Source organism: Balaenoptera musculus, chromosome 1, assembly GCF_009873245.2.
Source record: "Balaenoptera musculus isolate JJ_BM4_2016_0621 chromosome 1, mBalMus1.pri.v3, whole genome shotgun sequence".
NCBI classification, from domain to species: domain Eukaryota; kingdom Metazoa; phylum Chordata; class Mammalia; order Artiodactyla; family Balaenopteridae; genus Balaenoptera; species Balaenoptera musculus.
In genome coordinates, this window is record NC_045785.1 from 22,583,208 (window position 1) to 22,831,115 (window position 247,908).

At 40.9% G+C, this 247,908-nt stretch overlaps 2 protein-coding genes across 31 annotated transcripts; one reads left to right on the forward strand and one right to left on the reverse strand.

Moving 5' to 3' along the window:
* Positions 1-19,236: 19,236 nt before the first annotated feature.
* On the forward strand, positions 19,237-224,013 carry EPB41 (erythrocyte membrane protein band 4.1). Of its 29 annotated transcripts, none has more exons than XM_036847646.1 (24): positions 19,237-19,382; positions 100,196-100,653; positions 104,817-105,029; positions 107,821-107,925; positions 115,236-115,278; positions 122,006-122,081; positions 123,933-124,151; positions 134,793-134,880; positions 138,696-138,848; positions 141,235-141,332; positions 143,745-143,917; positions 162,394-162,602; positions 166,248-166,304; positions 166,470-166,511; positions 167,506-167,568; positions 171,976-172,152; positions 173,930-173,980; positions 175,317-175,427; positions 194,748-195,197; positions 196,417-196,545; positions 209,307-209,408; positions 217,593-217,673; positions 220,238-220,342; positions 220,995-223,832. In XM_036847646.1, exons 3-23 carry the CDS (start codon positions 104,976-104,978, stop codon positions 220,334-220,336), a joined length of 2,580 nt encoding a protein of 859 aa, XP_036703541.1. In that variant the 5' UTR covers positions 19,237-19,382; positions 100,196-100,653; positions 104,817-104,975; the 3' UTR covers positions 220,337-220,342; positions 220,995-223,832. The 29 variants fall into 29 exon arrangements, with proteins under 29 accessions (XP_036703541.1, XP_036703709.1, XP_036702764.1 ...); XM_036846869.1 differs by lacking the exon at positions 19,237-19,382 and adding an exon at positions 19,632-24,141 and having other exon boundaries at positions 100,179-100,653; positions 162,397-162,602; XM_036846687.1 differs by lacking the exon at positions 19,237-19,382 and adding an exon at positions 19,633-24,141 and having other exon boundaries at positions 100,179-100,653.
* Positions 223,988-228,496, reverse strand: TMEM200B (transmembrane protein 200B). Of its 2 annotated transcripts, none has more exons than XM_036849159.1 (2): positions 228,426-228,496; positions 223,988-225,907 (listed from the first exon to the last, which is right to left on the reverse strand). In XM_036849159.1, the coding sequence occupies exon 2, from the start codon at positions 225,885-225,887 to the stop codon at positions 224,964-224,966; it is 924 nt and encodes a 307-aa protein (XP_036705054.1). In that variant the 5' UTR covers positions 225,888-225,907; positions 228,426-228,496; the 3' UTR covers positions 223,988-224,963. The 2 variants fall into 2 exon arrangements, with proteins under 2 accessions (XP_036705054.1, XP_036704967.1); XM_036849072.1 differs by lacking the exon at positions 228,426-228,496 and adding an exon at positions 227,881-227,961.
* Between the last annotated feature and the right edge of the window lie 19,412 nt (positions 228,497-247,908).

The window sequence follows — 247,908 nt, forward strand, 5'->3', positions numbered from 1 at the left end:
TCTAGAGCACAGGCTCGGTGGTTGTGGCGCATGGGCTTAGTTGCTCCGCGGCATGTGGGATCTTCCCGGACCAGGGCTTGAACCCGTGTCCCCTGCATTGGCAGGCAGATTCTTTTCTTTTTTTTTTTTTTTTAATTAATTAATTTATTTTTAGCTGTGTTGGGTCTTCATTTCTGTGCGAGGGCTTTCTCTAGTTGTGGCAAGCGGGGGCCACTGTTCATCATGGTGCACGGGCCTCTCACTATCGCGGCCTCTCTTGTTGCGGAGCACAGGCTCCAGACGCGCAGGCTCAGTAGTTGTGGCTCACGGGCCTAGTTGCTCCGCGGCATGTGGGATCTTCCCAGACCAGGGCTTGAACCCGTGTCCCCTGCATTGGCAGGCAGATTCTCAACCACTGCGCCACCAGGGAAGCCCAGCAGGAAGATTCTTAACCACTGTGCTACCAGGGAAACCCCAGTATTGCCCTTATTTTAGACAAGAAGTCAGGCTCAGAGAGGTCAAGCCACTTACCCCTAAGTCACAGAGCCCGTTTGTTGGTGGTGGCAGAACTCAAGTCAGTGGAACTCCAGGGTCCAAGTTTCCAGTGAATTCCAGGCATTGTTGAAGTAGAAGAGCCTTAGTAGGTGGCATCCTGCGATGAGGTTTTTGAAGACTTAGAGCTAAATGGAAAAATCTGAGGGAAAAGGGCAATTTTCCATGAACTTTTGTTCCTCCTGAAGCTCTCTAAATCTTCACGTTTCAAAGTGTATTGTGCATGATGCATTTTAAAGCTCCAAGTTGACAGTGTAGTTCTAGATCATCACAGAGCTCTCAAAGCGGTGGAGTAGGTCTGGTTTCCTCCAAAATTTCCACTCCTCTCTTTTCAAGAGGTGGGAGGAAAGTTTTTGCCTCTGGTTTCAAAATGTCCTACAATTTCATATCTCTTCTTGTAATAGAAGTAGTGGTTAATTAAGGCTGGAGTCAGATCTTGGCTTTCCCTCTCTGTGCCTCAGTTTCCTGATCTGTAGAATGGACTTCCTTCATGGGATTGTTGTGAGGATTTAATGAATTAATGTATATATATAGGGCCCAGCACATCAACTCTTAGCACATGGTAAGTAGCCGCTATTACTTAAAAGTGGAGCTGCAGTGTAAGGTCAGAGCTAGAGACCTAGACGGAAAAGGAGATGAACTTTCAGGGGTAGTGATGAAGAGAAGAGATGGGGAGACCCAGACTGGGGATCCCCCTGCATCTTAGGCTTAGGAGCCACAATGGAGAGTGAGAAGCTGCTAGAGAAGCAGGAGGAGGATGGGGAGAATGTGCTGCCATGGAAACCGGAGGATGGCGTTTCCAGAGGGGGAGAGTGATGGATAATGTCAAGTGTCATGTAAGAGAGGTTGGGTGGGGAGGGCAGGAGGGTGATGGGAGTAAACCAGAGCCCTCAAGTTCAGTCTTCTGCATGGCCTGGGAAGCCCCAACAATGGATTCAAATCTCAGCTGTGATGCTAACCGGCTGGCTGTGTGACCTCAGCAAGGGACTTGCCCTCTCTGAGCTTCTGCTTCCTCCTAGATTTAAGACGAGGGAATGAGTCAGTCTCTAATATGATGCTCAGTTTCTAATAAGTGTCCTGATTTTGCCGGATTATTGGCCACTTGCTAGCAGTGTGATCTTAGGTAAGTCACTTCACTTCCAAGCGCTCTCTCTGAAGGATAGAGATGTTGCCTGGCACATAGTAGGCCCCCAATACAGGGTTATCCTGTAATAATAATGGGGGTGCCAGAAGCTGCTGTCTAAGGAGGTTTGTTTGGCTTGGAACTTGAAATGTTCCCCAAGATGGAGAGGGGTCACTATGTCCTGAGAGGACTTCGAAGAGCAACAGTCCAGGCTGGGCCCCTGCTGGGCCTCCACCCAAAGACCAGCCCCTCCGTCATCAGCAGCAGATCCTTAGCCTGGCCTCTGCGTGCCTTCCCGCCTGGCAGCTACTGCAGATCTAGGCTGGAAGCCAGCTTGGAGGCTCCAAAACACCTGGGAAGTGATCCCCCCGGATCCTGGCACCAGCATTCGCACTCACTCTCTCTCTCACACACACACACACACACACTCTTTTCTCTTATCGTTTATATTCTCATCATCATGTCTTCCTTTATGTCATTTCTGGGCACTGAGCACATAATGCTGGGTGTTGGGGGGAGTGACAGGAGAGGGTCAGGACTCTCTAGCAGGGGCTAGAATAGCAGGCTGTGTGGTTCTGGTGGCGGGCAGCTTGGAAATTCAAAATGGGGGCCAGAGAGGGGCTGGTGAGGTGCCTTCCTGATGGGCCTCCTGATGGAGCGGAGCACTAGGCTTGGGGGTCGCTCCGGTTCTGGCTCCACGGGCACCACCTTCATGAGCCCCACCTGTGCGCAGCTCTTCCCAGGCACGGATCTCAGTGCGAGGCCAGTGTAAGCATAACAGGTAATACAGCATGCAGGGCCCTTCATTGTTCTAGGCACTTTACATGGGGTAACATTTCATCTTCACAGCATGACTTTGAAGTAGGCATTATTACCCCTATTTTACAGATGAGGAAACTGAGGCTCAGAGAAGGGAATGACTTGCCCAAGGCTACACGGCTTGTCCATGGCTGGGCCAGCTAGAATGCTGTTTTGGGTGTGTCGAGTGCACTTGCTCGGCTTTCCTCCTCCTGGCTCCCAAGAGGACACCCTGTGATTACACACACAGATTGCACACTCTGTGTGGTACTAGGGAGACCCTTGTGTCCGGCTGACAGGTGTGAACTGAGCGTCCTCCTGCCGGGCTCTGTGCCTCATCACCTTGGCAGCAGGGGCACAGGCCAGCCATCCAAGAAACTGCTGTCACTTTGGCAGGTCGCTCTCCCTTCCAGTTTCCCCCTGCCTTGGAAGACCTGATTGTTCTGCGATTTTTTTTGACTGCCTGCCATGTCTTTGCTGTGTGACTTTGGGAAAGTCACTTCACTCTTTGAGCCCATTTCCTCCATCGTGGATGACAACGCTTATCTGGTAAGAAGTTGTGAAGATTTACAAAGAGGCTATGAGTGAAGGACCTGTCTGTTTGGGTCACACAAGTGTTCCTGGCAACTGACGCTGCAACTGGCACAGGGCAATTATTCTACGGAGTGGATGAAGGAGTGTCAGGCAGAGGAACCTGGTCTGGTAACACTATGCCTGGTGCATAGTAAGTGCTCAACAAATGGAGCTTTTTAATGTCATCTAACATGACACCTTATACCTGCTCCGACCCCCGTCTCTAAGTGCTGTAGGTGGGTCAGGAGCAAAGAACTTTCCTTTTTAACAATCTCCTTGAGTTTCAGAAGCGGGGACAGCATGCATCAGAGAAGCAAATTTCAAGAGGATGTCTTCTCTCCAAGTACCTTCTGCATAGCTGTCCCCTTTTGTCCTCACTGGGACTGCCCACCCAGGGGCCCGAGATTGGGGCACAGCCTGGGAGGGAAGAAAGGTCCCCGGGTGGCACTGGCCTGGGCCTTCTGGCTTGCATGTTTGAGTCATGAGGATGGAGTCCCTTGGCCGGTGTTGGTGCAGGTGACATCCATCTGATGGGGCTCATCTTCTAGAATCTCCTCTTGGAATGAGTCCCAAGCCAGGAGACAGGGAATGTGGGTTTGACTCTCCATCCTCCACTTGCTGACTGTGTACCCCTGGGCAGGGCTCTGTCCCTCTCTGGGCCTCTGCACAATGGAGGGGCAGAGGCAGGAGTTGATGGGTTCTGAGTGTGCTGCCATCCTGGGAGAGAAAGAGACATTTCCCTCATGTTCCTTGATCCCAGAAGCAGACATCTATTGGTAAAATCCCCTGGGCATTTGCCCAGAGACTGGGAAAAACCAGAGACCCCTTGGGGGTCTGGTGTTTGTAATTGGAGCTGCCCCCCTTTGGGGGGTGACGGAGGCAGGCATGTCAAAATGAACTTGACTCAAACACCTGGCTTTTGCCTCTCCCAGGTCCCATTTTGGGACCAAGGACCCAACCTTCTGTTTTCCCAATAAAGTGAGCCCTATTCTCAGTGTCCACATCTCTGGCTGTTTCTTTTGCTCACCCTCTGTGGTCCCCTCATGAGGGGGGCCCAGTCTGGGGGGTGACATAGACCTGCCCGCTCATGCTGAGTGGAGAGTGTAGCCCTACCCTCAGGACCTGTCTCAGAGGGAGATGCTACACTGTCCTTAAGAGCCCCACCTGATGGGAGAGACGGACACACGAGGCAGCTGTAGGCACTTCCTAGAGCGTCTCCTACCCCCACCCCTCCAGACTGGCTCCTCCTTCTTCCCTGTGGCCCACCCCCTAATCTAAGGCCCTTGTCCTCCAGAGCCCTGCCCACACGCCTCTTGGGGCTCCCACTAACCTCCCTCCCCGCTTCCACCCTCCTCCCACCTGCCCTACCGTGACCCTGCCTTTGGTCATAGAAGCCCCAAGTCTCCTCGCCCTGATGGTTACTCAGCAACTCTGGAACGGGAACTTCCTGCCCAGGATGTTCCTCCCCACCATGTGTGACTGCGTCCTTAAGAGGGCACCAGGGCACAGAGCCCCTCTTCCCCTCTGGGGCAACCTCCCTTTCGAGCCCCAGCCCTGGGCTGCCCACCTGGGCCCTGCTGTGTCAAGGTGAAAAGCTCCAACTCAGGTGGGTGCCCTGACCCAGACTGGGATCTCACCGCCCCCCCAGCTGCAGACTGTGTGGGCAGCGGTGGAGGCAGGGCTACCGGGCTGCGGGGGGTAGGGAGGGGCCTTGACTGCTTGGCCTCACTCTAGTCCAGACCTCCCAGAGGCTCTGCAGCTCTGCCCAGAGCCGACTCCCACTGAGACTGGGAAGAACAACTCTGAAGGTGAGGCGGGGAGGGGAGGGAGAGGAGGGGAATGGAGAGGAGGGGAATGGGGAGAGGGAAGCACGTGCCAGAGCATTAGGCGTTTATGTGAGTATGTGCACCATAGAGATTTTTTAATTCACCTCTGGAGATGCCCTGAGGAGAAGCACATCTGCAGGACCACTCTGGGCATCACTTTCCTCTTTTGTAAAATAGGATAACAATTACTGTAACTAACTTGCCAGGATTCTCTGGAGGACCCAACAAGACAACAGCTGTGCATGTAACGAGGGCACCTTATTATTAATGGGGAAACACACTCTGCTTTTAACCTTCAGTAGCTTCCAGTTGCCTGAAGAATCCAGATGACCTCTCGTGCTCCTTCCCAATAGAGGATGCTAGGAGTCTAAGTTCAATCTTTCCTGCCTGCCACCTCAAAATCCCTTGGAGAGAGAGGGGGACCCTCTACAGGAAGGGGACTGCTAAGGTCCAGCCCAAGGGCAGGCGGTTCTCAGAGAAATGGGGCGGGCTGGGCACACTTCTGTCAGGTGCCAGCTTCTTCACACTTCCAAGTCAGTGCCGCTTCCGCTGCCTCCAGGAAGCCTTCTCTGACTGCACTGTGCTGACCCTTGGCCCTGCCTGGGTATCCCGCAGCTGCTATCAGGGCACCCCCCTGCTGAGCAAGACCTGCCCTCTCTCAGCAAGCTGCTGGGCCCTACAACTCGTCCAGGCATAGGGGAACCCAGCTGCTTCCTAAGGGGTTGGGAGGAGAGGGAAGGAAAGACTAGTGGAAGGGAACACAGGGGTTTTTTTCTTCAGTGATGTTTATGGTCATTATAAAATGATCATTATAGAAACTGAGAATAAGCTTGAAAAGAAGGGGCAAAACGTCATCCATAGTTCTCCATTCTATTAACATTGGGATGTACTCCCTTACCCAGGGGAACCCCCAGGGGGTTCACAGTGATTCCAGAACCCTCTGAAATGGGGTATGCACTCTGTGTCAAGTATGTGCTTTGCCACGGGATTCATTGGGTGCCCAGGGCTCCAGGACCCAAAAGGTTAAGAGGCTGCTCTGGGGGTTGGGGGGGGGAGTCCATACACACCACACAGCCACATGCAAATAGATCTACACTGACCCGGAGGCCACACGTACACATACCTGACTGTGTGCACAAACCCTCCCACCACACTCCTTCACACTGCTGGGTACGTTCTGTTCTCTCACCCAGACATCACTCCTGGCACCTGTACACGTATTGTTGACATACACATGCACACGCACTTCTTTGTACACACACCTCCCACCAGGACACACACTTATTCACACTAATGTGTTCACTGTATGACTGCAGCCTGGTCTGGGAGAAATTTAGGAGAGGCTGCAGGAGGACAAGCTCATTTCACAGACGCTGCTGCCACCTACTGGCCATGCCTGGCATTAGCACCCTTATTTGGTTCCTATTCCTTTCTCCTGTTCTGTTGTCCACAGCTCATCCACTGGCCCAGCCTTCTCCTCATCCCTGGAAATTGTGGACTGGAACTGGTTTCTGAAAGAGGGTCTTAAATGAGGGAGGCAATCTGTTGGGAGATACTGGGTGAGCATGGAGAACTATAACTGACTGACCACCCTTTATGTGTCAGGCACTGCTGTCCTTTAAAGCTATTACCTCCTTTATTCTTTAAATCCATGGGCCTTATGCAGTGCCTGGCACATGGAAAGTCATAATAAATATTTCAATTGAATAATTTAAAACCTTGAAAGTGAGTTTTAAAAAAAATTTTAAAATTACTTAATTTATTTATTATTTTTGGCTGCGTTGGGTCTTCGTTGCTGCTCGCAGGCTTTCTCTAGTTGCGGCGAGCGGGGGCTACTCTTCGTTGCAGTGTGAGGGCTTCTCATTGAGGTGGCTTCTCTTGTTGCGGAGCACGGGCTCTAGACGCACGGGCTTCAGTAGTTGTGGCACGTGGGCTCAGTAGTTGTGGCTCACGGGCTCTAGAGCACAGGCTCAGTAGTTGTGGTGCACGGGCTTAGTTGCTCTGCTGCATGTGGGATCTTCCCGGACCAGGGCTCGAACCCATGTCCCCTGCATTGGCAGGTAGATTCTTAACCACTGCGCCACAAGGGAAGTCCGAAAGTGAGTATTTTTAACAAATGAGGAGCTGGAGGCTCAGAGAGGGGAAGTGACTTGCCCAAACTCACACAGCAGCTTCCTCTGATAGTCAGGATGTTGCTCCAGAGAGAAAGAGAAGGAAGACACAGCAAAGCTGAAAATCTTTACTAAGAACTGTAGGGGGCTTCCCTGGTGGCGCAGTGGTTAAGAATCTGCCTCCCAGTGCAGCGGAGCAACTAAGCCTGTGCGCCACAACTACTGAGCCTGCACTCTAGAGCCCGCGAGCCACAACTACTGAAGCCCGCGAGCCTAAAGCCTGTGCTCTGCAACGAGAAGCCACTGCAGTGAGAAGCTGCGCACCACAAGGAAGAGTAGCCCCCGCTCGCTGCAACTAGAGAAAGCCCGTGCGCAGCAACGAAGACCAAATGCAGCCAAAAATAAATAAGTAAATAAATAAATTTATATTAAAAAAAAGAACTGTAGGAAACCCAGCCCAGATCCCCACCCCCAGAGGACCAGGAGAAGCACCCAGAGGTTGATGAGGTCAACCTGGAGGGATGATTTCCCCACCCAAGAAGGTTCCCCTCCCCTGAGCTGCTGCCTCAAATTCATTCATTCAACTAATATTTATTGTGCACAGTGTGGCAGGATCTGTGCTCAGACTGAGGATAAGCAGTGAATAAACGGATGAAAGTCCAGTCTTTCCCCATGTTCAGTGTGGGACTCCAAAAAGGCCCCTTTCTTGCTGTTCCACTCCCATGGGCCCCTGGGACCCCTTTGAGCTTCTCATCACCATCCTGGCTGTACTGAGTGGATGGAGAATCCAGAATGAGAGCAGAGGGAGATGTGGGTCAGGGGTGGGAAGGGATGGTTCAGCCCGGACGGTCCAGTACTGAGGTTGAGCAAAGACAGCCTGACACCTTGAGTCAGGCAGACCTAGTGTTACTGATCCAGGTTCGTCTGCCTGACACATGGCAAGCCAGACACTGAGATGCCGAAGTTTGCAGCAGAGAAAGGGTTTATTCACGAGGCAGCCAAGGAGACAAGAGAACAAATCTCAGATCTGCCTCCCCGAAGGCAAGGGGCAGGGGATAAAGAAGCAGGGTCTTACGTGTGTGGAAAGGTGGTTGGTGGTAGGGAAAGGGTGAGGTAATCAGGGTTCTGCACAGGTGTATCTGAGTGACATGGCTTCTTTATAGGATGCATGTTCAACAACGGAGGTGCTTAGCATGATCTGAGGTGGAGTTTTTGGCCCTCTGATGTCAAAAGGTCATTCATCAGACACCTGTGCAGGCCCAGTTTTAGGGTCAGCGGCCCCAACCAGTCTTAGCCAGCTTGCACTGGACAGGAGCTGATTCCAAATTCCTGCAAAACAATGTAAGCTCCCTGTTACGGTAGTGACCCATATGTCAGAGGTGTTGTCTCTGGGTCTGAGTCCTCTCTCTCTCTGTCTTCCATCCTCCATGCCCTAGCCTGGCTGCAAGAGGAGGGGCTTAGGATGTGTCCATCTAGACTGACCACACGTGGGTGATATCCGACTGACAGCACTGCAGGGACTCAGACAAAACTCTGTACTGACCAAAGGCCTCGGTGCCAAGCAGAGTGCTGGCACTGTCTGGGGAGGCAAGGGCAGTCAGAGAAGGCTTCCTGGGGCTTATGGGCTTGGACCTCCAAGCCTGGAAAGCAAAGAAGGATTCGACTGATGGAACAGAGGATCCCTGAGCAGACCTGGCTGGAGCAACCTAACTGTTAGGATGTGGCCACACAGAAGGTACGTTGAGTATGGGCTTACTTCCAGGTAGGAAGCTCTGGAAGATCTGGGTGAAGGCCTGCTTGTGAGGCACGGGCGTGGGGTTGGGAGTGGAGGGGATTGGCTGGGAGACATGAACCCAGATCCTGCTCTGGCTCCAGAATTCCCAAATCTCCCATGGGCACCTCATACTTGACCCCACCAGGCCTAGGGGTGGACTCACCATGGGGTTTATTTGTCAGTCAAGGCCTCACACTTGCACAGGCCCTAGGAAGGACCATGGCCTTGTGTTCACAAGGTCATATGTGTCCATAAAATTGACAAAAGTAAAATACATGAACTTCAGATAGCCTCATCCACAAGAGGGCAGACAGCAGAAGCAAGAAGAACTACAATCTTGCAGCCTGTGGAAGAAAAACCACATTCACAGAAAGATAGACAAGATGAAAAGGCAGAGGGCTATGTACCAGATGAAGGAACAAGATAAAACCCCAGAAAAACAACTAAATGAAGTGGAGATAGGCAACCTTCCAGAAAAAGAATTCAGAATAATGATAGTGAAGATGATTCAGGACCTCGGAAAAAGAATGGAGGCAAAGATCGAGAAGATGCAAGAAACGTTTAACAAAGACCTAGAAGAATTAAAGAACAAACAACAGAGATGAACAATACAATAACTGAAATGAACACTACACTAGAAGGAATCAATAGCAGAATAACTGAGGCAGAAGAACAGATAAGTGACCTGGAAGACAGAATGGTGGAATTCACTGCTGCAGAACAGAATAAAGAAAAAAGAATGAAAAGAAATGAAGACAGCCTAAGAGACCTCTGGGATAACATTAAATGCAACAACATTTGCATTATAGGGGTCCCAGAAGGAGAAGAGAGAGAGAGAAAGGACCCAAGAAAATATTTGAAGAGATTATAGGCGAAAACTTCCCTAACATGGGAAAGGAAATAGCCACCCAAGTCCAGGAAACACAGAGAGTCCCATACAGGATAAACCCAAGGAGAAACATGACGAGACACACAGTAATCAAATTGGCAAAAATTAAAGACAAAGAAAAATTATTGAAAGCAGCAAGGGAAAAACAACAAATAACATACAAGGGAACTCCCATAAGGTTAACAGCTGATTTCTCAGCAGAAACTCTACAAGCCAGAAGGGAGTGGCATGATATACTTAAAGTGATGAAAGGGAAGAACCTACAACCAAGATTACCCAGCAAGGATCTCATTCAGATTCTATGGAGAAATCAAAAGCTTTACACACAAGCAAAAGCTAAGAGAATTCAGCACCACCAAACCAGCTCTACAACAAATGCTAAAGGAACTTCTCTAAGTGGGAAACACAAGAGAAGAAAAGGACCTACAAAAACAAACCCAAAACAATTAAGAAAATGGTCATAGGAACATACATATCAATAATTACCTTAAACGTGAATGGATTAAAGGCTTCAACCAAAAGACACAGGCTTGCTGAATGGATACAAAAACAAGACCCATATATATGCTGTCTACAAGAGACCCACTTCAGACCTATGGACACATACAGACTGAAAGTGAGGGGATGGAAAAAGATATTCCATGCAAATGGAAATCAAAAGAAAGCTGGAGTAGCAATACTCATATCAGATAAAATAGACTTTAAAATAAAGAATGTTACAAGAGACAAGGAAGGACACTATGTAATGATCAAGGGATCAATCCAAGAAGAAGATATAACAATTATAAATATATATGCACCCAACATAGGAGCCCCTCAATATATAAGGCAACTGCTAACAGCTATAAAAGAGGAAATCAACAGTAACACAATAATAGTGGAGGACTTTAACACTTCACTTACACCAGTGGACAGAGCAGCCAAACAGAAAATTAATAAGGAAACAGAAGCTTTAAATGACACAATAGACGAGATAGATTTAATTGATATTTATAGGACATTCCATCCCAAAACAGCACATTACACTTTCTTCTCAAGTGTGCACGGAACGTTATCCAGGATAGATCACATCTTGGGTCACAAATCAAGCCTCAGTAAATTTAAGAAAATTGAAATCATGTCAAGCATCTTTTCTGACCACAAAAATTTCCCTGTAATTGATTTCTATGAGATAAGAAATCAATTACAGGGAAAAAAAAGTTAAAAACACAAGCACATGGAGGCTAAACAATACATTACTAAATAACCAAGAGATCACTGAAGAAATCAAAGAGGGAATAAAAAAATACCTAGAGACAAATGACAATGAAAACACAACAATCCAAAACCTATGGGATGCAGCAAAAGCAGTTTTAAGAGGGAAGTTTATAGCTATACAAGCCTACCTCAAGAAACAAGAAAAATCTCGAATAAACAATCTAACCTTACACCTGAAGGAACTAGAGAAAGAAGAACAAACAAAACCCAAAGTTAGCAGAAGGAAAGAAATCATAAAGATCAGAGCAGAAACAAATGAAATAGAAACAAAGAAAACAATAGCAAAGATAAATAAAACTAAAAGCTGGTTCTCTGAGAAGATAAACAAAATTGATAAGCCATTAGCCAGGCTCATCAAGAAAAAGAGCGAGAGGACTCAAATCCATAAAATTAGAAATGAAAAAGGAGAAGTTACAACAGACACCACAGAAATACAAAGCATCCTAAGAGACTACTACAAGCAACTCGATGCCAATAAAATGGACAACCTGGAAGAAATGGACAAATTCTTAGAAAGGTATAACCTTCCAAGACTGAACCAGGAAGAAACAGAAAATATGAACAGACCAATCACAAGTAATGAAATTGAAACTGTGATTAAAAATCTTCCAACAAACAAAAGTCCAGGACCAGATGGTTTCACAGGTGAATTCTATCAAACATTTAGATAAGAGCTAACACCCATCCTTCTCAAACTCTTCCAAAAAATTGCAGAGGAAGGAACACTCACAAACTCATTCTATGAGGCCACCATCACCCTGATACCAAAACCAGACAAAGATACTACAATAAAAGAAAATTACAGATCAATATCACTGATGCATATAGATGCAAAAATCCTCAACAAAATACTAGCAAACAGAATCCAACAACGCATTAAAAGGATGTTAAGTGATCAACACCCCCATGATCAAGTGGGATTTATCCCAGGGAAGCAAGGATTCTTCAATATATGCAAATCAATCAATGTGATACACCATATTAACAAGTTGAAGAATAAAAACCATATGATCATCTCAATAGATGCAGAAAAAGCTTTTGACAAAATTGAACACTCTTTTATGATAAAAACTCTCCAGAAAGTGGGCACAGAGGGAACCTACCTCAACATAGTAAAGGCCATATATGACAAACCCACAGCAAACATCATTCCCAATGGTGAAAAACTGAAAGCATTTCCTCTAAGATCAGGAGCAAGACAAGGATGTCCACTCTCACCACTATTATTCAACATAGTTTTGGAAGTCCTAGCCACGGCAATCAGAGAAGAAAAAGAAATAAAAGGAATACAAATTGGAAAAGAAGTCAAAATGTCACTGTTTGCAGATGACATGATATTATACATAGAGAATCCTAAAGATGCCAGCAGAAAACTACTAGAGCTGATCAATGAATTTGGTAAAGTTGCAGGATGCAAAATTAATGCACAGAAATCTCTTGCATTCCTATACACTAATGATGAAAAATCTGAAAGAGAAATTAAGGAAACACTCCCATTTACCATTGCAACAAAAAGAATAAAATACCTAGGAATAAACCTACCTAAGGAGACAAAAGACCTGTATGCAGAAAACTATGAGACACTGATGAAAGAAATTAAAGATGATACAAAGAGATGGAGAGATATACCATGTTCTTGGATTGGAAGAATCAATATTGTGAAAATGACTATACCACCCAAAGCAATCTACAGATTCAATGCAATCCCTATCAAATTACCAATGGCATTTTTTACAGAACTAGAACAAAAAATCTTAAAATTTGTATGGAGACACAAAAGATCCCGAATAGCCAAAGCAATATTGAGGGAAAAAATTGGAGCTGGAGGAATCAGACTCCCTGACTTCAGACTATACTATAAAGCTACAGTAATCAAGACAATATGGTACTGGCACAAGAACAGAAATATAGATCAATGGAACAGGATAGAAAGCCCAGAGATAAACCCATGCACCTACGGTTAACTAATGTATGACAAAGGAGGCAAGGATATACAATGGAGAAAAGACAGTCTCTTCAATAAGTGGTGCTGGGAAAACTGGACAGCTACATGTAAAAGAATGAAATTAGAACACTCCCTAATACCATACACAAAAATAAACTCAAAATGGATTAGAGACCTAAATGTAAGACTAGAGACTATAAAACTCTTAGAGGAAAACATAGGAAGAACACTCTTTGACATAAATCACAGCAAGATCTTTTTTGATCCACCTCCTAGAGTAATGGAAATAAAAACAAAAATAAACAAATGGGACCTACTGAAACTTAAAAGCTTTTGCACATTAAAGGAAACTACAAACAAGACGAAAAGACAACCCTCAGAATGGGAGAAAATATTTGCAAACGAATCAACGGACAAAGGATTAATCTCCAAAATATATAAACAGCTCATGCAGCTCAATATTAAAAAAACAAACAACCCAATGCAAAAATGGGCAGAAGACCTAAATAGACATTTCTCCAAAGAAGACATACAGATGGGCAAGAAGCACATGAAAACATGCTCAACATCACTAATTATTAGAGAAATGCAAATCAAAACTACAATGAGGTATCACCTCACACCAGTTAGAATGGGCATCATCAGAAAATCTACAAACAACAAATGCTGGAGAGGGTGTGGAGGAAAGGGAACCCTCTTGCACTGTTGGTGGGAATGTAAATTGATACAGCCACTATGGAGAACAGTATGGAGGTTCCTTAAAAAAATAAACATAGAATTACCATATGACCCAGCAATCCCACTACTGGGCATATACCCAGAGAAAACCATAATTCAAAAAGACACATGTACCCCAATGTTCATTGCAGCACTATTTACAATTGCCAGGTCATGGAAGCAACCTAAATGCCCATCGACAGACGAATGGATAAAGAAGATGTGGTACATATATACAATGGAATATTACTCAGCCATCAAAAGGAACGAAATTGGGTCATTTGTAGAGATGTGGATGAGTCTACAAACTGTCATACAGAGTGAAGTAAGTCAGAAAGAGAAAAACAAATATCGTATATTAACGCATATATGTGGAACCTAGAAAAATGGTACAGATGACCCGGTTTGCAGGGCAGAAATTGAGACACAGATGTAGAGAGCAAACGTATGGACACCAAGGGGGGAAAGATGTGGGGGGGTGGGTGGTGGTTGTGTGATGAATTGGGAGATTGGGATTGACATGTATACACTAATATGTATAAAATGGATAACTAATAAGAACCTGCTGTATAAAAAAAGAAATAAAATAAAATTCAAAAACTAAAAAAAAAAATACATGAACTTCAATTGGTTGTGACCACTGCATCTTTCCACTCTGACTTTCCCTCCTTCCCACTTGTGTCCTCTGGCCTTGAGTGGCTACAGGTATTTTTTATTCTTTTTTGTTTTTTTGGTGTTGTTTTGCATGATATATATTTTTTGTAATCAATAATTTTTTTATTGAAGTATAGTTGATTTACAATGTTGTGTTAATTTCTGCTACACAGCAAAGTGATTCAGTTATACATATCTTGATATATATTAATACATTCTTTTTTAAAATATTCTTTTCCATTATGGTTTATCATAAGATATTGAATATAGTTCTCCACTTTTTATTCTTAACTTTGCATTTTTTTTTAGAGAGGCCTCCAAATAATCTTTAGGCCCCAGAATCCTAGACCTGCCCACTGGGTCCTGAGTTTACCCAACTGTAAAGATAGAGTAAAGGCTGTGAAGGGTCTTTACAGGAGTAAAGATGATCTCTTTTAATCCTCTCAAAGACACTGAGAGGAACACCACAACCCCCTGCCTCAGAGCTGACCCCCATGCACCCAAAGCAGCCCCCCTATGACAGGTTGAGCCCCTGGCGCAGGTCCCCTTGGGCAGCCTGGGCGGCTGGGCTCTACGCCACCCCAGCGGCTCTATGACCGCAAGGTGGCAGCATATACCATCTTTCCTTCTCCATGGAGCCTGCGCCTCCCAGATTCCTGGCCCCAAACAGCCAGAATCTTAGCCTTCCCACCAAACACCTCCATCGGCTCTTTCCTGCCCTCTCAGGAAACGGGGAGTGCTGCCTTCAAGTCCTGGCCTTGCCACTGACTGGCTGTGTGATCACAAGTAGATCACTTCACCTCTCCCAGATAAAATAGGGGGATGTCATGGGAACAGGTTAGTGAAGTACCTGTCAGATATATAAAAAGCCAATCATTGGCAACCACTGCTGTTTGAACAGGGGCTTCTGGAGATGGCACCTTCCCTGGCAAGGGGGTCTCCTGGCAGGATTGGCCCCCTCCCCACACTTTAGCAAAGCTGGGCAGCAGGGCCTTCAGAGACCTTCGGTGTTTATTGGTGGGCACCCTCTGTGCCCACACATGCATCCCTCCCTGGACTGGGGCATCTGACTCGGCTTTTTCTCCATCCCTACCAACCCCCATCTCTCCCTTGGAGGGGGCTCTGCAGCGTCTTGCCCACCTTGATGTCATCCTGGGGATCTGCCCCAGGCTTCAAATGGATCCTCCTGGGGAGGGTTCCTTGAACCACTTCTCACCAATTCTCTCTCTCTCCACCTCAGATGCCCCCCAAGTGACTGCCACACCCCAGCCAGCACATGGCTGTCTCTATCTCAAAGCCTCTCTGGCTGGTCCCCAAATGTCAGTATCTGCCCTCTCCCCCACCACCTGCCCTGCTCTTTTTTTAAAACAAATATTTATTTATTTATTTGGCTGCTCCGGGTCTTAGCTGCGGCATGCAGGATCTTAGTTCACCGACCAGGGATCGAACCCAGGCCCCCTGCATTGGGAGCGCAGAGTCTTAGCCACTGGACCACCAAGAAAGTCCCTTCTGCCCTGGTCTTAACCTGGCATTCAAGGCCTTCCACTATGTGGTCGCACAATTCACTCTGTGCTCCAAATATACCAGACCATTTTCTGTTCCCAAAGTACACCTTCACTATCTGACTTCCAGGCCTTTGTGCAGGCTGTCCCTCCCCCTGGAATGCCCTCTTCCATTTCCATATAGAAAATTCATCCTTAAAAGTCTAGCCGGAAGGTCACCTTTTCCAGGCAATCTTCCCTAATCCCTCAGATGGGATCCTTTTTCTTTTCTGGGCTCTGGGTATACAGTTGCTTTAGGGCCTTCATCACAGGAGGCCGTGAATCACAACAGAATGTCCATTATGTATGGAGAGCAACTTTCAGTTTACAAATGGCAATCCCGTCTAATACCCTAGAGTCATAATGTCCTGGAGTCACGAAAGTGAGGTAATGGCAGGATGAGTGCCATTACCTCATTTGACTGTTGAGGAGACAGGCTACGAGAGAAATATGACTGGCCAGGTCATACACCCGCCCTGTGAATGGTGGAGTCAGGATTCAAACCTGCAACAGATTCCAGCCACATCCCCTGCCTCAGGCCTGAGCTTCCCACTCTGTGTCCATCATTCCTTGTGGCCTGGTCTTGTGACACCCTTCCCCAGTTAGACTGGGTACTGGTCAGTTTTGAATAATGTGTTCAATTAAGTTTTGTTGAAGGAACAGACGCTCCCATATCGGCCCTGCCCTATCCCCTGGCCTCATTATCACCCAACTCAAGACCCAAGACCCAATCAGGGCTGATGGCAGAGCCCAGGCTCTGGCAGGATAAGGAGTTGGCTGGAGGCCCAGGCAACGCAGGAGGAGGGGGAGACACAAACAGGTTCCTTCCCCCAAGCTTATCAGTCCCCCACAGGCCCCAGGCAAACTCGGTGCTCAGCCTGGGGAAGAGATCTGCCCCCCACCTGTAACCTCCACGCCTTCTATTAAGAGCTGTTGTGACCTTGTCTGTCGCTTCTGCTCTCAGACCCTCTTTAGAACACTTTTGGCTGTAAGGATTCAATGGGATCAAATGAGAGAATGCACATAAAATAATAGTGATCGCCTCCTCTGGAGGCCTCCCCCACAGGGATCATCTCAGGGAGCAGATTACTCCCTGAGTCAGGGGAGGGAGGTGGAGACTTCACAGGCAGGGGCAGTGGGGCAGGGGGCCAGAAGTCCAGGCAGTGACAGCACCCCCCCATCCCACCCCCCAACCCAGTGACTTTCACCCACACAAGTGCACAAGTCACCTCAACAAGAAACCCAGGCTGTCTAGGCAGAGAGGACCCTGGGCAGGGCAGACTTCTCTAGGGCCCCAGGGCCTGGTGGGAGGTGGGGCCAGGGTTGGGGGGGGACCAGTTTATATGACACAGAGAGAGACAAACACAGAGTCACACCCTCTGTGCAAACTCACCAACAAGGGCACACTGTCACACCCATAAATGCACCCCTCCCCCAATACACAGAGATGAGAGACACACACAAGGTCAAGATCACAAGCACACTCCCACATAGACGTCCCACGCACAAACTCAGAAACACAGAGGCCTCCCCCACTACACACGCATTCCCAGGCCCACACAGTTATCAGGCCAGGGCAGGCGTTGGCGTTGCTGAGTCACCCCCAGGCAGCTCCTGCCTAGCAGAGGAGGAGCCAAGTGCCAGCCCCAATCAGGGAGGGGGCGGGGCCTGCGGCAGCTCCTTAGAATAGCCTAGTCTGGGCCGCTGCGGGATTCTCTTCGCCCGGCTCCTTCGATTGAGGAGCAGAGAAGAGGGGGGCGTAGGGGGAGGAAACCCCTTTTGCCGAGGCTAAATCAAGGCATTCACAGCCTGCTTTCTCCCGGGTGAATGAATACATGTGGGAGCAATTAAAAACTAACATTGGATCCATTACTGGGTATTTGCTTATGTATTTTCATATACTCTCATTTAATTTTTGAAACAGCTCTATATGAAGTTGGGGCTATTATCAATCCAGAGGGAAAGTGATTTGCCCAGAGGTACGAAGCTGGTAAGATGAAAAGCCTAGACTCGATTGCCTCCAAATCCCAGACTCGTAACCACTGGGCAATACCACCTGGTGGGCAGGTGAGAATGTGGACAAGTGAAAGGTGCCTCAGTAGGCTTGGGAACCTGGGTGTGTGCGTCAGCTTTCCCTGTGGGGTCCACTGAGCGAAGGACTGAAAGGGTCTCAAGTGTCCAGATTTCTGATTAAAGGAACTAGAGATTCTGTGGTGCATTGGAGCCTGTGCACCTTTATCAGAAAGCATCCCCCAGATCTAGGGGCTCAGACCCTTCTCTGCTAGACTGTGAGCCTCTTGAAGGCGGGGACCAGGGCCCTGAAAACTAAAACAAGACTTGGCTCAGAGGAGGCTTCAGTGAATTTGGGGGGTCAAACCATGAATTTATAACTTTGATATAACATTAACATCAATAATCATAATAAAGGCTAACACTTTTTGGATGCTTACCCTGAGACTGGCACTGTTCTTAGTACTTTACATGGATTATTTCATTTAACGACACAGCTTGTAAGTAGCAGTGTTGGGTTCTGAGACTAAGGCAGTCTGATTCCAGAGTCCATCTAATAGGAAGACCACTGAAGTCATAGGAAGTCACTTGTCCTCAGTGAGCTTCAGTATGCTCCATTTGCCCCCAGAAGTGATTAGCTCTCCATGGCTCTCCAACCTGAAATACCCTATGATTTTATGATTCTTTGATTCCTGAACATGGAAGAGCGATTAGGTTTGTTCTCTGTGGGCAGGACTCCTAAAGGGCAGAGTTGGCCTTAATCTTAGGCAGAGCTTTTGAAGTCTCAGGACGTTTTTAAAATGAAGGAGGCCTGACTGGGAGGTGGTGAGCTTCCTGTCATTGGAAGTATGTGAGAACAGGTCTGAAATGAGGTAAAGAGGGGAGGGGACTTGGACCAGTGACTATGTAAGCCCCTTCCAGCGCTGATGGGATGGACAATCAGGAGGGGGAAAGTCTCTGAGAAGAGTGGCAAGATGGGGATGAAGGGAGAACCCACATTTACTGAACGCCACCAACTGTGTGCCGGACCTGCCCTTGACACTTAACATATATCGCTAATTCTCAGGGAAACATTGTAAGATTTATAGTTGAGGAAATTCAGATTCAGAGAAGTGACTCGCTCGAGGTCACACAGGTGGGACAGGTCACCAAGGGGTTCTCGCCAGGGTCACTTTCCTAGGTCCCCTATGACCAACTCCCTATCTCCCTTCTAGCCTTAAGGGTAGCACCACGTGGCAAATTGCACCATACTTTCGCCATATGACGTCAGACACCACACCAGCCAATCCAGCAGCTCTCTGCCCGACCCTCCCCAGACCCAAAGGGTCAGCACCCTGCCGCCCAGAGCTAGGCGTCCGGTCAGGCCGCACCTGCAGCCCCCGCCCCTTCCCGGTTGAGACGCTCGCTGTGCCTGGCTCTTTCCCCCACGCTGCCCCGCTGACTGGCAGTTGCCTGCGCCAATCAGAAGGCGCCCCGGGTCGGGGGCGGGGCCTCACGCCCGAGTTGCCCTGTCAGTGCAGGTGGAGGCCCCCGGCGGGGCAAAGTGGCAGGAACCTCTTAAAGGGCGAGAGTGGCGGAGGGCGACAACGCGGCCCGGCCCGGCCCAGCCAGGTCTCCGCCCCATCCGGCCCAGGTGAGCCCGGACCTCCTGGGGGCGACCCCGGGAGGGACGGGGTGAGAGACGGATGGACCCACTCCCTAGGGACCGGGCCGTCCCGCGGGTGGGGAGAGATCTGGTCCTAGGGGTCGGGATCGGGGGCTCTAGGGGTCCCGGGTTCCAAGTTCCGAACTGGGGGTCCAGAGGGCCCTGGGAGTCTCGAAGTTCGGAGTGCGGGGAGGGGCAGGGGCGACGGGAAGGGGGTTCGAGAGCTCGCGTCCGGAGATGGACTCTTGGCGCTGGCGGTCCCAGCCGGTCCCGGGCTTGTCTGGGTCGGGGGTCCTGGGTTAGGTGCCGGCGGGCGTGTCTCTAAGGAGTGCTGCAGCCCAGCTCCCCCCCCACCCCGCAACCCCGCCCTGTCGGGCCCCGAGTGCTCCTGCCGGGCCAGCTGCAGCGCCGGCTGAGCGGGCGGGCGGGCGGCGTGCAGCGGGAGGGGGCACCCGGGCCCAGGGCCCCGCGCCCCGCTCCGGCCCTTACGTAACTGACTTTGAGTTTCCGGACTGAGGGACCCGTGAGCTGGGGCGCTGGCTCTGCCCGCCAGGGTGGCTCTCCTGTCGCCGCCCTGGCCGCACACGCTGCCTTCCAGGCTTGGTCTAGGGGACTTCTCTCTGTCTCCAGTCGGCCGGGTCTCTCTGTCGTGCTCTGGTTCCTGCTTGCCCCCCGGTTCCCTGTGTCTCTCATCTCCTCTGTGTTGCCCAGTCTCTCCCTGTCCCTGTCCTCTGTCTTTCTCCGAGAGTTTTCTGCCCTCGCCTACACTTTCCTATCCTACCCCAAGAGAAACCCCACCTCTTTCGGGGTAGGATAGGACTTCTCCCCTCCAGCAAATTGAGGGCCGGGACTTGTCCAGACCGACCTCAGCCCAAGCTTGCCCCAGAAGGAGGGAGGGGAGGACTACCCCGTGGGACTGGGGGAGGTTACTCCGAGGCCCACAGCTTCTTCTGGGAGGGAGTGGCTGAATGTGACCCCCTTAAGTACCCGGATTGGGGCTGAAGGCAGACCCCTCTCTGCTTCTGGAGTCCTTTTCTCCAGGAGGAGGCTTGGGGAGAGCCTGACCTGGGCTTGGGCTTAGGGAAGCTGGGAGTCCCTGTGAGAACTGCCTGGTGTCAGGTCAGGGTAGCTGCTCAGCTACTGAAGGGAAGAGGGTAGGGCCGGGGAGGGGCCAGAGCACTGGCACAGAGCCCCTGAGGTTACTGCATGCTCCCAACTTCACCCCAGTTACAGGCCTGGGGACTGGCGTGGGCAGGCGATCAACAGGAGGAGGCCAGAGGACTTTTGCATGGAGGGCGGGGGAGGGTGGAGATAGAAGTGACAGACTCTCAGGTCTAAGGAGCACTTACTGGGATCACTCCCTGCCTTCAGGTACCTGCTGCTGTCGGGTGCATGTAAACAAGGTGTTAATAGCAGCTATGAGGTGGTAATTGTTAATTCTGACTAGGAATGGGGGAGGAGAGACTTTGCAGAGGGGGTGGAAGTTTTGGGAAGAAGGGCATACAGAAGCTGTAGGACAGAGGAGGGACAGAAGGGGACTTCTGGTACCCTGTAGGCTTTACATGCAGCAGAACTGGGTTTGAATCCTGCTCCTGCCACTTCCTTGCTATGTGACCTTGCATGAATCACTTCACCTCTCTGAGCCCCAGGTTCCTCCTTAGTCAGTAATCCAGATCTTACAGGCATTAGCAGAATCAAATGAGGCAAAGCGTGTGCAGTGACCAGAATGGTAACTGTTCTGGGAACAGGCCAACGGGGGTGTTTTAAGAAAGGAATAGAGTGAGGAAGCCCTGAGGTTTCCTCTGGGTATACAGGAGAGACAGGCAGAGCCTGCCAGGTCCTAGCAATGTGGGATGCAGGTGGAATGCCTGGGTGTGTGGCTGACACGCATGTGTTTCCTGCTCAGCCCATCCCTGAACTGCCTAGACCAGGCTGGCCTCCCTCCTGAAGGCCCCAGGTGCCAATAGAAGCTCCCAGGCTGCCCCACTCCCTAGGTCAGTGGGGGTGGGGCCCCTGGCAGGGCAAGGCCAACACCTCCTTTGCAGAGTGGACCCTGACAGGGAGCCTGGCTGACTCTGCTGGGCAGGAAACTCCCAGCCTGGCGGGGAAGATGCTGATGCAGTACAGGCCTCTGGAGGCCCAGAGCTCTGCTGGCTGGAGTTGGGTACAGCTGATAGGACCTGAGACAGAAGCTGGCTGTGGTGGAAGTGAGGAAGGGAGATGCAGGGAGAGACCTCTGGAGGGGGAGCCTGAGCAGAGCTGTGGAGCCAAAGAGTAATTTCATGTGGTTATTCCCTAAGCCTTTCCTGAGCACCTACTGTGTGACATATATGGGTCAGCTGGCCAAAGAGCTGAATAGGATACCCATGAAAGACTCACCGTAGAGGTCATGGTGGCCTGAGATTTGTTGGGGATTTGCAGAGTGGACCTTTATGATAGTCCCCTGGGGGATGGGGCATTCAGAATTTCCCCAGGGCCTAAGATTCTGATGTTTATTAATGGGGCAGGATTCCACTCCCTGATAGTCTGTGGGCAGTCACTTTTCTCCCTGGGTCTCAGTTTCTCTTTCTGTGAAATGAGAAGGGCAGATGAGCCTAGAGTCTCTAAGGATCTTCCGGTGCCCGTTACTACAGCCTCCGGGACCTGGTTTGGGACTACCCTCACCCCACATGAAGGGAGGGGGAGAGAATGGGGCAAGGGCAAGGTTGAGTGTGATGGGCCCCCAAGTCCTGTTCTTGGCCTGTGTTCTCGAATCACAGTTGGAACTGCAGCCTCTCGAGCACTTACTGTGCATGGCGCTCTGTGCCTAGCCTTTAATATGCAACATTACGTATTCCTCATAATTCTTACATCCCCGTGAGGGAATAGGTATTATCCCTATTTCACAGGAGTTCAGGGAGTGAATTGACTTGACCAAAGTCACACAGCTAAGAAGTGGCTGGGCTGGGATTCTAAGCCAGGTCTGTCTGCCTCCAAAGCCTAGACTCAGCTTAAAGGGGGAGACTCCACCCCGTAGGTACTGAGGTGCCCACATTGCTTCGCCCTTACCTGCAGAACCTGCCTGACCCCTGCTGGGTGAGCTCAGAGCTCTGGGATGTTCAGGCTGGGGAGGTGGGGGACAGGCTCTGTGGGTGCCCACTGGTTCCAGTGAGGGGGGAAAGGAGCAGGAGCAACTTGGGGGTCAGGGCCTCACAGGGAGTTTCTCCAGAGGGCCAGCCCCACCTGCCTATGCTCAGTGCAAGAGCTCGGCACTGAAAGGCAACCCTGGGTATGTGGCCAATTTGGACCTCAGTTTCTCCATCTGTAAAGCATGGGTTTAGAGTAGCTGAGTACAGACATTCCTTGGCCTGTGGGTGAGAGGCTGAGGTTGGCAATGGGGTCAAGGGTTAGAGGAGGGGTCGGGTAGTAGTGGCTGAGCCTGCGGAGGGAGAGTTTGGGTCAGGAACAGCTTGGATCCTGGGCTGGCTGTTTGACAACAACTATTTTAGATGAAGGGACTGAGGTTGGAGAGGTTCAAAGGCTTGTCTGGGGCTGGACAGCTAGTATGGCAGAGACTGAAGGGCAAAATGGAAGGGAAGACCTGGAGAACAAAATCCAGGCAGATGCCAGTTGGAATCCTGGCTTGACCACTTAACTAGTCTTGGAGATGTGAAGTGAGCGGCCAAGAACACACAGAGAGGAGTCCCTTCACCTCACTGTCCTCATCTGTAAAATGGGAATAGTAATAATTTTGCCTTTGTCCACTTCCTGGGTTATTGTGAAGGTCAAAGGAGATGAGGCATTTGTGGAATCAGGTGAGAATGTGGGTGCTGGTTATTTTTCAGTCCAAAGCTGCACTTCTGGGTGTGTGTTTGTGGGGAGGGAGCATTTCTGACAGCAACTCTGCTGAGATGCTTTACCCTGGGGTGATGCACTGGAGAACAACCCTAAGAATGTCACCACTATTTATTGAGTAATTTGTTACCATGCACCAGGCACTGGGCTCAGAGCTTCACCTCTCATTGTCTCCTTTAGTCTCTACCTTCTCAGGTAGATGGTGGCCTGACCCACACCAGATCTCTCTGAAACCCATGCCTACAGCTCCCTGTGATAACAGTAGCTAACATTTATGAAGTTTGCTGTGTTACTGTGTGCCAAGCATTGTTGAAAATTTTTTACATATATTAATTTACTTAATCTTCACAACAACCCTGGACGTGGGTACTAATACTTTCCGTATTTTACAGATGAAAATCTGAGACACAGAGAAGTTAAGAAATAGGCCCAATGTCACCAAGCTAGTACATGATAGAGCCAGGGTATGAACCCAAGTTCTTAAGTCTCCTCCTTGAAGCACTCATCACAGTTGTAATTCGGTTATTATTTATAAGATTGCTTCCTCACTCACTGTAGGTTCCATGAGGGCAGGGACCAACACCTGGCACACAGTAGGTACTCAGCTAATGTTTGTCCGCAGGGATACTGCTGCCTCCAGTGGGCTGGGCCCATGGAGACCCGATGAGCTCAGGGTAGATTATCAGACTATCAGACTGCTGACTAAGAGGGTATCTGCCCCAAAGAGCCCCGGAGGCAGAGGGAAGGGCAGGGTTCCCCCCCGGGCCCAGGCTCAGGCCAAAGAGGGGCCCCAAAGACTTTGTTTGTTGGCTGTGCTTGTATCTCACTGCTGTCCTTTGCTTCCATGTGCCACTGCGGCGATGACTCCACGGTTTCTCCCCTGACGGCTGCGTGACCCCATGGCTGCTTCTGGGTGAGTACTGGTTTGGCTAAGTAACTGCCACATGGGCTTTATTCTAATGCGCGTCCTGTGGCTCTGAGGCCACTGGGAGGTGTAAAGGGAGGCCCGAGGTGGGGGAGGAAGAGCTGAGCGAAGATCCTAACTCTGAAGGTAGGATCGTATCACAACCAGCTGACTTCTTTCCAGACTCCTGACACACTGATGCAGTGATTTTTGCGTCTGGTTTTAGCCACTGATGGGTGGCTCTTTGCGTCTCCGTTTGCATCTGTAAAGTGGGAATGTTAACACCTACCTGACACAAGTATGTTTATTCTTTTATTCTCGTAAGCCCCAAGAGGGCCAGGGCCCGGATGTTTGTTCACCTGTGCACTGCTGTATCCCAGCACTGAGGATAGAGTAGCTCGTAGTAGGTATGCAATGAATATTTCCAAATGAAAGAAAATATTAATTCAGCATCACTATGCACCCATCATTGTGCTTTGTATTGGATTAAATGGCTAATGCATATGAAGTGCCCAGCCTTATAGGGGCTCAGTGAGCATGAGTCCCCTCTTTGCTCCCAAGATTGTGCATTCCTTGGGGGCCAGGTCTCTGTTAAGTGAGCTCTGGGTCCTCTGAACTGAGTGTAGGGTCAAGTACCAAGCAGGCAGCAGTCAGCAGAGAGAGGGGCCTAGGCAGTGAGACTCAGGGCCTCTGCTTAGGCCTGGGGAAGGAGTGGCAGAGCCTCTGGATTTCATCAGAAGGGTGGGGTGGCTGGGGAGGTCTGGGGCTGAAGGAGGGAGGGATGAGGAGGGACTCTGCCTCCTAGGACTGTCACTTTCCTAGCTGTGTGATCTTGGATAAGTCACTAACCTCTTTGAGTCTTGGAGACCTCATCTGCGACATGCATATCATAGCACTTGCCCCACACGGGCGTGGGAAGGAGCCAGTGAGAAGTGAGGGGCACAGGGCCCTGCTTGGTAACTGTTGGTTTTCTCCCAGGCCTGGGCTCATTCTGGGAGAGGACTAAGTAAAGTGTTCCTCTTTTTGGTTCCTTTCTCCTACTTTTAACTTCCCACCTGGGTGGAACTAGAATCCAGGAGTCAGGAACCCCAGACTCCCCAGCAGGCTGGCCAGGGCCCAGGGATAAGGGCTGGCTTCTGCCCAGTGTGGAAGTAGCTGAGTGGAGGTCCCAGCTCCGCCATTTTTTGCTGTGTGACTTGGTTCAGTAAACCACCTTCTCTGGGCCTCAGTTACCTCACCTGTAAAATAGGGTTAATAAAGCATACTTCCCTTGAAGGATTATTCAGTGAGCAAATGGGTGGAGTAGGAATCATCATCACTATTACTATTTGGCCCTGGCTGAGGAGGCTCCAGGGAGGGCCCTGGAGAATTGCATCCCACCTTGGCCGGGGGATCCTGAGACTCTCTAATCATCATATGTACTATTGCCACTTATTGGATATTTTTCATATGCTGGGCTGGTTGTTATATGTTATTTTAGACACATTATCTCATCTAGTCCTCCCAGTGACCCTATGAGGTAGGCATTATGGCCTCAACTTTATGGATGAGGGAATTGGTGCAGAGTAAATCAAGTGAGTTACCCAGAGTCACATAGTTACTTAGGGGTGGAGCTGGGGTTCAGACCCAAGTCTGCTCACCCCAAGGCCACAATTATTAGTGCGAAATCTTCTTACTTCCCCAAAGGAGGCAGAGGCTGGGTCTGAGTCTTCTCTGTCCATCTCCATTGCCCAGCACAGTATTGGTGGGGGCTGCTGGGCTGTTTGCTGAATATATAGATACACACACACACACTCACACACGTGTGCACGCACACACACACGTGCACACACACACACGTGCTCACACACACACGTGCTCACGCACACACCCACGCACACACACACACACCCCCAGCTTGGTGCTCCAAGAGTTTTGAAGAAAGGAGAGAACAGAAAGCAGGAGAAGGCCTGCCAGTGTAGTTGTTGAGAGTCAGACAGACCTGGCTTTGAATTCTGCGTCTATCGCTTACTAGTTGTGTGACCTTGGGCAAGACATTTAACCTCGTAGAGACTTAGTTTGCTTATCTGTAAAATGGGGATAAAAAAAGAAACTACCTACCTCTTAAGAGTTCTTATGAGGATTAAATAATGCATGTAAGGCACACGGTGAGTACTCAATGATAGTAATTATTGTTATTACAGTTATAATTATAAGTATTATTTTGGGATTATAAAGATATCCCTCTTGAGACAGTGAAGACCAGGCCTGGGAGGAACCCGCTGGGGACAGGCAGGTAGTAACCAATCTAACAGGTTCTGAAAGTCACCTGCATGTAGGGAGGGAGGAGGCCTCTTGGAAGTAGGAATGTACCTCCCTTTCCTAGCCATCTGCTTTCATTCATACCCAATCTGTGCCAGGCCCTGTGCTGGGCATGAGGCACAGAGGTGAATCTGTGTCATCTCTGCCCCCACTGCCTCCTCGCCTGGGAGCTCAGAGTCTGGTTGGGGAGGAGGACACAGAAACTACCAACTCCACCTTTGATTGAAGCACTAAAGTGTGAACTGTGAACATCTCCTCAGGCAAAGACCAGGAGAAAGGGCATTCCTAGTGGAAGGAACTGCTTTGCCAAGGTACTGAGCCGTGACCTGCACTTGGGGGGATGCGGCTGGAGAGACAGGCTCAGGGGAGTTAGGGGACTTGGCCCAGAGGCCATGGGGGACCATTGGCTATGAAGCAGGGGAATGGCATGGCCAGGCTTGTATTTCGGGAGGATCACCTTGTGCGGAGGACAGACAGGAGGGAAGGGGCAGGGGCAACTCTCCAGGTGAGTGATGCTGAGGTATGGGGCCTGGGACTGAGCCACGGGATGGGGAGCAGCGGGGGGTTGTGAGCTCTGTCCAGGAGGCAGAGCCAGCAAGGCGAGCTAGACTGCAGTGGGCAGGCAGGAGGGGGAAGAGGTGAGAGTGAGGTCTTAGGTCTGGGGGTGATGGGGCCTGCTGGGGTCTCTGGCTGAGGGACACAGCTGGGTCGGGGGTAAAAGCCACTTGTCTGCTCCTTGCCACCTTCTGCCTCAGTTCCCCCAGGGCCCATGCCCGCTACTTCTGCCTTGGGGGTCCCTCGTGGTGAACCTGGCAGGTCTAGCAGGGAAGAGAGCTCTTTGGGGTGGAGGCCGGACAGGGGCTGTGAGGTGCAGACAAGCCTTGGGTTCTAGCCCTGCCAGTGTCACTGAATGTCTGTGTGGCCCCTGGAAGTCACTCCCTCTCTTGCCCTGTGGTCCTTGCCTTGAGAGAGAGGATAAGAAAACCTGTTTTGCCTGCCTCAAAGGCTCAGTGATAAAATACAAGTATAGACAACATACATCTATTGAGCATGGACTGTGTACTAGGTTCTGGGGGCACAAAGGTAACTCAGAGGGGGTTCTTACCCTTCAGGAAGCATGAAGCACTTCAGAGCGGAGCGAGCCCAGCCCAGCAGGTGCTTAACTCTAGTCCTCAGGGGAAGAGATAGCTAAGCTGGGACTTGAAGGACGAATAAGAGCTCTCTAGGTGGGCAGTGGAGGGAACAGATTTCTAGGCATAGGCAACAGCGTGTGTGAAGGCTTGAACCTACACAATGTGCTTGGGTCCTAAGTTCGTAGTTTGGTATGGCCGGAGCAAAAAGGGAGAGGCAGGTGGTGATGGGAGGTGAGGCTGGACAGGGAAGCAGACCTAGATCACGCAGGGCTTTGGAGATGGTCACTTTGGAGATGATCGCTTGCTACTCTCTCCTTCCTGCATCTTCATAACTGCCTGCTCCCCTCATAGAGACTGCCAGGGCCCTTTCCACCCTCCTCTTCTCCCATCCCCCCTCCTTCCCTCCTTGTCCCTTCTTACCCCCACTCTAGTCACACCCAGTGGCTGCCTCTCTCAGGAGTTAACAACCTGGGTTCCCTGCTGGCTCTGCCACTTTATATAAGTTGTGTGGCCTTCGGTCATTTGCCCTCTCTGAACCTCAGTTTCCACCTCAGTAAAATGGGGACAGCAGCCTTCCTCACAGGGAAGGGTGGAGGCTTCAATGAGGTAATCCCCACAAATGGCCTTGTACAGTGTCTGAATGTAATGGGCACCCATCAAAAGCAACTCTACTTAAATCATCATGTTTTGGACTTCTCCGTCTCTCTGGTCCCACCCACTGCTTCCCCTGCCTCTCCTGGCAGTGAGCTCTGGCCAACAAAGGAAGGAAAGGATTAAGAAACAAGCCCAAATCTCCAGAGGGGTCCTGGCCCACTGCCGAGCTTGCTCCCTCCTACCCCTTGCCCCCCCTTGGCCTCAGGCCCAAGGACGCTCAGTCTTGAGGGCAGGGTTCTCCCCAACTCCCCACCCTAGAGGCCCCTCCTGGGCTAGAGGCCAAAGCCAGCAGCAGAGTGATGTCCTGTATCTGTGGGAGGCCCCATAGTCTGGGCAGAACTGGATCCCTGAGCCTCTTGGATTTTACGGCAAAGACTGGTGACCAAGTCCCTTTTGGCACAGATGCAGGAACCTCAGATCAGAGCAGGTGGCTGATGGCGCAAGGTCATGCAGCAGGAACCTAGGTCTCCGGACCCTTTTTGTACTATCCTGTGAACGGTTGGGATGATGGCTATCATTTCACCTCCCTGAGCCTCAGTTTCCTCTGCTGTAGAATGGGGCTGATTTTACTGTGAGGATTGGCAATAATGTAGATAAAGCACTTAGTCCAGGGTCCAGCACTGTGAGGCCTCAGTGGTAGGTAGCAACTGTTACTGCTGTTATAACTGCTGCCTCTGAGAACCTTCTTCTGCCCTACCTCTTCCCAGTCTAGGAACCTGGAGTATTTGATATAGTTTCTTGTTGAACAGATGACACCCAATAAACTGGTTTTAAAGCCAGAGGCTCAGCATATTTTGCCCCCTCTCCCCCACCTCCCCCTTCCTGGTTGGCTAGAACACTCTATCCTCACCCTTGGCCTGATTTTGGCCTCTGCCCCTTGCCCATCTCTGCCCTCCTGGCACCAAGCCTGCATGATCTCTCTTCCAGGAGCCACATGAGGACAGAGTTTCCCTTCCGCAGCCTCCTCTGATCAAATGCCACTGCAAGTGCTTTGAAAAGCAGAGTCAGAAGGGTCTTGCATTACCCAGGCCTCAGCTGATTTTACTGTGGAGACAGTTGAGGGCTGAGGGGACAGAGGTGGACTCTTGAGTTCCCTGGAACTGCCCTCAGGCAGCTAAGACGACACTAAGACTTTTGCAGAGGCCGTGAAATAGGCCTAGAAGGGCAAACCTGGTCCACAGCCCCAAATGTGGAAGAGTAGAAGGACCACCAGACTGGGGGCTGGAGGGCTGCGGCCCTCACCCAGCTCTTCCTGACCTCTCTGAGCCTCTGTTTTCTGTTTTCTAAAAGGATGGGGATGGATTGATGTCAGAGGTTTCTACTAACATTACAGGATTAAAAGAAGGGCCAACAGAGCTCAGTTTAAATCGCAGTTTCATCACTGACCAGCTGTGGGACCTCTAGCAAGTTGTTCTACCTCAGTGAGCTTTACTTTTCTCACTTACAAAATGGGAAAAATATTAGCACCTTCTCATAGGTACTTAAGGGATAAATTAGATAATTCAGGTAGAGTACTCCATCCATAGCTGGCACACTGGAATTATTGTTGTTGTTATTCTTAGATTAGCAGAGACAAGAAGAAATCAGCCAAGGCCAGTTAGGAAGCAGTTCACGGAGAAGGCAGGGCTTGAGAATGTGCAGGATTCATCTGTTCATTCATTCACTCAACACATACTTATTTAGGATTTGCACAGACAGGGCATAGAGAAGAAGAGCAGGGAGGCCGGAGAAAGCTGGAGGCAAGCAGACCTGCCTATTCTAGATGTGTGATGTGGGATCATTACTTCTCTTCTGTGGGTCTCATTCCCTCAACTGTAAAGTGGTGAGAAAAGTGAGCATAATCCTTACCTCCAGAATTGTCCTAAGATGTAAGAGAGTTCAGGTACACAGTGGGAGATCAGTCTGTCTGATGCCTTTTCTCTCCCAGCTCTGTTAATGACTAGAGGTATGATCTCAGGCAGCAAGTCCTTGAATCCACCAGCCACGCTTCCACCCCAGGGCCTTTGCACTTGCTGGTCCTTCGACCTGGAACACTTACCCCCAGATCCTTTCATGACTTGTTCTCTCATCTCCTTAATTTTTTTTGGTTACACGTCACCTGCTCAGTAAGGCCTTTCCTGACTACTCTATTTAACAGTGTGGCACTACAACACCAACACTCCCTATCCTCCCTTCTGGCTTATTTTTCTCCACAGCACTTATCACTTTTTGACATACAATATTTTCTAGAATATTTGCTTATTGTTTGACTTCCCCCACTGGAACGTAAGCTCAGTGACGATGGTAATATTTGTCTTTCTTGTTCAATGTTATATCCCTTGTACCTAGAAGAGTGTGTGGTTCATAGTAGGTGCTCAGTAAATATTTGTGGAGTGAATTAATGAATAAATGAAGCCTCTTCTCTCTGGGTCTAGCACTATTGAGCGCGCACACACACACACACACACACACACACACACACACACACACTAGATTCTCAATAAATAATTGTATGAGTGGTCATCATCTCCATCTGCCAGATAATACCTTGGTTGGGTCAACCCTGAAGCCCTTTAGCTTCTGACATTTTCTGCCAGAGCATCAGTTTCAGCTGGAGTGCCCAAATCTTTTGTTCCTGAGTCTGAGCTATGCAGAATTTCTAGTTGGGACTCTTTGGCTGTTGGGCCCACATGGTTATTATGTCATTATTGGTAATTAGCACTTAGGCCCAGAGGATTGAGCTTTTTGTTTTTCAGCAGAAATCACAGCAAAGAGCTGTGCTAGCCAGCAGGGGCCCAGGCCTGGAGTGGCTTCCTGTATAACTACCCCCTTCCCAGCTATGGGTCCATGGCTTAGGAAGACCAAGACAGAGGTGCCCAAAGCTAGGGGCACCTGCATGCCAGCTCAATCGCTGTCTTCCCCAGGCAATATTCTGCAAAGTTTCTTCTCCCCCACATGCCTGACTCTCCATGCCTAGCCTGGTTTAGAGGGGGGTCCCCATGCCTCTGGGGGAGGTATAGTTCCCAAAGGTCCAGCTCACAGGGCCATTTTCTGGTGCCCAGGATTCAGGTATTATGGGTGGAGGAAATAACCCTATGTTTAAGGCTCAGGAGCCTGGGTTCAAGTCCCTGCTTAGCTGCTGAGTTGTTGGGTCCCCGTAGGCACATCAGTACCTTTTGCTGGGCCTCAGCTTTCTCATTTGTCAAACAGAGATAAAGAGATAGACACCTGCTTGGCTTCACCAGGGAAGAAAGGCAGGATAGTGTAGTGGGCAAGGATAGGGTTCTGGAGTCAGACACACTTGGTTTCCCCACTATACCCCTTCTTAGCTGTGTGACATTGGGCAAATTGCTTCACCTCTCTGACTTCAGGTCCCAAAGCTAAAGAATGGGGTTAAAATAGTACCCACTCCATAGGGTTGTTGTGACAACTAAATAAGGGAATGCAGGTAAAGGATCTAGGCACATAGAGAGTACTCTTTATGCTGGTATTATTATAATGACCATTACCCGAATGCAGGCAATCTGTAAACTGTAAGACGGTACTAGCAATAAAGCCAGGCAGATGTGGGTTTGAATCCTAACTCTGACTCTTACTAGCTGGGTGATCTTGGGTAAGTTTTTCACTTCTCTGAGATTCTATTTCCTCATCTGTAAAATGGGAATTAGAGTCATACCGTGTTCAAGGGGCTGTTGTAAAGGTTCAGTGACGTGTTGCATGAAGAGTACTTGGTACAATGGCTAGCAGATGTCATCCCCATTTTATAGATAAGGAAGAGAGAAGTAGTGACTCGCCTGAACTCACATAGCATCTCAGTGGTGGAGCTTTGATTTGAACCTCGGTCTGCTTACCTTAAAAGCCCCCAATCCTTTTATCTCTGCTTGCCATCACCTGAATATGGGATGATGATGAAGGTGTTTGTTCTTGGTGCTACTGGTCTCATCTCATTCATCCCGTGATCCCCAGTGCCTACACATAAGAGGTGCTCAATAATGTCTGCTGGATGAAGAAAGGGGGGACCAGCATGTCCTCAGTTCCAGGGAGGCTTTTGCCTTGGGATTGAGGATTTTTTTCTGCTTGGTTGACAGCAGAATAAAAATAAACAATACAAATCATACTTAGCACAGGTGTGGGCTTGTAATCTGAAGAACCCTTTGCACCTCCCACATAATTGATCCTTCTTGCTACCCCGTGTGATATCCTGGGTGGGTACCTCTATTTGATTGGTGTGGAAATGGGAGCCCAGAGAGGGTGTAATGGATGAAAATTTGTGTCCCGCCCAAAATTCACATTGAAGCCTTAATCCCAATGTGATGGTATTTGGAGATGGGGCCTTTGGGAGGTGATTAGAATTAGATGAGGTCATGAGGGAGGGGCCCTCATGATGGGATTAGTGTCCTTATGAGAAGGGATATCAGTGAGCTCCCTCTCTCTCTGCCATGTGAGGACATGAGAAGAGGTGGCTGTCTGCAAGCCAGGAAGAGAGCCCTCACCAGAATCTGACCAGGGTGTCACCCTGATCTTGGACTTCCAGCCTCCAGAACTGTGAGAACATAAGTTTCTGTTGCTTAAGCCACCCAGTCTATGCCATTTTGTTAAGCAGACGGAGCTGACTAAGAGAGAGGGTAAGTGACTTGCCCACAGTCACACAGTGAACTTACTGCAGAGCTGAGGCTGGACTTATTTGTAGTCATTTCTCTCTTTTTTCCCCATGGAAAAACTCCCAGTCACTGGAAGGCTTAGAAATGGAGACTAGCTAAATGCTAGACAGACAGCTCAGGAACTGTCCTGCCACAGCAGCTTTGGAGGATCTTAGGGCAAGTCAAACCTGGCCATTTCTGGGTACCCAGTCTCCTCCTGCTTCCCCATAGCTCCTCCTCTGCCCTCTCCCAGGGGAGGGTTGGGCCAGGCTGACTTTAGCAGGTTTAGAAGGAGCTCAGCTAGCTGGTGGCACTGAGCCTGTTCCCATGTTTCTTGGGAAACCCTCTGGGCCTAGAGGGTTCCCTGCCTGAGGGATAGAGAATTAGTGGGTTAAGCTTGAGTGAGCTGGAGGCTTGGCTGGATCAGGGACATTAGGTATACTCCAGCTGGTGAGAGAAGGGGGTTGGGGAGGGTCATGGGAGGTCAGATTCTTGGGTCCCTCCTTGAATGTCCCAGGGCTCCAATCAGAAGCAGCCACAACAGCCTTTCCCTGGGGTCTTGGGACAGATGTTGATGTTGTTCTTTCATCTCATTTCCAAAGTGCTTTCCTGAGAGTGATATGAAAGCAGTGTGGAGCAGAGGACAGTGGTAGCAGATGGACTTTGTTTAAACTGTGTGACATTGGGCAAATCACCTAATGTTTCTAGACTGTAGTTCCTTCAACTGCAATTGAGGCTGATAACACTTTGCAGGGTTGCTATGCGGCTAAGTGCATTAATGCATATAAAGTACTCAGTACGTGCCTGGCACGTAGTAAATATCTAATAAATGTCGTGGTCATTATTTTTAATAATAAGTTATCTCTAAGGTCCCTTCCGGCTCAGACAGTCCTAGGTTATATGGCTGTACAATTTAGCCTGGCCTCCAGCTTTGGACGAGAAATGTAGCTGCACTTAGAAGAAGGCAGTGAACAGAATCTGGAGTAGGGGTCAGAAAACTTAGGTTCAAGTTTGGGCTCTGCTGCCCCTGTGCTATGTGACCTCAGGCAAGTCTCTTCCAGTTTCTGGACCCATTTCCCAATATGTTTAAAACCAGCTTGGGCTTGATGATCTCTAAGGGCCTATCCAGTTCTAACATTTTGTGAATCTAGAGGCCTAAAGCAATACCTTACTAAACGGTCCACTGGGTCCTCTTTTACAATTTCAACTTTCTTCCCTTCTGCCCCTTGTTTCTTGGAGTGTCTTCACAGCAGAAAGGACATAACTTGCCAAATCCAATATATGGATTTTAATCATACTTAGCTGTTTTTGCTTTTACTGTGCACAGGGAACTCTTTAAAACAGAGCTTAATGCAATTTTTGTAAGCAAAGTGCATTCTATCAAAGAGGTCAAAACATGCTCTTGTGTTTTCACATGTGAAAGAGTATTCATTCATGGTATTGTCTTTCATTGCATCTGCTGATTTCTTTTGCTTTTATCTCAAAAAATGACCATCACAGGCAGCTGTGTATGTTATAATTAAAAAATATATGCTGCAGTCAGTGTGTTCTAAAAAATAATCATGGGTATGATTTAGATAAAAGGATATTTGTCAAGTATATGAGAGAGAAAAATGGGGAAAAAAAGGGAAAGAAAAAGAAAAAAGAAATAAAAAGAGAGAAAAATGGGAAATAACCTAAATGTCTAATAACATTTAGGTTTAATTAAATTATGGTACATCCACTTGAGGGCACTGTGGATGCCATAATATATTGTTAGGAGAAAAAAGTTGGTTCTGAAACAATATGATCTAAAATTTAAAAAAGCATTAGGCTGAACCATATGCAATTGCTGATACTTGACCATTTTAACCTATAAAATCAGCAATTTCATATGACTTAATATATATAAACAAAAAAGTATATCTGTCAGGAGAGGTACTAGAAGGGAAATCTCCCACCAAAATATTGATGGTAGTCATTTCTGATTGATGGCTTTATCTTGATTAAAATTTTTTTTCTTACTTAACTATATTTTCTGCGAACAATGCAAGCACTACTACTAAAAATAATCCCCTAGAAAGGTATACCACTGTATAAACAGCAAATTTTCCACCTTGTTATAGCTTGTTTGATTTGTCATTTGTGATTAAAAGGTCTAAAATGACTGCAATTTTATTACCATGGGCTGGATGGAAAGCTCTACTCTTCATGTACTTTTGGTACCAGGATTGGTTTTTATTCAGTAGTGACTGTTCAGAACACTTTGCTGGTGGGCCCAGCTTTTCAAAGCCCTCTTCATCTCTTGCCACTCCCCACAACCGACAAATGTTTTCCATGAGCCCTACCACTGGGGCTTCAGGCCAGCTGTGTCCCTAATCTGCCTAAGTCCCGGATTTGGGAATGGTTCAGACTCCAACTGTTCCCCCACCCCACCCCCGCCTTCTTCCAATCTCATCTTTTCCAGGTCATCGGAGGCCCCATCTACTCTCCCTGGCCTTCCCCCCTGGTCACCACCTAATTTCACCGTCTAATTTCACCCTCTTCTGTGCAGCTGGTGTTTGCTTTTTGCTGGAGCTCAGTTTGCAATGGGGAAGGATTAGGACCCTTTCATGTTGTCTTTTTTCTTTTTTGTTTTTTTCCCTTAGTGCCCTTGACCGCTCCAGGGGCTGAGAGGCAGCTTGCAGGGCCTGTATTCCCTAGGAAGGAAAAGGAGGGGTGGTGGGGGAGGCAGAGGTGGGCTCAGCTGGCAGGCGGGATAGAGATGGCCCCTAGAGACCCCATCCTGGGGCTTGGAGCATGCATGGCACAGCCGCCACCCAGATGTGAGCATGGAGCAGCAGGCAGGGAGGGAGCTGAGTTTCTTCCTAGGAAATTAGCTGCAGAGATGGTGCTTGGGACCTTTACCCTGTACTCATTGGCAGCCTCTGCAGGGTGAGCTGGGACCGGATGTCTGGTTTGCAGAGGTCTCTTCTGAGAGGGCAGATGGGCACAGGAGTAAGGGTAGTTTCTCTGCCTTTGGATTGGGCATTACTTTTCCTCTCACCCCCTACTATGTGTTGGGCCCTGCTATACTCAAAGATCTGGCACTTAGCCTAACAGGTGATGGTGTGTACCTAACTAATAACAAAAATCCCTCATGTGTGGATAGTACTTTACAGTTTACAAAGCCCTTTCATCTCCAGGCTAAGAATTAAAAGCCAGGACTGGATTTGAAACCTTTAAGATTCTAAAGCCTGTGTCAACAGTTTTGGTGTGGTGTTGCACGGCACTCGGCATTTGAGTGGTTTACATCTGCCTTATGTCTGGCTGTTTTCTGCTAGCCTAAGATCCCCACTTTTTTTTCAGGGTGATGATTATTAAATACTACACACTCCAATGAAGCCTCTTTAGGTACAGTGTGTCATTGCCTAGCACTTCATGGCATAGAGAATATTGGTTTTCATGAACCTGTATTTGCTGGATAACACAGTGGTGGTAGTGGTGAGCTGTCTTGTGATTGATCTTCAGGATTTATCCTTCATGGCACCAGATTTCCAGGTCTGATAGGTGAAGGAAGCCTCTGAGGCACAGAGGTGGTGGAGCTAGAGCTCCCGAACCTGAGGACCTGAGGCAGGGGACCAGAATATTCAAGAACAGGTGCTTCATCCCTAGTACACAGAATGACCTTGGCCAAGTCACCTGACCTAACTAAGCCTCAGCTTCCTTATGTATAACATGGGGATAACTCATTCACTCGTTCAGCAAATACTTATTTAGTGTGCACTGTTCTGGGAGATGAGCAAGAGGACAAAGTCCCTGCCCTCCTGGAGCTTGCAGTCTAGTGAGTCTAAACTGCAGCAATTTATTGAGAGGGACAAATAAGTAAATATATAGTAGAAAGTCAGGTAGAAGTGCCATGAAACAAAATTAAAGCAGGGCAAGGGTGTGTAAGTGGAGGCTGTTTTAGATAGGGTAGTCAGGTGGTCCTCAAGAGTCTCTTATGATGTTTCAAACAGATAACCATGTAATGTGCTCAGCTCGGTGCTGGCAATTGAGTGCTTACCAAATATATTATTATGTCAGCGAGCCCCACACCTCTCAGTCCATATTTTAGTCTCCAGATAGCAGTAATAATTAACACTTAGGTAGATCTTACTGTGAGCTAGGCACTGTTCTAAGCCCTTTACATATATATATTTTTAAATTAATTAATTAATTATTGGCGGCATTGGGTCTTCGTTGCTGCCGTGGGCTTTTCTCTAGTTGTGGCGAGCGGGGGCTACTCTTCGTTGTGGTGTGCTGGTTTCTCATTGCGGTGGCTTCTCGTTGCGGAGCAAGGGCTCTAGGTGCGCGGGCTTCAGTAGTTGTGGCTCATGGGCTCAGTAGTTGTGGCTCATGGGCTCTAGAGCGCAGGCTCAGTAGTTGCGGCACACGGGCTTAGTTGCTCCGCGGCACGTGGGATCTTCCTGGACCAGGGCTCGAACCCGTGTCCCCTGCATTGCCAGGCAGATTCTTAACCACTGCGCCACCAGGGAAGTCCCAGCCCTTTACCTATTTTAACTTATTTAATTTTCACAATAACTCTTATGAGGTAGGAATTGTTATTATCCCCTTTTATGGGTCGGAAACAAGCACAGAGTAGGGCAAACAATTAGGGAGACTGAGAATTGAACTCAGGTAGTCTGTTTCTAGAGGCTGAGCTGAGTTGTGAGGGGGCTGTGATTAGATACGAGGAGATGGTCTAGCTGTCATATACAGGCTCCGATGTCAGATTGCCTGGCTTCTAATCGTGGCAGGTCTAAGCCTCTCTGCTTGGGTTTCTTCATCTCGAAAATGGGAATACCAGAATTATCTTACCTTATAGGGACCATGCTTAAAACAGAGCCTTCTTTCTGCTCGCCTGTTCAGACACCAGCCTGGCAGGGAGTATGAAGGTCCAAGGGGCCTCTGAAAGTAATGAAAGGAAATAACAGCACATCAGGCAATTGTCAGAGCAACCCTAGGTTCATCTGGAGACCAGACTTCCGAAGCTAAGTTTTCATGATTTTGAGGCAGCCGGGGAAGAATTAGGAGACCCGTAAATGCAGAAGACAGCTGAAATCTTGGCGTGCCCACAACACTCAGCATCCATTTCAGGCCTTACACAGCTGCCCGGAGAGGTGAAGTCTCATCGAATGTCAGGGTTGGAATGGCGCCTAGAGACGTAAAGTTAGTAGATGGGGAAACTGAGGCCCAGAAAAGCTGAATGACTTACCCAAGGTCACTAGGTCCATTTGGGGGACAGTCAGCGTGGGTAGCTCGGGAGCAACTTCCAAATCTCAGACCCTTACCTGGCCCTCCTTGGGGTGGGTGGGGTGGGAAAGGGCGTCACCTTCGTCCAGGGCACTGGCTACGTTCCCCACGTGGGTACCTCAGGGGCCGGGAACGCACGGACCCGAGAGCGGGTTCGACCTGCGCCTGCGCACACGCGGCCAGCCCCTAGCCTTTTCCCCTCTTTTTCCTTCCCCGCCCTGCTACTTACCGGCTTAGGGGAGGGGGGGAAATGAGAGGAGCCCGAACTTGGCCTCAGCCAATGGGCTGGCGGGCCTCGGGCCCGGCCCACTACTTCCCTGCGGCGCCATCCAATAGAAATTTACTACAATGTTGTGGCGAATAGAGGGGGAGGGGCGCGCGGGGCGGGCTGGCTAAGGGCCGGGCGGGCCTCGCTTCGCTGAGTGAAGGCGGGAGGGCGCGCGCTGGGGCCGCCTGCTCGCTCCCTCACTCACTCGCTCCCTCCCTCCGCCGGTGGGTTAGTCAGTCAGTCAGTCATTCCGCCCGCCAGCAGCCCGCGGGCCAGCGAGCCGCAGAGGGCCGAGCCTCGGACGCCGGCGCCTCCTTCTGCCATTGTTCGTCTGGCGGCTGCAGAGGCGGGCGCGGGAGCCCGGGCCCCGGAGCCAGCGGTGAGGCTAGGCGGCGGCGGCGCGCGAGCGGAGCTGGGGTGGGGGTCGCGGAGCTGTCCCCGAGGGGACGGTCCTGGAGGCCGCAGCGGCGCCGAAGCCTCTTTGTCTCCAGCCCCCCGCAGGCCCGGGCCGGGGGAGCGCGCTCCACAGCCTCCGCACGCCTTCGGTACGCCGGTGGCCGAGGGGCTGGAGCCGGGACGCGGCCGGCCTGAGGGGAAAGAGGCAGGGGTGGCGCTGGGGGAGCGTTTAAAAGTTAGGCTCGGGGTGCATTTTTGACGAGGGGAAATCGGTACCGTCTGGTCTGTCAGTCATTGTACAGTGGGCAGGAGCCCTGTAAGGAAACCAGATGGGGGCGAGTTGCAGGTTTCGGGCGGCGAAGGTGTGGGGTGCAGCCTCAGAGAGGTTTCTCGGTGAAGAGGTAGCTGGGCGGTCTGGAGAAGTCAGGCGCAATGTGAGGGGTGGAGGGAGCCCTGCAAGGACTTTAAGGCCTTCCCGCCATAGACACCCACATCATTAAAAAAAATTCCCCAAACCCGAGGACTCTATGCTCTCCCGCTGAGTCTTCCCGGGTCCCAGGGACCAAAGGGTTAAATCGATTCTCTCAGCGTCGTGACCTCCTTTTTCAGTTCGCGCATCTGTCGGCTTGGACGTATTTCCTCCTGCTTGCTGGGCTGCCTTTACCTGTGGAGAGGCTGGATCTAGGCTCGCCCTCCGAGATGCATCCCCAGGCTGTTAGTCCTGGTGGGGGTTTGCCAAAAGAGGTTTTTTCTTCCCAGAAACGGGCATTCTCTTGAGAGAGAAAGTGATCTCACGTGAAACAAATTGCTGACGGATAGGTTTCTGGCCACATGATAGCGACTGTCATCCTGTTGTTTCTCTAACTGTACCCAACCATAAATGCCTAGTCTGTGGAGACGTCGTTTTTTTGGCATGTATTGCTGATAAGGAGTTAGTTTTTTTTTAAAGAGATGCCGAGCTTTTTTTAGTAGTCTGGGTGATTTCACAGCTGCTATTCTGTTCTTTCTGTTTTTAGGGAAGATTGCAAGAAATGGTAATGTCTCTGTCTTGGATATTATTATAGTGGATTTATACTCTCTTGAGGATATATACTGTACCCAGTGCTGTTGCTCATTATTGTTTTCTATATCTCAGTCTTGGCAGTATTTTTTACCGTTTAAATCAAATATATTTATATATATGCTATATATATTATAAATATCTTTATATAATTCTTATCATCCCAATTTTGTTGTGGAGCAATTAACTCTTACTTTTTATGGAAACTTGATGTACTCTTCATTTTCCTTTTCTGTAATTTGGAAACATAATAAGTTCTTTGCCAGCTGACCAATTTTGGTTTCATAAAATAGTTTCTTGAGGTGTTATTAATATAATCCATATGGAGTACATAGCAGAATATATGGCACACAATAAGCACTCAATAAATGACAGATTAAAAAAAATGGATATAATGCCTGAACATCAGGTTGCCTTGGTATCAAGGTGCTAATTCAGAGTGCCTTCTACAGGAAGGTTATAATTAAGGTAAAGATAGGCGTTATTCATATCCCTGGGGAAACTGAAGTGCGGTATATCTTTGCCACTATTAAAAGTGAACTTACCTGCAGCAGCATACTAACCTTCTGATTCCTCTTTCTTCTAGTAACAAAACTACACTTTTTTTCCTTGTATAATTGAATTCAGGCTTACAAATAAATGATTTTGATCTTTAGGCCTCACCGAAATTCTTCCAACATTTATACCAGTGTTTTATAACCAAATATCTTTTAGGTAAGTCCTTGCACAATGTGGTCCCAATCTACCTTTCTACCTTTATTCTCTTTATTACTTGTATTTTCCAACCAAAAAGAACTGCTCAGTAATAACCCGTGCTTTCCCATCTCTGTACCTTTGGCCATGAGGTTCCATCTATGCTTGTCATATATATTCCTTCTGACAGTTTTCAGTTCTCTTAAAAATGTCCCATATTAGTAATTTGAAGTGTGGGGAAAATTTCCCTATGTGAAAGGAACTTGATGGAATTTTTTGTTTTGTTTTGAGTTTTCTTTGAGCTTCCTCAATATGGCCAGCCAGTTGAATTTTAACTGGTGTTTGTCAAAAGGATTTAGGTCCTAAGTGCCCCATCAATGTGTGTAGCCCTTAGTGGTAGAGGATGGCTGATGGTAGATTAAGAAAATCGCTTAGGCTTCCATTCTACTCAGAGCTAAGGACTCTACCAGTTGACAAGTTTAACACTTGGAAACTCTGGCTGTCAACAAATAGACTAAACTAATAGAAGAAAGTTTTACATTTTAGGTGGATTTCTGCTTGCTTTCTACATCTCTTCTCTTTCTTGGTGGTCTAAGGGTCAACGTGTCCTTAATGTTGGTTAAACATTCAAATCATATTTATTGTATCCAAGTATTAGATATGGTAAACAAGCCTATGTTTTATTTAATTTTATTTTTTGGCTGCGCCTCAAGGCATGTGTGATCTTAGTTCCCTGGCCAGGGATTGAACCGGCGCCCCCTGCATTGGAAGCTCAGCGGCTTAACTACTGGACCACCGGGGAACCCCCAAGCCTACGTTTTAAAGTAGGCTCATCCTCAATATAATATGTAAAATAACATGATGTGATACTTTATATAATAGTAAGAGAATAGTACACAAATCTTTCTCTTTTCATTTTAAAAGTACTTGTATCCTTTCTTTTTCTCTTAAGAAACATTTCTAAGCTAATATCTAAATTAACAAATGATTTTAAATGATTTCTGTCTCCTCTGAAAAAAAATGGTTGTGGCATTTTGTTGAGATATGACCTATGTATTTTTCCTGTTATTCTCTTTTGTCAGGTTTGTGCCTCACATTTAAAATTCACCAGTGTGATGTTTTCTTGTATGCAGCTTGAGTTTAAAATTTTTGGAAACTACAAAGCCAGCCTTCCATTTTATTCCTTAGTTTATGGTCTTAATTTTAAACAGATTCATTTTATGGGAGATAGTGTGCTTACAGTGCTATTTGGTTTCCTTCCTCCTGCTCCTAAGAAAGCTTCAGAGTTAAGCTTGTCAGAAGCATTGCCTAAAAGTCACAGGATTCTTGAATTCTCTGCAGGTACTTTGGTATGCTTATCAGTAGATTGTGATTTAAAATGTGCAGTCTGTGATTTGTGATGTGAGTTATAGGGCTTGCTTATATTGTTTTCTGAATGTCCAAATCTAATTTAATATTGGTGATCTGATTTTATAACTTTAGAATATCAGTGGCTATCAGGGGCTAAATGTGGTTCTGAAATCAATAGGAGCGCATATTTAGATCACAGTCTGTTTCCTTGTTATCTAAGAAGCAGGTCAGTGCAAGTGCTGCCAGTGTACTTTTCCAAGAGTCTCATCAAATTCGTGATTGGTCACATGTATATTCAAATGCAGATTCATTGCTACCTCTAAAGGACTTGTTTTTTCCCCAACTGCTTGAGCGTAGAATGTCCTTATTTTATTTGTGAGCTAAACAATAATAATTCTAACATCTTTTTTCTTATGAACAACTTTGCTTTTTTTCTGTGAATAAAGGCCCCAAGGATTAAACTTTTAAAAACTATTAAAAGAGGCCTCTGAATTGATCAGTTACAGGTCTTATTTATGCAGAGAATCTAGAATTATTGGAAGGTAGTTGATTCATTGCATCTGTAATAGCTTTTAGTTAGAGAAGAGCCAGATTCCAAATATATATGTCAATTTTTGTTGTTCATTTAAGTTTGTTGGTATGCCACTGGTAGCTTACTTTGTGTCCTTTTTATGAGTGGGTTCATGGTGTGCTCAGTAAAATGTGGTGTAACAAATACTCTGGTGTACACACTGGGTTAGATTAGGATTTATTTATTTATTTAATAAATTTATTTAATTAATTTATTTTTTGGCTGCATTGGGTCTTCGTTGCTGTGCACGGGCCTTCTCTAGTTGCGGCGAGCGGGGGCTACTCTTCGTTGTGGTGCACGGGCTTCTCATTGCGGTGGCTTCTCTTATTGCAGAGCACGGGCTCTAGGTGCACGGGTTAATTCTAGATTATAGTTGACCCTTAATGCAGGGGTTAGGGGTGCTGACCCTCCGTGCAGTTGAAAATCCATGTGTAACTTATAGCTGGCCCTTCATATATGTGGTTCTTCCATGTATGTGGTTCTGCCTCTGAGGATTCAACCAACCTTGGATGGTGTAGTACGGTAGTGTTTACTATTGAAAAAAGTCTGTGTATAAGTGAACCTGTGCAGTTCAAGCCCCTGTTATTCAAGGGTCAACTGTATTATCTAATAATATTATCTATTAATAGGGACAGGAATACATCAATTTCTTTTTGGAAATAGGTGGAAATAATAAGATAAAATAAAATAGAGTATAATATATACTCCTGTAGTTAATTGTGATTTATAAATGCGATCTGCCTGCTCCTTGTGTCTACCATCCTCTATAAAAATCCAGATAAACTTTTTGGTAGGCCCTTTATATGGCTGAATTGTAACACTGGACCCAACATAGACTGAGGTTTAGTTACTTTCCACGTTAATATTCACTCAGACACTTTAATATTATATTTTGATAGCATTAAACCATTATAAAGTTACTGAGTGAGCAACTCTGTGATTTAACAACATTAAAGCATGGGATTATTTTGAATGGGTTAAATTTCAGCCTGTGACCCACAACAAGTGTAACAGAAATGTATACTTTTGGTAATTTATGAATATGTAGTACTATGCCAAGGTTCAGTTGTGATTGCTATTTAACTATTAGTTAATGCTTACATAAATTCAGTAACCCTGTTAGAATCATTTTAACACAATGGGATCTTAACAGTATGTCTTTGAGTACATCATCTTATAAAGAAATGCTATTTTAATTTATATGTCAGGCATTTTTTTTTAAAGAGTTTTTATCTTTAAAAAATTAAAAAAAAATTTTTTTTTTCAAATTTATTTATTTTATTTATTTACTTTTGGCTGCGCCGGGCCTTCGTCGCTGCATGCGGGCCCTCCCTAGTTGCGGCAAGCGGGGGCCACTCTTCGTTGCAGTGAGCGGGAGCTACTCTTTGTTGCGATGTGTGGACCTCTCACCGCCGCGGCCTCTCTTGTTGCGGAGCACAGGCTCTAGGCACGCGGGCCCCAGCAGCTGTGGCGTGTGCGCTCAGCAGTTGCAGCTCGTGGGCTCCAGAGTGCAGGCTCAGCAGTTGTGGCACACAGGCTTATTTGCTCCATGGCATGTGGGATCTTCCCAGACGAGGGATCGAACCCGTGTCCCCTACATTGGCAGGCGGACTCCCAACCACTGTGCCACCAGGGAAGCCCAGGCATGTATTTCAATTAACCAGTTTGAAATTCTACATATATTCAAGTGAAAAGTGTTTCACCTTGATAATACACTTGGTACAGATTTTTGAAATTCATTTACCCTGCTGGTTTTGACCATATGGACACAGGCAGACCTGTCAAGAGCTTCAAGGATTTAAGCCCTCAAATTTTACCTGCCAGCCATTTCATCATGCAGTAGGGACACATGGAAGACAGTTTAAAGTGAAGGCTCTTTTTTTTTATTGCTGCCACCCACTTGCACTTTCTTGCCCTTTTATTGTTTTTAATGATTCAGGAAATCGACACTGTTGCTAACTTACTACCTGCAGTGTTCTGCGAATCTTGATGGTATTATATAATTATATAAGCCGTTTGCGTGGTGTCATATGATGTTGTATATATGTCCTCCCACACATGTGTCTTTAGAGTAATTTCTTTCCATCTGGTGTTGGAAATGAGCTCTTTGTGAGGTTATTTTTAAATCTTCAAGCTTTCTGGCATCCTCAACACTTGAAATAACACAATTGCTTTTGACGGCAAGAAAACCCACATAGTATATTTAGTGGGGTTTTTTTTCCAGTGAAAATGTGAATAGTATTTTATTTTAAAAATCATATCCTGTGTTCCAAATAGGCAAAACATGTGCTTTATGTTTAGATTGTTTCCAGATAATTTTGTTAGTAGGAAATAATCAGTCAGTTGTTGCCAAGTAGATAAAGTAAAGGAGAAATAGTTAAGGGAAAGGATGCCAAGAATAAGAGAACTGTTGGAAGAAAGATGTTTCAGAGATATTTTATTCTCTGAAGGTTTATTGGAATCCTCTTCTGAACTCTTGCAGCATTTATTTGTTTCATACCAAATTTGTCAAGTGTTGCTTCATATTGCACATGAAACTGGTGTTTCCCAATGAGGTTGTCAGCTTCTGGAGGGCAGAGGGTCAATATCGTGTCTTTCATTGTCCTCCCCATCCCCCCAAACACAGATATTGCTTAGTACAGTAGCTAGATAGGTAACATAGACATGTAGAATTGTAGTGAGAATGTGAGTTCCAGGATAATTAAGATTAAAACCTGGTTAAAATTCTGACTGCTTCTGATTGCCTCTGTGTGTGTGTATCATATTTTCTTGCAAAGTAAGTTGCAGATATCATGACAATCTACTCCTAAAATACTTCAGTATCTCCTAAGAATAAAGAGATTATTCTACGTTAGTCACAATACCATTATCATACATAAGAAAATTAGCAATATTTACATAATAACAACGAATATCCAGTCTATATTTTAAAAAGATTGATGTCATCTACTCAGAAAGATTCATCCAATAATTTCTTTTCTCCAGATGCTATTTTTGTTGACTTCTCTTTGCTAGTTGTATTATCTCTAACATGACTGTTAGTGAACATTGGTTAACAAGAAATGTTTAATAGTTAATGTACTCCCTTTGGTGTTTCATAAGATTGAGAAGACTAGCATTGGGGTGAATGATTGCATAATGATCAGAGCATCATATTTAAATAAATATCTTAAAGAATATATCAGGTTTCCAAAGGGCATCGTGTTTTTGTTTTGTTTTTAGATTTTTATTATGTGTACTGTGGTAGGCAGCCTTTAAGATGGCTCCAGTGATTCCTGCCTCATGGTTTTCATGCCTTTGTGTAATCCCTGCCCTTTGAGTGTGCCCTGGACCCAGTGACTTCTTTTTTTTTTTAAATAAATTTATTTATTTATTTATTTTTGGCTGCCTTGGGTCTTCGTTGCCGCGCACAGGCTTTTTCTAGTTGCGGCGAGTGGGGGCTACTCTTCGTTGCAGTGCGTAGTCTTCTCATTGCAATGGCTTCTCTTGTTGCGGAGCACGGGCTCTAGGCTCGTGGGCTTCAGTAGTTGTGGCACGTGGGCTCAGTAGTTGTGGCTCGTGGGCTCTAGAGTGCAGGCTCAGTAGTTGTGGTGCATGGGCTTAGCTGCTCCGCGGCATGTGGGATCTTCCCGGACCAGGGATTTGAACCCATGTCCCCTGTATTGGCAGGCGGATTCTTAACCACTGCGCCACCAGGGAGGTCCACCAGTGACTTAACTTCTAATGAATAGAATACAGCACAAGTGGTGGGATGTCACTTCCAAGATTGGGTTACAAAAGGCTGTGGTTTCTGTCTTGGGCACTCTCATCTTAGGTACTCTCTGGCCCTCTTCCTGTCACTCGTATCACCAGCTGCTATAACCTAGGAACACTCAGGCAGTCTATGGAGAGGCCCACGTGGTGAGAAACCAAGTCTGTTAGTAACTACTATGAAAGTGAGCTTGGAAGCAGGTTCTTCAGGCAGAGTTGAGCTTTGAGAGGAGTGTAAACCTGGTTGACAACTTGACTGCAACTTCATGAGAGACCTTGAGCTAAAGGCACCGAGCTAAGCCATGCTTGAATTCTTGACCCACAGAAACTGAGATAATAAATGTTTGTTGTTTTAAGCCACCAAGTTTTGGAGGTAATTTGTTGTATGACAGTAGACAACTAATATACCTACCATTTATTAATTTAATAAATATTTATTGATCATCTACTATTCACCAGGCTCTGTCCTAAGTGCTTTGGGACATAACAGTGAAAAAAGTAGATTAGAAATGTCTGGAGTTTACATTTTAGTGGGAGAGGACAAATAATAAAGTATACAAATCAGGGATAAAATATATAAGATTTTAGTGAGGATCAGGGAAAGCAGGATAAGGGGACAAAGAGTGAGGGAAGTGGGGTGGATATTTTCAGTAGAGTGGTCAGAAACAACCTCTCTGGTAAGGTGACTTTTGAGCAGAGTCCTGAATGGTATCTGGAGAAGAGCATTCCAGGCGGAACAACATGTGCAAAGGTTAAGCGTGTTTGGTGTGTTTGAGAAACATTGAGTAAGCCAGCATGGCAGGGTCAAGATGATCTAGGGGGAAATGTTAGGAGTTGAGTTCAGAGAGGTTACAGGCGGGAGGAGCAGTTCATGTGGTGCCTTGTTGGCTATGCTACAGACTTTGCATTTTTTTTTCTGAGATGGGAATTCTTTTTTTTTAATTAATTAATTAATTAATTAATTAATTAATTTTTGGCTGTGTTGGGTCTTCGTTTCTGTGCGAGGGCTTTCTCTAGTTGCAGCAAGCGGGGGCCACTCGTCATCACGGTGCGCGGGCCTCTCACTATCGCGGCCTCTCTTGTTGTGGAGCACAGGCTCCAGACGCGCAGGCTCAGTAGTTGTGGCTCACGGGCCTAGTTGCTCCGCGGCATGTGGGATCTTCCCAGACCAGGGCTCGAACCCATGTCCCCTGCACTGGCAGGCAGATTCTCAACCACTGCGCCACCAGGGAAGCCCCAAGAGATGGGAATTCTTGAGAGGATTTTAACAGAGGTGTGGCATGATCATTTAATTAATACATACTAATTGATTATCCACAATGAGCAGGACCTTGTGTGTATATGTGGTCACAAAAGTGTAGAAGACATGACCCCTGTCCTAAGGAAGTTTAGTGATCTAGTATTAGAAATCACTGGGCATGCACCAAAAACTTAGGAATAGAGGCGCCGTGTTGGAAAGGCACATAGTTATAGGAAGAGCACAGAGTATGACCTGGGTTAAAATTCTGGCTCTTCTACTTGGTTTAACACATTTCAACCACAATTTACTGGGTGGTATTATATACCTGGTAAAATAGTAATGCTACTGTTTATTGATGACTTACTATGAGCCACAGTCTGGGCTGTGTGCTTTGCAGGGATGACATAGGTGTTGAAGAGTGTGAGCTCCAGGGCTAGAATGCCTGGTTTTAAATTCTCGTTATGTCACTCTTTAGTTGGTGGTGACCTTGGGCAAATTACTTCTGTACCTCAAGTTACTCATTGTGTAACATGTGGATGATAAAAAATACTTACCTTTTAAGGTTGTTATGATGAAAAATGAGTTAATATATGCAAGGTATTTAGAACAGTGTCTGGCACCAGATAAATGTTAGCCATTATTTTTACATTTAAGCCTCACCACAACCCTATGAAGTAGGTGTGAGTCATCCCATTTTACATTTTAAGTAGCAGGTTAAAAATTAAGTAACTTGTCCAAAGTTGTACAACTAGCAAGTGAAAATTGGCCTCAAAGCCGAATTCTTTACTGCTGTACCTTTACTTAGTACAACCATGAACATGTTAGGGAGGAGAGAAGCAGGCCTTCTGTCAGAGATAATGATTTCTTAATGATTGTGATCTTGTGAAAGTACTTTTCTATGCCTCAGTTTTCTGTAAAATCAGGATAATACCCACATTACACAGAATACATAATAATAACAAACAAAAACAAACCTGCAGTGTGCCCGCCATCCACAGATAATCAGCAAATGTCAGTTCCCTTTTACGTATGATAAAATATGACCTCGTGAAAATGGGGCAAATAATCTTTGGTTAAGGAGAAGAATTTTTATATCTTGACCCATACCGTTTTTCTACTTAAATTGGGCATCTATGTTTCTATATTATTATTATATATAAATAAATATAGCTCTATAGAAATGTATATGGTTTTGTCTGCCTTTGGATTTGATTCAGACTTACACCGTAACATTTTTAAGCCTGAGTGTTAGTATTCTAAAGACCCGTTTCACAGCAGCTCTGGCTTCAGAGCTTCATTTCCGGGTTGGTAGGACACGATCATGTGGTTGATGTCCCGATTGTTGCTTTTATCTTTTTCGGCAGATGTGAAAGTAAACATACAAGGTTGAAAAACAGGAAGGGGTTTGGCTGCTGTTCGTTGGGAGGGTATTTTTGCAGGGGAATTTGTACATAGCCACCTGAAATCTGAAGTGCCTTGACTCTTCCTTTTAGCAGATACAAAAAGATACTATACCTTATTGTCATAGAGTAAATAAAAAAGCAAATGATTTTGCAGTTTAATGAATTTGTGAATTTGCATATATTTCTGTGTTGAAACATGTTGGAGAAGTGAGATAGTGTGTTTCTTTTTTTGTTTGAAACAGAGAACTGATGTGTGACTTCATAGTCACCCCCATTCTGGGTTCTTTTTACCTGGGGAATACTTTTTCAATAAGGAAATGTAGAGCTTTTTGTTATTGTTGGGTATCTGTATCATTACACTTGAACTTCAGAAGCCAAAACTTAAGACAGCGTTTTTCTACTTGGCTCTTGTCTTTGTTTCTGAGGAAAGGGATGAACACATATGAAATGTTAGCTATATAGCAGGTACTGCTCTTCGTATATGCTAAGTGCATATATTAAATTTAAATATTTCCATCTTTGACATTCAATCCACAATGAGTTGTTTTTATTGATTTGGAGAAATCCCTTCCTCTCTCCCTTCTCCTTCTCCTTCCCCTTCCCTTTCCTTCCCTCCCTCCCTTTCTTCCTTCCTCCTCCTTCTCTTAAATGATTCTCTCCCATACTTTTGCTGAACAGTTTTCTATTAATAGTATTTGGAGGCAGTGTGATGTAGCAGCGAGTAACGGTATGGATTTTGGAATCAGATAGACCTGGTTTTACAGTAAGGTTGTTTTTGGTAGGAAGAAACTGCTTTCTATCTTAATAAATAAAAGCCAGTATCCTCCAGAGTTGGCTTTAGGAGGAGATTCTGCACATGGAGTAGGATAATTGGAACTCCCAGCAAGGACTTTTGTTCCCAAAGATTCAGCTTTCCCTGGGGGAATCCCTTGCTGACCTCAGGGAGTGTTGCCTTCCTTTAATTTTCTGTCCCAGAGGTGAGTCTTCTCTTAATACTCCTGTAGTACACAGCTGAGACCAGGCTGGAACATTTAGTACTTTGCTAAAGGCTAGGAGATACAAAAGGGAAATAAGCTGAGAGTTACTAGGATGCTTCTGTATAATCTGGCTCACAAGATAAAACTCCTCTTTTATTGGTGGTCTTCTTTTGGGATGGCTCCCCTCTTAATTGCAACACACATGTCTGCCTTCCAGTGGCAGAAGCCATTTCCACTAACGCTTCTACCTGGGAGTGCCTACAGCATATACAGATTGCCCTAAACCCAAAGGAGAAGGCCAAGAAAAAAAAGAGGTTCTCTGTTTTGCCAGCCTTTGGATATATTTGAGAGAGGAGCCACTTCTTGCTTGTGATCAACACCAGGTCTATACAACCTTTAAGGGAAACCACAGTTACTCGTAGAATATCTAATTAGCATTCACAGAAAAAAACAGAGGGGTTTGGGGGTAGAAGTGGGGGGGGGGCTTCCTTTTAACCATTTACCCCAGATTATATAATCTCTGATTATAACTCAGTAATTTGGCACAAAATAGCTCTCAATAAATATTCCCTCCCCATTTTTTGATTCTTAACCCCATTTATACCTAAGGAGCTATCCTTTAAGTTTGTTGTAATTTTATCTCAGAGTTTTGCTTGAAGAGATCCTAGTCCTTAATCAGGTCCAAAGCTGGGCTGAGGGCAGTGGTGATAAACATCACTTGGTGTGATCAAGATGGAACACCTGGTTCTCTGAGCAGTCTAAGTTTAAATGTTAAAAGAAGTGTCCTTTGTATCACAGACTATTAATTCCAGAAGGGGATATAGAACTTGGCTACTGCTACAAGGTTCCTGGCTTGTTTTAAGGTAGAAAAAGTATAATAGAATCAAAGACCTTTGGAGTCACAGACCTGGTTTAGAATCCTGGCTCTGATACTGTTTAGCTGTATGTATTTGGGCAAGTTACTTATCCTCCTTGTTTCTCAGTTTCTTTATTTGTTAAATTTATGTAACGTTTGACATGACATTACTACCTTTTAGAACTGCTGAAAAGACTGGAAATAATATGTAATATGTTTAATGTAGTGCCAGCACACAGTGGACAATTAATGAATAGGAAATAATAATTATTATTATTTTAAATGACATTTCTTTAAAATCCATCTTCTCTGATTTATACATATTCTGACCTTGGCTTTTTTTTTTTTGACAGCTTTATTGAGATATAATTAATTAACAATTTTCTCATTTAAAGTATACAATTCAGTGTTTTCTAGTATGTGCAGGCATTATCTCAATCTAATTTTAGAATATTTTTGTCCCCTCAAAAAGAACCCCTGTACCCATTAGCAGTCAATCCCCATTCCCCACCCTGCAATCCCAGCACTAGGCAACCACTAACTATCAATACTTCGTGTCTCTATAGATTTGCCTGTTCTGGATATTTCATATAAATGGAATCATTCAGTATGTGGCCTTTTGTGATTGGCATCTTTCAATTAGCATTTTCAGGGTTTGTCCATGTGGTGGTGTATCAATAGCTCATACCTTTTTATTGCTGAGTAAGATTTCATTATATGGCTATACTACATTTTATTTATCCATTCATCAGCTGATGGACATTTGGGTTGCTTTCACTTTTGACTATTATGAATAATGCTGCTGTGAACATTCACGCACAAGTTTTTGTGTGAACATATGTTTTCATTTTTCCTGAGTATGTACATAGGATTGGAATTGCCAGGTCATATGGTAACTCTGTTAACATTTTGAGGAACTGTCATTGGCTGGTTTTAATCATGTTTTTCCTCTTTGATTGCATGATCTTCTGTTTTCTGTCAGCCATCTTCACTGTTAGTTACCAACAGCTTACTAAATTATTTATTTATTTGGCTGCGTTGGGTCTTTGTTGCTGCGCGTGGGCTTTTCTCTAATTGTGGCGAGTGGGGGCTACTCTTCATGTGGTGCTCGGACTTCTCATTGCGGTGGCCTCTCTTGTTGCAGAACACTGGCTCCAGGCACGCGGGCTTCGTAGTTGCAGCACGCGGGCTCAGTAGTTGTGGCTCATGGGCTTCGGAGCGCAGGCTCAGTAGTTGTGGCGCACGGGCCCAGTTGCTCCGCGGCATGTGGGATCTTCCCAGACCAGGGCTCGAACCCGTGTCCCCTGCATTGGCAGGCAGATTCTTAACCACTGCCCCACCAGGGAAGTCCATGAATTATTATTATTTTTAAAAATTATTTATTTATTTATTTATTTTTGGCTGTGTTGGGTCTTCGTTGCTGTGCGCGGGCTTTCTCTAGTTGCGGCAGGCGGGGGCTACTCTTCCTTGCGGTGCGCGGGCTTCTCATTGTGGTGGCTTCTCTTGTTGTGGAGCACGGGCTCTAGGCACGCGGGCTTCAGTAGTTGTGGCACATGGGCTCAGCAGTTGTGGCTCACGGGCTCTAGAGCACAGGCTCAGTAGCTGTGGTGCACGGGCTTAGTTGCTCCGCGGCATGTGGGATCTTCCCAGACCAGGGCTTGAACCCGTGTCCCCTGCATTGGCAGGTGGATTCTTAACCACTTTGCCACCAGGGAAGCCCCCATGAATTATTTTTGATTATGTTCTTACTGTTTAGCTGTATCCCATCTTGCTTAAATAATGTCATTGCAAATGAATCTGTTTTTTTATAGATTATACCACCTATCCATGAAATGTTCTTTTCTATTTCATCACCTTTTTTTACCTGTTATCTTTCTCTCTGGCTGAATATAGTTTTACAAATAAAAGTTCTAAATAAAATTCTACTGAAATTTGATCCGTACTTGGTTTACTGTACCTGGTTATGAATAGTACACAAGATCTGTGATAGGAGGAGAGACCTTTTTTTTTTTAAATTTTACTTATTTTATTTACTTTATTTTTGGCCGTGTTGGGTCTTTATTGTTGCGCACGGGCTTTCTCTAGTTGCAGCGAGTGGGGGTTACTCTTCGTTGCGGTGCGTGGGCTTCTCACTGCGGTGGCTTCTCTTGTTGCGGAGCATGGGCTCTAGGTGCGAGGGCTTCAGTAGTTGTGGCATGCGGGCTCAGTAGTTGTGGCTCGTGGGGTCTAGAGCACAGGCTTAGTAGTTGTGGTGCACGGGCTTAGTTGCTCTGCGGCTTGTGGGGTCTTCCCGGACCAGGGCTCTAACCCATGTCCCCTGTATTGGCAGGCGGATTCTTAACCACTGTGCCACCAGGGAAGTCCTGCTAAACTTTAAAATAACCAAATGATTTCTCATTTAGATATCTCTTCTACTTTATTTTAAATTATCTAGAAAAGCAGGTATAACAAATGATAGGTTATTGATTCTCATCAGAGACAATTTTCTATGTGAAAATTGTGACCAAGATAGACTGGTTTTACTTTAGTGTATAAAAAGTAACCCTTTACACATTGAGAAACTCTTTGCCTTTTTGTCTGTATTTCATCTTCTATTTTTCTAAGATTTTATCTATTTTTAGAAATTCTGTTACTACCTGAAGCAGTTGACTCTAAGATCTACATTTTCCAATCTTGACACCCATACTTCATTTCTGTCTTTTCACTGTCTATGGTTAACTCCTTTTGGATATTTTATGTCATCACCTCTTCACCATTTATCTCTGCAGTATTTTATTCTTTGCTAGTCACTGTACTAGAAATCAGGATTTCAGAGATGAACAAGGCACAATTCCTACCCTCAAAGAAACTACCAGTAAAAGTGGGAATAGCTCTGTAAGGAGATATGCACAGGATATTATGGGATTACAGAGAAGGAAAACCAAGGAAGAAAAGAAAATTCTACCCGGGACAAGGGAGTAGCCAAGGGAAAGCCTTCCAAGAAGTGACTCTGAGTAAATTCTTGAAGGACACATGAGAATTAGCCAGTCCAATTGGAAAGGAGTGTGTGTGAAGAGTTTTTCAGATAGAAGGAACTGTAAATGCAAAGGCCTAAAAAGGAGAAACAAGTTAGGAGAACTTTGAGTAATTTTCTGCCTTAGAGTACATCATGTGGAGAGAGATGTAGTGAGAAATCAGATCATGAAGAATCATGGATGCCATTATTAAGGGATTTAAACTTTGTTCTGAAGCATATGGTGAGCCATGAGCTGATTATATTATTGAAAGATTATTCTGGTGGCTCTGTGGAGGATGAATGGGAGAGGACTGAAACTGGAGGCAGGAAGAAGAAATAAAAGGCTGCTATGTTAAACCAGAACAAAGATTACTGGGGCCTGAACCTAGACAGTGACAGTGGAAAGGATAAGATAAGTTAAGAGATATTTAGGAGTTAGGTTAAATTTCATTTGAAGATGCATTGACTGTGTGAAGCAAGGTCGACACCCAGGTTTTTTGTTTGTAGGACAGGGCTTATGATTAGGTTTGCTTGTTACATAACCTTAGTGTTCTGCACTTCTCTGTAATACTCAGTACCTTTGTAATTTCTTGTTTAATTTCTACCTTCCCTGCTAGACTATAAGACTCTGAAGGCAAGAACCATATCTGTGTTACTGATTTTCAAATACTTAGTGACCAGTTTACTGCCTGCCATACTGTGTGAATGGATGAATGAGGAAGTAAATGGTGCTGCCATTGACCAGTACAGGTTAAATGTACGATGAGGAATATGTTTAAGGGAGGAATGGGTAAGGGAGATATTCAGCAGGCATTTCTAAGGCCAGCCTCATTTTTCCAGTCCTGTCCTTGCTGTTTCATTGTTTTTTTGTTGTTGTTTTTTTATACTAGCAACAGTAATTTTCCCTTCCCCAGACTTGAAACCGTGGTTTAATATTTTTCTTCTTTATATCCTTCACCCATCATATTCTCTTTGTCATCAAGTTCTCTTATGTCTCTCATTTTATTTTATTTTATTTATTTTTTATTTACTTATTTTATATTTGGTTGTGTTGGGTCCTCGTTGCTATGCATGGGCTTTCTTTAGTTGAGGGTTGTGGTGCGTGGACCTCTCATTGTGGTGGCTTCTCTCGTTGCGGAGCACGGGCTCTAGGGCACACGGGCTTCAGTAGTTGCGGCACACGGGCCCAGCAGCTGTGGCTCGTAGGCTCCAGAGCACAGGCTCAGTAGTTGTGGCACACAGGCTTAGTTGCTCCACGGCATGTGGGATCTTCCCCGACCAGGGCTCGAACCTGTGTCTCCTGCATTGGCAGGCAGATTCTTAACCACTGCACCACCAGGGAAGCCCATGTCTTTCATTTTAATATGTCTTGGATTTGTCCTTTCATTTGCATTCTTGCTGACAAAGCACTAACTCAGACCAAGGCTAAATTGTGTTAACCTTTTTTTATATGTAAACTTTTATTTTGGAAGTTTTATTTTATTTTAAATTTTATTTATTTATTTTTTGGCTGCATTGGGTCTTCGTTGCTGCGCGTAGGCTTTCTCTAGTTGCCTCGAGCGGGAGCTACTCTTCGTTGTGGTGCACGGGCTTCTCATTGTGGTGGCTTCTCTTGTTGTGGACCATGGGCTCTAGGCGCATGGGCTTCAGTAGTTGTGGCTCACAGGCTCTAGAGTGCAGGCTCAGTAGTTGTGGTGCACGGGCTTTGTTGCTCCGAAGCATGTGGGATCTTCCTGGACCAGGGATCAAACCTGTGTCCTCTGCATTGGCCGGCGGATTCTTAACCACTGTGCCACCAGGGAAGTTCCTATTTTGGAACAGTTTTAGATTTATAAGATTACTGCGAAGATTGTACAGATTGTTCCTGTATACCCCACACCCAGTTTCCCCTAGTATTAATATCTTATGTTAGTATGGTACGTATGTTAAAATTATTTAACCATATTGATACATTATTATTAAAGTCCATACTTTTTTTTTTTAAAGCAAATTTTTATTTATTTTTTATTTTTGGCCATGCTGAGAGGCTTGTGGGATCTTAGTTCCCTGAACAGGGATTGAACCCGGGCCCTTGGCAGCGAGAGCACAGAGTCCTAACCACTGGACCGCCAGGGAATTCCCAAGTCCATACTTTATACATTCAGATTTCCTCAGTTTTTTCTATGTCCTTCTTTCTGTTCTAGGATCTCATCCAGGATACACATTACCTTTAGGAGCAGTGTCTCCTTAGACTTCTCTTGGTTGTGGCAGTTTCTCCAGCTTTCCTTATTTTTGATGATCTTGACTGTTCTGAGGATTACTGGTCAGCTATTTCGTAGAATGTACCTCAAATGGGATTTGTTAGATGTTTTTCCCATGATTTGGATAACAGGGTTTTGGGAGGAAACCACAAAGGTAAAGTGCTATTCTCATTATATCCTGACAAGGGTACATACTATCAATATGATTTATCACTGTTGATATTGACCTTGCTCTTGACTTGAGGTAGTTTGTTGTCTTTCTCCACTGTAAAATTTCTCTTTTTCCCCCTTCCTTTCCATACTGTACTCTTTGAAAGGAAGTCACTATGCACAACCCTCACTTAAGGAGTGGGGCGTTATGCTCCACTTCCCTGGGGGCAAAGTATCTACCTCAATTATTTGGAATTCTGCACCAGGGATTTATCTGTTCTCCATTTATTTATTCAACCATTTATTTATGGGTATTTATATATATTTTAGATTATAATTCAATGCTACTTTATTTTGTTGTTCAAATTGTTCCAGCTTTGGCCATTGGGAGCTCTTTTAATTGGCCTCTAGGTTCCTTAGACATACCCTCATCAGTGTACGTGTGTGTGTGTGTGTGTGTGTGTGTGTGTGTGTGTGTGTGTTTTAACACTTTCTTACTTTCTGGCACTACAGGATGCTCCATGCTTATTTTGTATAATTACTGTCCCAGTCCTGGAATCAGTTATTTCTCTCAGGAACCCTGTTCCTTTTATAGGAGAATGGTATTAGAAACCAAGACCTGTGCATTAACTACCTAGTTGATCTTCTTGCACTTGGTCTTTTTCCTTTCCAGTTCATCCTGCCATGTTTATCTTCCTTAAATAGAACTTCCATTGAGTAGGCGATTTATCTCCTTAAGAGTTATTATAGCTCTCTACTGCTGATCTGATCAAACACTATCTTTAGCTTAGCTTTCTTGGCCTCACCTAATTTACTTTTCTCATTTGTTTAAGGGTTTATCTCTCATTTCCTTCTTGTGCTGTTCTGACCTTGGCATGATTTTCCCTTTCTTTTTTTTTTTTTTAAATTAATTAATTAATTTATTTATTTATTTTTGGCTGTGTTGGGTCTTCGTTTCTGTGCGAGGGCTTTCTCTAGTTGTGGCAAGAGGGGGCCACTCTTCATCGCGGTGTGCGGGCCTTTCACTGTCGCAGCCTCTCTTGTTGCGGGGCACAGGCTCCAGACGCGCAGGCTCAGTAGTTGTGGCTCATGGGCCTAGTTGCTCTGTGGCATGTGGGATCTTCCCAGACCAGGGCTCGAACCCGTGTCCCCTGCATTGGCAGGCAGATTCTCAACCACTGCGCCACCAGAGAAGCCCGATTTGCCCTTTCTTCTCTAACATTCCAAGTGTAATTCCCACTTTCCTTATTCTTATCTTTGTGTGCTTTGGAGTTTTGAATTATTAGACTTGCATGTTTATTGTACTTGGTAATTAATAGTCAAAATTAGAAATCAAATACAGAAGAGACTCCAGAAATCATTTGGCCCATCTTCTCATTTAGAGATAAGGAAATCTGGCCCCAAAATATGGAGTGAGTGACTTGACCAATTCATGGCAGAGAAAGAATTTGATCCTTGGCTTTCTCTCACTTTGTACAGCATTCTTTTCCTCATATGCAAATACTCCCCCAATATCCCTTTTAAAACATTTGAGATATAATTTATATACCATAAAATTTACCATTTAAAAATGTGCAATTCAGTGGGTTTTCATATATTTACCATCATTATTATTTAATTCCAGAACATTTTCATTACCCTAATAAGAAACCTCTTACACATTAGCAGTCACTCCCTGTTTCTCCCTCCCCCTGGACTTTGGCAACCAATATACTTCTGTAGATTTGCATATTATGGACATTTCATGTAAATGGAATCCTATAATATGTGGTCATTTGTGTTAGGCTTCTTTTACTTAGCATAATGTTTTCAAAGTTCACCCATGTGGTAGCATGTGTCAGCATCTTTTTTATTTTTACCCTTTTTATTGATGAATAATATTTCACCATATGGGTGTACCACATTTTGTTTATCCATTCATTAGTTGATGGATACTGTATTGTTTGTACTTTTGGACTATTATGAATAATGCTGCTATGAACATTGATGTACAAGTTTTTGTTTGAATATCTGTTTTCAATTCTCTTGTGTATATACCTAGGAATGGAATTGCTGGGTCATATGATAATTCTGTGTTTAACTTTTTGAGGAATTGCCACACTGTTTTCCATAGTGGAAAACTATGTGTACCATTTTATATTTCTACCAGCACTGTATGAGGTTACTGACTTCTCAACACCTTCACCAACACTTGTTATTTTTCCTTTTGTTAAAAAAAAATTAAAGCTATTCTAGTGAGTGTGAAATGGTATCTTATTGTAGTTTTGAGTTGCAATTCCCTCATGACTAATGATGTTGAGTAGTCTATTGAGTATTGAGTGTTGAGTATTTATTGACTATCTGTATATCCTCTCTGGTGAAATGTCTACTCAAGTCCTTTGACTATTTTTTAAAATTAATTAATTAATTATTTATTTTTGGTTGCATTGGGTCTTTGTTGCTGTGCGTGGGCTTTCTCTAGTTGCGGCAAGTGGGGTCCGCTCTTTGTTGCGGTGCACGGGCTTCTCATTGCGGTGGCTTCTCTTGTTGCAGAGCACGGGCTCTAGGCACGTGGGCTTCAGTAGTTGTGGCATGCGGGCTCAGTAGTTGTGGCTTGCAGGCTCTAGAGCGCAGGCTCAGTAATTGTGGCGCACGGGCTTAGTTTCTCCGTGGCATGTGGTATCTGCCCGGACCAGGGCTCAAACCCGTGTCCCCTGCACTGGCAGGTGGATTCTTAACCACTGCGCCAGCAGGGAAGCCCCTCCTTTGACTATTTTTAAATTGAGTTTTTTGTCTTTTTATTGTTGAGCTGTAAGAGTTCTTTATATATTCTTAAGACTAAACTCTCATCAAATATATGATTTGCAAGTATTTTCTCCCCTTCTGGGGTTATTGTTTCTCTTTCTTGATGATGTCCTTGGAAGCACAAACATTTTAGATTATGATGAAGTCCAGTTTCTCAAAATTTTTTGGTTGCTCATGCTCTTCATGTCCTATCTAAGAAATCATTGCCTAATCCAAGAGTATGAATATTTACACTTACGTTTTCTTCTAAGAGTTTTATTGTTTTAGCTCTTACATTCATATATTTGATCCATCTTGAGTTAATTTTTTATAGGGTCTGAGGCAAGGGCCCAAATTCATCTCTTGCATGTGTCTATCCAGTTGTCCCAGAAATGCATTTGCTTCCTGCATTGAATTGTCTTGGCACCCTGTTGAAAACCAGCTGGGCATAAATGTATGGTTTTGTTTTTGGACTCTCAATTCTGTTCCATTGATCTACATGTCTATCCTTATGCCAGTACCACAGTGTTTTGATTACTATAGCTTTGTAGTAAGCTTTGAAATCAGTAAGTGTGAGTCCTCCAACTGTGGTCTTATTTTTCAAGATTGTTCTGGCTGTTCTGGTTATTCCTTGCATTTCCATATGAACTTTAGGATCATTTCTACAAAAAAAGGCAGTTGGGATTTTGATAGTGACTGCATTGAATTTGTAGATCAATTTGGGGAATATCGCCATCTTAACACTATTAAGTCTTCCAATCCATGAACAGGGGATGCTATTCTGTTATTCCATAAGATGTTATGGAAAAACCTGAATGAACTTTTGGGCCAACCCAATAGATCTTTAATTTTGTCATTGATATGTTGTAGTTTTTTGTACAAGTCTTATTATTATTATTATTATTTGATTAAATTCATTCCTAAGTATTTTATTCATTTTGATGCTCTTATACATGGAATTGTTTTCCTAATTTCATTTTTGGATTGTTTATTGCTAATGTATAGAAATATAATTGATTTTTTTTTACTATTTTTAAAAACTGAAGTATAGTTGATTTACAATGTTGTGCCAATCTCTGCTGTACAGCAGAAATACAATTGATTTTTGAATGTTGATCTTGTATCCTGCAACCTTGCTGAACTTGCTTATTAGTTGTAGTAGGTTTTGTGTATGTGTGTGTGTGAATTCCATAGAATTTTCTATGTACAAGATTATGTCATCTGTAAATTGAGGTAATTTTACTTCTCCCTTTCTCATCTGTATGTTTTTTATTTCTTCTTCTTGCTTAATTACCCTGGCTAGAACCTTCAGTACAGTGTCAAATAGAAGTGGTAAGAGCAGACATCCTCATTTTGTTCCTGATATTAGGGAGAAAGCTTTCTCCTTATGTATGGGATGTATTGATGTTAGCTGGAGGTTTTTCATACTCTTCATCAGATTGAGGAAGTTTCTATCTATTTCTTGTCTGTTGAGTGTTTTCTTTTTTTTTTATCATGAAAGGGTGTTGGGTTTTGTCAGATGCTTTTTCTGCATCCATTGAGATGATCATGAAGAATTTGTCTTTTATTTTATTGATATGGTGTATTATCATTGATTGACTTGCAAGGCTGATCCAACCTTACATTGCTGGGGTAAATTTCACTTTGTAATGGTGTATATGTTACCAGATTTGGTTTGCTAGTATTTTGTTGAGGATTTTTGTGTCTATATTTATAAGGGATATGATCCTGTAGTTTTCTTCTTTTTTTTCTTGTGAAGTCTGTCTGGTTTTGCTATCAGAGTAATACTGGACTCATAGAATAAGTTAGGAAATGATTCTTCTCTTAGATTTTTTTGGGAAGAGTTTGTGAAGGGTTGGTGTCAATTCTTTTTTAAACATTTGGTAGAACTCACAAGTGAAGGCATGTGAACCTCTTTGGTGGGAAGGCTTTTGAATACTAACTTAATCTCTTTACTTATTATAGATCTATTCAGATTTTCTATTTCTTGGTAGTTTGTTTTCAGGAATATTCCATTTTATTTAGATTATCTGATTTGTTGGCATAGAGTTGTTCACTTGTTTATAGTGTTCCCATATAACCCTTTCCGCCCCCCCCGTAAAGTTGGTTGTAATGTCCCCTCTTTCACTCCTGATTTCTGTAATTTGAGTTTTCTCTCTTTTTTACTTTGTCAGCCTAGCCAAAGGCTTATCAATTTTGTTTATCTTTTCAAAGAAAAAAATTAAAAAAAAATGTTTGGCTGCATTGGGTCTTCGTTGCTGTGCATGGGCTTTCTCTAGTTGCAGCGAGTGGGGGCTACTCTTCATTGCGGTGCACGGGCTTCTCATTGTGGTAGCTTTTCTTGTTGCGGATCACAGGCTCCAGGTGCACGGGCTTCAGTAGTTGCAGCACGCGGGCTCAGTAGTTGTGGCTCACGGATTCTAGAGCACAGGCTCAGCAGTCATAGCACACGGGCTTAGTTGCTCCGCGGCATGTGGGATCTTCCTGGACCAGGGCTCGAACCCATGTCCCCTGCATTGGCAGGCGGATTCTTAACCACTGCACCACCAGGGAAACCCTGTAAGTGCTTTTAAGACCTTGATTTTTTCTTATATTTTTAATTCAGAAGGCCTAGTATCAGGTTATCTATTGCTACACATTAATCACCTCAAAGCTTAGTGAGTTCAAATAATAACTATTTTATTGTTCATGTTTCTCTGGACCAGGGTTTTGGGCAAGGCTTTGTGAAAATGGTTCATTTCTGTTCCATGTGGTATGGGCTAGGGCTGCTTGTCTCTACTTCATGTGGTGTAAGTACCAGTGGCTGGGCTGGAGCTAGAGGATACAAGATGGCCTTAGGTTCATGTCTGATGCCTCAACTGGGGTGGTTCATCATCTGGAGGCTTGCTGGGAAGACTGGGCCTTATATTGTGACTCTAATACTTGATAGGAAGAGTTTGTGGCTATCTTTGTAGCCAAACTACCATAGTTCTTAAAGAAATGTTAAATTGGGTGGAGAGCTTAAATCTTGAATTTAAACTGTTCTTTCCTGTTTTGGACATTACTTTCAGAATAATTCTTGGAAATGCCCTAATGAAACTTAGGTAACTAACATTATAATATATCACCTGAAATCAGAGAGCAAAATATTTCTTGTGAAATAATTGAAATAACCAGTTTTGACGTTATGTTTGGTTGGTTCAAAGATTAGTGTTTTTTTTTGGAGTCAAGTTTGTTGGGGAAACTGTTCTAGTCTGGTTCCAGTTATGTTTAATTATGAGATGAGTTATTCTAGTCCTAAGTAGGGAAACCAAAATATCCAGAGATTGGTTGTATGTTGTGTAACTAAAAGAAAATGTTTACAACTGTCTGACATGTGATATGCCAAGAAATATGTATTTGGATATTCAATGTGTTGCTTGATAAGAAAATGAAAGCATGACATTTACTTTTCTTACTGGGGACTTTTCATATCTGAAGGTCTTAATGAATTACCCATTACCCAGAGGTATGGGATATGAAAAGCACATAAGAAAATCACTAGATGGTGACTTTGGCTTTTAGAAATATTTCATAGTATTTGATAGAATACCAGATTATAATAACTTTTATTGTGGAGACAAATGATGAGGAAGAATGAGTTGAAGGTGGTTATAGGCAGGTTTTATTAGATGAGTGTTCTTTGGAGGAAAAACTTTTTTAATGAGTCTGTACTGAGTTAGAAGAGATACTTGTCAAAAGTTACCTAAGCCGTGGAATTTTTTTTTGAAGTTATATACTTCTGTTTATTGTTACTATAGTTTGTATCAGGGAAATCAATATGTTTATGCAAAAATAGAGTTAACAGCACTGTCACTCCTTGGTAAATAACCCTACATTTTATCTAATTACCTTTACATTTCAGCTAATTACTTATCTTCTGGGACCTGAAGTATCAATAGCTTGTTTATTCATTTATTTTTAAGCCGTGGTATTAATTTATCAGCAGAGATAGTTTTCTGCAAAAGATCCATACAAATAAACGACTTAAAATGCCTTATCTTTCTAAATTTTAAAAGTAATAACTGTGGAGTTTTAGAAAATTTGGGCAATATACAAAACTAAAAATTACCCATAATCTTATCAAACATTGGTAACACTATGAACATTTTGATGGTATTTCTCTCTGGCCTTTTATATTTTCATTTGTTGAGATAATATGGAGCTTTTTGGATTTCATCCCCGCAACCCCTCTCGTAATGATTTCATTGGGAAGTCTTACTTTGTTCTTTAAATTATAATGAGAATAATAATAGGAGACTCAGTTTATTGGAAGAAAAGAGAAAAGAGGAATTCCTTCCCTACTTACATGCTAAGAGTATAGCTTTCAACCCTGGTCAATGGAACAAACGAAGAAAGTCTGATGTTAGCTTGGTAAAAGCTTTTGAAGATAACAGATCACTTGATTCTAAGGAAGAAAATCAAGATTTCAAAATGAATTTGTAGAACCAGAATATAATTCTATTTATAAATCTATAAATTTTGGGGTAATAAAAATAGTTCTTAGTAGTGATGATATGAACTAAATTGTCTCTGATTATGTTGTAATTGGCTTTACGTCCATGCAATCCCTATTGTTACTTGGTTAGTTATCAGATGATAATCACATGGAGACAATTCTTTGTATAATATGTGTTCCTGAGGAGAACTGCATCTGGGACATAAGTCATCTTCTCCTTCTTCTCTTTCTTCTCCTTCTCCCTCCCCCTCCTTTTCCCCCTCCCCCTCTCCTTCTTTTTCTTCATATTGATAAAGATGGTGTATACATCTTTAAGGGTATACCTGTTACATAATATGAATTTAGTTAATGCTTGTTTATGATAATGACTACTTGTAGGCAGTTTTTAAACTGATGGTTTTTAAAGGAGCTATTTCTCCAACCCAAAATATTGTAAATGAGAATAGATGGAAGAAGGTATCTTTTACATTGTAACATAGCAGCACTCTAAAGGACAAAAGGGAGTTTCTTAACTCTAAAGGAAGAAAGGTGTTGTGGACCAGTGGAATGTATTAGGTATAGGTATTTAATGTTCTGTTTTTCTTTAAGTTAAAAAATGAGCTATAGTTATTGTATTGATGTGCATTATGAGGTTATCATTAGAATACTATCAATTGGGCTTCCCTGGTGGCGCAGTGGTTAAGAATCCGCCTGCCATTGCAGGGGACATGGGTTCTAGCCCTGGTCTGGGAAGATCCCACATGCCATGGAGCAGCTAAGCCCATGCGCCACAACTACTAAGCCTGTGCTGTAGAGCCCGCGAGCCACAACTACTGAAGTGCCTAGAGCCTGTGCTCCGCAACAAGAGAAGCCACCACAATGAGAAGCACGCAGACTGCAACGAAGAGTAGCTCCCACTCGCCGCAACTAGAGAAAGCCTGTGTGCAGCAACAAAGACCCAATGCAGCCAAAAAAAAAAACCAACAACCCAAAAACCTTTGGTTTTTTTTTTTTTTTTAAAAAGAATACTATCTGTTAACAGCTGAATGTTACCCATATTAATTATTGTCTGTTTTAGTAGGGTTCCTTAATAGATTTGGTAGCAAAATTAGAAAATAAATTTGCTTTCAGTGATACAAATCTTGTTGGGTTGGCTGAATTAGATTGACATCTAAAATTAGTCAAGGTTTGCCAGAGATGTTGTGGTAGAGCTGATAAATATAATCTTGTTTTGTAAGATGGCCTCAGGCTGCCATTATATTGATACTTGTGACTCAGTCAGAATGACCCAACTGTGACAGAGGAATGGACATGGTATGATGTATGGAAAATCTGTCTTTAAAGAAGTTGAGTTTCTGTTTCTCAAATAGATATTGTGAATGAATGTAAGAATAAAAATGGTGCTGACACTGATTTGGGTTTTTGATAATGTTTAGTAAACATTTTTAGTAAATGTTTGTTGCTTTTTTACTAATAGAAATAATATTTTTATGATTGAAATTTAAACCTTGAAGTTTATCTATTTCAACTTCTTATTCAAAACAGGAATGTCTCTTCTATCTTACCTATCCATAGACAGTTGGATTGGAACTTGTAAAAATGTGGACGATAAGCAATTTTGTGTAACTGGGCATGTTGTGAAAATTTTGGATATTTGATATTTTAGAACCCACTTTTTATTTTGGTCTGTTGATTTCCACTAGATGAAATTTTGGGATTTGTGTAATCTATAAGCAATTGCAGCTTGAATAATACTTGATTAGACTTTCACTTGGAGTAGCGACTCCACTTTTCATTTCATTATGGTAGCAACTGTGTTTTGTTTCATGCCTGTACTCCCACCTCTCCCCAGTATTCAGCATATAACTTTGATCAATAAAAATCAAGTAATGAAGAAGATGGCTAGCTGGTTCAAATCTCAAAGGGCTCTCCAAGGGTTCACTGGCCTCATCTGTGCTCTTGACATATTTTTTTTTTTTTAAAGTTATACAATTTTTATTTATTTATTTATTTATTTATTTATGGCTGTGTTGGGTCTTCGTTTCGGTGCGAGGGCTTTCTCCAGTTGCGGCAAGTGGGGGCCGCTCTTCATCACGGTGCGCGGGCCTCTCATCATCGCGGCCTCTCTTGTTGCGGAGCACAGGCTCCAGATGCGCAGGCTCAGTAATTGTGGCTCACGGGCCTAGCTGCTCCACGGCATGTGGGATCTTCCCAGACCAGGGCTCGAACCCGTGTCCCCTGCATTGGCAGGCAGACTCTCAACCACTGTGCCACCAGGGAAGCCCCTCTTGACATATTAAAGACATTTATAAGGGCAAACCGAGTGTTAGTGAATACTTCAGGTGTTTTATTTTTTTTAAAATAAATTTATTTATTTATTTATGGCTGCGTTGGGTCTTCATTGCTGCACGCGGGCTTTCTCTAATTGCGGCAAGTGGGGCCACTCTTCATTGTGGTGCACAGGCTTCTCATTGTGGTGGCTTCTCTTGTTGCAGAGTGCAGACTCCAGGTGCGTGGGCTTCAGCAGCTGTGGCACGTGGCTCAGTAGTTGTGGCTCGCGGGCTCCAGAGCGCAGGCTCAGTAGTTGTGGCGTGTGGGCTTAGTTGCTCCGCGGCATGTGGGATCTTCCCGGACCAGGGCAGTTAATTTTAAATTTATTTATTTATTTATGGCTGTGTTGGGTCTTCGTTTCTGTGCGAGGGCTTTCTCTAGTTGAGGCAAGTGGGGGCCACTCTTCATCGCGGTGCGTGGGCCTCTCACTACCGTGGCCTCTCTTGTTGCGGAGCACAGGCTCCAGACGCGCAGGCTCAGTAGTTGTGGCTCACGGGCCTAGTTGCTCCGCGGCATGTGGGATTTTCCCAGACCAGGGCTTGAACCCGTGTCCCCTGCATTGGCAGGCAGACTCTCAACCACTGCGCCACCAGGGAAGCCCACAGTTAATTTTAGATTCCACAGAATAAGTTGGAGATCTTAATATTTAATTTTAGGATATTTCGTATTCTGGTTAACTAACTAAATTGTTTACATTATTTTAGTATACTGACTAGAAGGCATTTTGGTTTGCTACAAGTTGAAGTTATTTAATAATTACAAATGTGTTTTTTTCATGTTCTCTTTAAACATTCCCCTGATTCCTTATAAAACATACTTGTGGAGATTGTCACATCTTAGCTTTTATACTATTCATACTGTAGAAATTGTATTTTGTATGTCTCAGATAATGTGGAAATTTTGTTTCTTCTAGAGAAATTTGACACATACTTTTGAGAGAAAGCAAAGCAAATCAACAGTTCTTGGAAAGCTGGGAAGGACGGTACTATATTTACTTGTGCTAAGTGGTGAAAATTAGTTATTGAAACTCTGAAACAGCAACTATTTGAGTGGAGCAAGAATGGGATGTCTTTTTTTAATGATTTAAATCAGCACTTAGTATCCTTTCACACTATTTTTATGTGCTTATCATGTGACATTTGATACATTAAAAGAATATATGAAACATAAAATGTAATTTAGGGAGTATAATAATAAAAGGAATGCCTGTGAACCTACTATCCAACTTAAGAGCTAGAACATTACCAGTACTATTCTTCTCCCCATGCATTCCCCTGCCTTCCCCTCAGAGATAACTGCTGCTATGCATTTTATATTTTACATTAATCAAAAAGAATAATTTTACTGTATATATCCTTAAAAATAACATTAGTTTTGCTTGTTTTGAGCTTTATGTAAATGCTGTATTTTGAATTCTTCTGCTATTTGCTTTTTTCCCTCTACATTGTTTCTAAGAAATTCATTTATGTCACTGCATGTGATTGTAGTTGATTCACTTTTACCACGGTATAATATTCCATTGTGTAACTACCGCACAATCAATGTGTTCATTTTCCTGATGATAGACATTGCAATGCTGCAGTGAACATTCGTCTACATATCTGCTTGTATTCGTGTGTGTGTTGGATGTGTAGCTGTGTATGAGCACCTCAAAATTTCTGTAAGGTAGATGCTTAGAATTGCTGGGTCATAGAGCATACATGTTCAGCCTTACAAGATAATGCCAGGTATGGTACTAAGAACTAGTATTTAATAGTCAGAATAATGCATGACTATCAACAGTTTAATAAAGAAACGGTGGCTTAGAGATGTTGTGTGTCCAAGACCACACAGGTAGCAAGTTGGCTGAACAGGTTCAGACTCATGTTTGTCTGATTTAGAACCAGACTCTTAAATGAAAAATTGTTTTGCCTTTCTATGGTAAGTGTCCATAATCAGGTTTTAGATATGGTATAACGGGATGCTTTTTAGTGTGAATGTTTAAGTCATAGATCTATTTTAGAGAGTAAAACCTATGTGTATATTAAAAAAAAAAAAACTTTCTTGGACCCATGAAGTGAGGGACCTAGTCTTCTAAATTTATGCTCTACCAGCCTTAACATATGGCTTCTATTCTGAAGGTCATAAGATGATTACTTATACCTTAGCCAGCCATCTGTGTTCTAGGCAAGAAGGCAGTGGGGAGAAGGGTAGAAGGCCAAAGGGCAATGACTTCCATTTATAGCCTACTGGCTGCCTCTATCTGTAAGGAGAGCTGGGAAATGTAGCCTTTTAGTTGGGCACATTCTGCCCTTAATTATATGGGGATTTTGTTAATAAGAAAAAGAGAGAGACATCTAGGGTAGGCACCTAGCGGTTTTTGCACATGTATATCAAGGCCAAGTGAAGAAATACAGCCCTCTTCCATTTACTAAGGATGGTATTATAGATGTTGCTTTTTAATTATTGAGAAAAATGTGTTTATAAAAACCTACTTCTATACATCTAATTAGTAATCAGGTTGAACCTGACATCAGGTTGAACATTAGGTTGACTCATGAAATTTTAATTTATTTTTACATTATCCCAATGTATTAGTGCTTAGAAGTAGCGCAGGTATTAAGCAAAAAAGATACCAAAAAATGAAGTGATTTGAGTTACTTGGAGGAATTGAAGCAAGAGACTGAAAGGAGTACAATAATAGAGCAGAAACAAATCAGTTAGAAGAGACTTGAAATGAGAGGATAGCTATATGGCCCAGGCAGACAGAAGTGGTCTAGAAAAAAAGACACTAGTTTCTGAATATTTCTTGAAATCAGGAGATTTCAAACTTGGAAGTGATTTGAAGATTAATGTTACCTACCCTTTGAAGTCAACCTATGGAGAAACAGAGATGACTTTGTCTCCTTACTCATGAGGAGAACAAAGAAAAAGGTGTTTAGTTCATATTGGGGATATGAGCAAGGGTAGGACCAGAAGAAAAACAAAATTGTAGCCTGTATTAAACTGGGCCAAACTGAATTGTGTAATGGGACTTATAATCCACTACATAATGTGGTAATAGAAATTTTCTTCTGTTTCTGGACTATAGGGACACTTTTTTTTCTCCAGTTATCAAAGTGATACATGCTCATGATGATAAATCTGGAAAATACAAGAAAGGGGAAAGGAAAACATCGCTTCACAGAAAGATAACCACCATTTCTTCAATAGTATATTTAAACCTACTATATCCATAATGTTGGTGTTAGGTTATCAATTATGTGTGTTATGTACATTTCAGAAGGAAGTATTTACAGATAATGGCTGCTCTCTGGAAGTTTTTTTCTTCTTTTGCCCATTTTTTCTTTTTAATAAATTTCTTGTATAAATTAGGATGAAGATAAAGATATAACTTGTCTTTTCCTGGAAACAATGTGACAGATTTCATGCAGGACCTCAGCTGTGGTTTCTGTATCACCCCATTAAGGAAGAAGTTGATAGAGTGGCTCAAGGGAAGAAGGAGCATATGTATATACACTATAACCACTTAATAACGCCTTGGGCAGCTGAGGTCATCTACATAATTATCTGTATGGACCTAGATACTGGCATGGTAAAATACTGGTCATATCATTGTTTTCTTAGAGAATTACAAAGACTTAGGAAGGCTGAGCTATGTACTTTAGCCATTCCTTTCCTTAAATTGCAAAGTACAGTATTTAGATTTGTGTTTTTAAGCTCTAAAAGTACTAAATATACTTATTTTGAGTCTTTTCCTGATTTCAGTATTTCCGGTAATATCAATACTTGGAACAAATGTTACTGTCACAGCTTTGCCAGTCTCTTTCAACTTCATTTAGTTAAAAACTTATAAAATTTTTGGATAATTTTAAACATATATAATAGAATAGTTAACAGTATACATATATAATAGAATAATTAACAGTATAGTATAATGAACCCCAGGTACTCATCACCCAGCTTTGACAGTTACCAACTCATGGCCAATTTTGTTTCATCTCTATCATCCACCTGCTTTTCTTCCCCCTGTGTTAATTATGCAGTAAATCCAAGACATGTAATTTTATCTGTAAGAGTTTGGTATTTCTTTAAAGATAAGTACACTTTAAAAAGCATTAGATTCTGAACTTTCCATTAACCTGTGTGTGTGTGTGTGTGTGCGCGCCAGTGGTGAGTGATGTCATTTCAATCACATTTGCAGTAGACTCTTACAGATTAGACATGCTGGTTAGTGTGTTAAGATATTTTTAGTTCTTGAGTAACATTTTCTAAGGAAAGGCTGTAATTTCATACAATATACTAATATTTCTATTTTACACTTCACAAATCTCCCGCTTTTAGAGCTTAAAAATCTTTCACTAACTTGAAAAAACATACAGAAGTGTGATTCAGAGTCCCCATATTTAAGGCCATGTTCAATTTAGTTCGAAAGTGCATTTATTAAATAACTCCTATGTGTCACCGGCAACAAAAATGAGTTACGCACAGCTCCAATTCAAGGAGCCCAGCCTCATGAAGTGATTTTTTTCTTTTTTCTAATTTATTTTTTGGCTGTGTTGGGTCTTCGTTGCTGCACTCGGGCTTTCTGTAGTTGTGGCAAGCGGGGGCTACTCTTACCTGCGGTGCATGGGCTTCTCATTGCAGTGACTTCTCTTGTTGTGGAGCACGGGCTCTAGGCGCACGGGCTTCAGTAGTTGCAGCACGCGGGCTCAGTAGTTGTGGCTTGCGGGCTCTAGAGCGCAGGCTCAGTAGTTGTGGTGCATGGGCTTAGTTGCCCCGCGGCATGTGGGATCCTCCCGGACCAGGGCTCGAACCCCTGTCCCCTGCATTGGCAGGCGGATTCTTAACCACTGTGCCACCAGGGAAGAGCCTCATGAAGTGATTTTCAATCTTAAGGTTAAGATTTTTAACCCTTATTTTCAACCTTAATTTTCAACCTCAATTAATAACCATTAATTATGTAGACTCTTTTTAGGTGAAACATTTTAGCGGATCTTCATGTGATACTAACCATAATTTTAGTAATTCTTGATTAACAAAAATACATGACAAAACTTTACAAATTAGTAAATCTTTTAAGTATATTTTGAGTTTATTAATCATAGCAGTATCTATATACATTTGAAAAACAGTAGTATATATCAGAGCCATTATTTAGTCTACAGTCAGTAGTGGTGCATATGGCTTTTTGAACTCCTCATTATAAACTCCAAAACCTCCGAGGGCCCTTGGGGCCTTTACTTTCGATGAAGTAAGTTGGTTATTATTATTACTAGTAATAACACTTGCTAAAGCAGGCACAGTTACAATGGGTATTTGTACAAGAATGAAGGAATTTTCCTTCCTATTGCCATAGTGGAGAAGGGGCAAATCTTTTCTTCCTACTTATATTGTAAATTAAGTGTTTAAGGAGTGAGTTGTATTTTCTTTACAGTCTGATGATTTATTCTTGTACTTGGTTCTCCTCCATTTTCTGCATGGTTATGGGTGGGAACTTGACAAGGTTAGTGACAAGCTGTGGAGATTGAGTGAAAAGTAATGCTGGGTGGGAGTCAGAGGAGACTGGATGGGAATGGGAATGTAGAACAGGATCCAGAGATCCTGCATATATATGTTGTCTGCTTAACTGTCTTAAGAAGCACCGGTTAATCAGTTTGACTGAAAACGATGACTTTATAGAAAAATCACTGTAAACTGTTATGTAACAAACACTACAACTTTTGTAGTAACTTGAGAAGAAATTTCCTTGACAAATGTAGTTTACTAAGGATTGCTTTAGGACCTGTATTCATAATTTTACTTAGTCTCAAATAGATTGTCTCACTCCTTGAAATTAGATGTGTATGGAGTAAGAGAAAGGGATGAATCAATCTGCCTTAAGTGTTGTGAGTCAGTTGCAGCTGCTGTGTAAAGTGCTCCAATTTAGCTATTGAAGACTTGCACATGCAAAATATTTCTCATTTGTTAGGAACACACATGGCTGTGTGTGTATACATGTCATTGTGCTGTAGGCTGTTCTTTATTAGAAAAATATGGATTCCTGTGGGGTACTAATTACAGCTTTGGCTAGCAAGCTGCAGAAAGGCAAATAACAAAGGCGAGGGAAAATATAAAGAGAAAAGAGGGAGAGATCTGGGCTTTGCTGTTTTACACCTCTTGCATAAATGAACCATGGTGTGAGTAAACACAGCTGTATGGAAAAATTAGTTTTGAGGAATTGAAAGTAAATAACCGCCGGCTCATTCAGCAGATCTAAGAACAAGAACTTTTTCTTGAAACTATAGAACTGTCACAGATTGATCTGTCTCTTGAAAAGTTGCTTGACAGATTAATCTTTGTGTTGGGTTGCAATCAGAATTACTAATATTGCCTTTATACAACACATAACCACAAATAAACTTTAGGAATTCCACAATTAGAGAATTATGTGTAAAAGTTTAATATTTATATTACTATAAGATAATTCACAGTAAGAATCATCAAAAAATATTGAGCACCTACTGTGCAGTTCCTCTGATTAGGTACTGTGGGATATACAGACATTTAGGATACAAACTCTGCCATCATGGAGTTTGCAGTCTAGTTATATACATGAAATAATAGAGGACAAAGCAGAATTTAATGAAATGCTGGATAATGTGATATAAACAATCTCTCTAAATTCCAAAAAGAGGAAGAGAGATTACTGAGGGCTAGAGTTTAGGGAAGATTTCCTGGAAGAGCTGCAACTTGAGTTTGGCCTTGAAATAGCAGTGAGAATTCTATAGGCAAGACATGAAGAAAACATTGCTTAAGAAAGATTAGATTGTGTGTAGTGTGAAGAATGGATAGGAGTGTGGTTGAATCTGGAATAAGTCAGCCCTATTAGGAGGCTTTTGCATTAAAGCTTGAGTTGGTGTGGGCAGTGTATCCTGTAGGTACAGCTTAGGTCTGTCAGATCTGGTTTTGGCAGGATAGAACCACACTATGCAGTAAAAGCCTTTTCCACGAGGCATGCTATGCAGGGGAAGTTAGAGAACATTTGAAATAGTTTCTAGACATCTTCATGGGTATGCACATTGATTTTGCTAATGACTGATTGCTTCTGGATAATCCATTTTCCCTCTCCTATATGGAGAGACTGTCAAAATTAAAAAAAAAGAAGAAAGGAATGTTCAATCTGCCTGACAGAAACATAACAAGAACATTTTTATAACAGGCCATTGGTTTTAAGAATGAGTCTTTAAAAATAGCCCATTTCACTATGGGGAGAAAGAATCAATTTCAGTGAACATTTACTGTTAGTGAACCTGTGCTGTTCCTTCAATTCTTCATACCCTCTTCATACTCCTCTAGTTTGATTACCTTAACCTTTTACATAGTGGAAGTTACCATTATAATTCTAGCAAATACCTTTCTGTGCTGTTTTCTAACCATGAGCATGTATTGCTTTTATTTATTTATTTTTAAAGTCAACAGATATTATCCAGTCAGTGGGATTACAGGATTATTTTTATTATCTTCATATTAAAAAAACTAATGCTTTAAAAAAAATGTATGTCACCTTTGAGTAAAACCTGTGACATGTATACAGTGGAATACTGTGAAACTATTAAAAATAATGAGCTGGATATTTATGAAAAAATGTCCAATATATCTTAAGTAAATAAAGGCATTTAGGTGAAGGGATTAATTATGACTGGACAGATTAGAGAAATTCTGATGGAAAACATGGCATTTGGGCTGGACCTTGAAGGAGGATTAGAATTTCAGTAGGTGGAGATGCAGGTATAGGGTATTACAGAGACAGAAGCAAGGAAGGGCAGGTTCTTTTAGGAAACAGCAAGTAGTTGCAGGTGGGACCTGTGGGAGAAGAGACTAGTATTCTAGTCACTCTAGTAGGGTGAGGGCAAATCACAGCCAGGCTGAGGTGCTGTGGGGAAGGAGTTTGGATTTTATAGTGTAGCAACCATGGAGCCTTTAAAAGTTTGATCTTTCAACTAAACGAAATAAATGAATAAAAGAATGGCATGATTAAATCTTTCTTTTAGGAAGATAACTTTTGTAGCAGGAGGGGCTGGGAATAGTAGCGGGCTATTTGTAATACTCTTGAGTGAATTAGAGCCAGGACAGTAAAAATGGAAACAAATAGTTGTGGAGATAGAATCAATAGGATTTGTCAACTGATTGGATTTAACTAATTGGGAACAAAAAGGGGAATAGAAGAATCCGAAGTTCTGAGTTTGAGAAAATAGAACTACATTCTTCCCTGCCTTCTTGAAGAAAGTACAGATGGCCCTCCATATTCTCAAATATGGAACCTGCAGATAGGGAGGATCGACTGTACTTTCATATAAGAGACTTGAGCACCTGTGGATTTTGGTATCCATGGGATACCCATACCCCGCAGATACTGAGGGACAACTGTATATGGAACTGAGTCATCCTTTTATTGGCGACTGTGGATTATTATGAACAATAATAAAGACCTTGATCTGTGTAGGATTTATTACCCCTACAAATGGTCAGGATTGCTATACCTTTGAATTTTTTGTGTGTCTCCTTCCTCGTTATACACTGTTATTTACTTTCAGTATGTACATCTAGTAGAATCATAACTTCTACCTTTAATTATACAAATAAGCTTATTAGAATTAGGCTTAAAAGAAAGGTAATGGACTCTGAATAAGGGCCAAGAGAAGCTTTCCTATATGATAGAGTAGTGTTTATTTTTTATTTATTTATTTTCTTTTTTCCTTTAACATCTTTTTTTAAAAATTTTTTTAAAAACTTTTAAATTTTATTTATTTATCTATTTATTTTTGACTGAGTTGGGTGTTTTGTTGCTGTGAGCGGGATTTCTCTAGTTGCGGCGAGTGGGGGCTACTCTTTGTTGCGGCGCACGGGCTTCTCACTGCGGTGGCTTCTCTTGTTGCGGAGCACAGGCTCTAGGCGCGTGGGCTTCAGTAGTTGTGGCACGTGGGCTCAGTGGTTGTGGCTCGCGGGCTCTAGAGCACAGTCTCAGTAGTTGTGGCCCATGGGCTTAGCTGCTCCGCGGCATGTGGGATCTTTCCAGAGCAGGGCTCGAACCCGTGTCCCCTGCATTGGCAGGCGGATTCTTAACCACTGCGCCCCCAGGGAAGCCCTCCTTTAACATCTTTATTGGAGTATAATTGCTTTACAATGTTGCGTTAGTTTCTGCTGCATAGCAAAGTGAATCAGCTATATGCATACGTCTATCCCCATATCCCCTCCCTTTTGCGTCTCCCTCCCACTCCTCTAGATGGTCGCATAGCACCGAACTGATCTCCCTGTGCTATGCAGCTGCTTCCCACTAGCTAGCTATTACATTTGGTAGTGTATATATGTCGATGTTACTCTCTCACTTCGTCCCAGCTTACCCTTCCCCCTCCCCGTGTCCTCAAGTCCATTGTCTACATCTGTGTCTTTATTCCTGTCCTGCCCCTAGGTTCATCAGAACCATTTTTTTATTTTTAGATTCTCTATATATGTGTTAGCATACAGTATTTGTTTTTCTCTTTCTGACTGACTTTGCTCTGTATGACCGACTCTAGATCCATCTACCTCACTACAAATAACTCAATTTCATTTCTTTTTATGGCTGAGTAATATTCCATTGTATATATGTGCCACATCTTCTTTATCCATTCATCTGTCGATGGACACTTAGGTTGCTTCCATGTCCTGGCTATTGTAAATAGTGCTGCAATGAACATTGTGGTACATGACTGTTTTTGAATTATGGTTTTCTCAGGGTATATGCCCAGTAGTGGGATTGCTGGGTCATATGGTAGTTCTATTTTTAGTTTGTTAAGGAACCTCCATACTGTTCTCCATAGTGTCTGTATCAATTTACATTCCCACCAACAGTGCAAGAGGGTTCCCTTTTCTCCACACCCTCTCCAGCATTTATTGTTTGTAGATTTTTTGATGATGGCCATTCTGACTGGTGTGAGGTGATACCTCATTGTAGTTTTGATTTGCATTTCTCTAATGGTTAGTGATGTTGAGCATCTTTTCAAGTATTTGCTGGCAATCTGTATATCTTCTTTGGAGAAATGTCTATTTAGGTCTTCTGCCCATTTTTGGATTGGGTTGTTTGTTTTTGTGATATTGGGCTGCATGAGCTGCTTGTATATTTTGGAGATTAATCCTTTGTCAGTTGCTTCATTTGCAAATATTTTCTCCCATTCTGAGGGTTGGTTTTTCGTCTTGTTTATGGTTTCCTTTGCTGTGCAAAAGCTTTTAAGTTTCATTAGGTCCCATTTGTTTATTTTTGTTTTTATTTCCGTTTCTCTTGGAGGTGGGTCAAAAAGGATCTTGCTGTGATTTATGTCATAGAGTGTTCTGCCTATGTTTTCCTCTAAGAGTTTTATAGTGTCTGGCCTTACATTTAGGTCTTTAATCCATTTTGAGTTTTTTTGTGTGTATGGTGTTAGGGAGTGTTCTAATTTCATTCTTTTACGTGTAGCTGTCCAGTTTTCCCAGCACCACTTATTGAAGAGGCAGTCTTTCCTCCATTGTATACTCTTGCCTCCTTTATCAAAGATAAGGTGGCCATATGTGCGTGGGTTTAGTGCTGTTTGTTTTAACTCCTATGGTGTCTGAGGTTTTAAGATGAAGACCTTAGGTTAATAAGGTGTTAAGTGTGCTTGAAGTATTTTCTATATTTACAGAATATCCTGGTTTATAAATAGGTTATACCTTAATAAATAATTAATAAAACCATAATTTGGAGATTAGTTCTCTTTTCCCATAAACAATGTGTTAAATTGGTTGAGTGACAGACTTGTTGAATGAAGGAGATAGTAGCACACTAAAGCTAGAGAACACTGATTTAATGAATTTAAACCAGGCTAGGAATCAGAGCACCTGGTTTATGGTCCCAGCTCTACCATCCTAGGATCTTGAATAGGTCATGTTACTCCTCTGAGATTATCTTTTTAGATAAAATGGGGATAATATCTGTTCTATCTACTTCATAGGATGAAGTGACGTAACACTGTTGACTGCTGAAGTTGTGTCCTCCCATGTGTGTGTTAATATGTAATACACTTCTCAAGAATATGTATATTAATGTTTAGGTCATGACATATTTTCATGAAGGAAAAATTAAAAAATCAACTTTATACTAGTGTAAATTACTAAATACTCAAGTTTGAGTCTCCCTTTCCAGATCCAGATCCAGATCCAGATCCAGGAGTTCAATATATCTTGAGAGTGCTTTTAAATCTTTAGAGGAAACTCTCATCAGTTTGCTCTTCTTTTGTGAGGAGAGCAGACTGGTTCCACCTCTGTATAAATCATATAATGTGTTGCCTTTGTGTCTGGCTTCTTTCACTTAGCATAATGTTTTCAAGGTTCACCTATGTGGTAGCATGTATCAGTACTTCATTTCTTTGTACTGTTGAATAATATTCCACTGTATAGATATATACATACAACGTTTTGTTTATCCATTCCTCAGTTGATGGACATTTGGATTGCTTCTACTTTTTGGCTATTATGAGTAATGCTGCTGTGAACATTCATGTACAAGTTTTTGTGTGAACATGTTTTCAATTCTCTTGGGTATATACCTAGAAGTGCTGAGTCATGGTAACTGTGTTTAACTTTTTGAGGAACTTCCACACTGTTTTCCACAGTGGCTGCACCATTTTACATTCCTACCAGCAAAGTATGAGGGCACCAGTTTCTCTACATCCTCAACAACACTTGTTGTTTTCTGTTTACTTATTTATTTTATTATTTTTATAATAGCCATCCTAGTAGGTATGAAGTGGTATTTCATTGTGGTTTTGAGTTGCATTTCCTTAATGACTGGTGACGTTGAGCATCTTTTCATGTACTTGTTGGCCATTTGTATATCTTCTTTGGAGACTTGTCTATTCAAATCCTTTGCCCATGTTAAAATTGGTTTATTTTTCTTTTCATTGTTGAGTTGTAAGAGTTCTTTATATATTCTGGAGACTAGACCCTTATTAGATATATATTTGTAAATATTTTCTCCCATTGTGTGGGTTGTCTTTTCACTTTCTTGATGTTGTCCTTGAAAGCACAAAAGTAAAACTTTTGAGGAAGTCTAATTTATTTTCTCCTTGGTTACTTGTGATTTAGGTGTCATATCTAAGAAACCCTTGCCCAATCCAAGGTCATGAATATTTACACCAAGTTTTCTTCTAAGAGTTTTATAGTTTTGGTTTCTATATTAGGATTTGATGCATTTTGAGTTAATTTTTGTGTATGGTGTGAGATAGGGGTCCAGATCCATTCTTTTGCATGTGGATATCCTGATATTATTGTTGGGGCAGTTATTCTATCACTAAACATATAGGAATCACATATTTAAAAAATTCTAAGATACTACCAGAAATGTGTTATAAGAGAAATGGCTATTTACTTTTGCACGCCATTAACTTCTGTTCAGCTTTTCTCTCTGTTAATAATACCAAGATATTTAAAAATCTAGGTTTTTATTTGACATAAATCATCAGCTAAAGGCAAGTCATGTTTCTATTTTGTATTCTCATGAAAAGGAAAGAATGACATGTCACTGATACATAATAAAGTATATTGACTGGTCCTGAGAGAGTTAGGCCCACACTGTTCCACTGGCCTGTCATTGTTGGACTCCAAGTACAAATATTATGCTATGTTTGTCAGTAACTAGAATTGATAATCTTTTGAAACCCTATCTCTTTTTATTTGGTATTAAATGTTTTTATGTTATTTTGATATTTGCTTAATCTGTTCATGTAGACTGTATTAAAATATACTGAATTCTGAAGCAGTATATTTTTAAGAGAAAGTATACTTATGACAATACCATGGAACTACTTACTATAGATATATTAAGATGTATACATATAAAATAGATAACGTAGTATAGATATAAAACCATATTCCACTTTAATGTAGCAGAATGAATTTACTAGCTAATACACCTGTCATTTATATAATTTACAAATGTAATATGTAAAACTTAATCTAATTTTTCTGTCGGAATGATAGCTGACATTTATATGTATTTCTTATTTAATCCTAACAACAGTCCTCTGAGTTCATTACTATTTTTCAAATGAGATGACAGAGGTTTAGAGAAATTAAGTAATTTGCTCAAGTTCCCAGTTTAGAGGAAGCAGAGCTGGAATTAGAACTCAGGTCCATCAGAATTCAAAGCCCATTGCTCCTCAGTTGAGGTCCTCATGACTTTTGTTTGTGTAACTGCTAGAGCATTTATTGCTCACAGTCTATGTTGAACTGTCAATAGTCGGGTATGGGTTTCTCTTTTGCCACAGATTCCTATTTTTTTTTTATTAGGTAAAATTAAATAAGTGTTGGCCCAAATAAAGGTGTTTTCTATTCCTTTGTTTAAAGTTTTAGGCATTTATTTGTTTTACTTTTAATAGATGACCTTGGGAGTCTTAGATATCTTTGTGTTCTTTGTACCTTGTACTTGGTAGGTGGCAGTAGCATTTATTGAATTAAATCGTAATAGGATTCTTGACATTTAAATAAATCAGTTTTCGTTAGGTAGAAAAGTTTCAAAAGTAAAACAGCTTTTTAAAAGGAAGTAACAAAAACAACCCACAACCAATACTCCTCCGTCTTTCGAAGTGCTAATGCCTATTCTGTTAGCACAAATGGGAAACAGTTGACTATTGGGAAATGCCATTGGATCTAGAAAGCCTGATGAGGGCTACAAGCTGCAGTCAGTAAAATCTGAATTGTGTGTGTGTGTGTGTGTGTGTGTGATTTTAACTTTGCGTGACTGACTAAATAAAATGCAAATATGAAAGAATCATGTCAACTTGCTGGGAATAATGGAGAAAAAACATGGAACTGAGAGCCTGGGTTTGGGTTTGGGCTTTGTCTCTAATTAGCAGTAACAGCCTAATTGTATGTCTGTGCTCCTTGAGGAGAATGGATCAGGAGGTTCTTAACCAATTGTTGGGAAGTTTTTTTTTTTTTTTTTTTTTTTTTTTTTTTTTTTTTTTTATAAATTTATTTATTTATTTATTTATTATTTCTTTTTGGCTGTGTTGGGTCTTCGTTTCTGTGCGAGGGCTTTCTCCAGTTGTGGCGAGTGGGGGCCACTCTTCATCACGGTGCGCGGGCCTCTCACTGTCGCGGCCTCTCCCCTTGCGGAGCACAGGCTCCAGATGCGCAGGCTCAGTAGTTGTGGCACACGGGCTTAGTTGCTCCGCGGCATGTGGGATCTTCCCAGACCAGGGCTCGAACCCCTGTCCCCCGCACTGGCAGGCGGACTCTTAACCACTGCGCCACCAGGGAAGCCCGGAAGTTTTGTTTTTGAAGATTTCTGAGGAGAAGGTCTATAGCTTTCATCAGATTCTCATGACAACAAAAAGATTAAGAATCACTCAACTAGATGATTTATGAGTTCTGATTGAGGTTTAACATTCTCTGATGCTTCATTATAATCCTGGTTAGATCAGTTTACATATCCAAAGTTAAGTATATACATTTGTTGTGTTTACACTCAAGATTGTTTTTGAAAACTCAGAATGACTTTAGCAGCTTTATACTATTTTGGTTGTCCTGTAGACTCCTTAACATGTCTAAAAACAGAATAACCATCTTTCACTTTAAACGTATTTCTTCTTTTAAATTTGTACTTTTTCCATCTATTGCTTTGGTAAAAACCTGTGCATCAACCCTGATTTCCTTTCTCTCATGACTTACAGTCAGTCACCAAGGCCTGGCCACGTTACTTTATGAATAATAATTGCTACCATAAAGTTAGTATTTACCAAGAGCAATTACTGTACTAAGTGATTTACATTTTCTCATTTAATCCTTGCAAAACACTGTGAAGTAGGGAAGATTTTACATATGGAGAAACTGAGGCTTAGATAAGTTAATTTGCCAAAGGTCATATTGCCAGTGAGTAGTTTTTCTGACCCTAAGCTGGTTGTAACCCACTCTGTCAAACTGTCTTTCCTCAGTAGTTTTAGAATCCATTTACCTTTTCTGTCTCAACAATCTTGTCTCAGGCTATAATGGTCTTTCATCAAGGCTGTTATGAGAGTTTCCTACTAGTCTCTTTGTTTCTGTTTCCTCCTATCTTCTGTACTCACTCACCAAAGAAAATTCTCTTAAAGCAGTTTTTACTGTGGTACTTCCATGTTTAAAATTTTTTAATGGCTCTCTGTGTTACAGAGAGTAAGGTATAAATTCTTGAAGTTGTAAAGGAAGGTCTTCCCTAATCTATCCCTACCTAGTTGCAAGCCTGTCTCATCCTCTATGGTAGTCTTCCCTTATCCACCATTTGCTTTCTGCGGTTTCAGTTACTTGCGGTCAACTGCAGTGGGAAAATACCTGCAGTAAGATATTTTGAGAGAGAGATCGATCACATTCACATAACTTTTATTTTATGATTGTCTATTTTATTATTAGTTATTGTTGTTCATCTCTTACATTGCCTAATTTATAAATTAGTCTTTATCATAGGTAGGTATGTACAGGAAAAAACATAGTGTGTATATATATATATATATATATATATATATATATATATATATATATATATATATGGGTTTTGGTACTATCTACAGTTTCAGGCATCCATCTGGGGTCTTGGAACGTATCCCTGAGGATAAGGGGGGGCTATTGTATTATTTTCTGTCACCCTATATTTTATACTCACTTGTAGGAAACTGCTTATTGTTGTCCATTCAGGTGTTCATGCTCTCTCTTGGTGCTCATCCAGGTGATCGTGCTTTTTCCTCCTTTCTTTACCTGCTACTACTACTCATCCTTTAAGACTTGGCACAGGGTGTCTCCAAAAGGACTTTCCTGATAGCTGGTTTAAAGGACTTTTATCTGCTCTGCTTACTTTCTGCATATGTTACTAAATACATTAGTGTTTATTCTTGCCTGTCTTTTTAAAATAGATTGTGGACTCTTTAAGGATAGGAGCCACATCTAGGTTTTCAGCATGGTTCCTAGAATATTAGTTACTTAATTCTGGGAAAAAAACCCCGTTTTCGATATTGTAAATCTCATTGGCCTCCAATGAGAATTTTCTAATACTGTTTAAAAATTTTCATATAAATAATACAGAGAAGCACTTTATAATTACTTTTACTTTTAAAAGAATTTTTTGGAAAGTGATTTCCTGATAGGGTTTCTTATAGGGTAATATTACTTAAAAGAATAGGTCTTAGTCCAGAGACTGTATCAAAGGGAAGAAGATGAATGAATCAGATGTAGAGATAGAGTGAGTTAACAGTGTTTCTGGGTATCTGATTTGGTTCATGATCCTCTTGGCAGCACTGACACACAACCTCAGTTTTTTTAGAACACATATGAATGAAGAATGACCTAGAGGTTAGGTAGGAATGGCTAGGTCTGCTTCTCTCTGGACTCAGACTCCTGGGAGCTGACCCAGAACTATATACCCTTAGGGAATCTGAGGTCATTGCCATTTGCCATCGATCCCCATCACTCTGATTTCCTTAGAGTGTTACCTTTGTTAGAGACTATCTGGACTACACAAGAAAATATTTGGAATGAACGAGCATTTTCAAGGTTTTGGCATATTAATTTCCTTTTGCTGCTAGGCAACACAGTAATTTTTTTTTTTAAAGTTAGTTGTTATTGTTATTCTTTTTTAAAAAATAAATAAATTTATTTATTTATTTATTGGCTGCATTTGGTCTTCGTTGCTGTGGGGGCTTTCTGTAGTTTCGAGCGGGGGCTACTCTTTGTTGCGGTGCGTGGGCTTCTCATTGCAGCGGCTTCTCTTGTTGAGGAGCACGGGCTCTAGGCGTGCAGGCTTCAGTAGTTGTGGCTCGTGGACTCTAGAGCACAGGCTCAGTAGTTGTGGCGCACGGGCTTAGTTGCTCCGTGGCATGTGGGATATTCCCGGACCAGGGCTCGAACCCCTGTCCCCTGAATTGGCAGGTGGATTCTTAACCACTGCGCCACCAGGGAAATCCCAGCAACGCAGTAATTTAGCTGATTGTTTTGTAATTAAATTACAAAAACATTTTCCTATGAGCAAATGTTTTTCTTTAAAATAGTATTTGTAAGTAAAAGAAACTTTAGCAGAGTAATACAGGGCCTTCCCTGGTGGCACAGTGGTTAAGAATCCGCCTGCCACAGGAACAAAGACGCAGACGTAGAGAACGGACTTGAGGACATGGGGTTGGGGGGGAGCTGGGACGAAGTGAGAAAGTAGCATGGACATATATACACTACCAAATGTAAAATGGATGGCTAGTGGGAAGCAGCCGCATAGCACAGGGAGATCAGCTCGGTGCTTTGTGACCACCTAGAGGGGTGGGATAGGGAGGGTGGGAGGGAGGCTCAAGAGGGAGGGGATATGGGGATATATGTATACTTATAGCTGATTCACTTTGTTGTACAGCAGAAACTAACACAACATTGTAAAGCAATTATACTCCAATAAAGATTAAAATAAAAAAGAAAGGTTAAAAAAAAAAGAAAAGAATCCGCCTGCCAATGCAGGGGACACAGGTTCGATCCCTGGTCCGGGAAGATCCCACATGCTGAGCCTGTGCTCTAGAGCCTGCATGCTGCAACTACTGAAGCCCACGGCCTAGAGCCCGTGCTCCGCAACAAGAGAAGCCACCGCAATGAGAAGCCTGCGCACCGCAACAGAGTAGCCCTCGCTCGCCGCAACTAGAGAAAGCCCGCGCGCAGCAGTGAAGACCCAGAGCAGACAAAAATAAATAAGTATATGTAAATAAGCCTTTTGTATTCTTTGAGTGTGTCTGGAGTCTGTTAATTTCTTTATCCTTCACCAAATGATGTGCGTACATCTTTTATCATGAGGAAAGTAGTTTCTGGCCTTTGAGCATATCAATATCAAATTTCTTTCATTTGCTCATTTATTTCTTCAACTGATATTTATTGGCGCAGCATTCTAGGTGCCAGGGATGCAGCAATGAACAAAACAGGCAAGATTCTTTGCTCCAGTGGAGTTTATATTCTAGTGGGGTAGATGGCCAAAAAGCAAATTAGTAAAAACTATATAGTATGTCCTTAAGGAGTAGTAATTACCATAGAGAAAACTAAAGTAGAAAAAGGAAAAGTCAAGTGCAGTGGGGGCTCCAGTTTTAGGTAGGGTGGTCGAGTAGAGCCTCACTGAGAAAGTGGTATTTGAGTAAAGACCCAAAGGAAGCAAGCCTGGTGGCTACCTGGGAAGCAGCTTTCCAGGCAGAGGGAACAGCAAAAACAAAGGCCGCAGTCAGAGTGTGCCAGCATGTTTAAGGAACAGTGGGAAGACCCGTGTGGCTGGAGCAGGGGAGGTGGTGGGAAAGATTCTGGCTTTTTTTTCTGAACGATATGAAATGTCACTGGAGGGTTTTGGGGGCAGTGGCTGGGATTTCCCATTCCATTTGGGTAGACCATGGTATTTGAATTAAAAGCGTCTTTCAGGATATTCGGTGTTAGCTTGAGGTCATTGTAGCTAAGATCATGTGCATTGTTATCCCCAGCTCCAGAGGAACTCTGATTTAGTTCATAGGGATTAGGCCTTATGACGGAAGTAGCATTGGCCTGAAGGTTTTAATGCCTATGTTCCTACCTCCCAGGCTTAGTTATTAGCCGAGTTAATAGTTATTAAGTTGTTTGTTATTAAAGTCACTATTAGCTGAGTGACCTTAGGTAAATGACTTTGCTTATCTTTTTTGAACCTTAGTGACCTCATATTTCAATGAAAGATAGTTGATAAGTAAGGTATTTTTCAGTTGTAGATTTACATGATTTTTTAAAAATTAATTAATTAATTAATTAATTTTTGGCTGTGTTGGGTCTTCGTTTCTGTGCGAGGGCTTTCTCTAGTTGCGGCAAGCGGGGGTCACTCTTCATTGCGGTGCGCGGGCCTCTCACTATCGCGGTCTCTCTTGTTGCGGAGCACAGGCTCCCGATGCGCAGGCTCAGTAGTTGTGGCTCACGGGCCCAGTTGCTCCACGGCATGTGGGATCCTCCCAGACCAGGGCTCGAACCCGTGTCCCCTGCATTGGCAGGCAGATTTTCAACCACTGCGCCACCAGGGGAGCCCGACATGATTTTAATAGTGATACCAAACTAACTAAAATGAAGGGATAGCCATTTTAACACTGGGTTATCAGTCAGAAAACAAAAAATATATTCCTCTGTTGGATCATAAACTCGTTAAAGGCATGAATGAACTATGTCTTATTCATTTTTGTATCCCCTGAAGTATCTAGAAAGTGCTTTTATTTATTCAAAAATTACTTGAGTATCAATCGTGATAAACGCAAAGGATGTAAAGATTAGCAAGACAGATATAGTTGCTGCCTTTGTAAAACATTTTAAGCAAGCAATTACAATATAGCACAGTGTAATATGTATGAAAATATTAGAACCACAAGGGTACACAAGAGGGATACTTAGCAAGGATTTGAAAAGTCAGAGAAAATGTACTCTTCTCCTTTTTTAAAACTGTGGTAAAATATACATAACATAAAATTTACCATCTTAACCATTTTTAGGTGTACAGTTCAGTGTCATTAAGTATACTGATGTTGCACAGCCATTACCACTATCCATTTCCAGAGCTTCTTTATCCCAAATGGAAACTCTACCCATTAAACAGTAACTTTCTATTCCTCCCTTCCCCGAGCCCCTGGTAACCACTGTTCTACTTGTTCTCTCCATGAATTTGACTACTATAGGTACCTAATATAAGTGGAATCATATAATAGTCATCCTTTTGTGTCTGCCTTATTTTACTTAGATTAATGTTTTCAAGGTTCATCCATGTCATACTAGTATATATCAGAATTTCATTCTTTTTTAAGGCTGAATAATACTCCATTGCATATATACACCACATTTTATCCCTTCATCTTACTCTTGCCTTTATATTTAGATAACTATATAGTTTCTCCCTTCAGTCTCATTATCCTCCTGAAAAAAAAAATCCTCACTTCTTTTGGTGGATTATCTAAAGTTATGGTTTCTACAGAATGGCCATCATCAAAAAATCTACAAACAATAAATGCTGGAGAGGGTGTGGAGAAAGGGGAACCCTCTTGCACTGTTGGTGGGAATGTAAATTGGTACAGCCACTATGGAGAACAGTATGGAGGTTCTTTAAAAAACTAAAAATAGAACTACCATATGACCCAGCAATCCCACTCCGGGCATATACCCTGAGAAAACTATAATTCAAAAAGAGTCATGTACCTGCACTTTCTTTGCAAGGGTCAGAGCAAAGAGCCAGAGGTACTTACTATTCCTCCTGGTATTTGTCCCCAAGTGGCTTGCATATTCCCAGAGATTTCTGGAAAACACTGTAATTTTAGAATATATATTTTTTAATATTAGTAATATACTCTTTTTTTTCTCTCTTTTTTTTTTAATTAAAAAAAAAAAAAGAGTCATGTACTACAGTGTTCATTGCAGCTCTATTTACAATAGCCAGGACATGGAAGCAACCTAAGTGTCCATCGACAGATGAATGGATAAAGAAGATGTGGCACATATATACAATGAAATATTACTCAACCATAAAAAGAAACAAAATTGAGTTATTTGTAGTGAGGTGGATGGACCTAGAGTCGGTCATACAGAGCAAAGTAAGTCAGAAAGAGAAAAACAAATACCGTATGCTAACACATATATATGGAATCTAAAAAAAAAAAAAAAAAAAAAATGGTTCTGAAGAACCTAGGGGCAGGACAGGAATAAAGACGCAGACATAGAGAATGGACTTGAGGACACAGGGAGGGGGAAGGGTAAGCTGGGACGAAGTGAGAGAGTGGCATGGACATATATACACTACCAAATGTAAAATAGATAGCTAGTGGGAAGCAGCCGCATAGCACAGGGAGATCAGCTCGGTGGTTTGTGACCACCTAGAGGGGTGGGATAGGGAGGATGGGAGGGAGACGCAAGAGGGAGGAGTTATGGGGGTATGTGTATATGTATAGCTGATTCACTTTGTTATAAAGCAGAAACTAACACACCATTGTAAATCAATTATACTTGGATAAAGATGTTAAAAAAAAAATAAAGTTATGGTTTCTAGACTCCTCATCATTCTGGTCATTGGATACACTCGGTTTGGTTAATGTCCTGCTTAAATTGCAGTGCTCAGAATGAAACAGTATTCTGTGGTTAACTATAAGGAATGCGGTGGCTCAATTATTTCCATAATCTGGATACCACACTTTTATCAAAATATGTTAATCTTTTTAGAAACCACATTGCATTTTTGGCTTATAAGAAATTAAAAAAAAAATGCTACCAAGTTAAGTTGCCCTCATAATATAATTATGTAATTCTTTTAAAATTTATTGTAAAATATTTAAGAACTAGAAAGAGATAAACATTACCCAATTTACAAAGTAGAGCATAACTGATACAGCTGAGAGTTCCTGTGGTACCTCTCTCCCGTCTCATTGCTCTCCCTGTCTCTGGACGTAACCGCTCTTCTATATTTTGTGATTGTGCATTTCTTTATACTTTTGTTACCTGTGTGTTTCTAAGCAGTTTATATGATATTGTATGTTTTTCAATTTTATGTAAATAGTTTTACACAAAATATATTCTTTAATATGCTTTTTTCATCAAACATGACATTCATCTATGTTCATACGTGTAGTTCTAGTCCATTTTCACTGCTGTAGTTTCCATCCTATGAATTTATTATTAATGACTTCATCTGTTCTCTGATTCATGGCTGTTTATTTCCACCTTTTTTTCTTTGTAATTATTTTTCAAGCTTCAGTGTGGAAACCTTACCTTGCTTTTAAATTTCACCTTGTTGGTTTTGGTCCATCTTTCTACCTTGAGATATTTTTGAACTCTGATTCAATCATACTAGCTGTGAATTTCATGAGGACCCACGGTTTATTAGTGAATCTTAGATCCAATTCGGCAAGTTACTTCTGAACTTTGAAATAAGATTTTTCTGGGACTGAAGAAATAAACACATTTTAACATGTGAGGTTACTAGCCTGAATTATCTTTGATTATAAACCCTTCCTTATATTGTTTGGTTTGAAAGAGCACGGTTAATTTTGTCTCTGACACATGTTAACAATATTCTGTTTTTCTCTCAAGCTGTAGTCTGAATTTGACCTTCTTTTTTTTCTCTCTTTCCTCCCCCCTCCTTTCTTTTTTGCCATTTTTAGAAGTTTTGTTTTGCTTTGCTTTGGGTTTGTTTTTTTTCTCCATCCTTTGGTGGGGTTCAGCCTTTTGATCATTTTTGTAAGTAGTCCTTTGGAATGCTATTTTTAAAACTTCATCATATATTCCTGTAATCTCCCTGCTGTTCATGACTGTGTCTTTAATACTTTCCTCATGTTTTCTAAAAATTTCTGATTGTGTAGAGAAAATTTCACTGCAATATCCCCAGGGCCTAGAAAAGAATCTGGCACTTGATATATATATGTGAAATGTAATGAATGAACTTCACTTTCTAGAATTGCCTTATCCTTACAAGTTCTATATGCTTGTAGAATCCTTGACCATGCAATCATGCCTTACTTTTGTTTAAGTGTTTAAAAAATTTGTTTATTATAAGCTTACATATTTGACTATGACCTACCTCTTTTCTCAGTATAAAAACTTTGTGGGGAATTCCCTGGCAGTCCAGTGGTTAGGACTCCGCAGTTTCACTACAAGGGGCCGAGGTTCCATCCCTGGTTGGGGAACTAGGATCCCACCAGCCGCTCGCATGGCGCGGCCAAAAAAAAAAAACCACAAAAAAAACCCACCAACTTTGTGAAATTATTACTTTCTGCCAAGTTTCCTGATACATTCATGTCACCAATAAATTATTCTTTATTGCTTAGAATTAAGTACACAATAATAGGGCACGTCCTTTTTGAGAGAGAAAAATGTCATCAAGCATAGTCAATAATTTTCTTGAATGCTTTTAGCAAATAGTGGGTCATTTGAAATAGTCCGTCATTACTGAATCTTGTTTCTGTGCCAAACAGTGTGAGAAAGCATTTTATCTTCTGGTAGACTGTAGTATATTTTTCACATTTAACAATAGTGGGAGACAACCACAGCCTATTTTCCAGTCTTCACAATGTCTGCTAATGCAACCCATGAGCCAATGTTAATTTCTATTCATACTTATACTCTAATCAGATGTTAATTATTATACCCTAGTTTTCTGGTTAAAGTGAAATTTACTAGTATAATAAATCTTAGGGAATTTCTTGAGTTTAAAATTAGTAAGTATTGTTAGATTGAATTGGCTCTAAGATAATAAAATAAGAACAAGAGTGTAAGAAAAGTTCCATAGGCTTAGCTAAACCCCCTGGGTAGCTAGAAATTTTCAGGTTTTATTTGTATTTACCTTGAGATTTTTGATGCTGTTAAATAGTTCTCCTGGGGCTTCCCTGGTGGCGCAGTGGTTGAGAATCTGCCTGCTAATGCAGGGGACACGGGTTCGAGCCCTGGTCTGGGAAGATCCCACATGCCACGGAGCAGCTGGGCCCGTGAGCCACAATTACTGAGCCTGCGCGTCTGGAGCCTGTGCCCCGCAATGGGAGGGGCCGCGATAGTGAAAGGCCCGCGCACCGCGATGAAGAGCGGTCCCCGCACCGCGATGAAGAGTGGCCCCCACTTGCCTCAACTAGAGAAAGCCCTCGCATGAACCGAAGACCCAACACAGCCAAAAATAAAAAAAATAAAATAAATAAATAAAGTAGCTATAAAAAAAAAAAAAGAAAAGTGCTAAAAAAAAAAAAAAAAAAAAAAGACCTGTAAAAAGTAAGATGAGATTAACTCATCTTTAAAAAAAAAAAAAAAAATAGTTCTCCTCCTTTTCTGTTACATTTTCAGACTAAACTGTTACTTCGTTTTTGGTTTTCCAAAAGAGTTTATATGAATACAACACTTTATATGAATAACAGTATTAAAGCTTTTGATCTCTACTTCTAAAGAAAGAGAATGGTCATTATATTGGTGTGATTTATCTGAAGGTCACTTATCTAACAGTCTCAACTAGTTACAATGTAATGGGAACCTCAAAGTAGGCCTATATTTGAAGGGCTAAAATAGATTTCACAAAATCCATGTGTTAAATTATTCCAGTGAATAATGTGAAGCATTAGTCTTACTCTTTCTTTGCACTTCTTTTATTTTAGACACAATTGTAACACACTTGGCAATTTGTCTTCCTAGTCAATGGTAGATTAACAAACAGCAGATTAGAAAGGGAGATGTTGGAAGCTACTCATTGGCAGACCATCTTGACATCAGCAAGAAATATAAGCTAATTCTGCAAATGAACAAACAGGAAAACTATTAAAGGCAGATATATACACACACACACACACAAAACCCCCACAGTACTCAGGTATCCATGTGGCAGAGCTCACCATCCTTATAGACTTTAAAATAGCCCTTGAGGACATTAGCGCTGCATAGTGATTGAGGTTCATAATGATGACTAAGTCAATAAAGGTTTAATATGTTCTATAGGTTTTTAAAATGAATCAAGGAAGCACATTATCCATTTAATAAAGGTTTCCATTCAGAATGGCTAAACTAACACATTTTGACAATTAAAGAGAGTAAAACTCAGTTCTGTGGGAAATGAATGTTTTGGTCTCACATCTTCCTCAGTGATGCGTAGTAATCACGGGGATAGTGCATTCTTCTGGGAGGGCCCAGGTGGTATACTTCCAGAGTATGTCTAGACATCATCTAAGTACAAGCTTGAATTCTATAGGGAAGTAGAGAGCATACAGTATTTGGTCTTCTTAGAGGGAGATGAGTAAGAGTTTGTTTATTTAAAAATATCTTTGAATGAGTTGATTCAATGGTGTTAGTCACCATGGAAATGACTTAAATTAAAAATCAAGTTGTTGAAAACAGCATGTTCATGCTGAGTGACATTCCTGATTCACTCAGTATGGCAAGTATTCTTTAACAGTCCACATAAGGAGTAGTTTAAGGTCCAAATAATTTTGGGAGGATGAAGGGAGAATCACAAAGAAGCTCTTTTGTATATTTTAAACTACCATTTATATATTTTACATAGATGGTTATCCTGTTTTTCTAGAAGTGCTAATTAGCATACTTAAATTGAGTTACAATGGAAAGACACTTTCCTGCATTTTGAGGAGATTGATTTTATTGGGAAACAAACTATTTTCTAGCTAATTTTCTGAGACTTCAATACTTGAACATTTGTTTCTTTCTGTATGAAGGAATGTTACTGGATTCTGTTTTCTGATTAGAGAAGTAAAATGGCCTTTTATCCTTTTTTTTCCCCCTTATTCTTCTAACCCAAATGGTGACTGACTTTATACTACAGCCTTTTAAAAAATAACCCAGTTGCATCACTATTCTAATGTCCCTTTTATTTTCTTCCTTACCTTCCTTTCTATCTGTAAAATCTTAGCATTGCATGGAACCTTAGAGGTCACTTAATGCAAGGACCCACTTAATGGAAGAACCCTTTCTCTGGCATCCATGACAGATGGTCATTCAGCTTCTGACTGAATATTTCCAGTGATAATAAGCTCACCATTCCCAAGCAGATCATTAAATTATTAGATATCTCAAATTATTAGGAATTTCTTCCTTTTATTTTGAAATGAAAACTGTGTCTTTGTAATTTCCACTGACTAATCTGAGTTTTGCTCTTAGGAATCACATAGAATGTGGCAGCTCTTGAAATTTGTGAGGGCAACAATCACTTCCCTGTTCTCTGTTTTCTTTTTCTAGGTTAAGTATCCCAATACCTTTCAGTTATTTACCTTATGACATGGTTTCAAATTCCATCATTATGTTCTATCTCTTCTTTGGACAGATTCTTTAAAACAGGTTTCTTTAAAACAGGGGTCCCCAAACTGCCAGACTGTGGACCGATCGCAGTCCCAGTCCTGTTAGGAACCGGGCTGCACAGCAGGAGGTGAGTGGTGGGCAAGAGAGGGAAGCTTCATCTGCCGCTCCCCATCGCTCCCCATCACTCGCATTACTGCCTGAACCATATCCTCCCGCCCTCCACCACCCCCACACCCCCGCCCCGTCTGTGGAAAAATTGTCTTCCACGAAACTGGCCCCTGGTGCCAAAAAGGTTGGGGACTGCTGCTTTAAAATAAACTGCCCAGAGCTGAATGTAAGATTTAAGATGTAATGTAACTAATGAGAACTGAGCAATTGTAACTTTCCATGATCTTCTGGATGGAGAGTGTAGCCCAGGAGGTCAGGGACTATGTTTGTCTTTCTCACTGTTGTAGCCCTACTGCTTACCATATTGCCTAGAACACTGTAACATTCTCAGAAAATACATGTTGAAGAGTCAAATGAGTGCTTTGGTCATTGTAAGTCTAGAAATGAAGCTAAAGATTGTTAGCTGTTTTAGAATTTTATCTCTGTTGGAGTGTGTTCACTCAAGACCTTAACATTCTTTTCTTATGAACTGTTGTCAAATTGAATAACATCCATCCTGTATATGTATAATTGATATGGTTAAACCTAAGTTATTCTTTTTCCTTATATTTATCCATTTACTGAACAAATACTTATTGAATATCTACAGTGTTCTGTGCTAGGTACTAGGTTCTGTGCTAGGTAGCAGCACAAGTTCAGTTCTAAGTACTAGGTATACCATGGAAGGGAAAACAGTCCTTCTGTCATGGATATTGCAGTGTGGTTGGAGGTGGTGGATTGGGGAAGACAGACACTGACAGATAAACAACAAGTATGTTCATATACATTGAGAGAAGTACTGTGAAGTAAATAAATAGGTACTGGCTAGAGAAATGGGGAAGGGACTTATGGGGAGACTTATGTAGATATTAGGGCAGTCAAGGAAGGTTGTTTTGAGGAGGAATTATTCAAGCTGAATCTTGAGGCATAAGAAGAAACCAGCCTTATTGAAGGGGTGGGGGTGTATTCCAGTCCAAGGAAATGGCATGTACAAATGACTTAAGCCAGGAGAGCACTTGGCTAGTATGACTATAGGATAGAGGCTAGGAGGAAAGTGGAACAAGGTGAGGGTGTTGAGATCATACAAGGAGAAGTGAAAGAGGCTTGCACAAACATGGTAGTGGTATAGAAGGTGAAAAGTAGACTGATTCTAATTCTGTTTTGGAGGTTACGGGATTAACAGATGGATTTGATCGGGAAGCGAAATGGAGAAGGCTGAGCCAAGGATGACACTTAGGTTTCTGGTTAGTGCTACTAGATGGTATGATTAAGCCAGTTACTGGGATAGGAAAAAGAGAATCAAGAGTTTAATTTTGGACATGTACTGAGATGCCTGTGAGATATCCGTCTCTTTTCCCTTCTCTTTTCTACTTTGGTTCTATTGCTAGACCTCTTTTACTAAGCCATTTATCAGAGTGGGTCAAGGAAGTATGTTATAAAAATACCTTCGGGGGCTTCCCTGGTGGCGCAGTGGTTGAGAATCTGCCTGCCAATGCAGGGGACACGGGTTCAAGCTCTGGTCTGGGAAGATCCCACATGCCGCGGAGCAACTGGGCCCGTAAGCCACAACTACTGAGCCTGCGCGTCTGGAGCTTGTGCTCCGCAACAAGAGAGGCTGCGATAGCGAGAGGCCCGCGCACCGCAATGAAGAGTGTCCCCTGCTCTCCGCAACTAGAGAAAGCCCTCGCACAGAAACGAGGACCCAACACAGCCAAAAATAAAATAAATAAATAAATTTATAAAAAAAAAAAAATACCTTCGGGCTCAGACATGAAATTGCCTGTGTTATTGAGAAACATGCTAATGAGAATAAGCTAGAGAAACTAAGGGCAACCAGTAGCTCTTAAACCTTGGTTGCAAGGCTTTTCAAGTTTCTCTGCCCAGTATTGGTTTCAGCTTCCCTAGGGATTCCCATTGTGAATTTATTCACTGATAACCTGAATTTACCCAGTCATTTGTTGAGTTTCTCTCTGCTTCTAGTCTGTCCTGCCTCCACTTTGTTTATCCACTTCCCTGTTTAAAAACCTTCAGTGGTTCTCCTCTGCCTTCAGGATAAAGTCTGAACTATTTAGCATGATATTCAAGTCCTTTCATAATCTGTTTTCTTTGCCTGTCTTTCCCTGTCTCCCCATTCCATCTTCACATACACTCCATGGGAAGAGAAATATGTACATGAATTGGGGACTTGAAATTGGTGGGAATAGAGGTGGTCTTGGCCAGATTGAAAGCCTGTCCATAAATTCTTAACAGATAGGAGTTTCCTCTCCCCCTCCCCCTCCTCCTTTTTGAAGTGTAGTGAATTTACAATATTGTGTTAGTTTCAGGTGTACAGCAAAGTGATTCAGTTATATATATATATTTTTTTCTTTGGCTTATTTTCCATTATAGGTTATTAAAAGATATTGAATATAGTTCCCTGTGTTATACAGTAAATCCTTCTTGCTTATCTATTTTTTTTTGTATAGTAGTTTGTATCTGTTAATCCAGTACTCCTAATTTATCCCTCCCTCACTTCCCTTTTCCCCCTTTGGTAACCATAAATTTGTTTTCTTTGTCCGTGAGTCTGTTTCTGTTTTGTATATAGGCTTATTTGTATTATTTTTTAGATTCCATATATAAGTGATATAATATTTGTCTTTCTCTGTCTGACTTACTTCCCTTAGTATGATATTCTCTAGGGCCATCCATGTTGCTGCAATATTTCATTCTTTTAATGGCTGAGTAATATTCCATTGTATATTTATACCACATCTTCTTAAACCAATTGTCTGTTGATGGGCACTTGTGTTGTTTCTATGTCTTGGCTATTGTAAATAGTGCTGCTATGAACATTAGGGTATATGTATCTTTTCAAATTAGAGTTTTTGTCTTTTCTGGATAGATGCCCAGGAATGGAATTGCTGGATCATATGGTAGCTCTATTTTTAGTTTTTTAAGGAACATCTATACTGTTTTCCATAGTGGCTGCACCAATTTACATTCCCACCAACAGTGTAGGAGGGTTCCAGATAGGGTTTTCTTTAGCAGAGAACAGTGGGGTAGAAATACCAAGATGTGGAAAGACAGACACTATACTGGGAATTTATAATAGAATCACCAGCTTGTAGTATATTAATAGTTTCATTAAAACATGGGCTTACTTCTATGATCTGAGGCAAAATTTTTAACCTCCCAGAATGTGTTTATTGATATTTATCTGGGAAGTGAAAACACTTGCCTTATAGAATGGTTCTAAGATAACATGGTAAAGTGTGTAGAATAATGTATGGTGTTTAGTAGGTACTCAATAAAAGTAGTTACTATTATTATTATTTCAGTTACAATTAATTTTAAATGGCAACTAATCTAACCTTATCTCCTTCTACTTCCCTTTTGTAGCCCTATATCACCCAGTCTGGACTACTTGCTAATTCTTGAATAGCTACAGTATTCTACTAATGCCAGTTCAGTCCCGTATCTGGAATTTCATTTGTCCTTTGCACTTTAGGTTGTTTTGTATTGACATCTTACACTCATCCTTCAAAGCATAACTTAAAAAGCGCCCTTTCCACATGGCCTTTTGTGATCACTAGTTGAAAGTACTTACTTTGTACTTCTCTAGTGCTTAATTGGTTCCACTCATGAGGCCTTGTCTGATTAAGCACCAGGTACTGCCTTGTGTTTTAGTAATTTGTATATATGTCTTATCTCCTTAAGAATTGTATATTATCTTTTTTGGGTCCCTCTCAAATAGCTGAGCCAAAACCTTATACATGATTAGCACCCAGTAAACACTGACAGATGTTCAGTGAGCTAATTTGAGGAGTATTACCAATAATTAAATTATTAAATTTTATCCCTAAATGGTGATTGTAAGGGAAATTTTCTTAATGGTGCCAAACTGTAGTTTTTTTTTTTTACCAAGTTTTCCACTTAAACATTAGTGGAGCACTGACCATGCTAATGTTAGAAAGAGATACAAAAAAGTTGAAAGATATCATCTGGCCCTTGCAATCTGCTCAGTATCAGGTTTTTAAAGATCTGATTTGCCTGAAGTCAACAGATGTACACTGTTAAAACAAGTGTATCTTTGATACCAGATGGGGTATAATTCCTGGGGTTTGGAGGATTAGGATTGAAATGGAATGGGAACTCATCACTTTGTCTTCATGGCTGTGCTGATTTTTTTTTTTTTTTTTTTAATCAGAAGACCTCTTTCTGACATTAAGTAAATAGATACCTCCTTTTGGATTTTGGATCTAGAATGAAAAATAGTATCATTTACAAAGGAAGGGCCTGTTTGTAGAGCATTTATCCTGTCTTTGCTGCTTGACTTTTTTGTGCCTTTTTTTCTGGTTACCCATCCTATCTTCTGTAAGGTGGAGAACTTGGCTGCATGTGTAACAGATTTGTCAGGATGAGTTTATTTGAGCTTTTAGTAAATGGCCCATAGGATTTTTTTCTTTTTGCTATTTATTTTTTGTTTATTTCTGATCAGTCTCAGAGTTAACTGGAGATACTTGCCTGATTTATCGGTTTCATTTTTTATATCCCCCATCCACCCCACCTCCTTTTGCTCTTGTGGCTCTTACTAAATGCATTGCTACCCATGTGTACGTGGCTGGAAAGGAACGTGAAAACTGCCCTTAATAATTCATTTTTATCTGTTTTTCCTTGCATAGACTGAATTGTAGCATCTCTGCTGAATCTGCATTGTCTCATTTCCTGGTTGTTTTCTTGCATTTATGATATTATCTGAGGTTGGTTTCTATAAGTTCTAAGAATTCGTTTGCCCTTCTGCTTGTTCCTTATATTGTGTTCTCATCTCTTTTTTACTTGTATTCAGCTTGTTTTTTACATATGTCCAGTTATGTGGCAAAATGTATTGGTTTTGCACTGATAGATGTTGTTCTTTAATTCTTAATTCATATGACTGGATCATTCCTTCCTAAATGTGGCAAAGAGAGCATATCAATAGAGATACACAGAAACTGACTCTAGGCAAGTGTCACGGCTGCATAGACAACTTGAAATTGCCACAGATCTGCGGTTAAAAATTTCAATTAACTTTTGATTAAGCACCAAATGAGTTCTAAAAAAAATGTTAATCGTCAGCTTCTACATTTAATAATATGTTGCATTCTTTGCTTCATTCATTTTTTTAAAATTTATTTTATTTATTATTTAAAAAAATTTTTTGGCTGTGTTGGGTCTTTGTTGCTGTGCGCCGGCTTTCTCTAGCTGTGGTGAGTAGGGGCTACTCTTTGTTGCAGTGTGTGGGCTTCTCACTGCAGTGGCTTCTCTTGTTGAGGAGTATGGGATCTAGGTGCACGGGCTTCAGTAGTTGTGGCACGCGGGCTCAGTAGTTGTGGCTCTTTGGACTCTAGAGCGCAGGCTCAGTAGTTGTGGCCCATGGGCTTAGTTGCTCCGCAGCACGTGGGATCTTCCCAGACCAGGGCTCAAACTCGTGTCCCCTGAATTGGCAGGCGGATTCTTAACCACTGAGCCACCAGGGAAGCCCATGCTTCATTCATTAATTCAGCAAACATTTGTTGAGCATTTAGTGTGTCAAGTATTTCTCACTGTTCATATTCCACTTTCTGAAAGTAGCTTTTGCCATCTTTGTTTCTCAGGCATTTCGAGTATGTTTCCAAAGAAATAATGGTTTTCTCTGCCTTGCTACTCAAAGTGTGGTCAGTGGGCCGGCAGCACTGGCAACATCTGGGAACTTGTTAGAAATGCAGAGTCTCAGGCCCCATTCCAGACCTGCTGAATAAGAATCTATATTTTAACAAGATTACTGGGTGATTCAATGCACATTAAAATTTAACAAGCATTCATATAGCACACAGATTGTTACCATCTGTGTGTGTGTGTGTTTTTAAACAACTGAGTACTCATTCAGCTATTTTCTTAGAGATGACACCCTTTCATGTGAAAGCAATTATAGGAATATCCTTAGAAGATCCTTTTTCTTTTTTTAATGATAAGAAAATATTGAAAACACAAGAAAACTACTCTTTATTTACTGAAAGATACAAGTACAAGATTGCTAGAAGTGAGGTTTGAGTGATTTTCATATCTGCTAAAATGTTCCCAAATGATTTGTAATTTTTTTATGGATCTTTATGAGACCTTGTTGTAAAGTCTGTTGTATAGGAAAATTTTAATATAGAAGTGGTTTCTGTGTCTTTTCAGTAAGATGAATGATAAAGTCATATCTGAAATCCATGGAAAATAGTGCTCAATTCTCAGCCTGTCCTCTGTTTATTTTTGCAAAGGAAGTATGAAGTAAATTGGTGCTCTGAAATCAAATCATTACTCTTTTAGAATAGCTGGTGGTTTGATATCCAAGTTTTCTTTCTGGGTCAAGTTTGATTACTTAGAGATTAAAGAAAAAGAATTTTGGAAAAATCAATTGCCTACTCCTAATATAAGGAGGAATTGAAAAGAAGCTTATTTCTTTTAAGTACAAGCGTACCTCACTCAAGGGTAGCAAATTCAGAATGTGTATTGGTTGGTAAATGTTTAAGTGATGTTATAAAGACTGAATTGTATATTTTATTAGTGCAGAATAATTTTGATGACTTAATAGATGAGACTAGAAAATATGCTTTTGTAAATATTTTTATTGCTTAAAATATTTTTAATGCTCAAAATAAAATAATTTAAGTAGATCAGCAGTAAGAGCTCACATAAAGGCTTTTCCTTTTATTAATATACCTTTATTTATTTCAATACCACTTATAGTGGTTTGTCACCTACTAGCAGTGTGACCTTGGGCCAATTACTTTCTGAGTTTCAGTTTCCTCAACTATGAGGTTAAGCAATTCCACTTTCCCTTTCAGGGTTGTTGAAAGGCTTAATTTAAATAATGTAGATAATATCCCTTACCCGGGACCTGACACAGAAATAGCTCTCAGTACCATTAGCTTCCTTCCGTTGTTTTCACTGTTTTGTTCCATTTACACACAAATATTTAGATTTCACTCATATTGTAAATAAGAGTTCTCTTAAGTTTTCTTTCATTATACTGGTTAAAGTTGAATCAAGAATATAAACTCCATGATGACATAGACCTTATTTGTTTTGTTTTGTTTACTGTTGTATCCCAGGCACCTAGCATAGGACCTATGCATTTGAAGTAAATTTACTTGAATAATTTAGAGAACACCTTTGCAGTTTTTATTTGTCAGGTATATTCAATTGAAATTAATTTATTCAACAGACTTTTATTGATATGTATAACGTGCCAGGGACCATTCTGTCCTCATGGAACTTACATTTTAGCTGGGGGGAGAGAAGACAATAAACCAGTAAGCAAATAAGTTAACATATTCGTAAATAATAATAAGTACAGTAGGTGCTGTGAGGCCATCTGGAGGAGTAAGGGCCATTATTTTAGATAGGGTGTGTATGGGAGGGCTTTCTAAAGAGGTGACGTCTGAGCAGAGGCAGTAATGAGGAGAGGACCATCTTTCAAATATCTAGGAGAAGAACATCATAGGCAGAGAGAACAGCAAGTGTAAAGGTCCTGAGGAGGGAATGAGCTAAATATGGTTCATTAATTCGGGTTGTTAACATCCAAATGAAATTACTTCATCTAAATAGTATGGAGCAGATGCAGAGACAATGTAAATGCTGCTTTTTGAGTGGAGTACTTTTAGGTATAGCAGTGAATCAAAGTGTAAGGCCATCAGTAGTCAAATTGCTCAAAAGTTCCCTTGTGTGTTGGTTATCCTTTAGTAAACTAGATGTGACATTGCTCTTTGGCATTATTATGTGGCTTAACTAATAATACTGGGATTTTTGAGATCAAGAGGCTAGAAACCAACAAGTTTGAAATATGTGAGGTCTACAGCCTGCCTTCTCCTCTCTTATACTTGAATCAACATTTGCTTTCTAAATTTTTCTTCTCTATTTTGTTTCTTTTTCTCTATTATTTCTCTAGTTTCCTCTGTTGTAATAGTTCACTGCTACTCTTAAAAATGTTGAGCATTCAAAATCATATTTGTCAGAAGGAAGAAAGGTCTTAAAGAACTTAAAGTCGTATTCTTCTGCAAGAGGTTGTAATTTACTGTTGTAACACGAAAACCTAAGGAATTCTTTTGTGATTATTTTAACTGTATACTTGTCATTGCTGTTGTCAAGTCTGATAACAAATGAACAGAATTCTACATTTCTGTTCTTAATATGAAGTCTATGCATTCTGAGAAATATAAAGAAAAAGAATAATAAAGAGTTGGGGAACCTTTTAATCCCATTATCTCTTGGGGTGTAGAGACTTTTGAATATAATTCCTGCAAATCCAGCACCTGAAGATTGATACCCTCAAAGGACAGTGTATAAATAACATCTTTTTTTTTTTAGGAAGGATAAAACTGTATTTGCTATGTCCAGTTCTGAGCTTTGAATTTAAAATATGATACATTTCACTAAGGTGGCTTCAGAGGGTACTATTTTAAGCTAATTTCTCTATGTCATAACTTTAGCAAGTCAAGGCATTAATAATTTATCCAGGATGTATAGGTAAGATATTTTTGTGCTTTAATGGAAAGTCTTATGTTTAATGGACTGGAGTACTGTCTATTGGTGATTAAATACCTAAAAATATTAATTCTGGTACACTTGACCCAAGTGAGGGTTTTGCCTTCAGTAATGTGTTTTACTTCTAAGAGCTCCCCTTTTCCATCTTCTTTTTAATAGCAACGTCATGACAACAGAGAAGAGTTTAGTGGCTGAGGCTGAAAATCCACAGCAGCAACAACAGAAAGAAGAGGGTGAGGGAGCCACAAACTCGGGTCAACAGGAAACTCAGCTGGAAGAGGCTTCTCAAGCAGCAGCCGAGGGAGATAATCAGTGTGAGCAGAAGCTGAAAACATCTAATGGAGACACTCCAACACATGAAGATTTGACCAAGAACAAGGAGCGGACATCAGAAAACAGGGGCCTGTCACGGCTGTTCTCCTCATTTCTCAAAAGGCCTAAATCTCAGGTCTCTGAGGAAGAAGGCAAAGAAGAAGAGTCAGCGAAAGAGAAAGGTGAAGGTCATAAAGAGATAGAATTTGGAGCCAGTCTTGACGAAGAGATCATTTTAAAGGCCCCAATTGCAGCTCCTGAGCCTGAGCTCAAAACAGACCCATCCTTGGATCTTCATTCATTAAGCAGTGCAGAAACACAGGTAAGGGTGTGCGAATGTGTGGGAGGTGAAGGGAGGTTATACACTTTACTTTTCATTTAAGAACATTTGGTTTTATTTCTTACTAGCCAGTTGTTAGTAATAAGTAACATGATGCTTTGGAGTTTCTGCTCTAAAGAAATTCATGTAGTCAATGGTAACTTGATTTTTTTTTTTAAACATCTTTATTGCAGTATAATTGCTTTACAATGGTGTGTTAGTTTCTGCTTTATAACAAAGTGAATCAGTTATACATATACATATGTTCCCATATCTCTTCCCTCTTGCATCTCCCTCCCTCCCACCCTCCCTATCCCACCCCTCTAGGTGGTCACAAAGCACCGAGCTGATCTCCCTGTGCTATGCGGTTGCTTCCCACTAGCTATCTATTTTACATTTGGTAGTGTATATATGTCCAGCCACTCTCTCACTTTGTCCCAGCTTACCCTTCCCCCTCCCCATATCCTCAAGTCCATTCTCTAGTAGGTCTGTGTCTTTGTTCCCGTCTTGCCACTAGGTTCTTCATGACCTTTTTTTTTTTTCCCTTAGATTCCATATATATGTGTTAGCATACTGTATTTGTTTTTCTCTTTCTGACTGACTTCACTCTGTATGACAGACTCTAGGTCCATCCACCTCACTACAAATAACTCAATTTCGTTTCTTTTTATGGCTGAGTAATATTCCATTGTATATATGTGCCACATCTTCTTTATCCATTCATCTGTCGATGGACACTTAGGTTGCTTCCATGTCCTGGCTATTGTAAATAGAGCTGCAATGAACATTGTGGTACATGACTCTTTTTGAATTATGGTTTTCTCAGGGTATATGCCCAGTAGTGGGATTGCTGGGTCATATGGTAACTTGATTTTTAAAAAGATACTTATACTGCATAAATCAAAGAAAAGAAAATGAAAGAAAAGAAATGTATCAAATGAGTTTACATTTTGCTATTATAATGCAAAAAGTCCAGGATTTTTAATGAGGCGGGGGGATGGAAAGAAAGTGAAGTGGTTTAGAGTTTATTTTGGTGGAATTATTAGAAATGGGGTAATTTATCAGCAAACATGGTCCTTTTATGGATATCTTTATAAAAGTCATGAGATAGATTCAGACCACCCAGAGGTGTGTGATAAGTTTGAACCATGTCTGCCTTATCTTTGTCATTTTCTCCAACTAGGTCATATTCCCACAGAGTGTAGGATATAGATGAGGAAAGTTAGCTCTTTATATCACCTTTGTAACATACAGTAGTTGGGTGGAGCCTTAATTGTGTCACAGTGTAAACTAAATATGAGTTGTGAATTTGGTCATCTGTCCAAAAATCATGAGAAAATATTAGTACTGTAACTCAAACTATTTTCTAGGAATCCCATTTATTTTCAGGCCTATTGAACTACAAATTAAGAGTTATTTTCAAAGTCTTTTTTTTTCTGAAGCATGTGGGCATTATCTGCATTGTAAAAAATGTAAGTCCTATATGTTTCTATTATAGGTCTCAGGTTTGGGCTATACAGTTTCATTAGACTTAAAAAAATATATGTATTTCTAGAATGATTACTTATACATCAAAAGTGCTAAGAGTAAAGTTTAGGATAAAGTTGTTATTGTGTACTTGCTATAGTGAAACAAGGTTGAAAACAAAATTTTATTTATAGTATAATAGTTAAGAATGCAGGCTATGGAATCAGACTAGAGGGTTCAGGCGCAGAGAAGTGACACTTTTGCTTTATCAGTTTTCTCCTCTGTACAATGAGGATAATAATGTTCACCTTATTTGGCCATTATGAGGATTAAAAGAGATAAACATGTAAAGCTCTTAAGACATTGCCTGACATATTATAAGCACTCAGTAAATGTTAGTTATTATTACTTAGTTAATAAACATGGACAGTAAAGGCAGAGAAGCTACATATCTTAATGTCATTAATTTAATTTAATTTTAGGAGTACCAAAAGAGTTAAATTACATTATCTTTCAGGAAACCTGGTACTTTCAAGAGGTTCTTAATTGCTTTTTTTCTCCTTTGCTTTATGTATGCAAAAATCCATATCTTGTTTTAGTTAGCATTTGAATCAGGGCTAGTCTGTTTTGTCTAAAGATCATAGCATTTGTACTGAAGTTGAAACAGATGACAAAGTTAATTTTAGATTTAACTAAAATCTCATTCATTGATTTCATAGTAGAATTTCATTTGAGTGGTCCTTTTCTATACCAGATTTTTTAAAAGTGAGTTTGCATTGTAGGACTGCACCAACCTTCATCTAGGGTACCTTGGATTTTTTAGAAGCCATGTGTCATTTTTTAATATTTATTTACTCAACAAATTTACTGAAAACCTGCTGTGTGTGCCAGGCCCTAAGCTGGACATACATTGGTAAATAAAAACTGTAATATGGCAAAGAGGTTTAAGATCATGAATTCTGGAGTCAAAGTGGTATGTAACTTACTGACTGTATGATCCTAGGCAAATTAACTTCTCTGGTCTCAGTTTCTTATTTGTCAAGGGGGGATAATAATAGTACCCTCCCCATAGGGTTAAATGAGTTCATGTAAGTAATGCTTTTAGAACAGTAAATGACCCATTGTAATTTCTATATAAATGTTTGTTATTATTCTCATGATTATTATTAAATATTATTATTATTGAACAAACATGATCCCTACTCTTGGTAACTTTATAGTCTAATGGAAGAGACAAAAAAAGTAGTAAATACAAATTAATTATTTATTGTAATAAATGTTATGAAGGCAATAAACAGGGTACTAACATGAAGAATACTAGTAGAGTGGGGATAGGCCAGAGAGGATAGCCAGTGAAGGCCTTAATGAAGAGGTAACATTTAAGAGGGTCATGAAGGATGGGAAGGAGACTTGTAGACCACCTCCAATATCTAATGCAGGAGGAGCAGGAGCCAAATAATTAAATCCTTTTTCCTAAATGTCAACTACGTATTTTTTTTGAAAGAAAAGAATTAGTGAGGTTTAGTTAAGAAACTTTCAGCAATTTTATTGTGAAGAAAGTGAGTAAGTGTATGCCAAAATGTTGTCTCACTTACCTGTATTACTTTGGGATGAGTTAATGATTGCCCTAGGAGATCCAGATTTCAATCTGTCTCTTGCTTCTTTGAATCTTCTTTGCAATTTATCATGGTTGATACCTGGTAAAAATGAGTTAATTGGTATTTACAGTTGTTAGCCTACTATACATATGTTGCCTTATGCTCTGAAATGGTCCCAAGAATCCCTCTTAGCCATTCAAAAAATTTTATGGGGTTTTTTTTGTTTGTTTGTTTGTTTGTTTTTGGGCCACGCCTCGAGGCCTTTGGGATCTTAGTTCCCAGACCAGGGACTGAACCTGGGCCCTTGGCAGTGAGAGCGTGGAGTCTTAACCACCGGACCACCAGGGAATTCCCCATTCATAAAATTTAGACTACATGACAAATCACAACTCGTTTTGCAATTCATAAGGCTACCTCACTAAAATTGAGGAGCATGGGGCAAAGATGTTTCAGTTTTTTTTTTTTATTTTTTTTTTTTATTTTTTTTTTATTTTTATTTATTTTTGGCTGCGCTGGGTCTTTATCGCTGCAGGCGGGCTCTCCCTAGCTGCAGAGAGCGGGGGCCACTCTTCATTGCCGTGTCTTCTCTTGTTGCGGAGCACGGGCTCCGGAGCGCAGGCTCAGTAATTGTGGCGCACGGGCTTAGTTGCTCCGCGGCATGCGGGACCCTCCCGGACCAGGGCTCGAACCCGCGTCCCCCGCACTGGCAGGCAGACCCCCAACCGCTGCGCCACCAGGGAAGCCCGATGTTTCAGTTTTAATAGGTTTTAATAATAGGCAATGGCATAGTCAGGGAGAAAATATAGTGCTGAGAACAACAGATTGCTGTCCTCTGGTTTACCTGAAACCTTCATTTATTGATTTGAAAGATGGGATTCTACCTTCTATCATAAAGTTTTGAGAATAGCAGAGTCTGTAGATCTTTTGGGAGATCATAATATCTCTTACAGAAAAATAATCTTAATATCACTGGTATTTGTTTTAACAGTTTTCCTTCTTCAGTTAGTGTTTTTATTGGTAGCAATATTATAGGCAAACGTGTATGCGGCATGTTTTGTGAAATGTCTTTGTTACTGACTTGGTGATGTCATGGGTATGTAGCCTGCTCAGGAAGAACACAGAGAAGATCCCGATTTTCAGACAGAGGAAGGAGGAGGACTTGAAGACTGCTCTAAAATAGAAGTAAAAGAAGAAAGTCCTGAATCAATAGCAGAAAGAGAATTAAAAGCTTCCCAGAAATCGATCAGAAGACACAGAAACATGCATTGCAAGGTTTCTTTGTTGGATGACACAGTTTATGAATGTGTTGTGGAGGTGAGCACATTTCAATTTCAAGTAGTTAGAACTCTTACAAATTGTTTCATGTAGGGCTGGGTAAGTGGTGCCATGGCCTGAGATAAGACCCAGTATAATGAATATTTCTATGGGCTGAAATGTTAATAGTGATTTTCTGGAGGTGGAGGTGTGGAAGGATTATGAGTGAGTCTTATTTTCTTCTCCAGTTTTTTCTATATCTGCCAAATCTTGTGAATTGAGCATGTGTTACTTTTATAATCCAAAATCATTTTGTTTAAGAAAAAAATTGGTTTGTTATTTGTAGAGTGCTCTTCCATGACTAGATTTCCCAGGATAGCCTCAATTTCTAGGTCTAGGAGTCCCCATAATTGTATTTATCAAAAAAAAAAAAAATTACTATCTGTTCATTTCTGTTCTCCCAGATCCAAACCTTAGTGAGCTTTATTTAATGTATTTCTTTAGCTCCATGAGATAGGATATAAAAAACTTAAATCAAGTAATCCCATTTATTAAAATTCTCTATTATTTCCAGAAAGAATAAATAATTGAATCAAGATTGAATAAAAATGTCAGAGTTGTTTCAGTTATTCTTTTGCTTCTTCAAGACAAGTTAAAAGTCCTTAAAAATCTATCAGCTATTTTTTTTAACTAGAGCAGTAATTGTCAATTATGATATGCTTGATAAAAAGCAATTGTTGTGATTATTACTAATAATAGCCTTTTGATAAAACATATAATTCACATATGCTTCTATCTTAGGTGTGTAAAAAATTATTTTGAAATTGAATTATTTATATGCAAATATATCAAAATACAAATAAGTAGTCTAAAATATTACACTGTATTTACTAATAGGAATTCCCTCTCCAAGTTTTGAAAGAGTAATCAAGAAAAATACACTGTTGCATTTTTAAAATAGTTACTACACCTGGTAACTGGAGAAGACCTAGGGTCTGCTCTTTCTGCTTCTCGCCTCTAGCTAGTCTAGAGATGAGGAAAGCTATTCCACACTCATTCTTCCCATTCAGACCAAAATCTAGATATGGGTCCCTTACATCTGAAACATTTGGGGGCAGATGTGTTTCAGAATTCAGAATATTTTGGGTTTTAGAATTCAGAATATTTGGGGTTTTAGAAAAGCAACAAGTACATATTCTGCAAATTTCATAATATTCCCAGCAGAGTGTGTAGCAGTAGGTACGTTATCAAACACATTATTTCTATGGTAAAATATATGAAGATTCACTCTAAGTTGGATAAATAAAGACAAAAAAATAGCCCATAACAGTTCAGGTCAGAATTTGCTTTCAGATGAGCTTTGAACAAAAACAAAATAAACAAGCCCAACCTTTTACTTTTTAGAACTTCTGAATTTTGGAATTATAAATAAGGGAGTAGGGACCTGTATGTGAAGAATTCCCTAATCATCTCTGTCATATAGAGTGAAAACATAGAAGGGAGAAAATGAAGAAAATGATATAATATAGATGGGATAAGTCTAAAAATGAATTAACATCTATGTGAATTACTAATAGTCATTAAAAATAGCTCAGCTCATTGAGAGAAGGACATGTCATGTGCAAGTGCCAAAAAAAGATTTCTAATTTTTTGGAAGTTTTAAAAAATGTATTTGTCAGAAGACATTAGCATGTTTAATTTTTTTTATTATTTAAAAAAGTTTTTATTATTATTATTTTTTAAAATAAATTTATTTATTTATTTTTGGCTGCGTTGGGTCTTCATTGCTGCACGCGGGCTTTCTCTAGTTGCAGCGAGCGGGGGCTATTTTCGTTGCAGTGTGCAGGCTTCTCATAGCCGCACCTTCTCTTGTTGCGCAGCATGGGCTCTAGGCGCGCGGGCTTCAGTAGTTGTGGGGTGCAGGCTCAGTAGTTGTGGCTCGCGGGCTTAGTTGCTCCACGGCATGTGGGATCTCCCTGGACCAGGGCTCAAACCCGTGTCCCCTGCATTGGCAGGTGGATCCTTAACCACTGTGCCACCAGGGAAGTCCAGCATGTTTAATTTTTTTCAACAATTCCAGTAGTTAGGTAGGACAGGTATACATATTCTTATCACTTTACAGATGAGAAAGCTAATGTTCAGAAATTGACTCAGGTTGTTTAGCTAGTAAATGAAAAAGCAGGGACTTTTTCACTCTAAATCTCAGTCCCTAAGTTATGGCATTTCCTCCCTATAAACAGGAATACAAGTACCCCAAATTGGTAATGGTTTGATTTTCTGGGTAGAGAAACATTAAGAAACGATTTGTAGCACCACTGTAAGAGCCACTGCAACGGGTAATGTCTGGAGGGTATCTAAAAGTTAATACTTTATGCATTTTTCTGAAAGAGATTGCAGGGAGTTGAGACATAGCTCATTGTCTTGGGACATTTCGTCTGGGAATGATAGAGAGTCTAATGATTTCCATAGTCACTGTTAATTGTCAGTGTCGACAGCTGATTCAGTTAAGTCAGGTGCTCATGCTGACTGACAGCGACCCATAGCAGGCTTCAGGAAATACACCAAAAATAAAGAATGTAATGTTTAGGATGGAGGTGGGGGATGCTTGATGGAATTTTGCTTTGAATTGTAGCAGCATTTCCAAGCAACTATAAATGTGTTGCATATTTAAACTGACAAATTAAGAAACAGGATTTTTGTTACTCACTTTGTTCTACTTGCACTGTGCAGCCATCTGAAAGTGTTAGTAACCAAGGATAAAAGAGAAAATTGGAAAGTGACATTTTATGTTATTTCGTGATAAATGCAAGAATAAGAGGAAACCTCAACTAAAGTATGTGTATCTTTGCAGAAACATGCTAAGGGACAAGATTTACTTAAACGAGTATGTGAACACCTCAATCTTTTGGAAGAAGACTACTTTGGTCTAGCCATTTGGGATAATGCAACCTCTAAGGTGAGAAGACTGCTTGTAAGATAAGAAACTGACCCCCCAAAATTGTTTTAATTCATTTACTGTTGTTAAGAATGTATTTATTCCTGCCTCTCCAAGATACAGTGTACTTAGTAAGGAAAGATTGAACGTAATTAAAAAATAAAACAATACCTCTAATACTACAGTGAAAAACTTTCTGCAGCTGTGAGTTAGAAAGTTCTCCCATGAATCGAGGAAAATACTCTGAAAAGGATTTTATGTTATACAAGCTCAGTGAGACAAAATCGCATGTTTTTATATTGTGTGTGTGTACCCCACTCAGGTTTATGTTAGAATATTTGAGAATAGTTGAATTTGGCATATAAATGAAGTCACTGAGTACCAGTACCTACTTGTTTAATGTAACTGTTATAATTTTTCTATGAACCAAGTATGCTTAAATTGCTGGGAGCTGGCTCATCTAAAGGCTTTCAGCAGAGGAAATTCTTTCATCTTGCAGTTGAGCTTCCAGTGCTCACATTGGTACAAAACCTTCCAGTTGCATTGAAAACTTTTTGCCATTGTTGGTGTCATCCATACTCTATCCTATCAGCAAGTTTTATTTCCTTATAGTAGTTTTCACTATCCTATTTATTTTTTAATGAGAAAATATTAAATTGCTTTATTTATATTCATTGATATATTTCTGTATAAAGTGATGTTAAAAGTGCCCAATATAAAAGCTGAATTTGATTGTACAGCAAACAACAAATCTGGCTGTGTAAAAAAAGGCTTTATTGTCCCCCTTAGATAAAATATTTCTGGGAAAAAAAGTTGATGTTTCTGAATCATAATCTAGTTTCAACTTCTCTGATTGTTTATAAGAACCCCTTCTGGGGAAGCCAGTGGACAAGTGAATCCTGGGAAACATAGGGCTTATCATATTTGGGGCATCTGGCAGGTCTGATGGGCCAGGTTCTTACAGGATATGGTTGGGGTAATGGGCTGTTCTATATTTTCTGCTTCTAAATTCATCATGGCTAACTTCTAGCTCTTGGAAATAGGTCAAAGCAGAGTTTTCCTTTGGGTTAAAATGAAGGTCTTTAGCAGATCCAGGAAGTAGAACACAGAAGGGAAAGCAGGAACTTCATTTGCACATGGCCCAAGTAAATCCTGTACAAAAATGAATTTGGAGAAGACTTCCTTAGCGTTGTCAGGTTAAAGGGACAGTATAGTAGCAAAAGCCATCGTGGTGGTGACAGTCCTTCTTCAATATGCTATCTCTTTGAGTCATACTTCTCCAGTCTGGATGAGTTGCTCTCTCTGTCTTGTATATAGTTGACCCAGGTATTTCCCATCACCTTAATCCTGGGGATTTGTTGTACTTCTCTCCTGTGATGTTTCTCTTGTTTCCCCTTTATCTTAGCATTTCCTTGTATTTGATAGAGCACTCCTTCTGAGAAATTACATATGGGATGTAATCTTTTTGAGACGTTACATGTCTGAAAATGTCTTTATTGTACTGTCGTATTTGGTTGTTAGTTTGGTTGGGTATAGAATTTTAGGCTTGAAATTATTTGCCTTCATAATTTTGAAGGCATTGCTCCATTGTCTTCTAGCTTTTAATGTTGGCTATTGAGAAGGTCAAAGCCATTCTGATTTGTGATGCTTTGTATGATCTCCCCTCTCTCTTGCCCTGTGTAGAATTAGGCTAGTAGAATCTTTTACCCTCCTTCCTTCCCTTCCTCCCTCCCTCCCTCCCTCCCTCCCTTCTCTTCTTTTTCTCTCTTTCTTTCTACCTTTCTTTAGTGTTCTGAGATTCACAGTGATACATCTTTTTAAAAAAATTTTATTTATTTATTCATTTATTTAATTTTTTGGCTGCATTGGGTCTTCACTGCTGCACGTGGGTTTCCTCTAGTCACTGAGAGCGGGGGCTACTCTTTGTTGTGGTGCGCAGGCCTCTCATTGTGGTGGCTTCTCTTGTTGCAGAGCACAGGCTCTAGGTGTGCAGGCTTCAGTAGTTGCAGCACGTGGGCTCAGTAGTTGCAGCTCGCAGGCTCTAGAGCACAGGCTCAGTAGTTGTGGCTCACGGGCTTAGCTGCTCCACAGCACGTGGGATCTTCCTGGACCAGGGCTCGAACCCCTGTCCCCTGCATTGGCAGGCGGATTCTTAACCACTGTGCCACCGGGGAAGTCCCCCAAAACTTTTAATCTTTTTGAGCAAAGAACTGTTCCAGGTGCTTTTTATAGTCTTCCAGGGAATTGAAATTTTTTCCACTAAGAGAATTTTGTAAAGACCTAAATAAATGGAAATCTGAAGATGCAATGTCTGGTGAATATGGTGGATGAATCAGAACTTCCCAGCCAAGCTGTAACAGTTTTTGCCTGGTCATCAAAGAAACATGCGGTCTTGCATTATCCTGATGTAAGATTATGCATTTTCTGTTGACTAATTCTGGATGCTTTTTGTCGAGTGCTGCTTTCAGTTGGTCTAATTGGGAGCAGTACTTGTTGGAATTAATTGTTTGGTTTTCCGGAAGGAGCTCATAATAGAGGACTCCCTTCCAGTCCCGCCATATACACAACATCCCCTTCTTTGGGTGAAGACCGGCCTTTGGTGTGGTTGGTGGTGGTTCATTTCGCTTGCTCCACGATCTCTTCTGTTCCATATTATTGTACAGTGTCCACTTTTCATCGCCCATCACAATTTGTTTTAAAAACAGAACGTTTTCATTACATTTAAGTAGAGAATTGCATGTGGAAATACGGTCAAGAGGGTTTTTTTTGCTTAACTTATGTGGAACCCAAACATCAAAGTGATTAACATAACCAAGCTGGTGCAAATGATTTTCAATGCTTGATTTGAATATTTTGAGTATGTCAGCTGTCTCCCTCGTGGTATAACGTTGATTGTTCTCAGTTAATATCTCAATATGATCGCTATCAACTTCAACTGGTCTACCAGACCATGGAGCATCGTCCAGCAAGAAATCTCTAGCATGAAACTTCGCAAACTACTTTTGACACATTCGGTCAGTCACAGCACCTTCTCCATACACTGCACAAATCTTTTTTTGCGTTTCAGTTGCATTTTTACCTTTCTTGAAATAATAAAGCATAATATGCCAAAAATGTTGCTTTTTTCCTTCCATTTTCAATATTAAAAATTCACCAATTTTGATAAGTCTTTTTTAAAATGCACGCTGATATGACAGCTGTCACATATAATCTAACAAAATTGTTTCAAATGAAGTTGAAGACAACTAAGTGCTTCTAGAGCCATCTTACGGAAAAAAGAAAATGAACATTTTGGCCAACCCAATAGTTGCTTCCTAGATTTTATTCCTGCTTGGAATAAGTTATTTATGAATGAATCAAGGATTTTTTTCTGGAGGATTCCAGAATCCCACTTTGTTTCCCCTTCCAGTCACTACCGCTAGCCCCTAACAATCAGTACTCCTACCTCAGACTCTGTCAAAAGTAACAGATGTCTTCCTAACATCTATCACCATCAATTAGTTTTGCCTGTTTTTAAACTTTACATAAGTGAAACCATACAGTTTGTGCTCTTAGGTCTGGCTTCTTTTGTTTTGTTCAATATCATGTTTTTGAGTTTCATCCGTGTTGTGGCGAGTAGCAGTAGTTCATCCATTCTTGCTGCTGTATAATAGTTCATTGTTTGACTATACCACACTTTATTTATGCATTCTACTGTTGATGGACATTTGGCTTGTTTACAGTTTGCTGCTTTTATGAATGCTGCTCCTGGGAACATTCTCATACATGTCTTTTAGTGCATATCTTGTCATATTCATTTCTGTTGGATTCCTAGAAGTGGAATTGCTGGGTTGTGGATGACACATATATGTTCAGCTTTAGTAGACACTATCAGTTTTCCAAAGTGGTGTTACCAGTTCACACTCCCACCAGCACTAAGAGTTCCAGCTGTGCCACATTCTCACGAGCACTTGGTATAACTCACTGCATTTTGATTTCTGCTCTTACCACTCTGCTGAACTGCCCTTGCCAAGATAAATCTGACAATTTTTCATCTTCATGTTCCTTGTCCATTTTGCAGCATTGATGAGCTTGCCTATCCATCCTTGAACTGTTCTATTCCTTTGGATTCTGTGATACCAGTCTCTCCTGTTTTCCTCCTACCACTTGGTCACTTCTTCTCAGTTTACTTCTCAGCTCTTTATCCTCTCTTCATCCCTTAACTGTAAATGTTCCCCAAGGTTTATCTTTAGTTTCTTTCTTTTAACTCTATTATATGCTCCCTGGGTGATTTTTATCTACTTTCATGGCTTCATTTGCCACCTATATGGGGAAAGTGCCCAAATTTATATCTCTGGTTCAAATCACTCTTCTGAGTGCCAGACCTGCTTATCCAGCTATCTACTGAAATATTCCACTTGGATTTCCAAAGATACCTTGAACGTGTATCTATATAAATATACCATAATTTATTTATTCTATGGTTGATGGACATTTGGGTTGTTTTCAGTTTTTTTTTTTTAATTTATTTATTTATTTATTTATGGCTGTGTTGGGTCTTCGTTTCTGTGTGAGGGCTTTCTCTAGTTGCGGCAAGCGGGGGCCACTCTTCATTGCGGTGCGCGGGCCTCTCACTATCGCGGCCTCTCTTGTTGCGGAGCACAGGCTCCAGACGCGCAGGCTCAGTAGTTGTGGCTCACGGGTCCAGTTGCTCCGCGGCATGTGGGATCTTCCCAGACCAGGGCTCGAACCCGTGTCCCCTGCATTGGCAGACAGATTCTCAACCACTGTGCCACCAGGGAAGCCCTGTTTTCAGTTTTTTGCTATTTTTTTCTTCTTCATGAAAATTTATTCCTTTTCCTACATTTTCTGTTTCAGTGAATAGTACCACATCTACCCAGTTGCCCAAGCCAGCAACTTAGGAATTTTTGTTTACTACTATACTTTACCACCTCTCATCATCAGCCCACCCTATTTACTCAGTCACAAATCCTGACTATTATCATTCTCAACAACAGCTTCTTATTTGGTCTCCCTGTCTACCTCAAATTTGTGTCACTCTTATTTTAAATCCTTCAGTGATTCTCCCTTGCCTGTAACTTGATGAAGTCCAAGTCTCTTAGCATGGAATACTATGGCCTCTATGATCTGGCCCTTACTGTTCTTTTTCATTTTACATCTCTCCTCTTCACTTCTGTGCTCCAGCTTTGATGAACTACATTCAGCAACTCAGATGTATCATGTTCTCTTTATATACCCTGTGCCTTTCTAATTACTTCCACTTCTTTTTTTGCCTGGCTAACTCTTATTTGTTCTTCAACCCTAAATTAGATCTCCCAAACATTCTTTTTTTTTTACCTTTTTTTCCCCCCAAAACATTCTTTTGAGAAACATTTCCTAACTGCCTCTAAGAAAAGACAAATTGTTCACTACTCAGCTCTTCCATTAGACTGACAGCTCCTTGAGGACAAGCACTATTTTTAAATCCTTTTTTGTAACTTTGGTGCCTAGCACGTGGAGGCATTCCTAAATACTTGTTGGCTAAATAAAATGCTCTGAATTGAATAATTTAAATTGAGCATAAAGTACCTATTGTTATGCACACTGATTTTTTATTGTCTTGTACACACTTTTTGATTTTGATTTTGATTCGGAGGTCTAGATACTGAAGAAATAATACTTTGTTCTATAAGGTACCTTATACCTTGGAGTCCCATGTGATTGGCACAAATCTGGATTTGCCCTCTCTATGTCAGATTGATGGGAATTCTAGCCTTAGAGTCATAGAATGGCTCATGGAATCTCTGTAAGAAACTTGGCAGCTTCAGTCTACTTTGGGAGATTTCTCTTAAAAATAGGGAAAATATGGAGTCACCTCACTCTGTAGGGGAAATGTTCATTCCACAGTGGTAGAAAGTAGTCTTTGTTAAGAGTTCTGGATTGCAAGGTTCTCAGAGGTTCCACAAAACTTATCAGTTGGCGCTTTTAAAGTCTTCTTTTGCCTTTGGACCTATAACAGCTTAAAGTTCTTTAGTCTTAATGAGAGAGGAAGGAGAAACACCCAGGTTACCCCCTGCCCTTTCTGACGGGACTTAAACAAGTATGTACTTAGTTTTTATACTTTAGAATAATTTTATATTAAGTGGTATTTTTAAAAACATATATTTCTTAATCATCTGTGTTAATTGCAGGGGTAGGGGAGAGAAAAGGAAACTCGTCTTCACTCTTTGCTTATTATCTGTTGTGGTGACTATCTTTATATAACGGTTAGTGTAATACATAATCAAATGTAAGATTGTGGTGTTCAAGCCCACTCCTTGGGTAGGGCAAATGGGATGGTCATCTTGGACTTTGCCCTTGTTGGTACAGGGTGAGGAGTAATCCCCCCTTACTCTTCTTTTCTAAGTACGACTAAAATTCAATTCTAAACGTTTTGGAAGGGGGAATGGGGTGGGGGGATTGGGAGTAGGCATGAAAGGGGCTCCTGGGGTGCTGGTAATGTTATACTTATATGTTCACTTTGATAATTTATTGATCTATACATATGTTTTATGTACTTTTCTGTATATGTCTTATGTCAATAAAAATCTTTTAGACAATTCAATTTAGAAATTTTTGTCTTTAAACATTTCTCAAGGAGCCTATGAAAGATGTTAATGGTGAGGCTCTTTTTAAGTGCCATTAGTTTTGCATGGTCCACTATGGGTTGAGGAACCTTGCCCTTGTGGTGTGCAGATTTTAAGTGGGGTTGGAGAATGGTGAAGGGAGAAATTAGTGTGGGCAAGAGTAGTCAGGAAAAACAAAATAGTTATTCATTCAGTAAACATTAACTGAGCATGAACCATGTACCAGGTGCTGTGCTGACATAGAAAACTTGAATGAGACTGGAGGTCAGAGTTGGAGGGAAAAATAAGATCTAGGTTATAGATCAATAATCCTGGTTATAGATCTCTATTTGTCTTTACAGAATAATAAAAATAGCAAGTGCTTATTTAGCATTTCTTGTTTACTAAGAGCTTTACATATATTAACTTTTAATCTTCACAATAACTCTGAGATAGGCCCTACTGCTAATATCTCATTTTATTTCCTCTAATAGAAGAGGAAACTGAAGTACAAAGATGCTTAAAGTCACTCACCTAGGAAGTAGTAGAGCTAGGATTCAAGCCCAACTGTCTGGCTCCCTGTTTCTCTGTTCAAAATTAGTGTGCTATGTGAAACTAATGCAAAAAATATTGGAAATGTAGGTTGACCTGGAGACACTATTGGAGATGGTCAGTAATCCTGCTTCTGGTACTCTGTGGTTTATGTATTTTGGAGCTCTGTGTGAATGCCTTTTCTTCTTTTTACAGACATGGCTGGATTCTGCCAAAGAAATAAAAAAGCAGGTTCGTGGTAAGTGAATATAACCCTTTTTCTAGCTCTTTCTTTTTTTTAGTAGGTCAGAGGATTTCCAACCTTTTTCTGTCTGTGAGTCACTTTAGAATTCTGACTATGGCAGATGGCTTTGAAATTAAGATAAAGCCTTCCTTTGGAAGGTGGAGATTCCATAATAGAAAGATACGGCAGGGGTAGACACTATTGAGATGTAGGTCAGATCTTGATGATTTTTTTTTACAACTAGGCAAAGTGGGGGAAGATAGGAATGATTGAGAGAAACAGAAGGTGGAAACAAACAAAGAATAGAAGAGAAAAGGATATGGGAGTCAGTTCTCAAAATGGTAGTGATTGAAACTGTAGTAGCTTACGATTGGGAGTTTGCTGCCTGATCCTGTTCCATTTAAATTGTTCTGGACTATTGAGTTCTAACCTTCTCCATGTTTTCTTCTCTATAGTTCTTTTTTGTCCCTTTTCAACCGTCTTCTTCCAAATTGAAGTATGTAAGGAACTGTGGAAGGAAAAAAAAGAATAGAAGAAATTCCTTGCCAGTGACCCTTCTGTCATTGTGGCTTTCTCTTACCTCCAAGCCCTCTGGCATATATTACTGCTGAACACCCTGCTCAGACTGGTGTCCTGGGATAGATTTTTCTAGGTTGAAAAAAGTCTAGATTAGTATTTTGTAGCCTCAGGCCCAATGGGCTAAAGGGTAGAGACTTTACCCACCGCCCCCACCCCCACCCCCCCAGTTATGACTAGATGTCCTTTTAGTTTAGTTTATTTTTGAGGAAACTTGTAGGAACTGCAATAGATGTTATTCATCATGATTAGTAAGTTTTAACTGTATTACCTGAAAACAAGTTTTATTTTTCATTTGTTTCTTAAAAGAAAAGACTTTTGTTATGGTGAAATGTTTTCTTTTAGACCCTATTTATTTATATTTCTTAAGATAGAGAAACAAAATACTACTTTGGCCTGACAACTCTCCATATTTGCTCTCTGCCTATAAAATCTTGTTTTAAAATGCAAGTCAGAGTAAAAAATATTCAGAATATTTGAGGCATGACAACAAAAAACATGATTCCAAGCCCCTTTCAATGAAGATACTTTTAATATTCAATATTACTCAGGAATAAATGATTGTACAAGAAGACTCTAGGAAGAAAAGTTAAAACAGAGTTTATGATGAGTGGAGAAGACTATCTAGTAGATTATCTTCCAGGCTATTGAAAAAAAAAAGAAAAAAAAACTCTTGCTAAGAAAAATAACCTAAGTGTCATTTTAAAAAAATTTACAAAATAATAAAACCTCTTCCTTCAACATGGGAAAGAAAAACCGTGTCTGTAACACAAACTTTAACATCAAAATGTAAATATTTCATTGAGCCAAAGAGAAGGTTGACATTTATCTATTGCAAAGATTTTGGGTTTTTTAAAAATAGTTTTCACGGGCTTCCCTGGTGGCGCAGTGGTTAAGAAGCTGCCTGCCAATGCAGGGGACACGGGTTCGAGCCCTGGTCTGGGAAGATCCCACATGCTGTGGAGCAACTAAGCCCATGAGCCACAACTACTGAGCCTGCACTCTAGAGTCCACGAGCCACAACTGCTGAGCCCGTGTGCTGCAACTACTAAAGCCCGCGCACCTAGAGCCCATGCTCCGCAACGAGAAGCCACTGCAATGAGAAGCCCATGTGCCGCAACTAGAGAAAGCCTGCGCACAGCAGCGAGGACCCAACAGAGCCAAAATTAAAAATAAATAAAATAAATAAATTTATTTAAAAAAAAAACCCTTGAGTTAAAAAAAAAAAAAGTTTTCATCATACAAGTAATATATACCCATTGTGAAAAATTTAAGCATTATGAAAATATATCATGAAGCAAGTAAAAAACCTGTAAATCCTATCCTCCAGATATAATCACTGTTAAATTGGTATGATCTGTAGGATTTTTTCTAGGCATATATAAATTTTGCTTTTCAAAAATACAATTATGTTATACATTGTTATATATTGTATTTTCTGTGTATTATGTCATACGTAGTTTTAAAATTTTTAAAATAGGTGATATAAATATGAGGTATAAAATTAAAAGATACAGATGAATATAATACAAGGTAAATCTTCCTTCTTCCCCTGTCCTTTAACTAATTTCTTGTGTTCTGTCCAGAGATGTTCTGAGTGTATATAGACATACATTTTAATATAAATATGTATTTAATGCATACATTATATTTTATATATAATATACTTTGTAAATATATTTTAATATAAATATGTATGTTCTGTATGTATTTAATATACATATCAATCTTTAACATAATTTGTATACTCTTTATATTAACATATATCAATTTATTTCATTTGTTAAAATTTTTTTTTAATGATTATAAAGTTGTAGCACTGTATATATAGAGAGAGAGAGAGAGTGAGAGAGAGAGAGAGAGAGCCAACCTTACTGATGGATATTTTGGGTTGCAGTAAACATGTATTGAATATATATGTATATGTACACTTAGATGTATCTGTAGTAAATTGCTAGAAGTAGAATAAAAAATTATGAATGCTTAAATTTGTAATAGATATTCACCAGCAAGATTTTTTCCATATTTCAAAAAATATAGAAAAGAATGGAGGCTAATATAACAAATACCCATGTACCCATCACCCAGAATTAACATGTGTTAACTTTTACATTTAAAATAGAACAGTACAGGTAAGGTTTATCTCTTTCGTTTTCCTCCTAGTCCCATCCCCTTCTCTCCCTATCCGTAGAAATCTGTTTTCATGAATTTGAGGTGACTCAGTCCATGTTTTTATATTTTTCCTTCATATATCCATACACATGTACAATAGATAGTATTGCTTCGCCTGTTTTTTTGAAATTTCCCTTGGACCTAACAATCCCTTTGAACCTTCTTCTAAGGTTTATCAGTCTCTCTCCCTTCTCCCAGCTTAATATTTAGCTTTGTTTAACTTCCTTGGTTCTGAATAAGAGAGATCTCCCCGGCTGAGTCAGGCTAGCAACTTCCACCTCCTTCTGGAATAGTACAGAGCAAAAGCAAGAAATACTTATACCTTCTGAAAAATACTGATATATAAAATAACACAAACTGTGTTTCAGAAATTCTATAACCCAGGATATGCCCCTTCTAAATGTATCCTCCTCTCCTTCCCCTGCAGAAGTCACCACTGTCCTGAATTTTGTGTTAATGATTCCATTGTATTTTTTAATGTTTTTTTAAAATTACCTAATGTATGAATGTATACCTAAAAATATTGTTTTACCTTTTTGAACATCATACAAATTGAATTATATAACAGTTAATCATCCATGACTAGCTTTTCTTATAAACATGATTTTGGAATTCATCTCAGTTGAAAAGAAAATTTCACAGTGATATCCTCTGAATTTTTTCTTTTCTTCTTTTCTTTTTCTTTTATTTTTGGCTGCACTGTGCGGCTTGTGGGATCCTAGTTTCCCCACCAGGGACTGAAGCCGGGCCCTGGCAGTGAAAGTGCCAAGTCCTAACCACTGGACTGCCAGGGAATTCCTCCTCTGACTTTTTTCTCTTGTATTCTGTTTCATTTTTAAAAATGCTGATTTTGACCCATTAACCTGATTTCACAATGGATCATGATCCACAGTTTAAAAAACCCCACCAGGACTTCCCTGATGGCGCAGTGGTTAAGAATCCGCCTGCCAATGCAGGGGACACGGGTTCGAGCCCTGGTCCAGGAATATTCTGCATGCCGTGGAACAATTAAGCCTGTGTGCCACAGCTCTAGAGCCCGTGAGCCACAACTACTGAGACCGAGTGCCACAACTACCGAAGCCCGGGTGCCTAGAGCCTGTGCTCTGCAACAAGAGAAGCCCCTGCTTGCCGCAACTAGAGAAAGCCCGTGCACAGCAACGAAGACCCAACGCAGCCAAAAATAAATTAATTAATTAAAAAAAAAACCAACCCACTGATTTAGGCTTAAAGTGGAATTGCTAGATTATAGAGTATGTTTATTTTTAGTTTTACCAGGTATAGCCAAATTGCTCTCCTTTAAATTGATTATAATAGTTTACATCCCCACCAATAGTGTATGAGATAGTTCCTGTTTTCCTGTGTACCCAGAAGGCAGGAATTTTTTTTCAATTATTAATTTTAAAAATGTTTGGACACAATTTCAGACTTAGAAGTTGAAAGAATGGTACAAAGAATTCCTGGGTACCCTTCTCCCAGATTCCTCAGATGTTAATATTTTACTATTTTATCTTTTCTCTTTATCTACACACACACACAACACACACACACACACACACACACACAACCTTTTTTCTGAACCATTTAATAGTAAGTTGCATCGTAGCAGCACCGTTCACAATAGCCACTTTTTTCTACCCCCAACTTTCACAGTTGCTTTCTATATGCACTGTTCTTTGCCTTGATTTTTTTTTTTCACTTAACAGTATATAGTGGCGGTGTATCTTTTCTTGCCAAATAAATACATTTAGGTTGTTTCCAGACATTTGCTATTACAAACAATATCTTATACCTGTATCATTTGACCACGTTTAAGTGTATGTTTAGATACATTTATGAAAATAGAATTGCTAGGTGAAAGAGTATATACATTTTATGTTTTGATAGATATTCTCAATTGTTCTCCGTAGTGTTGTACCAGTTTACACTCACATCAGCAACAGAAAGTGCTTATTTTCCCCACCAATCGTGGGTGTTATCAAGCTTTTTGTATCAGCTCAAAGAGAAAAAAAAATCACACTTTGTAAACTATTGCTGATTTGCTTTCTTTAATGCTAGTCTTCCTGTACTATTAAAAAATTGCCATTTATATGTTATGAAATAACTGAATTATTGTTTAAAGTTCTTAAATGCTGAATTCACATTTATTGAACATTCTTTTAGCTGTCTTGTTTCCCATATTGATTTGCTCTAGTCAGTACATTTTTAAAAATAAACTTATTTATTTATAGCTGTGTTGGGTCTTCATGCTGCACGTGAGCTTTCTCTAGCTGCAGTGAGCAGGGGCTACTTTTCGTTGCAGTGCACGAGCTTCTCATTGCGGTGGCTTCTCTTGTTGTGGAGCATGGGCTCTAGGCGCGTGGGCTTCAGTAGTTGTGGCTCGTGGGCTCTAGAGCACAGGCTCAGTATTTGTGGCGCACGGGCTTCGTTGCTCCGCGGCATGTGGGATCCTCCTGGACCAGGGCTTGAACCTGTGTCCCCTGCATTGGCAGGTGGATTCTTAACCACTGTGCCACCAGGGAAGCCCTCTAGCCAATACATTTTTTATAGGTAGCATAGAAGTCACCTTTTTTTAATGTCTATATGGGAATTATAAGTTAACAATGATTAGATTATTAACATATCATAATAATAACAACAGATGGTATTTTACAGTATTTGAACTGTAAATATTGCCTCCCCATCCCCTTACCCTTTTTATGAGAAACAATTATGGGTTGCTTTTCTAAGTTCCATTTAAAGTTTTTGGGATGTGAAACATTAGAAGTGAGTTAATGGTAAACATTAGGATTGAGTAGATTTGAGACAAGTTTGTTTTATTGTCTGGAATTTGCCTTTTAGTTCAAATTTTGAAGGAAAATATCAACCATTTCCAAGAGACTCCTGTATTAAATATTTTAGCATGCTTAAAAGTGCAATATTCATTAAGACATTCAAACTATTTCAAATTTTAATTTGCATATGGTCATTGCCAGCCAATAGCAATAAAAATGATATTTGGAGATGAAATGCTGTGAATGCAAAACAGAACAATGTTTGAAACACAGATGTTTGTTATAGGGTAGTAGAGTCCAATGGTTAAAACCATGGGATTTGGAGTAAGAGAACCCTGGATTCACTAGCTATGTATTTTCTTAAGCCTCTGTTTCTTCATAAATAAAATGAACTAATAGTAGCACCTACCTGTATATAAGAGGGCTAGCTTACCTGGCATGCAATAAGTACTGAACAAAATGTAGCTCTTAGCATCATAATCAATCATACTTATTTCTGACTGAGACCAGGCCCTACTCTTTGGGAAACTAACAGTCATGTTAGAAAAACCTTGAAGGGGTAGCACTTAGCTGGAAAAATTGAAATGCATTCTCCACTTAACTTTTACTCACAATCTCTGATTTTCATTGTAGATAAAAAATATGAAACACTTGTATGAGTCTTAAGATTGAATTCTTGTAGTTTTCATACCTAAAATATTTTCATTAGAGCTATAGTTTCTAAGAGCCACCTATATTGCCTCTTCCTTCTTATTTCTAAAATAATCTCCTAATCTCACCCATATTAATGGGAAGAATGCTTTTGTTTATTTGAGATAATGTTGAGAGATGTCACAAATAAATAATGCCAACACCAAAAGAAAACATCCATGGATCACTTTGAATGACCTCTGAAGACCCAGAGTGGTATATAGATCACATTTTGAAAATCATTGCTACAAACATGTTCACCTATAGGATGGTTTCCTTTATGTTATTTTGCTTATATTGTTTTATAAACAAAGCTATTATATTAAGTCGGGTAAGAAAATGAGATACTCTTAGATGGTGTCTAAACAACTTTCTTCTTTTTCTTTTTTAAATAAAAATAATATTTCATCCACAAAGCATGAAAGTATTAGGACACCTCAAGAAAAAAAAGAGTTTTTTGAATATTTTTAGGTATTTCTAACAACCAGAAACTTAGGCACAAGCATAAAATTCTTTTGTGTTTATTTTTACAGGTGTCCCTTGGAATTTCACATTTAATGTAAAGTTTTATCCACCTGACCCAGCACAGTTAACAGAAGATATAACAAGGTAAATAATTTATTAATAGTTAAATATGTAATAAGTAATCTCATTATCATAAGCTCTGGGAATTTCTCCATTCAGAATTGAAAAAAAATGTTGAGCTATTAAACCTAAGATAAAAAGTTTCTGGTCACTTCAAGGCAGGCTTGCAAATAAGTGATCCTAAAAGCCTCAAATATCTGTGACTCGCCTGGAGAAAATTGGTAGGGAATTAACCTTGCTTATCATGGGTATTCTGCCATGCTGTGGACAGGGAACCTATAAACCATACTATCCTCCAAAGGACAAGACACAAATATAGTGGCAAAACAGCTCTGCCATTTTTTTGTTTGTTTTAAATATTCCTCTCCCACCATGCTGTTTCTTAAGGGATCAAAAAAGCTAAAGTCTCAGTGTTATTATTTTTTCTTCCTATTCCCCTTTTAAATTGTATGATTAGGTACGTGAACTGAACCTTCCTCAGTAATTTTTGAGCCCACTTAATTTATGAAATAAATCTTGTACTCTTTAAAAATAGCTTACTGATTCCTTTTTAAGAAAGTGGCCTTTATTGGATTCTATATAAATACTGAATATTAGCAAAAAAAGGAAAAAGGAAAAACAGTATATAGTAAAGAATACTACTCTACATATGTATATCCATAGCATCTTGCATAGAGCCTTATACATAGTAGGTATTTGGCAAATGTTTGTTCAATTGAATTGTTGGTTGTTGAGAAACTGCTTTCTAATTCTGATTTTGCTGTCAACTATCTGATTTCAGACAAATATACACTCTCTAGGCTTCAGTTTTCATCTCTCTCAAATAAGAATAGTCTAAGACTATTAAAAGGTCTGCTTGTTAAGTACTGTGAAATGTCTATGCCATTTGAAAAAATTATTCTTTGTCCAGTTATCCTTAGTACATTCTTGACGTTGAGATGCCATATCTCTGCCTGAAAAAATTGTCTTGGTTATTGCTTTTTCACAGGTAATATTTGTCTCTTAGAGTTGCTACTTATTCATCTTTCTTCATTAAGGTTTACTATATATACAACAAAACAAATCTCTAAAATTCTGTACTAATTACCTACATTTTAGAGGAGTTTAAGATTCTTATGATTTGATTGGCATTGCTCTGACTTTTTAAAAAAGATGTATGTAGTGACTAATCATAGATAGCAAAAATGGTTGCTGGTGCATATGTTGTTCAGCATCTAATTATGGTCAAATCAAAGATATGATTCTAATTAATATAGGAGTTTTCAATTTAATCATACCTCCCAGCTTTCCTGTTTGGTAAAAGAGTCTGAACTGGTTCACCCAGTCAGAACAAGGGCTAAGGAGGTCAGGGCCATGGGTGTGAATACCATATGGTGTGTCTGACATATGTAGGGTCACTCAGTTTGTTGGACTTAACTGTTTCAACCACCATCTGAATTCCCTATAGTTTAGCATACAGGTGGAATCAGTCTTACAAGATGATAGTGTGTGGAAGGCTGCGTGCAATTTAAGCCCATCTTGGAGGAAAAACATACCAAAGAACGTTCATATCCTAGTGAAAATGTATCAGTAATGTCATCTTTGTATATGAAAGGCAGTATCTACGCATTTGGCAAAGCAACGTGATAGAAAAGAAAGGACCCAGTTTGGGGGCCAAGCAGCCTTTATTACTATCTGACATTGAAATAGTACAATGAACAACCATATACCCTCTACCTACACTGAACAATTATTAATATTATCTCATATTTACTTAATCATTCTTTTTCTTTCTCCCTCCCTACCTCTCTCTCCTGTTTTCTTCCTTTTTCTCTCTCTGTATTTTGTTACTGTTTTTGTTGCTGACATGGTAACATCTTTTCTCTTTGGCTGTAGGTATTATTTATGTCTTCAACTTCGGCAGGACATAGTTGCAGGACGTCTTCCCTGTTCATTTGCAACCTTAGCATTATTAGGTTCTTATACCATCCAGTCTGAGCTGGGAGACTATGACCCAGAACTCCATGGTGCAGATTATGTTAGTGATTTTAAACTGGCCCCAAATCAGACCAAGGAACTTGAAGAGAAGGTCATGGAACTGCATAAGTCATACAGGTAAATATGTCTCCAGGATTTGTTCTGTGTTTACTTTGACAGTAAGTTTAAACCCTTGACCTGGGATTGATTCAGTGTTTGCCTTAGTGGGAACTGGTGCCATAGAAAGAGTCAGCTTGAGCTCAGTTCCCTCCCACTTATTTGGGAAAGTCATTTAAACCCCCTGAACCTCAGTTTTCTCATCAGAGTAATAGGTGTTGCATTGTTGGATGAAAACTAAATGAGGTAATATATGTAAAGCACTAAGCACAGTATCTGGCACATAGTAGGTGCTCAATAAATGGTAGCTATTATTATTATTGCCTTACCTTTTTTTTTTCCAGATTTTAAATGTATTATGCTGTATTAGATGCCTTGAGATCTTTAGAGCAGAGGTTCTTAACTTGGGGTTTATGTACATGGATAGCCTTCAGAGGGCCCATGAAACCCCTGAAGGTATTTTTAAAAGTCTTTATTGAATTCACTAATTTTTTTTTTCATGGAAATAATTTGTTAATGTTGGGAGGTATAACACAGTGATCAAGAACAAGTTCAGACTGAGCAGGGTTGAATTCTTGGCTCTGCTTGGTCCTGGCCTGTGACCTTGGGTAATTCACTTAATCTCTCTGAGCCTCAGTTTCCTTATATGTCTGATAGAGATCATTACCTCAGAGGAAATAGGGTGATCCATAGGATTAGAAAAGGTAATATGTGTAAAAACTTAATACAACGTCTTACATAGTAAAAATTCAATAAATGTTAGCTAATATTAAAGTCCCGGAAAAATTTGTGTTTCTTCCTACCATACACCCCATTGTTATTTGAGTGACTTGTTATAGCTAAATTTTACAAGCTGCCTTAGCATATTAAGGAGACTGTCTGATCCTGGCCTTGAGTTGATACCCTGAATTATGTTAGCATGAGTTAGGCTAGGATGCCCCAAAGGGTCATACTGCTGAGAAGTCCAGAGTGGTCTTAGTAGGCTTTTCATGGTAGGAACAGGTATTCTATTTGGCCGTTGAGCCATCTTATTTTCCTTAGAGTGGTTCCAATAGGATTGCATGGATTGAGATGCCTCAAATGAGAGAGTTTGAACTCAAGGAGCCCCAATTCTGGTTGCCTTATTCCCCCTGTAGGTTCCGGTCCCGCAGTCATGAGAACCATAATGAGGACTTTAAACTCTACAACCTACATAGCAATAGTCTTATAACTATCACCTTACTCTCCTGAGGTCACACTATTTCTACAGAGAACTGCCGAGGTTTGCTTTTCAAGTGTGAGCGTATACATTACAGTGCTCTGATATCTAAGACCACTAATATATGACTTTCAACTAGTTGATGATTGTAACTGAAGCATGTTGTATTGTCCTTAAATATGTTTTTAATATACTTATTTATATTCTGATTATGATTCTAGAAATTTATATATATATATATACATAAAATATATAATTACACACACATATATATACAAAAGCAAGTGGTGGAAAGAAGCAATCAATTAAAATAATTTGATTTGTTAAAATGTCAGGATTGTAGGGAAATGTTCTTTTTTTCTAATAATTTAAAAATAATTTTTACTGGTAGTGTAATCTTTGAGCAATCAATAAAATGGTAAAAGAAAATATTTTACTGCTGCTGTGGAGCAAAACAGCAGAAAATAGTGGTATCAGATTATGATTGATACCTAACTTCTGTCTCTGATGATTTTTTTTTTTTTTAAGGAGTCCCAGTTTATCTATCACTCAGCTTCAACAGTTATTACCCCTGTAGCTTTCTTGAGTCATTTATTCCCCTCCATATTTTTCCCCGACAGTATTTTAAAGCAAATCATATAATTTCACCCATAAAAACTTAAGTATATACCAGGATACAGACTTTAAGAACACAATACAACTATCACACCTAATAAAATTAACACTAATTCTTTAATATCTGATGATTATTTTAATGGTTATTTGATCATAGTAGAATTTCAGGTTTGGGAGGACTTTATAGTCTAAATCTCATGCAATGCTTGATTCTCCTTTATAGCATTGTTACATAATCATCATAACATTATAAGCAGCTAATTATTGTGTGTCTGTTATTATGTGCCAGATACTATGCTAGGCACTTTATGTATAATATCATATTTAACGTTTATAATCACCCTTTGAATTAGGCCAGCTCTTTTCTTTCTTTTTTTTTTTTTTAATATAAATTTATTTATTTATTTTTGGCTGTGTTGGGTCTTTGATGCTGCATGCCGGCTTTCTCTAGTTGCCGCACGCGGGCTTTCTCTAGTTGCCGTGAGCGGGGGCTACTCTTCGTTGCAGCACGCAGGCTTCTCATTGCAGTGGCTTCTCTTGTTGTGGAGCACGGGCTCTAGGCGCATGGGCTTCAGTAGTTGTGGCTCGCGGGCTCTAGAGCGCAGGCTCAGTGGTTGTGGCGCACGGGCTTAGTTGCTCCGTGGCATGGGGGATCTTCCTGGACCAGGGCTCGAACCCGTGTTCCCTGCATTGGCAGGCGGATTCTTAACCACTGCACCACCAGGGAAGTCCCAGGCCAGCTCTTTTCATATGGTGTTGTTTTACAGACTGCCGGCAGTCTCCAAGATTCTTTTTTTTTTTCGTGTATTTATTTTTATTTATTTATTTTTGGCTGCATTGGGTCTTCGTTGCTGTGCATGGGCTTTCTCTAGTTGTGGCGAGCGGGAGCTACTCTTCGTTGTGGTGCGCGGGCTTTTTATTGTGTTGGCTTCTCTTGTGGAGCATGGGCTCTAGGCATGCGGGCTTCAGTAGTTGTGGCACGTGGGCTCAGTATTTGTGGCTCGTGGGCTCTAGAGCGCAGGCTCAGTAGTTGTGGCGCACGGGGTTAGTTGCTCCGTGGCATGTGGGATCTTCCCAGACCAGGCCGCGAACTCATATCCCCTGCCTTGTCAGGCAGATTCTTAGCCACTGTGCCACCAGGGAAGTCCCACACTTTTACTTTTTAACTTGCAGTTAAAAATTAAAAAATAAAATAAAATATTTTTAAACCTGCCAGTTCACTTAAAAATTTTCATGATGAAGCAGTAAAGAGTATTGATTTTATTAAATCTGAAATACATCCTGTTTAATATTCTGTGTGATTTAATGGGAAGTACACAGAAAGCACTTCTGCTGCATACTGAGGTACTTGTCTTGAAGAAAAGCACATGTGTAATTGTTTTGAGTTCTCAGCTGCATTAGCCAGTTTTTTAATGCAACACCTTTTTTACTTGAAAAAGTGACTATGATTATTCAGACTTGGTTATTTGGCATACATTTCCTCAAAAATGAAATGAGCCAGTCCTTTAAGGATTGCTAAATGACTGATAGTATTTGTTGTTAATGACAAAATTCAAGCTTTCAAATGAAAATTAGAATTTTGGAAAATTTGTATTTGCCGTCATGATCTTGACAGGTTCCAAATACTTAAACGACTTTTCTGATGAAGTTGGTGATTATTTTAATGAATGTGATTCTTTTCTTGTAATATTGTACAATGAAATGTGTCAACATTTGGAAAACTTGCATTACTCAGCCAACCAGTATTTTTCAGATATGAAATGCATGATGTTACAAAATCATGCATCTGTATAAAAGGCCCATTCAAAATGCAAGATAGACCAATGGATTTTAATGTAATATGGTACAAAAAATTCACTGATATGTTTTCAGATTTCACATTGCAACTAACCTTTAGGAAACTGCCATTGTTAAGTTTTGGTGTAGTATCAAAGAAGAATATTTTTAATCATCAATTCTTCCTTTTCCAACTACATATCTGTGTGAGATCAGGTTTCTTCATATATTACAACCATACAAAGTATTGCAACAGGTTAAATACAGAAGCAGGTAGGAAAATCTAGCTGTCTTCTAAGCCGCACATTAAAAAAAATTTGTAAATATGTAAAGCAATGTCACTCCTTAACTACATTTGGGGAAAATACTGTTATTTTTCACACAAAAAATTTTTCATGTTAAAATACGAGTCGTTTATTGTTATTCAGTAAGTCCCCTACATACAAACGAGTTCCGTTCGGAGAGCGTATTCGTAAGTCCAATTTGTTCGTAAGTCCAACAAAGTTAGCCTAGGTACCCAACTAACACAATCGGCTATATACTGTTGCTTTTACGCTTGCTTCTGGACATCCTGGGCTTGAAATAAAGATACTGTACTGCTATACTCTACAGTACTGTACAAAGTACACAAAAGCACAACCACTTGTAGAGAATGCAAGCACGTGACAATGTATGCCAGACACGTGAACTAACTTATGTGATTGGACATGCAAACGCACATTCACATCTTTGAAAGTTCACAACTTGAAGGTTCATAAGTAGGGGACTTTCTGTTCTTTAAAGATTTAATCAATAGTTTTCAATTTTATTAGTTTTAATTTCTAATATAGTAAATATTGATAGAAATAACTCACATTAAAAAAAAACTCTTTAGTCAATATTATGACATAGCATGAGTGTGTTTCATGTTTGGTAATTGCAATCATTGTTGCTTTTGTTGTGGTCATCCATTTACAATGCTTGGTGTCAGTCTATTTATCTCTTGTAAAAATAAAATACAGTGTGTGTGTGTGGAAAAAAAAAAACAAAAACTCTTTAGAGTCCTCAGTAATTATTGAGAGTGAAGGGATCCTGAGGTCAAAAAGTTTGAGAACCCCTGAGTTAGGCAATAAGACAAAAACCTGGGCTGTGGAGTCCGCCTGTCTTGCTTTGAGTTCAGGCTCCACTCCTTATTAGCTTTATGACTCAGTAAGTTATTTAAACTCTCTAAGTTTCAGTTTTTTCATCTGAAAAATAAGGGTGATGATGTGAATTTTGTGATTGTTAAATTAGAAATTCATATAAAGTGCTTTGCACAATGATTCTTATTCCATTTTACAAGTAATGAATGTGAGTCTGGGTTTATAGAACTGCTCTTTGGAACTAACTGAGTTTAAACCCAAATAGGTGAAACGATCTCAGAGGACAGGTGGATATGGTCCACTTGATGTTCTGTGAGGTATACAGATAGAAATTGAGCAATAATCGATTTCCATGATTAGAAAATTTAGAGGTCTGTCATCTTGGAATTTACTTGCTCCTTTTTGTAAAGATTGGCAATCCTCACAAACAGAAAGCAAAATGGAAATTTTAATTATGTCCAACAACGTGACATTTTAACAGTCCAAAGAGACTTCTGCTTAGGCAGAAGCATTTACTATGCATTGAAAAATACAAGTAAATACTACCCTGCTCCTCAGATAAATAGAAGATAGCCTATGTACATGGAATTCTTGGTAGTGGCCCTTTGCCTAGACAGAGACCGTGAAGCTATAATTAACACTAAATTTACAGTAGCAAATCAAGCTTTAAAACAAATTGTCCTCCATTTATGGGGACTAAGATGGTATGTAAATTTGTCAGTTGTCCCCCACTTAATTATTTGAAACCACAGTCCTTAATTAGAAGATGCAACAACATTATTAAAAGGCTGTCACAACCCCGCCAGATGAAAACTGCTGACCACAAGCATGTAGACCCCAAATCAGCTGAAACCAGAAGATGGGTGATGCTTGAAACTTCACCTTGATGCCAACCAATCAGAGAATTGTCCATGAGCTGATCATGCACCCTGTAGCTCCCTCCCTCACACTGCCTTTAAAACCTTTGTCTCCTAACCAGCAACTTGGGGATGGTTTTAGGATATTAATCCACCGTCTTCCCAGGTTGCTGGCCTCCTGAATAAAGCAACTTTTCCCATTAAAAAAAAAAAAAAAAAAAAGGCTGTCACATAACATTGGAACTCACTGAATGGCTCTATATCCTGACTCCACTTGCTCAAAATAAATACAGGGAAATTTTGTTATAACTTCTCTTTTTAATGAGCGAAAGTTAACCAGTGCCAAAGCTCCCTGGTTAGGTACTTCTGTAAGCTGCAGTAGTTTCAAGTAGTAAATTATTAGGTGGTACTGAATAAATTCAGGACAGTACTCCTAATGGCTTAGAGCTGTCTAATCTCTTCCCAGATAGTTTGTTACTACTTTCAAGAGTCTTCAAACATTTAGGAAAAACCATAGTCTTTAAAATGTTAAGTTGAAAATAATTTAAGTTTAATTTGTGATTTAAATTTGTAAAATATATGTTTGTATTTATGCACAGGTATCTGTGGTTGGTGGGATTATGGGAGATTTTCTTCTTTTTTTTTTCTATGCTCTTAAAGATATTTTCCAAATTTTATACAATGAATGAATGATTTTTATAATCAGAAAAAGCTTCCTGAAACAATTGTGTTCTAAAGCCGTTAGGTGGGATAGAGCAAGGTAGTCATCCATGCTGAGAGGCAGTCTGGCTGGGGATATTGGGGCCTAAGCAGGGTGGGGAGCATGTTCATTGTGGGGGCCAGCCTGGCAGGAGAAGTCAGAGCTCAAATAGGATGAAAAGGCAGTCGTGTGGACACGTGGTTGTGGTTATCACAGGCAGAGCAGAGTGAGAAGGGCATCCATGTGAGGGTAAGGCCTGCAGAGGGCATCCCTATGGGATGGTACCTGATACAGGTGTTGAAGCCTGAGCCGGGTGAAGAAGATGTCTATGGAAGGGGTAGCCTAACACCAGGAGTCAGAACCTGAGTGAGGTAAGGAGGACTTGTGTGGGGAGCAGCCTAGCATGGAGAATTCAGAGTCTAAGCCAGTGAAGAGGGCACCCACGTGGAGGAGGGGTCAGTGGCAGCAAAGAGAGATTGGTTATGTACAGGGGGTTGATCAAATGAGTCAATGTATTGTATTAAGGATAATGGGAGCCAGGTTTCTGACTGTCAGTAAAGGGAGATACAAATTAGAGTGAGAGAGAAATTAAAATGAACCCTGTGGTATTGCATCAAAACTGGAGGGTTCGGGCTTCCCTGGTGGCGCAGTGGTTGAGAATCTGCCTGCCAATGCAGGGGACACAGGTTCAAGCCCTGGTCTGGGAAGATCCCACATGCCACGGAGCAACTGGGCCCGTGAGCCACAACTACTGAGCCTGCGCGTCTGGAGCCTGTGCTCCGCAACAAGAGAGGCCGCGACAGTGAGAGGCCCACGCACCGTGATGAAGAGTGGCCCCCACTCTCCGCAACTGGAGAAAGCCCTCGCACAGAAACGAAGACCCAACACACCCAAAAATAAATAAATAAATAAATAAATTTATAAAAAAAAAAAAAAAAAAAAAAAAAAACTGGAGGGTTCAATGTAAACTCATTGTTTCCAATAGATAGATGGATGGATAGATAGATGATAGATAGATAAGTAGATAGATAGATAGAGATGTAAATAGGTATACACAGACACACACACACACACACACACACACGCATACTCACATACTCTGACTCTACGTTGTGCCAGAAGGAGGTGCTCAAAAAATGATGGGAAATGGTCAGAGGGACACAGAATCCAGCTTAGAAAGACTCCCACTAACCAAATCTGGGACGATTTAAGCACTAAAATAAATAAGGAAAATAATTGATTATATTACATTGAATAAGCTGAGAATCCCTGAGTCCATACTGATATAAATGAGTGAATAGATTAAAAGTTTGACAAGGAATAGACTATTTCCAAATACATTCCCACAGAATATTTATTAATTACAAAGAGGTAAAGAGGAATTTCATGGAAGAGAAGCCCGGCAGACATTGCTGATCAAAATGAACATCTCCTGGAAGAGACAAATTGAAATCATGTTCCCCCTGATAGGATGCAGTGAGAACACAGGGTCACTTCTGTGATATTCCTGTGAAAGATGCATAACTTATGGGGTCAATTTATGGAGAAACATCAGACAGGCCCAAATTGAGGGGCATTCTATAGAGTAACTGGCCTATAATCTTTAGAAGTTCAAGATTAGGAAAGTCAAAGAAAGACTAAGAAACTTTTCCAGACTGAAGAGGACGAAAGAGAGATGAACTAAATGAAACTCCATGAGGCTTAACTGGATTCTTCTGCCATACGGAACATTTTGGAAACAACTGGGTAAACTTGAATGGGGTCTGAGGATTAGATTGAAGTAATGTATTACTGTTTATTTCCTTGTTTTCAGAGTCCTGTGGAGGTTATGTAGGAGAATGTCCTTGTTTGTAGGAATTACACACCAGAGTACTTGGGAGTGATTGGTCATCAGGTTGACAATTTGCTCTCAGATGGTTCAGGAAAAATTGTTTGTATTGTAGGTAACTTCTAAGTGTGTTTCAAAATTTTTTTAGTTATATAAAAAAATGTTAAATGCAAAGCATCAACCAAACCTCAAATATAAATATTATTTTCAACTAACAAGGAAAGTCATAGTTTTAAAGATCTCTTCTTACCACCTGCCCTTAATACAATTTTTTTTTAAATTTAATTAATTAATTTATTTATTTTTGGCTGTGTTGGGTCTTCGTTTCTGTGCGAGGGCTTTCTCTAGTTGCGGCAAGCGGGGGCCACTCTTCATCGCTGTGCGCGGACCTCTCACTACCGTGGCCTCTTTTGTTGCAGAGCACAGGCTCCAGACGCGCAGGCTCAGTAGTTGTGGCTGACGGGCCTAGTTGCTCCGCGGCATGTGGGATCTTCCCAGACCAGGGCTTGAACCCGTGTCCCCTGCATTGGCAGGCAGATTCTCAACCACTGCGCCACCAGGGAAGCCCAATACAATTTTAAAGCATGCTTACTTATTAGAAAAGCATTTAACTACATAGTTTGAAATTTAAATCTGTATTCAAATTGATTGACCCCGTTAATGTCCCTTAGAGTTGGAGGAGTATGGGGAAGATTTCATCATGATTGCTTCATTTAATGTCTTAAAACTTGTCTTCAAATTCAAGTGATTAAAATTATTTCTCTTTTATGAGTTGCTTATGATGTACCACTGTACCATCAGAAACCTAAGCGTGCAATAATAATAAACATTTATATTTTACAAAGCAGTTTCACAAGCATTATCTCATTTTATCCTACTAGTCACATTCATTCATTCAGCAAAGATTAAAAAAAAATCATTGCCTATACTAGTCTCAGGAAGTAGGTATTATTACGCTTCTTACTTTATAGTTAGGAGACTGAGGTCACCACTCTTAAGTTCAGGAGCCAGGATTCCAGCTGCAGTGATGTGACTGGGGTCCTGGCTAAAGCCTGCTGCCCTAAACTGAGTCATAACTTGCCTATGACCATGTGATCCCTCCACGCTTGTTTCTTCGTCAGCAAAGTGAAAGTGTTGGACTCTATAATCTTCAAGCTCCATTCCAGCTTCGAATCCTAAAATTCAAGCCATCAATAATACTAACACTAACAACAACAAAGAAAAAAAACCCAAAAACCCATAGAATGGGAGTAACCTTAACCAGAAAAGTACACAATTTATATGAGAAAAAAAAAAACTACAAAAATTTCCTGAGATGTTTTTAATGACTTGAATATACAGACTTGTATATGTGTTTATTTTCCCATTCTCCTTTTTTGTGTTCAATTTCAGAGTCATTAATAAAGAGCATTCAGGTATGATGGTTTAGCGCTTGTGGAAGGAAGTTTTTATTCTGAGATGCAGAGTCATTAACAAATCTGCAGTTTCTTTCCTGAGATTTTTTTTTTATTGGGGGGGGGGTGTTATTCCAGGGAACCCTTTGTTCTTTTTAATGAGGATAAAGACAGATGGGTTTGGAAGAGACTTTCTCTTGTTAAATGAATAGGTCACTGCTGCTTTATATAGCTTGAGGCTGGCAGTCTTATGGGAAATAGACATTTACATGGTTTTTCCTTGGGGGTATGGCTGCTTTATTGTTACTATGAAGTTTTGTTTGATTGGTCTGAATTGCACAGCACTAGGAGTAATATTTTTTTCTTCAAAGCTCAGCATAACAGCTCATGAGCACTTTTCAAAAGAGAAGAAAGTTATAAAGGAGAAGGAAAGACTGTCACAGTGAGTGTTTAGACAGTGAGGCTGATTGTTTTCAAACAAATTTAATTCATTATATGCCTAGTAATGAAGACATCTTAATAACAGAAAGCAGCCCCATTATCTACATGCCTCTATTAACCAATTTATTTTGTTTAGGTTAGTGGGCAGGACACCATCTGTTACCAGAAATTTTCTTTTCATCAAGCCTGCCCCCATTAAGAATCCCCAGTTAAGCAACTTCAGCTGCCCTCCTGTTTAATTTCCATATTAACTCAATTCAGGGATAGGGAGAGAAAAAGGCAGCTAAGAGGATATTGTAAGTTGTACCATGCCCTCAGAGGATTTAATTTGGTCACCTCCTTGGCAAGATAAATTAGTGGGAGGAGTTTATGCATGTGGGAGAAAAGGGCTAAGGAGAGGGAGGGGCAGAACTGATGGTGGATGAGGTAGCTTTAAAGAAATTTAGTAGGTTTTTATTTTTTAACTTTTTTTTTCTGATAGCTTTTTGGTGACTTTTTGTTTCTCCAAGGTCTCTTTTTCCAAGGCATATTTCAATTATTTAGACACAGGTAGTGATAAGAGTCCTTTTCCATACATAATAGGCTACTTTTAGGACTATGAAATGTATCTACATACATATTGGTATGTATATGTTTATATGTTTATATAAAGTACAAGTAATATACAAATGTTATTATTGTAAATGTTGACACTGTGACACTGAAAGTCTTTTTGTTTTTCTTCTATCAAAGGTCCATGACTCCAGCTCAGGCTGACCTGGAATTTCTTGAGAATGCCAAAAAGTTGTCTATGTATGGTGTTGACCTTCATAAAGCAAAGGTAATGGTAACTTTGGCCTTTATTAATATGCATGTATCAGACCTGTGTCATATAATATTTCTTACCAACCTTTATCTGGGGTATTACAAAACGTTCAGAGGAGATAGTAATTCTTGTTGGAATTTTGAGTCTATCAGTTGAACCAGTCAAGTGTATTAAGTGTATCAATTGAATTGCCCTTTTACAATTCCACCATCAGAATGAAGTTTCACACCTAAGCAACTGTAAGGATCAAAAGATATAGCACCGAGAGCAAAAGAAATGATAATTTCCTAAAATGCAGATACATTTGAAAATATAGAGTGACAGTGAGGCATGTTTCACAGAAAACATCACCTATATCAGAATCACCCGGGGTGTTTATTAAATATGCAGATTCCTGAGCTCCTCCCAGATTTACTGAATTACTTTGGAGGAGAGGCTAAGTCTCCAGATTTAATGAATATCCCAAATGATCCTCCTTCATGCTTGAATCTGAGAATCATTGGCATAAGGTAGTGGTTCTCAAAGTGTGGTCTCTGAACCAGCATTTAGCATCGTCTAGGAACTTGTTAGAAATGCTCATGTCAGGTCCCATCCCAGTCTCACTGAATCAGAAACTATGTGGGTGGAGCCCAGCAGTCTGTTTTAACAAGCTCTCCAGGTGATTCTAATGCACACGGGAGGAACCACAGTGGCTCATTTGAGAACCACTGGGTTAGGGATTTGGAAACTGAGCTTTCATCCTAGTTCTACCTAATACAACCTAACACAATGAATACTTAAGGGATGTCGCTTGACTTCTCTCATCTTCAGCTACTGAAATGGCTGGGGAGGTTGAGGAGTTTGTGAGAGAAAGAAAGGGCTCAAGGGATGATCTGAGGTTCATTTAGAGAAATTTAACTAGGATGCGTGATGGGGAATCAAAACCATGTCCAGTGAGAAACAGGCAAAGGAATAGGGATACTTAACCCACAGAAGGGAAAGTTTAGGAAAGATATAATGTCAGTCTTCATGGATTTCAAGGATTAACTTGTGAAGTAAAGATTTTACTATGGCTCCAAGATATAACACTAGAGCCGGTAAAATGAAAACTGCAGGGAAATACTTTTCAGCCCAGTTGGACAAATTGTCTCACAGAGCTATTTCAAAGATGGGATGGGCTACCTCAGAAGGGATTGAGTTGTCTATCACTGGAGATGTTCCAGGTTAGGCAGAATAATCACTTGGTAGGAATTTAGAAAAGGACATTCAAACATTTTGTGGGTAATTGGACTAAAATGACCTTTCGGGCTTCTCCCAGCCTGAATATCTGTATCTGAAGTTTCTTCCTTATTTACATTCTAATAACTAATAAAATTTCATTGCATGTTAGTGAGTTTTCTTAAGATGTTGCTCTGGATTGTTTTGGGCTGGGTACTGCAACTTCTGTGAATCTCAAAAGTAGATGGTAAGAAGATCAGATCAGGTCCAGAACTGAAATTGTTAGGTTTTACTTCTCAATTTCTGTTGGAGGCTGGTGTCAATTCAGTAATTATCAGGATTACATGAGGAGTCAGGCAGCATATTTCTACAGCAAATGTTGTAAAGCAAATTGTTTCTCCAAAACATATAGTTAAAAGAGAGATGTAGTTGTACCCACAGCCTTTAAAAACTTAAGGGGCCATCTTCTGGGAAATTCTGTTATGTAGTCATCGAATTGAAGCTGAATATAATTTCTTCTTCTCTCTGTTGTGCTTGTACATAACACACATAGGCACTAATATGTTTCTTTATACTCATTTTGGGAAAAGGAGCAGTCTAGAAGCATATAACCGGTTTTTCATTACTTATCTAAATAAATGGTTATCTGTAGAGATTAACTCAGGTGAAATTTATTTTCCTTGAATTACAGACATAGATGATTAATATTATATATTTAATTAAAATCTTTTCTTTAATAAAGAGGTGTGCAAATACGGCTTTATTGGTAACTTACTGTTCCTTTTTGACCTGAGGATAATATTTATAACTTACTATACTTAAAAAAAAAACTTACTATACTTAACATCAGTAATTATAAAAATCTGAGTTCTCTCATACTGAGTTTATAAGGAATAGAGTCAACTCCTATACTTAGCATGGTTTTTGGAGGGATGACCACTTTATCATAGAAAAACAAGAATTATAGTTGTGCATGTATATTTGGTAGTATGCATAGCCCTATGCCCTGGCCTCCAGGAAGTCCTGTGGTCTGCTGACTTAAACATACATGTATAGGACATGCAGCTACCATAGCTACCATAGTAATTATTTGCTGACTATGATAATGATAGGTTTGAGTACTTCAGAACTGGGAGACCAAAATGCCTGCCCTAGGATTTTCATATACAGACAGGCATGGTAAAAATAAATTAGTGTCTCTTTTTGAATTATTAAGGGAAGCCTTTTTGGAGGCTGCATAGGCTCAGTTTTATGAGAGGAGAATCGTGAAGGTAGATGAGGTGCAAGCCGAGTGACATTTCACAGTGGCTTTGAGGGGTGGTGATGGTGGCTGTATTACTCCTCATAGCAGTCGATTCCTTCAGTGGGTAAGATGTGTGTATGTCCATGTTTCTTGGACAAAAGAAAAGCAGATGTTCCCTCAGTCACTAATAATGAGCAAAATAATTGATAGTAGTGGTTGAAGGTTTAAGCTTAGTGTATGTTGTTACTAAAATACCTTGAAATTTCCTAATTTATCAACCTACATGAATCAAGATTTTTATAAATCTGAAGCAAAGAATTTACTAATATTTGCTGTAATAAGTTATGATTAATAATGTGGGCAGGTAACAAACTCAGTGTAAACACCTACTGAGCATGTTGTCAATAACAGTATTTGGAGTGATACAGCAATAATTTAGATACAGTTTCCACCCTCAAGGACTGAATTTTAATTTTTTTCTAGTTGTTTTCCTCATTATAAAGGTGATATATTAATAATATATATATATATATATATATATATATATTATCCATACATAATTGTATGTGCCTAGAAAATAGGATAATCCTGGAAATTATCAAATCAGTACTGGTTACTGTTAAAGAGTGTGGGAAGAGGAGGGTAAATTTTTAAAAAATTTTACACATTTCTGTATTGTTTGAATTTCTTACATACATGTGTTAGTTTTTTCATATTTGAATGCTTTTTAAAAGATAATACATGTTTATTATAATTGGAAAGTATAGAAAACTGAAATGAAAAGTTGTTCATAATTGTACCACCTAAAGAATGCCATTATTAACATTTTGGTGTATTCATCTTTCTTAGATGTATATTTTTTATATTGTTGGAATCAAATTGTGTATGTAATTTTTCCTGCTTTATTTTGCTTAATGTTACAGCATAATTATTTTCCCATTTATCTCCCAAATTCTATTTAACTGTTTTAATGGCCACATTGTATTTCACTATATGGATGAACAATAATTTAACCCTAATGCTAGGATACTTAGGTTATATCCAGTTTTTCACTCTTATAACATTCTGAACATTATCATGTGTAAAGCTTTTTCTGTGATTTGAATGATTTCCTTAGGACAGATTATAGAAATAGAATTACTGAGTCTGATTTGGACATTTTAAAGATATTTGTGGTAGGTAATAACATTGATTTTTAAATGTAGTATAGTAACAACATTTTTACATAGACCAAATAGTCCCATGGGTTATGGTTGTTAGGTTAAACTTTATTTTTCATTGTATTCTTTGTAACTGTATTTGGTTGTTGATATCTTCAGATTGTCTAATAATAGTCGACTATGTTGAGCACTTTGCTCAAGACTGAAACACTAACGCTTTTTTTCCTCAGGACTTGGAGGGAGTGGATATCATCCTAGGTGTCTGCTCTAGTGGCCTTCTGGTTTACAAAGATAAGCTGAGAATTAACCGCTTTCCTTGGCCCAAAGTGCTGAAGATTTCTTACAAACGTAGCAGCTTTTTCATTAAGATTCGGCCTGGAGAGGTACAGAATTCGTGTTTCCCTTTCCTCCTGAATCAAACACAGACCATGTCTAAAACATCTCTTCATTCCTGTTTTCCTTGTTATGTCATCTATGAGGTCTCTCTATAGCTAACTATTTAGGTGCTGATATTTTGTTTCCTAATCAGTCCTGTGATGCTTCTTCTCTTCCTTCCTATTTGTTTTCTGGACAGTTCTCTTCATGTAGGTAAATGTACCATGGCCAAAAGTGAAATTTGGATTAATAAACTTGTTCCTTGTTTACTCCAGGTAAAAGCTTGATGGAAAATATTTTTAAATTAAGTAGCATGAGATTTTTAAATTGTGGGGTTAAATTACTTATGTTTCGTACCACCTTACCTTATATAATTATTTGTATATGTAGGTTCTAGTAGTTACTGGGAATGTGTCCTAGGGTCAAGTTCTAGATTTTTAGTAGAGTTGGATGTTCAACTTTGTACCAGATAACTCAGTTACTAGTTGGTGGTCAATTTTCAGAATATACTAATGCTGGCCAAATTTAACTTTTATATTAAAGAGCCATCATGGTATAGCAGAAAATTGTTCAAGTAGAAATTAAATTTTAAAAAAAAGTTCTAGTGCCTACTCTGCCACCTACTAAGTAAAAGACCCTGGATAAATCTAAAGTGTTCCTTACCATTCAAGGGGGATAATACCTGCTCTGTCAAGGTTGATTTGAAGATCAAATGAGATGACAGAGGCAGAAGCTCTGAACAGGAAAGCATCGTACTAATGTAAAGAGGCTTTTTTGTGTATATATCACCATCTGCTGGTGAAAAATGGCTCATTATTTGAACATGGAAATACTGAATGTGCAGCCTTAAAATTTCAGATAAGGATTATCACTGAAGCATTTATTTATACCATAGTTATTTACCTGTGCCTAGCAAAAGTCAAAGAGTTTCAAATCCAAGAGTCATTCAGTCAACAAATATTTATTGATGGCTTTCTTTGTGTCAGACACTATTCTAGGGCCTAGGAACAGTAAATATCAATAGAAGAGTCCATCCCTCAACAATCTTTTTTTTTTTTAACATCTTTATTGGAGTATAATTGCTTTACAATGGTGTGTTAGTTTCTGCTTTATAACAGAGCGAATCAGTTATACATATACATATATCCCCATATCTCCTCCCTCTTGCATCTCCCTCCCACCCTCCCTATCCCACCCCTCTACGTGGTCACAAAGCACCGAGCCTATCTCCCTGTGCTATGCGGCTGCTTCCCACTAGCTATTTTACATTTGGTAGTATATATAAGTCCATGCCACTCTCTCACTTCGTCCCAGCTTCCCCTTCCCCTTCCCTGTGTCCTCAAGTCCATTCCTCAACAATCTTACATTTTAATGTGGGAAGGCAGGAAAAAAAAAAAAAAATATATATATATATATATATATATGATAATGGAAGTCCTTGGTTTCTTTAAATGTTAACTATATAATATATACTAAAAATGCAAAATTCTTACTTAAGAAAGCAATAAAGAACAACAGTAGGATTTTGAGAAGTGTAGTATAGTATTGTGACTACAATAGATGATTCAGAAGTAGCGTGGTGTAGTGGCAACCATGAAATTCTGGTTCTGCCACTTAATAGCTGTGAGACTAAGCAGGTGACTTCTCTGATCTCAGTTTCTTCAAGTGTAAAAATATAGATGATACTGTCTGATCATAGTGTTATTGGCAATAATAGGCACTAGAAGTAAATGCCAGTGTCCTTTCCATCTTATAAAGTGTGCTTAAGGCAGAAAAAAAGAGGCAAGAGACTAGCAGGACAGTGTTTCCAGTAGCCCTGGCAGGATGTGGTTTACTTCAGTCAAAGAAGTATCTAGATAAACTAATGATCAATCAAAGAAAAAAAAAAGCATTTAATAATTCAATAATCTGGTTTGAGCCACAATCTTTAGTTCTTATTACTAAAAACGATTGCATAATAATATTAGTTGATTGGAGGAATCACCTGCTATCCTATTCCCTGATTATTGAGTAGTCTAGTATCCTAAATGCAGACAGTAACTAAGGAAGAGCAGTGTCTGGACAATCAAAATGTGACTTAATTGTGTCTCAGAATAATATACAGTGTATATGTGTGTGTGTGTGTGTGTGTGTGTGTGTGTGTTTCTGAACAAAATAAGATGTGTAAATGATATAAGATGCATTCCTTGGCTTCCTTGCTGTAGAAAAAACCACTCTCAGTGAGTAAATTTCTTTTGGTAAGTAGGAAAAAATTTCAAATGATATTTTATGTCCTTAGACTAGTAACTTTCTTTTTATTCACAATCTTCTCTTCTGCAGCACCATATTTCTCTGGTCCTGTATCACTGTAGTTGAATAATACTTTATGTTCCATGTTTATTTGTGTATTTATAGCAAGAACAGTATGAAAGTACCATCGGATTCAAACTTCCCAGTTACCGAGCAGCTAAGAAATTATGGAAAGTCTGTGTAGAGCATCACACATTTTTCAGGTATTGTTCTCACTTAAGTATTTTTCAAGGATAAATTATTTATGCATGTTTCTATTTTAAACCTGCTATTGAAATTTCCTTCTTTGCATGGCTGGCCGTCTTTTATTTAGCTCAGGTGAGATTATCTTAAGCAAGATAAAATGAGTCTAGTTCTCCTCCTTTGGGTTGAAAAACACTGTCTTAACATTCCCAGAGCACCTTTCTGTGTATGGTAGAAGGAGGAGGGAAATGAGAAATAGGAACCTGTGTTTACTAGAGGCTCTGTGATTGCCCTAACTGGAGCTAAAACCAGTCCTGTCAGGAAGAGGTACCCTGACTTACCTCCACATGGAATTTCTCTAAGGAGTGCTTAACTACCTTATGTGGGGCTCTTATACTAGAAGGTTAAAGATGTGAAGCTGATTGTTATCTTGGTTCTAATCAACCCCAGAAAGGGAGCACAGAGAACCATCTTTGAAGCACAGTTGTATCAGATAAACAGAAGACAGAAGAAAGTTTCATCTCCTTTCCTTTTCACGAGGACATATAATTAACCCCTTGTGTTCATTTACTGAGCATTTTCTGTGTGCTTACCCTTTGTGTAGGTACTGTACTAGGCATTGGGAAGATATCACTAGATAGTTCTAGTCCCTGTCCTGATGGAACATAAAATCTAGCAGACAAATAATTACTTCTGTTGAAAGGAGAGCCAGCTAGTTGTCAGTTTGCCTTTTTAAGAAAATATCTTTATTCTAGAAAATTGCACGTATAGCACAATGAAGAGAATAGTATAATGAACTCCTCTGGTCGCAAACTCCACCTTCAACAGTTAAAACCCCAAGGTCAATCTTGCTTCATCTATATCCCCACTCACTCCTTCCTACTACTTCTCAGATTATTTTGAAGCAAATCCCAGACTTTATGCCATGTCATTCATAAATAAACTTGACTCTTTAGGAATGGTTCTCAAGAGAGAGAACGACGATAACTTTTTCTTCTATTTGTAATTTCATATCATACTTAGCACTAAAGAACACTGGACAGAAAGACAAGTCAGGGAAAATAACATTTCAATTCTCATTTCAAATAAAACATGAGGCTACACCTTATATTCGATTAAAGAATTTTAATTATTGTCATTAAGATATTTGTTTATGTTTTCATCATCTTCTTTAAAACCAAGAAAACAGAGTTTTAAAAGAGGGTGACAAAGAGTAAAAAGAGGTTTTTTTCCCTTTTCTTTTAATTGAAGTATAGTTGATTTACAATGTTGTGTTTGTTTCAGGTGTACACCAAACTGATTCAGTTATACATATATATATTTTCAGATTCTTTTCCCTTATAAGTGATTACAAAATATTGAGTATAGTTCCCTGTGCTATATAATAGGTCCTTGTTGGTTATCTGTTTTATATATAGTAGTGTGTATATGTTAATCTCAAACTCCTAATTTTCCCCTCCCCTCCAAAAAAGAGTTATTTTGAATGTTTAATATCTATGGTATAGGTTTCAGCTGCAGCCAATGCATTTACTTGTAGGATAGCATATTTAAATCCATTGCATCAAAATAAGAGGATATATTAAAATGTAATTCTTCATTACATAAAAGAAAGCATTTGCTGAATTAAACTACCCCAAAGAGAAAAAAATACTCTCTTTTTGGTAGTATTTGATGTAGCAATTTATACATTTATTCAGCAAATATTTATTGAATGCCAGATTCATGCCAGGCACTATGCCAGAAGTGAAAACACAAAATGAATAAGTCATAGTTTTTATTCTTTACCCAAAGAGAGCTCACAGTCTCGTAGTGGAGACCAGCACATAAACAGATTGTTTCAATTCAGTGTAGTAAATGCCATGACAAAAGAGAGCACAGGGTACTGCTTAGAAAGAAGATGGGGTTCCTAACTGAGTTGAAAATACACCAAATATCCTATTAAATAGGACTTAATAGGCATTGAATACCAGGCATTGAGTTTGGAGTGCATTTGACAAAATTATTGTTCTACGAGAGGGGAAAAAGAGCTCTGGGCTTGAATTCCGTGACTGCCCAACTTCTTAACAGCTATGACCTTAAGCAAGTAACCTTTTTTGAGGTTCAGTTTCTTTTATCTATAAAATGATGAAAATATTACAGGGGTATAGTGAAAATAGTACAGTGCTATAAAAGCATTTTGAAAACCATAAGACCCTACCTATAGAGATATAAGATTATATCGTTAATATAAGCCACAAATAAATTATACATGTTGCTTCGAGAAATGACAGAATTAAAATAATGATTGCTTGATTGGAAATTTGTCTTAGTAACTATAAGGAAGCTGTGAGAATTGTGAAACTTTTTAATACTTGATTTTGTCTTTAATCTCACAACCTCATTAGAGTGAGATGATATACATAATATATGATTATCATGTTTTTTCCCCCCAGACTGACATCTACAGACACCATTCCTAAAAGCAAATTTCTTGCCCTGGGATCCAAATTTCGATACAGTGGCCGAACTCAGGCTCAGACCAGGCAAGCTAGTGCTCTGATTGACAGGCCTGCCCCACACTTTGAGCGTACAGCAAGCAAACGGGCATCCCGAAGCCTTGATGGAGGTTTGTATTGAATATTAATGATTTCTTGTTATCCTAACTCTTTAGAGAGAGATAAAGGAAGAATGGTTATCAGATGTGATCGGGCACATTCAAACTAAGTACAGTTATCTATAAGAGAATCAAATTAAAGAATCTCAGTGATAAAATGAAATGGATCTCACTAATTGTCGAATTTAGTGGAATCATCTTAAGAAAAGGAGAACAGAGGTTCAGAGAGAGTAGTAACTAGATCAAGGTCCCACTGCTGGGAAGTGGTGGATTGAACACCACTAGAATTGGAATTAGAATTCAGAATCTCTACCACAGGGTGAAACCTAATGTAGTATACTGAGCTAAACCCCTCTTGAACATTTTTAAATAGTTATTTTTCAAGTAGAAAAGAGGGAAGGGGTCTGCCTCACTAGTGCAATCACTGAAAAAGTTTAGATCATTTGTCATGTGTCAATTATAGACCAAAAAAACAATCCTATTACTGGAGTGTCCAAATTTTGTTTAAATAAAAGAGGGAGGAAATAAATAAGTTTCATAATTGTATATACTGACAGAAGATCTGTTTCAGTTTTTCTAAGTTTAGTCTCAAGGATTTGAGAGCATTAGCATTATTGAAATGAAGTAATAAGCCACATTCAGTTCTTTTTTTTTTTTTTTGGCCCTGCCACGTGGCTTGCAGGATCTTAGTTCCCCTACCGGGGATTGAACCTGGGCCCCGGCAGTGAAAGCACCGAGTCCTAACCACTGGACCACCAGGGGATTCCCAAGCCATATTCAGTTCTTTATGCAGCTAGAAAGAGGTGGCAAATAAATAAAAGTTCAGAAGGCAGTAACCAAAATAGAGTATTGCTGATTGCACCTCTATGCTATCTATTATAAAAGCAAGGTGCATGTTACAGTAGTTACAGGCTTCGGTTCTGGAATCGGACCTGGTTCCAATCTCAACCACTGCATTTATGATCTATCTTCTTGGGCGAGTTACTTACTCTATCTGTGTCTCAGTTTTCTCATTCGTAAAATGGGTATGATGATAATATAATATTACCTCAAAGAATTTTCATGAGAAAATAAATGAGATGATATGCTTGGCACAATGGCTGGCACTTAATGTGACCCCAAAATATTAGCTGTCATTAAAATATTGTTAATATTCTGGCCACAGCATTATTATTTTGTTTTGTATCATCCAGAACTATGCTGCCGTATTCTGGTTTGTTGCATTATGGGAGCATATATCAGAAATACCTAGCTCACTTTAAAGGAATCAGGAATGGGTCAGCCACACTTGGAAAAGAAATCACCTAAGCGGTAGAACTTTTGTGCTTCCGTACCACGAGTCATGCTTCTTTCTTTCTGACGTTTCTCTACAAGGCAGATTGTAGGCTTTGTTTATTTACTCTTCATCACAACACTAGGAATTAAGCTCAGAGATTAAATAACTTTTCTTAAGATATGATAGCTGGTAAGTGGATTGGAGTATAGGTTGGTTTAACTCCAAAACCCATGTTCTACCAGATACTTACTTACTTACTGCTTTGTTCAACAATTTATTTTAAACTTCTGTGTGTCAGGTATTGTTCTAGTTATTGGGGATACAGCTGTGAACATACAGACATGGTTCTGCCCTCATGGGGCTTACATTCTATGGGTAGAAACAGAAACAAAATGAAACAAGTTCAGATAGTGATAAGTGCTATAAAGAAAATAAAGCAGAGTAGTGGGATGGAGAGTGTCTGTGGATGGGGAGATTGGGAAGCTGTTTCAAATTGAGTGGTCTGCTCTAAATTTAGAAGGTTCCTCTGAGGAGCTTCATTTGAACTGAAACCTGAACTATGAGAAGGAGCCAGCCATCCCCAAATCTGGGGGGATAAACATTCTTGAAGAGGGAGTAGCAAGTACAAAGACCTGTAGGTAGATGTGAGCTTGGCATGTGTCTAGATCAGTGCTGTCCCATAGAACTTGCCATGCTGATGAAAATCTTCTATTTTGTGACATCCAGTTTGGTAGCCAGTAGCCACATGTGGCCATATGAACTTGAAATGTGACTGTGAAACTGAGGAACTCAATTTTAACTAAACCTAAATAGTCACACATGGCTAGTACAAAGATCTACTCCACTACAGGAGTAGTAAAGCAGAATCTTGGTGAAGTCTGTTGCAGGATCTGGGTGAGAGCTGACAACAGTTTGGACTTGAGTATTGGCGTTAAAGACAGTGAAAACTGGTCAGGGATACAATTCAGAAGTAGGGCTGACAGACTTACTGGTAAATTAATTGTTGGAGATGGTAAGAAAAAGAAAATCAAGGTTTATTCCTAGGCTTGATCATTTAGTACAATGGGAAAGTCTGAGAGAAGAGCAGAGTTTGGGGATGTAGGAAATCAAGACTTCTCTTTTGGACATGTTAAGTTTGAGGTATGATCACTCAATCCTCCTATCTGCCGTATTCATATAACAACCTCAGGCATCTCTTTCTTGTCTGGTAAATCACCCTACCTCCAGTTTATCTTAGTTTTGGGGAGTTATTCTTATTATTTTATCCCCATTTTTCAGTGAGAAAATTAAGGCTGGAAAGTTTAAGCAACCTGTTCAAGATCTCACAGCTAGTAAGTTCCAAAGCTTGAACAAAAACTCATGTCTGTCTGATACCATATGGCTTCTTCCACTAAATGAAATTTCATTGTTATATAGATACTATGCCTGATGTATCTTTTCTTTCTAATAGCAAAAATAACCAACAATTCAAGGGTTAGTGAGCTTTGGTACTTTGAACAAATTAGAAAGCTTTACTTTTTTTTTTTTAACATTTTATTTATTTTTTTTTAACATCTTTATTGGAGTATAACTGCTTTACAATGGTGTGTTAGTTTCTGCTTTATAACAAAGTGAATCAGCTATACATATACACATACCCCCATATCTCCTCCCTCTTGCGTCTCCCTCCCACCCTCCCTATCCCACCCCTCTAGGTGGTCACAAAGCACCGAGCTGATCTCCCTGTGCTATGTGGCTGCTTCCCACTAGCTATCTATTTTACATTTGGTAGTGTACATATGTCCATGCCACTCTCTCACTTTGTCACAGCTTACCCTTCCCCCTTCCTGTGTCCTCAAGTCCATTCTTTACGTCTGTGTCTTTATTCCTGTCCTGCCCCTATGTTCTTCAGAACCTTTTTTTTTTTTTTTTTAGATTCCATATATATGTGTTAGCATACGGTGTTTGTTTTTCTCTTTCTGACTTACTTCACTCTGTATGACAGACTCTAGGTCCATCCACCTCACTACAAATAACTCAATTTCGTTTATTTTTATGGCTGAGGAAAGCTTTACTTTTAAAGATGCCTCTGTTCCTTGTAGAAATAACATGTTGACTGTCTCTATTTTTCTAGATGTAGAAACCTCACAGTTCAATTCAAGATTTTAAAAAACCTTGATGTCTCTGTCTATTGACTAATATTGGCCAGTTCTTATTAAATTATACACTATGTTCCTGGGAGGAAATCTCCAAAAATTTGTCTTCAAATGTAGCAATGTTTGAGTTTCCAAAACTAAAGCATGTAAAACAATTCTAAAGGAAGAGAGTCAGAGCTTTGGTGCCTTTACCATTAGTATCACAGAGTTTTGGGAGCTTAGAAAAAGTTGTTTTTTTTTTTTTTTAAAGTTCATGGCAACCCTGCATGGAGCTAGTCTATTGGTGCCATTTTCCCAACAGCATTTCCTTACTTAGTGTCTGTGTCACATTTTTTTTTTTAATTTTTTAATTTAATTTAATTTATTTTTTTATACAGCAGGTCCTTATTAGTCATCAATTTTATACACATCAGTGTATACATGTCAATCCCAATCGCCCAATTCAGCACACCACCACCCCCACCACCCTGCTGCTTTCCCCTCTTGGTGTCCATAGGTTTGTTCTCTACATCTGTGTCTCTATTTCTGCCCTGCAAACCGGTTCATCTGTACCATTTTTCTAGGTTCCACATATATGCGTTAATATACGATATTTGTTTTTCTCCTTCTGACTTACTTCACTCGGTATGACAGTCTCTAGATCCATCCACGTCTCTACAAATGACCCAATTTCGTTCCTTTTTGTGGCTGAGTAATATTCCATTGTATATATGTACCACATCTTCTTTATCCATTCGTCTGTCAGTGGGCATTTAGGTTGCTTCCGTGACCTGCCTATTGTAAATAGTGCTGCAATGAACATTGGGGTGCATGTGTCTTTTTGAATTATGGTTTTCTCTGGGTATATGCCCAGTAGTGGGATTGCTGGATCATATGGTAATTCTATTTTTAGTTCTTTAAGGAACCTCCATACATTTCTCCATAGTGGCTGTTATCAATTTACATTCCCACGAACAGTGCAAGAGGGTTCCCTTTTCTCCACACCCTCTCCAGCATTTGTTGTTTATAGATTTTCTGATGATGCCTATTCTAACTGGTGTGAGGTGATACCTCATTGTAGTTTTGATTTGCATTTCTCTAATAATTAGTGATGTTGAGCATCTTTTCATGTGCTTCTTGGCCATCTGTATGTCTTCTTTGGAGAAATGTCTATTTAGGTCTTCTGCCCATTTTTGGATTGGGTTGTTTGGTTTTTTTCGATATTGAGCTGCATGAGCTGTTTATATATTTTGGAGATTAATCCTTTGTCCGTTGATTTGTTTGCAAATATTTTCTCCCATTCTGAGGGTTGTCTTTTCGTCTTGTTTATGGTTTCCTTTGCTGTGCAAAAGTTTTTAAGTTTCATTAGGTCCCATTTTTTTATTTTTCTTTTTATTTCCATTACCCTAGGAGGTGGATCAAAAAAGATCTTACTGTGATTTATGTCAAAGAGTATTCTTCCTGTGTTTTCCTCTAAGAGTTTTATAGTGTCTGGTCTTACATTCAGGTCTCTAATCCATTTTGAGTTTATTTTTGTGTATGGTGTTAGAGAGTGTTCTAATTTCATTCTTTTACATGTAGCTGTCCAGTTTCCCAGCACCACTTATTGAAGAGACTGTCTTTTCTCCATTGTATATCCTTGCCTCCTTTGTCATAAATTAGTTGTCCATAGGTGCGTGGGTTTATCTCTGGGCTTTCTATCCTGTTCCATTGATCTATGTTTCTGTTTTTGTGCCAGTACCATATTGTCTTGATTACTGTAGCTTTATAGTATAGTCTGAAGTCAAGGAGTCTGATTCCTCCAGCTCCATTTTTTCCCCTCAAGACTGCTTGGGCTATTCAGGGTCTTTTGTGTCTCCATACAAATTTTAAGATATTTTGTTCTAGTTCTGTAAAAAATGCCATTGGTACTTTGATAGGGATTGCATTGAATCTGTAGATTGCTTTGGGTAGTATAGTCATTTTCACAATATTGATTCTTCCAATCCAAGAACATGGTATATCTCTCCATCTGTTGGTATCATGTTTAATTTCTTTCATCAGTGTCTTATAGTTTTCTGCATACAGGTCTTTTGTCTCCCTAGGTAGGTTTATTCCTAGGTATTTTATTTTTTTTGTTGCAATGGTAAATGGGAGTGTTTCCTTAATTTCTCTTTCAGATTTTTCATCATTAATGTACAGGAATGCAAGAGATTTCTGTGCATTAATTTTGTACCTGCAACTTTACCAAATTCATTGATTAGCTCTAGCAGTTTTCTGGTGGCATCTTTAGGATTCTCTATGTATAGTATCATGTCATCTGCAAACAGTGACAGTTTTACTTCTTCTTTTCCATTTTGTATTCCTTTTATTTCTTTTTCTTCTCTGACTGCTGTGGCTAGGACTTCCAAAACTATGTTGAATAATAGTGGTGAGAGTGGACATCCTTTTCTTGTTCCTGATCTTAGAGGAAATGCTTTCAGTTTTTCACCATTGAGAATGATATTTGCTGTGGGTTTGTCGTATATGGCCTTTATTATGTTGAAGTAGGTTCCCCCTATGCCCACTTTCTGGAGAGGTTTTATCATAAATTGGTGTTGAATTTTGTCAAAAGCTTTTTCTGCATCTATTGAGATGATCATATGGTTTTTATTCTTCAGTTTGTTACTATGGTGTATCACATTGATTGATTTGCGTATATTGAAGAATCCTTGCATCCCTGGGGTAAATCCCACTTGATCAAGGTGTGTGATACTTATAATGTGTTGTTGGATTCTGTTTGCTAGTATTTTGTTGAGGATTTTTGCATCTATATTCATCAGTGATATTGGTCTGTAATTTTCTTTTTTGTAGTATCTTTGTCTGGTTTTGGTATCAGGGTGATGGTGGCCTCATAGAATGAGTTTGGGAGTGTTCCTTCCTCTGCAATTTTTTGGAAGAGTTTGAGAAGGATGGGTGTTAGCTCTTATCTAAATGTTTGATAGAATTAACCTGTGAAGCTGTCTGGTCCTGTACTTTTGTTTGTTGGAAGATGTTTAATCACAGTTTCAATTTCATTACTTGTGATTGGTCTGTTCATATTTTCTATTTCTTCCTGGTTCAGTCTTGGAAGGTTATACCTTTCTAAGAATTTGTCCATTTCTTCCAGGTTGTCCATTTTATTGGCATCGAGTTGCTTGTGGTAGTCTCTTCGGATGCTTTGTATTTCTGCGGTGTCTGTTGTACGTTCTCCTTTTTCATTTCTAACTTTATTGATTTGAGTCCTCTCGCTGTTTTTCTTGATGAGTCTGGCTAATGGTTTATCAATTTTGTTTATCTTCTCCAAGAACCAGCTTTTAGTTTTATTGATCTTTGCTATTGTTTTCTTTGTTTCTATTTCATTTGCTTCTGCTCTGATCTTTATGATTTCTTTCCTTCTGCTAACTTTGGGTTTTGTTTATTCTTCTTTCTCTACTTCCTTCAGGTGTAAGGTTAGATTGTTTATTCGAGATTTTTCTTGTTTCTTGAGGTAGGCTTGTATAGCTATAAACGTCCCTCTTAGAACTACTTTTGCTGCATCCCATAGGTTTTGGATCATCGTATTTTCATTGTCATTTGTCTCTAGGTATTTTTTGATTTCCTCTTTGATTTCTTCAGTGATCTCTTGGTTATTTAGTAACGTATTGTTTAGCCTCCATGTGTTTGTGTTTTTTATGTTTTTTCCCCTGTAATTGATTTCTAATCTCATAGCATTGTGGTCAGAAAAGATGCTTGATATGATTTCAATTTTCTTAAATTTACTGAGGCTTGATTTGTGACCCAAGATATGATCTAGCCTGGAGAATGTTCCGTGTGCACTTGAGAAGAAAGTGTAATCTGCTGTTTTTGGATGGAATGTCCTATAAATATCAATTAAATCTATCTGGTCTATTGTGTCATTTAAAGCTTGTGTTTCCTTAGTTATTTTCATTTTGGATGATCTGTCCATTGGTGTAAGTGAGGTGTTAAAGTCCACCACTATTATTGTGTTACTGTCAATTTCCTCTTTTATAGCTGTTAGCAGTTGCCTTATGTATTGAGGTGCTCCTATGTTTGGTGCATATATATTTATAATTGTTATATCTTCTTCTTGGATTGATCCCCTGATCAATATGTAGTGTCCTTCCTTGTCTCTTGTAACATTCTTTATTTTAAAGTCTCTTTTATCTGATATGAGTATTGCTACTCCAGCTTTCTTTTGATTTCCATTTGCATGGAATATCTTTTTCCATCCCCTCACTTTCAGTCTGAATGTGTCCCTAGGTCTGAAGTGGGTCTCCTGTAGACAGCATATATATGGGTCTTGTTTTTATATCCATTCAGCAAGCCTGTGTCTTTTGGTTGGAGCCTTTAATCCATTCACGTTTAAGGTAATTATCGATATGTATTTTCCTATGACCACTTTCTTAATTGTTTTGGGTTTGTTTTTGTAGGTCCTTTTCTTCTCTTGTGTTTCCCACTTAGAGAAGTTCCTTTAGCATTTGTTGTAGAGCTGGTTTGGTGGTGCTGAATTCTCTTAGCTTTTGCTTGTGTGTAAAGCTTTTGATTTCTCCATAGAATCTGAATGAGATCCTTGCCGGGTAGAGTAATCTTGGTTGTAGGTTCTTCCCTTTCATCACTTTAAGTATATCATGCCACTCCCTTCTGGCTTGTAGAGTTTCTGCTGAGAAATCACCTGTTAACCTTATGGGAGTTCCCTTGTATGTTATTTGTTGTTTTTCCCTTGCTGCTTTCAATAATTTTTCTTTGTCTTTAATTTTTGCGAATTTGATTACTATGTGTCTCGGTGTGTTTCTCCTTGGGTTTATCCTGTATGGGACTCTGCACTTCCTGGACTTGGGTGGCTATTTCCTTTCCCAAGTTAGGGAAGTTTTCAACTATAATCTCTTCAAATATTTTCTTGGGTCCTTTCTCTCTCTTTTCTCCTTCTGGGACCCCTATAATGCGAATGTTGTTGCGTTTAATGTTGTCCCAGAGGTCTCTTAGGCTGTCTTCATTTCTTTTCATTCTTTTTTCTTTAGTCTGTTCCGCAGCAGTGAATTCCACCATTCTGTCTTCCAGGTCACTTATCTGTTCTTCTGCCTCAGTTATTCTGCTATTGATTCCTTCTAGTGTAGTGTTCATTTCAGTTATTGTATTGTTCATCTCTGTTTGTTTGTTCTTTAATTCTTCTAGGTCTTTGTTCAACATTTCTTGCATCTTCTCGATCTTTGCCTCCATTCTTTTTCTGAGGTCCTGGATCATCTTCACTATCATTATTCTGAATTCTTTTTCTGGAAGGTTGCCTATGTCCACTTCATTTAGTTGTTTTTCTGGGGTTTTATCTTGTTCCTTCATGTGGTACATAGCCCTCTGCCTTTTGATCTTGTCTATCTTTCTATGAATGTGGTTTTTGTTCCACAGGCTGCAGGATTGTAGTTCTTCTTGCTTCTGCTGTCTGCCCTCTCAGAAAAAGAGTTTTGAAATCATTTATTCCAGCCATCTTATTTTGTAGAAGTAGAGTCTGAAGCTTAAAAAAGTAATTTGTCCAAAGTTAACCTAGTTTGGTACTGCAAATTTAAGACAGAATTCACATTTTCTGGTATCCAGATCAATCCCTTTTTCCTTGGTTTATTCCATGATGCCTTCTTCCTATCTTTACAGTTTGAAAACTTTTTAAAGATACATGATCTTAACTGGTGTTGGTCTTGATAATTACCACAGTACTTGCTGCATTGTAAGTGCTTAACAAATAAAATTTGAAAATAAGATGATTATTTTTCTTATTTAGTTGAATGTGAGCACAATTTTTATGTTCCACACTTTCTGTGTGATATTTTAAGTGCATTAGAATTTCCTGTTACAACTCTTGTCCCTCTGTTTAATTTCTCTGCTCGGGAGAAAAGTGCTTAAAAAAAAAAATCTTCACTCAAATCCTGATGAAGCTGAGTACCTTTCCATAGTTTATAGGCTATTTGCATATCATTATTTCTGAAGTGCCTGTTCAAATCTTTTGCTCATATTTTTATTGAGTTGTCTGTCTTATTAATTTGTAGGGGTTCTTTATATATTCTTGTCTCACTCCCAGTCTTAGGGAGAAAGCATCAGTATTTCATCATTAAGTGTGATGTTTGCTCTGGGTTTTATGTAGCTGCCTCTTATCAGATAAGGAAATATCTAAGAGTTTTTATCATGAATGAATGATGACTTTTATCAAATGCTTTTCGCTTCATTGGTTGATATAATATGATTTTCTCCTTTTTTTTTAAATTTATCTATTTATTTTTGGCCGTGTTGGGTCTTTGTTGCTTCACGTAGGCTTTCTCTAGTTGCCGCAAGTGGGAGCTACTCTTCGTTGCGGTGCGTGGGCTTCTCATTGTGGTTGCTTCTCTTGTTGCAGAGCTTGGGCTCTAGGCACGCGGGCTTCAGTAGTTGTGGCACATGGGCTCAGTAGTTGTGGCTTGCGGGCTGTAGAGTGCAGGCTCAGTAGTTGTGGCGCACGGGCTTAGTTGGTCCGCGGCATGTGGGATCTTCCCGGACCATGGCTCGAACCTGTGGCCCCTGCATTGGCAGGCGGATTCTCAACCACTGTGCCACCAGGGAAGTCCTATTTTTCTCCTTTCTTATGTTACGTGGTGGATTACATTGATTGATTTCCATTGTTAAGCCTTCTTGGCATTCATGAAGTAGACTCAGTTTGATCATAATATACTTTTCTTATGTCATTTTAGGCTTTTTGCAATGATTTTCATGAGAGAGATAGACCTGTAATTTTCCTTTCTTGTAATGTTGTCAGGTTTTAGTATCAAGTTTATGCTGGCCTCATTAAATAAATTGAGAAGGATTCTCTCTTTTTCTGTTCTCTGGAAGAGTTTTATGTAAGATTGGTATTATTTCTTCCTTAATGTTTGGAAGAATTCACATATAAAGCCAGCTGGTTCTAAAGCTCCCTTTGTGAGAGGCTTCTTTACTTACAGAGTCAACGTCTTTATTAGAAAGGACTATTAAGATGTTCTAGTTCTTGGTAATTGCGTTTTTCTAGGAAATGTCCATTCCATCTAAAATTTCAAATTTATTGCCATAAAGTTGTGTATCTTTTTAATATCTATAAGATCTCTAGCACTTTTGTGTTCCTGATATTGGTAATTTGTGAACCCACCACCCTTTTTTTTTTAAAGAATCTTGCTACAGATCTATTAATTTTATTACTCTTTCCAAAGAACCAACTTTTACTTTGGTTTTCTTCTGATATATTTTTAATTTAGTTTATGCCAGCTAGTATCTTTATTATTTTCCTTTTACTTTTATTGAACTGTTCTTTTTCCAATTTCTTAAAAGGATACCCATTGATGTTTCTTATTTCTTAGCAACCTAACCTTAGAATTCAAGTGATTTGCCTAAGGTCACATAGTTAGTGACAGAGCTAGAAGTAGAATCTAGAACTGTTCTCCCAGTGCTGCATTTTTTATTCTTCACCATGATGACTTCTTTTTTTGTAGAAGAAGGAGAATGAAGGATGTCAATAGTCAGTATTCATTGAGCACTTAGTATGTTCCAGACACTGTTCTAAACATTTTACATATATTATCTTTTAATCATCTGAATTGCATATAAACTGAGTAGGACAAATCTTTTGTAGTTCTGTTTTTAAGTGTCTTTTTTTTTTTTTTCCCTCTGTGTGCTGTCTTCTCAGTATAAGAACTGGAAACATGTCTCTGGAAGCTGTTTTCCCCTCCTTTTCCTAGATCCTTTTCCATTCCTCTTAATAGAGAGACTTTCCCCTATTAGGCCTCCCTCTTTTTTTTTTTTTTTTAAATTAATATAAGCCTCTAAGCTAGAGATGGTGCATTAGGGAAACTTTAATAAGAATTGCTTTATAAGGGGCCTCATTTTAATGAACATTCCCTTTCTCTTCTGATATATCTGGTGCTCAAAGCATCTGCTTCACCAGCTGAAGAGGTAAAACTGGTTCCGATCCTAGTTCATACGATAAGAGGGTGAAGTCACAAGGATAAGCTAATAATGACGACAAGGATTTTTCAGTTTATATTTTTGTTGCACTTTTTGCTTTTCAAACCATTTCCATATGTTCCTCTTTGGTACCAGCAACCTAGCAGACAAGAAGCATTTAGGAATTCTTGTTTTACTCATGAGGAAACCGGGGCACAGGAAAAGTTATATAACTTCCTAGGATCACACAACCAAGCTGTTCATCCGTCCAGTGAGTAGTGGTTGCAGTGATTCTTGCCAGGGGAATACATCCATATCATCTTTGGAGCTTTAAAACAAAACAAATACCTAGGCCTCACTTTTAGATACCACATCTGTCTTTTGTGGAACTGAGCATCAGCTGAGTTTTTTGTTTGTTTGTTTTTCGAGATCCGTAGATGATTCATGTGGACCCTCTGATAATGGGATCACTGATCCACTGCATACCCATTGTACCTATACCGTACTAGCAGAAATTGTGCTAGTAAGTAACAGAGCTAGAACTAGAATTTAAGACTCCTTTTACACAATGTGATGGTTTTGAGTTTTACGCTTCTCTGCTCTAATAAATAACTAAGTTTCTGTTGTTGTCAGATAAGAGCAACATAATACTGGAGTTAATGGGTCCACAAGATTATCACAACCAGCATTCTTCTTTGCCTAGACCTTCAATAATGGGAAATAATTGAATTTTTAAAGTTAAGTGTTCTCTATGTATCAAAATCTTTTAATAGTTAACAAATGAATTTATAAAACTGAAAAACCAAAACATCTTAAAAAGTAACCATTACCTCCAACACTGAATATACTAAAAACCATTGAATTATACAGTCTAAATGGGTGAGTTTTATGGCTCAATAGAGCTGTTTAAAAAGACAAGAACCACAGTCAACTACCATGATTCTCTGGGGTGATCCATAGTTTTCATTGCCTTCTTATGGAGAAAAGGAAAGAAATTTGCCTCTCTCCAGAGCTCCTAGGTGATGTTTCACTTGAATTGCATTTCAATGTGTGCATAATTAGTTTTTGCCCAAAATACTCTTGAAATAATATTAACCCATAAAAAAAATACAAAGACTTAAGTATGACATTAAAAGTTATTATATGTAGGATTTATAAAGTAATTTTATATCCACTGAGTATACCAACCATCCTGTAGAGTTCATATCTTTCACATTTTACAAATGATGCAACTTTCTGCCTCTGTTTCTAACTGCCGGTTTCTACACCTATACCTACTTTCTCACATATAGTACAGATTGCCAGGGCTAGAAATGCTGAAGACTTAAATTATTTGGCTCTGCAGTATTAGTACTGGATTAAAACCAAATGCAAGTGGCAAAATAACACATGGTGAAAGTATGGGCTATGTTTCTCTGATGCCAGGCAGATGCGAATTAATTCTTTGAGAAGAGGTGTGAATACACATGTATAATGATACTTTAATACAACTGTGAGCAAAATATTTTGTCACATTCCCCTGTGTTGTTAGATTTGGTCTGCCATCTGCCATTCTTGCATTGACTGGCTTAGAGCACTCATGAGTAGCAGGGACTTGCAAGAGGCTACAGAGTTTTCATTGAAAGATAAGGTAGATCCTCGAGGGGGATGGGGGACAGAAGGATTGGGAGTTTGGGATTAGCAGATACAATCTAGTATATATAGGATGGATAAACAACAAAGTCCTACTGTATAGCACAGGAAACTATATTCAATATCCTGTGATAATCCATAATGGAAAAGAATATGAAAAAGAATATATGTATGGCTGACTCGCTTTGCTGTACAGCAGAAATTAACACAACATTGTAAATCAACTATACTTCAATAAAATATTTAAAAAAAGAAAGAAAAGGAAAGATAAAGTAGATCCTTGTGTTTCTGTTGCTTTTCCTGTGTATCCTCTGAGGAGTTATTTCTTTCAATGGACATCATTACAGAACATCAAGCATTTTTTTTCTTGGTGTTGTGTATATGAAGTAGTTGTGAATTTCAATTTTTAATCTGTTCTGATTCATGGAGTTCCTTTGTATGACCTAATTTTTACTGCTTATACATCTAAATTTATCAGGAAAAGTTAAGTTCAAAATACTCAGTTTAAGAAGGCAGGAAAAGAATCAACATTGTGAAAATGACTATACTACCCAAAGCAATCTACAGATTCAATGCAATCCCTATCAAACTACCACTGGCATTTTTCACAGAACTAGAACAAAAAATTTCACAATTTGTATGGAAACACAAAAGACCCCGAATAGCCAAAGCAATCTTGAGAACGAAAAATGGAGCTGGAGGAATCAGGCTCCCTGACTTCCGACTATATTACAAAGCTACAGTAATCAAGACAGTTTGGTACTGGCACAAAAACAGAAACATAGATCAGTGGAACAGGATAGAAAGCCCAGAGATAAACCCATGCACATATGGTCACCTTATCTTTGATAAAGGAGGCAAGCATATACAGTGGAGAAAAGACAGCCTCTTCAATAAGTGGTGCTGGGAAAACTGGACAGGTACATGTAAAAGTATGAAATTAGAACACTCCCTAACACCATACACAAAAATAAACTCAAAATGGATTAAAGACCTAAATGTAAGGCCAGACACTATAAAACTCTTAGAGGAAAACATAGGCAGAACACTCTATGACATAAATCACAGCAAGATCCTTTTTGACCCACCTGCTAGAGTAATGGAAATAAAAACAAAAATAAACAAATGGGACGTAATGAAACTAAAAAGCTTTTGCACAGCAAAGGAAACCATAAACAAGACAAAAAGACAACCCTCAGAATGGGAGAAAATATTTGCAAATGAAGCAAGTGACAGAGGATTAATCTCCCAAATTTACAAGCAGCTCATGCAGCTCAATATCAAAAAAACAAACAACCCAATCCAAAAATGGGCAGAAGACCTAAATAGACATTTCTCCAAAGAAGATATACAGATTGCCAACAAACACATGAAAGAATGCTCAACATCATTAATCATTAGAGAAATGCAAATCAAAACTACAATGAGATATCATCTCACACCAGTCAGAATGGCCATCATCAAAAAATCTACAAACAATAAATGCTGGAGAGGGTGTGGAGAAAAGGGAACTCTCTTGCACTGTTGGTGAGAATGTAAATTGATACAGCCGCTATGGAGAACAGTATGGAGGTTCCTTAAAAAACTAAAAATAGAACTACCATACGACCCAGCAATCCCACTACTGGGCATATACCCTGAGAAAACCATAATTCAAAAAGAGTCATGTACCACAATGTTCATTGCAGCTCTATTTACAATAGCCAGGACATGGAAGCAACCTAAGTGTCCATCGACAGATGAATGGATAAAGATGATGTGGCACATATATACAATGGAATATTATTCAGCCATAAAAAGAAACGAAACTGAGTTATTTGTAGTGAGGTGGATGGACCTAGCGTCTGTCATACAGAGTGAAGTAAGTCAGAAAGAGAAAAACAAATACCATATGCTAACACATATATATGGAATCTAAAAAAAAAAAAAAAGGTCATGAAGAACCTAGGGGCAAGACGGGATTAAAGACGCAGACCTACTAGAGAATGGACTTGAGGATACGGGGAGGGAGGGGGAAGGGTAAGCTGGGACAAAGTGAGAGAGTGGCATGGACATATATACACTACCAAATGTAAAATAGATAGCTAGTGGGAAGCAGCCGCATAGCACAGGGAGATCAGCTCGGTGCTTTGTGACCACCTAGAGGGGTGGGATAGGGAGGGTGGGAGGGAGGGAGACGCAAGAGAGAAGAGATATAGGGATATATGTATATGTATAACTGATTCACTTTGTTATAAAGCAGAAACTAACACACCATTGTAAAGCAATTATGCTCCAATAAAGATGTTAAAAAAAAAAAAGGCAGGAAAGTGTGTAATAAAAATTATAAAGATTTCCATGTAAAATAATTAAAATTTAAAAGTCTCAGCACATGAAGGATAATGATCTGTTATCAGAAATATTAAATCATGTGGAAACAGACTGCATTCCTAGACATTGCCAGGTAAGTGAGGTCTTACTACGAAGTATATGGATGTTTTCTTTTAGTTCCTGAAAGAATGAAGATAAAAATCATAAAAAGGGTATGAGTGATTGTTTTTAAGTGAGTAACCTGAAACTTAGATGCCCAGTAATCCAAACCAAAACAACTCTTAACTCTGTGAAAAGATAAAGCTTTTTTCATAAGCTTATATTGTATATTCCCTCTAAAACAGTCTGTATACTCTATATACAATCTTTGCCCTAAATCAGGGCTTCTTAACCTAGCAACCTTGTCCTGTACACACTAGAGCCAGTACCACTTTCTACTTCACTCCTCAGTTGTGACAACCAAAAATGTCTCCAGACATTGCCAAATGTTCTCTGCGGTGTCAAAATCACCCCTGGTTTAGAACTGCTGCCCTAAATATATTAGAGAACAGGAGCAATAATAAAAATTGATAAGACTCTGGAAGAGGATAGGGTAGAACTCAAAGTGTTGTTTTGGTTTTTTTAAGGACTAAAGGCCAAAGGTTTTGAATTTTATTTCATTTTTTTAATTAATATTTTTGGAGTATAGTTGATTTACAATGTTGTGTTAGTTTCTGCTGTGCAGCAAAGTGAATCAATTATACATAATCATATATCCACTCTTTTGTAGATTCTTTTCCCATATAGGTCATTATAGAGTATTGAGTAGAGTTCCCTGTGCTATACAGTAGGTTCTTATTAGTTATCTGTTTTATATATAGTAGTGTGTATATGCCAATCCCAATCTCCCAATTTATCCCTCCCTGCCCCTTTCCTCCTTGGTAACCATAAATTTGTTTTCTACATCTGTGACTCGATTTCTGTTTTGTAAATAAGTTCATTTGTACCATTTTTTTAGATTCTACGTATAAGTGATATCCTATGATATTTGTCCTTCTCTGTCTGACTTACTTCAATCAGTACGACAATCTCTAGGTCCATCGATGTTGCTGCAAATGGCATTATTTTGTTCTTTTTTATGTCTGAGTAATATTCCACTGTATATATGTACCACATCTTCTTTATCTGTTCATCCATCAATGGACACTTAGGTTGCCTCCATGTCCTGGCTATTGTAAATAGTGCTGCAGTGAACATTGGGGTGCATGTGTCTTTTCAAATTATGGTTTTCTCCAGATATATGCCCAGGAGTGGGATTGTTGGATCATATGGTAGCTCTATTTTTAGTTTTTTAAGGAATCTCCATACTGTTCTGTATGGTAGTGGCTGGACCAATTTACATTGCCACCAACAGTGTAAGAGGGTTCCCTTTTCTCTACATCCTCTCCAGCATTTATTGTTTGTAGATTTTTTTGATGATGGCCATTCTGACCAGTGTGAGGTAATACCTCATTGTAGTTTTGATTTGCCTTTCTCTAATAATAAGTGATGTTGAGCATCTTTTCATGTGCCTCTTGGACATCTGTATGTCTTCTTTGGAGAAATGCCTATTTAGATCTTCCACCCATTTTTTGATTGGGTTGTTTGGGTTTTTTTTGATATTGAGCTGCATGAACTGTTTATATATTTAGGAGATTAATCCCTTGTCCGTCACTTCGTTTGCAAATATTTTCTCCCATTCTTTGAGTTGTCTTTTCATTTTGTTTATAGTTTCCTTTGCTGTGCAAAAGCTTTTTTAAAAAATTATTTATTTATTTATTTATTTATTTTATTTTTGGCTGTGTTGGGTCTTCGTTTCTGTGCGAGGGCTTTCTCTAGTTGCGGCAAGCGGGGGCCACTCTTCATCGCGGTGCGTGGGCCTCTCACTATCGCGGCCTCTCTTGTTGCGGGGCCCAGGCTCCAGACGCGCAAGCTCAGTAGTTGTGGCTCACGGGCCTAGTTGCTCCGCGGCATGTGGGATCTTCCCAGACCAGGGCTCGAACCCATGTGCCCTGCATTAGCAGGCAGATTCTCAACCACTGCGCCACCAGGGAAGCCCTGCTGCAGAATTCTTTATGAAAATAATTGCAATTCTCTAAATGCCCCTCTGAGTCAGTGTACAATACCAGTACCAGGTATTTTATCTGAAAAGCATGTAGCTGTAGGCAGCCTCCAGCCTCCTCATCTCATTTGTTTCCATCTTGGTCAGAGGTTGTCAGCAGCTCTGAGTCTGCTAATGGCCCAAATGGTTGCTGATAACTGTTCATCAGGCTGAGTTTGGCTCCTGCCAACCATCTCTCTTCCTTTTTCGAACCCGTGTCTCCTGCATTGGCAGGCAGATTCTCAACCACTGCACCACTAGGGAAGCCCTGTGCAAAAGCTTTTAAGTTTAATTAGGTCCCATTTGTTTATTTTTGTTTTTATTTTCATTACTCTAGGAGGTGGATCAAAAAAGATCTTGTTGCAGAGAGTGTTCTGCAAATGGATTAAGTGCCCCAACCAAATGACATAGACTGGCTGAATGGATTGAATTTTATTTTTTAATCAAATAATTAAAAAGGAAAGAGTCTGGTTCAAAGATTTGCCTTTCAACAAGCTTAAAGAAGCATCAAAATGTGTACATGTCTTATAAGAAGATTCCTTTATCAAGCTATTTTGTAATCATTCCGAGGAGGCTTAGCAGAAGAAATCAGACTTAATCCTTTTTCCTAGAATATATTTTTAGGTTCCTGAAATCACCTATAAATAAATGGATCTTTATTTCAAAAAGCCTTCATAGAAGAAATCAGACTTAATTAACCCATTTTTTCCTTCGTAGACTACCTTGCAGGTTCTTGAAACTAATAGATTACAAGGTTAAACAATTTTGCCAACTTTTTAATAAAATGAGTTTTCCTTTTTTTTTTTTTTTTTTCGTATTTTGCTGTCCACATCCACCCCCCTCCCGCCTCCTGTCCCACCCTTTATGGAACATTATCGTTAGGACATTTTAGCTTTTCTGTTAGGGTACTTTTAGCTTTCTTATTGCCATTATTGCCATCAGTTACCTGCCAGAGCACTAATAATTTATTTTTTACCTTCTGTATGATAGCCCACTGGACACTGTAACACTCGTATGTGTCCTGGAGTCACAATTATTTCACCTGGTGGCTGTGAAGTAGTACAGTGACTCTTGCCTTCCCTTAGCCTTCACTTGTGCCTTTTTCACGTAGCAGCAGCCGTTGATTCAGCAGACCGAAGTCCTCGGCCCACCTCTGCACCAGCCATTGCTCAGAGTCAGGCCGCAGAAGACCGCGTCCCAGGTGCACCTGTTAAAAAAGCAGTGGTTCCTGAAGCACCGAAGGAAACAGTGCAGGTTGAAGTGAAAAAGGAAGAAGTGCCACCTGAGCAGCCTGAGCCAGAGCTCACAGAAGTGTGGAAGGTATGTATGTCATAAGCCCAAATGTCTAGCTAATGCTCTTTTTGGTTCAGAGGTGTTGACTCCTTGACCAGGAAGATTCTCAAAGCACTGGTTTTTGTCGAATCCTAACAAAGTTATTTCTTCCTGACTCTTTCTGAAAGAAGGTATCTCCCATTAACCTGTAAAATATTTTCATAGAATTATGTCATGAAGTACTGTAAGCTGTCCCAGTTTTCTGGTGACCCATAACTTTACCCAACTTAAATCTTAAAAAATGAGTCTGTAAAACACACCAGCACTGTGATCATCTGTTTTTAAAAATAATTTTTACTCATCCAGAAGGAATCTCCACATTCCTTTTTCAGAGTAAGCTCTGCTAGTATGAGTAAAATATAATTTGATTTCCTAAAATGGATATATGTGTAACATACCCAAAGAATATCCAGATATTATATAAAGCACATCTATATGGTTGTTCAAATCTTAAGAAACTTTACAAAAATAGGAAGATCCATTATGTAGAGGAGGTTATGCTACTGGGTTGTTTACAGTTCTGAGTTGATTGCACCCACAGTCACGGAACTTTGTTGAAAAATCACCAATTTAATTAGTAGATTTCCCAGGAGTAACAGTATCCGGACTGATCTTTTCTGTGTTGATAAGCTTTTTAAAATACATTTAAGCAGTGATGGAGTTGAGCTGTCAGTTCAGATTTATTGAAGTAAATACGAGTCTCACTGTTGACAACAGGAATTAATAGAAGCAGACTTTATAAGAAAAATTACACTTTTATATGTCTGTTAAGAAATTTAAAACCATGTAAGACCTTGGTAAGTGCTCTCCCCTTGACAGATGGATTAATCCTGTTCTTTTGGAGCCAGTTCAATATCTAGTTTACCTATAGAGCAGTGGCCAATCTGGCTCTGTTTTGATTGTACTAAAAAAAACCCAAAACTATTCAATATGACATATAGTTTTTATGGTCCTTTGAGACCAACTTGAGTCCAGAGTGAATGGTAGGTGGTTGCATTTTTGTATCTAGCTAAATGTGCATGACATTGACCACCAGGTTCAGTATCAACAGTGCCTTTTTAATGTTAGACTACTTCAGTTTTTAATGTTAGGGTAGCTCACCTGGCACTTTTGACTGTCCTTCCGTTTGTGATACTAACTGAAAAGTGTTAGATTACTGGAATTGGCAAGGGAATCTTTTTGGTGGCTAAGATTCCTTTGCCTTTCTGCTAACTTATTTGTTCTTTTGCCTATCTGACAGACATAAGTATCTTCAAGAATAGGTTCCCTTTGCTCTTGGGACCTCAGCAGAGTGGAGAGATCACTTCCTGTTATATGCTCACCATTTAAGTGCCAGTTGGGGGTCTTCTTGCCAGTTAATTCTATATAAATAAATTTTGAGATACTTGTATTGAGATCAGACTGAAAGCCACCTCTGATAACCTTCTGTTACCGTAATAGTAGTGACGGAGTTAAGGGTGACTCTGAGTTGATTTTATTTGTAGCAGTTAGAAAATAATTATGGAATTTGCCTGAAGCCGTATTTACTATATAAAGCAGCAGTAGTAATAAAGTAGCCTTGTAGGGCTTCCCTGGTGGTGCAGTGGTTGAGAATCTGCCTGCCAATGCAGGGAACACAGGTTCAAGCCCTGGTCTGGGAAGATCCCACATGCCACGGAGCAACTAGGCCCGTGATCCACAATTACTGAGCCTGCGCGTCTGGAGCCTGTGCTCCGCAACAAGAGAGGCCGCGACAGTGAAAGGCCCGCGCACCGCAATGAAGAGTGGCCCCCACTTGCCGCAACTAGAGAAAGCCCTCGCACAGAAACGAAGACCCAACACAGCTAAAAATAAATAAATAAATAAAAAATTTAAAAAAAAAAGTAGCCTTGTAATTGTGGAAATCTCATTGCCTAACACTAAGTTGGTGCCAGATAGAGATAGCTTTTTGGCATCTTGAGTCATTTGACAAGACCTACTTTGCAGGTGTGGAGATAGTACCTTTCCTCATGTGCATCTTTATCTCCATTGATATTCTCTGTAGGAGCATAAATAGAACTACTGTTGCTACTTGGTCTCCATTCTTAGATTGAAGTAGAGGCTCTCAATTTCTTGCTGTTGGATTGCTAAGGACCCAAAGCAAGAAGTCATTATTCATTTAAACAAGTAATTTAAGCTTTACAAAATAATTGAAAACTTCCATTTGCTAAGCATTCACAACTCTATGAAGATATTATCTCCATTTTATCAATAAAAGACTTAAAACTCAGGTGAAATAACTTGTTAAGGGCCACACAGCAATAATCCCAGAATAATCCCAGTTATTTCTACTGGGATTCAGAGTAGAAATAACCCAAATTGTTAATTACCCCAGTAGTTAAAAGGACTGTAGCCAGATGTGCTTATGATTTGACAGTGTCACAAAGGTTGGTATCATCTTATGTTCTTTACATTCAGTCCTAGAGAAAACAGCACAATGACATTATATTCTGAGGTAATGCTGCCAAGGGTGATTAAAAAGAATGTGTCAAGGGAATTCCCTGGAGGTCCAGTGGTTATGACTCTGTGCTTTCACAGCTGAGGGCCCAGGTTTGATCCCTGGTTGGGAACCTAGGATCCCGCAAGCTGCACAGTGGCCAGAAAAAGAAAAAAAAAAAAGAAAGAGTACATCAAAACCACAGATTAATGAGGTTCTGTAAAGAACGTAATGATACAGGGTGATTGACCCTTAATAAAAACATTTTTCTCATTTTGATATATCCAGTGCTTTAGGCATTGCTCACTCTATTATGCTTTCTCTTAACAGCCTTGGTTTTTAAATTTATGCTTACTCCATTTTGGGTATATAAAATGACTGCTGCTAAAGGTATTTCAAAGCCAGGCAGGAGGCCTTAGTTATTCTTTTCCTGTTCTTAAGGATGAATCTTTTCCATCCACCGAACACATGGGCTCCAACTCCCTGGAGAGGAGATTACAGTGTGTTGAATGTTGCAGCTGAGCCCTGTGTGTGCTTATTTATAAATCAGCCTTGGAAGTAATTGCATGCATCAGTAACAATTTGGATTGAGTCTATTTTGGTGTGTTGTTGTCTAATAAACTCAAGGGTTAAACTTGCCTCAAATATATTGATCAACTAACAAAATTTTTTGTATTTACCTGCTTGGTGTCATATGTGGTTTATTTTATGTGTGCTTTAAACTGTAAAGATTTTGTTTCTGTCATGTATGTCATACATTGGTATCTTCATTTGTAAGTTTGTTTTTATGTTATTTAAAATACCTCTACATCACTTTTAAAAAGCAAAACAAAAACATATGACTTTTTAAAGTCTAAATTATTATTTTTAATAAGTACTTTTTAATAAATAAGTATAAAAATGTTCTCTTCATCAATAGAATAATTACCTTAATTTTCTTTTTTGATCCTTTGGTTGTCCATATTACCTCTTCAGCTTTGAGAATGTGATGGTGAACTAACAGATTGCTCTTGAGAGCAGTGTCCTTCCCTGTAATACCCCCTGTAAGACTGCATCATGATGATTACATATCAGCTTATTTCACAAGCAGCCTAAAGATGCAGCTGATTTGGAAATGACGCTATTCATAGAAACCTACTAACCTGAAATGTTTTTACCACTTTATTTCTTAAATGTAGGTGGAAAAAACCCACATCGAGGTCACAGTACCCACCTCAAATGGTGACCAAACACAGGTTTGTGCCAATAGGCCACTTATTCCTTTTCCCCTCCCTCCCCAATTTTTTCTTCCCTCCCACTCCCTGCTCCTTAAAAAAAAATTATAAGCTGAAGGTTCAAAAAAACTTCAATGAGCCAATATTTTATCATTTTTCTTTCTTTTTTTAATAATGGCAAAACAGAAGCTTGCAGAAAAAACTGAAGATCTGATAAGAATGAGGAAGGTTAGCCATTTTTCACTTTCACAAAATCACTTTACCATCACCCATGCTGACTTTCAAAGTGCATTAAAAAGACAGTGATCCATTCTTTTCATTGATTTCTCTTAATCCGAAATTACTTTCAAATAGCAGGTATACATATACACATGTTATGTATATATATATGCATATACATACACACATATGTATACCAAAGAAATTATAATCCTATACTATATATTGAAAAATTTCATTAAAATAAACTTTCCAGTAGGAAAATATCTTTTTAAACACAATGAAATAATTAGTGAAGGCCAAATCTATCCTTTATATTTAAACTTTATAAGAAATATTTCACAGTGGTACCATATGCTTGGAATCGTTGACAATATTTTATGCATATTTATTATGGAAACCATCATAGCAGCAACTCCCAGTATTGCTAATAATTATGGGTTTGGCTGTTCTGTGTCTCATTCTTCCCAACCATAGAGTAGGATGAATCAATTCTTACTGAATAGAGTATTGATTGACCATGTATAAAATGCCCTTAGATCTTTCTTATGGAAGATATTAGAGCTGTACGTACCTGCAGTATTACTAAGTTTGAAATAATGTCCAAAACGCTAAATAATGTTTTAAAGCATTTCCCTACTCCATGGAACACGGAGAGTCAAGGCTTCTTAAAGTCATGCATTTTAAGATGACCCTCAAACAGCTCAAAGAGGAACGTAAAGCAGCTTGTTATGTAAGAAGCCAATGAAGCCAGGAGCACTGTCTATTTAAATAACATCGTCGCATTCTTCCATCATTCATGAAGAATGTCATCCATTTTCTAGTGGTAATCATGTCCTCTGTGTGTCCTTGTGGTTCTGTGACCATTTCATGTTGGCATATGCTGCGCTATGGGCATTTAATTTTAAATATTTTTTTGGTTTGCCAATTTGCAGTTTTTTTGCGCAAGAACAACATTTTAATTTTTTATGCTTTTCTGTTTTTCCCTCTTTCATTTTCACAGAAAAAGAGAGAGAGACTAGATGGTGAAAACATTTATATCAGACATAGCAATTTAATGTTGGAGGTTTGTATGAACTTGAAGCTTATTTCAGTTGGTTGCCTGTAACCTTCTGCGTTCTTTGCTGATCCCCTTTCTTCTTTCTATGCTGCGTTTGGTTTTGCATGCCATTGCATGAGAGAATTTTAGGTTTAAAATGCTTTTGCATGTTGGTAAACATGAAGATATGCAACCATCTCTACTTCTGACTCTTTAGTTTCCATCTCTCATACATATCTAAAAAATATATGATTGGGACTACCTCAGCATCCCATGGTTCCATTGTTTTACCCACTTCTAGAAAGAACTACATCACTGTTTAAAAGTTCCTTGAATTGTCCAAGAGTATAAACTCCTGTATGTTTCAAGCATCAAATTTATATAATTTTTTCATCTTCTGAATCAGGAGAATGTGGAAAAATAGGAGAAATGATCACAATTCAAAATGGACTTAAATTTTTGAGGATACCAAAAAATGACAGAAGAATAGTCAGGGGAAAAAAAAGTAAGATACAGGAAGGAAAGAAGGGAGGCTAGCATTTAATGAGTAGTTAGTATGATATAAGATAGTTTAATTATAAAACAAGCCTACGGGTATGGAATTTTTATTTTAAAGAGAAAGTTGAGGTTAAGAGAAATTAATTTCCTTGTGGTTATAGAGCTGGTAAATCAGTAAAGCTAGGATTTGTGTTAGGGTCCATCTAACTCTATTAAACTATACTTTTTTTTTTCCCATTCAGAAATAGCAACATACTATGTGCTGTAGGAATTGTAAGGTCATTTTCCCATTGTATTCAATATCGGTCAGATTTTCACCAAGCCTATATTAGTATACTTTATCTAGTTTCAGGCTCCACACGGGATAAGGAAATATAAAACTAACTAGAAGATTAGAGGAACTCTGTGAGGAAAAATTAAGGAAATTGGAGTTATTCTGTGAAAAAACAGGCCATGTTTACACATCAGAAACTCTTACCTGGAAGCTAATGACCTAATTATCTTACAACTCCACTCAAGACAGAACCAAAAGAAATGGGTATAAATTCTGACATCAGGGATTTAACTCAAGTATAAAGGAAATGTAACTATATAGGAAGATGATAAATCGTTCTTGCCTTCAGGAAGCATCCAATGTAGGGGCAAATGGAAGAGAGAAACAATAAGTAAACAAATAACTGATAAAATGATTACAAGTTATTATAAAAGCTATGAAAGGGAAATAGTATGCTGTGCTAATAAAAAGGACCTGCTCTAAATAAGATGGACAGGGAAGTTGTCTATGAAGAGGTAACACTTAAGCTGAGACCTGAAAGATGAACATATGTAACGGTAAATATTATTAAAGGGGATGTTTGAAGAAACTTTTTTAGATAGAACTCTAATAGCATCCAGTAATTACTTAACGTCATCTATTCTTTGTCAATATATATATTTTGAGTGCCTGCTAGGTATAAGGTACTTTGATAAAAATAAAAATTATGGCCAGTTTTCATTAATCATGTACTGTGTGGTAGGCACAATACCAAGTGTTTTATATATGTTTACCTCATGTAACATGAAGTTTTCTTAGGCTGGACCCTAGGATATTTCAGACTTGGTAAATAGATCTCTTTGCTTTAGCGCATAGCTGAAACTAGACCCGAATGGTTCCGCTTCTGAGATTAGGGAGAATAACAGATATCAGTTGATCTCCTTATACTCAGCAATGTAACATCTCCCAATTCCAAACATGCCTATTTCTTGACTTGTCCATCTGTAATTCTGCCTCTTAACTGGAACCTGCAGTACCAATCATATATTTGTCCTTTGTTCAATGAGGTGTGTTATGGCTTCTGAGACTCACAAAGTCCTTGTGTGTGATACGTTTTTCCCAGTATTTCATTGACAGCCATGAGAGGGGATTTCTAAATATGTGTGTGTTTGAAAATTAAAACTACTAACTATCTTTTGAGAATATTTCCTATTTAATTAAGTGTTTGGTTTGATTGCTGCTAAAATTATAGGATGATAGGCATCAGAAAGTGTCTAATCTGAAAACAGCCAAAGTAGTTTGGCTAACCGTCATTCTCTAGTATTGTAAAAGTTTTTTCCCCCGCTTAGGGAAGTTCTCTCAAGTTATCTGTCACTCTAGCAGATTTTTTTTTAAGCATTCCCTCCTCCCCCTACTCCTACCCCACCCCCACTAATGCTTTGTTCTGGCACAAATAAGGTCGAGTTCATTTTTAGATCTACCGTTTCCTCCTCCATCTCCCAATGAGAACCTGTAGCAAGTGTCTGTGACAAATTCTATTTGGAACAGGTCCCTTTGAGATCTTAATTTAACTCTGTGCCCCCACAGGTTTCCAACAGAGCCAGCTAAGAAGGATGGAGAAAGCTCCCTCAGAAGCTGCTGATTTTCTTGAAACATTTATTTTCTCAGGTTCCAAGCCAATCAAAAGCTAGGCAGGACAAGTAACAAATCACCACTCTTTTATAGTAAGAGGCTAATAACCCAGAGAGTTATGGTTTTATCATAGCCTCTCTTGATCATTTTTTTTTGCTCCATTCTCACCTTTAACCCTCCCAAATACGTTTAGTTCTTGGCCCAAGCAGATTTGATTTTGTCAGGAGCTAGGTCACAGAGCCTTCCATGCCTGATGGGTCTCAGTTGTTCAGCCTACTACTGAGTCTTTGACTGACCTTGTTCCTGCTTTTCTTTAGCTAGTAAACATGCTTTTCTTGCTTTCAGCTAGAACAAAAGTGCAAACTGTTGTTTCCCCATGGTGAAGCCCATATTCTTGAGCTATACTCACATTTCATCCCAGCAGGCAAGAGGTACTCTTATGGGGGAGCTACAGGATTGCCCTTTTTGGGTTAGTTTTCTCTTTGACTGATCTCAAAGCACATAAACATCATTCAGTCTTGCAAAAATAAAAAGAATAGACTATTAAATGAATTTTCTGAATGAATATCTCCAGAATCAAAATTGTGTCATATGCCTCACTGATTCTTTTTCCTATACTGTTTTCTCTTAGACATTGCTTTTGAAAAAAATTTACTTAATTGCAGCCTATATTGCCTCAGGAAAAACTTTTAAAACAAATTTTTATTTAAATGAATTCCTTTCCCCCACCCCCAACACCAAATGAGGCTGTTTCCCACGGAGCCAAAAAAAAAAAAAGACTAATCCCCAAATTCACACAGCATATTAGGAGATATATTTAGTATTATGCTTTTCTTGGATACAGAGCTGCCTTGATATATAATAAACACAGAATTTTTAGCAGTCATCAAGTGACAGGCTCCCACATGTTTTGATTTCAAGTATAGATCTTTTGAGGTTTTTTTTGAAGAAATATGTTGGACCAAGAACATTTGAGTTTTTGTCTTCACGTTGTATTTCCCAGATCATTTCTGGCCAAGTCTCTTGAAAGTTGGTTTATGCCTCCTGTTACATAAACTTGAATGTTATTTCTCATATTATTTCCAGCTTTGTTAGCCTAGTTTTGATCATTTCTCCCTGGAATATCGCCTGTGAGAGCTTCCCCCTAGTTGTCCAGTAGTCACATCTGCTGGAACAGTTTAGTTATTTTAAGTTGTCAGGGAGACATATAAGGTATATGACAAGTTCTTATTAAATCACTCCCCATCCATTGACGGTTACTGGAAGATGGTTTGAATGGTACTGAGGGATGAAGTGAAGCTGTCAGAAGCTGCAAAACTTAAGGTTTTTAGTGTGTGTGGATAGTATTGACAAAGAAAAAAAAATCCATTATATTATATACCCCTGAGTAATTATTCAGAGATAGTAACCACTTGCTCTGGAGGCTTGAGCCAGGAATTTCAGTAATAAATTTTTGTATCGAGAAAGGGCTATTCCTGTTTACCAAAATCCAGCAACAGTCACCTAGTGATAAGAAAGCAAAACTATCTCCAGGTAGAAATAGAGGGATACTGTACAGTTGCAACTCACCAAGGCAAGGCAACCCATGGTGGGAGTTGAATCTTTCACCATGTCCTTCGTTTAACAGTTTCTCTCTCTCTATTGCTATCTCCATCCTGTCTGAGCTGAGCCTAAATCAGTTCCTATCAAGCTGAGGCTAATTGAGTTGTGGGATTACCTGCTTGGGATGAGGAGTTGGAGATCTAGTGCTGTGTCGTAATGGGAAGAAGAGTTGTAAAATTAAGGAGTGCGCTCTTTATAGGTTATATAACTGCTAAGAGCTATAGGGTTACGATGCTTCACTGCTTCCAAGAAAAGCACTGTGTTAAAAAAAAAAAGCAAATATACCATATTGTATATTTATAATTTGAATGTAATTTATGGATTAATAACATCTATCTTGGATGTGGTGTATTTTCTACCAGTGCCCATAGTCTATGATGGGCTCCCCTTGGTGGTGTTTTTTTTCCCTGAATATTTATTGTTTTGCATCTTTGTCCTTTCAACTATAGGATTTAGACAAAAGTCAAGAAGAGATCAAAAAACATCATGCCAGCATCAGTGAGCTGAAAAAGAACTTCATGGAATCTGTACCAGAACCACGGCCTAGTGAATGGGATAAACGCTTATCCACTCACTCTCCCTTTCGAACACTTAACATCAATGGGCAAATCCCTACAGGAGAAGGAGTGAGTACTTTGTCCATGTGACCAATTGTGAGAATGAGTGAGATAAATGCTTTTGTATATTGATAATCTGTATCTGAAAGTTTAGAGCTGAAAGTTAGCTTTGGTGTCTTACCAATTCATTCCAGCTTTAAAGCATTCATAATCAAACACTTGTTTTAAGTCATATGGACTACTCAGTCCAATTATGGGGGCCATTTGGAGCTACCAGTCGATGACTGGGCCCTGAGAACTGTCTCTACAGCTGCATGCTTCTGCCTAGTGTATGTTTACAAATGGACCATGAGCCAGTGGAACTTCATGTTCAAACTGTGCCTTCAAGGACCAGAGAGTTTACTAAATTTAGTAAGGTCAAAATTTGGAAAGGGATAGGCATTTTTAAAAAACTTTGTTTGAACATTTGCACAACTTAGAAATGTCTGGAATGGTTGACCACAATTATGTAATAAACCAAGGAGACCTCAGCCAGAGAATGCAGAATACCAAGTATTAATGATTGTATTTCAGTTTTAGAAGAACTATTGATTTATTTTATCTTTATGAGTAACATCAAGCTTTTAATACACTGTTTTATAAGATAGTCACAATTAGAGGAAGAGATACCTTTTAGAGGCTGTTCTTTTTCTATTATTGTTGTCATTACCTATTTTAGAGATCCTACACCTGAATCTGTGTAATGAGAATATCTTAAAAGTTACCTTGAGCACATATTCAAAAATTCTTTACTTATCCTTTACCCTATACAGGTTAAGTATGTATATAAATAGTCACAGTGACTCAATGAGTGAGTGTAATGATTTTAAAATTATATGCTTATTTCCTCCCAAAACAATAGCAATTCTAGTTAAGAAAGGTAAAGTGATATCTTAATAATTTTTTAAAAATTTGTTTTTATATTCAGAGTTCATGGTAAACTATCCAACTTACTGTTTAGTTTCTGGAACTGGAGAAGATAATAAAAGTTGGTTCACAAAGGATACATTTTATATTTTTCAAAACGTGATTAAAATTGGCTAACAATTCTCCAAATAGAGTTGAACCAGCTTCACCAAGAAGGCTGGAGAATTCCTGAATGATGGGCAGGGAGAGAGAGTTACCAGGGTTGATAGGATGCAGTTGTTCTTATTCACTGTCCTCTCAGCCTCCACTCTCTGATCTAAGTGGACATTAGTTCTGTATCCCAAATCTGGAGCATATACCCTGAACTGAGACAGTGACTGCTTTCTATAAGTCTATGGCTCCCTGATAAAGCACTTGTTGCTACCTCGCCTGGCTAACCCTATCCACAAACCATAACTGCATATTTTCTAGAAGTTTTCTTTTTGATTCTGTGCAAGTAATAAAAGATGCTCAGCTACTTTGGAGAAGTAACTTAGTACCCTCTTGGATGAGGTTTGGTAAATTTGAACCAGTCTCCATTTCCAGAAAATATCTTGTGTCTTAATAGAAACCCTTCAGAAACCATCTCAGGGCTAGTTTTGGGAATGGCTGTTTCATTCTGTGGACTTTAAAGAAATGACTTTTATAAATTAAATTAGATCAATAGGGAGTACTTTAGCTCTAGGGTTATGATATTACCCCTCTAAATGAGTAATGCAATAAGTAAGAACTATATTGTGGTAACCTTTTATATAGGATAATTCTACTTCCTGGCGTATCTTACTTTTTCTTTAATAATTAGGACAATATTTTTGTTCTCTGGGGATACCTCTGCCACCTTTGACAGCATTGTTGTTGCATTGCAAGGCAACTGAATTTTATATAATTTGTGTATGACCAGGTGAAGAAAACCTCTGTCCTTCCCTCGGAAAGAAAGGTTGGTGGGCCAGAGGTAATGCTGCTGTTATGACTTGTGCTTCTCAATCAGAATTTGCTCTTGTCATGGCACTAAGCAGAAAATTCCCCCAGAACTGATCAGCAGCTGCTCAGTGATTTTTTTTTTTCTTTTGGCTATACTAGTAAATTCACACTCACCGCCTTTTGACCTAGCACATAACTTTTTCGCTGCTGCATTTTGCAGCTTTCAATTTGCTTATTTTGGCGCATGGCTGGTTGAAAAGCTGCATGAAGATATAAATATGTATTCGGAGAGAAAAACGAATTTAATTGTACCCTATTCTTTTTATGTTGTCTTTCTTCTCCCCCTTATTTTCTTTTAAAAATCATTATAATTTTGCATCCTTTCTTTTCCTTTTCTCCTTTTTTTGCTGACCAGTCCCCCAGCTACTTTCTCCCTGATACGTATCACTTAGGGGTGTGCAAAGAACCAGTGTTGAACTTCCAAACAGATCAGAGAAGGCTGGCTCAACTAAGAGAACTTAGAGCCAAGTTTTTCCTTTCATAGAAAACATCTGTCTTGACTGGATGGCAGAGTACAGAAATTGCCAGGGGAGAAAAATTTCTCAATTGGACAACTGGAAAAAAATAATTTTCCTTAAAAGTATCAAAACCATTTGCTTAATGTGTTGTATAAACCTTCATGATGGTCGTTATTATTATTTTAAATCATGATTCTGAAGGGAGGAGGGAGTTTGTAATTGTTGAGATTTGTGGGAGTTTGGTTTATGGTTTTTGGTTTTTTTTTCTGGTAGACCTTGGAGGCTCGTATAAACTTTTATACTTTCGTTTTTCTTTTGCAGTCTTAGAAATGTATAGGATTAGGATTTTTATTCCCTTGAGCAAAATCTAATTGCCATACTGAATGAACTGTTGCAGTTTTCTAAGTCCATATGAAGAGATATGAGGATAACATTTTATATTCTGCCATTCTATTTGTAATAAAAGTAACTTTTCTGATGGCAAGAAGAATGCTTCATTATTGGCTTTGCCCAATTGATCTAAGACAAATTGGCAGCACCAAAGCAATGAGAAATGACCAAATATTTGTGTGAATATCCTTAAAGGAGGAATAAATACTGTAACTAAGGAAGTCCAGTGATTCCTTGAACTTTGAGGACTTCTACTCTTCATTCATTCATTCAGTTACCTATTGAGTACCCTACTGTGTTATAGAAACTTTGCCAGTATAATTGCCAAAGTAAAGTAAAATACAGTGTCCAAAAGATCTTCCCAAATCCTTTGCACATCCCCAAGTATCATTTTTGAGCATTTTCCATCTGTCATTTTGTTCATCTTTCTCTGTCTTTCTTGATCTTCTACCGTGAAAGCAGACACAGGAACGTGCTCTGTTAGTGCAGGATGAAGAGAAAATTAAAAGGCAAGAGAGATCTACTGAAAGCGCCTTGCCCCAGCAAGAAAATGAAGAAATTCTTCCCAAGGTTTCTATTCCAATCCCTGAGGATCACAAGTTTCTCAAAAAGTGCCACCTCTACTCTAGTACTTTTTCATCTCCTCGTATTCCTTTTGTGATGTCTCTTCTCGTGGTTCTTGCATTGGCTGTCTGGTGGTTGGTCTTTCTGTGATCGGAAAACGGGTGCTCATCTGAAATGTCAAGACTAAAACCATTGAACTTTGTTGTTCGCTTCTCCTGTGTTATCTCCTGTGTGATGCCCTCTGATCTTGACAGTTCACTGTCCTAAGGGAGAGTCTGTGATCATTTTTCTGTCAATAAAATGTTACTCTTTGTAGAATATATATCATGGGGTACAAAGGAGTAGCAATGGATTGCTCAAGCCTGTTTTCCTCACCAAAGTTTAACAAGTTTAGGCAAATCTGATTTACGCATATGGCAGGTTGGTACTTTCCCCAAAAGCTTTAACTCTTTTATCCTGCATGTTCTTATTGTTCACTGTTGCTATGTCCTCCTCTCCGGTGTTTCACAGAAAGCAGGATATCCTGTAGAAACATTTGATGGAATATTTTCCTAATCTTCGATAGTTATTTGTGGGGCATGGGCTCTGTAGTTTAAGAAAAAAATTCAAGTTGCTAACCTTTCAAAAGCCTTAAAATAATACATTTTAATCTGTGAATCTATAACCACTCCTTCTCTTGAGATATCAAACCAATATATACAAAGCCTTTTTTGGAAAAGGGCTTTTGACTTCTGTGGCCTTCTTATGTGTATTTCTGAGACGTACAGGGACAAACAACTTTATCCTGCCTGGTGTATAGAAGAGATCTGCAAAGGTTAAATGCATTTTTCACAAGTATAATGTTGATGGTTTAAGGAAAATGGTGCTGGTGCCCTTTAGCCTCCAGCCAGGGCTGAATTTTCCAGACTACTCTGCCCATCTTTAAAAGTCCTGGAATAACAAATTTCTTTAAGGTCTGCACATAAACATACCCTTCTCTGAATTAAAATACTGTGTTACTTCTTTATGAGTTAAGTAATTATATTGCTAGAAGCAATATTTAGCCATTATGATAAGCTTAAAATAGATATCGATATATTTTGTTTTTCTGATAGACTTTGGACTTGTTTATTCTTACATGTGTGTTGAAATCAATTGTTTTTCATTGATGGCCTTGTGACCTAAGGTTCTGTCGTGACAAGTGTGTGTCTTCTGTTTGCATGTTGATTTTTAAGGCTTACCTGAAGTAAATATGCGTGTGCTCTCTCTTCACAACACAACTCGGATACCTAACCTGTTGGGTTTTTTTTCCCCTCAGTATTAATGAAATCTTGCATGTAGTTTGCTTTTTATGGCGCTTGAATGTACCAATATGGATGATTTGGTTAATGTTGTCTCAAATATTTGTTTTGAATTCTGAGTTCCTAGAGTTATCAAACTGAGATTATTGCACTTTACTTCTCAACACTTCCAGCTGATGTAACTTCTACACAAGACTTTTTGTTTTTAAGATGACGGTGTCTTAGAGCAAAAAAAGAGAACCCTAAAGCCAAGAATCTTTTGTCCTTCAACAGCCACTATTATTATTCTATCTTCTCTGGAGACATGTAGAAATAATTCTCTGGTATTTCCTGAAAACTGCTACTCTGTTATTATAGGCTATCCGAAAAGATGGGAAAGAAGTGAGATGCAGGTTAAAATTTTAAATCTGGTATATCTTTCATGTCACAGACTATGTCTGTTTATAAGAAATATTTTGTAATTAAGCATATTTATTGATTCACTCATAATAAGAAAAAAGAGACCTCAAATTAACCTGAAATATTGCAGAACCATTCTTTAACACAGAAAGTGATCATCATCAGTACTCCCCTTTATCTGTGAAATAGAGATATGAGAGCTTTCCTTATGAAATAACAGAACTATGGCATTGGTTAGATACTTTTGAATTTTTTTCAAGAAACTAAAAAGGAAATAATCTTAGGATTTTGTTGATACTTTTATAACTGTTTCAGATTATATTTCCAGTTTTCATCCATGTACATAGCATTTTATTAATTATTATTTTAAATGTCCCCTTGAGTTTTGTTTCCCTTTGTATTGGAATTATTTCAAGTCCATTAAAAGTCTAGTGTAAGCCAACAATACTTTGCGGTTTTCTGAAGTGAAGCAGGAGCCCTCAGAGGTCCTTACTGATGATCAAAGGAGAGGCCCTTTCTTCTGTTAATAGGGTGAGAATGGTTGAGAGGGGAAGGGCTGATACTTTGAATTGGACTAATAAGCTGGCCAATGCAGGCTCAAAAGATATGCCCATCACAGTTATCAGAGGAAAAATATTTTACACTGCTGCCAATATGTATAACATAAAGCTGTAAATAGTCTTGGTTTCCCTCTCACATCTCATTTCATTCTTGGTACCAGAGACAGATCCAAATAACTGTGTGTTGGTTTTACCCTGGTTCAGCTTCTTAACAGCAGGTTGATGAGTGAAAAACAATTTGGACGAAAGGTATCATTACAGACCAGTAAAAAGTCTGGGGTTTTTGCCGTGGTTTTGCTATTAGTCATTTCTACGGTGACTCTGAGAAGTTCATTTAACTACTTGGTGCCCAGATTTCCACCTAGTAACTTAGAGACAAACCTACCTCATGAGAATGAATCTGTAACAGGTTCCAGGAACCAGAAGCTCTGGTTGTCATTAAATTCTTGGTCTTTTGGGGACTGGAAATTAAAAAAACAAACTCATTAACTTCCTGGATTTTTAAAAAAAGAAGTAAGCAATTAAATAGCTGTGTTGATTTCCATCTACTCTGTATTGATATTTGACCAAACACTTAAAACTACTAAAGTTAAAAATTCCTTGTACTCTTAAGCAATTCATCTTACCCATATGGTATTTTAGAGTGGACCATACTGGAAGATAAATCCAGCCTCTATATTTTGGACCTATCTTTTAGCCATATTCTTATGCTAATGCATGGCTTATGAAGGAGATTCAGTTTGCATGGGTCAATTCTACTACTTGTTTCTATCTTTGGTAAAAGTTTTGAAGGGAGAAGATATTGACTCTGTTGACAAACATGAGACTAGTGATTATCTGTGGACTAGATTTCGTTGCCATCCTAGATCCTAGTACATTTCTTTCTATTAAATATTATTGTAAGTTTTACTCTGAAATTTCTGTGGATATAAGCCAATTCACTTCTTCCTACATTCCTAAGTCACTACTGTAGTATTTCCTATAGAAAAGCATATAAGACATCCTACACATTAGAGGTTTGGTTATTTTTTGAAGGCATTACCAATCAAAATTTATATTTAGGCTTTACCTAGTGATCATGTATTTACAAAAGGAAGACAGAAAATTCAAAAATAATATGAGACACTTTCTCATTGTTGCTTTTTTCTTGCCAAGAGTATTGAGAATAGTAAAGATATATAGAACTTTTCTACCAAGTTTCCTTCTCTTCTGTTCGTCTTCATAGAAATTATAAAATCCCAAACTTTTTTACAGCATTCTCTATCACATTGCGGAAGACTATTATATTGTTTCTATTACACATGGAAGTTTTGCTTTTTTTCACTGCACTCAAACGAGCCCTGTTGCTTGTAATTTTGGTAGTAGAAATGGAGACAACTCCTTATTCTTATCTGTGGGATAGCTCCATCTGCCTCCTTTACACTGTAGGGAATAGTATCAGTAAGCCTGGCTCCTTTCTGCTGCTGTTATCCCTCATGCCCTTGGATCTCCTTTTTACTGCATCAGAACATGATGCAAAAAGAAACATGTTAAAAAAAAAAAAAAAAAAAAAAAAGAAACATGTTGGTGTGGACCTTAGGAATGGACACCTGAAACGGTTAAGAAGTTGTTGTTAAAGTAAGAAAGCCATATAAAGTTAGGCTGGAACAGGAAGAGGGGTAGCTGTGATCAGCAATTACAAATTCATGGAGTATTTCATTTTGTAAACGAAATTCCTTTCATACTAGAACTTGAAAAATAAAGAGAAGAGAAAGTAGAGTAGTTTATTACTCCCACAGATCAGAAGTAAAGGATGAAAGCTAAATAACTTTAATAATAGCCTAACCAAATGTACAGATGACAGATTGTTGAGGAAACATCTACGTGAGGAATGCTTTTCTAATCTTTTGTGATTGATATCCTAGAGGGTAGCCCTCCCCTTTATCATAGTCAAAATCCTGTTTGGGGTAAATAACAGAATAAATCTAATCTTAAAGATTAAAGGAGGTAGGAAGGCATAGAGTTCCAACTATCTTTTCAGGTCCCCCAAATCAATAAAGGATGCAGTTTAGTTCTGTCTCTTTAAAGAAGAGTCTCCATATGTATAGAATCCTATCTCAACAAAACACAGAGAATAAGAATTAAAGGAAAAACATGGTTACTGCTATCCATTCTTTATTCATTGCCCTCTAGGGCAATCAATGTATTGCAGGGATGGGTTGCAAAGAGGCAGCATTATCAGAATTTTAGGATTGGATAGGCCCCCAATCCACCTCCTCTCCCCTCCAATGCTTGATTCTTCTGTACAGTATCATTTAGAGATTCAGAGACCAAGTGGTCTCCCAGCCTGTGATTAAACATCTCCCAAGATATAGCACATTATGTCTTTCGACATCCCAGATTTTTAGATATTAATCATTCATGTATTAAGTCAAAGTCTGTTTCCCTGTAGCTTTCACTTCTTGGTTCTAAATGGAGGCATTCTGAAGAATTTTCTATCTTCCACTTTATAAGGTCTTCACCATAGTTAAAAGTAACTCTCACGTTGCAATTAGTCACAGTTCTTGCCCTCAGATAACTTACCATCTGATATCCAGTTCTGTCCCAGTCTCCCTCCTAGCATGTTATCCTTCTGCTTTCTTCCTTTCTTTTTCTAGCTTTTCTTGTTTTATCAGCTCTTTTTCTTTCTGGCTCCGTTGCCCATTTGTTGCTTCCCTATGGTTTATTCAGTTTTATGTCCCTACCCAATGACTTGCCCTCTCTAAAAGAACATTTTGGAATTCCTGGAAATCCTAGCTTCTTCATAGATCACACAGGCACTTGGGGTTTTTTGTTTGTTTTTTAGATAAAGGAGTTGGGGGAGGGGGTGGGATAGTTTTGTAGCTTTGGAAACTCCTTGTAGCCCAGAATCTGTTGACAAGATTGTATTGCCATTATATCCTGAAGCAGCATACCACCAGAGCCTGCATTCTAACTTTGCTTGCCTTCTCTGACAGCCTGGCTAACCTTTACATCCTCTATAATAGCCCCCACGTGATCTGATTTATACCACTTTGATATGATACAGTTATGGAAACTGACTTTCTGTTTAACATTCTGATTTTGACTTAGAGCCCCACTAGAAAAAGTGATATTAAAAATTTGAAATGTTAATCCATCTCTTTTAGTTTTGCCTGTCTCCTCAAAACTGTGAGATTCTCAGAGGTGTGAAGCCTTGTTTTATCTATCTTTGTTTGCCAAAGATACCTTTGTATCTCAGATATATAATGAATAATTAATATTTGTTAAATAGAATTAAAGAATTAGTAACATGGTAATGGATAAAGTCTAACTTTTCACTTAGAATCTCTTGTATTAGGACACAAGTTTGTGCCAAAGTAATCACCCCATGCCCTATCAGTACATGCAGGTAGCCCAAAAAACCCATATACGGCCCGGAAGCCACTGTCTCTCCTATTAATCCTGTAGTATGGTCCTTGGTTTATTCAAAGAATCTACGTATACTTCTACGATAGGTGTCAGTCTCTCTTGTTAATGTCTTGTAATTTGATTCAATTAAAAGCTCTTATCCATTTACCACACTAACAATCAACTGTTTTCACTATAGAATGTATTATCGAGACCAGGGTACTTGTTTATATGTGTAAATACATCTTGGAGTGTGATACCATGAAGAGAACCTGTTATTTGACATTTTGCGTTTATCTAAAATACATTTCAGAGAGCAGTTTGATACATTTGTCCTGTGTTTTATATGATATAAAAACACCAAATGTATCAAACTCTTGTGGTATCAAGAGTTTTGTATGTCAGATAGACCAGAGGTTGACAAACTTTTTCTGTAAAGGACCAGATAATAACTATTTTAGGCTTTGCAGTCCATATAGTCTCTGTCAAAAGTACTCAACGTTGCCATTGTAGAGTGAAAGCAGCATTGACAATAAATAAACAAAGAAACATGAATATGTTCCAATCAAACTTTATTTGTGGACACTGAAATCTGAGTTTCATATAATTTGTATGTGTCACTAAGTATTTTTCTATTTCTTTCCCAACCGTTTAAAAATGTAAAACCATTCTTAGCTCATAGCCGTACAGAAGCAAGGAAAGGGCTGGCTTTGGCTGCTGGCTGTAGGCTGCTGACCCTCTTACAGGTCGAGAGAGACAGAGAACTGATCAGTTAGATTTTCTGCCTTTGTGCTGTTTCGAAGAGTTGTAGTCACAATCTTAACATCTTCATTCAGTGTTGAAGTATTTTGGGTCTTGTTTAGGGTTAGAAATGGAAAACAAAAGACAAGGCACTCATTCCTATTTATCTGGCAGCCAGGGTACACCTGAACGATAATCTAAAATATCTTTACCACCACAACACACCTGCCTCTGTCAGTTTCCAAATTGTTCTGTGTTAACTGTGCTCTTAACATGTTCAGCGACAAATCCAGCTAACCCCTTTGTTCTTTTTGGTTTTTAAGGGTCTGCCTCTATCTCCCCCTAAGGAATAAAGAAACAATTCCCAAATTCACCTTCTCTTTAGCTGGGTTTTAGAGATATCTAATGAACATGGTAAAGAAAGTGAAATGATTTTCACTCTAAATTTTTGGTACACCATAGTGTATAAATTTAAGGTTGGATATCTAAGGGAAACGTTTTAGAAGGGTTCCTCTTTCAAAATAAAGATTTCTCTGAGAGGAGTTCCCTACATCAGGGCTGATTTGGGCAGTATTTACCAAGAAGTCAGAATAAAATAAAGTTATGTACTTTCGGAGGTGTCTTTGCTCCCTAGTTGACTGTTGTGTTCTGAAGGATTCCTTGATCTGTAATTAGCTTTGGGAGGTGCTTTCTAACACATTCCTAAATCTATGTTCCTTTCCCCCTGGTCCAGGATCCTTTAGCTATGATACACGGTTGAATAAATTGTTTATTCATTAGCAGTTGAGCAAGATATTTAAGCATAAAGAAATCTGCTAAGAACTTCTCTTTTTGGAACATTTTCTTTGATATTTTTCTCATGTTATTTGCTTTGTTAATATGTAAAATTATTACGAATAAATCTTACTGCAAATCTGATTCTGGTTGCTACTAATCATTAAGGAAATGAGTCAGTAATGCTGCACATAGACAGACCCACTACCAAAAAAGGGGAGGAAGGAACCTCTGCTTCAGCAGATCAGCAAGAGATATTGTCAGCCAGTCTTTCTAGAAAAATTCTCTTGTTTTTCCCATATTTTCACTCTTCTGGGTGGCCCAGTAATTGTCTTATGCTCAGTCCTAAAACAGAGACAACTTATGCACATGCGTTCACTACTGAGAGTATTAATGTTTTAAATCAGCTTTGGAACTGTTTGACTTATTTATATGAAGTTTTAAAAATAATTTTTTTCTAACCCACTTAATCAGTCACTACAACACATGTAATTGTCACATCTGTTAGAAGCATTTTTAATATGCTGAATTTGTCTTTTTTTGTTGTTTTTTGTTTTAAAAAGAAGCACTCTACAAATTAGTAGTTATTAATGCCTCTCTGATCATATTGAAGAGTGAGGATGGAGTGGGTGTGGATATGCGGGGCGTGAGGAGAGCTGCTCCTATAATGTGGAATTAACAGAAGGTCCACTGCTTAATCTCTTACTTCACCTTGGTGAACCTTATCTCTTATCTTACTCTCACAGTTCTAGATTCTATTGTATCATCCAGGTGATTACTTAAAACCAACACTCCACATTTTGAAGTGGTCTGTTTACTAGCACAAATTATGTACCTTGTTGCCATGTCTGAGTAATACAAAATTTTGTAGTGTTTCTCCAAAGCCACATTCCTTTTAGGAATTTATTGGAAGTGTTAACATGGAAAACCATTTCACTATTATACGATTTTTTGGGAAGAGAAGATACAGCTAATTAATATCTAGTCATCGTTTTCTGTTGTATATAGTTCTGTGGAATCAAGGTGCTATTTTCTAGATATCAGACTGGGGTATAATATTTGCCTTAAGTGCTTACTATGGCTTTAATCATTTTTGGAATTGGGACTTCTGAGAAATCCTGCCAAGTGTATTTAATTGTGTTCCATACTAAATGATCAGAGTTTTTGTGCTGGTTATAGCCCCTTCCTTTCCATCTCCATCTCTTCAACTCAACCCTTCTTAGTATAATGAAATAAACTTGACTGGTCATATCTGGTCTCCTAGACATGTTTAGTATAACTTTTCATATATGCTCAATCACTTTGATTTCTATAGCTCTATTCAGGTTTGAGAACACTCATTTGATCTGTGGAATCCTTGCTGGTGAGTGCAGTGTTAAGGCAAAATTTTCTATTATTTAATAGTTAAAATTTTGCATCAGGCACTGATTTTACAGCTGTTTGCTTTTTCATTCACCTATTCTGGGGATAATCTAATAACAGCACTATTTAGGAAATGATGAAAACTATGTTTGAAGGATAATTGTCATTGGCAAATTCCATTTGCTGGCATTTGTAAAAGGCTGCATTATAGAATGATTTTGATTTTCCTAAAATAGGCAATTTTACCAACCGTAATTTAATAAAGGCCAGCGTCTTCCTAAGTAAGATCCTTTATCCAGATGTAATTTTTATATGCCAGAGAATAGCGATGGACAATGAAAATGACTCAAGTTTTGTGGAGAAGCTAGTGAGCACTATAAAGACGTACTTCTAGCCAGGGACCAGTAGCATACCAACTTTATTTAAAAAAAAAAAAAAAAAAAAAAAAAGTAGGGGAAGATATAGCCAAGAGAGAAAATTTAGACTGAAGAGAAATGTATTGCATGATTAAGAATGACACACTAGAGAGGAAAGAGAATTTTAAAATCGTCTTTTGCTAGCCACGTGGTTACTCTGTTGTTAGTTTATCCCCATCTTGAGCATTTGTGATTCTAATGTCCTTTTCTAAACTGCCAGTTGGCCTGAGTTTTCCACCAAAAGTGTATCAAAACTATTATTTATGAAGGTTTTGGGGGTGGAGGGGCCAGGGGATGTTTTTCTTTTTGGTAATTTTTGTTCTCCTTTCTTCGTTTGCTTCCTTTTTCGGCTGAAGAATGGGCTACTGCTGCTTGACCTGTCATCTTTATGTGATGTTTACACATGGCTTTTACAAAGGAAGCCATTACCACATCTGATTTATCTCTTATTGCAAGTGCCCCTTTAAAAGCATTTGTTTTAACTTAACAAATTAAAAAACAAAAAAAAATCACCGGGTTAGCGTTATTTTATAACCAAGGGAAACACCGATATTATTAATTTTTCAAAATAGGAATAAGATTACAAATATCGATAATATAGTAAATGTATAAAGACATGTGTTTCGTTTTTTAGAGCTTTTTCCCAAGGCACTTAAAGCCATTCTTTGCTGAGACATAAACTTGCCTTGTTTTGTTAGAGAGAAGTATGTGGAAACAAAGCACTCGCAATTAACTGATCTTATCAGGATTGGAGTCTACTACATTTTTTAGTTTGCATGTTGCAGACCATTTGGGGGTATTATTTAAATACATCTTGATAATTTAAGTGACTGTAATATTTATTGTTTACTTTAGTTAAGAACCAGGAGCTGGACTCTTCTGCTGGGTACCTTCCTTCTGTGCTTAGCAAGATAACCTCGATTCCTGCTGGTTCTGTGGGCATTTGCAGTACAAAGCATTTCTTACGGGGTTTGCAAAGCAAGGGTAATGTGCTCTGTGGGTGTATGTGTGTCTGTGCACACCCCTCCCCCTTAATCCCACTGCCACTTTCTGCTCACTCCTTTTTTCTTATCAAAACTCATTTTTTTAAATCAAAACTTATTTTTTTAAATTATATAAGCCTAACGAATCCCCAAACCCATTTTTCCTGACATACAGGAACACGGATAAAAGTTTAATGTATTAACTTTCCCTGAAGTATTTGCATTTCCATAGGCCACAGAGTCATTGCAAAGATAATGGTGACATTACAGAGCTGATCATATCGTTAAGCAGTATTTCCGAGGCTAGTCCTAACTCTCAGTTTACTTGACTGAATGGCAAAATAGAATGAAGAGAATGTGAAAACCAATGGTAGTTTAAGAGATGTGGTGGATTTAGGGTTCCATTGGGTAAAGTGACTATAGAGATAGTATGCTAAATCTCAGAGTCTCTTTTTACAGAAAATTTAGGAATTTCTGGAAGCAGAATCTGTGGGTCGTAGCATAAAAAGATATGCTTTGGGCTTAGAAACAGCAATAAATCTATTAAGCTTTAAAATGATTGTAAATTTTGTGACTAATCAGAAATGTTCTCAAAACTATTAAAAATGGCCTATCCAGTGTTCTTCATGAGAATCTTGGCTCAGGAATAATTAAATATCCTCATAGTGTATCAATTTTAGTTCTTATCTTCTATCACAGTTTTTTTCTTCTAAGTTCTACCTGGTAATGTCCTCTAAAATATAGTGAGAACCTGGGTCAGAACGTGCTAAGCTGAAAGACCAGCCTTAGTTAAATCCATAGGGTTGGCTAATTTGGATACTTAAGAAACACTAACTGCCATAAGGACTGGTTCTGGTTCATGTTCCTTTGCAAAAAGTAATATTTTAAGAAATATAGTATAAAGACAAATAATATCTAGTATTTGCTTAGCACTTCATTTTGAACACTCTGCACAGTTAACCCTCACAGTAGCCATATCAGGTAGGTAGTGGTGTTCTTGCTTTATGTGATAAAATTGAGTCTCAGAGCAGCTCAGGGACCTACTTAAGAAAAAGCAGTTTTTAAGTGAGAGAACTGGAGCTAAATCCAGGTCTTTGATGTTTCAGTCCAGTGATATTCTGTTATGGCACAGCTATATCCTAAGTCACTTAGTCCCGAAGTGAAAATGTGATGAAAGTTACAGAAAGTGAATTAAGGAGAGGGTTGGAATTTGTGAGGCTCTAATGACTTATAAAACTAGGTATTAACAGTGGTGCTCTAAGATCCCCAAACCACTAATGAGTTGATTTATTAATACTGGACTGCCCTTAACTTGCCTTAAATCCCTCAGGTTGTTTCACAGAATGTCCCAGAACCTGAAATAGGATCTTTCAGTCAGTAGGAACCGGAAGATGGGGAATAAGAAATAAGGTCTTTCCTATTGTTGAGACAGAGAGTCTCAGGGCTTTTGTTTGGCCTTGGGGATAATCTGGTTCCTGGTTTAAAAATCATTCAATAAAAAGAATTGAATTTTTTAGAAGAAAATAGTTGTTTCCTTTACGTATTTATTGGGGATATTTAAATAGATCAATAGTTCAAATTCCCATTAATTAAAGCAAACCTCAAGTCCCAGGTCTGAGGAAAATTAGATTGGTGTCCAAAAGCAAACAAACCAAAAACACCTTGTCATCAAACCAAATGACTTTTTTTTTTTTTTTTAAAGGAAAAACTGTTCTTAAATTTATTTATTTATTTATTTATTTTTGGCTGTGTTGGGTCTTCGTTTCTGTGTGAGGGCTTTCTTTAGTTCTGGCGAGCGGGGGCCACTCTTCATCGCGGTCGCGGGCCTCTCACTGTCGCGGCCTCTCTTGTTGTGGAGCACAGGCTCCAGACGCGCAGGCTCAGTAATTGTGGCTCACGGGCCCAGTTGCTCCGCGGCATGTGGGATCTTCCCAGACCAGGGCTCGAACCCGGGTCCCCTGCATTGGCAGGCAGATTCTCAACCACTGCGCCACCAGGGAAGCCCCAAATGACATTTTATAATTCTAATAATTATTTGTTCTTCATCAAAGAAAGTATTTTTGGTTTTCTGTGCTCGAGCCTCTAAGTATATTTATGTAAAAGTGAAACTCTTGCTGATTTGGAAGGGAATGTTTGAGACTATTTAAGATGACGCTGGTAAAGTGGGTTAAGACAGGATATTTATGTAATTTAGTGAGAGAATTTGTATTTTGGTCTGGCCAGACTAAGAAAATTCTTTTGCAATCATCATTTGTGTTTCCTTCTTCTCAATTTAGTCATTTTGATAAAATGTTACCTTAGCATGTTAATTGCCCTTCTCTTAAAATTTGCCTTGTATAATTTCAGCAAGTAAGAAAACCCATATTTATTAATTTGTCTATAATGTCTGTTTGAACATGCATATATATATGATGATAAAATTTTCACAGGTATTCTAAAAATAGATCTTTGAAAATACTGAGTAGAATATGAAGGAAAAGGATTTTTCTGAAAACTTAATATTAAACATATATGGATTCCAAGACTCTCATTAGAAGTTCGTTTTGTAACTGATATCACTGTATTTTCTTCCTTCTTTTAAAATTGTTCTGTCAGCTGTCTAATTCTGCTAATGGTGGACTCAGTAACATTGTTGACTGGCTCATTTCAGTGTTTAGTGTAATGTTATAATACCTGAGAAGGCACAAAAAATAACAAGACATTGTAATTTAGCTTACTGACCAGCTCTGATAAAAGTTTGCTTTCTCCCCAGGGTTCCACCATTGCCCAACCACCACACAGCCCTGAGTTTATTATGCAGACATATTTAACTGCTATCTGTACATATCATTGTTAATACCTTCATTCAGCTAAATCTAAGTACCCTGGAAAATGGTTCACTGCCTTCTTTTATTTATCTCAAAAGCACCTAAAAGAGGATTCTCTTCTGAGGTGGCAATTAAACAACTATTTATTGAATTTGGTCATTTCATTCTGCTGTCTTATACTTAATTTCAGTAAAAGAAGGTCTCAGCCTGAGGTGTAGGGCACTCAGCCAAAACAAAACAAAACAAACAAACAAAAAACCACACACACACAAGAAATATAAAGCCTTCTGATGTGAAGTATCACAGTGTTTATCTATAGTCTATATCACTAATCTAGAGTTAATGTTCAAATCAGGTCTTGGATACTTTAATATTTTATATTCCCAGTTGCTATCATGACTTTGGCAAGAGAGTGATAAGTTTCCTTAAGTGTCTTTACTGTTTCAGAGGCAGATGTCTAATAAGAAATTCACAGAAACTCTGTGACAACTCACAGATACAACCATATTTTTAGTCATATTCCTGAGAATATCCCTGCCATTTCTAAATCAGAAAGCATTAAACAAAATGTAACGAAGCTACACCTTAAATTTGAGCTATTTCTTCTCCACTCAGATAGATTGTCCATCATCCTTGACTTTGACTTTCAAAATCCACTCACTAAATTACTACAGTTTCATATTATATTCTCCATATAAAAGAGAATTTTTATACTATTTACCAGTTACTGACATTTCTTATCATTCTTTCCATTAACTACTTTTTCATTTAGGAAACCATTAAGGTTTATTTTTAACTGTTTTCAAAGGCTTGGAGGATATTAAGGATTTATCAGCACTTCCTTCATAAATTGTTTACCAGACTCTTTGGGTTTTACAGATCACTTCATTATGAAACCAGTGTAAAAGCCTGCATAAGAAAAATTATTTAATAGCATTTTTATTACAAAGGTAATGCATATTCATTTTAAAAAGGTTGGGAAATACAGAAAAACACAAAGAAAGAAATTAAATTATTTGCAATCCTACCCCTACTGATATTTTAGTATACCTTGACGTCTTTTTCATGTATATAATTACACACATTGGAAAATATAATTTTTAAATTGATAAGAAATAAAACATAGCATATTATTAAGAGGGGGATTTAGTCTTTGAAGTTAGCATTTTTGCCTTCTTCCCTTATTCCAACAATCTAATCCTGGTCCTGAAATGAAAGTATGTCCCTGGAGTCATATGACAAGGTTGGCAGGGAAAGAGTTGCTGTTCTTCATTTGGTCCTTAACTGCCTACCCAGGATTTTAATGCATAGGAAGATAAAATGAGACAATAGCAGGTTCCTTTTCTTTTTTTTTTAACAGAGAAAGGAATTGTTTTCCTATTGCCATCTAAAGGTAAAACTGGACTTCATTAAGCAAGGAACAAGGACAAAATGTGTGTGGGGAAAATTACCACATAGGCCCTCCAGAAAAAAACTTATATGGCTCTTGCTTATGTAGCAAAATTTTAGAAAGATTTTCAGGATTTATTTTCATTGTGTTGCTTATAGGATAAGAGAGTCTTGTCAGTATAACTGTACTTCTCTCAATAGTCTCTTCAAATATATAAATCCCTTCCTTCAAAAATAACCTAAAACGAAAGACTCTGGATTGCATTTAATGGAGTAGCAGCAAAATACCTATAAAACACCCATATCCTGCTCTTAATGATATCTGTAATCCCTAAGTCAAGGGAGAGGTTATTTATAACTCACAAAGTCACATACATGCTCAGGGTTTGATGTTCCTGTGACATAATCCGTTTGAATAAGTCATTTTCAAGAGAAAGCCTTTAGGGAAAAAAAAATATCTCTTGATTTCTGAATTATCATACTTAGCAGGAACCATTGACTTTTTAAGTAAAATTGAGAATTTTCAATCAAATAATGTTCCTGCTCACTTAAATATTGGTCTAACATTCTTCCTTCTCATATCCTTTTATTAAATAATTAATTAATTAATTAATTAATTTTTGGCTGCCTTGGGTCTTCGTTGCTGAGCGCAGGCTTTCTCTACTTGTGGCGAGCGGGGGCTACTCTTTTGTTGCGGTGTGCAGGCTTCTCATTGCAGTGGCTTTTACTTTGTTGCGGAGCACAGGCCCTAGAGCGTGCGGGCTTCAGTAGTTGTGGCACACGGGCTCAGTAGTTGTGGCTCACGGGCTCTAGAGCACAGGCTCAGTAGTTGTGGCACACAGGCTTAGTTGCTCTGTGGCATGCGGGATCTTCCCAGACCAGGGATCGAACCCGTGTCCCCTGAATTGGCAGGCAGATTCTTAACCACTACGCCACCAGGGAAGTCCCCCTTTTCATATTCTTGAAACCAACTAGACAGCCTTGTGGTACTTTATACAGGCAACTGGTCTTTCTATTGTAGCATCCTTCTTATAGATCCTGCATCAGGCCAGACAAGCAGCACATCAGATCTCAATTTTATCTGTCACTGTGGGTGGTGCAGACGCAGTCATATGTTTATTCATATCCTTGAGAAGATCCCTTTAAATTTTCCAGACTAATTTGGTATATGCAGCTGTGCAGTATCTTATATAATCCAGTGGTCCATGCTGATGGTCATAGCCAAAGGCACAACACTGTCAGTTAAAATTCCTCACTCATGTTAGATGCCAAATTGTGGGTGTCTTATGTCATGGGGATTTTAGATCTTCTTTTTGACCCAATCTTTTCTTCTGGCTTTCCAGCCTTCTCCTTATATTTCAAAGTATAGTGTCGGCCACTAAAACCAGACTCTGCTAAGAGGACTTTGGACAACTTTGTGCTTCCCAAAAGAATAGTCAGGTTTAGTGTATATTCTTTTGAACATAATAGGACATGTCCTTTGGGCCTACTTGAGATACTTTCTGTTGCCATGGGAAGAAATGGGCTTAGAATCAAACACTGACCTTAGTTTAAACCTTGGTTCCATCACTTCCTAGCTCTGACTTGCTTACCCTCTCTGTTTCTTCATCTATAAAATAGAGATAGTGACTACCTCATAGTGAGGTTGTGAAAAATTAAATAAGAAAACCTGTTAGAGTGACTATCACACGGTGAACATGCAATAATGTTAGTTTTCCTCTTATTTTACTGATGTAGGAGATAGAATGCTGGACCCAGAATGCTGGTCTGGTCAAGTGGGCCACTTCTTATGTTCTTTGTAAACAAGCCTGTTCAGTTTTTTTTTTTTTTGAAAGAGCATCTCTGTTTTTTTTTTTAATTAATTAAATTAATTAATGAATTTTTTATTTTTGGCTGCCTTAGGTCTTCGTTGATGCGTGCAGGCTTTCTCTAGTTGCGGCGAGCAGGGGCTAACTCTTCATTGCAGTGCATGGGCTTCTCATTGTGATGTCTTCTCTTGTTGCGGAGCATGGGCTCTAGGCACGCAGGCTTCAGTAGTTGTGGCACGCGGACTCTGTAGTTGTGGCTCACGGACTCTAGAGCGCAGGCTCAGTTGTTGTGGTGCATGGGCTTAGTTGCTCCGCGGCATGTGGGATCTTCCCACAGGCTCGAACCCCTGTCCCCTACGTTGGCAGGCGGATTCTTAACCACTGCGCCACCAGGGAAGTCCCAAGCCTTTTTAGTTTTTGAATAGCACAAGGCAAAGCAGTTCTTAGGGCTCCTGGATTTATTTGGTATAATTTCAACAAGTTTTTACTGAACATCTATTACGTGCCAAAAACTGTGCAAGAGAGATAACAGAGCTAAGAAACATAGCAAGTTCTTCCAAGTCTAATGGAAATGACAGATGAGTAAACCAATAATGACAGGGTACAACGGGAACAAAAGAGGCATGGTATCTAAATATACTTTAGGCAGCCGGGGGAAACTTCCAGAAGAACTGACCTGAGCTGAGTATGGACTTGCAGGCAGAAGGAACAATACAATATTGACAAAGGCACGGAGGCAAAAGAAAGCATGCTCTGTTCTAGGAACTGCAAATTGTCTTGAATTAATGGAGAGAAGGATGTGTGTGGAGTTACAGCAAGGTGAAGCTGGAGAGAGAGGTAGGAGTCATATTTTAAAGTATTTTCTATGTCTTAATAAAGGACCTGAACTTTATCCAGAAGGCAATGAAGAACCACTGAAGGATTTTAACCTGAAAAATGGAATTTTCAATGTTTCATTTTAGAAATAAATATTTTCACGGCAGAATAGAGGATGTGTTCAGGGAAGGTTTGAGATGAGAAAGAAGGAAGGAAGAAAGAAAAGAAGAAAAATGGTTTAGGGCATTAGTAGTAAGTGGGGTGAGGCATTATTAGAGCCTGAATGAAGATAGTAAGTGTGGGAATAGAGAAGAGTAGACAGATAAGGGAGATATTAAAGTGGAATAGATGAGTTTAGTTTGGGGCATATTGTGTTCCATATGCCTGGGAGAGTGTCCAGTAAGTAGTTGGCTGTGTTGTCCAAGAGATCTGGACAACAGAGCCAACTGGAGCGGCTGATTTGACCATATGTGAGAGTGCTCTAAGTGGTAATCCAACCCAACTGTTATCAGTTTTCCTTTCATTTCCAATGACTAATAGATATTAGGTGATCAGTAAATATTTGCTGAATTGATATTACTGTGGCTACAGCTTTTACCCTTGGTCTCCTCTATTCCTGTGCTGGCCTAAGCAACGTTTAATTCACAAATGGCTTCTTGATGACAGACCACTACTTATCACTTGAGCAGACTGGTATAAAATTGGCTCTTACTTGATTATCTTAGGTATTTTCCTGGTTATTAATCAGCCTTCTCAGTTGTGACAAAATTATTTGGAGAAGCCATGAAGTACCTCTCCATGTGAGTGGGTGGGGATATGCTATTCACAATGCTAGAGCTAGCATATAGCAATTTGAGAAAGCCTGTTTGTTTATTACCAGCTGGTCTATTTTTGGGCAGCTCCATAGCAGCTTGTCTGACTCAAAAGAAATGGTGAGATAAGTGCCCTAGAAAGTAGTACAGTGTGTTAATAACATAACAACAAACTCTTTCTAGTGTCCTCCAGGCCCTAGCCTATTATAGGTGCTCAGGTAATGTTGATTGAATTAAGTGAATCTACATGGTAATTGACAATTACAGAATTTACATGCTTTCATATATATTATTGTATTTGATCTTCAGAACCCTGTGAGCCAAACCAAGTATTACTCTCATTTTAAACATGAGGAAATTCATATACCCTTAGCAAGAGTAGTTTATGTATCTCTGATACATCTGCAGACAGAGACAGTTTCTCTTGTCATCTCTCAATTCTACCTTTTCATGTCCTAAGTAATATTCATGATCAGTCAGTGAAAGACCTGCCTAATGTGAGTTCAACTTGTACCACCTTGAGATGCTCTTGAGTTGACTGTTTCTAGAAGTAAGGTTGGCCTGGAGTTCTTGAGTGCAGTGCATCTTTTCTTACCCTTCTTGGCCACTGGTTTATACTCATCAAAATGTGGGCTGGTTTACAACTTAAGGAGCAGCAGTGATTTTTTAAGAAATATAATACATGTAGTGTGATTTGAGCACTAAAATGTGTAAGCTGCTCCAAGTGTACGTCATCTACTCCAGGAACACCTTTTTAAAAGAGTCCTTTTCTGTTAAGTTCCTTTATGGCATGCATGTAATATGGTAAATTGATCTTACCAAAATTTCAGACCTAAGTGGCTTATGTACAGCTCTCTGGTGAGCACATGCAGATTTTCCTGACATTTGCCTTCTGTTAGATTGTTCATTTCTCAAATGGTTCATATTCTTTTCTTAATAGTGTGAATTCCTACTTTTCTTCCACCCACAGCACCTTTCTTTAAACTTTAGGAGTAGGTCTACTGTGATGTTATCTTCTCATCCACATTCTCTTGAAAGTTCTTATTTTAGATCTATTTTCCCTGTGATGTGAGGCATTTAGCCCAGGAGGGAACTCTGTGCTTCCAGGATTTATTTCTCTTAGGGGTTGGAGATATGTCATTCATCTGTGGAGAAATACTTCTCAGCTGCTCAGTCGCGTTTATTCTGTTTACAAAGAAATGTTTCACTATTTTTGATATTATAGTTAATTCTTTGACCATGATTGGATTAAGTCTGTGCTGGATGTACTCAATTTCCATATCTCTGCCAACCAACGTCTAGATTTTAGCTTCTCCATTATGGGCCAGCATGATGATACGTATGGCTTGGAGATATGTGGAATATTTTTCAACCTGACCAGACTCCTCAAGCGTATGTTTTATTGACTCATAAATTGCATTGTGTCATGTGCATAGTAATGAGTTAGGTATTTAGGAATAGTGACTCCTCTAAATATGAAGAGTATGTGTTATACAGAGAAGACCATAGTAATACGAAGTGCTTGGTACTATGTGAAGCACATCGAAATCATTTCTCAGATTAACCATGTTGTAGAAATATGACCAAAATGAGGTTGGAATCATTTAAGCTGCTGACATGTTTTGTGAACAGTAATTCTTCCTTTTGACCACCTCAGGAGTTAAGATTCTTGGTTTATGTTAGTGTTAATATTTTTGAGGCCTCTTGGAAATCATTGTTGATTCTCAGAGTTCACTGTATTCCCCACGTATTCCTAATCTTCTTGCTTTTGTATGTGTTCATTCATTTGTAGAATATAAATGGCATTCGCACAGAGGAGGTGGCTGCCATGACCAAGGGGCCATTTACCAACCCTGACTCTGAATGGGAGGGCCCCAAGCATTCAGTAATTCCTAGTAAGAGCCAAATGACTACCCCGTTGGAGTCTCCACAAAACTTTGGCTTTGGCTCCCTCTCCATAAGCAGCAAGGAGACAGAAGAGAAGGAGCAGGGGGCAACTGGCTATCTTGATATTGAGGAAATGTCGAGAGGTCCAAGTGGGGAATGTGTAGGAGTGGAGGAACAGGCCAGTGCCTTAAAGTCCTCAATATCACCAGCTTCCTCTCAGCTGCAACTTGCTGAAAAAAAAGCAGAGAGTAGTGAAGAACATGTTATACCAGGAGAGCCTGTTGGAGAGCAAAATGGATCATTTCCTGACTCTCGTGTGGGTAACCAGTTCCCCACCCTCATTCGAAGTTTCCAGGTAGTAACTGATTCAGTCGTGCAGATCTAATGACTCACTTTGGGAGAGGGCCAGAATCTATTCTGTGGAGGAGGTGGTGGTGGTGGCAGTGGTGAGGGTAGTAGCCTCTTGGCTTTTTTTCAAAATCACAGAATAAAATTGAAATCCTTGATTACTACAAAGAAATTTATTCAGAGTCACTAACACCAAGGCTAGAAATGCTTTCTCCCCTGTTGACTTAACAAAACTCTTGGGGGTAAACTCCAGCTGTTTATCTTTATGAAGCTGGTGTAAGTATGTTCCTCTTTTCCTTGCTCAAGTATGGGCTGTGTAAAGAGGTGAATTTCTGAGACTTCTGTGATGAGGAGCCCTCAGTGTTCTGAGACCCTGCTCAAAAAATTAAAATACTCTTAATTACAAGGGGTAACTGACTTTTTAAATAAGGAATCAGGCCCCAAATAATTTTTTCTGTATTGCAGCCACATAGCGCAGCCCACCACTCCCACTGACCCCACTCACGGGAGCTTCCATGATTTATAGGTACTAATCTTCTATGCTAAGGTGGATGGCCACTTAACTTTACCACAATCAAATGGTAGTTTTAGGGTGATTTATAGTCTTGGGGAAGGTGAGCTGATGGACAAGAAACCTTTGATATTTCGCTAATGTTCATTCTTCTGAAATTCTGAGATTAATCACCAGGTGGTGGTAGAACTGATTATTTTCTCTCCAGTTTTCCAAATACTGTTTCTTTTCAATAACTCCAAAGTGAATGTCTGACATTGATTTGAAAGAAGTTAATGAATTCCAGGGGAATGTGTTCCGATGCCACTGCTATTTCATGTACCATTTGTACTTAGGGGAGGAAATATGGCTGATTTTCTTAATTTTAATGGTACAGTCACAAGGACAAACAAAAGTGAGTGCTATTTGGCAAGTAGTTTTATATTAAAATTCTGAAGGTCAGTCTGAAGTGTTTTATATCACCAATCGTAACTGTCTGATATCATAATTTTCCATTAAGCATATGAAAGTGATTATAGTAATGCTGTTCTTTAATATCTTTCATGATTTGACACCTTGTCAGGGCTACTTTGGAATAGTGTCCAAGTCTTTGGCAAAGATTGAGCTAGCCCTTTGCTTGATTACAGCAATCACTTTGATCAGCTCAATGTCAGAAGTTTAGTTCTCCACAGCCTTCAGAAGACTCTGGTAACTCTGTTTCTTTACTGCTTCACAGCCTCCCCTGGTGAAGACTCAGACCGTCACCATCTCAGATACTGCCAATGCTGTGAAAAGTGAAATTCCAACCAAAGACGTCCCTATAGTCCACACCGAGACCAAGACCATCACTTATGAGGCTGCCCAGGTAGGACACAGTTTGATATTTCAGAACCAAAGACTACAGTAAACATGATAAATATCCTTTCTTCACAGGGTTGCTAATCACTTGCTGCAAATAATGCTAGGCTTTTCTGGGGCAGTTCTTTTCAGAAGAGATTACTGATCTCAAGATGTCCCAAAATACTTTTTCAAAAGCAACATTATCTTGGCTCTGATTGCTTATATCCACCCAATTCAGTTAGGGAAGGCAGTCTAGTGTAATGGTTGATAACATGGGCTTTGGGTCAAACAAATCTGAGTTCAGGTCCCAGCTTTTTTAAAAATTTAATTAATTAATTAATTTATTTATTTTTGGCTGCGTTGGGTCTTCGTTGCTGTGCGTGGGCCCTCTATAGTTGTGGCGAACAGGGGCCCCTCCTCGCCGCGGTGCGCAGGCCTCTCATTGCGGCAGCCTCTCTCATTGCGGCGTCCTCTCTCGTTGCGGAGCACGAGCTCTAGGCGCGTGGGCTTCAGCAGTTGTGGCATGTGGGCTCAGTAGTTGTGGCTCGCGGGCTCTAGAGTGCAGGCTCAGTAGTTGTAGCGCACGGGCTTAGTTGCTCCGCGGCATGTGGGATCTTCCCGGAGCAGGGCTCGAACCCGTGTCCCCTGCATTGGCAGGTGGACTCTTAACCACTGTGCCACCAGGGAAGCCCCAGGTCCCAGCTTCTTCATTTGCTAACTTAAACAAGTGGTTGAACGTCTGTGAGCCCTGATGCCCCCACACCCCACCTCCACCCGCATGATGTTAGTATCTACTTCATGATTCTGTTGTAAAGCTTATATAAAATACAGTGCTGTATGGAATCAACTTGAGCACCACGCCTGAAAGTGTAAATAAGAAACGGCTATAATAATTATAATCAATTTATTACAATTAAATTTAAAATCATGTAAGAATTTAGTACTTAAAATTTTTGTTTACTTCCTACTTTTAGTAATATTTCTCCTTCATTGTTAGTAATTTCAATGAGTTCGGTTGCTTGTGTTGAGTTGTTTTTCTTTTATATATATATATATATATTTATTTATTTATTTTTCTTATTAGTCATCCATTTTATACACATCGGTCTATACATGTCAACCCCAATCTCCCAATTCATCACACCACAACCCCCACCCCGTGCCGCTTTCCCCCTTTGGTGTCCATACATTTTTTTCTCTACTTCTGTGTCTCAATTTCTGCTCTGCAAACAGGTTCATCTGTACCATTTTCTAGGTTCCACATATATGCATTAATATACGATATTTGTTTTTCTCTTTCTGACTTATTTCACTCTGTATGACAGTCTCTAGATGCATCCACGTCTCAACAAATGACCCAATTTCGTTCCTTTTTATGGCTGAGTAATATTCCATTGTATATATGTACAACATCTTCTTTATCCATTCGTCTGTCGATGGGCATTTAGGTTGCTTCCATGACCTGCCTATTGTAAACAGTGCTGCAATGAACATTGGGGTACATGTGTCTTTTTGAATTATGGTTTTCTCTGAGTATATGCCCAGTAGTGGGATTGCTGGGTCATATGGTAATTCTATATTTAGTTCTTTATGGAATCTCCATACCATTCTCCATAGTGGCTGTATCAATTTACATTCCCACCAATAGTGCAAGAGGGTTCCCTTTTCTCCACACCCTCTCCAGCATTTGTTTGTAGATTTTCTGATGATGCCCATTCTAACTGGTGTGAGGTGATACCTCATTGTAGTTTTGATTTGCATTTCTCTAATAATTAGTGATGTTGAGCAGCTTTTCATGTGCTTCTTCACCATCTGTATGTCTTCTTTGGAGAAATGTCTATTTAGGTCTTCTGCCCATTTTTGGATTGGGTTGTTTGTTTTTTTTTAATATTGAGCTGCATGAGCTGTTTATATATTTTGGAGATTAATCCTTTGTCCGATGATTCATTTGCAAATATTTTCTCCCATTCTGAGGGTTGTCTTTTCATCTTGTTTATGGTTTCCTTTCCTGTGCAAAAGTTTTTAAGTTTCATTAGGTCCCATTTTTAAGTTTTTGTTTTTATTTCCATTACCCTAGGAGGTGGATCAAAAAAGATCTTGCTGTGATTTATGTCAAAGAGTGTTCTTCCTATGTTTTCCTCTAAGAGTTTTATAGTGTCTGGTCTTACATTTAGGTCTCTAATCCATTTTGAGTTTATTTTTGTGTATGGTGTTAGGGAGTGTTCTAATTTCATTCTTTTACATGTAGCTGTCCAGTTTTCCTAGCACCACTTATTGAAGAGACTGTCTTTTCTCCATTGTATATCTTTGCCTCCTTTGTCATGATTAGTTGACCATAGGTACGTGGGTTTATCTCTGGGCTTTCTATCTTGTTCCATTGATCTATGTTTCTGTTTTTGTGCCAGTACCATATTGTCTTGATTACTGTAGCTTTGTAGTATAGTTTGAAGTCAGGGAGTCTGATTCCTCCAGCTCCATTTTTTCCCTCCACGCTGCTTCGGCTATTCGGGGTCTTTTGTGTCTCCATACAAATTTTAAGATTTTTTGTTCTAGTTCTGTAAAAAATGCCATTGGTAATTTGATAGAGATTGCATTGAATCTGTAGATTGCTTTGGGTAGTATAGTCATTTTCATAATATTGATTCTTCCAATCCAAGAACACGGTATATCTCTCCATCTGTTGGTATCATGTTTAATTTCTTTCATCAGTGTCTTACAGTTTTCTGCATAGAGGTCTTTTGTCTCCCTAGGTAGGTTTATTCCTAGGTATTTTATTCTTTTTGTTGCAGTGGTAAATGGGAGTGTTTCCTTAATTTCTCTTTCAGATTTTTCATCATTAGTGTATAGGAATGCAAGAGATTTCTGTGCATTAATTTTGTATCTTGCAAAGTTACCAAATTCATTGATTAGCTCTAGTAGTTTTCTGGTGGCATTTTTAGGATTCTTGCAAACAGTGACAGTTTTACTTCTTCTTTTCCTTCTCTGATTGCCGTGGCTAGGACTTCCAAAACTATGTTGAATAATAGTGGTGAGAGTGGACATCCTTGTCTTGTTCCTGATCTTAAAAGAAATGCTTTCAGTTTTTCACCATTGAGAATGATGTTTGCTGTGGGTTTGCATATATGGCCTTTATTATGTTGAAGTAGGTTCCCCCTATGCCCACTATCTGGAGAGTTTTTATCATAAATCAGTGTTGAATTTTGTGAAAAGCTTTTCCTGCATCTATTGAGATGATCATATGGTTTTTATTCTTCAGTTTGTTAGTATGGTGTATCACATTGATTGATTTGCGTATATTGAAGAATCCTTGCATCCCTGGGATAAATCCCACTTGATCATGGTGTATGATCCTTTTACTGTGTTGTTGGATTCTGTTTGCTAGTATTTTGTTGAGGATTTTTGCATCTATATTCATCAGTGATATTGGTCTGTAATTTTCTTTTTTGTAGTATCTTTGTCTGGTTTTGGTATCAGGGTGATGGTGGCCTCATAGAATGAGTTTGTGAGTGTTCCCTCCTCTGCAATTTTTTGGAAGAGTTTGAGAAGGATGGGTGTTAGCTCTTCTCTAAATGTTTAATAGAATTCACCTGTGAAGCCATCTGGTCCTGGACTTTTGTTTGTTGGAAGATTTTTAATCACAGTTTCAATTTCATTACTTGTGATTGGTCTGTTCATATTTTCTGTTTCTTCCTGGTTCAGTCTTGGAAGGTTATACCTTTCTAAGAATTTGTCCATTTCTTCCAGGTTGTCCATTTTATTGGCATCGAGTTGCTTGTAGTAGTCTCTTAGGATGCTTTGTATTTCTGTGGTGTCTGTTGTAACTTCTCCTTTTTCATTTCTAATTTTATTGATTTGAGTCCTCTCCCTCTTTTTCTTGATGAGTCTGGCTAATGGTTTATCAATTTTGTTTATCTTCTCAAAGAACCAGCTTTTAGTTTTATTGATCTTTGCTATTGTTTTCTTTGTTTCTATTTCATTTGTTTCTGCTCTGATCTTTATGATTTCTTTCCTTCTGCTAACTTTGGGTTTTGTTTGTTCTTCTCTCTCTAGTTCCTTTAGGTGTAGCGTTAGATTGTTTATTTGAGATTTTTCTTGTTTCTTGAGGTAGGCTTGTATAGCTATAAACTTCCCTCTTAAAACTGCTTTTGCTGCATCCCATAGGTTTTGGATCGTCGTGTTTTCATTGTTATTTGTCTCTAGATATTTTTTGATTTCCTCTTGGATTTCTTCAGTGATCTCTTGGTTATTTAGTAATGTATTTTTTAGCCTCCATGTGTTTGTGTTTTTTATGTTTTTTTCCCCTGTAATTGATTTCTAATCTCATAGCGTTGTGGTCAGAAAAGATGCTTGATATGATTTCAATTTTCTTAAATTTACTGAGGCTTGATTTGTGACCCAAGATGTGATCTAGCCTGGAGAATGTTCCATGTGCACTTGAGATGAGAGTGTAATCTGCTGTTTTTGGATGGAATGTCCTATAAATATCAATTAAATCTATCTTGTCTATTGTTTCATATAAAGCTTCTGTTTCCTTAGTTATTTTGATTTTGGATGATCTGTCCATTGGTGTAAGTGAGGTGTTAAAGTCCCCCACTATTATTGTGTTACTGTTGATATCCTCTTTTATAGCTGTTAGCAGTTGCCTTATGTATTGAGGTGCTCCTATGTTTGGTGCATATATATTTATAATTGTTATATCTTCTTCTTGGATTGCTCCCTTGATCATTACGTAGTGTCCTTCCTTGTCTCTTGTAACATTCTTTATTTTAAAGTCTATTTTATCTGATATGAGTATTGCTACTCCAGCTTCCTTTTGATTTCCATTTGCATGGAATATCTTTTTCCATCCCCTTAGTTTCAGTCTGGATGTGTCCCTAGGTCTGAAGTGGGTCTCTTGTAGACAGCATATATATGGGTCTTGTTTTTGTATCCATTCAGCAAGCCTGTGTCTTTTGGCTGGAGCCTTTAATCCATTCACGTTTAAGGTAACTATCTATATGTATGTTCCTGTGACCATTTTCTTAATTGTTTTGGGTTTGTTTTTGTAGGTCCTTTTGTTCTCTTGTGTTTCCCACTTAGAGAAGTTCCTTTAGCATTTGTTGTAGAGCTGGTTTGGTGGTGCTGAATTCTCTTAGCTTTTGCTTGTGTGTAAAGCTTTTGATTTCTCCATAGAATCTGAATGAGATCCTTGCCAGGTAGAGTAATCTTGGTTGTAGGTTCTTCCCTTTCATCACTTTAAGTATATCATGCCACTCCCTTCTGGCTTGTAGAGTTTCTGCTGAGAAATCAGCTCTTAACCTTATGGGAGTTCACTTGTATGTTATTTTTCATTTTTCCCTTGCTGCTTTCAATAATTTTTCTTTGTCTTTAATTTTTGCAAATTTGATTACTATGTGTCTTGGCGTGTTTCTCCTTGGGTTTATCCTGTATGGGACTCTCTGCGCTTCCTGGACTTGGGTGGCTATTTCCTTTCCCATGTTAGGGAAATTTTCGACTATAATCTCTTCAAATATTTTCTCTGGTCCTTTCTCTCTCTCTTCTCCTTCTGGGACCCCTATAATGAGAATGTTGTTGTGTTTAATGTTGTCCCAGAGGTCTCTTAGGCTGTCTTCATTTCTTTTCATTCTTTTTTCTTTAGTCTGTTCCGCAGCAGTGAATTCCACCATTCTGTCTTCCAGGTCACTTATCCGTTCTTCTGCCTCAGTTATTCTGCTATTGATTCCTTCTAGTGTAGTGTTCATTTCAGTTATTGTATTGTTCATCTCTGTTTGTTTGTTCTTTAATTCTTCTAGGTCTTTGTTCAACATTTCTTGCATCTTCTCGATCTTTGCCTCCATTCTTTTTCTGAGGTCCTGGATCATCTTCACTATCATTATTCTGAATTCTTTTTCTGCAAGATTGCCTATCTCCATTTCATTTAGTTGTTCTTCTGGGGTTTTATCTTGTTCCTTCATGTGGTACATAGCCCTCTGCCTTTTGATCTTGTCTATCTTTCTGTGAATGTGGTTTTTGTTCCACAGGCTGCAGGATTGTAGTTCTTCTTGCTTCTGCTGTCTGCCCTCTGAGTTGTTTTTCTTTTTTTTTATTCACAGATGCCAAAAGTGAGAGAAACTTTTCCTTCTATAAACTGAGCTGTTAATTCATTACTGCAACAAATATTTGTTGAGCATTTATATGTTAGGCCAATACAGTGTACAGGGTGGACACAGGCCCTATGCTCTGGAACTGACATTCTAGTCAGGAGAGACAGGCAATAAAACACATAAGTGTATGAATTTCAGACAGCGATAAGTGCTATAAAGAAACTAAAATAGGATCAAGAGTTAGACAATGTGGAATAACATGAAAAGTTGCTATTTTGGGGCTAGAATAGTCATGAAAATCCTCTCTGAGAAAGTGACATTTTAGCTGAAGCCTGCATGATCATGATGGGAAGGAGGCAGCTACATGGAACTCCGGCTGGGTGTTTTCCCATGAATCCTTTCAGTTAATCCTCACATCACCATAAACTGGATGATGATATCCACCTTTAGGAAGCAGTGTAACTTGCCAGTTGAAAGCACGTGCTTTGCAATTAGACAAGTAGAATTTGTATCCTAGCTCAGCCATGTACTAGCTGGATAACTTTAAACAAATCGTTAATCTCCCTAAGCCTCTGTTTCCTGCCTGTAAAATGGGGATAATACTACATACCACTGCAAGATTTGAGGGAGGATGAAGTGAAATGATGTCTGTAAAGTGCTTGGTGCGTTCATAGACATTCAATTAACGTTAGTATGCTTCCCGTGTCTCTCTCTTGTGGTCTAGAGTGTAGAATTTGAGTTTGGTAAATAATGAGAGGTTGCTTCAAGTTTTCTGGTAGTGGTGATAAAGTGGCCTAATTAAAGCAGTGCTATTGGAAGATGGTTCCTAAAGCTGTGTGCTGCACCTGTTAAAGGAGAGGCTGCCTAGAGACAGGAATACGGCTACGGGAGGTCTGGGGGGATGCTTGTGAAGAACTGAGGTGTAGCCTGAGGAAACAAGAAGAAAGAGTTGCGTCAGGAGAGACAGTGAAGGATGAACAGGACTTGGCAGTGAAGGGGACTACAAAGGAAGTCAGGGGACATTCCTTTAAGATCGTGCACACAATGAGCCAGGGATGTTTAGAAAATAAGTACTTGCAGATGGGAGGGAACCCTTTAAGTTGTCACTACCATGGAAACAACCTAACTCTCTATCAGTAGGGAACATGTTTGTAAATTATGGTACATCCAATTAAGGCAATTCTGTGCAGCCATTAAAAAAAGCTTCTGATGGGAATAATCTACGTGATAAATCGGTAAATGAAAAAATGCAGTGCAATATGGTATAAATAATATGCTACTGTTTATGGGAGGGAAGAAGGTTGTATGTACAACTATGTATGAATAGGCTTATATGTGAATATACTAACTCTGAATGGGTACTTAAAAAAACAAAAACAAAAACAAAAAACCACCAGTGGTGGCCTGGGATGAAGAGGCCTGGGACGCCAGCTGTGGTTAGGAGTGGGAGGGAGACCAACATTTCATTGATCTCCATTTTAAAGATTTAAAATTTTGTAGCATGTGCATATAAAAAAAATGTTTTTAATAGTTCAAAATAAATTATTGGGCTTCCCTGGTGGCGCAGTGGTTGAGAATCTGCCTGCCAATGCAGGGGACACGGGTTCGAGCCCTGGTCTGGGAAGATCCCACATGCCGCGGAGCAACTGGGCCCGTGATCCACAACTACTGAGCCTGCGCGTCTGGAGCCTGTGCTCCGCAACAAGAGAGGCTGCGATAGTGAGAGGTCCGCGCACCGCGATGAAGAGTGGCCCCCGCTCGCCGCAACTAGAGAAAGCCCTTGCACAGAAACGAAGACCCAACACAGCCAAAAATAAATAAATTTATTTAAAAAAATATTATTAAAAAAGTTGTTAGGGCCATCCTGACCACAGAAGCCCATGTTTGGTTTGAGTATAGCCCCTACAAAAAGGGGAAAGGAAGCAGTCATTTTTAAATATCCTAGCATGTAAGAGAAATACAGAGGCATTATGAAGTACAAGATAAAGCATGTGGGCTTTGGAGTTAGAGAGACCTGGATCTTCATTCCAACACTTGCTAGTTTCATGACCTTCAGCAAGTCACTTAACCTCTGAGCCTTAGCTTTGTCTTCTGAAAAATACCTTTTTAAGGTCACTGAGATAAAGATAATATTTGCCTGGCACATAGTGGCTATTCCAAAATGGTAGATATTATATTGTTATACATCTAAGACAGTCAGCCAAGATACAAATTACTTCTTATTGACTAGACAGTGGAGTATAGTGGGGAAAAGTATTGACTTTGGAATTAGATTTCCTGGGTTTGAACCTGCTCCATCACTGACTAGTGTGTAGTCAAGTTACTGAATCACTGTGTGCCTCAGTTTCCTCATTTGTAAAATGGGGCTAATAATAGTTCTACCTCATAGGGTTGTTGAGAGGAATAAATGAGTTAATGTACATAAAATGTGAGTTTCACAATGTGCGTTTCAAATTAAGTTGTCACTACCATGGAAGCAATCTAAATGTCCATCAATAGGGAACAGGTTAAATAAATTATAGTACATCCAATTAAGGTAATTCTTTACAGTTATTTTTAAAAGCTTCTGATGGGAATATCTACGTGATAAACTGGTAAATGAAAAAGCTCAGTGCAGTATGCTGTAAATAATTTGTAGAGAAAAGTACCTGGCACATAATAAGCACCAGATAATTATTTGCTATTGTTATTGTTTACTTACTATAATTATTTCTGCTTGTGTTTTTACTATCTTTCCAGACAAGTAAACCTGAGAACCTTTTTTTAATCCATCCATAATTCCTATATTTTGGGACATGGCGAGAGGAGGTGGGGAGCCAGAATAGGGTTTTATTGTTTGCATATATGTGCATGTATGTGTACCTGAGGTAACATTTACATACAGTGCTATGCACAGATATTAAGAGTTCAATTTTTGATTGGTTTTGACGAATGTATCTACCTGTGTAACCAAGACACATTTGGGTTCAGAACATTTTCATCACTCCTGAAACTTTCTTCATAGCCTTTGCCAGTCCATCCCTCTCCCTCTAGGCAGCCACTGCTCTGATTTCTGTTATCATAGCTTAGTTTTACCTGTTCTTGAACTTCATATAAATGGAAGTATATAGTCATACACTTTTGTGTCTGAACATGTTTTTCAGCTTCATCCATGTTATATGAATCCATAGTTCACTGTTTTTTATTGTTGAGTAGTATTCCATTGTATGAATATACCGCAATTTGTTTATCCTTTCATTTGTTGATGGACAGTTGAGTTGATTCCACTTGGGGGCAAATATGGATAAAGCTGCTTTAAACATTCATGTGCAAGTCTTTCTGTGGACATATGTTTTCACTTATCTTGGGTAAACACCTAAGAGTGGAACTGCTGTGTCATAGGATAAAGGGATGGTTAACTTTATAAGCAACTGTGAAAGCTACAGTACCATTTTGAGAAAACACTGGTAAGAAAAGAGGCCCCATGTGGGAAGAGTGTTAAGTTGGAAATCATAACAATGTCTCCTCCCTCTTCCACCTTCTTCAGAGACAGAAAAGGAGGAGGAAGGGGGTGGGAGGGAGGTAGAAAAAAATAGATTCTTAGGTTTAGTAGAGGATGAGCTCTTCAAAAAGGTTTAGCCCTCTTGGCACGCAAATTCTTTTTTTTTTTTTTTTTTTGGATTAAAAAAATTGTTATTGAAATATAGTTGATTTACAATGTTGTGTTTCGGTGTACAACAAAGTGATTCAGTTATACATACATGTATATATCTGTTCTTTAGATTCTTTTCCATTATAGGTTATTACAAGATATTTAGTATAGTTCCCTATGCTATACAGTAAGTCCTTGTTGGTTATTTTATATATAATAGTGTGTATATTTTAATCCCAAACTCCTAATTTATCCCTCCCCCCAACCCTTTCCCCTTTGGTAACCATAAGTTTGTTTTCTCTGTCTGTGAGTCTATTTCTGTTTTGTAAATAAGTTCATTTGTATCATTTTTTTTAGATTCCACATATAAGCGATATCATATGGTATTTGTCTTTCTCTGTCTGACTTGCTTCACTTAGTATGATAATATCTACGTCCGTCCATGTTGCTACAAATGGCATTATTTCATTCTTTTTTATGGTTGAGTAATAGTCCATTGTGTATATATTGGCACACAAATTCTTAATAACAACTTATAATGTACTTTTATTTCTAAAATCTCTTTTGATCTTCACAGCAGTGCTACAGTGGAGGCAGAGCACATTTTACAGGGTAGCCTGTTATAAAAATGAGAAAACTAAAGCTCAGAAAAGTCAGAATGACTTGCCCAAGGTTCCACAGCCAGCCACTGTCTGAGCTGGGACCTGAACCCCAATCTTCAGATAGGAAGTCTTTGCCCTCAGTCCTAGTTCAAGCACTTATTAGCATAGAACCTTGGCAAATTATTTTTTTTTAAGGTTTCTTTTTATTTTATTTAATTAATTTATTTACTTTTATTTTTTTGGCTGCATTGGGTCTTAGTTGTGGCACGCTGGATCTTTTGTTGCAGCACACGGGCTTCTCTCTAGTTGTGGCGTGCAGGCTCCAGGGCACGTGGGCTCTGTAGTTTGTTGCACGCGGGCTCTCTAGTTGAGGCGCACGAGCTCAGTAGTTGTGGCGCGCGGGCTTAGTTGCCCTGCGGCATGTGGGATCTTAGTTCCCTGACCAGGGACCGAACCCGCGTCCCCTGAATTAGAAGGTGGATTCTTTACCACTGGACCACCGGGGAAGTCCCTTTGGCAAATTATTTAACCTCTCTGGACCTCACTTTTCTTAACTATACAGTGAGTATAATAATAGTACCTACTTCAGATACTGAGAGGTGTGATTGAGGTAACAGTTGCATTATGTGCTTGGCATATAGTACAAGTGCGATAAATGTTAGTTGAGTCTGAATCTAAGGTAGATAAATATGTCTGGGCTGAAGAAAGTGTTAGTAAACCAGCCAATAATATGCCTGGTGTGAGGGTGACGTGTGTGAAAGACTTAGGTGACACATCATGTTCCCTCTCTTTGTTTTGTCCATATTCCTACCTGGAAGTGAATCCAGCCAGGGACTCTTCTCTTTCCTAATTCTCTTCTCCTCCTTCTGCCCTCCCCACAGTATCTCAAAGTTTTGGCTCAATGAAATGTGGCCCTGCTCATAAAAAAGTTGGAGGCCTCTGCTTATAATGCAAATGACTTATATAAAGCAGCAGAAAAGGATGGTAACCTAGCACATTGCTTGCTGCAGAATTCTTTTTTATTTATTTATTTATTTAGTTAGTTATTTATGGCTGTGTTGGGTCTTAGTTCTTGTGCGAGGGCTTTCTCCAGTTGCGGCAAGCGGGGGCCACTCTTCATCGCGGTGTGCGAGCCTCTCACTATCGCGGCCTCTCTTGTTGCGGAGCACAGGCTCCAGACGCGCAGGCTCAGTAGTTGTGGCTCACGGGCCCAGTTGCTCCGCGGCATGTGGGATCTTCCCAGACCAGGGCTCGAACCCGTGTCCCCTGCATTAGCAGGCAGATTCTCAACCACTGCGCCACCAGGGAAGCCCTGCTGCAGAATTCTTTATGAAAATAATTGCAATTCTCTAAATGCCCCTGTGAGTCAGTGTACAATACCAGTACCAGGTATTTTATCTGAAAAGCATGTAGCTGTAGGCAGCCTCCAGCCTCCTCATCTCATTTGTTTCCATCTTGGTCAGAGGTTGTCAGCAGCTCTGAGTCTGCTAATGGCCCAAATGGTTGCTGATAACTGTTCATCAGGCTGAGTTTGGTTCCTGCCAGCCATCTCTCTTCCTTTTTGCTAATGTCATTTCTCAGCCTGATGATAATATATTTACTTTGGTCATAGTACAGTGAGCTCTGGAGAAAAAAGAAATAGCCCCAGCCCTTGTTCTCTGTATAGATTAGTTGTGTAGCCCAGCATTAAATACTTTTAAACCCCTCCTATAATGACGAGGATCCCTTTCAATAAAAGTTTTGTTGTCAGAAATGTCATTGAGATATTATATGTATTTCCTCCCACTTTACCTTAAAAGGACATTTCCTATCTCATGTGCTCCAGTCTCCCATCTTGATTTTCATAAAAGATAGCCTCAGATTCCTTGGTCCCTTAAACCCCAGCAAGGACCTTTCCTTGTTCTTTCTGGAAAGTTCTGTCCTATGATTCAGAACCTAGCCATGCTTTAGCAACCAAGAGTTTATACCTTTCCTTCCTGCCTTGGGTGGTGTGTAAAGAGCTCCAGGTTTGTGGAGAGGATTAGTTTTGAGTCCTTGGGCAAATCATTCACTTTCTCTGAGCCTGAGTCTTACCTGGGAGTGCTAATAAGTTTCTGCCTTTTCTATTTATATTCATAGGGCTTGTGTAAGCATCAAAAGAGAAAGTTTTGAAAGCCATTTATGAGCTATAAAATGCTGTATACATGTGCATAGTTATTGTCACTCTTGCTGAACCTGTGGTTACACTCCTGCCTCCTTTTTCTCATCCACTCCTGTCACTGACCCAATGCTGGGGAAACTGGACTTGTCCAACTATTTTAGAAGGAGCTTTGTTCCCAGGGGATTAATTTTATTTATTAATTAAGAGATCACTGTAAGGGAATTGGGTTTTTGCTTTAGAACGTGCAGCTGCAGAGCAAAGCTGCATCTACAACATTTGCCCATGAGGTTTCCTGACAGGCATGGTGATGAGTTGTGTCTCCTTCTGCAGACTGACGACAGCAACGGGGACTTGGACCCAGGAGTCTTGCTGACAGCTCAGACCATCACATCTGAGACCACCAGCAGCACCACCACAACTCAAATTACCAAGGTAATAGACAGCTAGAAATTCCTTCTGAAATCCAGTGGCATGCCAAGTTTGCTGCCTCTCTGCAAGAACCCCGGTCCATAAGCAAGGGCTTTCAGCTTCTTCCTTACTGAGCCAAATTATTCCCAGTGTCCGGGGTGGAAAGGCCCTGCTGCTTTCCCCAGCAATAAACCCAGGGAGACCCTGAGCATCCCTGCCTACTTCGTGGTCTCGTTAAAGTCACGTGTGGTTGTTCTCTTTACACATTCGTCTGTCTCCCTGGTCAGTGAGTCCCCTATCTGACTGTGGAGGTCAGCCTAAAAAGTCAGTTTAAAAAGTCAGTTGCAGAGTTCACGTCTCCCCACAACTAGGGCGCCTGCTGAATGCTGGTGCGGGACCCCGATGCCCAAGGAGATGGGAAGAACCCCCAAGTGAACCGGTAGGATGTGGGGGGACTGAGGGGGGAGGAGAAGTGGAGGCTGGACAGGACTGGAGCCCCTGAGGGGTGACTGAGAAGGGGGAGGGGTTCCCACGCCTGGAGGGACCCTCGGAGGCTCAGGTAAGGGGGGAGCATGCCCAGCGTTTCCCCTGCCCAATGGGCCGGGGAAGTCTGCCCAGCTCTCGGGCAGGTCCTACGCCCTCAGAGGTCCCCTCTGGGCTGGGTGGGTCCTGGGGGCATAGGAGGAAGGCCAGGAGAGAACAGGAGAGGCAGGCGGGAGGGGTCCTCCAGGACTGGAGGAGCGGGAAAGGAGCGAAGGGCGTTTGCCCCGCCCATTCGAGCCCAGGAAGCTGGGGTGGGGGTGGGGGAGGGGGGGTCCCCTGCCCTCTGAGACCAGAGGCAGGAGGCAGGGGGCACTGGGTCCCTTCTGTTCTGTTGAGCCTAGGCCCACCACCCCTTCCCCCACCAGGGCCTTTTCCAGCCCTGTGGGTCCTAAGCATAGGCCCCGCCCACCACCCAAACCTCGCCCCTGCTTAGGCCCCGCCCTCCACAGCCAAGGCCTTTTCCACTTTTTTTTTTCCTCCTCTTTTTTACTATTGTGGCTCTGTTTTACCTTCCGGTTGTTGTTTCATCTATATTTTTATTTTTATATTTTTTCTAACGTATCTGTTAGTTTCCTAATCTAATTTTATTTTTTACTTTGTTATTGTTCTCCTTTTTTTTTTTTTTTTTTTGCCACCCGGCATGGGCTTGCGAGATCTTGGTTCATGAGCCAGGGGTCGGGCTGAAGTTCCTGCAGTGGGAGCTCTGAGTCCAAACTACTGGACTAACAGAGAGCCTCAGACCCCAGGGAACATTCATCACAATGAGGTCTCCCAGAGGTCCTCATCTCAGCACCAAGACCCAGCTCTACCCAACAGCCTACAAACTCCAGTGTTGGAAGCCTCAGTCCAAACAACCAGTAAGACAGGAATACAATCCCACTCATAAAAAAAAGAAAATAAAAAATGAGATGGCAAAAAAATATGTCACAGATGAAGGAGCAAGGTAAAAACGTACAAGACCAAATAAATGAAGAGGAAATAGACAATCTACCTGAAAAAGAATTCAGAGTAATGATAGTAAAGATGATCCAGAATGTCGGAAATAGAATGGAGGCACGGATTGAGAAAATGCAAGAAATATTTAACAAAGATCTAGAAGAACTAAAGAACAAACAAACAGAGATGAACAACACAATAAGTGAAATGAAAAATACACTAGAAGGAATCAATAACAGAATAACTGAGGCAGAAGAATGAATAAGTGAGCTGGAAGACAGAATGGTGGAAATAACTGCCAAGGAGTAGAATAAAGAAAAAAGAATGAAAAGAATTGAAGACAATCTCAGAGACACTAAATGCACCAACATTCGAATTATAGGGTCCCAGAAGAAGAAGAGAAATAGAAAAGGTTTGAGAAAATATTTCAAGAGATTATAGTGGAAAACTTCCCTAACATAGGAAAGGAAATTGTCACCCAAATCCGGGAAGCGCAGAGAGTCCCATACAGGATAAACCCTAGGAGAAACATTCCAAGACACATATTAATCAAACTAACAAAAATTAAATTCAAAGAAAAAATATTAAAAGCAGCAAGGGAAAAACAAAAAATAACCTACAAAGGAATCCCCATAAGGTTATCAGCTGATTTTTCAGCAGAAACTCTGCAGGCCAGAAGGGAGTGGCAGGATATACTTAAAGTGATAAAAGAGAAAAACCTACAACCAAGATTACTCTACCCAGCGAGTATCTCATTCAGATTCAAGGGAGAAATCAAAAGCTTTTCAGACAAGCAAAAGCTAAGAGAATTCAGCACCACCAAACCAGCTTTACAACAAATGCTAAAGAAACTTCTCTAGGCGGGAAACACAAGAGAAGAAAAAGACCCACAAAAACAAACCCAAAACAATTAAGAAAATGGTAATAGGGGGCTTCCCTGGTGGTGCAGTGGTTAAGAATCTGCCTGCCAATGCAGGGGACACAGGTTCGAGCCCTGGTCTGGGAAGATACCACATGCCGCAGAGCAACTAAGCCCGTGCACCACAACTACTGAGCCTGCACTCTAGGGCCTGCGAGCCACAGCTACTGAGCCCACGCACCACAACTACTGAAGGCTGCACACCTAGGACCCATGCTCCGCAACAAGAGAAGCCACCACAATGAGAAGCCCGTTGACACAACTAGAGAAACCCCGCACGCAGCAATGAAGACCCAACGCAGCCAAAAATAAATTAATTAATTAATTTTAAAAAAAAGAAAATGGTAATAGGAACATACATATCGATAATAACCTTAAATGTAAATGGATTAAATGCCTCACCCAAAAGACACAGACTGGCTGAATGGATACAGAAACAAGACCCATATATATGCTGTCTACAAGACACACACTTCAGACCTAGGGACACATACAGACTGAAAATGAGGAGATGGAAAAAGATATTCCATGCAAATGGAAATCAATGGAGTATCAATACTTGTATCAGATAAAATAGACTTTAAAATAAAGACTGTTGCAAGAGATAAGGAAGGACACTGCATAATGATCAAGAGATCAATCCAAGAAGATGATATAACAATTATAAATGTTTATGCACCCAACATAGGAGCACCTCAATACATAAGGCAAATGCTAACAACCAGGAAAGTGGAAATAGACAGTAACACAATAATAGTAGGGGACTTTAACACCCCACTTACACCAATGGACAGATCATCCAAACAGAAAATAACTAAGGAAACACAAGCTTTAAATGATACAATAGACCAGGTAGATTTAATTGATATTTATAGAACATTCCACCCAGAAGTGGAAGAGTACACTCTCTTCTCAAGTGCACACGGAACATTCTCCAGGATAGATCACATTGGGTCACAAATCAAGCCTCGGAAAATTTAAGAAAAGTGAAATCATATCAAGTATCTTTTCTGACCACAATGCTATGAAATTGGAAACCAACTACAGGAAAAAAAACTATAAAAACCACAAATACTTGGAGGCTAAACAATGTGTTGCTAAATAACCGAGACATCACTGAAGAAATCAAGGAAGAAATAAAAAAATACATAGAAACAAATGACAGTGAAAACACAGTGACCCAAAACCTATGAGATGCAGCAAAAGCAGTTCTAAGAGGGAAGTTTATAGCATTCAATCTCACCTCAAGAAATAGAAAAATCTCAAATAAACAACCTAACCCTACACCTAAATCAATGAGAGAAAGAAGAACAAAGAAAACCCAAAGTCAGTAGAAGGAAAGAAATCATAAAGATCAGAGCAGAAATAAATGAAATAGAAATGAGGAAAACGGTAGCAAGGATCAATAAAACTAAAAGATGGTTCTTTGAGAAGATAAACAAAATAGATAAACCCTTAGCCAGACTCATCAAGAAAAAAAGGGAGAGGATGCAAATCAATAAAATAAGAAATGAAAAAGGAGAAATCACAACTGACACCACAGAAATACAAAGGATTATGAGACTACTACAAACAACTATATGCCAATAAAATTGACAACCACAAAGAAATGGACAAATTCTTAGAAAGGTACAATTTTCCAAGACTGAACGAGGAAGAATTAGAAAATATAAACAGACCTATCACAAGTAATGAAATTGAAACTGTAATTAAAAATCCTCCAACAAACGAAAGTCCAGGACCAGATGGCTTCACAGGCGAATTCTATCAAACATTTAGAGAAGAGCTAACACCAATCCTTCTCAAACTCTCCAAAAATATTACAGAGGGAGGAGCACTCCCAAATTCATTCTACGAAGCCACCATCACCCTGAAACCAAAACCAGAAAAAGATATCACAAAAAATATTACAGACCAATATCACTGATGAACATAGATGCAGAAATCCTGAACAAAATACTAGCACACAGAATCCAACAACATATTAAAAGGATCATACACCATCATCAAGTGGGATTTATCCCAGGGATGCAAGAATTCTTCAATATATGCAAATCAATCAATGTGGTACACCATATTAACAAATTAAGGAATAAAAACCATATGATCATCTCAATAGATGCAGAAAAAGCTTTTGACAAAATTCAACATCCATTTATGATAAAAACTCTCCAGAAAATGGGCAGAGAGGGAAACTACCTCAACATGATAAAGGCCATATATGACAAACCCACAGCAAACATCATACTCAATGGTGAAAAACTGAAAGCATTTCTACTAAGATCAGGAACATTAAAAAAAAAAATCAGAAATCTCTGGCATTCCTATACACTAACAAGGAAAAATCAGAAAGAGAAATTAAGGAAACAATCCCATTTACCATCGCAACAAAATGAATAAAATGCCTAGGAATAAACCTACCTAAGGAGGCGAAAGACTTGTACTCAGAAAACTATAAAACACTGATGAAAGAAATCAAAGATGACATAAACAGATGGAGAAATATACCATGTTCTTGGATTGGAAGAATCAATATTGTGAAAATGACTATACTACCCAAAGCAATATACAGATTCAATGCAATCCCTATCAAACTACCAATGGCATTCTTCACAGAATTAGAACAAAAAACTTTACAGTTCGTATGGAGACACAAAGACCCCAAATAGCCAAAGCAATCTTGAGAAAGAAAAACAGAGCTGGAGGAATCAGGCTCCCTGACTTCAAACTAAACTACAAAGCTACAGTAATCAAGACAGTATGGTACTGGCACAAAAACAGAAATATAGATCAATGGTACAGGATAGAAAGCCCAGAGATAAACCCACGCACATATGGTCACCTTACTTTGACAAAGGAGGCAAGAACATACAACAGAGAAAAGACAGCCTCTTCAATAAGTGGTGCTGGGAAAACTGGACAACTACATGTAAAAGAGTGAAATTAGAACACTCCCTAATACCATACACAAAAATAAACTCCAAATGGATTAAAGACCTAAATGTAAGACCAGACACTATAAAACTCAGAGGAAAACATAGGAAAAACACTCTTTGACATAAACCACAGCAAGATCTTTTTTGACCCACCTCCTAGAGAAATGGAAATAAACCCAAAAATAAACAAATGGGACCTAAGTAAACTTAAAAGCTTTTGTACAGCAAAGGAAACCATAAACAAGACAAAAAGACAACCCTCAGAATAGGAGAAAATATTTGCAAATGAAACAACGGACAAAGGATTAATCTCCAAAATATACAACCAGCTCATGGAGTTCAATACAAAAAAAACCAAACAATTCAATTAAAAAATAGGTGGAAGACCTAAATAGACATTTCACCAGAGAAGACATACAGATGGCCAAGAGGCACATGAAAAGATGCTCAACATCACTTATTATTAGAGAAATGCAAATCAAAACTACAATGAGGTATTACCTCACACTGGTCAGAATGGCCATTATCAAAAAATCTAGAAACCGTAAATGCTGGAACGGGTGTGGTGAAAAGGGAACCCTCCTCCACTGTTGGTCGGAATGTAAACTGATACAACCACTATGGAGAACAGTATGGAGGTTCCTTAATAAACTAAAAAAAAGAACTACCCTATGATCCAGCAATCCCACTACTGGGCATATACCCTGAGAAAACCATAATTCAAAAAGAGACACGGGGACTTCCCTGGTGGCGCAGTGGTTAAGAATCCGCCTGCCAATGCAGAGGACATGGGTTCGAGCCCTGGTCCGGGAAGATCCCACATGTCACGGAGCAACTAAGCCCAAGCCTGTGCTCTAGAGTCCCTGAGCCACAACTACTGAACCCATGTACCACAACTACTGAAGCCCATGTGCCTAGAGCCCGTTCTCCACAGCAAAGTAAACCACTGCAATGAGAAGCCCACGCACCTCAACGAAGAGTAGCCCCCACTCGCCGCAACTTGAGAAAGCCTGCGCGCAGCAACGAAGACCCAATGCAGCCAAAAATAAATAAATAAATAAATAATTAAAAGAAAAAAAACAAAAAAAAAACCAAAAAGAGACACGTGCCACAATGTTCACTGAAGCACTGTTTACAATAGCCAGAACATGGAACCAACCTAAATGTCCGTCAACAGATGAATGGATAAAGAAGATGTGGCACATATATACAATGGAATGTTACTCAGCCATAAAAAGAAATGAAAAAAAAAAAAAGGGGGGGGGCTTCCCTGGTGGCGCAGTGGTTGAGAATCCGCCTGCCAATGCAGGGGACACGGGTTCGAGCCCTGGTCTGGGAAGATCCCACATGCTGCGGAGCAACTAGACCCGTGAGCCACAATTACTGAGCCTGCACGTCTGGAGCCTGTGCTCTGCCACAAGAGAGGCCGCGATAGTGAGAGGCACGCGCACCGCGATGAAGAGTGGGCCCCGCTTGCCGCAACTAGAGAAAGCCCTCGCACAGAAACGAAGACCCAAAAATAAATAAAAAAATTTATTAAAAAAAAAAAAAAAAAGAAATGAAACTGAGTTATTTGTAGTGAGGTGGATGGACCTAGAGTCTGTCATACAGAGTGAAGTAAGTCAGAAAGTGAAAAACAAATACTGTATGCTAACACATATATATGGAATCTAAAAAAAAAAAAAATGGTACTGATGAACCAAGTGGCAGGGCAGGAATAAAGACATAGACATAGAGAATGGACTTGAGGACACGGTGGCAGGGGGAAGCTGGGGCGAAGTGAGAGTAGCATCAACATGTATACACTACCGAATGTAAAATAGTTAGCTAGTGGGAAGCAGCAGCATAGCACAGGGAGATCAGCTCGGTGCTTTGCGATGACCTAGAGACGTGGGATAGGGAGAGTGGGAGGGATATGGGGACACATGTATGCATATGGCTGATTCACTTTGTTGTACAACAGAAACTAACACAGTATTGTGAAGCAATTATACGCCAATAAAGATCTATTTAAAAAAAAGTCAGTTTAAGGGCAGGTGTTGTTGGTATTATTAAGCAACCATATTTTCCAAGCCAAAAATCAGAACTCAGGGTCTCACAAAGAATTTTTATGTCATGTCCAGGATCAAGGCCATGGGAACTGTAGTTTGGATGCTGAAATATTGAAATTATTAGAATATTGTTTATGGGGGCAAGAGGGACAAAGTATCTAAAATTGGAGCTACTCCCAGAAAATCAGAGACAATCCATGTTTGCGGTAGCACTAGATGAAAAAGCATTTTCTTGTAAATAAGAAATCTAGATTCCTGACCAAGCTCCATCATCAACACACAGATGACTGGAAGCCAGTTACTTAATGTGTCTAGACCATGGTTTCCTCATCTGTGAAGTAGGGAAACCTACCTACCCTGGGGGGATTATTTGAGGGTCTTTTGACATTAGTAATATGAAAATGTTTTAAAATAAAGAGCCTAATTTCAAGCTGCATGACATTTTTTGTTCATAGTCTTCTGATTTGTTTGTCTCTTGAAAACAATCAAAATATACAGGAAAAGAGCAAAAAGGAACACCTGTTTTGTTTACTCACAGAAATTCTTTGGTGTTTGGGAGGAAGAAAAATAAATAATAGAGAATTATGACTTTCTGTTTAGCTTATTAAAGATTTTAGCAATACTAGGGAATAGGCGTGTGCTCATTTTAGCAGGTCCAGCCAAGATTTTGAACAAGTGTGTGAGAAAGCTACCCTATTCAGTACCCAGCAGCAGATTAAAATTTGGAGTATAGTTTTCAGACTAATTTCTTGCTGTTGTTTTGTTTTGCTGTTTGGGTTTTTCTTTCTTTCTTTCTCATATGGTCACCTCCCTTTGGTTTCAGACTGTAAAAGGTGGGATTTCAGAGACCCGGATTGAAAAGAGAATTGTGATCACAGGAGATGCCGATATTGACCATGATCAGGTGGGAATGCTGAGATTCTGGGCATGGGAGAGGTTCTGGGGCAGGATCACTGATGGACACCGAAATTGGCTTGCAAAAGATAACAGCTTTATCTCCAAGGAGCCCTCTCAGCTACTCTAGCTCTTAATCGAGAAGAAGGACAAAGAGAATCGGATCACTGAGGTCTGTGGGATGGGGGCCGTAGATTGGAGAAGCAGGGAAGTGTAATGCGAAGAACATGGGCTTTAGACTCAAATCCTAGTTCTTACCGTATTCTAGCTCTAACTCCCTAGGCCTCCGTTTCCTCATCTATAAGATAGAATCTTCCTTCAAGGTTGTTGTGAGAATCAAGCGAGATACAGATGTACATTGTGGGGCATGTGATGGGCTCCAAGTAAATGGAGCTGTGCTGTTCAGGGGATATCATGTACCCACACCTGTGCTGGAGACAGTAGACGATATCAAGCCAGCGTGTGGTCTCTACCCTCAGAGGGGCGAGCTAGAGGGGACACAGTGTCATGGGCTGGAACTCAGGAGACCTGGAACTTGATTTCTGTCCTAGATCTATCACTGACTTGTTGTATGACCTTGGGCAAATCACTTTACCTCCCATATTTTTTTTTGTTCTCTCCTAAAAGAGAGTAGGTTGATCTAGCTAATTTCTGGGCCCTCTGAGTGCTAAAATTCTATGCTTTTATGTTAATTAGGTGCTAATTGTGTGCTTCAAGCAATTAGCAAATAATAAGGTCAGGATTAATGTTCCCAATTCTCTGCTGGGTGAGGTTAGAACGGTAAAGCTACAGAAAAGCAGGGGTGGAAGAGACTGCATGTAAATGCTTCTGGAATCATTGACAGGAGTGCTGGAGCAATAGTTCTGTGGCCTTTATGCTGATATGCTGAGTGCCTTAAAAAAAAAAATAGACTGAGCTGCAGTGCTGGCAGTTCCCTTGGTAGCAGGGTTGAGACTTACAGCTGAGAACACCGGGCTGAGGTTCCCAGCAACAAGGCTGCAAAAAGCCCAAGTGGGAGGCCTTGCAGTCTATTTGCCCCAGCTCAAGGGATCCTGCTGTGTTACCAGCCTGCACTCACCTACGCGGCCTGATGTGATCTGAGCCCCTGCCACGTGCTCCATCTGTGCTAGATGGCATAGGAAGGTGTTTTGGATTGGGAGTGAGACAGACCTGGGTTGAATCCTGAGTCTGCAACTTACTGGTTGTGTGTCCTTGAGCAAGTTATTTTACTTCTCTGAGCTGTGGTTTTGCCATCTGTAAAATAAAGATAATCATAGGTTTCTTTCAGGGTTATTGGACAAGCACACTTGATAGCTCAGAGAGGTGCTCCAGTGTCCCTCAGTCTCTGAGGCATGAGGGACATGTGGAAGGGATAAGATGTGGTGCACTCTGGATCGGGAGGGGGCACTTTAAGAAGGTGCAGGCTGTCAGAGAGAGAGGGGTGTAGGCCAGAGTAACCAGAGAGGGGGCTTGGGCTGGGCTTTGAAGCGTGAGCAGACTGGTTGAGCAAACAAGCTGAGGGAGGATGAGCAGGAGCCTGTAGAGGTAGCGGTGCCAAGAACAGCTTTCATGGAGTCAAGAGACCAAAAGAGGGATTTCCCTTCTTCCCGTCCCTCCTAGAAGCAGTCTTAAGAGCCAGGGTCAACAGTCAGCTGGTCAGATCTAGCTAGAGTCCTTTTTGACGGGGGCCTGTCACTGAGAATCCCATGCTGCCATCCCCCAAAGGCTGTGTTGGGCTCTTCCACCTTGGGGTGCTCTGAGCTTAAGGCTCAGCGACTTGCAGCCCAAGGGGAATAGTCGTGTCATTGTTCTTCTTTGACTTTCCCTCTGCTCCCTTCAGCTTTTCTAAAATGATCAGAACTCCTCCAGATACTAAAATAGGGTCGTCATCCCTTCCACCTCCCTCTGAAACTAAAAAACAGTGTGGTAAAGAGGAAAGTCTCATAGACTTAAGTGAAAATCCCCATTGTGTTACTTACTAGCTGTGAAACGTTAAGCACTTTAACCACTGAACCTCGGTTTCCACGTCTAAAAAATGAAATTAAGGATACTACCTTAATTCATTGAGTTGTTGTGAAGACCAAGTAAATAATAATAAGTAATGTACTTAGGCCAGTATGTGGCATGTCATGGGCCCTCCCACTCTTTCTTCCTTTCTTGTCTCTACTTTGGCCAAAGACCTCTCTTCCTTTTTGTAGCATGCTTCGCTATTTTCCTCTCCTGTCCTGAGCTTCCCGGTTACCCTACACTGAACACAGAGTTCACTTTGTTCTTTAGACTCCCTTTCTTGAGTGAATCTTCCCAGAGCCACCCAGGCTGTCACGCCTCAAGGCCCTCCCTGATTCCTTGAAGACAGCTCTAAGCTTTCCCTGTGTCTGTGGTTTTAGTCCAGGAGCCTCCCTAAGCAGGATAGGGTGGGTAACGGCCATCATCAGCCTGGCTTAGCCTACATGCTGCTCTGGTTCTGTAGACAGAAAGATTGAACTTGCCAGAGAAATGGTGTCCCATGACCCCTGCCTTTTTCACCAGCCAGGCTGCTTTCCGCCTGATGGACGTTGTTTCTGTCTTTCTCAGGTCCTCGTACAGGCCATCAAGGAGGCAAAGGAGCAGCACCCAGACATGTCAGTGACCAAGGTGGTCGTCCATCAGGAAACCGAAATCTCTGAGGAGTGAGCTCAGGTATGGGCCGTCCTTGTGGAGTGGAGCCATCCCCCCAGAGGTGTCCACACTGGGACTGGATAAACTGAAGGCAGAGGAAGACTGAGGAGGAGGATGTGGGAAGTTATTAAGTGTCTGGCTCCAACTAAAGCAGCTAGGCCTCCTCCTGCCCTCAGCAGTGCCAGCAGTGATGGGGTGGAAGAGGTACCCCAAACGTGGATGTAAATCCCACCCGCCTCTTGAATCTCCACGCGTCCTCCTGCTTCTCCACCTCACCTCCCCCCACCTCACCCCGCCGCTCTACTCTCTGCTGTCACAGGTCTCTCTGAGCTAGACCTGGGAGGCCCAGAGGAGAAGAACAAAACCAAGAAAAGCAGCACTCGCTGTCTGGAAATGAGGGTTTGGGGGATAGGAAAGAAAGGGCTGAAGCTCTGGGGCCAGACTAGAGAGTTGGAAGCAGGATAGCTGCTTTTTGGGAGCCAGGGTTCCAGATAAAGTCATGCCTAAAGGTAGTTTACAAATAACTTGAGAAGCCATCACTCACCCGGCAGGACGGGGCCCTGTAAACCGCTCAGGCCCTGATGGTCACTTGTGGCCACAAGAACTTGGCACTGGGACTGGGTAGCAGTCTCCTTTGCGGGATTTTAAAACTTTGCTTCTTTCTTTCCTCTAGGAACTGTCCTACCCTCCCCCCTCCCCTGACTCCCTGCCCATCTCCCATCCCAGAGAAAACCAGCAGAGTGACAAAGAAGCTAACCTGCAATAGTCAGACTTCAGACTTTTAAGATGATTGCTTCTAAACCACCAGAAAAGCAATTTCATTTTCTATTTGGAGTTTATACCAAAAAAGTCTTCTAGATATCACTGATCCTTTTGAATACATTTTTTCTATATTGTGATACCAGAAATTGTTCAACTTTTCACTTTTTGGACTGTTTTTAAAGAGTCTTTTGTTTTTTTATGGGGTGGTTTGTAACCCCTTCAGCCCAGCCTCTCCCCATTTATACTGACAGGGTCCACAGCATTCTTCGGGAAATCCTCCAATGACTCTGTCAGCTGTGTTGGGGGACAAAGCCAGCTTAATGGGGCTTTCCTGCTCCTCCCCTAGTTTATACCCTTTAGATGGCAGCAGAAACTTCATAAACCAGCCCTTTCTCAGAGCCAGTGATGTAACTTTATCAGAATGTCAGGCAGGGCGGTTGCCCTGATCCAGAGACCCCAGGAAGATGTCCCTGTCCCTTTGCTGAGGGTGGTTTGGTGAGGCAGAGGCCTCTGCTAAGAATGTAGTATTGTTTTCCTTCCTCTCTCCTATTCTTTCTTTTTGGAGCTTCTTTAGATCAAAGACATAAGAAGTTGCTTCAGATATATCTGATACTGTGAATGTTTGAACATATCCGTGGCCTTCACCTTCCTGCCCTCCCTCCCCTTTTACCTCATCAGAAGCAGTGGCTCTGCTAAGTGCTCCCCCCACCTCCCATCTCAGGAGAGACCAAAACTCACAGAAAAATAGGCACTTTGGGCCAAAAGCACTGACCGCACATTTTTAGCGGTGATTTGGACAAAGAAAGTTGATGAGATTTTTTTAAAGGTTTTCTAGTTCTGGGAATGTGCACTTCACACAGGGGAGTGGTGGGGTTTACCTCAGTTGGATCCTGCTAAGAAGTATTTCCAGGAGACCATCCCTGAGCCTCTCTCTTTAATCCTGGGGCGAGAGAGGATGTGACTGAGAGAGGAGGCGATCATGGTCCAGACCGGCCCCTGCCTGCAGATACGCTTCTGGAGCGTGGGAATTGGCTTTTAGGGGCCACCCTCCCCACAAAACTCCACTTGACAAGGGGTACAAACACCAGCTCTACTCATCCCCACTTGCCATCTGAGGTCTGTCAGGTTTTGTGGCTTGATGTTTGTGGTGGGTTTGGGTTTAATTTTTTGTTTTTGTTTTTGAAAATGAGGACTGATGTCCCCAATTCCACTATTCCTGGTAAAGATTAGGGGACATTTTTATTCAGTAGGGCTTCTCTGATCTTCCAGCTTGCTTCCCACAAACAGATCTACCTAAGAGTTCTTAGAATCCTAATTCTAGGACAGAAAGTGAGCTTCCTGAGGTGGACAGCGGGTCACAATCAGCAGTCACTGGGGGCTCCAGGGCGGTGAGCAGGAGAGAAGTCTACAGCCTCTGCTCCCGGCAGTGGGAGCCAGCAGCACGTGTCCGGAGTCTCTGCTGGCTGAGCTTTGTTTAGACAAACTCAGTTGGTTTGAACTGATTTCATGAGTGTGCGTTTTTCTCTTAGTACTTACTTGAGACTGTTACTAACCAACAGGTAGCTCTCTCTGGGCAGGGACAGGAAGCGCTCAGGTGGGATATGTGACAGGCTGCGGGGGAAGGAGAGTGCCCTGTCTCAGGGACAGACAGCCTGGGGCATAGGGTCTGGAACGATGGGGCTTTCCAGGCCATGCCCAAGCCCGAGCTTTGTTGCCCAGAGCGGTGGGTGGTGAGGTTGGAAATCCAGCTCACATCAAATAGGCATGCAACGTGAGCTCACTTGCCAATGGCCAGCTGTCCTGCTGGAAGAGCTGCGCCGGAGCTCGCAGAGCTGCAACCTGTGGAATGAAGATGGGGAAAGGAAGAGGGCACAGCATGCATGTCAGGAGCCTGGCACACTGAGTATTCTGTGCCATCCAGGTCAGTGTGGCCACTTTCACTGCCTAGGACCACAAATCAGGGGCCTGAACTTCCCCTCAGTCTGTCACCAACTCACTTCACCCTGCTTCCTTGTCTATAAATCGGACCAGAAGATCTCCAATGCCCTTCAGGCGCTGAGAAGCCATGATTTGGACAAGCCAACACGAGGGGTGTCCTCCCAAGCCTCTTTCCCTTTCCTCCCTCTCTGGTTACAGAATTTGGGGTTTGGCAATTGTTTGGATCTTTTTTTTTCTTCCTGCAACTGTGTGTGTGCGTGTGTGTGAAGAAAAACAGACTGTCCAGGTGGAAATGGTGAAGAGGGGAGAAGAGTTCATTTCCAGTGTCAACAACTTGGCAGTTTTCCTAAAGTGACTCAGACACAGCACAGTAACAACTCTCACTGCAATTTTATTTTTAATCTCACTTCAGAAACAAAGATTTCTTCCAAGCCACGTGAGGTCTCTGCCACCCACCTACCCAACTCACCCACAAAGCAGGACCTGAATTTATCCGCTGAGGGCCCACAGAGCCTGGCTGCAGGGACCTGTCAGGGAACCTCTGCCTGCCCCCAGCCCCCCACCGTGTGTTCTGCGGGGCAGCTGAGGGTAAGGGAGCAACAGTCCACCTTGGGAAATGGAGCCGGGGCTATGGCCTGACCAACACCAAGGAAGGCTCATGGGAAATACCTGTCCAGGATCTTAGCCCCAGGCTGGTTGGTTTTACAGATCTCTCTCAAATGTTTTATTTTGGTGACAAAAATGAAGGAGCTTTGTAAATTAAAAAAAAAAAAAAAAATGAATCATATCAAGTAGTTGTTTACATTTCTTGGCAAAATAGGAACTATGCCAGCCGAATCAAATTGGCAAAATCCTTAGATTAAATAGGCAATAATTAGGTCTGCCGTTTTGGCCTTTTGTAGTTAGAGAAGTGGTGGTAGTGTTTAGATACTGTTTGGTCTTGCTTCTTCTTGTATTGCATTTTTCAATAAACTTAAAAAAAAAAAAAAAAAGGACTGACTCTGTGAAGATTGATCAACTTTTAAAGTTCTCTTCTCCTACCGGCAACTTGGGAAAAATTAAACATGCGACAGGAAGACCCAAATCCAAGCCATTTTCTAAAGCTGTCCACATTGACCAAAATGCAGCTTCAACATATAAAAGGATTTCTGGGAACTGGCATACACTTTTTGCCAACTGGAGGGAAATTTCGTGGCACAGGCCACGACAAAGGAGAGAAAGGGGGCTTCTCAGACCTCTTTGGGGAGGGGCCAGACCCTCATCGTGGCACAGGCCACGACAAAGGAGAGAAAGGGGGCTTCTCAGACCTCTTTGGGGGGGGGCCAGACCCTCAGTGTGAAGGCATTGGCAGTAGTGTAGCCCTCGTGGGATATACCTTGCATGGCTGAGGGGGGGAAGGGGTTGAGGTGGTAGGAGTTAAAGGCTCAGTCTCCATCCCAGGTGGCGGTGGAACATCTCAACTCCACCCCATTGCCCGTCTTCCCAGAGGCCCAAACCCTATCACTAGTGCCACCTTGGAGGGAGCCTGTCCCAGCCTGTAACATCACAACCTACCTTCCAAGTCTTAGGGTCCTTGCCCACCACTTTGGGTTTGCCAAGACACCAGATACATCTCCTAATCACCCTGGCCTAGACCTCCAGCCCCCTCAGGTACCTGTCCAGGGCTAAGGCCACTTTTGGAGGCTGAAGGAATTCCTAAGGCTGAGTCATGCTGGTCTCCAGATTCCACGTTAAAACACATTCTCTCCGGCTTTTTGAACCCTTGTGCGGTTGGCATTTCTCTGCCGACATGCAAGTCAGGATGCCTTAGCAGCTGCTGGGGCCAGAGCATCCATCCCCAGTCTGGGATGTGGCTGAAGCATCTACTAGACATTGGGACTCCCAGTCCTAGTCCTGTACCATGGTCCATGCTGCAGCCTCATAGCAGGCTGTCCCCTGCTCCTCAGACCCGGGCCCCCAAGTCCCCTCCTCCTCCCAACTTGGCGTAACCCCCCAGACTAAGGCGGTCCAGCCGTGGCCAGCTTCGGTGAGCACAGTCCCGAGCTGCTGGGGCCCTAAGCAGGAGCTCCCCAAGGCCCAGATCCAGAGACTTGGAATGTTCAATGCAGGAACCAGAGGGCTGCACGGTGATAATCACATGGCCAGTCTGGGTCCGTGGACCCCAGGGTGGGTGCAGCCCTGGGCCCTTCAGCGGGTAACTGTTGAGCAGGGCAGGTAACCCCAAGCGAGGATTAGCAGGCTCTGAACGCAGACTCCGCACTGACGGGACTGGTGAGGTACCCCGACGCGGGGACAGGTCCCAGCTTTCTGGCTCCACGCAGCCTATGGCTCGGGGAGTCCTGGGGCCGGGGCTGGGGAGGAGAGCGCAGTCCCAGCCCGGGCCGTCCGGGGGTCGGAGCGCCTGAGCCCGCAGCACCCCCTGACGAAGCCGTCGCGTCTCCAAGTCTCGGTTCTCGTAGAGCAGCGTGTTGGCGCAGATGAACACGAACAGGCCGACGCCCATGACCACGGGCCCAAGGAGTCGCAGCCGCTCGTGCGGGCCGTGGGCCCGGCCGGCGCCCCGACCCTCGCGCCGCAGCTCGCTCATGGGGGGCGCGCTGGCGTTTGCAGCCCGGGGCCCCGGGACCCCGGCGCGGTGCGGCCAGTAGCCGGCCACTGCGATGCCCATGCCCACCAGGACCACGAGCGCCCCCAGCGCCGCGAACGCCCCCGACGGCGAGCGCAGCCGCAGCCGCGCCCGCACCCGCAGGGGCTCGGGCGGGGAGCGCGGGCGCCGCCGGCGGCCCAGGCGGCGGCCCAGGCGGGAGACGCGGCGCTCGGGGCTCCTCCGCAACTCCCCGCAGTCTCCGGGGCTCCCAGCCGTCATCTCTCAGTCGTCTTGGCGCTCTGAGGGGAGAGAAGGTGGGAGGCAGGGACTGAACCGACGGGCCTACGGTCGGAGCGCCAGGTCGGGGGCCCACATCCGGGAGGGAAGATGGGGCTGCCTGGCCCAGGACGCTTGGAGATCCCTGGCGGCCACCCCCGGATTTTCCCGGGCTGCGAGGCGGGGAGCCGCCCCCGCTCGGGTTTTCCGCAGCGGAGCTCCGAGCCAGGGACGCGCGGCAGAAGCCGGAGTTGGCCGGGCCCGCGGGCGGAGACCAGGGAGGGGGTCGCGGGCTGCTCCTTGCCGCATCCTTGGCTGCGGGGCTCCGGCCGCCTGCGCCCTCTTGGCCAGCTTGCGGGTCCCGGGCCTCGGGAGGTGTGGGGCCCCCGGCAGCGGAGTCTCCAGGGTAAGTCCCGCCCGAGCTCGAGCTCACCCCCGCAGGTGGCTGCACCGTAGTAAAGGAGGGAGGGGGCACTCAGCCGCCCGGGTCCGCTGGGGTCGCTCGCGGGCCCCACCTCCCCTCTGCTGCGCTTCAAGTACCGCAGGGAAGGAAGGAGCGGGTGTCACGGCCTCCAGCCTCTTCCTGCCCGCCTCCTCCTTCCAGACCTCCTCAGTCAGCACTGAAGCTGCAGCAAGAAAGACTTGAGCTAGACTCCGAGAAGACCGCTCTGACCAAAACAAGTGGCAGACTTGGCCCAGGATTTCTTTAAACTCCGCGAAGAAGAGGCCGCCCCCTCCTCCAGCGGCCGCAGGAAGCAGGGGGCTGCGGGTGCCGGGCGCCGGGCCTTGCCAAATGAGCTCCCCTCCTGGCTCTCCTGTCAGCCCGGGCAACGCTGTTCCCCCAGGTTGCAGCGTTTCCAATTCGGGCTCCTCGGGATGAAACATCCCCCTTTCCAGCCGCCTGGCCTCCTTTCCGGCCTCCTCCGCCCGAGGCCTCAGTGGCCCGCGTCCGGGCCGGAGCAGCACCGCCCTTGCACCTCTGGCTGCCCCAGGGTCTGGGCCGCCCGGCTTCAGCCCCTCCCGGCTGCTGGTGCGGCCTGGCCTGCGGCCTGAGGACTGAATCCGGGCCGGGCAGGAGTCGCGGGGCTGCGTGTGGTGTGGCCCCCACAGAAGGGAGGATGTGGGAGGAAACGGTGCCCCGGCCGGGGCGCTCCGGCCTTAGGAGAGGAGGGTTAGCACCTCGCTGTCCAGTGGTGCTTCCTCACTGCCCCAGTCTGGTTTCTCCACAGCTGCAACGCCGGAACCCGTAGTCGAGGCCCCAGGAAGGAGGCCTTGTTACCCTACTCACTCCCCATTCGCACCCCCGAAGCTCAAAGCAGGACACCCCATCCCTGCCTCCGACAGCAGCGCTGAAGGCCCAGGGCCTAGCATAGAGCCCCGGCGTCTTCCGCGTCCAAAGCCTGCTATTCAGAGGGAAACTGCGGCCCAGAGAGGCGGAGGGGCCTGCCAGGGTCATAGACCACACAGGACGGGGGCTCTACTAGGACCCAACGCTGGGCACTTCTCTGCTCAGCCCCGGGAGCGTCCTGGGAGGAGGCGAGCCCCGTTCCCCACCCCGGTCTCTGAGTGTGGAGCCCTTTCCCCAGCCCCAAACTGGAGAAATGACCACCCCGCCCCAGGCCAGAGCTGGCGCTCCGGCCCCAGCTCCGGAAAGGTCACCCCTGAGCCACCGCGGGTCCTGGCGGGAAGGGAAGTAGAGGCTTGCAGAGAGATGGGGACATGCTCAGAGACCCTGAGACTCTGGAGGGCGTGAATCGACGCTGGGGACCCCGGAGAGGCAGAAACTTGGAGACACAGTCCGAAGGTCCCATGTCTCGGGAAGTTGCTCGGGGCTGGATCCCCGACACTCCGGGGTCCCGCCTCCCCGCGCGTCCACACTCCGGGGAAAGGAGGAACCGGGCTCCCGACCCCCCACGCAGCGCCTATCTGGAGGGAGAGGCTAAACAAAAAGTTGGGGAAAGTGGGGGGCGAACCCCAGGCTCCTAGTTTTGCTCACCTGGCGCCTCCGCACCCGGCTGGGTCCGGGTCCGAGTCCACGCGCCGCGGCTCGCGGCACTGCCGCGGTCTCCTAGGAATCCCGGCCCCCGGCCCCGCCCCCTGGCCCGGCCCCGCCTAGCGCTGCCCTGGCCCCGCCCTCCTGGAGCCCCAGGGACAGTCTGGCCAGGGCCCGGCCAGGCCCCACGGCTGGAAGGAGGCAGCGACTCAAGTCTGAGGCTCGCAGGTAAGCGCTGTGTGCGCGCCCGGTGACTCGGAGGATCCGGGGGCTCGAGTCCCCCGCTAACGTCGTTCAGAAGGCCTGGGAGGGCGCCCTCTTCCCACGTGCGGAAACTGAGACCCCTGCCCAGCCCCACAGCCTGAGCGAGCAGACAGGATTCGAAGCCCGCACGCCCTCCCCCGTCTCGCAGAGTCCCTCCTTCCAGTCGCCCCGGAGAGGAATCTGGGGGCATCTGAGAGCCTACAGATGCCCAGCGCCGTCCGGGGAGCTTCCGGGAGGAGGTGGCCGGAGTTCCTGCTCCGCCCAACCCTACTATCTGAACCTACCTCTGTCTGAACCTCACTGCCTTCACCTGTAAAATGGGCATAATGGTGTCTGCCTCGCCAGATGCTGAGAGGTGAAATTCCGGCGTTGGGGGCTGGGCGCACAATACGGGCGCAGCCCGGGGTAAGCCCACGAGCGCTTAATGAAGAGTAGTCACGTGGGGGGAGGGTAAATAGAGATGAACCAGGTTCTCAGAGTTGATTGAATCGAATGGAGTGTCGCGGGTCCTGCCGGTCTCCCTAACCTCCCCGAAGATGTGCCCAAGCTGGAATGGGGAGGCGGTGCTCGTCCCAAATCAGAAGACGGGTTCGGAGGTCCGCGGCTCCCCCTGCGGACCGGCCCAAAGGGGGTAGCCCAGCTTTCGTGCCCCGCCCGCCCCCAGAGGCAGGAATGTGGAGCGGAGCCAGGGGGGTCGGCCGGCGGCCCAGTTTCCATGATGCGGGGGGCGGACTCGGAGGAGGAGGGGTGGTGCGGGCAGATTGCCAGCCTCAGCGCCGGCCCCCCCTCGCTCCCGCAGCCCAGCCGGGCCCCTCGGGAGGAATTTCCGGCCTGGGATTCATTATAACCCGCCCCTCCCCCCGGCCGCGGAGACCCCCCGGCACGCGGGGCGCTAGCGGAGGGGGATGGGCGGTAATGAGACCCTGCTGTGCGCCCGGGGCGGGGAGGGGGAACTCGAGGAAGTCGCCGGCCTGGGCCACCCAACCCCGCTGCGCGTGGCAGAGTCAGGTCCCGGAGCTACACTGCACAGCTGGGCCTCGAACCCAGGCTCCGGCCCTCTGGCTCGGCGGAGGAGACCAGGGGTGGCATCAGCGACCCCGGGAGCCCCTCTCCCAGCTCCCGGCGACCGGACATCCCCCGGAGCGACCGAGGCCACCGCTAGGGGCGGGGCCTCCTCCGGTGGGCCGACCGCGAGGATGCCAGGGTCCCCGAGGAGGCCACGGTGGGTGGGGCCGAGCCTCGGCTCCCGGGGCCTCATCCCTGCGGGTCCGAGAGCGAGGCCGCGCGGCACGCAGGGCTCCTGCGGCCTGAGCTCGCGTCCGGGCTGCTGCTTGGGCTCCACTGAGGCAGCGGCCTCCTTCCTGCCTCCTCCCACCTCTTGCCTCCGCTGTTTCCTTTTCTGGAGACCCCTTCCTTCCTCGCTCTGCACTTCGTCTACTCCTCACACACTGACCCCACCTCCGCCCTCTCAGCATTTCCCCAACACCCCACCGGACACCGCTGCCCCTCCCCGCTCACTGCTCTTCCTGGGAAACACCAACGCTAGAGGCCAAAGCCCGACAGTCTCCCGGTCCTTGTCCCCCTGCTCCACCTGCCCTGGCATTTACCACTTGCTCCTCCCGCCTGCCCCTCCCGGCTTTCCCCGTCCTCAGCGCTCTGCCCTCCCCAGTGCTGGGGCTTCTTCCATCCTGGGCCACAAGGCGCGCCGCGCCTCCAGCAGCCAGCCATATCCCTGGGCCCCTTGACCAGCCCCATTGCTGCTCCTTCCGTTCCCCCCACTTTGTGAACGGCCCCACCGCCACCCTAAGGCCAACTACACCGGGGGTCACCTTAGGCTCCTTCCTCTCCTCTTTCTGTCTAATCCATCAAGTCCGGTGGACCCTGCTCTTGGGATCTCGCATTAGCCGCTTTCTCCCGCCCCAGGGCCCCTGTCCCTCTGCAGGCCCTCCTCGCTGTTCCGCAGGGAGGCACCAAGCGTCCTTCTACACGGAATCTGAACCCATCACTCACTCCCTGCTTCAATCCCTCAGTGGCTCCCCAGTGTTGTCCAAGTGGAGTTTAAATCCCTTCTTATCTCCACTAACTGGCCCTGGCCCTCTTCACTCTCCTGCCTCCTGGGTAGCTGAGCTTCTTTCCATCCCCAAATCCTCTGTGTTCTGGCCTCTGCACTTGGCACCTGCCTTGCCTCCTGTAAGGAGCACCTACTCCCCTGATCGTCCCCTTGGCTCCTACTCACCCTTCAGACCTGCCCTGGGCTTTCTCTAGGCCCCCAGCCCAGCCCCTCCTCTAGCTTTCCATTACACACCCCCGCACACGAGCCTCCCCACAGCAGCACTCCGCACAGGTGAACTGAAGTCAGTGTTTGGGAACTGAGTCTACTTCCTGCCTGTGTTCCCTATGGCCATGAACTCTGAGGGGCAGGACTCGGCCTGTCTTGCTCACCCCTGGAGCCCCTTGCGCACCTCAGTGCCTGCCCACAACTGGCCCACAACCAGCCCTCGACTCCCTCACCCCTGGACCCCCTGCTAATTTCCACCCCTGGAGCCCCGGCTCAGGCAACAGGAGGTAAAGAGGACTTTTCCCCATCTGTAAAAAAGCAGGGAGTAATACTCCCAGTGTTGTTTTCAAGATTAGAGTACACATGGTCAGCATCTGGCACAAAGTGGGTGTCCACTGAACAGCCGCTCTATTCTCTGACCATGGGTATCAGGCCCAGAGGGCAGTGTTTGGGGGCTGTAGAAACCTTCCCTGGTCATTTGGGGTGATCGGGGAGAGAAGGGTCCCCCTTCCTAGACATAACCCCTTTTAATTCTCTTGAGGGCTCTGGGAGGTCAATGTTATGCCCAGTTTACAGATGAGGCTCAGAGAGGCAAAGAGACCTGTGCACCGACACACAGCCAGACTGATTAGTGCCCCCTGATCCTCCACAGAGGGACGTCCACTGGTGGTTTGGCCCTGTGGATGTGCAGGTGTGTAGACAGCCAGTGTCTCAATATTGGGACACTGATCCCTTCCTGAATGTGCTCTGGCTTCTGTGTGACCTGGACCCCTTCACTTCTGAACCAGGAAGGGCCTCGACGAGCTGTCCCCTAGGGGCCAGGGTGGTCAGCACGCTGCCCGGAAGCTTCTCTGTGAAGGCAGGGAACCAGACACAGTGACCTGAGGTCCCTGCCTAACTGAGGCTCCATGTCCTTTCCAGAAGCCACTACGGGGAGGGAGCAGCTGTCACCTCCTGCATGTCACAGCCCCACCCTGGGGCCATAGATCAGCAGGACCTGGGAATCCATCTTCTCTCATCTTCACTTTAGGAACAGCCCAGCTGGCTGGGGCTGGGCTGCCCTGGATTTCCTGCCCAAGCCCCAGGGGTTTCTAAAACCATCATAGCCCTGTGCCAGCGTGGCTTCCCTGCAGCAGGACCTCAGTAAGAATTCAGAACCCGGGTTCAGAGGAGAGAGCCTGGCTCTGGGCCCCAGGTTTGACTATGCTACTCAGTCCTTTGCTGGGTGCCCTTGGCCACATCACAGCACTCCTGCACAGCCCCTGCCTCTGTAACATGTCCTTCTCAGGAAGGGTTGGTGTGCCAGTTCGGTGAGAACCGATGGGCAAGTAGAATCCAGAAGCCCAGCGCTGATGCCCCATTTTACACGGATGGAAACCAATGGCCCGAGAGGGGCGGTGCCTCGACCAGGGTGACCCAGCTGGTAAATGGCAGAGCTGGGCTTCAAGCCCCACAGTCACAGGTCCCACTGGGGCTCAGGCCCTCAGAGGATTCTGGGATACAAACCCCAAGTCCATCTCCTCTCACCCATGGAAGCTCTCAGCTGGGCAACTGGGCTTCTCACTGGGTGTCTCTGGGCCACTAAGGGAGAATGAGCTCCCCGTCTCCACTGCCCTCTGCAGCCCAGAGAAGAGTCTGGGTGACACTTGGAGGGCAGGGAGCTGAGACCCTCCTGGGGACAGAGCGAAGCCAGCCTCCCTCTTGAGCCCCTAGGCAGAGGGATAACAGCAGGAATGTCACCATCGTGCCGAGCTCCCCCTGGCTACCAGGCCCTTTATACCTGTTACCTTCATAAGTGTGCAAGGCAGCCGTGAGAGTGAGGCGCCGCTATCACCCCATGTCACATGTACAGAGACAGGTTCAGCGAGGTCCAGGCTTGCCTGTGATCACACAGCTGGTCAATGGCAGAGCCGAGGATGGAACCAGGTTTTAACCACAATGCTACACAACCTCCCAGTAACCCTGTGACTGCAGCCAAGTCAGTTCACCTCTTTATGGCTCTTGTTTCCTCCTCTACAAAATGGGGACAATGGTAGCAACAACTCCAAAGGGCTATAATGAGGATGGAGCCCCATGCTAGTGGTTCTTGCACCTATAAAATGTGAAGCTGAGGCTAGTGATTGTATCTCTGTAGCCACCTCCTCTGGGCTGGCTGTTGGGGACCAGAGAGGACTCAGCCCTGGCCTCATCCAGATGCTTTGGGGGTTGGGGTAAACAGACCATCCACCAAAAGCTGAGGAAGCAGCAGCTGATTCCATGTGGGGTTGGGGGCAGGCAGCAGGGAGGACTTCATGGACGAGGGGGTATTCCCGCTGGGTCTCAGGGTCAGGGTAGTTTTCCAGGCTGCAGAGCGGGAAGATATTCCAGGCAGCATGCAGACAACCTGGAGGCGTGGACAGGGGGTCAGGTGCTAGAGGGGGAGCAGGGGATGGGATGAAAGGGGGTCAGGGCCAGATTGCAGAGCATCTCAAACACAGGACTCAGGATGTAGGGCTCAACCCCCTGGCACTGCGAGCCATGGGAGGTTTTAAAGCAGAGGAGTGGCTTGACCTGTATATACCTGGGAAGGACTTTACAAACTATCAGTATGGGACCTAGAATTGTCTCTCCAAGAGCACAGAAGAGCAGTGGCATGATGTGGAGCTCGAGGCTGACCCAGGAGCAGGTGTAGGGTTGGGAAACTTACCACCTACAGAGGGTGATGAGGCCCGTGGCAGCCATGGGAAAAAGGATCTCTAGACTGCAGTCCCCTACCTCCCAGGTCCTATGGCTCTGTCTCCGAAGCCAGCTGCTTTGGCTGCCTCCCACCCTGACCCCTCCCAGTTCCCCTGCTTTACCCCTGCCGTAGTCCCCTGGGGCCCTCCTCACCTCCTCTTTCAGAGACAGGAGTGAAGGAAGATAGAGAAGGAAGTGATTTAGAGCAGAGCCCGGACCCAGGGCACATGGCCACACTCAGCTCTAAGGGAGGCTGGGAGTGGATATTGGGAAACAGCTAGGAGTTCTTGCCACAGAAACAGCAGGGACGTGGCACATCCATTTGGTGACAAATCACACTGCAGTTGAGGCAGTGGCTCCGCACCACTGGTAGTGGGGGTAGGGAGCAGAGGCTGGCCCCTCTGGAGCCTGGGATTCAAGGTGAGAATCCTGCAGGGCAGGCCCCTTGGTCAGGGGAGCCTTGGGGTTGGCAGCGTGCCCAGCCAGCCATCCTCCCACCCTTTGTGCCAAGAAAAGCCAGGGACCAGTGGGGACTCTCTGTCTGTCCATCTACGTATCAGTCACCCCAGTCCTGCAGACAGCAGCTCTTCAGGCTCTCAGATCATATGGTCCAGTTTCTCCCACCCCTGCACTGCAACCCTGGACTGGTGCCAGTTCTGTCTGCAACATGGGGTCAAGTGCCAGAATCCAGAGATCTTGAATGCAATGCTTTGTAAATTGTCAAAATAAAGTAACAGGCTCAGAGAGGGTGAGTGACATGTCCAAGGTTACACAGCCTGATGATGAGTCTAGGCACCCCAATTCACCCTCCACCATCTCAGTGAGGCAGGACTCCAGTTCTAGGGGGCGATCCTCTGCCTCCGAGCCATGCAGAAGTCTTGGTACCTAGGCCCGAGGCAGGGGGAGACGAGAAACACGTAGGAGACACCGCAGTGGAGCCGGGGAGCCGGTGGACCGGCTGCTGCGGGAAGCCTGGATGCGGCGGGCCTGTGTGGGCGCCTCCTGGCGGCGAGGCCCCGGCACTGCACCCAGGCCACCGGCTACCCCTGCGGGTCCCGGCGCTGCCGCACGTGGAGCAGAGACGTGGGGGCCCAATCCCGCCTCTCCGATGACTCCCCACGCGGTGATCCTGGGCGCGCAGGTGTTCGCCTCGGGCCCTCATCGGGACCCTGGGGTCGCCGGCCTTCGGTCCTCACGGATGAGCTCCCTGCAAACCGCAGGATGCCTACGACATAAAGGATTCCGCCCGGGGAGGTCGGGGGAGGGGGAGGACACGAAAGGGCGTGGCTGGATCGTTGGGGACGAAGCCGGGTGAGGGCGTGGGGCGGAGGGTGGAGTCAGACTCACCCGGCGTGGGAGCCTCTGCGATGTCCTAACGGCACAGTGAGGGCAGCACTAGCCCGTCCCCGCCCTACAATCGGCTCGGAGACACGAAATGGTACCGACAGAGCTGGGCAGGACCCCAGGACTGCCTGGTCTCAGCCCAAACTCTGGCCCTGGACTACTTGCCCGGGGCTCGGCTGTGCCCCTGCCCACTCCCTCGCCTGCCTAGCCGGGTCCCTAGCTCGGGCGTGCAGCCCAGGCCTGCAGAAGTTGGCTTTTTCATCAGACAGGTCGCACATCCTTTGACGTTTATGGTGATTATTTCCCCACTGCAGAGGGGATAGAAGGCCCAGGGCGCTCCCTCCCTTACAAGTGCCCTGTCCGCCTGTCTTCACCTCACATGCACGGGGGGTGCAGGGAGCAGCTCGCCCCAGGGGCATCCGCATCAGCGCAGCTTCGCCGCGCATTTTACAGATGAGGAGAGGAGGACGTAGCCGGCTGCAGTGCCCATCCCCAATGCCCGCACCTCCCTCCCCAGCCGCAAGGCTCCAAGCAGGGAGGTGGGGACCGGAGGAGGCAGCCCCAATGGAGGAGCTGGTGTAAGGTGAGCTTCGAAGGGGCAGGAAAGGCACTCGAGGTGGAGGGAACCACTCAGTCACTGAGCACTCACTTTAAACCAGGCCGGTGTGAGGCCATTGACCTCATCCCTTACAGGTGTAGCAGGTACTGCACTATATCCTGTTTCCAGGTTCTGGGGTGAAGTGACCCCCCCTCGTCCCCCAGTCACAACATATGGCGCAGCGCCAGGCCACATCTGTCTGACTTCAGAGTCCTCCACACTGAGTTGGGAGATAGGGGTATGAATTATTATCCCCATTTTACAGATGAGGACACTGGCCCAGAGAGGTTAAATCACTTGTCCAAGGACACACAGCAAGAAGGTAGTGAGAGTCACACCCTTCCTAGAATCTCTCATGTTCTCATCTGTAAAATTCGGACAACATACTGACCTTACAGGGCTGGTGACTTGACATGTGTAACCCCCTTCACTGAGCCTGGCCTGTGGCTGGCACAGAGGCAGCATTAGATCATTCACTTGGTCTCCTACTGATATCTCCCAGGAGCCTTATGTCCCAAATCATATTCTAGTAAAGAAGAGATAGCCAAGAGGAGGAGGAGAAAATGTCCTCAGATAGTCACAGGTCCCGGCAGAGTTTCCTCACTGGGGCACCGGCACCTCCAGCCATCAGGCTAAGATGCCCCTGCCTGGAGCACTCGCCATGCGACGGTGACATTGTTGGCTCTGGCACAAGTTTCTGGTTTGGAAGAACCACTGATGATCCTCTGAGAGACTTTTCAGATTTCTTGCCAAGAGATGCTTGAGGAAAAACATTAAGATGACTAAAAGGTCATTGAAGACCCCACAGTCAACTTTAATGGCAGCTAAATGACAAGGGTAGAATCACATTGCAGCCACCGATGTGTGTGGTCATGAATTGTTCATTTCTTTTCAAGTAATTCGAGCCTTCCCAATAAAGGTGATTCACTGAATGATATTTGATATCCAAGCCTTTGTAAGATTTTTCATAGAAATAAACTCAGGACTGGGGGAGGGAATTGCTTATCGACTGGGGGGCTGCAGAATGGCCCCAGAGGGGACTTAGAGGACCCTGGGTGTGGTGAGTCCCCTGTGGTTGGGCTTGAATGGTTCCCACTGGTCTTCCTGTTATAAATGACACCAGTATAAACACCTTTGCACTTGGAGCTCTTTTCTTTGACTTGTCACCTCAGGATGAATGCCTGGGAGTGGGGATCCCAGGTTCAAGCCCAGTTCCCGGTGATTCCCCACAGAATCACTCAGAATCACAGCCCAGCCGCCCTGGGGGTTCATAATAGATACCAGGTGTGATGCAGTACCTGCTGGTTGTTCTAATTTGCATTTCCTAGGAATATCCCCAGGTTCTTAATAGACTCTCTAAGAAATGCCAGGGTGTCCTGGAAAGTGTGAATTAAGGATAAGTATTCTATCTTAGGAAAAAGGAATTTTGATTCCCATAGGACCTGATTAAGTCTCCACTTGCCTTTTGGTAAAACTCTTTCATTGTGAATATAACACACCTCTAGGGATGTGCATAAAACCTGAAGGTCCAGCTCTGTAAACTTTCCTAAAGCAAACTCCCATCTGATCCCCACCAGGGATGCCCCCAGAAGGCCCTTTACAATCACCCCCTCTTCCCTCCGCCCCAACGTAAACACTCCTCTGACCCCTAATACTATAGTTTAGTTTTTTTAAAAGAGCTACAGTGTAGTTGGGCCTGTTGTAGAGGTTTGTATATGTGGAGTTAAAGTCGTGCTTGTGTGTCTGGCTTTTCTAGTTTTTGAAATTCATCTGCGTTTGTAGTTTGTTCATTTTCATTCACGCGGTTCTCTGTTACAGAAACACGCCATGGCTTGTCGATTTTCCTATTGAAAAGACTTTTGGGCTGTTTCTAGTTTTTGGCCCTTACAATTAAAAGCTACTAAGGGCAGTCCTGTACATGCACACTCCCAGCAGGTCCGCACCAAGAGGTGCAGGTGCTGGCTTTGCTTCTTTTTTCTTTTCTTGTGTGACTTTGCTTTTCTTTGATTTGCCTGGCATGTTAGTGGTGAAATGAACCATCCTACATTTCAAGTCCTGGGATTTTTGCCTCATACAGCTGGTACTCCTGCAACAAAGCATGGATTAATTTAAATTTGGATTTTAGCATTAAAAATGAGGCTTTCTGTAACTCTTGAAGCATCTTTTTAAAAAAATATTTTTTATTGAACTATAGTTGATGTATAAGTTACAGGTGTACAATATAGTGATTCACAATTTTTAAAGGTTATACTTCAGTTATAGTTATTATAAAATATTGGCTATATTCCCTGTGCTGTACAATACATTCTTGTAGCTTATTTTATACATAATAGTTTGTACCTCTTAATACCCTACTCCCATTTTGCCCCTCCCCCTTCCCTGTCCCCACTGGTAGCCACTAGTTTATTCTCTATCTGTGAATCTGCTTCTTTTTTGTTATATTCACTAGTTTATTGTATTTTTTAGATTCCACATATAAGTGATATCATACAGTATTTGTCTTTTTCTGTCTGACTTATTTCACTTAGCATAATGCCCTCCAAGTGCACCCATGTTGCTGCAAATGGCAAAATTTCATTCTTTTTTATGGCTGAGTAGTATTCCATTGTACATATATGTATATATATATATTTGTGTGTGTGTGTGTGTATATATATATATATATATATATATATATGCCACATCTTCTTTATCCATTCATCTGTTGATGGACACTTAGGTTGTGAAGCTTCTTGAAGACAAGTCCCATGTCTGGTTCATCTCTGGTTTATCTCTGAATCCTCCTCAGGTCATGACACCAAATTTTGAAAATGTGTAGCAGAAATTTGTGGTTGTTTGACTGCCCTCCTCCCAGCCTCCCACTTCTACTTTGGGGGAGTCCCCCATCTTAGAGCATCTTGGGGAGGCAGTGCCATGCTCTTTTCACCGAACCTGAGGGAACTTGATTCCCCCTCCACCAGCAGGTTGGACTCTGCTGCCGGCTGTCCTGAATTGCCTGGATGCTCGCCCATCATCCAAGCGGGTCCCCCAGCTCCTGCTGGCGTCCTCATGCACTAGGAACATAATGATTGTTCTGTAGCTTGATAACAGGTGGCCTGCAGAAACTTCCTTTGAAAAATCAGCTTCACTGAGGTATTATTTATGCATGGCATTCAAATAGATGCCATATATAGGAGGGAAGAATAAAGGCAACCGAGGCCTTTTGACTGGTTATAATAAAATAGGACCGCAGCTTCTACCTGTATTTACTTTTTGGATATGTCATGCATCCGTTTATATATTTTAAATAATTTTCTTTTCTTTCCTTTCCCCTCATTATTTTATATAGGCTGTGGTTAAATTTGTCATTTAGCACAGGAGTCGGCAAACTTTTTCTGTAAAGAGCCACACAAAACTATAAAAACTCTTCAAACCACCCCCACCCCCCCGCCAAAAAAAAGAGCCACCTAGCAAGTATTTTAGAATTTGAGACCTACTCGATTTTTGTTGCAGTGACTCAACTCTGCTGCCACAGACAGTTCATAAACGAATGAGTGATCATGTCTGGGCGCCAAGAGTGGGCCCTGAAATTTGAATTTGTGTAACTTTCATGTATCAGGAAATATTCTTTTGACTTTTTTTTGCCATGCCTCGCAGCATGTGGGATCTTAGATCCCAGACCAGGGATCGAACCCACGCCCCCTGCAGTGGAAGCACGGAGTCTTAACTACTGGACAGCCGAGGAAGTACATCTTTTGATTTTTTTCAACCATTTAAAAATGTAAAAACTATTCTTAGCCCAAGGGCCATATAGATAGGCGGTAGGCCGGATTTGACCCACAGGCTGTATTTGCTGACCCCTACTTTAGAATATAGATTGCAGAATATCAAGAAGGGATTACTAAAAGACCTAGAAGAATGGGAAATACCTGAGGGATTTTGTAGATACTTGGAAGACATTAGGTTGACTCCCTTTCACTTAAAAAAAAATTAATAGACTATAGGTTTACAGAAAAGTTAAGTGTAAATTACAGAGTTCCCATACACCCCTCCACCCTCTCCTCCTCCTCCCTTATTTCTATTGTTAACATCATGCATTGGTGTGGTACATTTGTTACAACTGATGAACGAATACTGATACAGTATTATTAATTAAAGTCCATAATTTACACTAGGGTTCACTATTTTGTACATTCTATGGGTTTTGACAAATGCATGACATGTATCCACCACTCCAGTATCATACAGAATAGTTTCACTGCCCTAAAAATCCCCTGTGCTCCCCCAGTCCCTCCCCCTCTCCCTCCCTCCCCTGAACCCCTGGCAACCACGGATCTTTTACTATCTCCATAGTTTTGCCTTTCCAGAGCCTCATATAGTTGGAATCTCATACTATGTAGCCTTTTCAGATTGGCTTCTTTCACTTGCAATATGCATTTAAGGCTCCTCCATATCTTTTAGTGGCTTGATAGCTCATTTCTTTCTATCACTGAGTAACATTCCATTGTATGGTTGTACCACAATTTATTTATCCATTCACCTATTGAAGGACATCTTGGTTGCTTCCAAGATTTGACAATTATGAAGAAAGCTGCTAGAAACATTCATGTGCAGGTTTTGGTGTGGACATAATTTTTTAGCTTATTCGGATAAGTGCCAAGGAGCATGATTGCTGGATGGTAAAAGTATGTTTAGCTTTGTAAGAAACTGCCAAACCATCTTCCAAAGAGGCTGTACCATTTTGCATTCCCACCACCAATGAATGAATTCCTGTTGTTTCACATTCTCGCCAGCATTTGGTGCTGTCAGGGTTTTGGATTTTGGCCATTCTATAATAATAGCTGTATAGTGATATCTCATTGTTTTCTTAATTTGCAATTCTCTGATTACATATGGTATTAAGCATCTTTTCATACGCTTATTTGCCATCTGTATATCTTCTTTGTTGAAGTGCCTGTTCAGATTTTTTGCCTATTTTAAATTGGGTTTTTTGTTTTTTTTATCATTGAGACTTAAAAGTTCCTTGTATATTTTGGGTTTAAGTCCTGTATTGGCTATGTGTTTTGCAAATATTTTCTCTCACTCTGTCACTTGCCTTTCACTCTTTTAACAGTACCCTTCACAGAGAAGTTTTTAATTTTAATAAAGTACAGCTGATCAATTTTTCTTTTGTGGATTGTGCTATCAGCATTTTATCCAAAAAGTCAATGCCAAACCCAAAGTTACCTAGATTTTCTCCTCTGTTATCTTGTAGCAGTTTTGTGTTTTACATTTCGGTCTAGATCCATTTTGAGTTAATTTTTTTTGTGAGAAGTGTAAGATCTGTGTCTAGATTCATTTTTCTCCATGTAGATGTCCAGTATTCCAGCACCATTTTTTGAACAGACTAGCCTTTCTGTGTGCAATTGCCTTTGCTCCCTTGCCAAAGATCAGTGGGTCTATTTCTGGGCTCTCCATTATGTTCCATTGATCTATTTTGTCTATTCTTTAGCCACTACAACTCTGTCTTGAATATGGTGAGTCTTGAAGGTGGGTAGTATCAGTCCTCTGACTTTGTTCTCCTTCAATACTGCTTTGGCTACTCGGGGTTTTCTGCTTTCCTATGTAAACTTTAAAATCTGTTTGTTGATACTGAAGCCGTCTGTGGGTTTAATCCATTTCACCTCCCTTCACTAATCATGGTTGTTTTAAGACGTGCATGTCCTCCAGGTGGCACACAGCCTACACAGTAAGATGTTTGCCTGAGTTATCGTCTCGGAACTTGGAGTCAGCTGCTTCTACTTCCAGCTGAGCTGGTTAAGACTGGATAGGACTCCTCTACCCTTTAACTGGGCATGCGTGAGCGTCTCCTTTTGCCATCATAGGGCCGAAAACTCCACCCTCCAAACATGCTGAGTTCCATAGCCTAGTTACACCTGTGCAGAATGATAATTACTGCCCCTTTTCCCAATCACTTTTCCCCACGCTCCCCGTGCCCTGCTTCTATTTCTTTATCTCATAAATACCTTTGGGGAGGCGGATTCGAGATTTGTCCTCAGATCTCCTTGCTTGGCTGCCTTGCAGGTAAACCTCGGCCTGTCAGCGTTTTGGCTTGCTGTGTGTTCGGCAAAACGAACCTGGTTTGGTAACAATAGCCACAAAATAACTTGCTGGGATTGCGCTGAATCTATGGCTCAAGTTGGAAAGAACAGACATTTTAACAATAGTGAGCCTTCCTACCCATGAACATGGAATATCTCTCCATTTATTTTGTTCTTTGATTTCTTTCACCAGAGAAAGTACACATTTTGTTAGTTTCATACCTAAGTATTTCATTTTGGGGGGTGCTAATGTAAATGGTATTGTTTTTAATTTCAAATTCAAATTTTTCATTGCTGTACATGGGAAAGCAATTGACTTTTGTATATTGATCTTGTATCCTGAATACTTGGTATAATTGCTTATTAGTTTCAGGAGTTTTTATGTCATTCTTGAGATTTTCTACAAAGTTGATCATGTTATTTGCAAATAAAGACCATTCAAATTTTTTTCCTTCCCTATCTGTGTACCTTTTATTCTTCCCTTTGTCTTAGTGCATTAGCTGGGACTTCTAGTATGATGTTGAATAGGAATGCTGAGGGGGGATATCCTTGCCTTGTTGCTGATCTTAGGGGGAAAGCATTTAGTTTCTCACCGTTAAGGATGATGTTAGCTGTATGCATTTCGTAGGTTTCTTTATCAAGTTGAGGAAATTCCTCTCTCTTCCTAGTTTTCTGAGGGTTTTTTTATCTTGAGTATTGGATTTTGTTAAATGCTTTTTCTGCATCTATTGATATGTTCATGTCATTTTTTCTTTAGCCTGTTCATGTGATGAGTTACATTAATTGATTTTTTGAATGTTGAAATAGTCTTGCTTAGCTGGAATAAATTCCACCTGGTTGTGGTGTATAATTCTTTTTAATATGGGATTGGCCAAAAAGTTCGTTCGGGTTTTTCGTTAAGTTGTTATGGAAAAACCTGAGTAAACTTCTTGGTCAACCCAATACATCATTGGGTTCTATTTGCTAATATTTTCTTGAGGATGTTTGTATCCATGTTCGTGAATATTGGTCTGTAGTTTTCCTTCCTTGTAATATCTTTGTCTGGTTTTGGTATTGGGGCAATGCTGATCTCATAAAATGAGTTAGGAAGTATTCCCTCTGCTTCTATTTTTGAGAAGTGGTATAATTTCTTCTTAAATATTTGGTGTAATTCACCAGTGAACATCTGGGCCTGAAGCTTCCTTTTTTGAAAAGTTATTATTGATTCAATTTCTTAATATATTTTTTTCTATCACTACATTTTTTGTTTTTTTAAAGCAAGTGTTTTATTTTTATTTTATTTTTTGGCCACACCACGAGGCTTGTGGGATCTTAGTTCCCCGACCAGGGATCCAACCCGGGCACCGGCAGTGAGAGCGCCGAGTCCTAACCACTGGACCACCAGGGAATTCCCAGATTCATTTTCTTTAATAAATATAGGCCTGTTTGATTATCTATTTCTGTTAGTTTTGGTAGATCGTGTTTTTCAAGAAATTGTTCTATTTCATGTAGATTATCACATTTGTGGGGACAGATTTATTTATAATATTCCTTTATTATCCTTCTAATGCTCATGGGATCAGCAGTAATGGCCCCTTTCATTTCTTTCTTTTTTTTTTTAAATTGAAGTATAGTTGATTTACAATACTGTGTTTCAGATGTACAACATAGTGATTCTTTTTTTTTTCAAATTATATTCCATTATAGGTTATTATAAGATATTGGATATAATTTTCTGGGCTATATAGTACATCTTTGTTGTTTATCTATTTTATGTATACTGGTTTGTGTCAGTTAATACCATACTGCTAATTTGTCCCTCTCCTACCTCCTTCTTCCCTTGGGTAGCCATTAAGTTTGTTTTCTATGTCTCAGAGTCTGTTTCTGTTTTGTATGTAGATTCATTTGTATTAGTTTTTAGATTCCACATATAAGTGATATCATACAGTATTTGTCTCTCTCTGACTTATTTCACTAAGCATAATATTCTCTAGGTCCATTCTCATTGCTGCAGATGGCAATATTTCATTCTTTTTTATGGCTGAGTAATATTCCATCATATATATATATATATATATATATATATATATATATATATATATATAATTTTTTTTTCACATCTTCTTAAGCCAATCATCTGTTGATGGGCACTTGGGTTCAGTGTCTTGTCTTCCATGTCTTGACTATTGTAAATAGTGCTGCTATGAACATTGGGGTGCATGTATCTTTTTGAATTAGAGTTTTCCAGATAGGTACCCAGGAGTGGAATTGCTGGATCATGTGGAAGTTCTATTTTTATTTTTTAAGGAAACTTCATACTGTTTTACATAATGGCTGCACCAATTTACATTCCCACCAACAGTGAGAATCCTCTCCACCATTTATTATTTGTAGACTTTTGATGATAACCATTCTGACAGGTGTGAGGTGATACCTCCTTGTTGTTTTGATTTGCATCTCAAATTGAGCAAGCAAGTTGAGCATCTTTTCATGTGCTTGTTAGTCATCTGTATGTCTTCTTTGGAAAAATGTCTTTTTAGATCTTCTGCCCATTTTTCGATTGTGTTGTTTCTTTTTTTTGATGTTGAGTTATATGAGCTGTTTGTATATTTTGGATTTTACCCCCTTGTTGGTCTCATTGTTTGCAAATATTTCTCCCAGTCCATAGGTTGTCTTTTCATTTTATTGATGGTTTCTTTTGCTGTGCACATGCTCTTAAGTTTGATTAGGTCCCATCTGCCATTTGTTTATTTTTGCTTTTATTTCTTTTGCCTTGGGAGACTGATCTAAGAAAATATTGCTACAATTTATGTCAGTGAATGTTTTGCCTTTGTTCTCTTCTAGGAGTTTTATGGTATTATGTCTTACATTTACGTCTTTAAACCATTTTGAGTTTGTGTATATGGTGTGAAGGAATGTTCTAATTTCATTGTTTTACATGTAGCTGTCCAGCTTTCCCAACACCACTTGTTGAAAAGACTGTCTTTTCTCCATTGTATATTCTTGCCTCCTTTGTTGTAGGTTAATTGCCCATAGGTGCGTGGGTTTATTTCTGGGCTCTCTATTCTGTTCCATTGATCTATATGTCTGTTTTTGTTTCAATACCATGCTGTTTTGATTATTGTAGCTTTGTAGTATAGACTAAAGTCTGGAAGGGTTATATCTCCAGATTTATTCTTCTTTCTCAGGATTGCTTTGGCAATTCTGGGTCTTTCATGGTTCCAGATACATTTTAGGATTATTTTTTCTAGTTCTGTGAAAAATGTCATAGGTATTTTGATAGGGATTGCATTAAATCTGTAGATTGCTTTGGGTAGTATGTGGCCACTTTAACAATACTACTTCTTCTAATCCAAGAGCATGGGATAGCTTTCCATTTCTTTGAATCATCTTCAGTTTCCTTTATCAATGTTTTACAGTTTTCAGCATATAGCTTTCCCCCTACTTGGTTAAATTTATTCCTAGGTATTTTTTGATGCAATTTTAAATGGGATTTTAAAAAATTACTTTCTTTCTGATATTTCATTATTCGTGTATAGAAATGCAACATATTTCTGTATATTAATCTTGTATCCTGCTACCTTGCTGAAATCACTTATTAGTTCTAATAGTTTTTATGTGGAGATTTTAGGGTTCTCTAGAGTATCATGTCATCTGCAAAAAGTGACAGTTTTACCTCTTCCTTTACATTTTGGATAACTTTTATTTTTTCTTGTCTGATTGCTATGGCTATCAGACAAGACTTCCAATACTATGTTAAATAGAAGTGGTGAGAGTGGGCATCCTTTTCCTGTTCCTGAATTTAGCTGGAAGGGTTTCAGCTTTTCACTGTTGAGTACTATGTTGGCTCAATGTGGGTTTGTCATAAATGTCCTTTATTATGTTGAGATATGTTCCATCTATACCCACTTTGATGAGACTTTTATATCATGAATGGATGTTGAATTTTGTGAAGTGCTTTTTCTGTGGTTATTGAGATGAACATGTGGTTTTTGCCTTTCTTTTTGTTAATATGGTGTATCATATTGATTTGCATATGTTGAATCATCTTTGTGACCCTGGAATGAATTCAATGTGATCATGGTGTATGATCCATTTTCTGTAATGTTGGATTTGGTTTGTTAATAGTTTATTGAGGATTTTTGCACCTATATTCACCAAAGATATTGGCTTATAATTTTCTTTTTTTGGTAGTGTCTTTGTCTGGGTATTGGTATCAGGGTAATAGTGGCCTTGTAGAATAAATATGGGAGTGTTCCTTCCTCTTCAATTTTTGGTAATAAGTTGAGAAGGATAGGTATACTTTCTTCATTATATGTTTGGTAGAATTCCCCAGTGAAGCTGTCCAGTCCTGGACTTTTGTTTGCAGGGAGTATTTTTACTGAGATTCTATTTCACTTCTAGTGGTCGGTCTGTTCAAATTGTCTGTTTCTTCTGGACTCAGTCTTGGCAGACTGTATGTTTCTAGAAATTTGTCCGTTTCTTCTAGGTTGTCAAATTTGTTGGCATATAACTGTTCCTAGCATTCACTTATGATTTTTTTGTATTTCTGTGGTATCGGTTGTTATTTCTCTTTTCTCTTTTCTTCTTGGTGAGTCTGGCTAGAGATTTGTTTATTTTTTTGTTTATCTTTTCAAAAAACCAGCTCTTGGTTTTATTGATATTTTCTATTCTTTAATCTCTCTTTTATTTATTTTCTCTTTGATTTTTAATTTTTAAAATATTTTATTTATTTATTTTTGGCTGTGTTGGGTCTTCATTGCTGCGTGTGGGCTTTCTCTAGTTGCAGCAAGCGGGGGCTACTCTTCATTGCGGTGAGCGGGCTTCTCATTGCGGCTCCTTCTCTTGTTGCGGAGCACAAGCTCTAGATGCACGGGCTTCAGTAGTTGTGGCACGAGAGCTCAGTAGTTTGGCTTGTGGGCTTTAGTAGGCTCAGTAGTTGTGGTGCACGGGCTTAGTTGGTCCATGGCATGTGGGACCTTCATGGACCAGGGATTGAACCGGTGTCTCCTGCATTGGCAGGCGGATTCTTAACCACTGTGCCACCAGGGAAGTCCTCTCTCTGATTTTTATTATTCCCTTTCTTCTGCTGACTTTGGGCTTTGCTTGTTCTTCTTTTTCTAATTCTCTTAGGTGGTAGGTTAGGTTATTTGAGATTTTTCTTGTTTCTTGAGGAAGGCCTGTATTGGTATGAGCTTCCCTCTTGGAACTGCTTTTGTTGCATCCCATAGATTTTGTAAAGTTGTGTTTTCATTTTCATTTGTTTTGAGGCATTTTCTGATTTCTTCTTTGATTTTATCATTGACCCACTGGGTTTTAAAAGTAGCACATTGTTCTTTTCCCATTTTTTTCTTTCTGTAGTTGATTTCTAATTACATACCATTGTGGTTGGAAAAGATGCTTGATATAATTTGTATCCTCTTAAGTTTGTTGAGGATTGTTTTGTGACCTAGTATGTGGTCTATTCTAGAGAATGTTCCATGCATGCTTGAAAAGAATGTGTATTCTGCTTTTTTGGATGTAGTGTCCTGTAGATGTCAGTTAAGTCCAACTGGTCTATTGTGTCATTTAAGATATCTGTTGCATTATTGATTTTTTGTCTGGATGATTTGTCCATTGATGTCAGTGGGGTATTAAAATCTCCTACTATTATTGTATTATTGTCAATTTCTCCCTATATGTCTGTTAGTATTTGCTTTATATATTTAGGTGCTGCTATATCGGGAGCGTGTATGTTAATGAGTGTAATATACTCTTCTTGTATTGATCCCTTTATCATAATATAGTGCCCTTCTTTGTCTTTCATTATGACCTTTTTAAAAAGTACATTTTGTCTGATATGAGTGTTGTTACCTCCACTTTCTTGTCATTTCCATTTGCATAAAATGTCTTTTTCCATCTCCTCACTTTCAGTCATGTGTGTCTTTTGCCCTGAAGTGAGTCTCTCATAGGCAGCATATTGCAGGTTCTTGAGTTTTTTTTTTTCTTTCTTTCTTTTAAATCCAATCAGCCACTCTATGTCTTTTGATAGGAGCATTTAGTCCATTGACCTTTGAAGTAATTATTGATATGTATGTACTTATTGCCATTTTATTTCCTTGTTTTTCAGTTGTTTTTGTAGTTCTTCTTTGTTCATTTCTTCCTTTTTTTTTTTCCTTTTGTGGGTTGATTTTCTTTTGTAGTATGCTTGACTTCCTTTCTTTTTGGTTTTTGTGAATCTATTATTTGTTTTTGATTTGTGATTACCATGGGGTTCATGTATGTTGATGCATAACTATGTCTACTTGCTTTAAACTGATAGTCATTCAAGTTCAAACATATTCTAAAAGATCTACATTTTTAATTCCCCTCCTCCACATTTTGTGATCTTTGGCGTCCTATTTTTACATCTTCATGCTTATCTTTTTACTGTTTATTGAAGTTTTATTTGCTTTTATAATTTTTTGTTTGTTTTTTAATCTACATACTGGCTTAGTAAGTGATCTTCAATCCTTACTATATATTTGCCTTTCCTATTGGGATTTTTCGTACAGATTCTTGCTTCTTTTCCATCTAGAGAAGACCCTTCAATATTTCTTTTAGGGTAGGTTTAGTATTGCTGAGTTCTTTTAGTTTTTGCTTGTCTGAGAAATTCTTTCTCTCCTTCTATTCTAAATGATAATCTTGCTGAGTAGAGTATCCTAGATTGCAGGTTTTTCCCTTTTAGGACTTAAATATATCATGCCCCTCCCTTCTTACCTTCAAAATTTCTGCAGAGAAATCAGATGATAGCCTTATGAGGGTTCCTTTGTAAA

Coding starts and splice junctions, on each gene's coding strand:
- EPB41 (XM_036846687.1), top strand. Junction 107,926..115,235: donor GGGATAATGCAACCTCTAAG/GTGAGAAGACTG, acceptor TTCTTTTTACAG/ACATGGCTGGATTCTGCCAA. Junction 173,981..175,316: donor GAAAGGTTGGTGGGCCAGAG/GTAATGCTGCTG, acceptor CTACCGTGAAAG/CAGACACAGGAACGTGCTCT.
- TMEM200B (XM_036849159.1), bottom strand. CDS start 225,887: ATGACGGCTGGGAGCCCCGGAGACTGCGGGGAGTTGCGGAGGAGCCCC.